This window comes from Bufo gargarizans, chromosome 3, assembly GCF_014858855.1.
Source record: "Bufo gargarizans isolate SCDJY-AF-19 chromosome 3, ASM1485885v1, whole genome shotgun sequence".
Taxonomy (NCBI): domain Eukaryota; kingdom Metazoa; phylum Chordata; class Amphibia; order Anura; family Bufonidae; genus Bufo; species Bufo gargarizans.
Genome location: NC_058082.1, coordinates 550010105 through 550298462, shown reverse-complemented (window position 1 = coordinate 550298462; position 288358 = coordinate 550010105). Strand labels below are relative to the sequence as shown.

At 44.9% G+C, this 288358-nt stretch overlaps 2 protein-coding genes across 2 annotated transcripts; one reads left to right on the top strand and one right to left on the bottom strand.

Annotated features, from left to right (window-relative positions):
* The first annotated feature begins 32732 nt into the window (after positions 1-32732).
* Positions 32733-49623, top strand: UPK1B (uroplakin 1B). The gene is made up of 8 exons (XM_044287427.1): positions 32733-32838; positions 39305-39389; positions 40431-40631; positions 41233-41307; positions 46852-46974; positions 47840-48019; positions 48954-49037; positions 49323-49623. The coding sequence occupies exons 2-8, from the start codon at positions 39324-39326 to the stop codon at positions 49371-49373; spliced, it is 780 nt and encodes a 259-aa protein (XP_044143362.1). The 5' UTR covers positions 32733-32838; positions 39305-39323; the 3' UTR covers positions 49374-49623.
* Positions 49624-76729: 27106 nt separating this feature from the next.
* On the bottom strand, positions 76730-250368 carry ARHGAP31 (Rho GTPase activating protein 31). The gene is made up of 12 exons (XM_044284094.1): positions 249763-250368; positions 151866-151968; positions 147077-147221; positions 118942-119024; positions 109946-110053; positions 107517-107701; positions 103364-103559; positions 88889-89016; positions 85218-85277; positions 81831-82493; positions 81357-81583; positions 76730-80936 (listed from the first exon to the last, which is right to left on the bottom strand). Exons 1-12 carry the CDS (start codon positions 249851-249853, stop codon positions 78777-78779), a joined length of 4149 nt encoding a protein of 1382 aa, XP_044140029.1. The 5' UTR covers positions 249854-250368; the 3' UTR covers positions 76730-78776.
* Positions 250369-288358: the final 37990 nt, after the last annotated feature.

Below are 288358 nucleotides of genomic sequence, written 5' to 3'. Positions count from 1 at the left end.
CGCCTTCTCCTTCTCATCTAGGTTGGAGGCACTGGGGACATCAGGATCTTCACCAGACTCGTTGCCTTCTGGCAAACCCTTTAGAGGTTCACTCAGGATATTGTTCCCCAATCGCTTAAGCTCTAGTGGAGCCATATCACAGTAGTAGACACCATCTGTATGCTGATCGTCTGTTTCCTGGTATTTCTTCTCCAGCAGACCGCTGGCTTTCTGTAAGGCACTGACGGCAGAGGGAACATCTTTCATGACCAAGTCCTGGCTACTTATTGCCACGAGTCTCTTGGCCTCTGCATTCACATCAGCACCATCAGTTGGGTGAGCAGAAAGATCTTCCATCTTCTCCACCTCGGTCGGCACCACGGCGCCACTATCTCCAGACCCATTCTTAACAGGCTCTGGCTTAGACTTCTTTAACTCATAGACGTTCTTCCTGACATCATCCTTTGAGCTCATGAGATCTTCCATCCCTGCTCTGAGTTGTCTGTTCAGCCTCTCACATTTATCTCGCTCCTCAAGCGCTTCTTCAAGGGATCGAGCCAAGGAGAGGGTCTCCTGTTCCAGATGCTCTTCACTTGGCTCTGCTGCAGCCGATGTAGGAGTATCACCATTCTGTTTTGGCCACCCTGTGGGGGTTCCACGCAGGGTCTCTTTAAGCACTTTGTTTGTATCTACTGCAGTCTTCTTCGGTGACTCTGTGAAGACATCTAGTCCCTTCTCTATCATATCTAGGGACCGTGTGGAGAGAGAAAAATCTTCAGGATTGCAGCTGTACTGACGTGTCAGGTCATCTACCCCTGCCTGTGTATGGGTCTCTGACACTAGGCTGCCATCTCCCCACTCAGCTCTCGTCACGTCAGGTATAACTGTCGTCTGGTTGCTACTAGTGACCACCTGAATTTTGCAATACCTTGACTTGGTAGCTTCCTTCTCGGAGTTGCTAATGGTCACAGCGCATATATCGCCTATGTCACTGTTGTCATTATGAACTCTGACCTCTAGGGGCACTGCCGAGTTAATCCCTACCTGGGACATTACTTTATGGTCCATAAAACACTGTGGAGACTGCATGTCCACCTCTGGTACTTGTGATACTCCCTCTAGGACTGCTACCCTTTCTTGCACATTCACCAGAGTAGGATTGCTCCACTCAGTGCTCACAACATTTATCTGCACTTCTGCATCATTCACATGTTCTTATCAGCACCATTGTTTTCAATAGGCAATATTCTTTCCCCATGGCAGTCAATGTGCAGCTCCCTTAGACCTTCATTTACACGGGCAAGTACAGGTTCTGCAGGAGTTTCGTCACTATCTGCAGAAGTGTCTACCTTGCCCCATAACAACGAAACGTTATCACAACCCAACATCACATCATATAAGAACATATTTGTAACATCAGGTCCACAATACCCAGTTCTCACTGGAGACTCCCCCTCAGTGAGAACCACCTGCACTTGCTCAGGCTCTCTTTCAGGTGCCTGGTTCACATTACTTATATGCAATTCTTCAAACCTCCTGATCAAGTCATAAAGTTCTTCATGAATAATAGCAGATGAAGAAAATAAAGCTTCATCATCATTTACATTTTTACCACCAGGGGGCGCTTCTCCCCTGACCACAGCCTGCAACGGAAAAGGTATGTTATCAACATCAGATATTTCACATGACATCCCACTTTCATTATGCATTTCCGCCAACCTGGCACAATCACCTTGCACCTTATCGGCACCATTGTCTCTAATGGTCTTTTCACTTAAAGGATTAGGTACCAGTTCTGCAGGAGTTTCATCACTGACTGCATAAGTGTTTCCATTTCCCCACAAGTCACGGAACAACGGGAAATCATGGCCCAACAATACCTCATGCATGAGCATAGTTCTACCAGCAAGTCCATAAGTCCCAGTTCTCACCGCAGTCTCACCCTCAGTGAGAACCATCGGACAGTTCTTATTAACCGCATGACTGTCCCGTACACTAAGCATTATATTACTTTTCATATGGTCACACACTTTTGAGACAGTTTCTAGCCTCGGTGACATATCACCCACCAGCCCAGCGGGTAGCAACTGCCGCCTGCTCAATGTCACTGGGTCTGTTACACACGGGAAAATCGGAACGTTCTTACCGATTGTCGTCACGGATTCGGCACTCACGGGAGATGAGGGGAGTCCAGGAATATCTCCAGCACGGTCATCACCCTTCTTCTTAATACAGTAGTTGCCACGGGAAACGCCTTGGCCTTGACTCCAGCCATTCTCCAGACAGTCACTCCATCCGCACCCTTTAGGACTTTGCGCACACGTGCAGGAAACATAGGATCTCCTGAGAGCTGCCCCACTCTCCACCTCCTTTTCTTCCCGACGGTTGCCCTTGGCAACGGCATATCTTAGCTTTTTCTCCGGCGTTCCCGGCACACTGCTGACCTCTGGGAACTTTGTGCAGGGTCCATACAGTGTTGAGGACCCTCTATTCAGGGCTAGCTGCAGCTGCACCTCCAGAGCCTCTCGCTCAGCATCAAATTTCACCAACTCACTTGGGGTACAACCCATCTGTTTTACCAGTTTTTCCTGCCGTTTAATCTCCCACGTCCGTCGGACGTATTCTTCTCCGAGACCCATGGCAACAAACAGTCTCGTAGCAGGAAAAACTTTCAGCAGCGAGTCCACTTTTGCTGGGCTACTGGCCCTTTAATTCACTGCACAGTAACTCCTTTGCAACCCAGAAAAAAGTGTCCAGAACAGCATGAGTAGCACCTGCTCCTTTGAGTGATGTCGTTGCCCCTATCAACCACGTTTTTTTACTTTTCAGCACGGACATGTGCCCGCATCCGACACCAATTGTAGGGGATTAGCTCTTTTCCAGGGGTTGCAAACACACACTTCTTCACAGACACCAGGATTTAGGGGCCAAACTGTGCTTTATTGTGGCACACGGCATAAAGAAAAACACACAAAGCCAAAATAAAATACCTTTCCCGTCTGGGCCCTAACTAAACACATAGGTTTCCCTGACTCACCTAAAGCGTACCACAGTTCACACCCGTGATGAGATGCGGCTTTTCCAGCCCAACCTCCAGCAGCCTCCAGGCTGCTCCCACACCAGGGTCTCTTGGGGGATAGTGGTCTCTCAGCCCTCCCGGCTCAGACCACACAGAGCCACTCCAGCCTTCTGTGTGCAAGTCCCCCCCCTCTCACTCTGAGGATTCTTTTATCCCCAGGTGATTACTGCACCTGGTCTTTCTTCAGACCTGGTGATTCTGGGGAAGACACAGCAAATCCTGCCATATATCTCCCCTAACAACCATGAGGCCTGTCACTTCCTCACAATATATATATTGTGGGGATTCGCTTTGGTAGTTGGGATAACCGGGTGCAGAACAGAGGCAAAGTATAAGTTCGTAATTCAAAAGTCTGTGTTTATTCACACATAAGGTCAAACAAGAAACAATTTTTGCAGGGTTGGTGTTTGTTCCCACCGTAGAAAGTTCGTGCATAACAGCAGTCAAAATGCAGGCTTTAGGTGGCCTGCTCTCCCAACACGCAGGTCTCAGCTTTTCAGCCCAGCACAAGGCTCAGTTCCCACACCAGCGATTGCCAGAGCTCCTCTGTCAGAGAGAGGTAATCACTCACAGCTGACACTGCTGGCTGGGTTTTTTATAGGCCAGTAAAGACCCGGCCTGGAACGTGGGGAGTAGTCACCCACCCATCACTTTGACTACTCCCAGTAAGAGCCGTCCCGGATCAGCTATACAGCCATACTAAAATAGCAAAGGGTCAATCAGCATTAGCTGCCGCTGACAATACCGGCTCTTACTTCACCAAGGCCAGGAACCTCGGTGACACATGCCTTCCGTCAACGACGGACCCTTGCGCCTTCCTACAATATATAAATATATAATACCCCCTGTAGTGCCAGTATATAATTCTCCTCCTTGCCTCCTGTATTACCAGTATATACATATTGCCCCCCCCCATAGTGCCAATATGTAATGCTCCTTCATGCCCCCTGTAGTGCCAGTATATATAATGCACCCTTTAGTGCCAGTAGATAATAATCCCATCGTAGTGCCAGTAGATAATGCCCCCCTCTGTAGCACCAGGTATATATAATGCTGCCTCTCCTTGGTGTCCCCCTCTGTAGCACCAGGTATATATAATGCTCCCCGTTCCTGGGTGCCCCTTCTGTAGTACCAGTTATATATAATGGTCCCCTTCCCCTCGGTGCAGTGCCAGGTATATATAATGGTTCCCCCTCCCCCCCATCCTTGATGCTCCCAGTAGTGGTGAACTTTAGTGTAAAAACAAACAAACAAAAAAAACACTTACCTTACTCCCATTTCCATAGTGGCCTGAGGCCTATGAGGCTAAGTGGCCATGATTGCTCCCCCATAATAGGTAGCGAGGGGATGATCTATGCGGGCGCCTATTCTTACCTACCCATCGTCCCAGCCCTGTAGGAGTGTCTCTCCTTTTTGCAGGTTTGTCCTGCTTGCCAGCAAGGCCTCTCCTTCTGTGCCCCCTCAAGCTTAAAGGGCCAGCATGCACACTCTAATCTTCACTAGCCAATGGCTTGCAACCCAGGGGTAATTCAGGCACCTTCCTCCATTGGAGTGTGCATGGGCTATAAAGTTCCTTACCATGCTAAGTCCTCTGCAAAGGTGTTCTGATCTGCTGTCTGCCTGTGTACTGACCTCTGCCCATTTACTCATAATGACACTTTGCTGTGTGCCCCGACAATGGACCTATTACCATATTGCACCTATTCTGCCTGCTTTGACCTCGGCCTGTACCTATGATTCTGGCTGATCCCTCGGTGCCCTGCACCAGAGTTTTTGTCCATATGGGTCAGCAGTCAATCACACGGACGCTGCTCCAAGACGTAGCCGCCTGGTGGTTCCCCTGCAGCGAAGTCCAGATCCCAGTATTAGGGTTAAAGGGTGAATACTAGGAAACTACCAGGATAGCGCCTTTAGTCCAAAGTCAAATCTGTTGGTTAAAAACAGTGGTTCCACACCCATTGTCATACCAATCAAGCCCCCCACCGCTTTCTCTGTTGAGGAATACCATGTTCTATGTTCACACCCATCCCCCAAATTCCAACACTTCCAACTTTTTGCAAATGGAATGTGACAATATTGTGATTTATTGATTGTGGCAGAAAAAAATGGTGCCCGTGTCCTACAGATGAGACCTGTCATACAGAGGAAGTACAAAAATGTCTAAAGTGCTTCACGTCTTCATAAAAATATGTGCCGCCATTATCTGCAGGGACATAACGCTATCGATACACAACACCCATGCTGCATGGACATGGTTTACATCCCCTCTGATACAAGATGACCCCCCCCCCTCATAAATAGGATGATTGGGGGATGGAGGAGCCGATCTGCACCATTAGGTCACTTCTCAGATGCATATTCATGTGGCTTCTTCGTCCTTTCAACAGTAAATTGATTTCTTTGTTTGTGATGCTCTAGGAGGTGAAATGCTGAAAGTTTTCATTCCTCACATTATCAGGGATGCATTCCTGGGCAGACAGACCAAGCAGGTTTTACAGAAACCCCCTCGACCGCTCCCAGCCCATAACCCTTTTCTTACCGGGCTTCTGCTAAGTGTCCACTCAATGACTGAAGGCTACTCCAAGATTGATGGACGCCATCTTCCTAGGGTTTGTAGAAGTTGTCATAATGGGGTCACTATGATGAGTTCCAGCACAGAAGACTAAGTTTCCGAGCTGAAGCCAAGATGGTCATTGACCTAATAACCCTCCAGAGCCTATGTATTAGAGAGGCAAAACAAGCTTAGGACTCCTGGAGAACTGAGTAATTGGCAAATAAGGTGACCAAAGGTACATCGAAAGAGCGAAGAGTGGGAATAATACACCAGAGCCTTCTGTTCTGGGAGGCCAATCCCGAAGCCATCAGGAGGGTTTGTTCTGACCCCTTCTCTTAACCTCTACAAACTCTGATTTCTTCAGTCATAACAAGGTAATTATTGAGGGGTGTCTTTGGACTGTAAGGGGTGTCTCCAGGCCCCTAATATTGATGACCTATCCTCAGGGTCCGACACCCCACACCCCCATGATCAGCTGATCCCTGCAGCCTCTGGCACTAGAACTAGCACTTTGGAGGGAACAGGAAGTACAGCTCCGTTCAAAGCATAGTGGCCGTGCTAGGTTACTGCAGCTCAGCTGCCATTCACTTCAGTGGGAGCTAAGCTGCAGTAACACAGCACGACCACTACACTTGGAACGGCGCTGTATATCCTGTTCCAATCTAAGTGCTAGTTCTAGTGCCAAAGGCTGGAGAGAACAACTGAGAGCTGGGGGTGCAGGGTGCAGGACCCTCACAAATCAGACATTAATGACCTCTCCTGAGGATAGGTCATCAATATCAGTATACCCACCGGTGACATTTATTGGGTGCAATTGAAAACGTCTGCTTCCTTCTTTCTTAATATACTTTGTGCTTCGATTTTTTTCAACTGAATTAAGATTTATAGATACATAGATAGCAAATGCTAGATGGGTCAGTGTCTTAGTGGACTGTGTACTTCTGGGGCAACGCTAGGCCAAAACATCCAGGGCTTGGGCCCCCCATGTATTGCAGAGGGCCCTGAAAGTAATTGCCACCGCAGATAAAACTGCATCACCTTTGTCAGAACGGCAATACAGTTGAATAGCTGAATAGAGTGACGGGACATGGAAACCAATGCTTCCTGGCACTGCTGTTCACTCTCATAGGCCACAGGTCACTAGGCCTGAAGCCTATCAGGCAGCACAGGTGGTCACGAAGCAATGACATCATTGCGACAGTCTAATACTCGACAATGACATGTTTGTCATAGGATGCAGCCAGAACGATGACTTCATGACAAAGACAACTTAGGCCACATGCCAGAAGAGGCCTATCTGAGGCACTATGGTCACTATTGGGGATGTTATAACTAATAGGGGCACTGTAGATGGTCCCTGTTACTACTAGGGGCACTATAGAGGGGTCTTATTAGTACTGGAGGCTCTACAGGTGGCATTATTGAGGGACCTTATTACTACTGGGGGCACTGCAGAGGAGCCCTATTACTACTTGGGGCACCAGGAAGTTATTAGTACTGAAGGCTCTACAGGGGGCCTTATTGAGGGCCTTATGTAGTGTACGGGAGAGTAATACCCCGTCACTACTGAAGGGTCACTTGGGTACTGTCGTTCCCCCTGTATTTATGGGGAGGTTGGTATAGAATATCTTATAATGTCATGCTATGTATTTTCCTGTTACTGTGAAACGTGCATTTGCAGGCCGGCTAGGGTGTAGTTCCAGCTCTGAGTCACTAGAGGGAGCTAGGGAACCCTAGGTTATATAAGGCCCAGTCAGGAAGTATAGCAGGGGACAGACAGTGGGAGCAGAGGTCAGAAATGATCCTGTGTCTGAGAGAAGGCCAGGCTATGGGCCTGTGAGGGCAGAGCAGGCCTGAAGCCTGCCGGCTAGGAGAGGGTAGTAAAGGCCCTGTAACCGGGTTCCGGATCCAAGGAAAAGGTTCCCCTCCTGAGTCACCATCCGTTCAGCTGAAGCAGCATAAGCGAGCCACAAGCCAAGACACAGATTACCACAGAGGCCGATCAGATAAAGCGAGAGGTACTCAAGATAACAGAGGAGGTACTAGATAAGGACAGCTTCAAGGGTACGCCAGATAAAGGGCATTAGACCTTGGAGAGGAAGTCACATGTAGCAGGACCAGTCAGGAATAGTGTGCAAGCCGCCTGTACTGCATCTCCTGTAATCAACACTCTGTATAATTCATCGCTAAGACCGGCCTTCCTGTAATGTCAAGAACCACCTGTATTCTTCTAAAACCAACCGTCTTTTATGGAACTGTGCACTACCAGTATCCGTGTATTATCCTGACTGATATTCAGTAAAAGTTCCAGTTTTTTGTTGGCTATCCTGTGCTTGCTTCATTCTTCCACCATACTTTACACGGCGTGTCACCGTTTAATTGACACTGGCGTCACGAACTGTTAAATACCTGCCTGTTCCAGTATTTGCCCCATTTGAAGACGACAGTGGATTCCAGGTTAGTGGTCAATCTGCACTACAAAGCCCAGCATACACTACTGACCCCCTGGGACACTGCATCGTTCTTTTTATCGTCACGAACAGGATACGCATACTTCTGAAGTGCAGAGAAGTGTGAACTGTGGGCTTTAACTATTCCACCACCGTATTACAAAGACTGCAACCTTTATTTCTAACTTGTGGATTACAATTGTGCCTGGGAGGAATCAAAGACGCTATACTGTGTTGCGCTACCCCCAGAGAGAAAATCGCATTTGTGGACTGTGTTTTACTGGACTTTTCATCATCCTGCTTGCTGTCAGTGAATTGCAGCATCAGGACACTTAAAATGGCCGCCGGCGCCATGAGGCTTTTTACTGCGCCATCAGGATGTGCAGAGGCGCGAATTTTTGGCGCCGAAACCTTCCAAGAAGAAGGAGGAGACGATTGCCCTGGAGCGCCACCCACCTTGAGGAGTGACGACGCGGCTGACTACTTTGAAGAGTTACGCCTGGGAGGCGGGGCTCAGATGGAGATAGACTGGCCCAGTGTGTGGGAGGAGTCAGAGTCGATGCAGCAACCAGGAAGAGAAGAGACGGTGTGCGCTGGAGGGAGAGAGGTTGAGACCACGTGCGAGTGGGGCGCCACTCCACCGGACTTTCCGGAGTTGGGGCCGTGGGATCCTCTAGCCTGGACGGCCACCCCCTGGGCCCAGGCCATGGACCTAAGCATCACCCGACCTGAGTCCCCACCGATTAGTCGCCGGCACGCAGAATGGCCGGCTATTATGGAGGAGTTGAGAGCCGCGGTGGCGAAAAAGAACACCAGCCGGAAGAAGCGGTTTGAGGAGATGGCTAAGTCCATACAGGGAGACTCCTTTCCGGGTAAGCCCCAGCTAGAAAGGCGCCGCGGGATCGTGGTGTCCTTTGATAAGGAAAAAGGCTATGGGTTTATCCAGGAGTTGGGGACTGGCCGGGACTTCTATGTCAACCGGCGATCGGTAAAACGGCACTACCTCCCGGAGCATCTCCACAATCTGACTATGGGGGAGATCATAGAGTACACCCCTGCCGAAAGTCTAAGGGGCCCCTACGCCACCGCAGTGACTCGCCCGAAGGCGCCGGCTGAGAACTGGGACTCTGGGAAAGAGAGGTCAGAGCCAGTTGAGACAGAGAGAGCGCATGTGGAAAAGGCCCGGACCACCCATCTGCAGAACCAGGCCTACCTCAGCCCAGACGTTTTCTGGGAGCCCATCGTGCTGCAGGGGCTAGAGGAGCGGTATCCCCCTCCGGATGCAGTGAGACGTGAGGAAGAGAAGGAGCGGCAAGACAGCTGCCGGCGGGCAGAGGAATGTGCTGAGGCCCGGCGACAAGCAACAGCAGCTACTGTTACCCCAGCGGCCACGGTCCCTGAACCTGCGGTAGCTCCAACCACCTGCACCAAAGCTGAACTAGAGGCCCTACGCAAGAGGGTGTATTGGGTGGCGGACCTCGGTTGCGCTGGAGGCGTGCAGTGGTTTCCATTCCCGAGGACGGAGGCTGAAATGGAGGCCGTGAAAGACAAACCTCCCCCTCTAAAAATTGTCAGGGGAGACGGGTTCCAAATGTGGCCGGCCTTGCCAGAACAACTGCTGCAGGTTCCCTATGTCGACTCGTCATCTGAGGAAGAACATGATACTCGTCTGTGAGTACTTCTGCCCTCTTGTCCATCTCCTTAATGGCCGTTTGTCCCTCCATTTGGCAGAGCTGGTGAAGCTCGCTGCCAGTTACCCACGGCCGGTGGCATCCTAGTTAAATAATGTGCCACTGTGTATCAATGCTTCCAGCTGCCTTTGTTTTGTTTGGGACATCCGGTTTGCTGCTACAATCCCAGTTGTGCCTTATTTTGCACTGTTTTTCCCTTTTTATCCCCATTTCAGGTTGAAAAGACATTTTTATGTCAGCACTGTTTTAAAGGGTAAACAGGACTTGCCAGGATAACATGGCCCTGGTATTGTCAGAGTCCTGTATTGTCATTTTATATATGTGCTGCTGACAGTGTTCAATAACCGGTTGTTTTTATTCATGCCTATGTGCCCAGAGATGGACTTCCTATGTGCAAGCCTCTGAGATGTTGATATTGCTATGGACTTATTTATTGTCATGGACTATCCTGGTTCTTTAAACATCTCGCTGTGCCAGGTCAGCTCCCCCGTTCCACTCACTATCCTGAGAAAAAGAGAACGACGCCCCTTGTCACCGGACTTCACCATTTCCAATTGGGTCTGATAAGAGTGTAAATGACATATATGTATGCATGCATGTGTCTTTCTCTATTTCAGGTCATGATTCCAGTTGGGCGGGCCCTGATGGAGTACGAGGTCGTACTCAGCTTAAAGCAGCGGGGTATGTAGTGTACGGGAGAGTAATACCCCGTCACTACTGAAGGGTCACTTGGGTACTGTCGTTCCCCCTGTATTTATGGGGAGGTTGGTATAGAATATCTTATAATGTCATGCTATGTATTTTCCTGTTACTGTGAAACGTGCATTTGCAGGCCGGCTAGGGTGTAGTTCCAGCTCTGAGTCACTAGAGGGAGCTAGGGAACCCTAGGTTATATAAGGCCCAGTCAGGAAGTATAGCAGGGGACAGACAGTGGGAGCAGAGGTCAGAAATGATCCTGTGTCTGAGAGAAGGCCAGGCTATGGGCCTGTGAGGGCAGAGCAGGCCTGAAGCCTGCCGGCTAGGAGAGGGTAGTAAAGGCCCTGTAACCGGGTTCCGGATCCAAGGAAAAGGTTCCCCTCCTGAGTCACCATCCGTTCAGCTGAAGCAGCATAAGCGAGCCACAAGCCAAGACACAGATTACCACAGAGGCCGATCAGATAAAGCGAGAGGTACTCAAGATAACAGAGGAGGTACTAGATAAGGACAGCTTCAAGGGTACGCCAGCTATAGGGCATTAGACCTTGGAGAGGAAGTCACATGTAGCAGGACCAGTCAGGAATAGTGTGCAAGCCGCCTGTACTGCATCTCCTGTAATCAACACTCTGTATAATTCATCGCTAAGACCGGCCTTCCTGTAATGTCAAGAACCATCTGTATTCTTCTAAAACCAACCGTCTTTTATGGAACTGTGCACTACCAGTATCCGTGTATTATCCTGACTGATATTCAGTAAAAGTTCCAGTTTTTTGTTGGCTATCCTGTGCTTGCTTCATTCTTCCACCATACTTTACACGGCGTGTCACCGTTTAATTGACACTGGCGTCACGAACTGTTAAATACCTGCCTGTTCCAGTATTTGCCCCATTTGAAGACGACAGTGGATTCCAGGTTAGTGGTCAATCTGCACTACAAAGCCCAGCATACACTACTGACCCCCTGGGACACTGCACTTATTACTACTGGGGACACTTTTGGCGGCCTTATTCCTGGTGGGGGCACTTTAGAAGGCCTTATTAGAGGTACTACTGGAGGTGAAACAAGTCCCTGAAGAGCCAGTGCAGAGGATGGGAGTGGTAGTGGCCCTGATGAATTGTAGTGTCACAGTGTACTCTCTCTGGGGATCTGTGCAGTGAAAAGGTGGTATAAGGAATCAGGCCAGGAGTAAAAGTAGAAAATTTTCTGTTTACTTAGTGAGAAATATAATTTGTGGTACATCCAGCAGCAGTTCATACAAAGTGCAATCCCTGTCCCCAGATAATGAGGTATGGTGGCTGGATAAATGGCAATTAGATGGCACTTCGGAGTTGCTGTCTTACTGATGTCTCTCTCTTGTAATTCTGGCTTACAGCAGTTTTATGGAGATAGATGTCCACTATGTAATACAGACTTGGAGTGAGACTGGCCTGAATGGTGTTTAGATGATGGGTGTCTAACCTGTATTCACTCACCTGCAGCAAGGTCTGTAAAGCTGTTCATTGCTTGTCAATCTGCTGACTAGGCACAGTGTGGCTTCTAAGATGGAAGTAATCTTGGTTCTGTGAATCTGTCTGAAGTAGTGGTCCCACAGGAGAACTGGATAAGGTTCCTTGGAGAAGTAGCTCAAGCATCTGCTGATTTCCTCTACTTTAAAAGGACAAGAACCCCCTCCTGGCAGAAAGTAAAACCAGGCCTCTCCCACCAAAAGGGGAGGAACAGGGTAAATAAACCAGTCCCTGCCAATGATACCCCTGCATGCTGGTGTACTGAGCATAAACATACCATTAATAATACATAACATACAAAACAAGGGCAGATGCCCCCAGGTCTTGAATACTGCAGAGGCACTGCAGCATCCCAGACCTTCAGAGCACTATTGGGGGGCACGTTAGGGGGCCTTATTACTACTGGGGACAGTTAATAGGGCTTTATTACTATTAGAGCCACTTTGGGGAGCTGTATCATTATGGAGGGCACTACAGTCCATTATTGCTACAGGCACTGCGGTGGGGCATTATTATTATTGGCACAATATGCAGGGCACTGCACTTAATGTGGATACTCTCGGGGAGCATAATCACTGTAGGAGGCACTATTGGGAAATACTATAATACTGCTTCCTATGTACAAGAATATATCTACTATAATACTACCTCCTATGTACAAGAATATAACTACTATAATACTGCCTCCTATGTACAAGAATATAACTACTATAATACTGCTCCTATGTACAAGAATATAACTACTATAATACTGCCTCCTATGTACAAGAATATAACTACTATAATACTGCCTCCTATGTACAAGAATATAACTACTATAATACTGCTCCTATGTACAAGAATATAACTACTCTCCAGGCCGCGAGAGTACTTATCCCACAGCACTGGTTGAGTACGGAACCCCCCTCAGTGGAGGCATGGCTGAAAAAAGTAGACCATATATGTCGTATGGAGGAGCTTGCGAGTTGGGAGGACAGGAACCACAATAAGTATGTCAAGCTGTGGTCACCATGGTTTCTATTTAGGGACGATTCGTCTGTGCCTTCTAGATGCATTTAACCAAGAAGAACGTTAGGCGGAGTAATACTTGCGCATTGTTGCCAGATAGCCTGGAGTGTGTCTGTGCTGAAGATATTTAGTACCTGCTTATATGCCTAAATCTGCGTCATGTACTTCCTTTGATTGACGAGCTACGTATGTACAAGTGTCATGGATGGATTGTTGTTTCTTAGTTTTTCCCCCTTAATTTCTCCTCCCTTTCCCCTTCTTCCCCCCCCCCCTCCTTCCTTACCCTCCCTCCTGTCCCTACATTCTTGTGTTATTTGATTCAATAGATATGCTGCAAGACTAGTGTACATTTTAAGGGCAATCAAGTATTTGCCATATCGTATTACCATAATGTGATGTGATTATACTGTCGGTACCTGTACGTTGAGCATCTTTAATGTACTGTTATTTATGCATGGAACTATGTTCAGGCCTGTGTCAGGGACCAGATATGTATGTTTTAAGCGATGTGCGCTTTTGATTGTCTTTTGATTGTCATTTTATATGATACGGCAGGATGTAGCAATACGTCATTTCTGCTATTTTCTCAATAAAAAGAAAATTTTCAAAGAATATAACTACTATGGGGGCGGAGCCTGGCTGCGTAGCTGGATGGCTGCACGTTGCTGAGCTCCTCATCCTTACCGGTGTATTAACCCCTTTTAATCAGCTAACAGCACTGCACTAATGGGCAAAACGGGCAAGGATCGATCCAGGGATCCAGGGGATCCTACTCCTGTGAAATCTAGACAGCCCGACATGGATCAATACCTCAAAAAACATGCAAAGCTAAGGTCGGCTGAGACTCCCAAGATGGCGCCTGCTCCGGCCCAGGCATCCGACATGGAGGAAGACACTGATGGCGGGAGTGTTTCCGAAACGTCCACCTGTAAATCGAGGAGGCAGAGGGGCTCATTTACAAAAGCGGCACTACTGGAGGTGCTTAACTCAGCTTTAGCCCCGATCAAGAAAGATCTTACAGAGATTAAAGAAGACCTCCGGAGCATGGGTCACCGGGTGTCAGACCTGGAGGGCGCGCAGGAGGCGGCTCTTCAGAGAGAAGAGAAAGCTTACAAGGCGATTAGCTCCCACACGGACCTGCTCAATGAAGCGCTCCTGAGGGTCGAGGACCAGGAGAATCGGAGCCGCAGGAGGAATCTTAGGATTCGCGGGCTCCCAGAATCCTTCGCCAGCGAAGCGCTGGAGAAAGTGGCGCAGGAGATTTTCGCCGACCTGTTGGGGCCTGAGAGAGCGGGCCGAATAATAATTGAGAGGATTCACCGAGCGCTGAGGCCCAAGCCGAAGAATACAGATCCACCACGAGATGTCATTTGCGGCCTCCTCAGTTTTATCGACACCGCAGCGATTATGAAAGCAGGAAGAGAAGCGGAGCAGCTGCAGTATGGAGGTACGCCGATTATGTTTTTTCAGGATCTGGCCCCATCCACGCTCGCTAAACGGCGTATCCTCAAGCCGCTCCTGGACGCCCTTAGAGCCGCAGCTACCCCGTTTCGGTGGCTTTATCCGTTCGGGATTGCGGTCCTCAAGAACGGTCGCCAGATTTCTATCCGGTCGCCGAAAGACCTTCATGCCAGTTGGGCTCAGCTGGGATTAAGCCCGATCGAGATCCCGTCATGGATGCCGGCCGACATGGAGGACCCACCTCTCCCGCCACCCCAGGCGGCTGAATGGCGCCCTGTCTGCAACAAAAGGTCTCCCAGGGCTAGGGCTGAAAGGTCTGCTCACCCTCCTACCTGAGCACAGAGGATGTGTGAAGAGCTTTCTATCCTGTTCCTGTTCCAAGCGAAGTTCCTGGGACTGATTGCATGAGGGTGAAGTTGGCAGATGCTTTTATGTTCCCTGAGGGCTTTAGGCCTGATTATGAGTTGCTCTGTCTGCTTGTTGCGGAAAATAATGTCTGAAACTGCAGTTACAGTTTCATTGCTGTTGGGTTCTGTGCCTTACCTGTTCTCTGATGGCTTTGGGCCTGATTACAGGCCAGTCATGGTCGCCTGTTGCGTGATATGATGTCTCAGAGTGCAGGCATGGTATGATTCAATCGAGGTTCTGTTCCTTGCCTGTTCCCTGCTCTTTTTTCTAATATGCAGGGGTTCACCCGGGTTTACCTTTGGGTTACCCCCCTTTCCTTGTGAGATGGCCAGTATTTGGCCTTCTGTAGCTCTGCGGGACCCCCCACCTGACAGACCCCGGCTGGTAGCCGCGATGAGAAAGGGTCGTGTTGTCGGGTGCTCAGTAGGGCTTTATATGCAGAATATATTTGCGATATTGTTAAATGTCTTTTCTGTCTATCTTCCCTCCTTACCTTGTGTGTCTCCCCCCCCCTCCCCCCCCCCCCCCCTCATCCACCATCGGATGTCATATATTGCATATTCAAATGCTGAATGTCCGTTTTCTGTTTCAGAATGTCGTCTATTGTGATCTCTTCCTTTAACGCCCGGGGAATGAACGAGCCTTGCAAACGGTCCCAAATCCTGGCCCTTTTACAGAGGGATAAAGTGTCTATAGCATTCTTCCAGGAAACCCACTTCCGAGAGGGTAAGACCCCCAAATTGCCCCCCAAACGGTTTTCTCAGTGGTTCCACAGCACGTATAGTTCGGCTAGCAGGGGTGTCAGCATAGCAATCCACAAACAGCTCCCCTTTAAGCACTCTGCCGTTTCTGCAGACCCTGAGGGTCGTTACCTGTTTGTTAAGGGCGCTATCGCTGACACTCCTGTTACCCTGGCAACTGTATATGCTCCCAACAGAGGGCAGGTTGCTTGGCTCCTTCAGACCCTTGGCCTACTATCCTCCTTTAAGGAGGGAATGGTCGTCCTAGGAGGCGATTTCAATGCTACCCTTGATCCTGCACTAGACGCTTCTAATGGGAAGTCTGCCATTACACATGCCCGTTTGCGACGCCTTAAGGTAGCCCTACAGAGGTTGGGAGTTCTAGATATCTGGCGCACCACTAACCCTACTGGTAGGGATTTTTCCTTTTATTCAGCTGCTAAACTATCTTACCATAGATTAGACTATTTATTTGTGTCCAAATCCTGGGCTAACAGAGTCATCAATTCCCACATAGGGAACATCACCCTGTCTGACCACGCTCCGGTATTTCTGAACATGTCCCTTCGGGACCTCCCAAAGAGGGAATGGAATTGGCGTATTAATGAGACTATTATCTCGGACCCCTCCCATGCTGCTAAATTATCTTCTATCATAAAGGATTTCTTCACATCTAATACTACAGGCCCTGACGCTCCCTCCCCTGCTATTATTTGGGAAACCCATAAGGCGGTCCTGAGAGGCGAACTAATAGCTTTAGGGGCACATATTAAAAAACAACGGAATCAGGCTATGACGACACTTCTCTCCCAGATTCAGGCTCTAGAGCTAACGCACAAATCCTCCCAGGCCCTTAGCTGTGCCTCAGAGCTCGCAGAAGCCCGTACTAAGCTCAAGAACCTGCTCAATGTCACCTCAGCTAAGCTTTTACTTAGAGCCAAATTCCGTTCGTACGCGCACGGAGATAAAGGGAATAGACTGATGTCCGCTTTAGTGAAGAAACAAAGAACTGACTCCTTTATTGCGGCAGTTAAAGATGACAAAGGCGTCCTTCATAAAGGGACCCCAGACATCGCTAAGACCTTTTGTGCCTTCTATCGGGACCTATACAACCTTAAAACACCGGATCATATGTCACCAGCTCAATTAGGTGAAGCGACAGAGAAATTCCTCTCCTCCCTCCGGTTACCTACTATTACCCCAGCTCAGTCAGCCCAGCTCCTGTCTCCTATCACAGACGATGAAATTTGTAAGGTTCTCTCCTCCATACCCTCAGGGAAAAGCCCAGGTCCTGATGGTTTTACCATATCTTACTACAAATCCTTTAAGCAGATCTTAGTTCCCCATTTTAATACCTTATGTAACTACTTACTCCAAGGAGGCTCCCTCCCTCCCCAATCGCTTTCAGCCCATATCACGGTAATCCACAAGGAAAATAAGGATCCCCTAAATTGCGGGAGCTACCGCCCTATCTCGCTACTAAATACGGACGTTAAGTGGTGGGCCAAAATCCTGGCTCAACGAATTCAGTCGGTTCTCCCTGGCATTATCAACGAGGAGCAGGTGGGGTTCGTCTCTGGCAGGCAGGGAAGCGAAAATACGGTCCGTGTCATACAATTGATCACGCATGCTCGTCAGCAATCAATACCCTTAGCTCTTCTCAGCACAGACGCAGAGAAGGCCTTTGACAGGATCAGTTGGCAATTCATGTCTCGTGCACTGTTGAAGTTTGGCCTTCCGGACCAGTTCATCCAATCCATTTTCTCACTCTACTCGCTCCCCTCTGCCAGAATACGGATTAATGGAACACTCTCTCCAGCTTTTCCCATTAATAATGGGACGAGGCAGGGGTGCCCACTCTCACCTGCCCTCTTTGTTATTGTCATGGAGACCCTGCTGGCCAGGATCAGGCAAGATCCGGACATTAAGGGAATCACCTTGGGGTCGCATAACCATCTGACGGCCGCTTTCGCAGACGACCTTTTGGTCATAACGTCCAACCCTCTAACTTCTTTCCCCAGACTTCAAGCCCTTTTTGAGGACTATGGAGCGGTCTCAAATTTTAAGATCAACTATACTAAGTCACAGGCTCTGAATATTTCTTGCCCTTCCGCTACCGTGGATACGCTTAAAGGTATCGCTGCCTTCTCCTGGGCCACTAAGTCAATCCCTTTTCTGGGTACACATATCTCAGCAAGACCGGAAGACCTTTTTGAGTTAAATTATGTACCTCTGCTGAAATCCATTAGATCACACTTACAAGCTTTGAAGCTTCCGTTTATCTCTTGGATTGGGCGGAAAAACTTCATTAAAGCTTTTATCGTCCCCAGACTGCTGTACCTCATCCAAACACTCCCTATATGGCTGCCCCATTCCTTCTTTGTGGAGGTCCGCAGGGTCATCTCAACCTTTGTTTGGTCTGGAGGGTCCCCTAGACTGGCTTATGCCACTCTCACTCGGGAGAGGAGGTTGGGAGGCTTCGGCCTACCCGACATATACCTTTACTACAAAGCATCGATGCTGAACAGAGCTTTGAGCCTCATCGCCTGGCGCCCTCTCGGCCTTGTCTCCCGACTGGAGTGTTATCTGCTCTCATATAGGGACAAGTTAGTTCTTGGGGGTTTACGCAAATGTACTGCTAATAATAAGTTTACCTCGCCAATATGGAAGGGTCTGTTACTGGAATGGACCAAACTATATGGGTCCTCTACCCTTAGGTTCCCAAGCTTGAATCTCCCCTTAGATCTGCTGCAGGCATATGTACACCCTGCCACCTCTGATGCAACAGGAATTTGGGCTATACTAGCCAACTTTAAACTGAAAGACGTCATAACTGCATCAGGTGCCTTAAATTGGAGTAAAATATTTGAAACCCCGAGGGTTCAAGCAGCCTCTTTCCTATCGCTTATGGCTTTTAAAAAAGATTTAGCGCTTTTGGAATCTTTGCCCAGGCCCACGGTTGATCCCTCTTGGCTGGAGGGGAAAATCTCTAACGCCCTTCGCCCCAAGAAACCTCTCTCCACATTCTACAGAGAGTTACTCTCCTCCGCACCTCCAGATCTGTGGTTCCTTGCAGCTTGGGAGAAGGAACTGTCTCTGACTCTGTCAGAACCTGAAAAGGCGTTCATCCTCACACACTCACATGGTTTCAACCGTTGTATTAGAATCCAGGCAAACTCTTATAAATTACTTACAAGATGGTATAAGACGCCGGAATTCCTTCACAAGCTCAATCCCGCTATCCCAAACAACTGCTGGAGGTGTGGAGGAGACATTGGCTCTTTGTCTCATATTTGGTGGAGCTGCGAGAAAATCAAACCGTTCTGGGTTGAGGTAGGGACAGCTATTAACAGGATATGTAACATCCAGATTACCTTAGATGCAAAACTCCTGCTGCTCTGGTGCCCGAATAGCACGCTCACCCCTTCAAAATATAATCTACCAACCATGCTTATTACAGCAGCTCGACTGCTGATCCCTCTTTTATGGAAAAATGTATCAGCCCCTTCGCTCTTGATGTGGACGGAAAAAATTGACCAACTATATCGGTTTGAAGAATTAGCCCACTGGGAAAATGACTCTAGAGCAGTTTTTGTAAAAATATGGTCTCCTTGGAAGCTATATCGCAAATTCTAGGCTTAGGCATGTCTTGAATTAAGAGTTTGATCGACATCCAACTCTCCCCCTCCCCTCCCATCTCCCCCCAATCCACCTTCCCTTGTCTTGTTAGTATCCCCCCCTCGTCAGATATTTGTTCATATTAGTTCACATATGTCACTTTATTATTTGAAGTCGTGTATGCAATTACTTTGAATATACTGTGATTGCTGATTTTGCACTTTTCCAGCTGCGTCTGGTCACAAGATGTATGACTCTCTACATGACTGTGTATCTTTCTCAAATAAAAAGAAATTTGATAAAGAATATAACTACTATAATACTGCTCCTATGTACAAGAATATAACTCCTATAATACTGATCCTATGTACAAGACTATAACTACTATAATACTGCTATGTACAAGAATATAACTACTATAATACTGCTCCTATGTACAAGAATATACCTACTATAATACTGCCTCCTATGTACAAGAATATAACTACTATAATACTGCTCCTATGTACAAGAATATACCTACTATAATACTGCTCCTATATACAAGAATATAACTACTATAATACTGCTCCTATGTACAAGAATATAACTACTATAATACTGCCTCCTATGTGCAAGAATATAACTACTATAATACTGCCTCCTATGTACAAGAATATAACTACTATAATACTGCCTCCTATGTACAAGAATATAACTACTATAATACTGCCTCCTATATACAAGAATATAACTACTATAATACTGCTCCTATGTACAAGAATATAACTACTATAATACTGCCTCCTATGTGCAAGAATATAACTACTATAATACTGCCTCCTATGTACAAGAATATAACTACTATAATACTGCTCCTATGTACAGGAATATAACTACTATATTACTGCCTCCTATGTACAAGAATATAACTACTATAATACTGCTCCTATGTACAAGAATATAACTACTACAATACTGCTCCTATGTAGAAGAATATAACTACTATAATACTGCTCCTATGTAGAAGAATATAACTACTATAATACTGCTCCTATGTACAAGAATATAACTACTATAATACTGCTCCTATGTACAAGAATATAACTACTACAATACTGCTCCTATGTACAAGAATATAACTACTATAATACTGCCTCCTATGTACAAGAATATAACTACTATAATACTGCCTCCTGTGTATAAGAATATAACTACTATAATAATGCTCCTATGTACAAGAATAAAACTACTATAATACTGCCTCCTACGTACAAGAATATAACTACTATAATACTGCTATGTACAAGAATATAACTACTATAATACTGCTCCTATGTACAAGAATATACCTACTATAATACTGCCTCCTATGTACAAGAATATAACTACTATAATACTGCTCCTATGTACAAGAATATACCTACTATAATACTGCTCCTATATACAAGAATATAACTACTATAATACTGCTCCTATGTACAAGAATATAACTACTATAATACTGCCTCCTATGTGCAAGAATATAACTACTATAATACTGCCTCCTATGTACAAGAATATAACTACTATAATACTGCCTCCTATGTACAAGAATATAACTACTATAATACTGCCTCCTATATACAAGAATATAACTACTATAATACTGCTCCTATGTACAAGAATATAACTACTATAATACTGCCTCCTATGTGCAAGAATATAACTACTATAATACTGCCTCCTATGTACAAGAATATAACTACTATAATACTGCTCCTATGTACAGGAATATAACTACTATATTACTGCCTCCTATGTACAAGAATATAACTACTATAATACTGCTCCTATGTACAAGAATATAACTACTACAATACTGCTCCTATGTAGAAGAATATAACTACTATAATACTGCTCCTATGTAGAAGAATATAACTACTATAATACTGCTCCTATGTACAAGAATATAACTACTATAATACTGCTCCTATGTACAAGAATATAACTACTACAATACTGCTCCTATGTACAAGAATATAACTACTATAATACTGCCTCCTATGTACAAGAATATAACTACTATAATACTGCCTCCTGTGTATAAGAATATAACTACTATAATAATGCTCCTATGTACAAGAATAAAACTACTATAATACTGCCTCCTACGTACAAGAATATAACTACTATAATACTGCTCCTATGTACAAGAATATAACTACTATAATACTGCTCCTATATACAATAATATAACTACTATAATACTGCTCCTATGTACAAGAATATAACTACTATAATACTGCTCTTATGTACAAGAATATAACTACTATAATACTGCCTCCTATGTACAAGAATCTAACTACTATAATACTGCTCCTATGTATAAGAACATAACTACTATAATACTGCTCCTATGTACAAGAATATAACTACTATAATACTGCTCCTATGTACAAGAATATAACTACTATAATACTGCTACTATGTACAAGAATATAACTACTATAATACTGCCTCCTATGTACAAGAATATAACTACTATAATACTGCCTCCTATGTACAAGAATATAACTGCTATAATACTACTCCTATGTACAAGAATATAACTACTATAATACTGCTCCTATGTACAAGAATATAACTACTATATAATTACAGCTATGGTCAATGAAACACCACCTTCCCCTGACTGTCCTCAGTGTTGATGCAGAGAAGGCCTTCGACCGGGTTAACTGGGACTTCATGACAAAAACTCTGCACAGGTTTGGCATCCCAGAGCGGGTCCAGGATGCAGTCGTGACGCTATATAGTAACCCGAGCACGAGAAAAAGGCCCCTTTCACACGAGCGGGATGGATTAGGTCCGGATGCGTTCAGGATGCGTTCAGTGAAACTCGCACTATTTTGCAAGCAAGTTCAGTCAGTTTTGTCTGCGATTGTATTCAGTTGTTCAGTTTTTTCCGCGCGGGTGCAATGCGTATTGATGTTTTTTCACTCGCGTGATAAAAAACTGAATCCGGACCCATTCATTTCTATGGGGCTGTGCACATGAGTGGTGATTTTCATGCATCACTTATGCGTTGCGTGAAAATCGCAGCATGCTCTATATTGTGCGTTTATCACGCAACGCAGGCCCCATAGAAGTGAATGGGGCTGAGTGAAAATCGCAAGCATCCGCAAAGGACCTGTGGTGATGTCACATCACATGGTCCAATCACATGGTCCCTCACCACGGTGATGGACCATGTGATTGGACCATGTAATGTGACGTCACCACAGGTCGTTTAGCCGGCAGCTCATGATTAAAGAAGTAAGGAGATCGGCAACTACGCGATCAAGAGGAGAAGGTGAGTTAATTATTTTTTATTTTTTAACTCTCAATTGACCTTTTACTTAGCATTCTATATTCAGAATGGTATTATTTTTCATTATAACCATGTTATAAGGGAAAATAATTACATCTACACAACACCGAACCCAAACCTGAACTTCAGTGAAGAAGTTCGGGTCTGGGTACCACAGTCAGTTTTTTTGCAAAACGCATTGCACCCGCGCAATAAAAACTGAACAATGGAACGCAATCGCAGTCAAAACTGACTGCAATTGGGTACCTACTCTCGCGGGTCTGCCGCAAGACACCCGGGACGCATTCTGAACAAATCCGTCACGCCCGTGTGAACCCAGCCTAAGAGTTAATGGCACTTTGTCGCCATCCTTCCCCATACACAACGGGACGCGTCAGGGCTGCCCCCTGTCTCCAGCTCTCTACATCCTGGTGATGGAGACTCTTCTCCAGGTTATCAGAGATCACCCCGCTCAAAGGGCGGCTTTGTGGGACCTGACCTCCACATCACTACACACATAAGTGCTGCTTGAAGGTACTAGCTCAGTCATTAAGCACCTCAATAAGGAGCATGATTTATTTCCTACTCCATCAGCTAAGATGCCTGCAGACTTAGCCCCATTCGGAGCTAGACCCAAAGTAGAACGAACACCTCAGTTCTAGAGCCAGTTCAGGGAATACGTGATAGCAGATGTTCTTGAAGGTACTAGAGATAAGCTTCCAGACAAGCACCCTCTTAGACAGGTTTGGGATGAATCCAATTTTCTATACCTTATAGAACTACAGTAACATCCGTGGGCAAGACACTTCTGTCTAAAGGTAATCCTAGCACGGCACCAACATGGGTTCTCCCGATGCGTGAAAGTTCAGGAGCATTCATATAAAGTTCTCACACAGTGGTACCGCACACCAAAGAACTTATTTCTCAGTGGTCTTAGTGACAATGACAAATGCTTGAGGTGCAAGGAAGGTAGAGGGACTCTACTGCAAATATTTTGGACCTGCCCCAAAATAAGACCATACTGGGACCAAATCTCAAGGTCCATCAACTTGACTTTGGGTACAAGTGTACCACTATCACTGGAGTTGGTGCTTCTATGGCTGCCCACAAAGGCCCTATCACCCTCAAAAGGCAACCTTGCAAAACACCTAATACAAGCAGCTCGTCTGCTCATCCCTCAATGATGGCTTAGCACAGAGCCTCCAACATTCTCTCACTGGGTATCCAAGGTCGATTGCTTGCACAGGCTAGAACTAGCTAGCTGGGGCACTAGGACTCATGAGAAACACAGGACACTGGAACCCTTGGTTGACTTCCAAGCAATCACTTGGGGCTTAAACTCTCCAGACCCAAACATAGGGACCCCTGATACACTATCACCTATACACCTGACTGGGTGTAGGATCAGTGCACTAATAGGAGTTACAGAATTGGGTTAGCCAAGGCTCTAGTCAGACATCTCAGACTTTCCCATCGACCACACTGCCCAGTTAGGCCTCATGCACACGACCGTTGTGTGCATCCGTGGCCGTTGTGCCGTTTTCCGTTTTTTTCGCGGACCCATTAACTTTCAATGGGTCCGTGGAAAAATCGGAAAATGCACCGTTTTGCAGCCGAGACCGTGATCCGTGTATCCTGTCCGTCAAAAAAATAGGACCTGTCCTATTTTTTTGATGGACAACGGTTCACGGACCCATTCAAGTCAATGGGTCCGTGAAATAACACGGATGCACACAAGATTGGCATCCGTGTCCGTGATCCGTGGCCGTAGGTTGCTTTCATACAGACGGATCCGAAGATCCGTCTGCATAAAAGCTTTTTCAGAGGTGAGTTTTCACTTCGTGAAAACTCAGATCCGACAGTATATTCTAACACAGAGGCGTTCCCATGGTGATGGGGACGCTTCAGGTTAGAATATACTGTAAAACTGTGTACACGACTGCCCCCTGCTGCCTGGAAGGTGCTGCCAGGCAGCAGGGGGCAGACCCCCCCCCCCCCTGTAGTTAACTCATTGGTGTCCAGTGGGCCCCCCTCCCTCCCCTGTAGATAACTCATTGGTGTCCAGTGGGCCCCCCTCCCTCCGCTGTAGTTAACTCATTGGTGTCCAGTGGGCCCCCCTCCCTCCCCTGTAGTTAACTCATTGGTGTCCAGTGGGCCCCCCCTCCCTCCCCTGTAGATAACTCATTGGTGTCCAGTGGGCCGCCCCTCCCTCCCCTGTAGTTAACTCATTGGTGTCCAGTGGCCCCCCTCCCTCCCCTGTAATTAACTCATTGGTGTCCAGTGGACCCCCCCCCCCTCCCTCCCCTGTAGTTAACTAGTTGGTGGCCAGTGGGCCCTCTCCCCTCCCTCCCCCTCCTAATTAAAATCGCCCCCTCTATCATTGGTGGCAGTGGAGACTACCGATCGGAGTCCCAGTGTAATCGCTGGGGCTCCGATTGGTAACCATGGCAACCGGGACGCTACTGCAGTCCCGGTTGCCATGGTTGCTTAGCAATTTGTAGAAGCATCATACTTACCTGCGAGCTGCGATGTCTGTGACCGGCCGGGAGCTCCTCCTACTGGTAAGTGACAGATCATTAGGCAATGCACCGCACAGACCTGTCACTTACCAGTAGGAGGAGCTCCCGGCCGGTCAGAAATTGCTGCTCACAGGTAAGTATGATGCTTCTACAAATTGCTAAGCAACCATGGCAACCGGGACTGCAGTAGCGTCCCGGTTGCCATGGTTACCGATCGGAGCACCAGCGATTATACTGGGACTCCGATCGGTAGTCTCCACTGCCACCAATGATAGGAGGGCGATTTTAATTAGGAGGGGGAGGGAGGGGAGAGGGCCCACTGGCCACCAACGAGTTAACTACAGGGGAGGGAGGGGGGGGCTGGCTATCAACGAGTTATCTACAGCGGAGGGAGGGGGGCCCACTGGACACCAATGAGTTAATTACAGGGGAGGGAGGGCGGCCCACTGGACACCAATGAGTTAATTACAGGGGAGGGAGGGGGCCCACTGGACACCAATGAGTTAACTACAGGGGAGGGAGGGGGGGCGGCCGCACTGGCCACCAATGAGTTAAAAACGGGGGGGGGGGGGGGTCTGCCCCCTGCTGCCAGGCAGCAGGGGGCAGTCATGTACACAGTTTTTCAGTATATTCTAACCTGAAGCGTCCCCATCACCCGATCCGTTTGAAATGGCACCATATTGTGTCAACGTCAAACGGATCCGTCCCCATTGACTTGCATTGTAATTCAGAACGGGTCCGTTTGGCTCCGCACGGCCAGGCGGACACCAAAACGACTTTTTTTTCATGTCCGTGGATCCTCCAAAAATCAAGGAAGACCCACGGACGAAAAAACGGTCACGGATCACGGACCTACGGACCCCGTTTTTGCGGACCGTGAAAAAAAAACTGTCGTGTGCATAAGGCCTTAGAAGGGCAAGTTTCCCCTTCTCTCCCTGTTAACGTTCACATATAAATTGCGTTATGTCATTTATTGCAACTGCTCAGGTATACTGTATGACCGTCCATACTGCTTACAGGTCTCCTATATATATTATTCTAATAAGCCACATGACATTGCATGGACAGGTATACTATGCACTATATCTAAGAAATGATAAGCTCAGAGTCCTCTCTACAAATGCTCGCAGTTTAGGTAAAAAAATCAATGAACTTGGGTCAATAATGGCATCTGAGAATGTAGATTTAGTGGCTGTTACGGAGACATGGTTTAATGAAAGAAATGACTGGGACATAACCATACCAGGGTACTCTTGATACAGAAGAGACAGAGAAGGCAAGAAAGGAGGAGGAGTGGCCCTGTATGTGAAAGATAGCATTAAATCTAACCTAATACAAGTTGGTGAGGCCAACATAGAGTCAGTTTGGGTTACGTTGCAGTTTGCTAATCATGCAGTAACTCGTGTAGGTGTGATATATAGACCACCTGATCAAGTTAAAGAACTAGATGATCTACTAGTTGAAGAAATAGCTAAAATGACAATGAAAGGAGAAGTTATCATTATGGGAGATTTCAATCTTCCAGATATAAACTGGAAAACCAAAATAGCAAGTTCTACCAGGAGTACAGATATTCTAAATTCCCTACTGGGGTTATCCCTACAACAAATGGTTGAGGAGCCAACCCGGAGGGAGGCCATTTTGGATTTGATATTCACAAATGGGGATTCGGTATATGATGTCATTGTAGGCGAAACCTTGGGATCTAGTGATCACCAGTCAGTGTGGTTTAATATAAGAACTGTGAAAGAGTCCCACCACACAAAAACAAAAGTTTTAGATTTTAGAAAAACAGACTTTTCAAAAATGAAATTAGTCATAAATGAGTCCTTATCAGACTGGAACGGATTACATGGAGTCCAGGAGAAATGGGACTACTTAAAAGGTGCATTATTGAAGGCAACAGAAAATTGCATTAGACTTGTCAGTAAAAGCAAAAAAAAGGAAGAGACCACTGTGGTACTCAGCAGAAGTGGCCCAAATCATTAAAAATAAAAAGCTAGCATTTTGTAATTATAAAAAAACCCAGAGCAATGAAGATAAGGAAATCTACAAGATTAGGCAGAAAGAGGCCAAGCAAGTTATAAGAACTTCTAAAGCGCAGGCAGAAGAAAAACTAGCTCAGTCTATGAAAAAAGGGGATAAGACATTCTTCAGATATATAAATGAAAAAAGGAAATTAAAACAAGGAATAAGTAAATTAAAAATAAAGGACGGAAGGTATGTAGAAGAGAATAAAGGGCTAGCCGACTGCCTTAATGAATACTTCTGTTCAGTTTTTACAAAAGAAAAAGAAGGAGAAGGACCTCCACTAGAAAGGATGACTATTAAATCGTTTGATGCATGTGTCTTTACAGAGGAAGATGTTCTAAGTTTGCTGTCTAAAGTGAAGACAAATAAGTCACAGGGGCCTGATGAGATACACCCAAAATTATTAAAAGAGCTTAGTGGTGAGCTGGCAAAACCGTTAACAGATTTATTTAACCAATCATTAGTAACAGGAGTCGTCCCGGAAGATTGGAAATTGGCAAATGTCGTGCCCATTCACAAGAAAGGTAGTAGGGAGGAATCGAGCAACTATAGACCAGTGAGTCTGACATCAATAGTAGGCAAATTAATGGAAACCCTATTAAAGGATAGGATTGTGGAACATCTAAAATCCCATGGATTGCAAGATGAAAAACAGCATGGGTTTACTTCAGGGAGATCATGTCAAACAAATCTTATAGATTTTTTTGACTGGGTGACTAAAATAATAGACGGTGGAGGTGCAGTAGACATCGCATATCTAGATTTTAGTAAGGCTTTTGACACTGTCCCACATAGAAGACTTATCAATAAACTGCAGTCATTGAGCATGGACTCCCATATTGTTGAGTGGATTAGGCAGTGGCTGAGTGACAGACAACAGAGGGTTGTAGTCAATGGAGAACATTCAAAACAAGGTCATGTTACCAGTGGGATTCCACAGGGATCTGTACTGGGACCAATTTTGTTTAATATCTTCATAAGTGACATTGCAAAAGGCCTCGATGGTAAGGTTTGTCTTTTTGCTGATGACACAAAGATATGTAACAGGGTTGATGTTCCTGGAGGGAAACGCCAAATGGAAAAGGACTTAGGAAAACTAGAAGAATGGTCAGAACTCTGGCAACTGAAATTTAATGTGGATAAGTGCAAGATAATGCACCTGGGGCGTAAAAACCCAAGGGCAGAATATAGAATATTCGACACAGTCCTGACCTCAGTATCTGAGGAAAGGGATTTAGGAGTAATTATTTCAGAAGACTTAAAGGTGGGAAGACAATGTAATAAAGCAGCACGAAATGCAAGCAGAATGCTTGGATGTATAGGGAGAGGTATAAGCAGTAGAAAGAGTGAAGTGCTTATGCCGCTGTACAGATCACTAGTGAGACCTCACTTGGAGTATTGTGCGCAGTACTGGAGGCCATATCTCCAGAAGGATATAGATACTCTAGAGAGAGTTCAGAGAAGAGCTACTAAACTAGTACATGGATTGCAGGATAAAACTTACCAGGAAAGGTTAAAAGACCTTAATATGTATAGCTTGGAAGAAAGAAGAGACCGAGGGGATATGATAGAAACTTTTAAATACATAAAGGGAATCAACTCGGTAAAGGAGGAGAGCATATTTAAAAGAAGAAAAACTACCACAAGAGGACACAGTTTTAAATTAGAGGGGCAAAGGTTTAAAAGTAATATAAGGAAGTATTACTTTACTGAGAGGGTAGTGGATGCATGGAATAGCCTTCCTGCAGAAGTGGTAGCTGCAAATACAGTGAAGGAGTTTAAGCATGCATGGGATAGGCATAAGGCCATCCTTCATATAAGATAGGGCCAGGGACTATTCATAGGATTCAGATATATTGGGCAGACTAGATGGGCCAAATGGTTCTTATCTGCCGACACATTCTATGTTTCTATGTTTCTATATACTGTGTTACATGCTATTATAGCAGTTATATTCTTGTACATAGGAGGCAGTATTATAGCAGTTATATTCTTGTACATAGGAGCAGTATTATAGTAGTTATATTCTTGTACATAGGAGGCAGTATTATAGTAGTTATATTCTTGTACATAGGAGGCAGTATTATAGTAGTTATATTCTTGTAGATAGGCGCAGTATTATAGTAGTTATATAATTGTACATAGGAGCAGTTTTATAGTAGTTTCTGTATATTCTTGTACATAGGAGCAGTATTATAATAGTTATATTCTTGTACATAGGAGCAGTATTATAGCAGTTATATTCTTGTACATAGGAGCAGTATTATAGTAGTTATATTCTTGTACATAGGAGGCAGTATTATAGTAGTTATATTCTTGTACATAGGAGGCAGTATTATAGTAGTTATATTCTTGTAGATAGGCGCAGTATTATAGTAGTTATATAATTGTACATAGGAGCAGTTTTATAGTAGTTTCTGTATATTCTTGTACATAGGAGCAGTATTATAGAAGTTACAATCCTGTATATTGGAAGCAGTATTATAGTAGTTATATTCTTATACATAGGAGGCAGTATTATAGTAGTTATATTCTTGTACATAGGAGGCAGTATTATAGTAGTTATATTCTTATACATAGGAGGCAGTATTATAGTAGTTATAGTCTTGTACATAGGAGCAGTATTATAGTAGTTATAGTCTTGTACATAGGAGGCAGTATTATAGTAGTTATATTCTTGTACATAGGAGGCAGTATTATAGTAGTTATATTCTTATACATAGGAGGCAGTATTATAGTAGTTATATTCTTGTACATAGGAGCAGTATTATAATAGTTATATTCTTGTACATAGGAGCAATATTATAGTAGTTATATTCTTGTACATAGGAGCAGTATTATAGTAGTTATATTCCTATACATAGGAGGCAGTATTATAGTAGTAATATTCTTGTACATAGGAGCAGTATTATAGTAGTTATATTCTTGTACATAGGAGTAGTATTATAGTAGTTATATTCTTGTACATAGGAGCAGTATTATAGTAGTTATATTCTTGTACATAGGAGCAGTAATATAGTAGTTATATCCCTGTACATAGGAGGCAGTATTATAGTAGTTATATTCTTGTACATAGGAGCAGTATTATAGTAGTTATATTCCTGTACATAGGAGGCAGTATTATAGTAGTTATATTCTTGTACATAGGAGGCAGTATTATAGTAGTTATATTCTTGTACATAGGAGCAGTATTATAGTAGTTATATCCCTGTACATAGGAGGCAGTATTATAGTAGTTATATTCTTGTACATAGGAGCAGTATTATAGTAGTTATATTCCTGTACATAGGAGGCAGTATTATAGTAGTTATATTCTTGTACAGAGGAGCAGTATTATAGTAGTTATATTCTTGTACATAGGAGGCAGTATTATAGTAGTTATATTCTTGTACATAGGAGCAGTATTATAGTAGTTATATTCTTGTACATAGGAGCAGTATTATAGTAGTTATATTCTTGTACATAGGAGCAGTATTACAGTAGTTATATTCTTGTACATAGGAGGCAGTATTACAGTAGTTATATTCTTGTACATAGGAGCAGTATTATAGCAGTTATATTCCTGTACATAGGAGGCAGTATTATAGTAGTTATATTATTGTACATAGGAGCAGTATTATAGTAGTTATATTCTTGTACATAGGAGCAGTATTATAGTAGTTATATTCTTGTACATAGGAGCAGTATTATAGTAGTTATATTCCTGTACACAGGAGCAGTATTATAGTAGTTATATTCTTGTACACAGGAGCAGTATTATAGTAGTTATATTCTTGTACATAGGAGCAGTATTATAGCAGTTATATTCTTGTACATAGGAGCAGTATTATAGTAGTTATATTCTTGTACATAGGAGCAGTATTATAGTAGTTATATTCTTGTACATAGGAGCAGTATTATAGTAGTTATATTCTTGTACATAGGGGGCAGTATTATAGTAGTTATATTCCTGTACATAGGAGCAGTATTATAGTAGTTATATTCTTGTACATAGGAGCAGTATTATAGTAGTTATATTCTTGTACATAGGGGGCAGTATTATAGTAGTTATATTCTTGTACATAGGAGGCAGTATTATAGTAGTTATATTCTTGTACATAGGAGCAGTATTATAGTAGTTATATACTTGTACATAGGTGCAGTATTATAGTAGTTATATTCTTGTACATAGGAGCAGTATTATAGTAGTTATATTCTTGTACATAGGAGCAGTATTATAGTAGATACATTCTTGTACATAGGAGGCAGTATTATAGTAGTTATATTCTTGTACATAGGAGCAGTATTATAGTAGTTATATTCTTGTACATAGGAGGCATTAGTTTAGTTACTAGCATGATGATGTACATTTTTCTGTTGCTTTGTTGGGTATTGCAGTTTAACTCATTTCACTGATTCCTTTTGCTATAGATGCTACAGAACATAGGGCCAGATTTATCATTAGCTCAAGTCAGAATAATTGAGTGAAAAAGTCGCAAAAAAATGCGCAAACGCTAAAACTGCGCACACTGTGCTCGCCAGTTTTCTGAAAGTGGGCGTGTTTTCTTATGTAAATGAATCTCTAGACAGATTTACTATTGGGACTATTTAAAAAGTCGCGAAAAAGTCGCAAAAAAATGCGCAATTTCACTCCAGTGAGGACCATGCTTATCTTATGAGACTTTTTAATAGAACATGCGACTTTTTCGTAAAGATGTGCGACTCTTGTAAAGCTGCTTACTGACAGATAAACTGCTACCGTCAAACCACATTTAGGCTACTTTCACACTTGCGCTTGATCGGATCCGTTCTGAACGGATCCGATCATATTAATGCAGACGGAGGCTCCGTTCAGTACGGATCCGTCTGCATTAATAACTTAGAAAAATTTCTAAGTGCGCAAGTAGCCTGAGCGGATCCGTTCAGACTTTCAATGTAAAGTCAATGGGGGACGGATCCGCTTGAAGATTGAGCCATATGGTGTCATCTTCAAGCGGATCCGTTCCCATTGACTTACATTGTAAGTCTGGACGGATCCGCACGCCTCCGCACGGCCAGGCGGACAGCTGAACGCTGCAAGCAGCGTTCAGCTGTCCGCCTGTCCGTGCGGAGGCGAGCGGAGCGGAGGCTGAACGCCGCCAGACTGATGCAGTCTGAGCGGATCCGCATCCATTCAGACTGCATCAGGGCTGGACGGAGGCGTTCGGGTCCGCTCGTGAGCCCCTTCAAACGGAGCTCACGAGCGGACCGCCGAACGCTAGTGTGAAAGTAGCCTTATTACAGTCTTAAAGGGCCGATCATAAATCTGACTTTAGCCATATGTGAAAGTGCAGTGAGCTGTCAGAGTGAGGATGAATCTGGCCCAGAGTCTTTTAAACCTGGTCTTTACCGACACTACAAGTGTCAGTGCAGAATTTTGCTCACATTTATATAATGCATTTAATGATTGGCAATTAATCCAACTGATTCATAATTTGTAGTAACACAGATTAGAACATGGCTGGATCACCGCGCATACATGTGTCATGTTATCCCTAATTTTCTGGCTCGTCTCCCACTTCCCAGCCCTTTGCCCCCGTGAATCACTGCTCATCTCTCTAGCAATGTCAGTCAGGGTTTTAAAGCAACATTCCCGCATAGCAGTGAAATAGCTGACATGCCTCTCTGCAGCAACCTGTTCAACCAGACACAGGAGGGGGGCACATGATAGCCTCCGTCCAATCACAGCGCTGCAAGCCAGAGGGCTTAAAGAGTTGCAGGAGTACACCTGTATGTGCTAGCAGTGAGGATCAGGACAGGTGTAAGCGACTTTGGTGAGTATACTGCTGGATAGACAAGGCAGTGTGCTCCGAGAGCAATGTGCAATGGATTTAAATGGAAATGTATTTATTTGTGTAGCAGAGCTGAGTTTGTCATGTTGCTTGATGGTTTATGTGCATTTTTTATCACATAATTTTATCTCTTGTGCAACAATCCCATGATGAAATCAACACTGCTACATCTGTGTATATGCAGATTTAGATGTATTCTTGGCACAGCTTGCCGTGCTGTCGGTGCACGCTATCTTTTGCATTATATAAGGATAAGCCACATGTTTTAGCTCTGGGACTGATTCTAATTCTCCAGGAGTGAGCTAAGAAATTCAGCTCTGCTACATCCGAGTTGGTTCATTAACCACCTCTGTTCTGATTTATTTCTCATTTGCAATCCTATGTAGATTCAGCTTTGCTACTTTTGTACAAACAGTTTGGCGTTGCAATCGTGCTGCTATCCTTTTCTTATATGTGGTGTTACATGAGGCTGCAGGTAAAGTTACTGAAGTATCGCACTGAACAAAGAAACAAACTCAGCTCTGCTACATCTATCTATACTATATTGTTGGGTATATGCAAAGCGATGTCATAACTCTTTGTTTTATAATCCATATTTTTATTTTTTTTTTACTTATTTGTCAAGGGCCACTGACACCTAATTTTTAGTATCTTATAACCCTCCCCTGCTTAATGGAAACGGAACAGATCCGATTTGCAGACCATAGACGTCTATTATAACAGAACGCATTCTGGTCCGTGGTAATGGAATCCATAACGCAATTCACCTGTTACCAGTAATCTAATTTAAAAAATATGAAATTCGCTCGTATCTAGTCATGGGGGTCAGGGATGTTTTTTATTTATTTATTTAGTTTTGTTTTGTTTTTTAAACTTCTGTTAGTCATCAAATACAGAAACCCTAGATTCGGTCTGTCTGCAGCTGGACATGGCTGATACCAGGGGACAATAGACGGCAGTGAAATGCACAGTAGAAGGAAGTAATTTTATTTATTTATATATTTTTTTTTGGGTGTGACTACTCCTAGCAGCTGGTATGTCTGTTATGCGTCACTTAATGAAAAGTGACATTTTTCAGTAGAGCGTCCCTTTAAGCTGGGGGCTATATGACTAAATTTAGGTTGTGCGCAAGTTTCAGTATGTTTTACGTGACAATGCAGCTAGAGATGTGACCTGAATCTCACACGCCCAATCCAAAAGCTTTGAAAGTTTTTTTTTTTTTTTTTTGTTTTTTTTTTTGGGCCCCCCTGCTCCTGTGTTGTGCACCCCTTCAATTCAGTTTGGGGTGTTTTTTTTTTTTTTTTTTTTGCAAATTCCTCCTATCACGGCTCAAAAAATGTGAAAGATGTTCCTTCTTCCGCTCGCTGCAGGTTTTCCATTGCGCATAAGCTGCATTTGTTGCTAAAGGGCATTTAGGTGTGGCCCCTGTACGTGTCTGGGTAAAAGCGGAGATGCTTCACGCCCCTCATTGTATGTCCCGCTGCTTGGGTAAACAGGCTGTACACGCACAGATCTTTCTTTATTTTCTGAGCATTTGATTTTGTTTTTTGGCCACGTATGATTTTTGTGTGTGTTTTTTTTTTTTATATTTTTGTTGTTGAACACACTGGCCGAGATTTACTAATCCTATAGGCGGCGTACACTTGGGGCTCATGCACGCAAGCGTTATTTTATTTATTTATTTTTTTGCAGATTGGCTCATAACTAGTGTTGAGCGAACTTGTGTTTTCAAGTTCGGCGTCTAAAGTTTGGCTTATCGAAGAATTGCGTTATGGATTCCAAATTCTGTTATGGTCCGTGGTAGCGGAATCCATAACGCGATTCTTCGATGACGCCGAACTTAAAACACAAGTTCGCTCAACACTAATGATGACCCATTCGCTTAAATGGGGCTGCTGCGTTCCGCGGCACCCGAGGAAAAAAATAGTTCATGTCCTAAATATTGTCCGTATTATGTACAAGGATAGGACAGGTCTACAGCAGGACGGACGTTCCGATTTGCTAAATGCGCAACGCACGTGGCTGGTGTCGCGTGCGTGAGCTGTCTAGACCCGCCCAGACTTATCTCAGGGGCTTAGGTCGGATGATAAATGTGGTGCAGGGATGAAATTTTTTTATTTTTTTTCTCTCTTTTCCAGCGATTGGTTGGTTTTACTAGAAGACAGAATTTTATGCCAGAATTGTGGTGCAATCTTGGCGCAAAAGGGCGTGTATTAGGCCATGCCCATTTCTGATAAGCCCCCCCCTTTTCAAGCAAGTTGGGAGAGGAGGGGGGCAAATGTAGAAAGTTTAGTTTTGCCAAATTGTCCCAGAATTCAGCTAATTTGTGCCACTTTTTTAAATTCAGATTTCAGGTGCAGCAACGTTAGTAAATCTGGGTCAGTGTGACTTCCCACTAGCATTTTCTTCAGTGTTTTTTTCCCTATTTAGAAGCTGATGTCAAAAACCAGTATGTGACGGGTATAAAAAATAAAATAAAAATCCCCATTAAAAACGCCACTGGTTTTGCTATTTTTGGCAGCAAATACACCACAGAAAAAAAAACGGATCCATGAAGACAGTGCGCTGTCGAGGTTCACTATAACGGGGACCGGCGGAGATCCGGCTGCAACCCTGCAAATATGCTGATGGGCAGCAAAGTGAAAACTGCTGAATGAGGCCGGACGGAACCTCATTGGCGCTCGATATTCACGGATCCCGCAGGCTGTTCCCAGACGGAACAGCCTGCTGGATCTGGTTTAGCGCAAATGTGAAACAAGCCTTAGTTGTGTTTTTATTTGTCCGTATTATTTAATATAATTTTATTTTTTCCTCCCCTTTAAAATCGATTGAGAAAAATCCTCAATGTTGATAGCAAAAAAATAAATAAACACCAAATTGTGACATTGTAGCAGTGTGACATTCGTACGTTGTGCCCAAGACATGGGTGAGGCGTCCATGCTTGCCATTCCCTTCTATGGAAGTTGTGGAAATGGTCAAGCATGCTCCTTTAGATTTTTCTGCAACGTCCTTAGAAGTGAAGGGAGGGCTCTATGCACATGCGCGGTGCGCGCTCCTTCACTTTGAGGGACCCAATTCTAGAGATGGGTGTGTGTGTGACAGAGGTGGTACCCGCACCTATCTGATATTAAGGACATATCCTATCCAAGCAAAATGGCGCCAGTGTGTGAGATGGGCCAACCCAATTAAAAGGGTTATCCAAGATCAGAAAAACATGGCTGCTTTCTTCCAAAAACATAGCATTTATGACAATGCAGGTTCTTTGCGCCTAAATCCGCGACTTTTCCCCGCTCATGCCAGGTCTACAAAAGTGGGCATGGTGTGAGCGGGCAAAGGGATGGGCCACAAGCCCGTTTCATTCATCATTTTCTAAGCCTGTTTTAGGCATAGGAAATTATCTAAATCTACGTCGGCGAGGGAGCTGGCGTAGATTTACAAGTGGGGCTGGATCCACCGAATTGATGTAGAGGCAGGTGCCTCTACATACTTTTGACGGATCCACCGCCAGCGCCGGATCTTAAGACTGGGGTCTAAAATATCAGTCTTAATAAGTGACCCCCTTTTGTCTTTTAGTGCTTCATCATTTCTCTGCTTGCTGCCCGTAAATGACACCATTTGGTTTACTCCTAGGGTCTAAAAACCCGTACAGACCTCGCTCTTACTCGCCTGCAGTCTGCCTGACTGCAGAGACTCCACCGCCTCTGAGGGGACAGCCCCTTAGAAGGGCCACTAATCCTTTAGTCAACTTCTTAACAGTGGCCTTTTATATATAGATATTTCTGGAGAATAACAACCCTAGATCATGAAGTAGTTGTCTACATCGCAGAGCATTGTCTAGACTGGATACAATGGTGTCCACTTCTCAGCGGAGAGCAGGACTATGGACGGATTTACTGCCTCTCAATGGAAACCAGAGTGTTCTTATTCAATGATGGCAAGCGGAGATGGTGAAGGAGCTAAAACGTAAAGTCTGTTATCTTTCAGTCTGGGTTACCAAGTTGAGAAAACCTCTGTGCGTTGTGAGTTCTTGATAGTTTGGTGTGAGGACAAGTCACTAGGTGCCCGATGGGAGCTGATATGGCTGCCAGAAAGCTACGTATCTCCTATTCTAGAGTATGAAGGCCAAAGCAATCTGGAGCCAGTATGGCAAGGATTCAGAGCATAGTGAGGGCAAAAGAGGTATACTGTGACCAACATGTGGTCTTCTCCAGGTCTTCGATACTTTGAGCCTTACATTGGGTTAAGACTAGTTGAATTCAATAAACTGTAAAATATCTTCTAATGTTTGAGTAGGAATGTTGGGTTTGTCTGCAACTGCATCAGTCCCTCCTGAATACCTGAGCAGTGGCCGAAACCTCCTGTGTAAAGGTGAATCTGAGAACGTGTAGGTTTCTGGTTATTTATTTAGGGTCAGGAGAAGACCTCCTAATGAATGCCACAGGAAGTCAATGAGAAGAATGTGCACTGTGTGATGGGAGTAGGTACAGTAGCATTGATATGTGGGAATGTGGTTCAACCAGGTCAGTGACTAGATGCAGGGTCTTCAAAAACACTCATGTTTTTGGGGGAGGGGGAGAATGTATTGCTCCCTTTTGTGTATCTCATCGTTGCAAAACATTTTGAAATGGTTTTTATTTATTTTTTTTTTATTTAATTTTTTTTTACACCGCTCTCTGCACTGATTTGTGGTTAGCTATGTTAACTAGGTATTCGCCATATTTATCAACTGTAACTTTTTGCAAGTTGCAAAAAAAACAAACAAACCTTGCACTCATACCCCAGTAGGGAGTAGCATACAGAATTTTTTATTTTTTTTGTACAAAGGGTTAGTTCTAAAGATTTAGGGGAAAGAGTTAGCATCCCCTGTGCACCAGAAAACTGGTGGCAAAAACTCCTGAGCAAATTTTTGTTTTGTTTTTTACTAACCACTCGCCATTTTGAAAAGTGCCAAGCGGTGAGAGGATGGAGTAGGCAGCCTGTCATATGTTTCTACGGCAGGTAGCTGGCCGAGACCAGTGTTTCCCAACCAGTGTGCCTCCAGCTGTTGCAAAACTACAACTCCCAGCATGCCCGCACAGCCAAAGGCTGTCCAGGAATGCTGGGAGTTGTAGCTTTGCAACAGCTGGAGGCACACTGGTTGGGAAACACTGGCCTAGATTATAGCTGAAAGGTACACCAGATCCCTCACTGGTGTAGATCTCCCCTATTGTGCACAGATCCCCCACAAATATGAAAAGGCTTGCCCCTCTTAATTGTGGTGCATCTAAATCAAGCAGGGAAGAGATTAAAGGGGTTTTCTGAGACATCTTTTTATGATGACCTATCCTCGGTATAGGTCATCATTATCAGATCGGTGAGGGTCTGACACCCGGAATCCCTGCCGATCAGCTGGTGAAAGAGAAGGCTGCACGTTGTGCTATTGCGGCCTTCTCTTCATTGTTTATCTGCTCGACATCACAGCGGGGAGCAGGTGTAATAACAAGAAGCCGTCCCGTTCACATTCTATACAAGTGTATAGGGTGCTGGGTGTCCGCATGCCAACTGATATTGGTTACCTATGCTGAGGATAGGTAATCAATAAAAATATCCTGGGGGGGGAGCCCTTTAAGGCCATACATGCGTGAGCAAATTCAATGCATGTGCCCCAAGAGTGGGTCTTTCAGACACCAGATTTAACAGTTACATCCTTCTCTCAACATTCCCTCAAGGCTCTTAAATAATGTTTTGGCGAGGCTATCTTATGACTTCTCTGTTCTCAATCTGTATTGACCCTGGAGTGCACTAGAGAAAAAGCCGGTTAGGCCAAGTATTGCTTAAACTCTATGGTAATGTTTTCACAATGGTGGAAATATTAAGGAAGGATATGGTGCCCCTCAAAAATCTATTCCACTTTGATTAGATTACAAATAAGTAGATTAAGATGAAATGAGTGGTTATTGTCTTGTTGTTCATGGTCTATGACCACTTGGAGTTTTCTGTACCTGGAAGACACTAGGTGGCAAATTGCAGAAAAACTACTGTATATTGTAAGATGGGTTTTCGAGACCGCTATAGGGGTTGTGGAGGGAAATGCAGCTAGGCTCTGCTACCTCATGGCGCCCAATGGTCCCTCTACTACATAAGAAGCATTATGTAAGTAACATGGTAGGTGTAGGCTCAGTTATAGGTTTTACATTGGGTCCTAGGAGTGTCAACCTTTTTATAGTCTGATTCTTGACCCAAATGTTTCTATTCAATGTGGGAAAAGTCTTCCTTAGGTGACTACCAAGGAGTTAGGTCAAGCATTTCTATTGGACAACGGCCTGAAGATCGATTGCGGTTGTCCTACCTACTACATGTGGTGGTACATCAGATGCCCTTTATAGTAAGACTTGGATAATATATTTCTTCTATGTGTCCACTCATATCATATTTGGCCATATCATATTTGGTTATTTCTTCTTTGTAGATTATCCACGCTTGAGACAATGGGGGATAATTCAGGAGTTCGCTGTTTGCAAGTGATTCTAATAGTCGGCAATGTGATCACTGGGGTAAGTAGAGCGTTTAGTTTCATTTCTGTTTTGCTTGTATCACTTTTCATCAGATGTTTTGCACCTTTTTAGAGCTTAGCTTCCCTTTGCTTTTAAAGAGAGCTGAAATGCAGGACGCTGCCGCAAGCTCTACAACGTGGCCAGAGCCTTCTGCAACTGTTTTGGTGCGGGTAGCTGCCAAAAATTGCTTATCAGTGGGGGGTACCCCATGTCTGGATCCATTCAATCTGCTATCAATGACATCCTGAAGATTGGTCATTAATAGTTTGAAACTGGAGAACCCTTTAAACCCCATTTTCATATGGACAGAGTAGATCCCTAATGTTCAACTTCTCTATGATCAATCTGAGTTGAGCCAGAAGAAGGCCAATAGAGCACCCTCCTTGGGCTTTGTCAAATTTGGCCATACAGTTCTCCTCTCCTGACTCCTTGTAGGGAATCTCATAGATACCTGGATTAACATTTCTTTCCGTTAAAAGGTTTCTCAGTCTCCATTCATACAAAATTGAACTGCAGACGTAGGGATCATCCAAGCTTCCTTTAATCTTTTCTGACCTTTTGCATGGTGACTGTTTTATCTTGAACTGAAGACCTGAGCAGCACCTGGTGTATTTCTTATGAACCGGTCCCCAAATCTTTGTCTAGTCTACCATAAGACCATATTCTGTTGACTTTAGCGGCAGCAGACTGGCATTTCACTTGATGATAAATTAGTTTATGATCATTAAGAAAACCTTGGTCTTTGTCCAGAAGTGGTCCACTAGGGTCAGGCACCGTAAAATAATAGCCATGTAGGCTACTCATGGTTGTAACCTATCGCCTGCTACTCTTGTAGCTCAATAAATCTTAAAAGGAATATTATAAAACTTTTACACCCTGATTAAACAGGTGATTACTTACCTAGATCTATTTCCCCACATGACCATTGGACTCTATGGTGCTGTTAGTTTGAGTCATTGAATTTGCAACCATATCGCACTCATGTGAGGTTGTCCTAGGACATGCGTTTATGGATTTTGATGGCTTTCTGTTTCCCTCTAGCTGGCTGGTCTAGCCCTGACGGCAGAGTGCATCTTCTTTGTGTCAGACCAGAATCGTCTCTACCCACTTCTCGAAGCAACCTACAATGATGACATCTTTGCAGCTGCATGGATTGGCATATTCACTGGTTTCTGTTTTTTCTTGCTCTCCATTTTGGGTATTGTCGGCATCATGAAATGTAACCGGAGGATGTTGATGGTGGTGAGTGTTCACTTAATTGAATGAAAGTTCTTGACCTTCTCCTATGATATAACCATGCCTTTATACGCTTCCTAGAACAATACAAAGCTAATTGGGTTTAATGATTAGTGTTCTGGCCATTTCAATCTTGCGAATCCCCAAAAAGGTCATTCTCCTATGAAGTGTGTGGGTATTCTGGATACTCCAATGGTTTAATCGGAAAGTGACCATAAAGGTGTGACCGCTTCTCCATTGATGGTCGGTATTAGCCCATTCTCGAGATCATCATATTTTCACAGATTAAGCTACGTCTTCTTAGTTTTTCAGACTAGCCTGTTAAATCTCTGTAGTCTTCCCAACTATGAATTGGATGAAATGAGTCTTAATTCTTTGGACTAGAAGTCAAGTCTTGTCTCAATTTCACGTTGCGTTTCAATTGTCATGGAAGCTCTTCTAGCATATGTTAGACTACTCTAGGCGTTCTTTGGGATTGCTTTTGGGTTGCATTCTTCTTGGGAGCCCCAATAAGATTTGTGGTGATAACTGGGTTAAAAAGTTAATCACAACTTTTATTTGCCGTATGGTTCAGAATTGTTTTATCTGCTTTTTTTATTTTTTTCAGTATTTAATCCTGATGTTCGTTGTTTTCTGCTTTGAAGTTGCATCTGCTATCGTTGCAGCAACACAGAGAGATTTCGTAAGTTAGAAATTATTTTGTGTATTTATTTGCGGCTCACCCTCCTAATGTTATGGAAAAAGGTCCTCTGATGTTTTAACTCTCCCTCTGCCAAAAATAGGTTATAAATAATAAATTCAGAATGTCAGGCGCACTTCTACCTGGACAGGATACATAAATGTCTATGATCATATCAGATGATAAAATTGATTCACATGTGTCAGCATTTACTACCACTTAGGCCTCATGCACACGACCGTTTTTTTTTAAGGTCCGCAAAAATGGGGTCCGTAGATCCGTGACCGTTTTTTCGTCCGTGGGTCTTCTTTGTTTTTTGGAGGATCCACGGACATGAAAAATGAAAAAAAAATCTAAGTCAAGTTTGCCATTGAAATGATAGGAAAAAACGGACACGGATCACGGACACGGATGCCAATCTTGTGTGCATCCGTGATTTTTCACGGACCCATTGACTTGAATGGGTCCGTGAACCGTTGGCCGTGAAAAAAATAGGACAGGTCCTATTTTTTTTCACGGCCAGCAAACACGGATCACGGATGCGGCTGCCAAACGGTGCATTTTCAGATTTTTCCACGGACCCGTTGAAAGTCAATTGGTCCGTGGACAAAAACGGAAAACGGCACAACGGCCACGGATGCACACAACGGTCGTGTGCATGAGGCCATATAATTGAAATAAAGTAAAAATAAAATAACACAGTATAATTAAATTAAAATAGTATTAATATATAGTCCCTGTACCGTACATCTACTCCTCAATGTATGAGATGGTGTCTGTGGGAGAAGTATATTAATTATAATATACAATAGAGTATATGTTGGCAAGAATCATAATTTAATTGGCATCAAATATCCATATAAAATCTTTGTTGTCACTTATGCCTATACTCTATATAATCTTTTTTTTCAGTCTTTAGTTTCTCTTAAATACAGTGACACGGCCGTATAATAGGCTACTTTCACACTAGCGTTAATATTTTCCGGTATTGAGATCCGTCATAGGGTCTCAATACTGGAAAGAATGCTTCATTGTCAATAGGGGCAAAACGTAACTGAACAGAACGGAGCGCTCCAAAATGTATTCTGTTCCATTCTCATACCAGAGAGCAAACTGATTTAATATATGCAATTGAGCGTCTAGGCTGTTACACCTAGAGGCTCTGCTCTCTCTGCAACTGCCGCCCCCTCTGCACTTTGATTTGCAGGTCCAGGAACGATGCTTTCACTGCCTGGACCTGTCGGAGTGCAGAGATCAGAGCCTTTAGGTGTAATGGTAACGCCCCCTTTGCTCCTAGAGGATCATTTGCATATATTAAATCATCATTTTTCTCAGCAATGCGGACACATATGAACATGGGACCAACACAGAGGCCTTCAGCTGCCAAGCGCACATGTAACAGGTCAGCCAGTGTCATAGGGACAAATCTGCAGACAGATGGGCTTTAACATCAGAGAGTACGTACTCTCAATTATTACATTTATTTATAAGCCGGACCGCTTGCTACAGATATGATCCAATACAATACTGGACACCCATACTATAATATAATACATGATATGGTCATACATACTGATGGTATAATATAAGCTACGGTCATATATACATCTGAATGACTTGCCTCAATATTGCATTAGAAGATACGGCCGTGTCACTGTATTTAAGAAACACTTAGGCCCCTTTCACACGGGCGAGTTTTCCGTGCGGGTGCGATGCGTGCGGTGAACGTATTGCACCCACACTGAATCCTGACCCATTCATTTCTATGGGGCTGTGCACATGAGCGGTGATTTTCACGCATCACTTGTGCGTTGAGTGAAAATCGCAGCATGCTCTATATTGTCCGATTTTTATTTTTTTATTTTTTTATTTTTTTCACGCGGCGCAGGCCCCATAGAAGTGAATGGGAAGCGTGAAAATCGCATAGCATCCGCAAGCAAGTACGGATGCGGTGCGATTTTCACGCACGGTTGCTAGGAGACGATCGGGATGGAGACCCGATCATTATTATTTTCCCTTATAACATGGTTATAAGGGAAAATAATAGCATTCTGAATGCAGAATGCATAGTAAAACAGCGCTAGAGGGGTTAAAAAAAATAATAAAAAATAATTTAACTCCCCTTAGTCCACTTGATCGCAAAGCCGGCATCTCCTTGTGTCTCCTCTGCGCTGAACAGGACCTGGGGTGAGCTGCTGCATTAAATACCGGTTAAGGACCTGCGATGACGTCACTCCGGTCATCACATGGTCTTTTACCATGGTGAATCGCCATGGTAAAAGATCATGTGACGTACCATGTGATGACCGGAGTGACGTCATCAAAGGTCATTAACCGGTATTTAATGGAGCAGCTCACCCCAGGTCCTGTTCAGCGCAGAGGAGACACAAGGAGATGCCGGCTTCGCGATCAAGTGGACTAAGGGGAGTTAAATTATTTTTTATTTTATTTTTTAACCCCTCTAGCGCTGTTTTACTATGCATTTTGCATTCGGAATACAATTATTTTCCCTTATAACCGTGTTATAAGGGAAAATAATACAATCTTCAGAACATCAATCCCAAGCCCGAACTTCTGTGAAGAAGTTCGGAGTTTGGGTACCAAACATGCGCGATTTTTCTCACGCGAGTGCAACGCATGACAATGTTTTGCACTCGCGCGGAAAAATCGCGCATTTTCCCGCAACGCACCCGGCTCTTATCCGGGCAAAAAAACTGATGCCCGTGTGAAAGAGGCCTTAAGGCTGGTTTCACACGGGCGTTGCAGATTGGGGCCGGATGCGTTCAGAGTGCGTTCAGTGAAACTCGCACTATTTTGCAAGCAAGTTCAGTCAGTTTTGTCTGCGATTGCGTTTAGTTGTTCAGTTTTTTCCGCACAGGTGCAATGCGTTTTGATGCGTTTTTTCACGCGCGTGATAAAAAAACTGAAGGTTTACAAACAACATCTCTTAGCAACCATCAGTGAAAAACGCATTGCACCCGCACTTGCTTGCGGATGCAATGCGTTATTCACGCAGCCCCATTCACTTCTGTGGGGCCAGGGCTGCGTGAAAAACGCAGACTATAGAACATGCTGCGATTTTCACGCAACGCAGAACTGATGCATGAAAAACAACGCTCATGTACACAGACCCATTGAAATGAATGGGTCAGGATTCAGTGCGGGTGCTATGCGTTCACGTCACGCATTGCACCCGCGTGGAAAACTCGCTCGTGTGAAAGGGACCTAAGACTGAGGAAAATATAAAATTATATACAATAATCGTAAAAAGATATCGACAGTTTCCCCCATAACAGTAACCTCCATAGTGGCCTCCCCTTTAACAGTGCCTACCCCAGTGCCCGCCCCCCTTGACAGTGACCTTCACAGGGGCCTCCCCCCCCCCCTGACAGTGACCTTCACAGGGGCCTCCCCCCCCCCCCTGACAGTGACCTTCACAGGGGCCTCCCCCCCCCCCCTGACAGTGACCTTCACAGGGGCCTCCCCCCCCCCCCCCCCTTGACAGTGACCTTCACAGGGGCCTCCCTCCCCCCCCCCCCTTGACAGTGACCTCACAGGGGCCTCCCTCCCCCCCCCCTGACAGTGACCTTCACAGGGGCCTCCCCCCCCCCCCCCCTGACAGTGACCTTCACAGGGGCCTCCCCCCCCCCCCCCCTGACAGTGACCTTCACAGGGGCCTCCCTCCCCCCCCCCTTGACAGTGACCTTCACAGGGGCCTCCCTCCCCCCCCCCCCTTGACAGTGACCTTCACAGGGGCCTCCCTCCCCCCCCCCCCCTTGACAGTGACCTTCACAGGGGCCTCCCTCCCCCCCCCCCCTTGACAGTGACCTTCACAGGGGCCTCCCTCCCCCCCCCCCCCCCTTGACAGTGACCTTCACAGGGGCCTCCCTCCCCCCCCCCCCCTTGACAGTGACCTTCACAGGGGCCTCCCTCCCCCCCCCCCTTGACAGTGACCTTCACAGGGGCCTCCCTCCCCCCCCCCCCCCCTTGACAGTGACCTTCACAGGGGCCTCCCCCCCCCCCCCCCCTTGACAGTGACCTTCACAGGGGCCTCCCTCCCCTTGACAGTGACCCCTGCCCCCCATGCATGTAGCAGTGTAGTTGTGCGATCACACGTCATATATGACTGAATGTTTAAGGACCTGCGTACTGCTAAGACCTGTGATCAGTTGTTATGGCAACCTGGAGTAGGATCTGCAAGCTTCTATTGGCTAATAAGAGACATGTGTCTAAATGGCAGTTCGGATTTAAGTGAAAGACTTGAAGGCTTGTATTGGCTAATGCAGGTAATTTTGGGGGAATATCTCAGGAATGGTAAGTCCTCGAGAGCTGAGACCCGGTCTAAAACCTTCCCGGACACCTGATGTAGCTGTGTGGCAAATTTGGTGAAGATCGGTTCAGTCATTTGGTTGCGCATAAAGAACATACAGACAGGCAAACTCATTTTTATATGAGGCATAAGTGACAACATAAGGATTTAATATGGATATTTGATGCTAGTTAAACTATGATTCTAGCCAACATATAAATGTATAATTGTTATTCATTTGTATGTTATATAATTATAATAGTAATACTTCTCCTACAGACACTACCTCATACATTGAGGAGTAGCTGTAGGGGGGACTATATATTAATACTATTTTAACTTAATTATACCGCATTATTTTATTTTTACTTTATTTCAATTATTTTAGTGGTAGTAAATGCTGATATATGTGAATAAATTTTATAATCTGATATGATAATATTTAGACATTTATGTATCCTGTCCAGGTGAAAGTGTGCCTGACATTGATTTATTAGATTTTGTAAATATTCATGTCTTACCTGGGTGTCTATTCAGCGTCCTAGGCAATGTATCTGAGGGTTCAAACCATGCTATCAATACAATACCCATGAATTTGAAAGTCAAAATCAAATTGGGCCCCCTTCTGATCCATGTCCTTGATCAAGTAAGCCCCCACAGTACCCAATTAGGGCACTCGTCCAAGAATCGCTTAAGTTGTAATTGTGACATAGGAGTGTGCTTATGGATATGCAGCATATAAAAAAAAAGGGGGGGGGATGCCATCTAAGAGTCTTGACCACCAATCAATGAGGCCTCACCGCGTTTAGATGATCAGTCCTGCTGCTGGGACAACCAGAAAGTGTCAACATAGGGGAAAACACGCATTGGACCATTCCCATTAAAATCATTAGTCCTGCATGGATTTGCAAAGTTCTCTAGAAAGAGAGATTCTCTTGGTAGCGCCTCGCAGTCATCTGTAATGTCAATCTTGAAGGGGTTCTCCTAACAGTTCACTGAAAATAAATTATATCTTTTTAAATGTCAAAAATCAAATCTTGGCATAAAATTCATGATTTGCCAGCAAATAATTCACCATCAAATGAACCAAACCATTCACCAGCAGATGAGCTGGTTCATGAGCTGTGAGACAGTGATGTCCCTTTCTTATGCTATACAAGGGTTGCTACCCGTCTCTTGGTTAATAAAATGTATTTTTTTTATGCCTTTTGTAACCTATTTTTTTATTTATTTTGCAGTTCACTGATAATTTATTCCTGAAACAAATGTTAGAGTACTATCAAAACAAAAGTGCCAGCAACAATGACGAACAATCCAAAGCGGACGGTGTGACAACCACCTGGAACAACCTGATGCTTATGGTACTTGGAAGCTTGATATATTTACACTTTGCTCGTTTTATTATTGTTTTATGTTATTAAGACTTGCTTATGACTGACTGAACTGTTTTCATGCAACAGCAGAAATAACGAGATAAAAAAAAATTGGGGGCTCGTCCGGGATCTGCATGATCTTAGACCTGGCTTTTCCCTGTGCTGATGTTAATGTATCTGTATGATCCATGTAGCTAATAGAAAAGACTTCATAACTTGGTAGCTCAAAATAATTAATCCTGGAATAACTATACTAGAGACAGAGGCTACGGAACGAATATTTATGCTAAATAATTTGCTAAATATTTTATTAAATATATCCTAGTTCTGGTTTGGTTTCAGATGTGATGGTGTATAGATATGACATACCATGTGGGATGAGCAATATTTCTTTTTAGCATTTTATTTAATTAACTTGGGTAACATTTAAAATCTTTATAAAATACTGTCCTGGGAAAATATATATATATATATATATATATATATATATATATATATATATATATATATATATATATATATATATATATATATATATATATATATATATATATATATATATATATATATATTAGTCACAAAATAGATTTCTTCTGAATTGTTTAGGATCTAGGTTTGCCATGCTATTGGCAAGGTGTATTTTTGGGAATTGTCTGGACAAACCCCGTCTTTGGTCATTTTAAAATTAGAGAAATGTTCAGTTGTTTTCAGAAGTAAAATATGTCAAGCTCAGATTTTACTGCAGTGAGATGGGCATCACCAGTGATTGGCACCATTAGTTTAACCATGCAAAGAGCACAATTTTCCAGTTGGTGTAAAATAAACTTTTTTTTTTTTTTTTCTCGTTTTCCAGAAAGAATGTTGTGGTGTCAACGGACCTAAAGACTGGCAGGAGTACACCTCTGCGTTCCGCAATAACAACGTTGACTCGGCCTTTCCTTGGCCTCTGCAATGCTGTGTCATGGATGCTAATGGACTACCATTAAATTTGCCGTCCTGCAGACTGGGAGTTGATGGATTTTTGCATCTCTCAGTAAGAAGCGTGCTCTCTTGAACTATTTGGGCACCAGATCTTAAAGAGAACCTGTCATGCTGAAAATGCAGTGTAATCTGCAGGCAGCATGTTACAGAGCAGGAGGAGCTGAACAGTTTGAGTGGTAAAAAGTTTCAGTAAAACTTGTGCTTCATCAGTGATGGCGCCATCTCCTTGACTTCAAAGCTCAGAATGAGCAGAATTTAGAATAAATGAAATGTAAGTTTTATACTGAATCTTTTCCAACAAAACGATATATCGATCAGTTAAGCTCCTCCTACTCCATAACATACTGCCTGCAGTTTCCACTGCATTTTCATGGTGACTGGTTCTCTTTAATTTGATCATTGCCCATTCTTGTGCTATTGAAGCTTTGCACTTCACAAGACCAGCTTGAGGTGCATTTGGGTTCTTGGGCAACAGTCAGATTGTGAGGCTCCTTTACTTTTACATGCACAAGCATAGAGCATGTTCTCTAAAGCAGTGTTTCCCAACCAGTGTGCCTCCAGCTGTTGCAAAACTACAACTCCCAGCATTCCCGCACAGCTAAAGGCTATCCAGGCATGCTGGGAGTTGTAGTTTTGCAACAGCTGGAGGCACACTGGTTGGGAAACACTGCTCTAAAGAACCGTGGGCCCTAGAATTGTCCCAGGTTTTCTTGGTGCTAATGGCAGCCTTTGGCTGAACTCCTAGATCCTTGAGACGGGCAAGGTAAACCTGGGTTTAGGGCAGCTCCATTATACATGTGAATATTTTCTTTACTTGTCAAGCAGAGTTTGGGGTACACAGAGGACCCACTTTGATTCTATCACCCAAGTGCCCACATACAGCCAGAGCTGGCCCTGTTTCCCTAGAACAAAGTGCATGGTTTCATGTGGGTTGTCCGGCAGAATCTTCACTAATGCATCTTTTTGTGTGATCCCTTTCATAACAGGGCTGCTATAATTACATTTCTGGACCACTGAATCGTCACGCTTGGGGTGTAGCATGGTTCGGATTTGCAATTTTGTGCTGGACAGTAAGTATAGTGGCAATGTTACCAGCTCATTTGCACACAACTGTATCAGTATCTCCTCTACTTTGGCTTTATATATTGCAAGAAAGTAATTGTAATCCTCAAGCTCCACGTAGTAAATGCTCTTTTTGATGCGTACCTGTTCCTCTGGGGCATTAACCAAAAGGTTGACACCCCTGAGGAAATGGTCTTAGGCTTAAATGTACTCACAGTAGTCATTCCTCTAACTTTTTTAATATTATGTACAGGGTATCACTATTCTAATTTTATTTTTATTTATTTTTTCAGTTCTGGGTGCTTCTTGGTACAATGTTCTTCTGGGTCCGCATTGAATATTAAATTGCATGATTTCTTAATCCTCTTGGAAATTTTTAAGAAGCAAATGACCTAAGATCATGTGGCCAATATGGAAGACAGGATGTGAAGACCCTTTCCGGAAATCCAAAGCATTCTCTCCGACTGATGATATGTTGGCCAGTGGACTTGTTTTTGGAGAGAGCAGGGCAGAACAGTTAAAAAAAAAATGCTGCCTGATATTCACGGCTCTTTATTTTTTTTATTTTTAAGAGGGCTTATGTCATTGTGCTTGTATAAGTATTGTTCTCCTGTGTGTGTGTGTGTGTGTATATATATAAATATATTAGACCCCAATGTGTTACCACCCTGAGCGTCCCAATGTACATGATCTCCCAAATGAATCCTGCCTCAAGGTTAGCAGATTATACCCTTCCTATATCGTCCTTTTTTTTTTTTTTTTTTTTTTTTTTTTTAAATGTAGCCACTAACTTTCTGCATTCCATTTATTTTTTAATTGTGACTTAAAATGTAAGAATTTATATATAAAATTAATTGCTCTACTTGCTGGCCGACCAATAGTATTACGCCAATATTCCTCTATATACACCCTCCTTGCTTTTTGAAAATCACAGAATTAAACATGGTCAAAAAATGTAGTGTTTGCTCTGTGTAACTTGACATTTACAGTAGAATGATACAATTGCTATGCATGATGTGGACCCATTTGGGGATATTTATGATGGTCTCTGTTAGTGTTTTTTTTTTTTTTTTTTTTTTTACGTAGTCGACGATTATTGGAATGAGCATAGCAGGATGTAACATAGCCCTGGCGACAACTGCGTACTCGCCAACACTTGCATTTAAGCCCTAGGGTGTACATGGGCAGACTGGCCAGCCCTACAGGGAAAGTTCCTGGTTGGGCTAATGCCCCCGGGGGCAATCCAAGTCCTCCTCTCTGCAGCTGGCTGGGTACATAATAATAAGCTCCCAACAGTAATGAACACTGTGAGAATCAGGTACTCATGTACCCAGCCAGTGACCACACTCCCTCCTGAACTCGACTTCTGTGGCCTGCACCTGACCTAGGACACCTGCTCCATAAATAACTGAAGGTAACATAGTACATAAGGCCGAAAAAAGACATTTGTCCGTCCAGTTCGGCCTGTTATCCTGAAAGTTGATCCAGAGGAAGGCAAAAAAACAACTGTGAGGCACAAGCCAATTTTCCCCACTTAAGGGGGGAAAAAATTCCTGCACACAACCGTTGTTCTGGTCTGCATCCGAGCCGCAGTTTTAGCGGCTCGGGTGCGGCCCATTCACTTCAATGGGGCCGCAAGAGATGAGGACAGCACTGCTCCGTTCCGTGGCCTGCAAAAAAAAAATATAAACATGTCTTATTCTTGTCCGTTTTGTGGACAAGAATAGGCATTTCTACAATAGGCCGCCTGTTCTGTTCTGCAAATTGCGGAAGGCACACGGGCGGCTTCAGTGTCATGCGGCTCCGCAATTTGCAGACCGCAGAAAACGGAACGGTCGTGTACATGAGGCCTAACTCCCTGGATCAACGACCCCTCTCTAGTAGCTATAGCCTGTAATATTATTACGCTCCAGAAATACATCCAGGCCCCTCCTGAATTCCTTTATTGTACTCGCCATCACCACCTCCTCAGGCAGAGAGTTCCATAGTCTCACTGCTCTTACCGTAAATAATCCTCTTCTATGTTTGTGTACAAACCTTCTTTCCTCCAGACGCAGAGGATGCCCCCTTGTCACCGTCCTGGGGATAAATAGATGATGGGAGTGATCTTTGTACTGACCCCTGATATATTTATACATAGTAATTAGATCTCCCCTCAGTCGTCTTTTTTCTAAAGTGAATAACCCTAATTTTGATAATCTTTCAAGGTACTGTAGTTGCCCCATTCCAGTTATTACTTTAGTTGCCCTCCTCTGGACCCTCTCCAGCTCTGCTATGTCTGCCTTGTTCACAGGAGCCCAGAACTGTAAACAGTACTCCATGTGTGGTCTGACCAGTGATTTGTAAAGTGGTAGGACTACGTTCTCATCACCACCATCTATGCCCCTTCTGATGCAACCCATTATCTTATTGGCCTTGGCAGCAGCTGCCTGACACTGGTTTTTACAGCTTAGTTTGCTGTTTATTAAAATTCCTAGATCCTTTTCCATGTCAGTGTTACCTAGTGTTTTATCGTTTAGTATGTACGGGTGACTTGCATTATTCCTTCCCATGTGCATAACTTTACATTTGTCAGTGTTAAACCTCATCTGCCACTTATCTGCCCAAGCCTCCAATCTATCCAGATCCCTCTGTAGTATATATACAGTATACTGTCCTTTTCAGTGTTAATTACTTTACAGTTTAGTGCAATCTGCAAGAATGTATACTTTTACTATGCAAGCCTTTTACAAGATCATTAATAAATATATTGAAGAGAATAGGGCCCAATACTGACCCCTGAGGTACCCCACTAGTGACAGTGACCCAATCTGAGTATTTACCATTAATAACCACCCTCTGTTTTCTATCACTGAGCCAGTTACAGTGCTGCCCATAATTATTCATACCCCTGGTAAATTTTGACTTAACGTTACTTTTTTTTTTTCAACCAGCAAGTAATTTTTTGACGGGAAATGACATAGGTGTCTCCCAAAAGATAATAAGACGATGTACAAGAGGCATTATTGTGGGAGGGGGGGGGGGGGAAACATGTCACAGTCTGTGGGAAAATCAAAAGTTCTATACCATTCCAAATAGTCCAAGCTGTTCTAAAACATCCTAATTACCCTGATTAATTGGGAACAGCTGTTTTAATCAACTCAACAGGTAAAAAACAGCAGCTCTCTGCAGTTGGTTTGTGGACAGTCATGGCTAAGACAAAGGAGCTCAGTGAGGACCTGCGGCTGCGCATTGTGGCTGCTCACATGTCGGGAAACATAGAATGTGTCGGCAGATAAGAACCATTTGGCCCATCTAGTCTGCCCAATAGGGCTACAAGGCCATATCTAAATGTTTTCAAGTTCCAGTGGCTACAGTGCAAAGTATTATAAAAAAAATACAAGATGTTCCGCACTGTGGAAAATCTCAGAGGACGTGGTCGGAAGCCAAAAGTGACACCTGTGCTGGCCAGGAGGATAGTTAGAGAGGTGAAAAAGAATCCAAGGATCACCACCAAGGCCGTCCTGGTGAATCTGGGCTCTGCACAAAAGTTCCTATTTCCTGTCCTGGATGGAGGCGGTCTCTCAAGGGTGCTGTCATGGGCTCATGGAAAAATGATTACCAGTAAGCAATCCTGAATTTTGCGGCTCAGATGCGGCACCCATTCATGGGGCCGCAAAAAATACAACAGCACTTTGCTCTGCTCTGTTGCCCCACAAAGAAAATAGAGCTTGTCCGTTTTGTGGGCAAGAATAGGCATTTCTATCATGGGTCCCCAGTTCCATTCTGTAAACTGTGGAGTGCACACGTCCAACATCCGTGTTTGGTGGATCGTGTGCATGAGCCCTTACACCTTGTGGTCCATGCTTGAAAAAAGAGGGATGGTTGAAAGATATGGACAACCCATACAAAGGGCTATAGTAACTGTACACATGCAGTAAAATGTGATTATTATTATTTTTTTGTAGTCTATTCTGTGGGCTCATGTTGCCTAGCAACTGCTTCCCTAAATGCGTAGGTGACCACTTTTCCTCTCGCCATTCAAACAGTATGCGTATTGTGGTACTGGTAAAGCATGAGACACAGGACCAAGAAATCTTTTTGGCCATTGCCCCATCCCTATTAAAAGGCTCCACCTTCTTTAGTCTACCGCCCCACACTTTTGAGTAGTGCTCCACCCCTTTTTACGGTACCATGCCCCCTCTATGCATATTTGTGCGCCGAGACCATATCTAATGCCACAGTATGCCGGCGCCACATACGTTCTAAAGTCCATGGAGGGCAGAAAGTCCGTGAGGTTTACCATCTCATGCAGGAGGCCTTTCCTTTTTATGACAGCCCCCTGACTGATCCGGAAAAGTATGGCTTCATCTACGTAAATGAGGCCGAGCTGCGGTGCCTCTTTTAGAAGAAACCCCCCCCCCCCCAAGTATGAAAATCGTCCAATACAAAAAATAAAGTCCTTTGTTGCCCATGGCGACCTATACATTTCTTAACCGGCTCCTGACAGAACGAAATCTGCGCTGGGATTGGTTTCCATAGGCAACAGTCTTGAGGCAGATTTATGACACTGCCTAAAAGTGAAGCTGTTTTTGTTGCCCATAGCAACCAATCACAGCACGGCTTTCATTTCCCATAGGGCTCCAGAGAAAACGAAACCTGCCCTGTGATTGGATGACACTGTTTTTCATAAATCTGCCCAATATCTGGGGTCAAACATGATCTCCGGGGCCCCGGCCTCCTCCCTATGGCGCGTTCTTCAGACCAGATCAGCCGGTCTGACCTGAACATTAACTTCTCCTTTAGTAAACATTTTATTTATAGGCGTCCACTGTTCCTGCTTCAACCAACAATGCGTATGCAGACGTCAAATCTTAGCGGGCCCCGGCCACTGGCCCCTGTAATATAGTCCTAAGTGCTCCCCAAGAGATGCTTTATATGACATTGATGAGATTTTACCTATGGGGGGGGGCAGGTTTGTCTCCTAAATTGTGACTTTTTTGTGACTAGTCACTAGAGGTCATGGATTATAAAGCAGCCCTGTAAAATTGCCGGATTATCAGACGGAGCCCTGCTTTTCACTGCAGGCTTTAGTAAATGTGATTTACTGTGTGGGGACCGTGATTGGAGCTAGGCACAAAGACTGGTGTTAATATATGTATACCGTATGGCGGTAGTATTTATGTTTATATAGATAGGAGAAAGCTAGATTTACATGCGTGAGGTTTCCGTGGTGCAACCATCAGACGCAATTTATTCGTCCTCTAGGTCCGTAATGTGGTGACTTTACAGGGTCGGGATTAGTGGCTGTGATATCCATGCTACACTTTACCCCACAAACCTTTTGGATGGAGTCATCATACACAGCTGGTCTCTTTAAGAAGAGCCTATACCCTGCCTTAGGCCATACAGTGCCTACGTAATATGTAACATTAAGTAATCTCCCCCCTTAAAGAGTCAACTTATTACCACAATATAGTTCCTGAATAATGCCGCCATATACTGTTATGTAATATTAAGTGGTTTTGGTTTGATCCTGGGTTCGCTGTCCTCAGGGGCCCATGTCCATTTCCCCGGCAGTGTCATTGCGTGTTTTGCACTGTATTCCCCATGGGTCAGGCAGGTAACTATTGCTGTACTGTAGCTTTAAGTGACTCCTGGTTCATGTGCATTGTCTCATTGTACTGTGTTTGCTGCTTAACCCCTTAGTGACCAGCCTGTTTTGGCCTTACTGACCAAGCATCTTTCTTCCTTTTTCATCATCGCGTTCCAAGAGCTATAACTCCCCCCCCCCCCCCCCCCGTCTATATAGTTGTATGAGCGCTTGTTTTTTAGTGGAAAAAGTTGTAGTTTTTTTAAATGTTTTTTTATTTTTATTATCCCTATAGTGCATTGCATTTTAATGTCAATGCTATACTAACATTAACCAGCAGGCTGCGCCAGAGAGGCGCAGCCTGCTGGAAATTTCTCAAGGCTGGTCTAGGGCCTACATCAGACCCCAGCCAGCCTACACACACATCGGCACCCTGCGATCGCATTTGCAGAGTGCCAATGGGAGACAGAGGATCGGCACTACTGCCGGTCCGAGCTGTTAGAGCAGGGTCTCGGCTCTCATGTGAGAGTGGGCGACCCATGCAGCACTTAGACTGGGCTGCCGTAAAAAAGCGGCAGTGGCGGCCTAGCCTAAGGCTCCTTTGTGACCGCCATAAAAACACGTATGGGTGGTCACTAAGGAGTTAAAGGGGGTTCTCCAGGATTAACATATTGATGAGACCACTACTTAGGAAAGGTCATCAATAGGAGAGCAGCGGGAGTCTGATACCCGGCATCCCGCCAATCAGCTATTTGAGGAGAACGCCGCAGCTTCCTAGCAGCTTACCAAGCACAGTGCCGTACATTATATAGTGTCTGTGCCTGGTATTGCAGGCCATTCACTTAAATAGGATGGAGCTGCGCCCAGGCCATGTGACTGATGAACGTGACATCACTGGCCTTGGGAGAGGTTGCAGCGCTCACAGAGTACAGCGGCCTCTTTGTACAGCTGATTGGAGGGGAGACCCCGTCTAATCCTGAGGATAGGCCATCAGTGTGTAAATCCCCTTAGGAGGTTTCTACAAAATATGTCCCTCCTATAAAGCAAGTAAACGTGACGCCAGTTGCAGTTAAGCAATGAGGACATGGAGTCCCCTTTGTAGATGATAGTGTTGGTACCCAGGGTAGGATTGCCAGAGTGGTGTAGAGTGGCCTACAATGTCTCTGTAGATGTTGTATGCACGTGTCACAGTGCTCCTACCTGGATATCCTTGGCTCCCAGACGTGGTGTAGTCCGAAGCAAATGCAAAAGGGATGAATAACTTGGATGATGGACTTGTAGTAACGTAGAACACAACTTTACTTGGCATAAAACGGTAATCCAAATGGTATGTTGGTTATCAGCAGGTATTGGCTTAACTCTGGCAGGCAAACACTTCTGCAACAATCTCAGCTCTGCTATGCAGTAGCTTTCTCAGCCCTGCTACGTTGGCTGGAGTAAATAGGAACTCTCCTCCTCTGCTGGAACTTTACTTAGCTGTAGTCTGTCTCTTACTCTAATCCTTAGTCTTATGAACTTATTCCTGGCTTCAAGCTCTTTTAGCTTGGAGTTTAAGGCAATGCAAGCCCAGGAGGGGACAAGCAACCATGTAGACTTCAAAGGCTGGGCCTAGCAGAGCAGACAGAGCTCTGCTGGCTGACACACAACCTCTCCCTGAGGAGGATAGACTAGACTGCTTGTTCACTAACTAACTCCTCCCTCTCTAAAGAGGGCTGGAATGGAACTAGAAGCTCCTCTCCAGAAAAACTATCTCTGCACAGATTTGCTGCCACCTGCTGGTGAACCAGGCACATTACATTTTAACATTGTTTTATAAGGAATAAATATGCACATTATTCAGGGATGACATAAAATACATAAGTTAGCATATTGGAGACAGTAGCAAGGTGCCAAAGAGTAGTAATGGCACTCTGGGTCATTACACATGTCTGGTCAATATGGACCGGCATGGTCTCCTCACACTTTAGCCTGGGAGTCGGAACGGTGAAAAGATGGTTGGAAGAGACTGGCGGATCCAACTTCAGCAGAGAGAAACCATGTACCAGAGTCTATACGGCTCCAGAAGGACTCCTCAGAATAGTCGCTCCGACGGACACAAAACCGATTCTTCTAGCAAATTATCCACTTTAGGCTAGCTTCACACCAGCGCTAAAATCTTCCGGCAGAGGACCGGCCTTCTGGAGTTCATCGTATACAGACCAGGCTGCATTAACATCTCCGTAAGGAGATCTGGCAGGCTGTTCCGGCACAAAGCATCCTCTACTTCACCACCAGATCCCCACTGACTGCAGATCCCCACTGATGGTGATCCGGACGATTTACGGTATAAATGCCGGGTTTTAGCCGGACAAATAAAGTTGCATACGTTTTTTTTGTCCGGCCGGCAATTGTGCCATATGTCCTAAATGAAGATGTGAATGCACCCACCTTTCCCCACCGGAGCACCTTGACTATAATGGCACCCAGCCTGTTTCCAGCATTAGTGCCAGGATTTGTCCGGACAAGCACCAGTTTTTGTCTTGCTGAATCCCTGCCAGGTCTAGGGTTGCCACCTCTCCCAGCAAAAGATACCTGCCAAGTTAGGCCACATCCCAAAGGGGATATGACTGTGGGGGATGGTTTAACACGGGGTGTTAAGTCACTATGTCATAATGTGGCTCCCAGAATGAATAATGACCCTATATGTGCCCTCCCCAGAACTTAGAATGCCCCCATTAGTGCCCCCAGTAATAATAATGCCCCCATTAGTGCCCCTCTGTAATATTATTGTCCCAATTAGCGCCCCCCAGAATTAATAATGCCCCCATTAGCTCCCCCCAGAATTAATAGTGCCCCCATTAGTCCCCCTCAGTAATATTAATGCCCCCATTAGTGCCCCTCAGAAATATTAATGCCCCCATTAGTGCCTCACAGAATTAATAATGTCCCGATCGGCGACCCCCAGAATTAATAGTGCCCCCAGTAATAGTAATGTCCCCATTAGTGCCCCCCATAATTAATAATGCCCCCACTAGTGCCCTCAATAATAATAATGCCCCCATTAGTGCCCCTAATAATAATGCCCCCATTAGTGCCCCCCATAATTAATAATGCCCCCACTAGTGCCCTCAATAATAATAATGCCCCCCAATATTAATGATGCCCCCTTCTATGTTTGTGCAAAAAAATTAAAAGAATTCACCTCATCCATTTGCTCGCGCCGCGGTGAACACTCGCTGCTCACTGGAAGCTCAGGACAGGACCCGCGCTCCAGTGTGATGACGTTTTGCAGGTCCTGCAGCTTCCATTCAATGCTGTAAAAACATCATCACACTGGAGCGCAGGTCCTGACCCCGGTGCCATCAAATGGCCTTTGAGTTACCGGCCTGGTTGCAATCCTAGCCGGGTCCTATTAAAGTTAACGGGGCCTGGCGGCGCTCCAGCTCTTTCCAGTCATGCAGGACACAAAGAACTCCAGTAGGCTGTTCCTCTGCAGGAAGATTTTAGCGCTAGTGTGAAACTAGCCTTCCTCCAGCATCCTATCCATCTAGTGTCATGGCTGAAGGTAACACCGCACAGCATAAACAGTCAGGGTATAACGTTGCAGATGATGGCGACCATAAGGGGGCATTCATACGACCGTATCTGTTTTGCAGTCCGCCAATCACCTCTGTGTGCATCCCACATTTTCATGGGCCCCATTGTAACAATGCTGTTTCTTGTCCAGGTATAGGACGTGTTCTCTCTTTTTTGCGGACATACACATACAGATAGCAGGCACAGCGTGCGCCCATAGCGAAGAATGGAGGCGGACTGCACATGTACGGCTGTTCTCCCTGCATTCCCCCTGAAGGTAGGTGTGGATCCCACCTCTTGGACCTCCTATCTGACATTTATGGCATATGCTAGTTCCTACCTCTGCGAACCCGCTCCTATCTCCGTGGTGTCAAGGAGAGCACGTCACGCATGCGCCGAGTGCTCTCCACGCACTGCTATGGGAGTTCTGATAATAGACAAGCGAGCGAACCCATCTGTTTTTGGAAGTCCTATAGTAGTGAATGGAGAGCGCCCTTTGCATGCACGACCATCTTTCCATTTACCGCTATATGGCTAGCCGGCACTCAGCTATTTTCAGAACTCCCATAGCGATGAAATGACGGTCGCGATGCTTGTACGGTGCGCTCTCCTTCCCGTTGGGGGGGGGCCTGTTCTGGAGATCAGAACCTCTGGGACCCGCACCTATCTGACATTGGTGGCATATCCTAGTGATAAGCCATAGATATCTGAGGTGGGAATGCCCCTTTAAATCTGGCCTTACAATCTCCCTGTAGCTAGGCTCCGATGTACGGCTCATGCACACGACCATGTTTTCTGTCCACGTCTGATCTGGATTTTTTGCAGGTCGCATGAAGATCCATTCAATTCAACGGGGCCGCAAAAGATGCGGACATATGTCTGTTCCGGGTCCCGCAAGAAAAAAAAACTAAAATAGAACATGTCCTATTCTTGTCTGTTTTACGGACAAGGATCGCACTGTTCTACAGTGGGCGCAAAATGCGGAACGCATAGGCTTCAGCTGTGTGCACGAGCCCATACTCAGCCCCTCACTTCCTGTGCGTGGAGTCATTTTCACGTAAACTTCTACGGTCCACATGTCCTAATGAACCCTGGTGAAAAAAATAATACTTTCACCTACATTTTTGGGCATAACTACAAGATTTCAGCCTGGAATCCACTTCCTCTGGATTGTCGCCTGACCAGTTGCGTTGATGTCTGACATGATATCTGGTGAGGAACCGCTCACCGCACAGCCATATTGTCTGCTCACACCTCAGCCCTTGTATCGAGTCAGAACAATGGCAGAGCGGCGAGCGCCTCAGGGAAACCATTTCAGTTATTCTCGGTATGAGGTATTCCAAAAACCAGAAAAACAGGAAAGTCTGTCAGTGGGACTGAGCACGTCCTCGATCTTCTCTGTGTTCTGCTCAGATTAGCATCAGAGACAAAATATGTTATATAGGCTGACACAGTGGGAGGGGCTTAGAAAGCCACGCCCCCAAGCACTGTGTTTAACCATTTCATTACCGAAGCGTTTATCCCCCCACCCCCTCTCCTGACCAGGCCAATTGGCCCATCTAACTGCAAACAACTTCTGAGCCAACCCACATTTTCATGGGACACATTAGACCTTTCTTTTCTGCCATAATATTTTTTTAATAATGTCAAAAATGAAAATCCGACATCATATAGGACACGACGATCTCTTTCTAACAAACCTAGATACAGCCCTGTACCTCACATGGATCCAGAGATCTCCTCATTCATTGCTCCAATTGCGCTGCTCGATTTATTTCAAGCTGGCAGCTTAGGGGCGTGCACTTTCCCCGGGGGTGGGGGGGGTGTCCTTTCCGCTGCAGATGGTGGCAGTTGTAAGAAAAACTAAAAACAATTGTGAAAACAATACATATTTTTCCTTTCTTATAAAAAAAATTCTGCTGTAAAAGATTTCAAGACCAAACATTTCTAAAACCATTACCGTATGTTTGTACCATGAAAATGGACGCTATTTGTGTACATTATCTACTGGCTGGGATCACCGTGTAACGCCCCAGAGTGGCATTACCACCTTTGCACTTTGCTACTGTCTTTATTGGTTAACCTCATGTCATGATGTGTATTTATTTCAGGTCCAAACAATATGCATTTCCTATTTTACAGCTTTTTATGTTATCGTGTAATGTACCTGGTTCACCAGCAGGTGGCAGCAAACAAGGCAGAGCTATAGTTACATAGAGTGGAACCTTCTTTTCCATTCTACCCCCCTTCCCCACCTCTGTGGTGTTGTGGGAGTGTCCCACTTGCTTCAGGAAGGGTGGAATTCTAGTTAGAGTTAGTTCCAGCTTACCCCCTGCTAAGGGAGGTTGTGCGGTGCCACGTCCCTGCTGGACATGCCCAAGCCAGCTAGAGCACCTCCAGCTCTGCTGGATATGGAGGCCACAGCTTGAAGCCTCAGAAGCCAGGAAGTAGAGTTCCCTGGTACTACTTAAGAGACAGACTACAGAGAGAAGTTGCAGCATCCAGAAGAAGCTAAGTTATACAGCTACCCTGTTAGTACAGCAGAGCCAGAGAGCAACAGATGTAGCAGAGACGAGTTTGCCTGCCCGAGTTTTAATGCTAAAGCCTGCTGGAACCAAGACAAAGTCTGTAACACATTTGGAGAAACGTTTATGCCAAGTAAAGCTGTTATTGAACTTCACAAGGTCTGGACTCAGTTTATTCTTTATCCCCAAGTTAAGTACCCCCTTTATTTGCTGCTTCGGAAGACAAATATCCAGGTAGGAGCACCGTGACACATGCAAAACAGTAAGGGACATTGTAGGCCACCCTGAACCACTCAGCCATTACTATAAATGGGTGCCACAACCAACACCATTTCTTAAAGAGACTCTGTCCCGTTGTTGCTTCACTGCAATTGGCGTCACAAATATTTCTTAAAGGGACCCTTTGTCGCTGTACGGATGTCGCAACCGCAAGAATTCAAAGGACTGGAGCGCTTTTTAGATTTTAGCAGGCCAATTTTTCTATTGCTGGTTCTATGCCAGTAAAGAGGTTGTACAGAACCAAAGCATTAGAAACTCCTTCAAAGTGACTTTTTATGTTGACCCCCTAAGGTATAAAACTCGGGGAAATTTGGACATTTTTTTATTGACAAAACTATGCATGCATTTGTTCATTTTACACAAAAAAAAAACAGCTGTACTAAATATTGCGATAACAAATGCCTATGCCTTTACATTTTTCTATGAAAGCAAAAAGGAAAAAAATGTGTGTACGTTTGCATATTTTACACAAAGACTGTTAAAACTAATAAATATTTTATTTTTTATGAACAAAAAGCAGGAAAATGTGTATATGTGTGTTTATGTAGTCTGCTAGGGAGAGGGGGAGGGTACTGTTCTTGGTTGAATTGTTTGCTGATGTCTCTGTCATCGACTGTATCTGGACGACCTAACTATTGTTTTGTACTTGTTTGATGACAAAATAATAAACAGAAAAAAAAAACTATAGTTATCACTTTCTTTTCTTTATTTCCCTTTTTTGATTGTTTTTATTTATTTAATTTGTTTCTACATTTTATATAAATTTTATTTTTTTGGGGAAAAAAAATTGTTAACCCCTTCCTGCCACAGTCAATGCAGGAAGGTGTTAATTCACAGACTGCAGGCTCGCAATCAATCTTTCAAGCCAGATGGGGGCGTTCTCACATCAAGAAAAGCACGTTCCTATCAGCTTTTTGACAGTGTGATGGCTGGCTATAGCACACTGTTTCAGAGATGCCACGCAGTGAGAACGCTTTTCATGGCCTCCAGGATACTTAGGCTCCTTTCACACGGGCGAGTATTCCGCGCGGATGTGATGCGTGAGTTGAACGCATTGCACCCGCACTGAATTCCGACCTATTCATTTCTATGGGGCTGTTCACATGAGCAGTGATTTTCACACATCACTTGTGCGTTGCGTGAAAATCGCAGCATGCTCTATTTTGATTGTTTTTCACGTAATGCAGGCCCCATGGAAATGAATGGGGTTGCGTGAAAATCGCAAGCAAGTGCGGATGCGGTGCGATTTTCACGCACGGTTGCTAGGAGACGATCAGGATGGAGACCCGATCATTATTATTTTCCCTTATAACATGGTTATAAGGGAAAATAATAACATTCTGAATACAGAATGCATAGTACAATAGCACTGGAGGGGTTAAAAAAATTAAATAAAAAAAATGTAACTCACCTTAATCCACTTGATCGCGCATCCGGCATCTCTTCTGTCTTCTTTCTTTGCTGTGTGCAGGAACAGGACCTTTGGTGACGTCACTCCGGTCATCACATGATCCATCACATGATCTTTTACCATGGTGATGGATCATGTGATGGACCATGTGATGACCGGAGTGACGCCACCACAGGCTCATGCCCACTGTTCTGCCCAGCAGAGGTAGAGAATTATTACAGATCACCTCTGACTCAGTCTTTGCATTTCTCAAGTGTTTAGTGTGGTTATAGCACCATCTAGTGGTGTTAAGCTGTATTACACTTTTGTTTTCCTGTTACAATACTACTGCATTGTGGGTGGTGCACTGCATTGTGAGAGTGCAAAGCATCCTGGGAGAGAGAAGCCTCCAGTCTCCAGAACACATATGCAGAGCTGCACTTTTGCATATCTCCTTCTCAAACTCCACCATCCTTGTATAAGCATATCTGGTGAGAGATCTACCTTTGTTTCAGGGACATGATGTTATGCAGAGCAGTTCAGCTAGTTGTAATTGTTACTCAAGGAGTTGTTACTACTGTTAGCTAGACATGTAATCCTATGTATAGGCAGCCATTTTACCATATGCTTTAGTGTTAATGCAAATGTTATAACACATGCTATCTGTACTTTATACTTATACATGCTATTTGTATTCCTGTAGTTTTACCACACTTGTACAATCTCTCACTGACGCGCATAGCACAGAGAGCACAACCTGTTGACCAATAAACAAGTTAGATTACAAAGAACAGTCCTCTTATTTGGAAGACAGGAATGGCTTATGCTGAATGTCAGACCGCACACTGTGTGAACGTGTAGGAAGACAGAACAGTAAAACAGATGCTAGTCACCAGTGATAGCAGATCTGACTATACGAGCCGCCATCACAGATGAGGTCTTGCGTGCAAGGTTGCAGAGGCTGCCATACAGTCACAAGAAGTGAGAGTGCAGCCCCCCACAAGTGCAGCACGATCCAGACCACGCTGAAGTCCGTTCCTACCTAGACTGAGTCTGCACAGAGACATTAAGCAGCCAGCAAACAGGCACACAATGTTCGCTAGCCAGGCATCATCATTCAGGACTAGGTCACGAGCAAGCAGCTCTAGCAAGGCCTCAATAAAAGAAATTGCTGCTCTCGCCCGTGCAGAAGCTGAGGCTGCAAAAGTAAGGTCTTCCTTTGCTGCACAAGAGATACAACTAAAGAAAGAGACAGCATGCCTGCAAGTGTCACTGGAAAAACTCACCGCAGAGAAAGAAGTGGCAGCCGCAGTAGCCAAAGCAGTGTTCCTAGAAGCTATGGAGTTCCCCGGATCCGAGAAACAGAGCGATGTACTTGGGCCAGATCTAGATCAACAAGATCCATCACAGCGCGTTTCAGAATATGTCCATCAGCATCCCAAGACAGATGACAACTATGATCCAGTATATCAGCCAGCTTATACAGAGTGCCAAAGATTCTACTTTGAACCACTGTACCTCGAGCAGGAGGGTATGCAACAAATCGGTGCCAGCCACAACTACCGCCCTACAGAACGAAAGCTACAACCTTTGCTTCCACTTAAAGGGACAACTTTCACATCAGAACAGTATTATACAAACTACCCTAAGCCAGAAACCCCTAAAAGGAATGGTGATACACCACACATGCAGCATAACAACAACACACCGGGTAGTTCTGGCGCTAACCAGGCCGCCATGGACTTCGCTAACTTCTTTGCTAAACGGGAGCTGGTTACGAAAGGACTTAAAAAGTTCACAGATCGCCCCGCGAACTACAGGGCATGGTGAGCCTCCTTCCAGAACGCCATAAGGGACTTTACTGTAGTGAGGAGTTAGATCTCTTGGTAAAGCGGCTTGGAAGCGAGTCTGCTGAACATGCCAAAAGAATCAGAGACATTAACATTAACTATCCGGGCAAAGGCCTAAAGATGGTGTGTGAAGGACTTGATGTTATGGGTCAATAGAAGCTATAGAAAATGCTTTGTATAAGAGAATAGTGGGTGGGGGTTACCAGAAGCTCAGGGAACTCAGTGACTTGTTGATAGAGGCACAGGTTGCTCAGGCAGAAGAAGATCTGCCAGGGCTAGCATTCCTGGACACCGCCAAAGGTGTCAATCCGATTGTCCAAAAACTCCCTTTTAATCTACAAGAGAAGTGGATCACGCATGGTTCCATTATAAACAGTTTCATAATGTACCATTCCTCCCTATCGTGGTATTTGTAGACTTTGTTACTCAACAGGCGAGGATTAGAAATGATCCCAGTTTTGACTTTACATTATCATGTCCCACTACCCCTGGTGTCAAACCTCATAAAACACCAGTGGCAGTCCACAAAACTAATGTTGCCTCCACAGTTTCTCCGTACAGGCCGTTTAAGTCTTCTCAAGAAGAGAACATACCCAAAGATCTTACCAGACAATGCCCCCTGAACAAGAAACCACATTCTCTACTGAAATGCAGAGCCTTCCGGGAGAAGTCTTTACAGGACCGCAAAGAATTCTTCACAGAAAACATCTGATTCGGGTGCTGTGCTACAACATCGCACTTCACCAGGAACTATAAGGTCAGTGTGACATGCACAGAATGCAGTAGCACAACACAGCTTTACACCCTGAACCACCCTCTCAGGTATCATCACAAGCAGAGGAGCATGACGGAAAGCTGATAAACACCCGACATAGATACCCAAGTAGTCACTTCTCACTATACAGAGATCTGTAAAGGACTCTCAGGAGGGAAGTCCTGCTCAAAAATCTGCCTTGTCAAAGGTTATCCAGTCTGCCACCGAGATAAGGCGATCAAGGTATATGCAATCCTAGATGATCAAAGCAACAGGTCTTTAGCAAAAATCCACCCTCTTCGACACCTTTAACATCGTAGGGCCTGGTTCTCCCTACTCCTTAAGGACATGTGCAGGTACCATTGAGACGATGGGGGGAAAGCATGTGGGTCCAAGGTGGAGTCCAAAGATTGTGAGACCTGCTTGTCACTGCCAACCATACTGGAGTGCAATCACATTTCTGACAACCGGTCTGAGATACCTACACCAGAGGTAGCGGCATACCACCCCCACCTGAGGCATATAGCTCACCTGATACCAGAACTGAAAACAGAAGCCCAATAGTCTTACTCCTTGGAAGAGACATACTACGAGTTCATAAGGCTAGAGGACAGATTATCAGTCCCCAAAACACTCCATACGCCAGAGACTTGACCTAGGAATAGGTCATCAAAGGAGATGTCTGTCTAGGAGGAGCACATAAGCCGACCTCAGTCAACAGTATGCTCACCAACACACTTGAAAATGGACATCCTTCCCTATTCCAGTCATGTCACAGTAAGTTCCTGATAAAAAAAATTGCCACACAGCGCTCCTGTGCCTTGTCCTTTCACAGATCCCTCCTGGAGAAGACTACGCCTGTGACAGTAAGCAAGATCACTTAGAGTGCACAGTCTTCTACAGGACAAGAGAAGACAACAGGGTTGCAATGTCTATAGAGGACAGGCTGTTCTTGGATATCATGGATCAAGGAACAGTAAAAGACAAGTCAAAAAGCTGGGTCACACCTTTACAGTTTAAACCCCGGAGACGACGCTTACCTAACAACAAAGAACTTGTCTACAGTCAATTTATCTCCCTCAAACACAAACTTCAGAGGACACCAGAGACGAGAGAACATTTCTTTACATTCATGGAAAGAATACTCCAGAACTAGCATGCAGAAATGGCACCCGCGCTTGAAGACTCCAAAGAGTGTTGGTACTTACCCATATTCGGCGTGTATCATCCTAAAAAACCAGGGCAGATATAAGTAGTATTCGACTCAAGCGCTAGGTGCGAAGGCGTTTCGCTAAATGATGTCTTACTGTCTGGTCCAGACCTCAACAACAGACTTCTGGAGGTACAGTACTTCTACGCTTCCACAGAGATTCTGTAGCATTTATGGACGACATACAACAGATGTTCCACTGCTTTCTCATCAAGGAAGAACATAGAAACTACTTGAGATTCTTCTGGTACCGCAACAACGACCCCAATGAAGACATTGTAGAGTACCGAATGAGAGTGCACATCTTCGGAAACAGTCCTTCCCCTGCAGTCGCTATCTATGGTCTCAGACATTCAGCCCGAGAGGGCGAAGCAAAGTATACAGGGAGTGCAGAATTATTAGGCAAATGAGTATTTTGACCACATCATCCTCTTTATGCATGTTGTCTTACTCCAAGCTGTATAGGCTCGAAAGCCTACTACCAATTAAGCATATTAGGTGATGTGCATCTCTGTAATGAGAAGGGGTGTGGTCTAATGACATCAACACCCTATATCAGGTGTGCATAATTATTAGGCAACTTCCTTTCCTTTGGCAAAATGGGTCAAAAGAAGGACTTGACAGGCTCAGAAAAGTCAAGAATAGTGAGATATCTTGCAGAGGGATGCAGCACTCTTAAAATTGCAAAGCTTCTGAAGCGTGATCATCGAACAATCAAGCGTTTCATTCAAAATAGTCAACAGGGTCGCAAGAAGCGTGTGGAAAAACCAATGCGCAAAATAACTGCCCATGAACTGAGAAAAGTCAAGCGTGCAGCTGCCAAGATGCCACTTGCCACCAGTTTGGCCATATTTCAGAGCTGCAACATCACTGGAGTGCCCAAAAGCACAAGGTGTGCAATACTCAGAGACATGGCCAAGGTAAGAAAGGCTGAAAGACGACCACCACTGAACAAGACACACAAGCTGAAACGTCAAGACTGGGCCAAGAAATATCTCAAGACTGATTTTTCTAAGGTTTTATGGACTGATGAAATGAGAGTGAGTCTTGATGGGCCAGATGGATGGGCCCGTGGCTGGATTGGTAAAGGGCAGAGAGCTCCAGTCCGACTCAGACGCCAGCAAGGTGGAGGTGGAGCACTGGTTTGGGCTGGTATCATCAAAGATGAGCTTGTGGGGCCTTTTCGGGTTGAGGATGGAGTCAAGCTCAACTCCCAGTCCTATTGCCAGTTTCTGGAAGACACCTTCTTCAAGCAGTGGTACAGGAAGAAGTCTGCATCCTTCAAGAAAAACATGATTTTCATGCAGGACAATGCTCCATCACACGCGTCCAAGTACTCCACAGCGTGGCTGGCAAGAAAGGGTATGAAAGAAGAAAATCTAATGACATGGCCTCCTTGTTCACCTGATCTGAACCCCATTGAGAACCTGTGGTCCATCATCAAATGTGAGATTTACAAGGAGGGAAAACAGTACACCTCTCTGAACAGTGTCTGGGAGGCTGTGGTTGCTGCTGCACGCAATGTTGATGGTGAACAGATCAAAACACTGACAGAATCCATGGATGGCAGGCTTTTGAGTGTCCTTGCAAAGAAAGGTGGCTATATTGGTCACTGATTTGTTTTTGTTTTGTTTTTGAATGTCAGAAATGTATATTTGTGAATGTTGAGATGTTATATTGGTTTCACTGGTAAAAATAAATAATTGAAATGGGTATATATTTGTTTTTTGTTAAGTTGCCTAATAATTATGCACAGTAATAGTCACCTGCCCACACAGATATCCCCCTAAAATAGCTAAAACTAAAAACAAACTAAAAACTACTTCCAAAAATATTCAGCTTTGATATTAATGAGTTTTTTGGGTTCATTGAGAACATGGTTGTTGTTCAATAATAAAATTAATCCTCAAAAATACAACTTGCCTAATAATTCTGCACTCCCTGTAGGTCAGATGTCAGATCTTTTGTGGAAAAAAAATTCTACGTGGACGACTGTTTGAAATCCACACCCACGAACGAGACCGCAATCAGTCTCCTGAAAAGGGATCAAGAGATGCTCGCTTTATCTAATTTGAGGTTGCACAAAATTGCCTCCAACAGACATGAGTTAATGGAGGCCTTCTCACCCCAAGACCATTCAAGTGATCTGAGGGACTTGGATCTTAGCACTGACTCCCTTCCCATGCAGCGGAGCCTCGGTTTGCTCTGGGATTTAAAGGGAGACACATTCACCTTACAAATCAGCAAAAAAGAAAAGCCCTTCACACGTAGAGGAGTTATGTCCACCATAAACAGCTTATATGATCCTCTGGGATTCGTAGCGCCTGTTACTATCCAAGGCAAAATGATGTTAAGAGACTTCACCACAGAGACGTCTGATTGGGATGATCTGCTTCCCGCGGAGAAAAGGACCTGTGGACAGGTTGGAAGAAGTCTCTCAAAGCTTTGTCCAGCCTTCACGTGGGACGACCTATGCTTCCGTGCCATCTACGGAAGTCAAGATGCAAAGACTATATATCTTCTGTGATGCTTCAGTCAAGGCAATTGCTGCTGTAGCATACCTAAAGACCATTGACGTCAAAGAACAATGCCATATAGGATTTTTCATGAGCCGGACCAAACTGGCACCACTCCACGAACACACGATTCGCAGACTGGAGCTCTGCGCTGCTGTGCTGGAGTTGGCTAAATTTATAACATCAGGAAGGTACCTGGAAATCGAATGAGTTGAGTTTTATACGTACAGCAAGGTAGTCCTAGGATATATTTGCAACAAAACCAGATGCTTTTATGTCTATGTCAGCGATCGGGTGCAAAGGATTGGGAGATCCACTTGACCTAAACAGTGGCACTACGTGCCCACGTACCATAATCCTGCAGACCACACGACTAAATCCGTCGCTCCAAGCCAACTTAAGGGCACAACATGGTTTACGGGTCCTACATTCCGGTACCGTTCAATGTCTTGCAGCGTCGGATCCGACACATTCGAATTGGTAGACCCAGATGCAGATGAAGAAATCCGACCTGAGGTATCTGTTCTACGTATGGTGACTTTGGATCACCAACTTAAATCTCATCATTTAGACAGGTTCTCCACCTGGATGTTGCTCGTTCGTGCTATAGCCTGTGTAGTTCATATATCTCAATCTTACAAATCGACATTACCTGTCAGCCAGAAGCCCTGCAAAAGTTGGCATCACTGCAAACACGCCTTTAACGCTGCTAATCTGAGAAAGTCCCAAAACATAATAATTTGCACTATACAACCTGAATGTTATGCTAAGGGGATAGACTACCTCAGCAAAGGTCAAACACTCTCCAAGGATAGCACTTTGAAGAAGCCTAATCCCACCATTGACCAAAATGGGTTGCTCAGAATGAAGGAACTAGTAGTGGCGTCTGTTGACGCCAAACGGTGACCGTTCTGTCCAGCAGATCACGTCTGCCTCAGTCTTTGTATTTCTCAAGTGTTTAGTGTGGTTATAGCACCATCTAGCAGTGTTAAGTTGTATTACACTTTGTTTTTCCTGTTACAGTGCTACTGCATTGTGGGAGTGCAAATCATCCTGGGAGAGAGAAGCCTCCAGCCTCCAGGACACATCAGCAGAGCTGTCCTTTGCATATCTCCTTCTCAAACTCCACCATCCTTGTATAAGCATATCTGTGCAGATATCTCCCTTATTAAATGAGAGAAAAGCAAGTCTTTACACAAATTTGCATTGCCACCTGATAGTTTTAATATGTGTGGTTTTTTCTGGGTATCTATTAACTCCCTTTTTAAATGAACTTAATAAAGTATTAGTCTTAAATTTCTAAATTAGTAGACCCCTATAGGGACTTTCTTTGGTCTTTTGACCAGTGATGCATTTGAGGGTTAATTCCCGAGGGTCTGACTAGGGCCTAACTTCGTGTACTCATCATTCAATAGACCCTAAGATCAGTGGCCGCCATGTACATAGTTACACAGTGAGTGCAGGCGAAAAAAAGACACTAGTCCACAGGGTCCTAACTACCATAGTGGCAGACCAGGCTACTGCTATGAGGCCCAGGGCAAGAGGGGGCCCAGTTGGGATTATCTCCTCTTCTACTGGAGGTGAAAACTTGGTCAGGACTCTACCCTCTAAAGGAAGAACTTTTAGCAAATGAGGCAGTGGAACAATGGCCCAAGGGTCATTCAAAAGGGTTTAGGTGGAAACCCTTCTGTCCTGTCTTGGGGGGGGGCTGGTTTGATCCATGCTATGGGGCCCTTACTTCTCTATGTACACCACTGCCAGTCCATCAAGGTCAATTAAGGGGTAGAAATTTTAGGAAAGAGGAGTGAGACCCAGACTCATCTGTTGCTGCTTCTGTCCATAGTTCCAAATTATTGAAAAATATATATATAAAAATACAATAATAGACCTGTCCACAGCAGGGGCTGATCTGTAAGCCGGCTAGTTCAGGAGGGGCAGATAGGAAAGGGTTAAGGAGAGTGCACAATGCACACACAATAACAGCCTGCATCGGCTGCACTACTACTACTACTACTACTTCTACTACTACTACTACTTCTACTACTACTACTACTACTACTACTACTACTACTTCTACTACTACTTCTACTACTACTACGACTACTTATACGACACCTACTTCTACTACTACTACTACTACTACTACTACGACTACTTATACGACACCTACTTCTACTACTACTTCTACTACTACTTCTACTACGACTACCACTACTACTACTAGGACTACTTATACGACACCTACTTCTACTACTACTTCTACTACTACTACTACTACTACTACTACTACTACTACTACGACTACTTATACGACACCTACTTCTACTACTACTTCTACTACTACTTCTACTACGACTACCACTACTACTACTAGGACTACTTATACGACACCTACTTCTACTACTACTTCTACTACGACTACCACTACTACTACTTCTACTACGACTTCTACTATGACTACTTCTACTTCTACTGCGACTTTTACTTCTATTACGACTACCACTACTACTACTTCTACTACTACTTCTACTGCGACTACTACTTCTTCTACGACTACTACTTCTACTACGACTACTACTACTTCTACTATGACTACTTCTACTACTACTTCTACTACTACTTCTACTACGACTACTACTACTTCTACTACGACTTCTACTATGACTACTTCTACTTCTACTACTACTTCTACTATGACTACTTCTACTACTACCACTACTACTACTTCTACTACGACTACTACTACTTCTACTACTTCTACTACGACTTCTACTATGACTACTTCTACTTCTACTACTACTTCTACTCCGACTTTTACTTCTATTACGACTACCACTACTACTACTTCTACTACTACTTCTACTGCGACTACTACTTCTACTACGACTACTACTTCTACTACGACTACTACTACTTCTACTACTACTTCTAGACTTTTACTTCTACTATGACTACTACTACTTCTACTACGACTACTACTACAACTACTTCTACTATGACACCTACTTCTACTACTACTTCTACTACAACTACTACTATGACTACTACTACTTCTACTATGACTACTACTACTTCTACTATGACTACTTCTACTTCTACTACTACTTCTAGACTTTTACTTCTACTATGACTACTACTACTTCTACTTCTACTACGACTACTACTACAACTACTTCTACTATGACACCTACTACAACTACTACTTCTACTACTACTACTACGACTACTACTACTTCTACTACTTCTACTACTACTATGACTACTACTACTTCTACTACTACTTCTACTATGACTACTACGACTACTACTACTTCTACTACTACGACTACTACTTCTATTACTACTACTGCTACTACAGTACTTCTACTACTAGGTCTACTACTACTTCTACTATGACACCTACTTCTACTACTACTTCTGCTGCTACAGTACTACTACTACTTCTACTACTACAGTACTACTACTACTACAGTACTACTACTACTTCTACTATGACTACTTCTACTACTACTACTTCTTCTAATACCACTACTTCTACTACTACTACTACCACCACTACGACTAGTACTTCTACTACTTCTACTACTACTACTACTACTACTACTTCTATTACTACTACTACAGTACTTCTACTACTACTTCTACTACTAATACTTCCACCACACTAACAGACCGTTCCTGGTTTTCCCAGAAGTCATCCAGGTTTTGGGCCCCCTCTCCCAAGCACCCAGTCACCAACAAAATTCAACCAATTTCTGGGCCCCCCTGCAAACAACTTTATCTGTGTCCCCCGTATGAAAATATTACTCAGCGCTGTGGGACCATGGAACCATTACTTCCCTACACAGCCATTTGGTGCTTTTTTAAAACAAAGTCAGTGCAATGTGCCTGAGATGTTCTGCAGAAGTCTGACTAGAAGAGGCCACGGCCTGCATCTCTGGATGACATTGTAGAGGAGTATTATACAGCCTGTGTACTGTATACAGGGGCTCAGAGCAAGAGGCACTATATAAAGGCGGCATAGAACCGGGCACTATATACCAGGGGAACAGATTGTATGGCACTATTTATAGGGGGCTCTTACATTGGTGGAACTTTATTTTCATGGGACCACAGTGTATGCTGCTATTATATTCAGGGTGTGGCACTATAGGAGAGATTTGTGCTAGTATATAGGATGCTGATGTGCTGGTAAAGCAAAAAAACTGAAGACGTCTGGGCGGCAAACTCAGAGTTTTGGGTGGGAGAGGTTATCATAGTGGTCTGAACCAGATGGAAATAAAAGGAAAGAGAATAACTAAATGTAACTAAATGTAACTGTTTATTCCGTCACTGACTGTGTCCGATCAGTGCTGTAGTCCGTACACTCTACACATTTATATTGCAAACGGTTAACCTGGTTTATCATGCTGTACATATGTAATGAGCTTGGTTTTGGTGCTGGACATCTCTGTACTACTACTACTCCCACTACAACTACTACTACTCCAACTACACAGCTCCCCTTCCTGCACTGTACTATTAATACATCTACCGCCATTGTGTGGACAAAAATTGATATAGTAGCAGCCAGAAAATCATTGCAAAACTGAATCTGGTAATTTTGTATTTACCTCCTGTTGCTTATATATACACGCATACCCTCTGGGGCCAATTTCATAGAAAGCCTGTTCACCCATGCCCCCCCACCCCTCCCCGATCCAGCAGGTTAGTCCCAATACCACTGTCCAGAGAAGGCTGCCCAGATTATATCATTGAATACAATGAGCTCCCTGCTCCCCCAATCAACCTGTGATGTTTGCCCCTGTCAGGCGTGATGCAGTGATGTCATCAGACAGCATAATCTGTGGGGTCCCGGCCTCTGCTGTGAATGATGGGAATTGTTTGTTGTAGGACTGGGGCTAGATAGTCCTTTAATCATTTTAAGAGAACTATGGGGGTATCACTACTGTGTGAGGGGCATCACTATTGCCATTGTTTCTGTGTGTGTGTGTGAGGGGGGGGGGACTCAGGGCATCATTATTGTGATGGGACACTAAGGGGGCATTATTTTGTGAAGGGAACTTAAAGGGCATTCTTACTGTGAGGTAGACACCAAGGGGGTATTAGTACTTAAGGGGGTACTAAGGTGATATTGCGACTGTGAGTGGGGAACTAAGGGAGCATTACTGCTGTGAGGGTGCACCAAAGGGGCATCAGTGCTGTGTGGGGGCACCAAGGGGGCATCAGTGCTGTCAGGGTGCACCAAGGGGGCATCAGTGCTGTTAGGGGGCATCAATGCTGTGAGGGGGCACCAAGGGGGCATCAGTGCTGTGAGGGTGCATCAAGGGGGCATCAGTGCTGTGAGGGGGCATCAGTGCTGTCAGGGTGCACCAAGGGGGCATCAGTGCTGTTAGGGGGCATCAATGCTGTGAGGGGGCACCAAGGGGGCACCAAGGGGGCATCAGTGCTGTGAGGGTGCATCAAGGGGGCATCAGTGCTGTGAGGGGGCATCAGTGCTGTGAGGGGGCACCAAGGGGGCATCAGTGCTGTGAGGGGGCACCAAGGGGGCATCAGTGCTGTGAGGGGGCATCAGTGCTGTGAGGGTGCACCAAGGGGGCATCAGTGCTGTGAGGGTGCACCAAGGGGGCATCAGTGCTGTGAGGGTGCATCAAGGGGGCATCAGTGTTGTGAAGGGGCAGCAAGAGGACATCACTACTGTGAGGGGGCACTAAGGTGATATTGCTACTGTGAGGGGGCACCAAGGGGGCATCACCGCTGTGAGTGGGCACCAAGAGGACATCACTACTGTCACGGGGCACTAAGGGGACATTGCTACTATAGGGGGCACTAATGGTCCATCATTACTGTAAGGGAGGCACTAAGGGAAAACTGATACAGTGATGGGGGCACTAAGGGGACATCCCTACTGTGATGGGTGCATTAAAAGAGGGCATCACTACTGTGAAGGTGGCTCTAATGGGGCATCACTACTGTGAAGGTGGCTCTAATGGGGCATCACTACTGTGAAGGTGGCTCTAATGGGGCATCACTACTGTGAAGGTGGCTCTAATGGGGCATCACTACTGTTACAGCAAGAGGGGTCATCCATAATTTGTGAGAAGGCATGAACTTGACATCACTTACAGTGAGGAGGCATTTCAGTGTGTGTGGGGCACTAAGGGGGCAAAAAGAGGCATTACTGTGTGGCGGCACCATTACGGTGTGTTACACAAAGCAGGGCACTGTTACTGAGTGGGGGCACAATGGGTGTGATTTAATGCACGCTGCAGGAATTCCAACTCTTTGAACACAGTCAATGTATTCCCAATTACCATGACAGTCGTGACGTTTTATAGCATTGTACTAGAACCGCTGTATGTGGCCTGAGCTATAGGCTAGATCTCTGCTAAATGTGACTATGACTTCGGACAGGAGTCGTGGTATAACGGCATTAAAATAACTTCCTATGGCCTTTTTTGTCGGATTATCGCTAGGAGTTTTTTGCCAATGGAAACCAACAAGTTTACTGTGACTCACAGGTAACACACGCGACCTGCCATACCGTCCACAATGAGGGTCTCTTCATCTGTTTAAATTGTAACAAATTGCATTGAAAAAAAGAGACACAACCAGTCTGTTTTTTTTTTTTTTTATATAAAAAAATGTATTTTCCAGACCAAACTGCAATAAAAACTGGACTGAAATAACAGGATATAAAATTGGAAGCAACATCAGAATATTTGCCACCAGGGGGCGCTGCTCCCCTGACAAACGTCATAGGCAAGGCTGTGGGTGAGCAGCGCAGACGCCCCCATCAATGTTTGCCTATATCCCACACCAGGGGATTATATTAACACTTCGGCCACAGATTCCAGTTTTATCTGAATGTGACAGATCTCACGAAGCAGAAAAATACAATTAAATTAGCACCGCTGTTTGCAAGTCGTCTGGTCCAGTTGTGGGGTCCTCTTCACGGCCCCTCTGATATATATATTTATATATTTACTTATATTCTTGTTATTTATATTATTATTATTATACACTTCAAAGACAAAGCGTAGCTACATCACAAATACAGAGACAGCTTACCGGCGTACATACAGTATAATACACCCCCAACCCCCAGAGCCGACAACTGGTTGATTCTTTGGAAATATTGCGAAAAATCACAAAGTATGAATTTGTCAGCAAATATCACTCCTTCGAAAGATTTATGTGACATAATAAAAAATACTTTCCCATTATAGTTAAACTTATAATAGTGGCTTATCTTGTATGCTATTATGCAGCTTTTGCTCTATGAGTTGCTCTGCTGTTAAAAATAATTCTAAGAATTTACTTTTTTTGTCCATTGGGGGGCAGTATTATAGTAGTTATCTTTTTGTATTTATAGAGTGTAGTAATATTACAGGTTACAGTTACTAGTATTCTGGAGAAGGGTCCTTGATTCAGTTATTGCCTGATTGCCTTGAAGGAATTTTCCCCCTAAAATGAGGAAAATTGGCTTCTACCTCGTGAGGGTTTTGCCTTCCTCTGGATCCACTTTGCAGGATGATGCATGTCTTTTTCCACCCTTACAAACTATAGGGCACATTTATTAAGGGTAACGGTCATATATTTTTTATTTGCTAGTTTATTAGAGCTAGGCATGTATACCTGAGTTAGTCTGTCAATGATTGTCAAAAGATCTGTAATTCCTTTATAATAACAGCTTTCATTAATTTCCTCTGTCCCTTTCCATTGCTAGACCGTTGCTAGGGCTTGTCTGTCTTCCCTTTAGTGTAAACAGAAGACTGAGGGGCGGTCCTTCACACTGCATGGCTGCATTAGGCTTCAGAGTGAGGAGGCGTGTCTCTCAGTAATCCAATCTGATTGGCTGGCAGGGAGCTGTTGGCTACAGCAAGTGTGTTTGGGAAGTAAGGGAAGGCAGTTTTGGCAGAGGAGCCATCTTGAGAAGGTCCTCATATTGTAAATGTTTAAACAGCCATAACTAAGGTAAAAACTCAAGGAAAACAGTGGTATGTGAAGAAACTAAAGATTGCTTTATGCATAATGCCGCTACAGCAGTAACATATGCTAAAATAGATTTTTTTTATGAAAACATGACGGTTATCCTTTAAGATGTTTTAGACACTGGTCTTAATAAACCCCTAAACTGGTGGTGGATCTGCCAAAGTTATGAAGAAACACCGGCCTTTATAGAATTTTGGCAGATCTTCCGCCAGTTCTAAATGTAAGACAGTTTCCTTGTTGTCTTACTTTAGAAAATGCTAATTGAGACGATATGCCAGGTCACAAGCTGCGGCACAAAGGATTTTTGCGCCACAATCTGTGCCAGAAATACGCCTAATTTAGAAGTATTTCTGTTTAATGACCCCCTATGTTCCCATGAGTTTGGTTCTGGTACTCTATATATGTATTGAGCTTGGTTCTGGTGCCATATTTATATCTGAGCTTGGCTTTGCTGCTGTGTATATGTACTTCAGTTCTAGTGTGTCTATGTACTGAGTTTGGTTCTGATGTTGGGTTTTTGTTACGAGATTGGTTCAGGTGCTGGGTTTATAAATTGTGCATTGTTTCTGCTATTTGTGCTATATACATGTACTGAGCTTAGTTATAGTGCTGCACCTCTGTGCTGGGTTCTGGTGCTGTATATGCACTGGGTTTTGTAATGGTGCTGTATAGGTACTGACCTTGGTTCAGGTGCTGGATTTATTTATGATCTTGGATCATCAGCTGTGTTTGTCTGTCAAAGCTTCTTTCTGTATTCATGTATATGCATGGTTCCGATGCCTAGTTTATGTACTGAGCTTGGTTCTACTACTGTATTTATTACTGAGCTTGGGGGAGTATTATAGGAGTTATATTCTTGTCCATAGGAGGCAGTATTATAGTAGTTATATTCTTATACGTGGGGGGCAGTATTATAGTAATTATATTCTTGTACATAGGAGGCAGTATTATAGTAGTTATATTCTTATCCATAGGGGCCATATTATAGAAGTTATAATTTTTCCATAAGGGTCATTATTCTAGTACTTATATCTAGTACTTATAGAATTGTGATAATTTCAATCTAACTACTACAAAACTGATTCCTATGTACAATAATGTAATAGTTATATTTATGGCCATGGGGGTAGTATTTTACTACTAAGTATTGGTGTTATATTTTGGATAGAAAGAAGAGAATCAAAAAGACAAAGCAACTTATGTAGCAAAAGCTGCACACATGAATATCAAACCACTAAAACTGGCCTTAGACCTACAGGTAGATGAATGTTCTGGTGTTTTATCATCTTTGAGGCTCTTATCTCCAGAATTAGTTGTTATGGTAAATCTTCCAGTCACATCAATGGATATAGTAATGGGAAACCTTTCACACAAGTTCAGTCATTCCAGTCAGATCAGCCACATAATTGACTATGTAGTTGACTTAAGGCCACAAAGTCATCGTAAAGAGGGAAAACCCTCCACAGGCTCCATCACTCACCAATCTATAATGTGCCTATATTTAAAAAAAAATGTTGGAGTAATTGCAAATCTCAAGTAATGCAACAAAAAGATTCCCCTGCAGAAAGCATACTCCGGGACAGAGCCAAGCCGGTGGTTTTCATAAGCTTATCATTATATTCATATATGATTTACTTAGGTGTAAAGTCCTTTTCTTGAAATGTTTTTTAATTAAATATTTCAGCAATAAGATGTCTGTCATCTTCAAAAATGGACATGTTGCAAAACGGCCGCCTTCCTTGTGATCAACGAGCAGATGCACTTTCTTGTTTTGGTTAAGAAGAATTTAAATTGTGGGTGTTCTTTCAAAGTGCTTTCGAAACTTTTTGAAAATGAAAAACATTCTAAATATACAATGACCTTCTTGCATTATTGTAGCTATGGATGTATTGTCCTGTGATCAGCCCGATCATGTGAACTGCACTGCAGCTATATAATATTGTTAATATGTAGAGCGAGGGAAGTATAAAGAAAAAAATGAACAAAATCCATGGGGAAAGAATTTTTTTTTTTTTTACACAATTGAATATATTTTCCCTAATTTGCTTAGAACATTTAAACAAGTCCTTCTGGGGTGAGAATTAAACCTTGGTTGAAGGTGTCATTCAATCTGCCTTCCACTTCGACTGTCCAAGATGACAGATCTCCGTTGGGGTTGGTAGAAACAACTTGTGGATGTCTCAAGTCTTTGACCATTTTTGGGGATTGTCATTTTATTCCTGAGTATAACCCCATCTGGCGTTCTCTGGTTCTCACCTGTAGACTCTTGTGTTGTATGATTTGGACTTTTAATTGGACTCAGAAGAATTTTAGTGTCAATGGAAGGGTGATCCATAATGGGAAAAGGTGGACTGAACAAAATGAGACTCTGAGGTCTTCCAGATCTGGCTCGAAATGAAGACCTCGAAAGTCCAGAAGATCGTTCCATTTTGGATGACAATGGTGTATCTCCTGTAGCTTCCCCATCTGAAATCCGCTTCCTACGAAGGACTGGGGCATCTTGAGGAATGCTATGGTTGCCATCTGTAGAAGAGTTCAAACCGGAATGATGGGGTGTATCTACAGTAATCGGGTCATTGTTTTCCTTCTCTTCGACAGGTTTAACCTCAGTTTTTGTGCTCTTTGGAATGTCATTATGTCCCAGCATTGGAGGCTGCTTTGGTGTAAAGTCAGGTTCATCCACTACATCTTTTTTCTCTAGATCTGTAATTTCTGACTCTGCATTTACTGTCTGCAATGGTTGCGGAATTTGAGTGTACTGAACCTTTGGTGGTATGACTGGCACTGCCTTGGCTTGACACATTTTTATCATAAATGACGCCCTAACGGCAGACACACTCACAGGAGCAGAATTACGCCGACTCATCAGGTGATGATTTGTTGATGTATAGTCCAGGTCCATACTTGAACTAGAAGAGGATGATTTCTCATTTAGACTTTTTGATCGGTCATACAGAGCTATCGTTGTCACTGTGCTTGATTGGTGATTCTGTTGACTATTTGGCATGACAGAGTCAAGAGGGGTTGAATTTTCAAAAGTAAAAATAGATGCTCCTGATGTGGAGATGGCCTCTAAGTTTAAGGAAGATGGTCGTGTTTTTGGTTTCTCAGAGACGTCTTTACAATTTTCAATTGGCTCGATTTGCTTACAAAAATCGTCTGGCTTTTGCACGTCTTGGGCATTCGGTAAATTATTCAATGAATTTAAGGGCACCATAGAGTCTAGGTGCTCACTGTCCCTTACCCATGACAGATTTACTCCAGGTTCCATATGTGGACTTGCTTCAATACTATTAGGGCAGCAATCACTCGGATTTCCAATCAGCGGCACTTCTGGAAGGTTAGATATGACTAAGCGATGTCTTGGTTCTCTCTGAATGTTTTGATTAAATATTTGATCAGTCCTTGATCTTATATACAAAGACCCATCTGCCTTCATTTCGGCAACTTTTATGGACCACTGACTTGCCCTTGTGTCTTTACTGTCCAGAGATAAACTGCGAGTAAACTCTGGCTTTTTGTAGAGATTCCCAGTGGTTCCTCTCCTCTTTGGTGGTATAGCTGGTGTTTCCTTATCCAGAAAGTTCTTTAATTTTGGAGAATGTAGTGGACTTGTTACCCAGTGGTGATCTTCCCAAAATTCTTCAAGCTCAAATGCATGTCCACTTTCCACCTCAAGGTCATCATCATCATTGTCTAAAGACTCACTTGACTTTCTCTCATCAACCTTTTCTTCAAAGTATTCTACTTTTGCCAGATCCACACTCACTTGCAACTTTTTGTCATATTCTATTTCCGTTCCTTCTTCTTTTATGCTTGAAACATCTTTGTCTATCTTAACATTAACCAGTTCTAACAATCTTCCATCTTCAGTAGTAGCATTTACTAACTTTGAAGGTTCATCATCAATAACTAGTTCCTCCTGCATTCTGCATTCTTGGACCTCTTGAGGTAGAGCGCTGCTGCTTTCCAGTTCATTCGTAGTTGAAGGAATTTGGTTATCCTTTTTTGTTTCCTTTCTCATGCAATCATCATCTACGGGTTCCAAAATATTGTCCGTAGTAAGACCTGATAACCCATCAGTAGCACTTTCTAATTCTACCAAAAGCTTATTTGGAGTAAGAGGTGATGGCGGTCTCTTAGAATCCATGGCACTTTCTGAATGGGTGGTAAGGTCTTCCTCGGACTCAATGATCTTCAGTTCTTGTTGGATATTTGACCAAAGAGGGTCCAAGAGAGTGATGGAGGAGGCATCATCGTCCTTAAGAACAGAAAATACACAAAAACCAACAATTAAAACTTGGCAACACAATAAAAATTATATTTCTTTAAAGGTTTATTCACATGTCAGACATTTATGGATAACACAGGAGAAATTCTCCACAGACATGTGTCTCAGAGGGGAGAGAACGAGAGTCCCCAACCCGAATTATTACTGGTCAGGTGGCTGTTGGCCATTGCATCTAGCATTTGCATGGGCCTCTCCATTCACTTCCAGGGGAGTTATGAAAATAAGTGCCCATGCCTATTTTTAGGGCTACCACTGAAGATAATAGATAAACCGTATGTGGCCACCTCTTCATTCTCTATATGCCTGGATGTGACAGCTACAGGCCACCTCACAAGGCAGGATGGGGAAAATAATTTTTAACAGAGGTGCATGTCCAGAAGCAAAAGGTACCTGGTCATGCGGGAAAAGAACATCTACATCACTTATTTCAGTTTTCTCTTCTTCAGGTGTTTTCAACGGTTCTGGTTTCTTTGGCTCCAAGTTTTTGACTTGAGGTAGCTCACTGATAGACAAGAATGTGTGCTCAACTGGCTTCCTATCTGCAGAGCTGGGTAGTATGTCTGGTAACTGGGACATTTCTAGTAAGATTTCCTTCAGGGTCAGTGTTCGATTGTCTTCTGCAAGAACAAAATGCAAAAATATTTCAACATCAACAAAAATTATCATTAAAGTTTGCATTTAACAGTAACTTTAATAGAATGTCCAGCACTTTGGAAGAGAAGACAACTTTCAGCATCTCCTAGGAGATCAAGTGAAAAGAAGAATAAGACGTTTTGCAATGGAGGGTTTTAAAAGAATCATAGAAACTATGTACATAACTTTGACACCCAGAAAGTAGACATTATGGGGAGAGAGTAGTTTTACCTTCAAATAAATCTGGGCTAAGATCTTTAAGACATGGTCTCCTTGGCTCATGAATTTTTACTGGCTCGGTCACATCTGGATATTGAGGTCCTGTTTTAAGTCCACTTTTGTTATTGGAATCTGCACCTGGGGATTTGGGACCAACAAGCGGTTCTAGCAGAGGTAACTCCTCCAGACTAGAGAGAAGATGGCGTTCCTTGGAGTTGGCTCGGCAAGGAGTACTGTTGGCACTGATGACTGCAGAGACACGTAGAGGAACCGAGACAGCAAATGGTTCTGAGATGTTGAGGGCTTTTCGTTGGTGTCTAGGTGAAGCTTCCAAAGGAAATAGACTACCAGGGAATCCAGATTTAGTGGGTCCATCACTTGAAGCATAAAACATCTTCCTTCCTTTTGGAGAGTTCTGTTCATTCTCCAGGTCGTCGCCAATCCGGAACACTTTCATCTGTTCAGGTGGGGGTTTCACCTGAGGAGTCTTAAGCGTATCTTTTTCTTGGGTAGAGCCTCCTACCGCACCAATAGCTTCTTCACTGCCCCATTCACTGTCTTGCTTGCTTACATCATAAGTGCTACCAGTCCCTGTGGCCCGCGACCTGAGGACCGGAATAAAGAAGCCACCAGCGCCCGCCGGTCTCTTGAATCGACCAACTTTTTCATCCTCACCTTGAAGAAGACAAAGAAAAGGATTTGTTTTATTAGGAACATTTGTCTATAATAGAATGGTTATCGTATTATTATATTCAGTCTTTATTGGGTCACAACAAAGATATATCACCACGTTCTGATCAGTGGGGGTGTGACTGCTGGGACCATCACCTGTCCTGAGAATGAGGGGTTTTGTTATTGTGACTGATAGATAGATAGATATGAGATAGATAGATAGATAGATATGAGATAGATAGATATGAGACAGACAGATACATATGAGATAGATACAGGGGCGCAATGATCGCGGTCGCAGAGGGTTCAACGCGACCGGGCCAGGAGGGGGTAGGGGGCCTGCTGCACTCATATGTAATGAGAGCGCTCTGACGGGGCCAGCATGAAGTACAGCGAGAATGCTGGGCCCCGTCAGAGCGCTCTTCAAACATGAGGGGGCGCAGGAGGCAGGGGGATAGCAGAGGCAAGGAAGGGGGGGGGTGCACTAACCCGGCTGTTCGTTTTCAGAGTGAAGCAGGGCGACCTCGCCGCTCCCTACTTTACTGTTCTTCTGAGCTCAGGCCCCCCCCTGCTGGCCGCACATCACGCTGCTGGCTGTGGGAGGAGCGCTGAAAGCCCAGGAATCTGCCTTCAGGACAGCCAGCAATGCGATGTGAGTGTGGGAGCGTGTCATCAGGGAAGAGGGCATAACCACTGTGAGGGGGCACATATCTGGCATAACTACTGTGAGGGGGAACATATCTGGTCATAACCACCGTGAGGGGGCACATATCTGGCATAACCACTGTGAGGGGCACATATCTGGTATAACTACTGTGAGGGACACATATCTGGTATAACTACTGTGAGGGGCACATATCTGGCATAACTACTGTGAGGGGGAACACATCTGGCATAACCACTGTGAAGGGGCACATATCTGGCATAACTACTGTGAGGGGAACATATCTGGCCATAACCACCGTGAGGGGGCACATATCTGGCATAACCACTGTGAGGGGGCACATAACTGGCTATAACTACTGTGAGGGGGCACATAACTGGCATAACTACTGTGAGGGGGCACATATCTGCCATAACCACTGTGAGAGAGACACATATCTGCCATAACCACTGTGAGAGAGGCACATATCGCTGCATAACTACTGTGAGGGGGCACAAAAGTGGGCATAACTACTGTGACAGGAACAAAGTTGGGCATAACTACTGTGAGGGGCCACAAGGAGGACATAACTATTTTGAAGGGACCACAAGGTGGGCATTAGTACTGTGTGGTTGCACTTAGGGGAAATGTCCTAGATTACCCTGCTATACATTGGCATGGCTCAGTCTTACAGGCCAGCACAGCGCCCCCTGCTGGTGATTTCACTGGGGCAGTCACCATCCCTTCCTTATGTGATTATTCTTTTTTTCTCTATCACCACAGGGACCTTGTTCTGGATCCAGCGGACATCACGTCGACGCCAGCGACAGCCTGGATGAGGTAGGACCAGATTTTATTAGGACTGGGTGAGTGTAGCCATGCATTGGGCTCAGGGCTCTTTCACACAAGTCGATCCCGTGCGGGTAATCCGCTGCGTGAAAGAGAGCGAAGCCCCACACCGGACAGCAGAGACACGGAGCAGTAACATGACTGATGCCTCTCTGTGATCTTTTTACTGCAAAATCACAGTGACAACTTTTTTCTCTCTGTGATTTTGTAGTAAAAAGATCAGAGATGCACAGAGCATTGCCAATCATGTTAGTGTCTCTGCTGTCCGGAACGGGGCTTGGCTCTCTTTCACGGAGCGGATTACCCGCACGGGATCCGCTCGTGTGAAAGTGCCCTTAGTGTAAAGAAAATCTGCCGCCTCTTTGTAAAAATGGGGGAGGGGCCCATAACACTCTAGTTACGTCACTGGATAGAGAGATAGATAGATAGATAGAAGATAGATAGAGAGAGAGATAGATAGATAGATAGATAGATAGATAGATAGATATGAGATAGATAGATAGATAGATAGATAGATATGAGATAGATAGATAGATATGAGAGAGAGAGATAGATAGATAGGAGATAGATATGAGATAGATAGATAGATAGATAGATAAAGAGATAGATAGATAGATAGATAGATAGATATGAGATAGATAGATAGATAGATAGATATGAGATAGATAGATAGATAGATAGATAGATATGAGATAGATAGATAGATAGATAGATATGAGATAGATAGATAGATAGATATGAGATAGATAGAGAGATAGATAGATAGATAGATAGATATGAGATAGATAGATAGATAGATAGATAGATAGAGAGATAGAGAGATATTAGATAGATATGAGATAGATAGAGAGATAGATAGATAGAGAGATAGAGAGATATTAGATAGATAGATACATAGATATATATGAGATAGAAAGATAGATATGAGATAGATGATAGATTCTGCCATAACACCTTTAGTTCGCACATGTTGTAGAATAAATCAGGACCCGCTGAGAGCCCATAAATATGGCTTACAAGTACCGATCCTCTACATGACGGGTGTGACAGGCGGCCATTTTTCCAGGCAGCATAAATCACCTGCAGAGTGACAATAATTCTGGGTGATTGTGATCTGCGCGCCGCACTGACTGCCAGAACCTGTAAATATAACTGCTCTGCGCCGCTGGCGGTGACGGATGTGCCTGTGACGGGCGTACAGATTCTGCAGCTCTTGTATGGGGCGCTGTACTCACCTTCCGTAGGTAGAGAGCACAAGGAGTCCATGCTCTTGGCCGGCCGTATGGTGACTTTCTCTGTGAAGAGAGAGGTGCAGTGTTACAGCTACAGCAAAAGAAAAGTCTCAAATGTATCATTTGTATACTTCACATCCAAACCGCTATTGGAAATTCTTCTAGTTTCATTTTACCAGGGATCAGTGCATTGTGGGAGCTCAGATAACAGTTACAGTTACCCGCAGTCACCACTAGAGGGAGCTTGCTGCACACCGTGTTATCCATGAGTGCAATGTATAAACAGTATGCAGTAAGCTCTTGAGCTCCCCCTAGTGGTGGCTTCAGGCAGAGAGAGTTTTATCATATAACTGCGGGCGGTTTTGAGTTCAGTAAAAAAAAAAAAATAATCATCAGAGAATTGTGGACCTACAGATGGAGCAGTTTCTAATTTGACTGTGATATTACATCGCAAAAGTCATTGAATAAATCAAGTAAAATATAGTTAGATAAAAAAGAAAAGATGTCCAGGGACTGACTGCAATTTCAAGTTAAAGGGAACCTGTCACCGGGATTTTGGGTATAGAGCTGAGGACATGGGTTGCTAGATGGCCGCTAGCACATCCACAATACCCAGTCCCCATAACTCTGTGTGCTTTTATTGTGTAAAAAAAAAGATTTGATACATATGCAAATTAACCTGAGATGAGTCCTGTCCCTGACTCATCTCACATACAGGACTCCTCTCAGGTTAATTTGCATATGTATCAAATCGTTTTTTTTACACAATAAAAGCACGCAGAGCTATGGGGACTGGGTATTGCGGATGTGCTAGCGGCCATCTAACAACCCATGTCCTCAGCTCTATACACAAAATCCCGGTGACAGGTTCCCTTTAAAAGCTGTTGGGTGGTTGTGTACAGACTGGTCATCAGTGGCGTAACTACCGGGGAAGCAGGGGAAGCAGCTGCTTCGGGGCCCGGGCTGCCAAGGGGGCCCGGCGCCCCAAGCAGCGTGTGTGACAGTTTATTTTCAAGTTAGATAAATATCGTGTTCAGGGCCCCTTCACAGCCGCTAGAGTGATCTAATTTTACTGTCTGCTAAAAGTCTCCTGGTCTGGGATTCGAACCCACAACCTCCAATCTATAAGTGAATCAGTGGCAAAGCATTTACCCTCACAGCCATAAAGGCTGCATTACAACTGACTGTAAAAAAAAGAAAAAAAAAACATCTATACACATGACAGCTGCCCAAACACACCTAGCACTGCTATATCTGTATATGACAGCTGTCCCTGCACATTCAGCTCTGCTACATCTCTATATATGAACAGCTGCCATGTGTATAGATGTACACTTAGCCAGCTATAACAGTAGAAGTCTCATATTTTTTCACTCAGCCTCAAGGCAGCTCTTATGGTCTAGTGGATAGCTGCTCTGCCTCTGAAGCAGAAGGTCCTGGGTTCGAATCCCAGCAGACTCTTTTCTGAAATACAAGCACTGACTCCATATAAGGGCATACAGGGCGGGACAGAATACAAGGCGGGACACAGGAAGAGGCTGCATCGCATCGCTGACATGGAGGTAAGTAGAAGTGTTTATTATTTTTTTTTTAATACCCGACTGTTACTGCCATGGGGGAGCGGAAGGCACCTGATACTGGCACATGGGGGGAGGGGGGTTGGCACCTGATACTGGCACCTGGGGGGGGGGGTTGGCACCTGATACTGGCACATGGGAGTGGGGTTGGCACCTGATACTGGCATGGGGGGGGGGGGAGGGAGAGAGGCACCTGATACTGGCATTGGGGGGGGGGAGGGAGAGAGGCACTTGATACTGGCACTTTTTTTGTGGTGGTGGTGGGGGGGGGGGGAGATGGCACTATGATACTGGGACATAGGGGGGGGGGGGGGAGGCACCTGATACTGGCACCTGGAGGGGAGAGGGGGGGTTGGCACTTGATACTGGCACATGGGGGGGGGGCACCTGATACTGGCACATAGGGAGGGGGGAGGGAGAGAGGCACTTGATATTGGCACTTTTTAGTGGGGGGGGGGGAGATGGCACTATGATACTGGGACATGGGGAGGAGAGAGGCACTTGATACTGGCACATGGGGGGTGGGAAGGAGAGAGGCACTTGATACTGGCACATGGGGGGAGATGGCACTATGATACTGGGACATGTGGGGGGGGAGAGGCACTTGATACTGGCACATGATAGGGGCACTTACTGGCACATTATTGGGGGGCATTATGGGGGACACTAGGCCGGCAGCCTATCAGAGGCCGGACACTGAGCGGCATCTACTGGGGCACTATATATGGGGCATTTTATACTGGTACATTTTGGGGGGGCACTAGCAGGAAGGGGGGAGAGGAGCACTATGGGGGAAGTTACTGGGGGCACTATATAGGGGTATTTTATACTGGCACATTTTTTGGGGCACTATGGGGACATTAGCTCAACTGGGGGCATTACAAGGGGGTATTTTTTGCACTGTCACATTATAAGGAGAATTATTACTACTGGGGGGGGGGGGGGGGCATTATGGTGGGTTTTATTACTGCCCCATGGTATGACCCCCTAGTAGCGGCACCAGCCTCTTCCTGCTCTGCTATCCCTCTGCCCCTTCTCCAAATCCTTATTATAAAATCTTTCTCATTAGGATAAAACACAACATCAGCTCCGCCGAGCCCCCGGCCAAAGTGTGGAAGTGGTGTCCGAGATCCCCAAGGACCAAGCCATGTAACTGTAAGTGTTCATGTGGAGTATGTTTATGTTATACACATATAGCCTACACTGTGCCACACAATATACAGTATACCGCTACACTGTGCCACACAATATACAGTATACCTCTATACTGTGCCTCACAATGTACAGTATACCGCTACACTGTGCCCCACAATATACAGTATACCGCTACACTGTGCCACACAATATACAGTATACCTCTACACTGTGCCTCACAATATACCGCTACACTGTGCCACACAATATACAGTATACCGCTACACTGTGCCTCACAATATACCTCAACACTGTGCCACACAATATACAGTATACCGCTACACTGTGCCTCACAATATACCTCTACACTGTGCCACACAATATACAGTATACCGCTACACTGTGCCACACAATATACAGTATACCTCTATACTGTGCCACACAATATACAGTATACCGCTACACTGTGCCACACAATATACAGTATACCTCTATACTGTGCCACACAATATACAGTATACCGCTACACTGTGCCACACAATATACAGTATACCGCTACACTGTGCCACACAATATATAGTATACCGCTACACTGTGCCCCACAATATACAGTATACCGCTACACTGTGCCACACAATATACAGTATACCGCTACACTGTGCCACACAATATACAGTATACCTCTATACTGTGCCACACAATATACAGTATACCGCTACACTGTGCCACACAATATACAGTATACCGCTACACTGTGCCACACAATATATAGTATACCTCTACACTGTGCCACACAATATACAGTATACCGCTACACTGTGCCAAAGGAGTGGGGTTTACACAGGAGGAGGGAGGTGCGAAGCGCGCTGAGGGGGGCCCTTACAAATATTTGCTGTGGGGCCCAGTCACTTCTAGTTACGCCCCTGCTGGTCATGGTCATTTATACTGCTCTTGTAATCTTACCTCCCATTTCTTTCTGCCCTCTGACAAACACACTTCCATTACGGCTCAGTTTAGATTTGGATTCAGCTCCAGAACGACCAAGGTTGAATATAGATCTCCATTTTTTGGACTTTGTGGAAAGTTTCCTCCTGCAGAAATTTACAAAAAAATAGATAACATTAAAGACAGATTAGGATTGAGCAATTAAAATTATGCAGATTAAGTGATAGAAATGTAGCTGTGCATTACAAGGGTGGATAACAGTGACATCACTGAGAATGCAGCCTATCCATTCACTAGAGAGCAGTGATATCACAGAGAATGCAGCCTATCCATTCACTAGAGAGCAGTGACATCACTGAGAATGCAGCCTATCCATTCACTAGAGAGCGGTGACATCACTGAGAATGCAGCCTATCCATTCACTAGAGAGCTGTGACATCACTGAGAATGCAGCCTATCCATTCACTAGAGAGCGGTGACATCACTGAGAATGCAGCCTATCTATTCACTAGAGAGCAGTGCCATCACTGAGAATGCAGCCTATCCGTTCACTAGAGAGCAGTGACATCACTGAGATTGCATCCCATACATACACTAGAGAGCGGTGACATCACTGAGAATGCAGCCTATCCATTGACTAGAGAGCAGTGACATCTCTGAGAATGCAGCCTATCCATTCACTAGAGAGCAGTGACATCACTGAGAATGCAGCCTATCTGTTCACTAGAGAGCAGTGACATCACTGAGATTGCAAGCCTATCCATTCACTAGAGAGCAGTGACATCACTGAGAATGCAAGCCTATCCATTCACTAGAGAGCAGTGACATCACTGAGATTGCATCCCATCCATACACTAGAGAGCAGTGACATCACTGAGAATGTAGCCTATCCATTCACTAGAGAGCAGTGACATCACTGAGAATGCAAGCCTATCCATTCACTAGAGAGCAGTGACACCACTGAGATTGCATCCCATCCATACACTAGAGAGTGGTGACATCACTGAGAATGCAGCCTATCCATTTACTAGAGAGCAGTGACATCACTGAGAATGCAGCCTATCCATTCACTAGAGAGCAGTGACCACTAAGAATGCAGCCTATCCGTTCACTAGAGAGCAGTGACATCACTGAGAATGCAGCCTATCTATTCACTACAGAGCAGTGACATCACAGAGAATGCAGCCTATCCATTCACTAGAGAGCAGTGACATCACTGAGAATGCAGCCTATCCATTCACTAGAGAGCAGTGACATCACTGAGAATGCAGCCTATCCATTCACTAACGAGCAGTGACATCACTGAGAATGCAGCCTATCCATTCACTAGAGAGCAGTGACATCACTGAGAATGCAGCCTATCCATTCACTAGAGAGCAGTGACATCACTGAGAATGCAGCCTATCCATTCACTAGAGAGCAGTGACATCACTGAGAATGCAGCCTATCCATTCACTAGAGAGAGGTGACATCACTGAGAATGCAGCCTATCCATTCACTAGAGAGCGGTGACATCACTGAGAATGCAGCCTATCCATTCACTAGAGAGCAGTGACATCACTGAGAATGCAGCCTATCCATTCACTAGAGAGCAGTGACATCACTGAGAATGCAGCCTATCCGTTCACTAGAGAACAGTGACATCACTGAGAATACACCCTATCCATCCACTAGAGAGCAGTGACATCACTGAGAATGCAGCCTATCCATTCACTAGAGAACAGTGACATCACTGAGAATGCAGCCTATCCATTCCCCCAAGCACTGATATTAACACTACTTTGACTGTTTAAAATAAAATTACTGAAAATACTTAAAGGGGTTCTACAGTTTGTTTTAACCGAAGCGATTGCCAAGAGATAACAGTATGCGTGCAGGCATCCAACGGAGCAGAAGCAGAACGTGCTCTGTCCAAGTTGCTGGTGCTGCAGTCCATCCCTTTCCAAGTGGTGGACTCTGCACTTTTCAGAGAACTGATGGCTTGTGCCAAGCCAAGGTGGATAGTCCCAAGCCCTCATTTCTTTGCCAAAAAGGCAGTACCAGCCCTGCACACATATGTAGAACAGAAGGTAGGCCAGTCCTTGAGCCTGTCGGTGTTTGCCAAAGTGCACGGCAGCGCCGACGTGTGGAGCTGTAACTACGGTCAGGGACAATGAATGTCCTTTACAGCTCACTGGGTGAATATGGTTCCTGCACAGCCACACCAGCAACTTGGTCAGAAGACTCCGCTTCCTCCTCCACATTGTCACACCGTTGGTCCTGCAACAATGTCCGCCTCTGCCTCCTCATCCTCAACCATGTCCTCAGCCTCCACTGCAGGGACAATTCACAGTGCCCCTCCAGCATACCACATGTGCAGGGCACAACGGTGTCACACTGTTCTGCACCTCGTTTGCCTGGGCGAACGGAGTCACACAGGGGAGAAACTGCTCCGTGTCCTTTATCAAGAAATCAAATCCTGACTTTCTCTGCGACAACTGAAAATCGGAACCATGGTGACCAAAAACGGGAAGAACATGGTGTCGGTGCTGCGTCAAGGAGGACTGAGCCATGTGCCCTGCATGGCACGCGTGTTCAATCTAGTTGTAAAGCGGTTCCTGAATTCTTCCACCCATCTGCAAGACATCCTAAAAATGGCCAGGAAACTTTGCATGTACTTCAGCCACTCATACACAGCAAAGCACACCCTCCTTGAGCTGCGGCGGCAGAACGGCATCCCCCAACATAAGCTGATATGCAATGTTTCCACCCATTGGAATTCCACCCTCCATATGTTGGACCGACTGTACGAACAGAGAAAGGCCATGAACGATTTCTTGATGATCCAAGTGGACAGGAGTACTCCCCTGTGTAACTTTGATGTCAGCCAGTGGCAGCTCATGCGTGACACCCAGGGCCATCTTTAATGCAGGGCAAAAGGGGCAGCTGCCCTGGGCCCAGTTGCTCCCGGGGGCCCAAAGCAGCTGCCTCTTGAGCCCCGCTGGCCACTGCCCACAAATTAAATGACATTATCGTAAATTAGTACCGGAGGACCCGGAAGCGGTGAAGGCTCTGTACTCACCGCTTCCTGGTCCTCGGCTGACGGCTGTGCAGGGCTGCGCACAGCGTGAGTCACTCTGTAACATCACGCTGAGCGCAGCCTTCACAGCACAGCCGACCGCTTGAGGATGCAGATCGCGCTGGAGGAGAGGAGAGGCAGCGTCCAGGAGCAGGAGAGGGGTTAGTAGTACAGTACTATCTGCACATTGTAAAAGAAAGAAAAAGTAATCTGCTAAATACTATGTATTTGTGTCAGAAGTTGTGCCTTTTTAATCTTTAGAATAATGATACAGCCATTTTATTTGATACTTTTGTGCCGATTCTTTTTTTCCTCTATATTAAGGGACACTATAGTCACCAGAACCACAACAGCTAAACGTAGTAGTTCTGGTGTCTATAGCATGTCTCTGCAAGCTTTTTAATGTAGAACACTGCCTTTTCAGAAAAAAAGGCCACATTTACATTACTGCCAAGGGACACCTCTAGTGGCCACGTATCATTATTAAAGTTTACTACTCTACGAGGTTTGTGGATTTTTTGTGTGTGTGTTGTGGTGAAGGGCGTGATTGCATTCTAGGGTGTTGGAAGGCGGGATCCAGGGGGCCCAAGTAAATTCTTGCCCAGGGTCTAATCAATATTAAAGACGGCCCTGGTGACACCTGCCGATTGCTCAGGCCATTTGAGGAGGCCACATTATTTGTCAGTTGCCAGAACTACGGGATGAACAACGTCATTCCACTGCTTCATGTCCTGGAACAGATGCTGGTAAATCTGGCTGGTCAGGGGACTGGAAACGTGGCGCTTAGATCTCACGGCCACATGAGCCCTGTGGGGGCTGAACTGGAGGAGGAGGACATTGGAGCACAAGCAATGTGTAGTGAAATGGGTGGCTTTTCTACACAGGTGACAGGAGAGGATGAGCAGGAGCAGCCAGAGGGGCTACAGGGCGATGCGGAAGACGAGGCAGAGGACCCAGACACACCGCGGCAGTATGTAGTGGAGATGGAGGCAGGGAGTCCCTCCGAGTCACTTGCACAAATGGCCCGATGCATGCTCACCTGCTTGCGCAGTGACAGACAAATTGTCACGATTCGGCAGAGCGATGACTTCTGGCTCTCCACCTTGTTGGACCCTCGCTACCGGTCCAAAATGGGGGCCTTTTTTACAGCAGCTGAGAGGAAGGACAAACTGAACTACTATAGACACATCCTATGTGGTCAGTTGGCCGCTGCCTATCTGCGCCCACCGTCCATCCTCTCGCAGGTCTGACCTGAGGGGCCCTCTGCGCTCACGTTTCTCTGCCATGCTATGGCAGGGTGGGGGGGGTTAAGCAGTACCAGCTCCATCAGCAGCAACTTGAGTCTAGAGTCACTGATGAGCAGCTTTATTCACCCGACTAGTGAAGAAACTACTCACCAGCAGCAGCAGCAGCAGCTAGACCTGGAGCAGGACCTGAACCAGCAGGTGGTGGCATACTTGGACAGCACCCTGCCACCCCACATTGAAGATCCACTGGACTACTGGGCAGCCCAACTGGATTTGGTGGCCGCAACTGGAAGAGTTTGCCCTCCAAAAGCTATCCTGCGCGGTCAGCAATGTGGCATCAGATCGGGTGTTTCGTGTGGCGGGGGCCAAAGTTACGACAAAAAGGACTCGCCTGTCCACCCAAAATGTGGAGGCACTGACCTTTGTCAAGATGAATCAGGCGTGGATCAGCCAGGATTTCCACCCACCAATGCCTGATGCATCAGACTAGATCATCCATGGTGCCACACCAACACTTTGACAAAAGAGACCGCTTCTTCTGGCTACCTGCCTAAGCTACTTTTCTGATGCTGCCACACATCTGATGCCACACATCTGATGCCAAGTGCTCCTTCTTTCACCCACCATCTTCAGCTTGTTCTGGTATTGACACCCACCTCCCCACTCTGTCACTGGGTCACTCTGTGGTCTCCTGATGCTGCTGCCACCTTCACACTATGTCTCCTTGACAATCTGTGGTCTCCTGATGCTGCTGCTACCTCAAAACTATGTCACCTTGCCACTCTGTGGCCTCCTGATGCCCCTGCTGCCACCTCCACACTCTGTCATTGTGCCACTCTGTGGCCTCCTCCTGATGCTCCTGCCACCTCCAGACTCTGTCCTTGCCACCCTGTGGTCTCCTCGTGCTGCTTCCACCTCACCACTATGTCATAAGGCCACCCTCCCCACTTCATTACTAGGCCACTATTTTGCTTTTCGGCCTGGCTGACATCATTTTTTTGACCCTTCTTCTGATCTGTCAGAAGGAAGGAAAAATGATACACACAACGGATCCTGTCTGTGTGGCAGCTGTAAGGCCTGTATGGTCCCCTCAGAATTGGCTTATGATTTGGTAGCCAAAAGCAGGAGTGGGTACAAAACACAGAAGACATGCAAATACTCCATTCACGGGTCATCTCTGTTTTGGATCCACTCCTGTTTTTTTTGGGCTTTAGCAATACTGATGGATTACTGACCAAATGCTGACCGAGTAAAGGCGGATGCTCCACAGACAGGATCCGTTTTTGGGGGGTTATTGTTCTGACGGATCAGAGGAAGGGCAAAATAATCAGTGACGTCAACACACACTTACTGCTGACACCCTCTCCACTCTGTCGGGGGCTCTACTTGTATAAGCGTTTAATAGAACAGGTTCTGTAGACATCTATGTGGAATTAGCTGCGACGGTGTAAAAGGACTGCGCTTCTTCTTGGCGCTAACATCAATCTGTAAGGCTGAGTTCATACTTCAGTTTTTTGGTCAGTTTTGGCCCCGTGACTGCCCAAATAACTGAAGTGTGCAGTGATTCTAAGAACGACGCCTGTCATCTGCGTGTCATACGGACTCACAGTATTATTTCACTACCACAGCAGACTCCCTATGCGTGTTACTGCAAGGCACAGTGTTCTACACCGCTATACAGGCACAGTGTTCTACACCGCTATACAGGCACAGTGTTCTACACCGCTATACAGGCACAGTGTTCTACATCGATATACAGGCAATATACAGGCACAGTGTTCTACACCACTATACAGGCACAGTGTTCTACACCGCTATACAGGCACAGTGTTCTACACCGCTATACAGGCACAGTGTTCTACACCGCTATACAGGCACAGTGCTCTACACCGCTATACAGGCACAGTGCTCTACACCGCTATACAGGCACAGTGTTCTACACCACTATAGAGGCACAGTGTTCTACACCGCTCTACAGGCACAGTGTTCTACACCGCTCTACAGGCACAGTGTTCTACACCGCTATACAGGCACAGTGTTCTACACCGCTATACAGGCACAGTGTTCTACACCGCTATACAGGCACAGTGTTCTACACCGCTATACAGGCACAGTGTTCTACACCGCTATACAGGCACAGTGTTCTACACCGCTATACAGGCACAGTGTTCTACACCGCTATACAGGCACAGTGTTCTACACCGCTATACAGGCACAGTGTTCTACACCGCTATACAGGCACAGTGTTCTACACCGCTATACAGGCACAGTGTTCTACACCGCTATACAGGCACAGTGTTCTACACCGCTATACAGGCACAGTGTTCTACACCGCTATACAGGCACAGTGTTCTACACCGCTATACAGGCACAGTGTTCTACACCACTATACAGGCACAGTGTTCTACACCGCTATACAGGCACAGTGTTCTACACCGCTATACAGGCACAGTGTTCTACACCACTATACAGGCACGAGTGTTCTACACCGCTATACAGGCACAGTGTTCTACACCGCTATACAGGCACAGTGTTCTACACCGCTATACAGGCACAGTGTTCTACACCGCTATACAGGCACAGTGTTCTACACCGCTATACAGGCACAGAGTTCTACACCGCTATACAGGCACAGTGTTCTACACCGCTATACAGGCACAGTGTTCTACACCGCTATACAGGCACAGTGTTCTACACCGCTATACAGGCACAGTGTTCTACACCGCTATACAGGCACAGTGTTCTACACCGCTATACAGGCACAGTGTTCTACACCGCTATACAGGCACAGTATACCTCTAGCACAGTACCGCTATACAGGCACAGGGTTCTACACCGCTATACAGGCACAGTGTTCTACACCGCTATACAGGCACAGTGTTCTACACCGCTATACAGGCACAGTGTTCTACACCGCTATACAGGCACAGTGTTCTACACCGCTATACAGGCACAGTGTTCTACACCGCTATACAGGCACAGTGTTCTACACCGCTATACAGGCACAGTGTTCTATACCCCTATACAGGCACAGTGTTCTACACCGCTATACAGGCACAGTGTTCTACACCGCTATACAGGCACAGTGCTCTACACCGCTATACAGGCACAGTGTTCTACACCGCTATACAGGCACAGTGTTCTACACCCCTATACAGGCACAGTGTTCTACACCACTATACAGGCAGGACAAGTTACTTCACAACTCTGAGCTAAAGAGCTGCCTCATCCTCCTCTCCTACTTGTCAGGGATTATGATCCTGAATACAGCTGATAAGCGGAGACATGAAATACAGATGGGAGGATGGGTAATGAGCAGCAGCACTTGTTTATAGTCTCCTTATGTCCGTCCTCTCTGTACTTCATGTCTCCTCCTGAACTCAATTCCTACAAAGATTCAGTTGAAGATTATATCATCTCTTATTCAGGATCATAATCCCTGACAAGTAGGAGAGGAGGATGAGGCAGCTCTTTAGTTCAGAGTAAAGTAACTTGTCCTCCTGTGTGAATAGGACAGATTTTTTGTGTACTAAGGCTACTTTCACACTTGCGGCAGTGTGATCCGGCGGGCAGTTCCGTCGTCAGAACTGGCCGCCGGATCCGCCGATCTGCTGCTGCCTGAAAGCATTTGTGAGACGGATCCGGATGCGGATCCGTCTCACAAATGCATTGCAAGGACGGATCCGTCTCTCCGCTTGTCATGCGGACCGACGGATCCGTCTTGTACATTTTTCGCATTTTTACCGATCTGCGCATGCGCATGCCGGAACGACGGATCCGGCATTCCGGTATTCTGAATGCCGGATCCGGCGCTAATACATTCCTATGGGAAAAAATGCCGGATCCGGCGTTCAGGCATGTCTTCAGTTTTTTTCGCCGGAGAAAAAACCGTAGCATGCTACGGTTTTCTCTTTTGCCTGATCAGTCAAAACGACTGAACTGAAGACATCCTGATGCAAACTGAACGGATTACTCTCCATTCAGAATGCATGGGGATAAAACTGATCAGTTCTTTTCCGGTATAGAGCCCCTGTGACGGAACTCTATGCCGGAAAAGAAAAACGCTAGTGTGAAAGTACCCTAATAGGACGGCGGCCGTTTTATTTCTCCTAATGATTGCTCCCCACACAAAACAAGCTGTTATAACTCATGAAAGGTATTTGGGAATATATTTATAATAAAGTAATCTTTAAGTGTTTTCATTTTCTTAATTCCCGGAGAACCCCTTTAAAGGACACAAAAACATTTTCTGAACTTTTTTTTTTTCTTTTCACATTTCCAGCCACTTTCTTCTGGAAGTCGTGAGTCTCAAGGACGTCTTCGTCTGCTCTCTTCCTACGCTCATTATAATCCCTCTTCAGAGCGCTGCATGAAAGGCTCAGTGCAGAACACGATCCTCCATGAATCGAGCACCATCATCTCCCACTCATAGCCATTACTCCGTGCTTCTTAGAGTCACAAACATCTCTGCTTAAACGGGAAGTGCACCATATCACATTGCTTTCCGATTTGCCTGCCCGGTAAACCTCTTGATTGCTCTAAAATAACATATGAAATAACTTTGCAAATACTTTTGGTCAAAACTCTTCCTTTTTGTGTCTGCAGCTTCTATGCAGATCTATGTGCTTCCACGGTTACTGACTACAACCCCGTGTAGCCTGAACCTGCAGTCAAAAGAAGTGGAGGAGACTATACCCAACTACAGGATCAGACTACACAGGGCATGTAGTCTGTAACCATGGAGACGCAGAGGTCTGCATAGGAGCTGTGAACACAAAACAGTAGTAGAGTTGAGGGCAATGGACACCATTTTACTCATTTTGGGCTAAAGATAATTTTTTTCAAATGGTCTTTATTAAAAATGTTCAGCAGTTAATCAGATGTTTGCAAGCTGTTTTCTTTGAATCCCGTCATCTGATGGCTTATGTGTAGCTCTTACCTCTGAACTCCTCACCACATAAACACTCATTGTCGCCCAATTCTTATAAACCTGATAATATGCCTGAAATAAGGGTTTATGAGGTCAGGAGATCAGAGCTTCACAGGAGCCATCAGATGATGGGATAAAAAAAAAAAAAAAAAAAAGGGACAGCATGGAAACAAACTGATTTGTAATCACTGTTTCTCAGAAACATTTTTAATAAAGACAGAATGAAAAAAATGAGTTTTAAGCCCAAAAGGAGTAAAATACAATCATAAAACATTTTTCATAGCCTTTAAATCATCTTTTTGCTTCAATCTGGGAGAAATGGCATTTTTTCCTTCATAAATATGACATGGGAAATAAAGATTTAGCAAAATAAGGCTGAAAAATGTGCACATTCCTCCTGGAAATTACAGCAGTTAATTCTGCTGGATATTTCTGGAAATCATGATACACTGCAGATATTACGCTGCACATTAACATTCAGGAAATAGCGAAAAATGCTAAAATGAAAAGCCGTGAAATAATCAATGCAAAACCATCAGGTATGTCGCAGTTCTTCAGAGTGACCAGCAGATGGCAGCATGTTACCACATTTCTTACTGCAGCGTATTGCATAAGCGAGGCTTCTCAGGGTCAGGGATATTTTATATATTCAGCTATTCTGTGCAGGAGAGTGAAAAAGCATTCTTAGGGATCGTACCTATAATACTGGATGTTCCAAGAACCATGAATGTGAAATTTACACAGCAGGGGGCAGTCGGACCATCTTATCTTTACTGGCCGCCTTTTATCTATACACTTTTCCCAAATACAGGCCACACCCCGATAATGGCGGCCAAAGTGCTTCCATTAACAGCCTGACCCCATACCCAGTACCCAAAGCTCCAAAGCCTCTGCATAGACATACGGATTAAATGGAACATTCTGCTTGACTGAAGAGCCCACTAGGGGGAGCTCACTGCGTACAGATTTATAAAGCTCCCATTGAATAGACTGAGATCAATATAAATACATAGGCAGTAAGCTCCCCCTAGTGGCAGCATTTATGGGAGACTCATCTGCTTTTCCATTTTCCATGGCTGGATTATAGCCCGGGCAAAAGGGGCATTTACCCAGTTCCTACATAACCCTAAGGCCTCTTTCAGACGGGCGTTGCGGGAAAATGTGCGGGTGCGTTGCGGGAACACCCGCGATTTTTCCGCGCGAGTGCAAAACATTGTAATGCGTTTTGCACTCGCGTGAAAAAATCGCGCGTGTTTGGTACCCAAACCCGAACTTCTTCACAGAAGTTCAGGCTTGGGATCGGTGTTGTGTAGATTGTATTATTTTCCCTTATAACATGGTTATAAGGGGAAATAATAGCATTCTGAATACACAATGCATAGTACAATGGCGCTGGAGGGGTTAAAAAATAAAATAAAAAATTTAACTTACCTTAATCCACTTGCTCGCGCAGCCGGCATCTCCTTCTGTCTTCATCTTAGCTTTGTGTAGCAACAGGACCTGTGGTGACGTCACAGTCATCACATGATCCATCACCATGGTAAAAGATCATGTGATTGATCATGTGATGACTGTGACGTCACCAAAGGTCCTTGTTGCTACACAAAGCTAAGATGAAGACAGAAGGAGATGCCGGCTACGCGAGCAAGTGGATTAAGGTGAGTTAAATTTTTTTTAATTTTTTTAACCCCTCCAGCGCCATTGTACTATGCATTCTGTATTCAGAATGCTATTATTTTCCCTTATAACCATGTTATAGGGGGAAATAATAATGATCGGGTCTCCATCCCGATCGTCTCCTAGCAACCGTGCGTGAAAATCGCACCGCATCCGCACTTGCTTGCGGATGCTTGCGATTTTCACCCAACCCCATTCATTTCTATGGGGCCTGCGTCACGTGAAAAACGCACAAAGAGGAGCATGCTGCGATTTTCACGAAACGCACAAGTGATGCGTGAAAATCACCGCTCATGTGAACAGCCCCATAGAAATGAATGGGTCCTGATTCAGTGCGGGTGCAATGCGTTCACTTCACGCATTGCACCCGCGCGGAATACTCGCTCGTGTGAAAGGGGCCTAAGGCTACCAGAGTCTTCGCTTACTTTGTGATGTGCGCTATCGTACTATGGGATTGTACCACATTATTAACTAAACACCATTTTAGGTTCTAGGAGCACTATTATGCAAGTACTATATGGCAGTGTTATATGGTATATCGTAATGGGCAGTGGATGTGGACCCACTGCACCATCTAACCGGTTTGACTCTGGGCATTCCCCTGGTTTTCATCCTTTAACCCCCTATACAGGGATCTGGCCTTCGCTGCAGGGAAGCCACCAGGCCACTAACTTCTGAAATAGTCCCGGTGTAGTTACCAGCTATTCCACGGGGATCAGAACCTCGGGTGCGAAGCACCCTGGGATCAGGCTAACGTGTAGTCAGTAATAGCTCGAGGTGAGGGTAGGCAGAGTTTGTGTATCCTTAAAACAACTACGAGGTTAGGGCAGACAGCAAAGGGTCAATACAGTAAGCAGGCAGTAGTCAGGATGTGAAGCAGAGGGTCAGAGATAGTAAACAGGCCAGGTTCAGTACATGGGTAGACAGAATAAGGACTAGTAAGGCTAGAATTCCTGAGGTATCCTCCCGTAGGGCAGGGTGCCTTAAATAACCAGACATCACCTCTGACAGGGACAGGGAAGACTAAGGGCATTTGCTTGCCCTTTAAGAGGACCCCAAGTGGCCGGGTACACTGCAGGTGGCAAAGGAGGGCACATGGGTGCACACTGCCAGTAAAGCAAAGTGTGACGTGGCACAATAACAGTTAAAGTACACTATATGGTAGAATTTTATGTAAAAATTATACAGCAGTATTATAAGGGTACTATATGGCACAACTAAATAAGTGCTCTATGGCAGTATTTTATGCGCATTCCATGGCAGTATTATATGGGCTCTATATAGCTGTATTATTTAAGCACTATAAGGCAGTATTATATGAGCACTATAAGGCAGTATTATATGAGCACTATATACAGCGGTATTATATGAGCACTATACAGCGGTATTATATGAGCACTATACAGCGGTATTATATGAGCACTATACAGCGGTATTGCATGGGCTATATAGCAGCGGCACTATACAGCAGTACTATATGAGCACTATACAGCGGTATTATATGAGCACTATACAGCGGTATTATATGAGCACTATACAGCGGTATTATATGAGCACTATACAGCGGTATTATATGAGCACTATACAGCGGTATTGCATGGGCTATATAGCAGTGGCACTATACAGCAGTATTATATGAGCACTATACAGCGGTATTGCATGGGCTATATAGCAGCGGCACTATACAGCAGTATTATATGAGCACTATACAGCGGTATTATATGAGCACTATACAGCGGTATTATATGAGCACTATACAGCGGTATTATATGAGCACTATACAGCGGTATTATATGAGCACTATACAGCGGTATTGCATGGGCTATATAGCAGCGGCACTATACAGCAGTATTATATGGGCACAATATGGCAGGAATATGGGAATCAAATCTAAATATTATGACAATAATTCTTCTTTCCTCCTCCCACAGAAATAAAACCGGCTCCCAGGCATCTGTCCAGGGGCCCCCGAAGACCTTGCTCCCACACAATTTCCGATTATTTTATAGCATTCAAAAATTTCTAACAGGAGCCCTTTATAAAGTGCATTTTATGTTGTACAGCAAACAGTTTTGGTTTTGTGCAGAAAATTCCATTAAGCATTCCGGAAAACCTGCTCGCATATGAGCGGCTCTGCGCTGGCTGCCTCCAATTAGATTTCCCTTGTGTCAGCGACGTGTTTCTCCCACAGAGTAATTAACGTAGGAGATCAGAGCTATTGTGTTCCCATTTATTGTTCCTGGGTAATTAGAGCAGATGCCAGCGGCGCCGCCTATGTCCCACTTACATATGCCCAAAATGAGATCCCCAGAGAGGGCCCTGTATAGTACGTGTGTGCGCCCAGGACAACACCGCCCGCTATCTGACAGATCTGCCCCATGTATAGAAGACATTCCACATCCAACATTCCTCGGATTCTGATTCCTTAACACAAAAGAGATTGATTGAGATACAAGTCAAGGTCTGAATGATGGTAGCACCTGGCAGATCGACCTCCGCAACACCCCAACAGCGCTGAGGGTGGACCAACCACTACGTACAAGAGGCTATATAACTTACACCAGCTGTACATATATAATTATATACAGGAGATGCCCAGGTTATACCAGCTGTACATATATAATTATATACAGGAGATACCCAGGTTATACCAGCATGGTCCATATCACTATATACAAGAAGATGTATAACTTATACCAGCTGTACATATATAATTATATACAGGAGATGCCCAGGTTATACCAGCATGGTCCATATCACTATATACAGAGAGATGTATAACTTATACCAGCTGTACATATATAATTATATACAGGAGATGCCCAGGTTATACCAGCATGGTCCATATTACTATATACAAGGAGATGTAGAACTTATACCAGCTGTACATATATAATTATACACAGGAGATACCCAGGTTATACCAGCATGGTCCATATCACTATATACAAGAAGATGTATAACTCATACCAGCTGTACATATATAATTATATACAGGAGATGCCCGGGTTATACCAGCTGTACATATATAATTATATACAGGAGATACCCAGGTTATACCAGCATGGTCCATATCACTATATACAAGAAGATGTATAACTTATACCAGCTGTACATATATAATTATATACAGGAGATACCCAGGTTATACCAGCACGGTCCATATCACTATATACAAGAAGATGTATAACTTATACCAGCTGTACATATATAATTATACACAGGAGATGCCCAGGTTATACCAGCATGGTCCATATCACTATATACAAGAAGATGTAGAACTTATACCAGCTGCACATATATAATTATATACAGGAGATGCCCAGGTTATACCAGCATGGTCCATATCACTGTATACAGAAGATGTATAACTTATACCAGCTGTACATGTATAATTATATACAGGAGATGCCCAGGTTATACCAGCATGGTCCATATCACTGTATACAGGAGATGTATAACTTATACCAGCTGTACATATATAATTATATACAGGAGATGCCCAGGTTATACCAGCATGGTCCATGTCACTATACACAGTAGAAGAAGATAACTTCTGGTATTTCACTCTCTCAACTTACTTATTTTCCGGTAGATCTATGACGGTGTGGAATAAATTGCCTGTGACGGGGACAATCTCTGGTAAGCTGTTCTCTCTCCGCTCCTTCCTGGCAGGGTGTGTGGCCGATAAACTGCGGGCTTGAGCTTCTTCTAAACTGACCAATTTCATGGGGAGTGATCCAGATGGCAGAGTCATACTCTTCACTATCCGGCAATCTGAGGAAGAGGAGACCATCGGTGAACAGAGAACAGAATACCAAATTACCAGCATTCAGTAACACCTGAAATAATGTCACTAAATGGTCGGATGATTTCTGCAATGCTGCAAACTACACTGAAAGCACATCCAGTTTCAGTTAAAAAAAGCGCCATTCTTTCACTAGGGGCAGTATTATAGTAGTTATATTCTTGTACATAGGAGCAGTATTATAGTAGTTATATTCTTGTACATAGGAGCAGTATTATAGTAGTTATATTCTTGTATATAGGAGGCAGTATTATAGTAGTTATATTCGTGTACATAGGAGCAGTATTATAGTAGTTATATTCGTGTACATAGGAGCAGTTTTATAGTAGTTATATCCTTGTATATAGGAGCAGTATTATAGTAGTTATATTCTTGTACGTAGGAGCAGTATTATAGTAGTTATATTCTTGTACCTAGGAGCAGTATTATAGTAGTTATATTCTTGTACAAAGGAGCAGTATTATAGTAGTTATATCCTTGTATATAGGAGCAGTATTATAGTAGTTATATTCTTGTACCTAGGAGCAGTATTATAGTAGTTATATTCTTGTACATAGGAGCAGTATTATAGTAGTTATATTCTTGTACATAGGAGCAGTATTATAGTAGTTATATTCTTGTACATAGGAGCAGTATTATAGTAGTTATATTCTTGTACATAGGAGCAGTATTATAGTAGTTATATTCTTGTACATTGGAGCAGTATTATAGTAGTTATATTCTTGTACATAGGAGCAGTATTATAGTAGTTATATTCTTGTACATAGGAGCAGTATTATAGTAGTTATATTCTTGTACCTAGGAGCAGTATTATAGTAGTTATATTCTTGTACATAGGAGCAGTATTATAGTAGTTATATTCTTGTACATAGGAGATAGTATTATAGTAGTTATATTCTTGTAGATATGAGCAGTATTATAGTAGTTATATTCTTGTACATAGGAGCAGTATTATAGTAGTTATATTCTTGCACATAGGAGGCAGTATTATAGTAGTTATATTCTTGTACATAGGAGCAGTATTATAGTAGTTATATTCTTGTACATAGGAGGCAGTATTATAGTAGTTATATTCTTGTACACAGGAGGCAGCATTATAGTAGTTATATTCTTGTACATAGGAGCAGTATTATAGTAGTTATATTCTTGTACATAGGAGCAGTATTATAGTAGTTATATTCTTGTACATAGGAGATAGTATTATAGTAGTTATATTCTTGTAGATATGAGCAGTATTATAGTAGTTATATTCTTGTACATAGGAGCAGTATTATAGTAGTTATATTCTTGTACATAGGAGCAGTATTATAGTAGTTATATTCTTGTACATAGGAACAGTATTATAGTAGTTATATTCGTGTACATAGGAGCAGTTTTATAGTAGTTATATCCTTGTATATAGGAGCAGTATTATAGTAGTTATATTCTTGTACGTAGGAGCAGTATTATAGTAGTTATATTCTTGTACATAGGAGCAGTATTATAGTAGTTATATTCTTGTACATAGGACCAGTATTATAGTAGTTATATTCTTGTACATCGGAGCAGTATTATAGTAGTTATATTCTTGTACATAGGAGGCAGTATTATAGTAGTTATATTCCTGTACATAGAAGGCAGTATTATAGTAGTTATATTCTTGTACATAGGAGCAGTATTATAGTAGTTATATTCTTGTACATAGGAAGCAGTATTATAGTAGTTATATTCTTGTACATAGGAGCGGTATTATAGTAGTTATATTCTTGTACATAGGAGGCAGTATTATAGTAGTTATATTCTTGTACATAGGAGCAGTATTATAGTAGTTATATTCTTGTACATAGGAGGCAGTATTATAGTAGTTATATTCTTGTACATAGGAGGCAGTATTATAGTAGTTATATTCTTGTACATAGGAGCAGTATTATAGTAGTTATATTCTTGTACATAGGAGCAGTATTATAGTAGTAATATTCTTGTACATAGGAGCAGTATTATAGTAGTTATATTCCTGTACATAGGAGCAGTATTATAGTAGTTATATTCCTGTACATAGGAGCAGTATTATAGTAGTTATATTCTTGTACATAGGAGGCAGTATTATAGTAGTTATATTCTTGTACATAGGGGCAGTATTATAGTAGTTATATTCTTGTACATAGGAGCAGTATTATAGTAGTTATATTCTTGTACATAGGAGCAGTGTTATAGTAGTTATATTCTTGTACATTGGAGGCAGTATTATAGTAGTTATATTCATGTACATAGGAGCAGTATTATAGTAGTTATATTCCTGTACATAGGAGCAGTATTATAGTAGTTATATTCTTGTACATAGGAAGCAGTATTAGATTGTTATATTTTTGGTTACAGTTCCTCCCCTGGTGACCCTGCCCTTTGGAGAATGCTTTTAAAATGTTATTAAACACTGAAGAAGGATTCTGGAATATTTTTATGTTTTGTTTTGAATGGCTCAGAATCAAGAACATTTGCATTAAGTTGTAAGAATGGAAAAGTGAGAACGCAGCCCACAAAGCATTATTCTCTGGCACTGTGAGAGTATTTCCTGATAACATTAGCTAATTATCAAAATATATATGGGTGATGTGGAGCCAAGAACAGCACAAGGACCACAACTGAGGATTATTCAGTAATTTGTTTTGGTCCTGATAAGGTAAGTTAAACATTTCATTAGATATGCGCCATTATATAATGAGCATAGGAGTCCTGAGGGAGAGCAAACATTTCACACCTTGCTACGGGCAGTGAGTGTGGACCCACTGTGTCAACCAACCAGTTTGATTTTTGGCTACTCCTGAGGGCATTATCCTGGCGATCCTCTGGATTTCATCCTTTACCCCTGTACAGGGATGTGGCCTTCGCTGCAGGGGAGCCACCAGACCACTACCTCTTGGAATAGTCCTAGTGTGGTTGGCCGCTGACTTTTTAGGGTCACAGACACCGATGACAAGCTCCACATAATCAGGCAACACACATAGCCATGAAACAGGCAGATGAGGGTCAGTACAGTGAGCAGGTATAAATGAGGTCGGGCAGCAGAGACCCAAGATCCAGGAAACAGGCAGAAGTTGGTACAAAGACAGACAAATGGATTATAGCTATTTTAAACCTAGCAGCAAGTAAGTGAAAAAAATAATCTACTGCTCAGGTAAAGAGTTGGAAAAAATGACCCAGTGTATATAGGACAGCTGATGAGCTTAGTCATTAGTCAAAAAGATGAAAAAAAATATAAAAAAAATATAAAAAATAGGGTATTAACTCCTGCTGTGCTGCAGGGAGAGGTTCAATGAATAGACGCTAATACACACAGAAAGCAGCTAGTAGCTGCAGCCTGTAGCACGGGACACAAGAGTCTGGCAGCTGGCTCTGGGCAGAAGCTAGTTGAGTGAGGCGGCACTCTTGCCCGCTCCAGATTACGGGATGGCACGTAGCATGGCCACCATTCTATGGTGACCTAAAGGGGAACTCTCAACTTATAGAAATGTGTTCACTTTTTTGATCATTGGAATGAAAAGCTTGGAGCACCAAATGACCCCCCTGGAAGTGACCCTTGATGCCCTACAGCTTAAAGCAATTTGCAAGCAAAAATATATATCCTAGCAATTCCTCCCTTTAATCTGCTCTTTTGGTCCTTTTTGGTCTCATATTACAGGTAGTCATCCATGTTCACCATCCTCCTCCTCACTGTCCTGCATCTGCAAGATAACTGGCTTCAGCAGGAGTCACCCTCCTTTGCTTTGTCTGTAGTAGAACACAAAGATAGTCAAGCTCCTCCCCTAAAATAGTCCCTAGCTGAAAACAGATCAGCAGGGGATTAACCCTTGGATTTCTTCAAGACTGTTTTAGGAACATGTGCAGAAAACATAACAAACAGTGCTGAAGTGTCCTCCTCAAAGTCAATATCCAAATGTCCATTGACTTACCACTGGGTGCAGGCTTGGTGGCCAAAAAGAGGTCCTCACTATCTCTCTGCTTGATTGGGGCTGTGGGACTTTTGCTGAATATTTCTTCCACATGGTTGAGGATGAACTCGATGACAACCTGCTGGACTCGCACTTCCATAAAAGCCGCATCTCCATTACATCCCGAATCCTCGATTTCTCTGGACCTGGTGATATATATGACAAATCAAATACTTGATAGTATAATGTATACAGTTCCAAAATAATGATATAGGATAAACCAGGCACTCAAGTATGGAGTAAATTGATAAGGATATTTATTCCCACAATGACAGTAAAATATAACAATACAATTCACCAATAAAAATCACCAATAAAATATTACCAATAAAATATTATAAAACACTTTAAACCGTAATAGCAGCAATATAGGGCATGTGCACTAGAAGTCAATATGTTAATTGAATAGCAGCGGCATTTATATTAATACGCAGCAGCAATAGACATATGCATTAATTGATATATAGCAGCATTGGACATATGTGGCTTGTAGATACTGAAGTCATTGGGTTCAGAAGACAAGGAAAACGCAGAAAAACCGTAATTGATAGCAAAGTCTTATAAGCGCTTCTTTGGTTTCGGTAATGCTGAATTTGCACAGCGGTGGCGTCCCACCGATTTGAGCAACTCTGTTGCTAGTTTTACCTGGCCAGTATGTCTTTCTCCTACGTCCGGATCTGTGGAAATTTGCTGTGAGCGCGGTGTCACCTGGATATCCTGCTCACCGAAGCAATGTCTGTGGCTTTATTAGGATTCCTCCGGTGTTCGTCGCTCTTAGTCACAGCTGATGAATTCTTGGAAGTCCAGGGGAGCTATTTTTCCAGCATGCCGGTACAGGGTATTAGACCATACGCGTTTCGGGGTTCTTTGAATGACCCCTTCCTCAGTGGTAACCCTGATGAGCTTCCCCACATCCTTTTATATGAAATCTTGGAAAGAAGCAAGATCCGGACAGGATTTCGTCATGCCAAAATGTGGAAAACTGGATTTGTCCAATGAAATCATTATATGCGTTTTCCCTTGTGCGATTCCTATGGTCTGGTTTTTGCTGCGTTTTTTTGTAATAGATTGCGTTTTATGTTCCACTGCTATTTAAATGTAAAATAAATCATATGCCACATAATTTCAGTTGCAATATAATACTTAAAATATATAAATAGCAGTGGAACATAAAACGCAATCTATTACAAAAAAACGCAGCAAAAACCAGACCATAGGAATCGCACAAGGGAAAACGCATATAATGATTTCATTGGACAAATCCAGTTTTCCACATTTTGGCATGACGAAATCCTGTCCGGATCTTGCTTCTTTCCAAGATTTCATATAAAAGGATGTGGGGAAACTCTTCAGGGTTACCACTGAGGAAGGGGTCATTCAAAGAACCCCGAAACGCGTATGGTCTAATACCCTGTACCGGCATGCTGGAAAAATAGCTCCCCTGGACTTCCAAGAACTCATCAGCTGTGACTAAGAGCGACGAACACCGGAGGAATCCTAATAAAGCCACGGACATTGCTTCGGTGAGTAGGATATCCAGGTGACACCGCGCTCACAGCGAATTTCCACAGATCCGGACGTAGGAGAAAGAAGACTACTGGCCAGGTAAAACTTAGCAACAGAGTTGCTCAAATCGGTGGGACGCCACCGCTGTGCAAATTCAGTATTATCGAAACCAAAGAAGCGCTTATAAGACTTTGCTATCAATTACGGTTTTTCTGCGTTTTCCTTGTTTCTGAACCCAACGACTTCAGTATCTACAAGCCACATATGTCCAATGCTGCTTATATCAATTAATGCATATGTCTATTGCTGCTGCGTATTAATATAAATGCCGCTGCTATTCAATTAACATATTGACTTCTAGTGCACATGCCCTATATTGCTGCTATTACGGTTTAAAGTGTTTTATAATATTTTATTGGTAATATTTTATTGGTGATTTTTATTGGTGAATTTTATTGTTATATTTTACTGTCATTGTGGGAATAAATATCCTTATCAATTTACTCCATACTTGAGTGCCTGGTTTATCCTATATCATTTTGTATTCCTTTCTGTGACTGGGTGGGTCACATAAACCAAGAGCACCTTAAATCCATTACTCAGCTGCAGTGATCCACAGATACCGCACTTTGAGTTCCAAAATAATATCTGATAAATTAGGGATTCAACAGAAGGTACAATCTGTAGATTACCTAACAGAGCCATCTAGTGGCCAAAACATCATGAAGGACAATACTGAATCTACACAAATACATCCAATAGTCTACAAACGTGCAAAACTAAATCTTCACGGATTAGAAGACCTCTGAGCAGAGATGAGGTAGAAGGCCCTGACTCACATGCCAGATGAGACCCAAGAATTAGGATAGAAATCATCTATATACCTCAGAAGATTGGGAGCCCAGACAAGGGCCAGGTTCCTGATATGCATATTTGTGGTGGAGCTGAAGGAGGCGATGTAAGTCAAATGTCTGCTCAGGTATTCCAGGGTCCTAAAATATGAAATAAAAGGAAAAGGAAAATCAGGTACGTACCAGCACCTGCAGAGTAGATGACAAGGAGAAGACGTCAGAACTGCTATATACACCATGGTGGTAAGGGTCACACTGCTGTAGCCAAATCCATTATTGTCCTTAATATTAACTTATATCATCATATGTTACTAGCCAGGTAAGTTCAAGGGTGGCAGCACAGCCATATTTATTTCTAAGTAGGAGGAGAAGTCAGCTACATCCTCTTTGAAGTCACCATTGAATTGAGCTTGGCAGGAAACCTCTTAACTTAGACTCAAGCATGTCTCTGTGTCTTACAGATGGGAAGGAGAGGGTCATCAACCATTATTGACAGCCAGAGGAAGGTAATAGAAGGTGGAAGGAAGAGCCTGTGGGTGACCTGGTGACACAACACACAGCCCCATGAGAGGTAATATGGTTGACCAAGATATCTATCAATTACATCCTGTTCCAAAAACTGAAAACAGGAGCAGTATAGAGCACATTTATATTTTTTTGTGGCAGTGGGTCATTTGGGACCCTCAGACAGGGACTGGGAGCTACTGTTGCACCCCTCTAATCCATATCCATCCATCTCATATCTATATCTACAGTATCTATCTCATATCTATCAACTATCTACAGTATCTATCTCATATATATATATATATATATATATATATATATCTTATATCTATCTCATATCTGTCTAATATATGTCTGCCTATCTATCTATCTATCTATCTATCTGTCTGACTATCTCCTATATATCTATCTATCTTAGAGTTGAGTGAATTTATTGAAATTCGTTTTGGGTCAGATTCGTCAAAATTGTGAAAAAATTTGATTTGGGTACAATTCAATTCTACTTGAATCAGATATGCTCCAATTGCTTTGAAAGCTGGTATGTAACAACCTGTTATGAAAAAACACTGATTGAACAGTTTGAGGCTACCACTAGGGGAAAATCTTATTATGAAAACACTGATTGAACAGTTTGAGGCTACCACCAAAAACCTAGTGGAAAAAATATTAGGAATGACGCACATGAAGATAAATAATATGGAGATTAGTAGTAAATCAATTCCATCTATTTGTAATTGATACAGAATTTTTCCCAAAAAATTTGGATTCGAGCTAGAGATCAGCAAACTTCCTCCATTTTGTTTCAGATTTGATACAGACCCAAACCAATTCTAGACTAATCATGTATGAGCCAAATAGCCTACAAATTGGTATATAACACCCTATAGCTTCCTAAATCTCAGCAAATAAACATGAGAGTCTAGAAGAGAAGAGGGAGAGACCCCATGTATAATATTTAACTGAATGTGAGATGTTAAATCCCATTCTCTATTTAAAAAAACAAGGGAACTAGACTCTCCCACCTAGGATTATGCTTCTCTTAATGAGATGTGTAAGCTAGCTCTCCCGAAAAAACAACAAGATAACCAGAATGTCTCAATAGCCAATTCCCTGACTTTGCTGACTGGCCTTGGGGAGTACTCTGTGTGGTTCTCTTTATCATTAGGGAGACCAAAAAATATTCTGTGACGAGTATCGTATGCCAGGCTCTTGCTTTCTGGGAGAATGTATGCAAATTTGCAATCTTCATTCTACTGGCATTAGACAGGATGTTCTCTTTTTCTGTTTTGTCAAGCAAGCTAATTTGCATACTTTTGGGTTTCTGGAAAAGATACTCAAAAAAGAACGCTAATCTTATCTGAATGCCAGACAAATTAAGATATGCAAATTTGCATATATCCTTCCTAGAAACAAAGAGCAGAGTTGTCTGGCATACAATACTCATCATTAATATTTTTCGGTCTCCCTAATGATAAAGAGTACCCCGAAGAGTACCCCCCAAAAGGCCAGTAAGCAAAAAAAAGCCAGTTTTCTCTTAAAACATTTTGGTTCCCTTGTTCGTCTGAAAGGAGAGTTAGCTTGCATGTCTCATTGAGAGAAGTGTGATTGTGGGTGAGATATTCCAGTTCATTTGTTTGGCTACCTGAGAGGCCTTGGTTGGGGTAGTATTTCTCCTTATGGAGGACGCAGAGTATGCATGAAGAGTATTGTAAGACAATCAAAGCTCCTCTGGGTTTCTGGGAAAAATATATAAAAATCTGCTGACATGAGATAGGCTTAGGAAAGCTAATTTAAATATCTTCCCCAGAAACCCAAGGAGGCGTGGCCTGGGCTACAATACTACGCATACTAGGTGCTCTCCATAATGAGAAAGAGTTCTCTAAAAAATACAAAATACATTTGGGACTTTTTGTGAAATTTTGAATGAATTCTGAACCAGTAGAATTGATTCTCTCATTCTTTATCAATAACCATGTAAGGATTAGTGCACACAGCCTCTCGTGAACAGATCTACCGTACAGAAAGCTCATAATGCCATCATCCTTGTGTATAAATCTCCTCAGAGATTTTCCACGTGACATCTCGCTGATGATGGACGCTCACGTCTGTGGTTCTGGATCCAGAGCCGATACTAAACTGACGTGTAAATATTTATCCCAATGGTAACAAATACCTGGGATTCCTCATCGGGGATTACAGTACGAGAAAAAGGATGCGTCCTATGTCAGGAGCTCTATATAAGGTGCAGGCCGTCTGCATGCCGCTCCATACATCAGCCCCTGTCCCACAATGTTACAAAAGAACAACGCTAAGAATGCAACAATGTAACAAATCTCCTCTTCTACAGAAGAAAGAATTTACTGAGAATTTCTTACTACTATTAATATATATCTGAGGTGAATGGCCAACATTTAATATCTAGATGCAATATTCTTTGCGGATTCATTTCATATTCATACCGTATTACCATACAAAGCTCCAAGTCCTCTGCTTCCCTTCACAAAGGCACAGAGGAAAAAATTCTGGATGTTTGTAGTTACCACTAGGGGGAGCTCACTGAAAAAAGCAATATACAGCCCTCTGTGAACACAATAATAAATCTGTAAAGCACCGGCTCCCCCTAGTGGTGGCTGCAGGCAGACAGTTCTATCATTCAGCACTAGGAGGGTCATTTGCCACTTGATTTGTGCTGCTTTTCTGATGTAGAAAAGTCACAATTTTGCCACTTCATTTTGGCAACAACAAAAAAAATTGATATATTTTGCGATATTTTTTCTGCGCTTGCTGCTTTTGAAAAGTGGGTGGAAAAGAGGGCGTGATTAGTTATGTTAATTTAATTACCTCTCTGTCTAATATCTATCTATCTTTAGCTCATATCTGCCTGTCTCTCTAATATCTGCCTCTCTGTCTAATATCTAACTTAAAGAGGACCTTTCACAGATTATGACACTGTGAACTAAGTATACAGACATGGAGAGCGGCGCCCGGGGATCTCACTGCACTTACTATTATCCCTGGGCGCCGCTCCGTTCTCCTGCTATGCCCGCTGGTATCTCCGGCCACGTAGTTATAGTAGGCAGAGATTTCAGTCACTAAGTTATGGTAGGCGGAGTCTGCCCTTGTTCTGCTCTAGTTCTGGCCAATCGCAGCGCAGAGCTCACAGCCTGGGAGGTTATTTTCTCCCAGGCTGTGAGCTCTGCAATGCGATTGGCCAGCGCTAAAGCAGAATAAGGGCAGACTCCGCCTACCATAACTTAGTGACTGAAATATCTAAAGTAACTATCAAATCTATCTAATATCTGTCTAATATCTACTATCTATCTCCTATCTATCATCTATCTCATATTTATCTATTATCTATCTCTCTATTTCATATATATCTAATTAATATCTATCTATCTATCTCATATCTATCAAATCAAATCCAATCAGCTTTATTGTCAGGACTAAATACATTTTAGCATTGCCAAAGCAAGTGGGAAATAATTGGGTAGGGTTGGGGGATGGGGACAGGTCCAGGGTGGGGGTATAGGAGTCCATGGTATATCAGGCTCCTCTCAGTCTATGGCAGGCAGTAATATATTGTGCTGCTGTGTTCTCCTCTTCTATCTATCCATCCATCTATCCATCTATCTCTCATATCTATCTATCTATCTATCTATCTATCTATCTATCTCATATCTATCTATCTCTCTCATATCTATCTATTATCTATCTATCTATTTATCTATCTCATATCTACCGTATCTATCTATCTCATATCTATCTATCTATCTATCTATCTATCTATCTATCTATCTATCTATCTCATATCTATCTATCTATCTATCTATCTCATATCTATCTATCTATCTATTATCTATCTATCTATCTATCTCATATCTATCTACCACCCAGCCCCCCTAACCCTGGTGCTATGCTGTAGCAGTACACAGCCCATTGCTGTCTTGGTCTCTTTGGGGATGTGGGCACCACCACCACCACCACCATCTGTCCACCTCCAAGAGGGAAAGTTTTCTCTACAAAACCCTGCACTAAATAAAGTTCTCCTTTTGCTTATTTGCGTTGCTAGGACAACAGGAAGTGAGCGTTTCCTGCCGCTCGGGTATAATTGTTATGTCGTCTGTAATCTGCTGTGTGGGAGCATGTATATGGCCGCACGCCGGGGTCCTGCCGGATTGGGCTGCAGCCGCTCACAGGTCTCCCCCGCATCGCCACCTAATGTCTCCTCCACGGGAATCAGGAGGAGCTCAACTCAGTAAAGTTAAACCTTTTAACAGTTTTATGGGAACAAAAGGTGACCTCATTGTCCTGGAGGCGTAATAGAGGAGAGCGGCGGTGCCAGCCGGAGCTGTGCCAAAGGAGAGCGGCGGTGCCAGCCGGAGCTGTGCCAAAGGAGAGCGGCGGTGCCAGCCGGAGCTGTGCCAAAGGAGAGCGGCGGTGCCAGCCGGAGCTGTGCCAAAGGAGAGCGGCGGTGCCAGCCGGAGCTGTGCCAAAGGAGAGCGGCGGTGCCAGCCGGAGCTGTGCCAAAGGAGAGCGGCGGTGCCAGCCGGAGCTGTGCCAAAGGAGAGCGCGGCAGAGGATTGCGAGGAGCTCATAAACCCCGAATGTTTCTGCAGAACTTCACAGGGAACTGATTATTTTATTTTCTCTCAAAACTGGCCCAAAAATTCTGCTTCAATTTATTTCATAATGATCAGGTCCTAGTTACCAGCAGGGTGACACAGGAGGCAGTACTGGAGGGGTCCTAAATGCCAGTGGAGTACCACCACAAGGGTTAATCTTGGAGGGGTCACAGTTACTAGTAGGTAACAAAAGTGAGCACGGTATACCACAGGGGTCAGTACTGGAGGGGTCACAGTCACCAGTGGGGTACTACAGGGGTCAGTACTGGAAGGGTCACAGTCACCAGTGGGGGACCACAGGGGTCAGTACTGGAGGGGTCACGGTCACCAGTGGGGGACCACAGGGGTCAGTACTGGAGGGGTCACAGTCACCAGTGGGGTACTACAGGGGTCAGTACTGGAGGGGTCACAGTCACCAGTGGGGGACCACAGGGGTCAGTACTGGAGGGGACACAGTCACCAGTGGGGTACCACAGGGGTCAGTACTGGAGGGGACACAGTCACCAGTGGGGGACCACAGGGGTCAGTACTGGAGGGGTCACGGTCACCAGTGGGGGACCACAGGGGTCAGTACTGGAGGGGTCACAGTCACCAGTGGGGTACTACAGGGGTCAGTACTGGAGGGGTCACAGTCACCAGTGGGGGACCACAGGGGTCAGTACTGGAGGGGTCACAGTCACCAGTGGGGTACCACAGGGGTCAGTACTGGAGGGGTCACAGTCACCAGTGGGGGACCACAGGGGTCAGTACTGGAGGGGTCACGGTCACCAGTGGGGTACCACAGAGGTCAGTATCAGAGGGTGTCACAGTCACCAGCGGGGTACCACAGAGGTCAGTATCAGAGGGTGTCACAGTCACCAGTGGGGTACCACAGAGGTCAGTATCAGAGGCTGTCACAGTCACCAGTGGGGTACCACAGGGGTCAGTACTGGAGGGGTCACAGTCACCAGTGGGGGACCACAGGGGTCAGTACTGGAGGGGTCACGGTCACCAGTGGGGTACCACAGAGGTCAGTATCAGAGGGTGTCACAGTCACCAGCGGGGTACCACAGAGGTCAGTATCAGAGGGTGTCACAGTCACCAGTGGGGTACCACAGAGGTCAGTACTGGAGGGGTCACAGTCACCAGTGGGGGACCACAGGGGTCAGTACTGGAGGGGTCACGGTCACCAGTGGGGTACCACAGAGGTCAGTATCAGAGGGTGTCACAGTCACCAGCGGGGTACCACAGAGGTCAGTATCAGAGGGTGTCACAGTCACCAGTGGGGTACCACAGAGGTCAGTATCAGAGGGTGTCACAGTCACCAGTGGGGTACCACAGAGGTCAGTATCAGAGGGTGTCACAGTCACCAGTGGGGTACCACAGGGGTCAGTATCAGAGGGTGTCACAGTCACCAGTGGGGTACCACAGAGGTCAGTATCAGAGGGTGTCACAGTCACCAGTGGGGTACCACAGAGGTCAGTATCAGAGGGTGTCACAGTCACCAGTGGGGTACCACAGAGGTCAGTATCAGAGGGTGTCACAGTCACCAGTGGGGTACCACAGAGGTCAGTATCAGAGGGTGTCACAGTCACCAGTGGGGTACCACAGAGGTCAGTATCAGGCTTAACTACATTTACACGACCGTATGTGTTTTGCAGTTCGCAAATTGCGGATCCGCAAAAAAACGGATGACGTCCGTATGGCTTTTTTTTTTTTTTTTTGCGGATCCATTGTAACATTGCCTATCCTTATTTGCAAAACGGACAAGAATAGGCCATGTTCTATTTTTTTTGCTGGGCTACGGAGCGGACAGCACACAGTGCGCTGTCCGCATTTCTTGCCGACCCATTGAAATGACTGGGTCCGCATCCTATCCGCAAACAAAACGGAACGGACACGGAAACAAAATACGTTGGTGTGAATGTAGCCTTACAGAGCAGAATTCCGGGTTATAAACCAGATGAACTCTGCGTAGTAATCAGAGGCAGAGACGGCAGACGCCATGTGGAGAGAGAGGAAACGAAATGGGCAATTATATAAGAAATGGAAAAACACTGAGAAAAAAAAAAAAAACTGCCACTGAAAAAGAGGTGGGGATAACGGTGGACGACAAACCGAACTTTAGTGACCAGTGCCAGGCAGCTGCTGCCAAGGCAAACAAAGTCGTGGGCGGCATCAACAGGGGCCCGCATGCTCCTGACAACAGCATGCCTCTATATAAATCAGTAGTCGGCCACACATGGAGCTCTGTGTACAGTACTGGGCACCTATGTACAAGGACAATGCCGACCTTGAGCGGGTCCAGAGGAGGGTTACTCCCTGACCGCTCTATTCCCAACTTCTATGGGGGCAGTCGGAAGAAGAGGGTACAGATTCACTGAAATTCCCAAAACAAACGTTCCCTCTCATTCATCGTCCACCGTAATATGAGCCTAATTCCTGGCACTGGAGGAGTAAGAGAGGAATGAGGCGGAGGGGACCTGACAACCTCACTGCGCATCATGTGGAAGCTGATGCATCGCGCTGTCATCCGCGGCCTGCGGTCAGTTGTGCAATAAACTGCAGATAAACAGTCACATCTGGGAAAGATGCTGCGAGAGAAGGGAAAACAACACGAAGCCCCCAGGACACAAAGTGTGCAACGCTCAGAGCCGACACAGGGCTTCGTGCAGTCCGGGTGGCTGCAAATCTAAAAAATACCGCCATACAATGCTTATATATAAAGTAGTACCGAATATATAAAATGTTGCCACCATACAAAGCTTATATATAAAGTAATGTCGTCATACAATGTTTGTATCTGAAATAATACCGTCACATAATTGTAATACATAAAATAACACTGCCATATAGTGTCATCAAAACACTGCTAAATATTGCCCAGAGAATACTGCCATATAGTGCCCTCACAACACAGACATTATGCCATATAGTGTTCAGATAATCCTACCATAAAATGCCTAAAAAAAACACAGTAACCAAATAATACTACAATCTAAAACGCTCAGAATACTGCCATATACTGTATTGTTCTCTGCATTAGTGGCATGCAGGGCCTTGACAACACCGACGTACTTTACCTATATACTACTGCCAAATAATGTCCTGAGAAAAACAGAAAACAATGTTTTATGAAATCTGTTCACGCTTTGTTTACTGGTAAAAGGTGAATTGCGTTATGGATTCCGTTTCCACGGACCATAACGCCATTCTGTGACGGAATGCATAACGGAATGCCTTTAGAAGTCTATGGGCTGCAAAACGGATCCGTTTCCGTTATGCAGGGGAGTCCTCTAAAGGCATTCCGTTATGCATTCCGTCACAGAATGGCGTTATGGTCCGTGGAAACGGAATCCATAACGCAATTCACCTTTTACCAGTAAACAAAGCGTGAACAGATTTCATAACCTGAAATTCGCTCATCTCTACCAGGATACATATTGTATCCAAATAATGCTACCATATAATGCCTGAAAAATACTGTCAAATTTTTGACCACACAACACTGCCATATAGCATCCGTATAATGATGCTATACAATGACTTCATACATACAGTATTCAAATAATACTACCATATAGTGCCCTCATAATACTGACATATCTTGCCCACTAAATACCGTCATACACAGTGACCTCAAAACACTGCTGTATTTTGCCCATACAATACTTCCATATAGTGTCCAAATAATATTGGCATAGACATATACATACATACTGCCATATAAGTGAGTGCAGAGTAGAAAGCAGAAGGACTGGGGGCTGTAAATGACTGCATTCTTCATTAGACAGTCTACACTGAGCTCAGCCTGTCCCAACAACAAAAAGCACTAAAAGCCACAACAAAACCCAAAACTGTCATTATAATGATCTTCACATCAATAATAACCGCAAAAGTAATCAATGATCAGCTCACCTGTAATGTGATGGCGGCAATTCCTGGATGGTATTTTGGATTTGAGATAATTGATCGCCCTCCAATAAGCATGACACAGCGTCCTGAAAACCAGCAGAGAAGGAGTTAATCACTAAAAAGATATATCTTATTGTACTAAACGTGTCTATATAGCAGTTCTATGCATGAACATAGAGGGCAGTATGATAGTAGTTATATTCTTGTACATAGGAGGCAGTATTATAGCAGTTATATTCTTGTACATAGGAGCAGTATTATAGTAGTTATATTCTTGTACATAGGAGCAGTATTATAGTAGTTATATTCCTGTACATAGGAGCAGTATTATAGTAGTTATATTCTTGTACATAGGAGGCAGTATTATAGTAGTTATATTCTTGTACATAGGAGGCAGTATTATAGTAGTTATATTCTTGTACATAGGAGCAGTATTATAGTAGTTATATTCTTGTACATAGGAGCAGTATTATAGTAGTTATATTCTTGTACATAGGAGGCAGTATTATAGTAGGTATATTCTTGTATATAGGAGCAGTATTATAGTAGTTATATTCTTGTACATAGGAGCAGTATTATAATAGGTATATTCTTGTACATAGGAGCAGTATTATAGTAGTTATATTCTTGTACATAGGAGCAGTATTATAGTAGTTATATTCTTGTACATAGGAGCAGTATTATAGTAGTTATATTCTTGTACATAGGAGCAGTATTATAGTAGTTATATTCTTGTACATAGGAGCAGTATTATAGTAGTTATATTCCTGTACATAGGAGCAGTATTATAGTAGTTATATTCTTGTACATAGGAGCAGTATTATAGTAGTTATATTCTTGTACATAGGAGGCAGTATTATAGTAGTTATATTCTTGTACATAGGAGGTAATATTATAGTAGTTATATTCTTGTACATAGGAGGTAATATTATAGTAGTTATATTCTTGTACATAGGAGCAGTATTATAGTAGTTATATTCTTGTACATAGGAGCAGTATTATAGTAGTTATATTCCTGTACATAGGAGCAGTATTATAGTAGTTATATTCTTGTACATAGGAGGTAATATTATAGTAGTTATATTCTTGTACATAGGAGCAGTATTATAGTAGTTATATTCTTGTACATAGGAGCAGTATTATAGTAGTTATATTCCTGTACATAGGAGCAGTATTATAGTAGTTATATTCTTGTACATAGGAGGCAGTATTATAGTAGTTATATTCTTGTACATAGGAGCAGTATTATAGTAGTTATATTCTTGTACATAGGAGCAGTATTATAGCAGTTATATTCTTGTACATAGGAGGCAGTATTATAGTAGTTATATTATTGTACATAGGGGCAGTATTATAGTAGTTATATTCTTGTACATAGGAGGCAGTATTATAGTAGTTATATTCTTGTACATAGGAGCAGTATTATAGTAGTTATATTCTTGTACATAGGAGCGGTATTATAGTAGTTATAGTCTTGTACATAGGAGGCAGTATTATAGTAGTTATATTCCTGTACATAGGAGCAGTAATATAGTAGTTATATTCTTGTACATAGGAGGCAGTATTATAATAGTTATATTCTTGTACATAGGAGCAGTATTATAGTAGTTATATTCTTGTACATAGGAGCGGTATTATAGTAGTTATATTCTTGTACATAGGAGCAGTACTATAGTAGTTATATTCTTGTACATAGGAGCAGTATTATAGTAGTTATATTCTTGTACATAGGAGCAGTATTATAGTAGTTATATTCTTGTACATAGGAGCGGTATTATAGTAGTTATATTCTTGTACATAGGAGCAGTATTATAGTAGTTATATTCTTGTATATAGGAGCAGTATTATAGTAGTTATATTCTTGTACATAGGAGCAGTATTATAGTAGTTATATTCTTGTACATAGGAGCCGTATTATAGTAGTTATATTCTTGTACATAGGAAGCAGTATTATAGTAGTTATATTCTTGTACATAGGAGCAGTATTATAGTAGTTATATTCTTGTACATAGGAGCAGTATTATAGTAGTTATATTCTTGTATACAGGGGGCAGTTTGACGAAGGTGCATTCCTGGGGCAGCATTATAGAAGTTGTATTCTAGACCATACAATGCCATTTTGGAGTAATGACTGGAGTTTGGAATTTACTAAACTGTGACTGGAATTTCTCTCTCATATGTTGCGGTATAATAGTACTGTACAGGCAGTTTCAGGGTTGTGGTTAAGTGGTCCGTAAATATTTGTCTTGCTTTTGCAGTCATTTCTAGCATCGTCCTTCATCAGTCTCAGACAGGAATTTGAGAGATTGTGTATGAAGTGATGTCAGTCCAGCAGCTGCTGGAGGTCTGCAGCACTAATGTCTCGTTACTAGTCGTGTACACGTATTTTTCCAGCCTGTCTTCCAGATAAGGAGAGCACAGTTGATGGGTTATGACACCTCACTGCGCCCCAGGCAGGAACTGACCAGAGACTCCCTATGGATTTTCACAACATAGTCTATAGTCTCTGAAAGACAAATCCAAACTATGGATAGGAACATAGCAGAGCAGAGTTTATCAGGTGCAATGTGACAGGTGGGGGGGGGGGGGGGGGGAGGGGATTTATCAGGACCGGCTTTACATACATCAGTCTTCTCCTGTAGCGAAGTAAAATGCCCCTAATGTATTAAGAAGCAGAAGTCTGGCCCCACAAACCTAAATATACATCAGATCAGTACAAGATAAGTAATGTGACTCCACCAGCAGAATAGTGAGTGCAGCTCTGGAGGATAATACAGGATGTAACTCAGGATCAGTACAGGATAAGTAATGTATGAACACAGTGACTGCACCAGCAGAATAGTGAGTGCAGCTCTGGAGGATAATACAGGATGTAACTCAGGATCAGTACAGGATAAGTAATGTATGAACACAGTGACTGCACCAGCAGAATAGTGAGTGCAGCTCTGGAGTATAATACAGGATGTAACTCAGGATCAGTACAGGATAAGTAATGTATGTGCACAGTGACTGCACCAGCAGAATAGTGAGTGCAGCTCTGGAGTATAATACAGGATGTAACTCAGGATCAGTACAGGATAAGTGATGTATATACACAGTGACTGCACCAGCAGAATAGTGAGTGCAGCTCTGGAGTATAATACAGGGTGTAACTCAGGATCAGTACAGGATAAGTAATGTATGTACACAGTGACTGCACCAGCAGAATAGTGAGTGCAGCTCTGGGGTATAATACAGGATGTAACTCAGGATCAGTACAGGATAAGTAATGTATGTACATAGTGACTCCAGAAGCAGAACAGTTGATTTTAATATAGTATTAACATAGCGAGTACGGTTAAAAAGTTCAACCAGGAGATAGGTGGAGATATGAATTTTAGGAAAAGGTGAGCGAGACCTAGACTTAGAGCTTATGCCTCAAAACTTTTTTTTTTTCTGTGTCCATTCAGAGTTTTTAGCGGCCTGTATGCAGAACCATTCACTTCACTAGGGCAGCAAAAACTACGGATATTCTGTGTATATTCCGTGTCCGTATGTCTCTTCCGCAAAAGAATAGAACATGTCCTATTATTGCTCATATTACGGACAAAGATAGGACAGTTCTATAATGGCAGAAGGCACGCGGTCGGTAGGTCACCGGTCTCATGTGATCCTGGAGATGCCTACAAAGAAATTAGACTGCGGAGCGCAGCGCTCACCTCGCAAGGGAAGATACATCAGAAGTCACTTCTATTAGGTCTGGGCACTGTGTGCATGTCGAGATTACAATAAAAGGCCTCATGTACATGACTGTACTTTTGGTCCATGTCCAAACCACATTTTTTGCAGAACGCCATTAATTTCTATGGGTCTCAAAAAATGCAGACAGCACACGGATGTCACCCATGGATAGAACATGTCCTATTTTTTTCCTAGATATTTCTAATGATGGGAGTGAGAAAATTGTGAATACAAACAGTCAACAACTGCTCTGGCCACCAGTGACCATGATGGTGGTCCCTGGTGTCCCACGGCCGGGTCCTTCTCTTCCCTCAAAGCACAGCCTTGTGCCCCAGGAATCATGACCACAGCAACTGGTAAAAGGAATGGGGAACAGCTGTCTGATCCTGGTCACCCATCCTTTCTCACCCACATCTCCGTCCTCATCTCTCCAATCCTATTGAGGATGTCCAGGATAGATATGGTGACCTGGACTCATCATCTATAGTCTTGTACTAAAAGCTGTATGTCTGTGGTCACTGGCGTAACTATAGGGGTCGCAGAGGGCCTCCCTTGCCAGTGGCGCTGGACTTTTCCCTTTATAAGATGCAGTGCATCTTATAAAGGGAATACATAATGGATGCGCTCACTAGTCTGCAGGAGGAGGGGGAGAAAAGAGCAGTGAGCTGTACAGTACAGTACTTACCACTCCTCCTGCTCGCTCTTCCCGGGGCCCGCGCTGCTGTGTCATGGCTGCCTGCAGCGTCAGGATGTATAGAGCGCACTCTGACCTGACGCTGCAGGAGGTCAGGTGAATTTATTATTTTATAGTCTGACCTGAGGTCTGATATGGAGGTCTAATGGGGGGTCTGGAGAGGTCTAATGGGGGGGTCTGGAGAGGCCTATGGGGGGTCTGGAGGTATGACTAGGGGTCTGGAGGTCTGACTGAGGGTCTGAAGTAGTCTAATGGGGGGGGTCTGGAGATATGACTGGGGGGTCTGGAGAGGTCTGAGAAGGAGGTCTGGAGAGGTCTGAGAAGGAGGTCTGGAGAGGTCTGAGAAGGAGGTCTGGAGAGGTCTGGAGAGGTCTGAGAAGGAGGTCTGGAGAGGTCTGAGAAGGGGGTCTGGAGAGGTCTGACTGGGGATCTGGAGAGGTCTGACTGGGGGTTCTGGGGAGGTCTGATTTGGGGTCTGGAGGTCTAATGGGGGTCTGATTGGGTGTCTGGAGGTCTAATGGGAGTCTGATTGGGTGTCTGGAGATCTAATGGGGGTCTGATTGGGTGTCTGGAGGTCTAATGGGGGTCTCATTAGGGGTCTGGAGTTTTGATTGAGGGTCTGGAGGTCTAATAGGGGGGTCAGATATGGGGTCTGGAGGTCTAGTGGGAGTCTGGAGGTCTAATGGGGGTCTGAGGTCTGATATGGGGTCTGGAGGTCTAATGGGGGTCTGGAGGTCTAATGGGGTCTTATATGGGGGTCTGGAGGTCTAATGGGGGTCTGATCTGAGGTCTAAAACTGGGGTCTTATATGGGGTCTGACAGAGGTCTAAAGGGGGTTTGGTCTGAGATGGGGGGATCTGATCTGAAACGAAGGGGGAATTTTTTTGTACTATCACACAATATAAAGGGGTGTTTTTGTACTGACGCACTATCTGTGTGGTACCAGTATTTTCATGGGGACTGTTTCTGCAGGAAAGTATTGGGGAGCACAGTGGACACAGTATTGGGGGGGCAGGATGGGGTGTTGAGAAGGTGGGAGGATGATGGAAAAGTAGGAAAGTATGATGTCTGTTTAACTCTGCAGAGACGAGGCGCGGCTGAAAGAAGTCACCATGGTGGTCTGTCTGACAGGAGAAGAAGAGGAAAGAGAATGTCTACATCAGAGAAGTCACTGGATGTCAGAGGTGGTGCTGTATGACCCTGGATGTTCTGTAGCGCTGTATGTGATGTTTTCCAAATATGTCTTTAAAGGGGTTGTCCATAATTTTTTTTTTGTCCGAGCGCTGCCTTCTCTGCTCATCACTGCAAATGCTACGGCGAGCAGGTTAACAGAACAGAGAAAGCAGCTCTCATATCAGCGCTGCCCTCTCTGCAAACAGCAGATCGTTGGGGGTGCCGGAGGACCCCGGCTGATCTGATATTGATGACCTATCCTGAGGATAGGTCATCAGTAGTAAAAAGAGGACAACCCCTTTAACAGTAGGACTGGAGGGAAAGGGGGGCATTTCAATATTTGTCTTGGGCAGCAGGAAAGCTAGGTGCACCAGCGCTGAGTGAAAGGGGGTGGGGGGGGGCAGGCTGAACTCTTGCACCAGGGCCCATGAGCCTTTAACTACGCCCGTCTGTGGTCACCCACCAGAATGGGGTGCAAATTAAAAGGTACCAAAGTATTAAAGTTGCCGCTTGGTGATGTCATCATTTGGAGTTCTTACACCCATCGCTCAAGATGACTGTTTTGTGTAACCTCTGGTGGAGGCATCTCCCTTCAAGCACCTGCCTAGGAATATATTGGTACCACCATCTCACCATCCTATTACTATAGAACATAATCGTACAGCTAATGAACAATGTGAACACAATATATAATTATTAATATAATATTAATATATTAAGTATCATTAGGTCCAGTAGGCGGATTCATGTATCAGTATATCCGTATTGTGGTCAGAGCTCCATTTTTTTCTGATGCAGAGCACCAAATCCCCTTCACAGTGAAATGATAAGATTCTCTTACCTGCAGCCACCACTAGAGGGAGCTTATGAGCTCATTGCAGACATTCAATCCAAAGCTGTAAGCTCTTAAGCTCCCCCTAGTGGCAGCTGCAGGTAGTTCAGTCTCGGTCGTGCCTGTAAGAAGGGAAACAGGGGGTTTGGAGCTCTGGAGCTCTCACTGCTATAAAGATGTATGATTGAAATGAATCAACACAGAGTAACAGGCCTGAAAATGACAAGGAGTTAAAAAGGTGGAGATGTGCTCTTCTATCACTGGCATCAGGTAACCCTTTTAAGAATGCACTGTTCATTTATCCTCACTCGACCCAGCGATGCGCCAGCTGCAGCCATCTGTATGGAGGGAGGATGACTAGGATTACCGGCAGTAGACACAACTGTATTAGGCTACACTGGCAGATGTTCAATCCAACGTAATGAACATTTTAACGGTACAATTTGTGCGTGGTCGTAAATTTCTTTTCACTCTGCTCACTGACAGCTCAAATCTTTATACGGCTGCTCAGAGAACAGCGCCTCCAGTGGCCAAATTATTATTGCTTAAAGGGACACTAAATATAGGACTAAATAGGGTAAAAAAAATGATTGTCAATAAATGCCTATTTGACTGAAAGAGAAATTGTTGCAGAATTTTTGACATTTCCTTTTATACGTGTATGTGTAATACCGACTTAGACCAGGCTACAAACTACATTTTAAACGATATGGGTGGAAATTCATTTCATTGCCATCTAGTGGTCATAAGTGGTACTGCAAGATTTTTGTATTTTTTATTTTGAATTAGTACTAAGATGATTACTTTCTCTTTGGTCACTCAGTAATCCTTTTTCACTATTTCCTTATTTTTTTTGCAACAATTTATATTCTTTGGCGGATACGTGAAATGCTTATTGTGAACCCCGTTGCATTCTGGAACATGTATAGAGGCTTGAGTACAAATAGCAGACTGCAGGCATGGCACGGGGAGAGTATATGCGCCGCCTGCCGCAGGTCTTTAATTAGAAGCTTTACATCACACGTTCACCGCTTGGAATCTCGACATCCTGCCCATTATAGGATTCTTCCTAAAGCTCCCGACTTCTGCAGTAATAACAGACATAGCTGAGATTCCTGCTCCGCACAAGTGATGCTTGTGGCATCTCAAGAGTCTTATATTTAACAGAGAACACAGAAGATCTTATGCAGCTGCGGTACCTGATAGACATTAATCTTCGGGTGGGGGAGGGGGTGGCGGTAACAATATTATACTTGACCGAATAGGACGTGTTTAGAACAGAATTAGGGTCCGTGAATTGCATCGCTCCATAGGAACCCCTATTGCGCTCTACAATTTTGTATGGAGGCACATGCTGTGGCGTGTTACATTTGCTTGCTGTATGACAGAGGTATTCTATTCTCTAGAGAAGCATTGCACTGTGTGGCGGCACTCTCAGCGACTGTGGTTCTGCACCTGTAGTCAAGGAACAGGCGACCGCCTCCTTTGCATTAAAAGTAGAGGAGTGCGCAATTTTGCAACCTATTTTATTGCTCTAATTTACCAAAAATAAAAAATTAAGCAAGAAATACTGGATTAAAAGCCTTCTACCGTTTTGTGCATACAGCTCCAATGCAGACTTATGTGTCTCCATGACGACAGACTACACACACACCCTCTGTAGTCTGGTCTTGAAGTCATGTGTTCCATCTGCCCGCATTTTGCAGTCTGTAGTGAAGTGGATGTGGGCCTAGATTAAAGGGGTTGCGCCCTATACTTGGCTATTTCTGGCGGTGCCATAGAGTATGAACATGCTTGACCTGCCTCTCCATTCGTATGGTAACATGGGACTCTCGCTTTTGTGATCAGCATTCCCAGTCTCGGCCCTCCCACCCATCAGATATGATAAATTTCAATCTTGGCACCACCCCTTTTTTAGTGGACGTGGCATGTTAGATGTCAAAGGGGGCATTAACGAGCTACTGTGCCTTGAACAGGGTACTTAGATACAAGTCTGGTGCACAAACTCAAAATTTTCCTCCGTTGACGGGGTGTAGCTATGGGACGTGCAGAACCAGAAGTCACCCGAGGGGGCGCAAACCAGTATTATGTCACATGATACAAAGGGCCCTCTCACTGATTTTGCACTGGGGCCCCAAGAGCTTTAAAGTGGCCCACCACTCCATATAGACATGTATAGTCAACAAAGCTGGTGCTCTCCATTCCTTCCATGCTTCCTCTGTTCCTCAATTTTGGGCCTTTTTTGGAATCCTTTTTTCAAGATGGCTGCAACATCCCTATGCAAGGCTCTGTCGGAAAGTCTAAGACAACCCACGCGTCTGCCCTTGGATGGTCACCGCCATTGGTGCCGATCCATTCTGTTCCAGACTTTTTAAAGCCTAAGACAGTAGTGGCCACCCTGAAAGTTGTCTGGCGGGGGACCAAAAAGGAGGTAGCATGAGAGGAACGGACAGCTACTGGTCATCAGGTCATGGATAGTAAAATTTTAGGCTTGGACTAGAGGGTCAACCTTTGAAAAAAGCCTACCATCATATTTATTCCAGAAATTTCCTACAGCCTGCAAAATTATTGCCGTTATCTATTCATAAGTAGCGGTCGAGACCTCTATTATTTCCACCCTTGGAATCCACATGCTAATTCACAACATCTACTTGGGCGTTAGACAATTATGAGCCACAGAGAACATCAGAGATGGCAATAAAACACAAAGTATTAAAATAACAATACACCCGCATAACAAAACTCCCACATCACAAGCTGGAAAATCATTGACCCTCTCATCATAGATGAACCACCACCTAACAAACATCAAGGATTCCTAGCCATAGGTGACATTGACTAGACTATTGTCTCTCTAGACCTGAAATGCGTGATACATTGAGAGCTCTTCCTATTGATGCTTTTAATGGCGTTCCGTAAAGAGACTGTTTTATTATTCAGAAAACCTCCGTGCTGGCTTTGTGCTTCGAGTTATTTTGCTGCGAATGTGAAGGCAATGAAATGTTTTATGTGTTATTAGTAGAAAAATATAATCTTTTGTTTCAAGGCCATGAAAGATTGTTCAGGAGAAAAGGATCTCAGCGTAGACATCATCCTAGCAACCGGTAGTTTTCATCAGGGAAAGGAACAAAAAGGCATTACTGTAGTCATTGTAGGCAACTTGAATCTATAGAGAAGAACCACAGGTTGTGTAGAGCATGACCACATAGAAGTTCAGGATTCGGGACCCAAAATTTAATAATGGGGACCAGAAGCGAAATTCGTAAAGCTGCCCCCACAGAAGCTTTCAGTAGTGAGGGTGCCAACCGTACACCTCAATCGTCGAGATATAGAACTATGAAAACCCACAAGAGAGGGTATCTGAGCAACTTGAATGTTTTTGTGAAGGTCTATAGCAGGCATGCTCAACCTGCTGCCCTCCAGCTGTTGCAAAACTACAACTCCCATCATTCCCAGACAGCCTACAGATATCAGCCTACAGAAGGGCATGGTGGGCCGCAGGTTGAGCATCCCTGGTCTAAAGTAGAGGTGACCATGTCCTTTCTCCAATAGAAACAAAGAATAGGCAGCTCATTTCTAGCTTTGGTTGGCGCCTTGTTTTTTTTAATAGTCCCTGTAGAGGACAACACATATCAAGAACCTCAAGGAATGAGGAGGTCTTTCACTTGATCGAACCTGAATATTTAGAGTGGTGGAGGTACACGTATTCAGTAATTTTTATGGTGACATCCCTAGTAAGGTATGCTGATGAAGTTATGCAGCCTACAGCTGATTGACCAGTAGTGGACCTCTCTGGTGGCGAGAGGACACAATCTAAAGTCTCATGTTTATGACTTTATCATGGTTCCCTACTAACTCCTACCAGTACTGATCCATAATATGACACTCAAAAAAGTATATGAAGTCCTGCTAGACCTCTTTATGTGTCATGAAATATACCGTACCTACCTACCCAAGATGAAGTGTTCCAGGAGGGGTGTTATGCCAAGCCCTGGCTAGTCAACCTATCTGTGAGTCAGGTTTCTAGCTTGGGGTCCAATCCCAGCCCCAGGCGTGACATTTAAGTCAAGTGTTGTCTTTATTTTTATTTTTTTATGAGTCCTAGTTCTTATGCATTTCCCTATTGTCAACTCCTGCATTAGAATTCCTGGTGAACTGACTTTTGGCTTGTTTCTGGATTAACCCTTAGTCTGCAGATTCGGCTTCCTTTGATTCTCCTGGTGAACTGACTTTTGGCTTGTTTCTGGATTAACCCTTAGTCTGCAGATTCGGCTTCTATTGATTCTCCTGGTGGACTGACTTTTGGCTTATTTCTGAATTAACTCCTTGTCTGCTGATTTGGCTGTATCTAGTTCTCTCTAGTTTTAACCCTGATTGCTGACTACTCTTTTATACCCCGTTGGTCATTCTGGTAGGTCTGTTATTGGCAAGCTCGTACCTTTTTGCTATCTTACTCTGCACATGTAACCTGGGTCCCTGGCTACTAAGTCCTTCTGGCCTTGTGGCAGGCTTGGGTGAATTACCTAAGGGTAGCATTAGTTTGTACTAACCGTGGTGGTTTAGGAAGACTGGTGGTTTTTGAGATTACTGGCTGTTATTCTAGACAGTGACAACAGTATTTCCCTACAGTATGGCTCCAATAAAATGCCACATTCCATCAGATGCAAGATAATAGGGTTCTGTATGGAGACACCATATGGCTGCACAAAGATTTGCTACAATAAGTGTTTAAGACCTGTCATGTTGAGTAGGAGTACTGAAGAGGGAACGTACTTTGTAGCTACGCAAGTCATTCATCAAAAGAGGTCGCAGGAATAGGGTATCAATATTTGGTCCTTGGGGGTCCAAACCTCAAGGACTCTTCCTGAGGCTGTAGCATTTGCATAGCGGCTCATCGAATGGGCATCTGTCCCTGTACTGCAGAAGTCGAAGACATGACCCCAGGAGGTTCGGCTCACAACGATCTGACAAGTTGTGGTCCCCAAGAACCGAAAAGGTAGTAAGCAAGCGCCAGTCCAGTCACTAGATAACTACATATCAGCACACAGTAGTTACATTGTAATCAGTAATATAACTTCTATCCAGACACAGCTAGAAGACATCTTTGCTGATATATCTGGTCGGGGAGCTTTGTTTGCTGATGCTGATAACATTTTCTATAGAGCGTTGCCTCTTTTATTATCATTGCATGTCCATTAGGCTTGACCCGGTTAGACTGCATTGTAAATGGGAGTTTTATGCTAAGGCATACCGCCATACCCTGTAGTTTGTGCTGCTGTGCACATATTTTTTTAAGCAAAATAAATTTTTAATTTAACAACATAAAAGCGGAGGTTCTGTCAGGTCAGACACAAATACTGCCATAAATTCACCACGGCTTCTTTCCTGCTTTTATCTACTGGATTTTGTGAAGTCTGAAGTATTTGACCTTTGCATTTTCCTTAGTAAGCATGTTTGTGAGCCCGCTCCTCGCACAAGATCTATCAGGCCTCCGCTTTCTGCTCTTATTTGATTCCTTGCAGATGAGACGAGAGGAACTCAACATCTCAAAATACTTACAAAAGAACCTGGGACTAATTAAAGGGAAAACTCTCTAGAAAAAAAATGACATTTTCTCAAATTTTTCAAACAAAAAGGACTTGACTCTCTGAACATTTAGGTTTTACTTGTATCCCCCATCATTCTATAGCATGCTTTTCTTAGAACACTGCATTGTACCATTCCTTTGTTATTGCTCCTGGAAATGTATAAATAAATTGACAATCTGGAGGGGGTAGTTACTGCAGACTCTGCTGCCATCCAATTAGTGGTTTCTACATTGTAGCAACTCTTGGCTGTTCTCTATATACCACAATTTTAAGGGACATGGCTCCACTTCTGACGCACTTGGTCCTATATGCAGGATTTAACATTAAACACTGATTGTGATTTATTTTCACAAACATGGACAACCCCTTTTAAAGGGATAGTCCCTCCTTGACAACTGAGACCTTCTCAGACAGTGAGGGAGCGCTCCATACAGAGCCTCATGCACGTGACAGGCTCCATACAACCTCCAACTTCTACAGAACCATCTACAGAAGTCTGTAAGGCCCTAATTAGGGGCGTAACTACCATAGCGGCAGACCGGGCGACTGCTATGGGGTCCAGGGCAAGAGGGGGCCCAGTCTTAGTTGGGATCATCTCCTCTTCTACTGGGGGTGAAAACTTGGTCTGGACTCTACCCTCTAAAGAAACAAATGAGGCAGTGGAAAAATGGCCCAAGGGTCATTAAAAGTGGTTTAGGCAGAAACCCTTCTGTCCTGTGGTTTGATCCTTGATATGGGGCACTTACTTCTCCATGTATGCCACTGGCCCTACTGTACCTCCATACACCTTCCCAGCTTTATGGATTGAAGTCTAGAAGATTTATGCAAAGTGCTACAACGGTATAGGATAAAATATCATACATTTTTCATTTTGTCATGGTCTTCAAGAACACTGAGATGTCCTAACCGAAAATGTCCTCAATAAAATGGTAAGGAAAACTCAAGCATCTCTTTGCTCTTAAAAGGATTCTCTACACTAACCAACAAAGTCACAGCAGAATATGGACAGATGATTGATGAAGATCAGTAAACAAGCTAATACAAGGCTACAGGACTGTACATATCCCAATAACCAAGGTGCCATGGTAGAAATTTTCTGTCACCGGCCAAGTTTTTGGGTTGCCTTTGGTTGATATCTTAGGATACTGTTTAGTTTACACAGATCAGTAAACCCCTGACCACCTTCAATATACCGTTGACATCCCACTTCTAGCTAGGACTGGAGATGACCTTTAGTCAAAGAACAAAGCAGAATGGTAAGAAGACAAAGGTTATGATGAGAAAGAAGACCAATAACCTTAGGAGTCAATGAAGAAGACATCAGAGAACACATTCTTCTTGCGTCGATGATTAACTACATTGGATTGAGCAGTCAAAGAACTATGTTGATGGGAATTTGGTAGAACAAGGATGAAAGCTGTAATGACGTGCGAGACAATGGTCAGGTCATAGAAGTTTCTGTGGATCCTTGGCCAAATAAGGCTGCAGCTTCCATTTGAAGTCAAAATCTCCATATAGGAGATTTATCTTAAATCGGGAAATAGTATAAGACTCGCCTCAGTAGAAAAGACAGATGGGCTAAGAAAAGTTCAAAGGCTAAAGAAGAAGACCATCAATGCGATGGGTTGGAGACAATTCTGAAGATCCAAACCGAAGTCAAGACCTGTTTATCTTCATATGGCTGCTGAATGATGACTTATAGGGGTATTCCCATCTTGGACATTGGGGGAATATTATTAGGATATGCCCCCAATGTCTCATAGGTGCGGGTCCCACCTCTGGGACCTGCACCTATACTTTGAACATAGCCCGCAAAGTGCCGGAGGGTATACCGTGGATGAGCAGTCACTCTTCATTCATTTTTATGGGAGTGGAAAGGCTAGTAATGTGCTAGGCTATTTTTGGAAGTCTACTTAAGACAAAAGGGAAGCGCAACGCGTGAGCGAGGCCACCGCTCCATTCACTCAAAAGGGGCTTACAGAAAAATGCTGAGCCAGCGATTGGCCGTTTTCATCAATCCTATAGAAATGGAGGGTGGCAGCGCAAGCCCAGTGCACCCTCTGGCACTTTGTGGGCTCGATTCTAAGTGTAGGTGTGGTCCCAGAGGTGGAAAGTCTATATGGAAATAGGTACCTCCCAAGGAAAAAGAACCATCTTGTTAGCAACACCTTGGGGAAGTGGCTCCTTATGAGTCAGTACTTTTTAACAAGCCTTAGGACATGACAAGATAAAATATCCAAGTCAAATATCCATCCCTAGACAGCAGTTTCGGGATGCTTGCCCCTCATCAGTACGGAGTAGGATTCTGGCTGGCAGAGTGACTATGTTCCTTATGCCTTGCAAGAGCCTGACGTTCCTCTTTCTTCCCGCAAAAATACATCTCAGCCCTCAAAAAATCCAGTAATAGATGTAGATGTAGAAAGCGGGGAGGAGGGGAATGCAGCTGCAATTTCTCTCTATGAATATGTGAGTACTTGCTGTGAGAGGGGAGATGGAGCTGATAATTCTGTGCACAGCATCATCACAAGAAGAAGATCCTGCCTGCTCATAAAGCATGCCGTTTTTTTAAACTAGGTTTTAATGTAGAGTGAAGTATCTTCTAAGAAATAGACAGGACCCGCCCCCGAGGATCATACTTTTATGGACTATTTAATATCTGTATGTCCCCTTTAAATCCTACTTTAATTTTTTACACGTTCCTAGGCTAAAATGTATCTTACCAGACCGGTTGACAGTTTTTCTCTCTCTTTCTAGATTTGATTTAATTCTCGGTACCTTCTACAAACAAGCCCCCCGGCAGCCGGGGAACATGGCCAAATGCATCTTCCATGTGTTTATTGTTCTGGTGTTAGAAAACCAGGACAATTGTTTTCATAGCTCTGCAAAAGATTCTCATGTTTTATGGAGAAACGAAATGTCTCGAGAGGCCGGAACGAAGGTTTAGCGTGACACATGATAATGTGCTAATCGTGTACTGAGCTGCCAAGTGTTCACACTCGGGGATCGGGACGTCTCTCGCGGAGGGACACTAACATGCGTTTACGCTCACCTGCAAATCTGAAGGTTTTAACAGAAGAGGAAAGGAAACAAAATTCAACAATCACAATGATCCTTGAAGAATAATTCAACATTCCAGGAAAAAGTGTGTGAAAGGGCGGGGCAAGACTTCAGTCTTTGGTGTCATGCTCCGCCCCATCAGGCTTGCACAAGACATGGAGACACCTAAATAATTAATAGCATTTGAAAGTTTTTAATCCAGTCCTATCCGGTAAAGCAGAGTGACCACCCATACGTGCACAGTTATAGCTCGCTCAAAGGACCAACTACATGTTTACTCCGTAATATGGTAGAAGTTTTCATGTTCTTCAGTTGTCACTAATCTACATTTCTATAAATTAGGCCTCCATAACTAGAACTGCGATCAGTCAACTTCTTAAGTTTGTGACCATTAGATGAAGTTAAACGTAAGAAGAAAAAACTAATATTTCCGCTGTGCAGGAATGCTACCTAATACTAAACTCCAGATCCTACTCTTCCCTTATATGTGATGAGAATTATATCCAATCACCAGATAGAAGACCATAAAACAAGATGATAAAATATAATAGAAGAAGCCAAAACAACAGAAAATGTAATCAACCAGAGATAAATCATAACCTGTACATACTTGGCAGTATTATAGTAGTTATATTCTTGTACATAGGAGCAGTATTATAGTAGTTATATTCTTGTACATAGGAGGCAGTATTATAGTAGTTATATTCTTGTACATAGGAGAGTATTATAGCAGTTATATTGTTGTACATAGGAGAGTATTATAGCAGTTATATTGTTGTACATAGGAGCAGTATTATAGTAGTTATATTCTTGTACATAGGAGCAGTATTATAGTAGTTATATTCTTGTACATAGGAGGCAGTATTATAGTAGTTATATTCTTGTACATAGGAGGCAGTATTATAGTAGTTATATTCTTGTACATAGGAGCAGTATTATAGTAGTTATATTCTTGTACATAGGAGCAGTATTATAGTAGTTATATTCTTGTACATAGGAGGCAGTATTATAGTAGTTATATTCTTGTACATAGGAGCAGTATTATAGTAGTTATATTCTTGTACATAGGAGCAGTATTATAGTAGTTATATTCTTGTACATAGGAGCAGTATTATAGTCGTTATATTCTTGTACATAGGAGGCAGTATTATAGTAGTTATATTCTTGTACATAGGAGCAGTATTATAGCAGTTATATTCTTGTACATAGCAACAGTATTATAGTAGTTATATTCTTGTACATAGGAGGTAGTATTATAGTAGTTATATTCTTGTACATATGAACAGTATTATAGTAGTTATATTCTTGTACATAGGAGCAGTATTATAGTAGTTATATTCTTGTACATAGGAGCAGTATTATAGTAGTTATATTCTTGTACAAGGGAGGCAGTATAATAGTAGTTATATTCTTGTACATAGGAGGCAGTATTATAGTAGTTATATTCTTGTACATAGGAGAGTATTATAGCAGTTATATTGTTGTACATAGGAGAGTATTATAGTAGTTATGTTCTTGTACATAGGAGCAGTATTATAGTAGTTATATTCTTGTACATAGGAGGCAGTATTATAGTAGTTATATTCTTGTACATAGGAGAGTATTATAGCAGTTATATTGTTGTACATAGGAGAGTATTATAGCAGTTATATTGTTGTACATAGGAGCAGTATTATAGTAGTTATATTCTTGTACATAGGAGCAGTATTATAGTAGTTATATTCTTGTACATAGGAGGCAGTATTATAGTAGTTATATTCTTGTACATAGGAGCAGTATTATAGTAGTTATATTCTTGTACATATGAACAGTATTATAGTAGTTATATTCTTGTACATAGGAGCAGTATTATAGTAGTTATATTCTTGTACATAGGAGCAGTATTATAGTAGTTATATTCTTGTACATAGGAGGCAGTATTATAGTAGTTATATTCTTGTACATAGGAGCAGTATTATAGTAGTTATATTCTTGTACATAGGAGCAGTATTATAGTAGTTATATTCTTGTACATAGAGGCAGTATTATAGTAGTTATATTCTTGTACATAGGAGCAGTATTATAGTAGTTATATTCTTGTACATAGGAGCAGTATTATAGTAGTTATATTCTTGTACATAGGAGCAGTATTATAGTCGTTATATTCTTGTACATAGGAGGCAGTATTATAGTAGTTATATTCTTGTACATAGGAGCAGTATTATAGCAGTTATATTCTTGTACATAGCAACAGTATTATAGTAGTTATATTCTTGTACATAGGAGGTAGTATTATAGTAGTTATATTCTTGTACATATGAACAGTATTATAGTAGTTATATTCTTGTACATAGGAGCAGTATTATAGTAGTTATATTCTTGTACATAGGAGCAGTATTATAGTAGTTATATTCTTGTACAAGGGAGGCAGTATAATAGTAGTTATATTCTTGTATATAAGAGCAGTATTATAGTAGTTAAATTCTTGTACATAGGAGCAGTATTATAGTACTTATATTCTTGTACATATGAGCAGTATTATAGTAGTTATATTCTTGTACATAGAAGGCAGCATTATAGTAGTTATATTCTTGTACATGGGAGCAGTATTATAGTAGTTATATTCTTGTACATAGGAGGCAGTATTATAGTAGTTATATTCTTGTACATGGGAGCAGTATTACAGTAGTTATATTCCTGTACATAGGAGGCAGTATTATAGTAGTTATATACTTGTACATAGGAGCAGTATTATAGTAGTTATATTCTTGTACATAAGAGACAGTATTATAGTAGTTATATTCTTGTACATAGGAGCAGTATTATAGTAGTTATATACTTGTACATAGGGAGCAGTAATTATAGTAGTTATATTTTGTACATAGAAGCAGTATTATAGATAGTTATATTCTTGTACTAGGAGCAGTATTATAGTAGTTATATTCTTGTACATAGAGGCAGTATATAGTAGTTCTAAAATTTTTTTTTAGTTATATCTTGTACATAGGAGCAGTATTATAGTAGTTATCATTCTTGTACATAGGAGACAGTATTATAGTAGTTGATATTCCTTGTACATAGGAGCAGTATTATAGTAGTTATATTCTTGTACATAGGAGCAGTATTATAGTAGTTATATTCTTGTACATAGGAGGCAGTATTATAGTAGTATATTCTTGTACATAGAAGGCAGGTATTATAGTAGGTTAATATTCTTGTACATAGGAGCAGTATTATAGTATTATATTCTTGTACATAGGAGCAGTATTATAGTAGGTATATTCTTGTACCTAGGAGCAGGCATTATAGTAGTTATATTCTTGTACAGAGGAGCAGTATTATAGTAGTTATATTCTTGTACATAGGAGCAGTATTATAGTAGTTATATTCTTGTACATAGGAGCAGTATTATAGTAGTTATATTCCTGTACATAGGAGCAGTATTATAGTAGTTATATTCTTGTACATAGGAGCAGTATTATAGTAGTTATATTCTTGTACATAGGAGGCAGTATTATAGTAGTTATATTCTTGTACATAGGAGCAGTATTATAGTAGTTATATTCTTGTACATAGGAGCAGTATTATAGTAGTTATATTCTTGTACATAGGAGCAGTATTATAGTAGTTATATTCTTGTACATAGGAGGCAGTATTATAGTAGTTATATCTTGTACATAGGAGCAGTATTATAGTAGTTATATTCTTGTACATAGGAGCAGTATTATAGTAGTTATATTCTTGTACATAGGAGCAGTATTATAGTAGTTATATTCTTGTACATAGGAGCAGTATTATAGTAGTTATATTCTTGTACATAGGAGCAGTATTATAGTAGTTATATTCTTGTACATAGGAGCAGTATTATAGTAGTTATATTCTTGTACATAGGAGCAGTATTATAGTAGTTATATTCCTTGTACATAGGAGCAGTATTATAGTAGTTATATTCTTGTACATAGGAGCAGTATTATAGTAGTTATATTCTTGTACATAGGAGCAGTATTATAGTAGTTATATTTCTTGTACATAGGAGCAGTATTATAGTAGTTATATTCTTGTACATAGGAGGCAGTATTATAGTAGTTATATTCTTGTACATAGGAGCAGTATTATAGTAGTTATATTCTTGTACATAGGAGCAGTATTATAGTAGTTAATATTCTTGTACATAGGAGCAGTATTATAGTAGTTATATTCTTGTACATAGGAGCAGTATTATAGTAGTTATATTCTTGTACATAGGAGCAGTATTATAGTAGTTATATTCTTGTACATAGGATCAGTATTATAGTAGTTATATTCTTGTACATAGGAGCAGTATTATAGTAGTTATATTCTTGTACATAGGAGCAGTATTATAGTAGTTATATTCTTGTACATAGGAGCAGTATTATAGTAGTTATATTCTTGTACATAGGAGCAGTATTATAGTAGTTATATTCTTGTACATAGGAGCAGTATTATAGTAGTTATATTCTTGTACATAGGAGCAGTATTATAGTAGTTATATTCTTGTACATAGGAGCAGTATTATAGTAGTTATATTCTTGTACATAGGAGCAGTATTATAGTAGTTATATTCTTGTACATAGGAGCAGTATTATAGTAGTTATATTCTTGTACATAGGAGCAGTATTATAGTAGTTAGTATTTCTTGTACATAGGAGCAGTATTATAGTAGTTATATTCTTGTACATAGGAGCAGTATTATAGTAGTTATATTCTTGTACATAGGAGCAGTATTATAGTAGTTATATTCTTGTACATAGGAGCAGTATTATAGTAGTTATATTCTTGTACATAGGAGCAGTATTATAGTAGTTATATTCTGTACATAGGAGGCAGTATTATAGTAGTTATATTCCTGTACATAGGAGCAGTATTATAGTAGTTATATTCTTGTACATAGGAGCAGTATTATAGTAGTTATATTCTTGTACATAGGAGCAGTATTATAGTAGTTATATTCTTGTACATAGGAACAGTATTACAGTAGTTATATTCTTGTACATAGGAGCAGTATTATAGTAGTTATATTCTTGTACATAGGAGCAGTATTATAGTAGTTATATTCTTGTATATAGGAGCAGTATTATAGTAGTTATATTCTTGTACATAGGAGCTGTATTATAGTAGTTATATTCTTGTATATAGGAGCTGTATTATAGTAGTTATATTCTTGTACATAGGAGCAGTATTATAGTAGTTACAGTATTTTCTTGTACATAGGAGGCAGTATTATAGCAACTATATTCTTGTACCTAGGTGGTGGGACTGTTCTGTGTGTATGCACCATTCTGACTGCGGTGTGTGAACAGTTTAGCTAGGTTTCCTCTGTGCTGAGGTTTATAGGGTCATTAACCAGTAATGGGTAGATTATTTATGACTGTTTCTTGGACTGTGTTACAAGAGACAGATATATACGGTGCCACGCCAAGCTGGCAAACACTTCAGGGCAAGATGGAAAAGGGAGAAACCAGGAATGTTCTGAATGTGGAGAGTAAACAGTGGTGGGAATAGATTTCTGTCACAGATATACTGGAACATATAACACCTATACATCCCTATGCAGATTAATGACACGGGTCGTACAGTAGGTCGCTGATGGAAGCTACCTGCTATTAGCGGAGGAGAGGGACCTGGCAAATTGCAGCAATTTCATCTATTTCCAGTATAAAGACATTAAACAAGACTTACAATTTTTTGCCTGAATGGAGGCAAGTTGTAATTCTAACATACAGACAGATGGGGCACTGTTTCTAGAAGAAAGCAGCCAAGATTTGTAATCCTGAAAATCTCCTTTAAAGGGGTTATCGAATCCTAAAAAATAGCCCCCCCCCCCATATGCCGGGCCCCCCACGCTGAATATACTTACCCGGGTCCCCGCTCCCTGCGCCGCTCCTGGTCCCCGCACTGCCGCTGCTGCTTCTCCCGCGCCTGGATGAAAACATCCGGTGTCAGGGGCAGCCAATGGCAGGGGGCATGGGGACGAGCCTCCCTAGTATCGAGGGTGATGCTAGGCAGGCTCGTCCCCGTCTGCCATTGGCTGCCCCTGACACTGGATGTTTTTATGCAGGCACGGGAGAAGCAGCAGCGGCAGTGCGGGGAGCAGGAGCGGCGCAGGGAGCGGGGACCCGGGTAAGTATATTCAGCGTGGGGGGCCCGGCATATGAGGGGGGTTACATTAAGTTGTTGAGCGAATTAAAGTTTATGAAGTGGATATGATTCAAATTTCAGGAAAAATTTGATTTGCCGCAAAGCCGAATTTCCTCGTGCTTCATGGAAACAAATAAAATTTCCCTGAAATGGCGGTAAAAATAAATAAATAATCATACTTGTCTCATCCATGTGAGTGTGAAAAGGCCGCGGCGTCCTGAAGATCCCATGCAAAATCTCGGCCGTGCAAAATGCTGCGCTGGATCTTCAAGCAAGGTGGCCACGGCGGCCTCTTCGCGATCAAATGGATGAGGTAAGTATGGCGGCGCAATCGCCGTTCTTGGTCATTGCAATCGCTATTTACAAAGAAATGCGACTGCCTGTCCTGGGTCTCATGTGGTTGCAAAGACATTTGCGCGCCATGGTGCGGTGCAAACATATTTCACATTCGCCAAACTGCAAGTAGGCCTGTCTGTTTTCAAATGCCAGGGCTGAATTTCAGTCTCTGTCCTGCCCTGCTGGGAGTTGTAGTACTTTGGCAACGAAATGAAACTGTTGGATACTAAATCCATCCAGGACACGGTGTCCTCCACGGATCACAGAAGATAGATGAGGAGTTATAGAGGAAGGTCTATGGTATTTAGGAAGAATCTTTACGTAGAAGAGAAGTCCCAGGAGGGTGGAGGGGGTCTCAGGAGGGTGGAGGGGGTCTCAGGAGGGCGGAGGGTGGAGGGGGTCTCAGGAGGGTGGAGGGGAGGGGGGGCTCGGGAGGGCGGTGGGGGGCTCAGGAGGGTGGAGGGGGTCTCAGGAGGGCGGAGGGTGGAGGGCGGAGGGGGTCTCAGGAGGGCGGAGGGGGTCTCAGGAGGGTGGAGGGGCTCTCAGGAGGGCGGAGGGTGGAGGGGGTCTCAGGAGGGTGGAGGGGGTCTCAGGAGGGCGGAGGGCGGAGGGGGTCTTAGGAGGGTGGAGGGCGTCTCAGGAGGGCGGAGGGTGGAGGGGGTCTCAGGAGGGTGGAGGGGGTCTCAGGAGGGTGGAGGGGGTCTCAGGAGGGCGGAGGGTGGAGGGGGTCTCAGGAGGGTGGAGGGGGTCTCAGGAGGGCGGAGGGTGGAGGGGGTCTCAGGAGGGTGGAGGGTGTCTCAGGAGGGTGGAGGGGGTCTCAGGAGGGTGGAGGGGGTCTCAGGAGGGCGGAGGGTGGAGGGGGTCTCAGGAGGGTGGAGGGGCTCTCAGGAGGGCGGAGGGTGGAGGGGGTCTCAGGAGGGTGGAGGGGGTCTCAGGAGGGCGGAGGGTGGAGGGGGTCTCAGGAGGGTGGAGGGGGTCTCAGGAGGGCGGAGGGTGGAGGGGGTCTCAGGAGGGTGGAGGGGGTCTCAGGAGGGCGGAGGGTGGAGGGGGTCTCAGGAGGGTGGAGGGGGTCTCAGGAGGGCGGAGGGTGGAGGGGGTCTCAGGAGGGTGGAGGGTGTCTCAGGAGGGCGGAGGGTGGAGGGGGTCTCAGGAGGGTGGAGGGGGTCTCGGGAGGGCGGAGGGTGGAGGGGGTCTCAGGAGGGTGGAGGGGCTCTCAGCGTGGTTTGTTGCTTTAAATACCAGAGGTATAAATATGAATCGTGCAACAGCTGCAAGGAAATATGAGGGATGGAGATGGACGACCCCTCATTTTATATGTATTATATATTTAGACAATGCGATAGGGTCCGCAGCGGTAGGAGGACCCCCTGAGGACCTCTAGAATTAGCCCTTCAGACAGTTTTTATGGCCCCCGTATTACTGTAGTGGGGGACGTCTGCGATCCCCCCCCCCCATTCCATAGGGGAACAATAGACACTGAGGATGATGGGCATATATTCGGATGCACAGCTGAGGTGTCGTGCCAATGGCCCGGGCCGGGAGTCAACCTGAGCTAATGAGTGCAGCGCTCCCTCCCCAATATAAACCTGAGAAGTGCCAAGAGAAGAGGGCGCTCCCTGCTAGAATCCACAAACCCGCCGCCAGCCTCTTTATTACTGCTCTTTTAACCCCTCGCCTGCCAGATGTCTCAAGGGGGTTATGACGACGCGCTGCAGAGCCCCCCAACGTAAGCCGGGCCGCAATATTATAGGAAGTGAAACTCATTTAAGCCTCATTCACACGTCAGTGTTCCACATACTGTACGGATTTTCCACGTACCCATTCATTTTAATGTGTGTATTCGCACATCATTTTTTTTACCACGGCCCGTGTTTTTTTTTTTTTTTTTGCACCGACGCATAGTCTATGGGTTCGTAAAAACCACAGAAGCAATCTGTGTTTTGTCCATGTTTCACGGATCATTAGGAAGGGATGCATTGAAAATTATACTTCAGCCGCACAGTGTCCGTGAGACACGGATGACACACAGACAGCAAAAATATATATAACGGACACACGGACCCAACTCGGATCCTTCGCGTACATCTTCACGGAGGCATCGCTGACCACCTTTTCACGGATTTAAGGGCGGACGTGTGAATACTTTAATCTGACACCTTTGACCCCAAAATCTTAATACTAAAGCTGTCCTGTGCCAGATTAGAGGAGAAATCTGAAAATCTGACACAGTTGATGTATATATATATGTGTGTGTGAGGATATACCAACGTTTTTTGCATTCCGTATACAGAACCATTCATTTCAATGGTCCCACAAAAGAAATACGGACTGTACTCCGTATGCATTCCGTTTCCGTATTTCCGTTTTTCCGTTCCGTTGAAGGATAGAACATGTCTTATTATTGCCCGCAAATAACGTTCCGTGGCTCCAGTCAAGTCAATGGGTCTGCAAAAAAAAAAGGAACACATACGGAAATGCATTTGTATGTCTTCCGTATCCGTTCCGTTTTTGCGGCACCATCTTTTGAAAATGTTATGCCCAGCCCAATTTTTCCTATGTAATTACTGTATACTGTATATGCTATATGGAAAAACGGAACGGAAAAACGGAACGGAAACAAAAAACTGAATAACGGATCCGTGAAAAAACGGCACGCAAAACACTGAAAAAGGCCTCATGCACACGACCGTTGTTGTGTTCCGTTCCGCAAAATGGGGTTTCGTTGTTCCGTGATCCGTTTCCGTTTTTTGTTTCCGTGTGTCTTCCTTTATTTTTGAAGGATCACCAGACATGAAGGAAAGTAAAAAAAAATCTAAGTTTAGTTTGCTATGCAAATGATAGGAAAAAAACGGACGCGGGTGACAATCTTGTGTGCCTCCGTGTTTTTTCACTGTCCCATTGACTTGAATGGGTCCGCGAACCGTTTTCCGTGAAAAAAATAGGACAGGTTATATTTTTTTGACGGATTGGATCCACGGATCACGGATGCGGATGACAAACGGTGCATTAGCCGAGTTTTCAACGGACCCATTGAAAGTCAATGGGTCCGCAGAAAATCACGAAAAACGGAACAACGGACAAGGAATAAAACAACGGTCGTGTGAACGAGCCCTATGACTGTATATAGTGTATGTATCTACTGTGTATTTAAAAGTGGTTTCCAACATTTTTTGTCCTCAGGATAGGTCATCAGTATCTGATCGGCGAGGGTCCCCCGCCGATCAGCTGTTTGAGAAGATCCTCGCGCTCCTGTGAGATCCATGGCCTTCTCGCAGCTCACCAAGCACAGCGCCGTCCATCGTATAGTGGCCATGCTTGGTATCGCGCTCAGCCCCATTCACTTGTATGGGGCTGATCTGCGCCTAGGCCACGTGGCCAATGAAGATGCTACTGCCTTCTCAAACAGCTGATCGGCGGGGGGGTGTCACGGGTGACGGACCCCCCCACCGATCAGATACTGATGACCTATGCAGACGATAGGACAGCAGTATTAAAGTCTCGGAAACCCCTTTAAATTGTTACGTTAAATCCTCCCCACCTCCACTCTTCATTTCACATATGTTGAAAATTCGAAGTGCAGTCATTTTTTATTCTTCGTTTTTTATCCTTGTAACCCATATATACATAGAGATTCCAATTATACTGGCACCAAATATATAGAAAACGCATCCAAAACGCACAGCTAACGCCATGCGTCTTTTGATGCAATAAAATAACTATACACCAGATAAATGGATGCGTTGTAAACATATCCTCCTGCAGATGGATATTTTAACCATTGTATTATTTATACACCACATTTTACTTTATAGATTTTTTTATTTTGAGTCCACCTTGATATATGCTCCAGACCACGTTTTTTTTTTTTTTGGGGGAGGGGGGGGGGTTTGGATGTCAAATCTAACCTACCCCCCCAATTAAGTGCTGAGCTATATAAGGCGACCAATACATCACCACTGATGAAGAAGTTTGAAACGCGTTTGGTATAACACAAGAGCAGTGAAAGGAATAATATGACTTACGTCTGAAGGTCTTCATCAATGGTTAAATCAATGTCACCGCCAGATCTCTGAGAAGCTCTGACAGACGTTCTTCAGTACCTCTTGCTTGAGGTTCTTTTGTTTTGGTTTCGTTTTGTCATCTCGTTTCCCTCTCTCAGCTGTCATCTAGTTGCACTGATTGCATCCCTTTATATCCCCTCCCATACTGCATCACTTAATACACCTCTGTATTAAGTGCATGGAGCCGGTGGTCGTGTCCCCTCACTATTATAGGGTTTTCAGGATGTCACTCAGTCTAGGTACGAGGGCATGCAATTTTCTATCATTAAGATCTTTGCATGGGCTGAGCAGTCAGGGAGAGCTCTAGGGCTTTTATAGGGCTCACCCTTATGTTCCTTAGTTTGGGGATCAAGTCAGATGGATCTCTATTTGTGACTTCTAGTTTTCTGAGACACCATCCGTGACAATCAATTTGTCTCCAACTACGTCAACCTATTTGGGCTAACTGACATTCAAGCGCCAACCCATGACGGATCCGCACCAAACGCGAGTGGGAAAGTAGCCTTATTGATAAACTACAGTAGCAGTGTCTTAAATAGCGTTTTATGACCCCAAATATTGATCAAATCCACTGCTACAGAGACTGTTATATCTAGTAACTATTCTTTATGATGGACTTTACATCATTTTTAGTGGACTAGCAGGTCATTATCATCATCGGGTTACTACCCCCCCATTGAGGTTGAGGATCTAGAACTGACTTTACCTTTATTATACCAACCAAGTGGGAGCAGCACTTTTTACAGATTTTAATATTCTTGTTTTATGTATTTTTTCTGAGTTTTTATGTAATAAATGTTTATGGGATTTGATCCTGTGCCCTTTGGTAGTTCATGCAGCACTGGATATTGAGCGCCCTCCAGTATATTTTACATATTGCACTGTGGCTTTGGAGCGGGCGCCTATTCCATTGTCCAAGGTGAGCTGAGCCACTGGTCACATTTATTCTTTCCACGTTACATTTTGCTACGTCTGTGTGTAGTAGAACAGGAAGGCCTCTGTGTATGAATGTATGTGTGTCAGTATATATGTATGGACAGGAAATGTATACGATTGCACATACATATGCAGCACCCTGGAATCTGCCTGTACATGGAGATGCTGGCACTGAGAAGTCTGGCTCAGGGTCTGGTTCAGGAAAGACCTGGGATTCAGGACAGAACCACAGCCAGAGATAAAGGTATAAGTGGAATCCTTCTTGAAGGATTCTTCATGTTCGCTTGCATTCTGTGCTCCCTCAAACCTGCAAGAAAATGCATTGAGATGACTCCTTTTTGAGTCCTCTCCGTCTTAGTGCATGAGCACAGGAGTCCTCTCAATGCATTTCACTGCTGGTTTGAGGGAGCACAGTGTGGGAATACATGTGAGTATATCACCGGAATCAGCATCACTTACACTTTACACCTTACTCTAGTTTGGGGGGGTCAGAGCTGATAGATTCACTTTAAAACTAATCTTTAGGAGGAAGACAGAGCAGGGAGAAGATGGAGATAGAAGATGAAGACAGAGACTGGGATAGAAGATGAAGACAGAGCAGGGAGACAGAAGATGGAGACAGAGGTTGGAGATAGAAGATGATGGAGAAAGAGGTTGGAGATAGAAGATACAGACATAAGATGGAAACAGGGGCTGAAGAAAGAGGTTGGAGACAGAAGAGGGAGACAGAGGATACAGATTGAAGATAGAAACATTGGCTGGAGACAGAAGATGGAGACAGAGGCTGGAGACAGAAGATGGAGACAGAGGCTGGAGATAGAAGATGGAGACAGAGGCTTGAGACAGAAGATGGAGACAGAGGCTTGAGACAGAAGATGGAGACAGAGGCTTGAGACAGAAGATGGAGACAGAGGCTTGAGACAGAAGATGGAGACAGAGGCTTGAGACAGAGGATGGAGACAGAGGCTTGAGACAGAAGATGGAGACAGAGGCTTGAGACAGAAGATGGAGACAGAGGCTTGAGACAGAATGGAGACAGAGGCTTGAGACAGAAGATGGAGACAGAGGCTTGAGACAGAAGATGGAGACAGAGGCTTGAGACAGAAGATGGAGACAGAGGCTTGAGACAGAAGATGGAGACAGAAAGGATGGAGACAGAAGGCTTGAGACCGAAGATGGAGACAGAGGCTTGAGACAGAAGATGGAGACAGAGGCTTGAGACAGAAGATGGAGACAGAGGCTTGAGACAGAAGATGGAGACAGAGGCTTGAGAAGAAGATGGAGACAGAGGCTGAGACAGAATGGAGACAGAGCTTGAGACAGAAGATGGAGACAGAGGCTTGAGACAGAAGATGGAGACAGAGGCTTGAGACAGAAGATGGAGACAGAGGCTTGAGACAGAAGATGGAGACAGAAGATGGAGACATGGCTTGAGACAGAAGATGGAGACAGAGGCTTGAGACAGAAGATGGAGACAGAGGCTTGAGACAGAAGATGGAGACAGAGGCTTGAGACAGAAGATGGAGACAGAGGCTGGAGACAGTAGATGGAGACAGAGGCTTGAGACAGAAGATGGAGAGAGCAATTGGAGACAGAGGCTTACTGTGAACTTGGTGTAGAGCTGGTAGGTGAGCAGTGGGTTGGGGAGCTCTCGGAAGTACAGCTTGCACAGTGAGCCCACACAGTGAATGTCCTGGAGGTAGACTTCTCTGGTCAGGTCCGGACATTGCTCAGAGCCGAACTCCTGCCTGCAAAATACAGAGCCAGATGTGAGAGGAGCTCTGCACGTACTACAGTCCTCACTGGAGCATGACATGATGGGGGTTCTGGTGCTGCAGACTTCTCTGAGACTGTATCACACATTAAGGGCTTACGTAAATAGCTCAGCAGACTGTATCACAAACTACAGGATTAGATACACCAACAGACTGTATCACACATGATAACCTGATACACATGGCTCAGCATGCAGTATCACACATCACAGGGTTAGATACAGACTGTATCACACATGATAGGCTTAGATACATCTGCTCAGCAGTAAATATCACACATGATAGATTAAGATGAATCAGCTGACCAGAGAGTATTGTACACCATAGACTTAGATACATGCCACAACAGACGGTAGTAGCACACATTGACAGGCTTAGATACAGGCTCGGCAGACAGTATTGCCCAAAACAGACTTGGCAGGTTTAGATACGTGGCTTGGCAGACAGTATCACATGATAGGCTTAGATACACAGCAGTCCACTGTCAACAAAGTTGTGACCTTACATGATGGGAGTTGTAGTGTGCTGCGGACATTCGCTAGAAGCCTGTGTCTATTCATATTAGGCTGATGTTCTATTGGAACAATATTTCATTTTTATGCTTTTACTAAGATTTTTCACCCTGGATAATTAGAATGTATTAATAACCGGTAATTATAGCAATCACATTACTGAACCGTGGGATCGGGTCAGGAGATGTCCCTGTGTGAGCAGACCCGGTTATTACAGCCTACACCAGGCAATTAATATCCGGAGAACGCTGACCCATATAACACCAGCTCTGTCTTCTGATATGACCCAGATAATTGCACGGGCTCCAGTCATAATGAGGATTCATTAGGAAAATACAACATGTAAAGTGATCGGCGTGAGCTCTTCAGCCAGCAGATATAACCGGGGTGGAACGAGCGCCACCGCCGCGGCTGCTACGGGGCCCTCAGGGGCAGGGGGCCCGGGCCTCGCTTACCAGTACACACACAAACAGTAATGATTACTAGGTCTACTGGCAGCCGGACCCAGGCCTGAAGTTCAGCCCGATCGCTGTGTCTGTCATCCTTTAAGGGCCCATGCACACGACCGTATGTATTTTGCAGTCCGAAAAAAATACGGATGACATCCGTGTGTATTCTGTATTTTGCGGAACGGAACATCTGCCCCCTAATAGAAGAGTCCTATCCTTGTCTGTAATGCCGACAATAATAGGACATGTTCTATTCTTTTGTGGAACGGAAATACGGAAACGGAGTGTTCTGGTCACTGGGGGAACGGGACTAGGGGGGCACTAAGAGGACAGCACCACTGTGTGGGGGGCACTAAGAGGACAGCACCACTGTGTGGGGGGCACTAAGAGGACAGCACCACTGTGTGGGGGGCACTAAGAGGACAGCACCACTGTGCGGGGGGCACTAAGAGGACAGCACCACTGTGCGGGGGGCACTAAGAGGACAGCACCACTGTGTGGGGGGCACTAAGAGGACAGCACCACTGTGTGGGGGGCACTAAGAGGACAGCACCACTGTGTGGGGGGCACTAAGAGGACAGCACCACTGTGTGGGGGGCACTAAGAGGACAGCACCACTGTGTGGGGGGCACTAAGAGGACAGCACCACTGTGTGGGGGCACTAAGAGGACAGCACCACTGTGTGGGGGGCACTAAGAGGACAGAACCACTGTGTGGGGGGCACTAAGAGGACAGCACCACTGTGTGGGGGCACTAAGAGGACAGCACCACTGTGTGGGGGGCACTAAGAGGACAGAACCACTGTGTGGGGGCACTAAGAGGACAGCACCACTGTGTGGGGGCACTAAGAGGACAGCACCACTGTGTGGGGGGCACTAAGAGGACAGCACCACTGTGTGGGGGGCACTAAGAGGACGGCACCACTGTGTGGGGGGCACTAAGGGAACAGCACCACTGTGTGGGGGGCACTAAGAGGACAGCACCACTGTGTGGGGGGCACTAAGAGGACAGCACCACTGTGTGGGGGGCACTAAGAGGACAGCACCACTGTGTGGGGGGGCACTAAGAGGACAGCACCACTGTGTGGGGGCACTAAGAGGACAGCACCACTGTGTGGGGGGCACTAAGAGGACAGCACCACTGTGTGGGGGGCACTAAGAGGACAGCACCACTGTGTGGGGGGCACTAAGAGGAACAGCACCACTGTGTGGGGGGCACTAAGAGGACAGCACCACTGTGTGGGGGCACTAAGAGGACAGCACCACTGTGTGGGGGGCACTAAGAGGACAGCACCACTGTGTGGGGGGCACTAAGGGAACAGCACCCCTGTGTGTGGGGCACTAAGAGGACAGCACCACTGTGTGGGGGGCACTAAGAGGACAGCACCACTGTGTGGGGGCACTAAGAGGACAGCACCACTGTGTGGGGGGCACTAAGAGGACAGCACCACTGTGTGGGGGGCACTAAGAGGACAGCACCACTGTGTGGGGGGCACTAAGAGGACAGCACCACTGTGTGGGGGGCACTAAGAAGAGGACAGCACCACTGTGTGGGGGGCACTAAGAGGACAGCACCACTGTGTGGGGGGGCACTAAGAGGACAGCACCACTGTGTGGGGGCACTAAGAGGACAGCACCACTGTGTGGGGGGCACTAAGAGGACAGAACCACTGTGTGGGGGGCACTAAGAGGACAGCACCACTGTGTGGGGGCACTAAGAGGTCAGCACCACTGTGTGGGGGGGCACTAAGAGGACAGCACCACTGTGTGGGGGGCACTAAGGGAACAGCACCACTGTGTGGGGGGGGCACTAAGAGGACAGCACCACTGTGTGGGGGCACTAAGAGGACAGCACCACTGTGTGGGGGGCACTAAGAGGACAGCACCACTGTGTGGGGGCACTAAGAGGACAGCACCACTGTGTGGGGGGCACTAAGGGAACAGCACCACTGTGTGGGGGGCACTAAGAGGACAGCACCACTGTGTGGGGGGCACTAAGGGAACAGCACCACTGTGTGGGGGGCACTAAGAGGACAGCACCACTGTGTGGGGGGCACTAAGAGGACAGCACCACTGTGTGGGGGCACTAAGAGGACAGCACCACTGTGTGGGGGGGGGGGGCACTAAGAGGACAGCACCACTGTGTGGGGGGCACTAAGGGAACAGCACCTCTGTGTGTGGGGCACTAAGAGGACAGCACCACTGTGTGGAGGGCACTAAGAGGACAGCACCACTGTGTGGGGGGCACTAAGAGGACAGCACCACTGTGTGGAGGGCACTAAGAGGACAGCACCACTGTGTGGGGGGCACTAAGAGGACAGCACCACTGTGTGGAGGGCACTAAGAGGACAGCACCACTGTGTGGGGGGCACTAAGAGGACAGCACCACGGTGTGGGGGGCACTAAGAGGACAGCACCACTGTGTGGGGGGCACTAAGAGGACAGCACCACTGTGTGGGGGGCACTAAGAGGACAGCACCACTGTGTGGGGGGCACTAAGAGGACAGCACCACTGTGTGGAGGGCACTAAGAGGACAGCACCACTGTGTGGGGGGGGGGGGCACTAAGAGGACAGCACCACTGTGTGGGGGGGCACTAAGGGAACAGCACCACTGTGTGGGGGGCACTAAGAGGACAGCACCACTGTGTGGGGGGCACTAAGAGGACAGCACCACTGTGTGGGGGGCACTAAGAGGACACTTGCCTGAATGCCGGAATTTTTTTCATCAGGAATGTATTAGTGCCGGATCAAACATTCAAAATACCGGAATCCATGAAAAAAATAAATGCCGGATCCGTTTTTTCCGGATGACATCTGGCATTTCAATGCATTTGTAAGACGGATCAGGATCCTGATCAGTCTTACAAATGCCATCAGTTGGCATACGTTTTGACAGATCCGGCAGGCAGTGCTTCCATGGGGTTCCGTTCCGTGCTTCCGTTCCACAGAAAATAGCCGCATGCGGCTGCCCCCACGGTCGGTGCCAGTGCATTGCGGACCGCAATTTGCGGTCTGCAGCACGGGCACGGCCAGCACACGGTCGTGTGCAAGAGGCCTAAGGCTACTTTCACATTAGTGTTTTCAATTCCGCTATTGAGGTCTCAATAGCGGAAGAAAACGCTTCAATTTTGTCCCCATTCATTGTCAATGGGGACAAAACTGAACTGAACGAAATGAAGAGCACCAAAATGCATTCCATTCCGTTTGTTTGCGCTCCCATCACGGACAGAATAACGCTGCAAGCAGCGTTTTTCTGTCCGCAATGTGGTGCGGAGCAAGACACAATAGAAAACGGATCCGTCCCCCATTAGACTTTCAATGGTGTTCAAGACGGATCCGTCATGGCTGTAGAAGACATAGTACAACCGGATCCGTTTATGATGGATGAATGCGGTTGTGTTATTGTAACGGAAGCGTTTTTGCAGATCAAAAAACGCTAATGTGAAAGTAGCCTTAGATAGAATAAAATGCAAGATTTATGTGAAGCTGCCCAGCTGCAGTACCACCATTCGCCACTTTGGGGAAGACCAGTTATTCCATAGACAACAATACAACAGCGCCACCTTCTAGAAAAACAACAACGCTCCTTTCGCTTATAACGCCTGTGAGGTGTGACAGGTCAATTTAAAAATAAAGGAGGCCAGTGAAGAAGTTACCTTAATTTCTGTATATTCGAGGTAACTCCCGATAGGCGGTAGATCCCATCCACAACCCCGTGCTTCTCGATGAACTCTGCGCAGCTCTTCAACACAAGGGGAACTGGACAGGAAAGAGAAAAGGGAAGACGTCAGTTACTCGTATTCACAAATTACAATCGGAAATTAAAATACGTCCCAATACATGATTTGAAATGAGCAGAGCCCCTATATGTGGACGCGCAGAGCTGAGATTGTCATTTGGGACCACTCATGGCGACGTTAAAATAGCATCCCCCCCATTCACTGCTATGAGACTACCAATAGCTGAGCATGCTCCCAGTGCAGTGAATGGAGAAAGCTGCGCATGCGCTTCTTGCTTTACATTCAGTGGGGCACCGTTCTTGGGATAGAATTGGGTCCTAGAGGTGGGAGTCATCCTGAGCCATGCGCACCCACCACTCCCATTCCCAAACGTGCACAAATTTTTGCAACAATGTATCAATGCAGGAAAAATGTATCAGTCTGTTCACCTCACAGACCAACTGTAACAAACCCTCAACTGTCAGAAGTATTAGGTGTATATAGGTTTACACCCTCTGATGGTAAACAGGAATGTTCCCACTCACTGACAGCAAGCAGAGATGAGGAAATGAAACTTAAAACACATTAGAAAGCGGCAGAAGTTATTATTATTTTTTTTTATATATAATGATTAAGCAGATTGGACAATCCCTTTAAATCTAGATCATGGATATGGTCAGGGATTGCACAGATATACGGTAATACAACTAGAGGAGCGCAGAGGTATAATGATGAGCTCAGGGGCACCGCGCTCTGGGTCCACCCGTCATGGATGACACTCTATGTGCCCTACACGTCAGCAGATACTTGTGTTATCAGCTTTCATTACCACTCGTCTGAAACACCTGAGAGGCTGCGCCGCCACATTCCTGGGACAGGGCCAGATGCTCCATCATCCTCCTGTGTAATCAGCTTCCAGAATGTCCTGACAGTCCTGGGTTCTCAGTAGTTTGGCCCTGCATTTGGTGCATCCTCCAGAAAAACTCCCGTCCTATACACGGAACCTATCCATAGGCACGATGTGAACACAGCCCAATATCTGGAATTTTTATATTCTCTTCGGCTTGCTACTTTTGCTTTAACATTACAAAAATATAGCATCAAGCTTCCCTCACACAGTTTTTTTTTTTTTTGCAGTGCTTTTTAGGCTTGTAAACACCATGAACGTAAAGTGTTTTTCATTCCTTAGTTTGTTTTTCAAGTTCCATAAAGAAGTCTATTGGGAAAAAAAAATCAATACTCTGCATTTTTGAAAAATGTGTCACAAACCCAAAGAATGCAAGAAAAAAAACGCCAACAAAAACGACACATTAGCGTAACATCTGTCGGCTGAAAGAAATCACTGGTAAAACCACAATAAAAAATGAAAAAACGGGAGTTTTTAACCAAACTGGCTTCTCCTACACCTGTCTGGTGTACACTACAACAGCCTTGACTCTTCTGGGTTGGATGCTGGACCATAATCAACCTTACAGTGAAAAATATATGACTTCATAGCCCTATGGGTCTCTGGGATACTTCACACCAAAACGATGGGATTTACCATGCAGTCAATGGCATGTACCCCTCCACCATCTATAATGGTCTTCTAAGGAAAGTTTCTGCTGGAACATGGCCACTTGGATATACAAATCGTTCATCATTATTGAAGTCCTGTTCTCATAGTCAAAACTTCAATTCAATGTTGAGGTCAATTAGATCCAGATTCCTTACTCATATTTGAAGCTCTTGCTTTATTCTCATGGCCATAGTAAAAAAAAAGAAGATGACCTTCTTCAAACCTTCAAACTGTAGCCACAAAGTTGGATGTTCTCCACAATGTATGTAGGTATATGCAGGAATGTAGGTTTCCCTTCGTAAAAAACTGAAGAGTCTATCATGAGGAACATCTCCAAATCATTACTCCTTCTCCACCAAACATAACATCTTCCTGGTCAAAGACAAGACTTGACTGGTCCATCAGATGGTGAAGCCAGATATATCATGCCAAAGGATGGGTCCACACTGCTAAGAGACTAATGGATACCTCTCAAAAACTTTAGAAGGCAAAGGAGAAGCAAAGTATTCCATCGTGCTCACCAACCTCAATGAACCACAAGGATAATGTACAAGCCTTGGATCACAGAAACGACACCAGAAAGGAATGCCACCTTATAGTACTTCCATACAAGGCAAAAGGGAAATGTGCCCTGGGGTCTCCACCATCTTGGGATCCTAGAGTCATCCCCCAGCCACCCTCCCTAATGGTGGTTGGTTATCCTATCCTGTTCAGAGGAGGTGGAGGGATGGCCAGTGGGGTGACCCAGGTGGAGTGTGCCCTCCATCAACCAAAATCCAGATATGAAAATGGGTTGTCCAAAGAGAACAATCCATTAATGGTCAGGGGCGGCCACTGTCTATTTGCACACTTTGCACTACTTTGTCATTAAGGATGGACTGATGTAGTTTTGGAATGAAAGCATCACTATATGAGGACATAATAATTATCAAAATATTATCGTAGATAGGACAATTCATCTTCAGAAACTCAACCATGCTTCTCCATCGTGATCACACCCAGCTGCTACCATCAACATGTTTTTATTTATTCCTTCCTGGAGGCAAAAAATAGACATCAGCTGAACCCGACTACTTGGTGCCTCCCACGGAGATGCCAGCTGGGTCCATGTGCTCGGGCTTTCTGCACTGCTTGTGATGCAGGAGCACATCTGTATCATCTGACTTCATGAGGACTGTAAACAGCTGCTTCATTACCTCAAGGTCAGGACAGCTGCACGAGGCAACTGCATGAAAAGTGATGGACTCATATTCAATAGATTGTTTTCTGCTGAAAATTGACTTTTTATTAACCAGGTTAGCGGGATCAGAGAGCCAATGACTTGCTGAGAAAGCAGCCTATCCATTCATGAGAGATCAGTGACATCACTGAGAATGCAGCCTATCCATTCACTAGCGAACAGTGACATCACAGAGAATGCAGCCTATCCATTCACTAGAGAGTAGTGACATCACAGAGAATGCAGCCTATCCATTCACTAGAGAGCAGTGACATCACTGAGAATGCAGCCTATCCATTCACTAGAGAGCAGTGACATCACTGAGAATGCAGCTTATACATTCATTAGAGAGCAGTGACATCACTGAGAATGCAGCCTATCCATTCACTAGAGAGCAGTGAGATCACTGAGAATGCAGCCTATCCATTCACTAGAGAGCAGTAAGATCACTGAGAATGCAGCCTATCTATTCCCTAGAGAGAGGTTACATCACTGAGAATGCAGCCTATCCATTCACTACAGAGCAGTGACATCACTGAGAATGCAGCCTATCCATTCACCAGAGAGCAGTGACTTCACTGAGAATGCAGCCTATCCATTCACTAGAGAGCAGTGACATCACTGAGAATGCAGCCTATCCATTCACTAGAGAGCAATGAGATCACTGAGAATGCAGCCTATCCATTCACTAGAGAGCGGTGACATCACTGAGAATGCAGCCTATCCATTCACTAGAGAGCAGTGACATCACAGAGAATGCAGCCTATCCATTCACTAGAGAGCAATGAGATCACTGAGAATGCAGCCTATTCATTCACTAGAGATCACTGACATCACTGAGAATGCAGCCTATCCATTCACCAGAGAGCAGTGACTTCACTGAGAATGCAGCCTATCCATTCACTAGAGAGCAGTGACATCACAGAGAATGCAGCCTATCCATTCACTAGAGAGCAATGAGATCACTGAGAATGCAGCCTATTCATTCACTAGAGATCACTGACATCATTGAGAATGCAGCCTATCCATTCACCAGAGAGCAGTGACTTCACTGAGAATGCAGCCTATCCATTCACTAGCGAGAGGTGAAATCACAGAGAATGCAGCCTATCCATTCACTACAGAGCAGTGACATCACTTAGAATGCAGCCTATCCATTCACTAGAGAGCAGTGACATTACTGAGAATACAGCCTATCCATTCACTAGAGAGCAGTGACATCACTGAGAATGCAGCCTATCCATTCACTAGAGAGCAGTGACATCACTGAGAATGCAGCCTAACCATTTACTAGAGAGCAGTGACATCACTGAGAATGCAGCCTATCCATTCACTAGAGAGCAATGAGATCACTGAGAATGCAGCCTATCCATTCACTAGAGAGCGGTGACATCACTGAGAATACAGCCTATCCATTCACTAGAGAGCAGTGACATCACAGAGAATGCAGCCTATCCATTCACTAGAGAGCAATGAGATCACTGAGAATGCAGCCTATTCATTCACTAGAGATCACTGACATCACTGAGAATGTAGCCTATCCATTCACCAGAGAGCAGTGACTTCACTGAGAATGCAGCCTATCCATTCACCAGAGAGCAGTGACTTCACTGAGAATGCAGCCTATCCATTCACTAGCGAGAGGTGAAATCACAGAGAATGCAGCCTATCCATTCACTACAGAGCAGTGACATCACTTAGAATGCAGCCTATCCATTCACTAGAGAGCAGTGACATTACTGAGAATACAGCCTATCCATTCACTAGAGAGCAGTGACATCACTGAGAATGCAGCCTATCCATTCACTAGAGAGCAGTGACATCACTGAGAATGCAGCCTATCCATTCACTAGAGAGCGGTGACATCACTGAGAATGCAGCCTATCCATTCACTAGAGAGCAGTGACATCACTGAGAATGCAGCCTATCCATTTACTAGAGAGCAGTGACATCACTATTCAGTACTCTTCAATGTCACTGGGTTCACGTAACATTAATTGTAGTCAGTCATCTGCTATCTAATCATACCTCTCGGGTCAGCTGTGATCTATGTGCTCCCTGTGTTGGTTCTGGATACTCTTTAGCACATTCACAGAGTAATTACGTAACATTTGGCTGATGATAAGATTGAACTAATTTATGATATAGCAACCAAAAGATTAATGGCCGTGCACTGAACATGCCTCACAATCACAACAACATGCCTGCCAACATCTCTGATTGCAAAACTGAGACACATTAGGTCACACATGAACCTTGCCTGATTACTCTGAACCCGCTGGGTAAGGCTCAGGTTGCTCCGGCAGTGGTATTAACCTTGTTCATACTCATTACTTCTTAAAGGGACGGCAATAGTAGGAAACATTTTCCAGGAATAGTGCCACCTTTGACCATGGACTTTCGTATTGCAATTTAACGCAATGAACTGTAATACTTCGGGTACTTTCACACTAGCGTTAAAGTTTTCCGATAATGAGTTCCGCCATAGGGGCTCAATACCGGAAAAAAAAAAAAAGCTTCAGTTTTGTACCAATGCATTCTGAATGGAAAGCAATCCGTTCAGTATGCATCAGCATGTCTTCAGTTCAGCCCTTTTACGGTATTTGGCCGGAGAAAATACTGCAGCGTGCTGCGGTATTTTCTCCGGCCAAAATTCTGTAACACATGAATTTCTATTGAAATGTATTAATGCCGGATCCGGTGCCGGAGAGACGGATCCGCTATTGCAATGCATTTGACCCTGGAAACAAATTATAACCATTTGCATACGGCTTTCCAGATCCAGCAGGCAGTTCCGGCAATGGAACTGCCTGCCGGATTCTTCTAATGCTAGTGTGAAAGTAGCCTAACACATACCAAAGGTGGTGCTACAGTATTACTTTCTGATTTGATCCAATCCCTTTAAAATGTCAATTGCTGACAGCACTAGGTAAAGGATGTGGAGAGCAGTACAAACATACCTTATGTGGAACTTTTGTTATTAGGAGTAGTGAGAATATGAAGTTTTATTCTGCCAGATTCTGCTCCTGCACATGCCCAGGAGGCAAAGATTCCCAGTAATATCCAACTAGGAGACTTCGACAGCTGTCACTCAGAGCAGAAGGGATGTGAAGCAGCTCAATGCAGAGAGCAGACTGCAATACACAGTGAAGCTCTGTGTATAATGGGCACTTGCAGAAGCAGAACCTGGCAGAATAAAACTTCATATTCACAATACACCTGATGATAAAAGCTAACCATTCCCTACCTACTGCTGTCAGCAGTTCAACATTGTCAGAACTGCTGACAGACTACCTTTCACTCTGCACCAGCTCATCGGGTATTTTTGCAGTATCCACAAAATTCAGCTTAGGTTTTGGTCACAACAAGGGCACTTTTTTTTACGAAGAAAGATTAAAGATACATTAACGATGTTTCTAATGGATTTCTATGGGACGTGATCAAGAAATTTGCCGGGCCCTTTAAAAGATTACTCTTGTGACCTATTTTACCAATACAACCCCTTTTCTAAGAAGTAGAAAACTCATCAGAACAGATCTGCTTTGTCAAACCTACAGGTTCAGGCTCAGTTCGCTATTTTTTTTATTTTATTTTAACTGGATGACTGACCAAAAAAGTAAATTTAGGCATCAGTAACACATATCTAGGTACATTAAATATGCAACAATTGGAACTGTTACTTAAAAGGTCTGGTGAAAAACAAATTTAAAAAAATCTATTATTTTCCTACAGCTCCCCCGCAGGTGAAATGGAGTATTACACAGGTCTCCTTTAAAATCAGTAGGTTGTATGTGTGTTGCTATGGACCTGCTAAGTCTTCTACATTGATTGGTACCACTCTTCTTCATCGATAATGGTCCTCAATGGGGGGAATTCCCTGATAGGGTATTTGACAATATGATTTCAAAACCAGACACTCCCTTTTAACCTAGACAAAATGGTTCTGTGTTTTATTTTTTTGCTACTTTTATTAAATTTTATGTAAATAATTAATGGTCTGAAAAATTAATTCTAAATGTTCACAATCTGTTTGGATCAGTTGTAAAGCAAAAAAAAAACATGCAGAAAATTGCATAATTATAGAGACACCCAACTTCTAGTGATTTCTCAGCATTTTTGGAGGAGGGTGTTTTTTTCTAGTAACAGCGCCACTCGTCCAATGGGCTGCATCTGGTATTGCACTGAATAGAGCTAGGCTGCAATACCAGTCTCAGCCTACGGACAAGAGTGGCGCTGTTTCTGGAGGAACATCAGAATATTTTCTCTAATCCTAGAAAACCCCTTAAGAGAGTGATAAAAGGCATGCAGAAAATGTTAGAGCAGGTCATCCCCTCAGCACCAGGTGATCGTCTAATCACCAAGGATCATGGTAATTGAAAGCAGGAATCCTTCCTGAAAAAGTCAATTCAAGTCACAGCCACAGATCACACTGTTCATGGAGTCAGCAGAACCTTCTCCTGTTCTGTCAATAATACAATAGAAACCAGATGCCGGGAAAGAAAGGAGCATTCTCATCTGAAACGGTGGAGGAATAGGCCACCATTAGAAGAAAATCCAAGGGGGAAACGCTGACCATGGCTCCCACCGGACTGAAACATTTCCATCCCTACAGGATTCCGTTCAATTTTAGCTTTGCATCACAGAATAGCATTAAAGGGGTTGTCACTTCAGCAAATAGCATTTATCATGTAGAGAAAGTTAATACAAGCCACTCACTAATGTATTGTGATTCTCCATATTGCTTCCTTTGCTGGCTGGATCCATTATTCCATCAAATTATACACTGCTCGTTTCTATGGATACGACCACCCTGCAATCCAGCAGCGGTGGTCGCGCTTGCACAATATAGGAAAAAGTGCCAACCTCTCTGTGAGAGCGCACATAGACTGGTGCTTATTTTTTTAATACTGTGCAAGCACGACCACCGCTGATGGATTGCAGGGTGGTCAAAACCATGGAAACGAGCAGTGTTTAATGTGATGGAAATATGAATCCAGCCAGCACATTTTATGATCCCACCCATATAAAACCTATATGTAAATCATGTATCTGACGACACATCATGTAATGTTACTCCTAAAAATACATTTCCTTTGGGGTATGTGTTCTTTCTTCTAATTTGTCTCATCTTTTAATTATGTGATTTTAATGATAACTCAATAAAAAAAATATAAATTTTTTAAATATCTGGGCTGGTCCACTATTAGTGTCAGGTCCTGGAGTTGCCTCCAAGAATTGAGTCAATCTTCTCTTTATCTAAAACCTTCTTTTGAAACAAGTCAGCATAGTAAGATCTCACCCCCCCAGGATACCCTCCCGAGATTCCTGCAACCTGTGACCACTTTGTTGGCAACCCGCTCCTGGCAGTTCTCAAAGGGATCAGGTGACCCTAAGGACCCATAATCCCGTTTAAGAAATCTCAGATTTCAGTCGATCAATTTTTTGTTGGTCCCCCCCCATCTGTCGAATACAGGGACTCCAATTCTTTCCACAGCTTGAGGTACTGGCTGTACTTACTCTTCTCTTCCCTTAAAAGACAGTCTCTTTAAGAGGGATCTGATCTCATCCTTGACGTCCTCCCACCAGTCAGCCATGTTGTCATAAAAATCAGTTCTCTCTAGCTGACCCTGAAGAAGGGAGTGGATGCAGCTCTGGACATAAGGATCATCCAAGAGACTAGAGTTAAGTTTCTATAACCCTCTCCCGAGATCAGGGCGCTTGGTGGTTCCCAAACAGAAAGACAAGGCCAGATGGTCAGAATAAGGAACTACTTTCTCCCTCCTCTGACTGATGTTTTCAGAAGGAGTCACCAGAGCTAAGTCTATCCAACTGCTTCTGCCAGCATAAGAATAGGTAAATTTTGGCTTCCTACCACCACATGCAAAGACATCGAAAAGGCCAACCTGAAGAATCATTCTGTTTAGGAGCTTAGAGTCTCTAGTAAGGGGTCTGCCAGTAGGTCTGTCACTTGGTGTCATAATAGCATTAAAATCCCCCGCCATGACCACAGCAACAGATGTGAACAAGTAGGGCTTAACCTCATTGAAAAGGTCAATCCTCTCTGTCACTGTCTGAGGACCATAGATATTGATGAGCCGGAGCCTTCTACCTCGGATAGTAACCTCCAGGACTAGACACCTTCCCATCCGTTAATCTATGTTTGGTCACATCACTGGTGTTAAAGAGTATGGAGACCCCGGCATATGGTTCCACAGCCAGTGACCAGAAGGAAGGACCAGACCGCCATTCTCTCTCTGCCTCTCGTACAAGTACTAAAGTATTTAGATGGGTTTCCTGCAAGAAGAAGACATCAGCATCCATATACTTTAGATGATCATTCACAGCATGCCTTGTTCTCCTCACTTTCATACTATTCACATTACTTCAAATGATTTTAAGTTGAAAATCAGCCATCATAGTAATACACACTACTAGTAGAGAATAAACCGGTCATCAGAAATCAGAGTCTGAGCCTTCCCGCTGACCACCAGTTTCCATGTCAGAATCAGACTGCCTCTCAACTCGAATGGGTCTCTAATTAGAGGGAGGGTCATCATCTGGGTCCTCATCATACTCAGCCACCAAACGTTTTAACTCATTTTCCATTTCTGGTTCTGCGTCTGACTCAGATAAGACACTGAATCTATTGGCGGTCATTGTCCCATCCGGTCTACTGTCCACTTTAATCTTAGTTGGTTTTTGGAAAGGCTTTTCCAGTGGCTGTACCTTGAAACCTTCCTGCTTTTCCACCTTTGGTCTCCTCCACACTTTTTGAAAAAGTTTTTTGCTGATGCTCCCAGATCTTGTATGGTCAGATGGTATCAGGACATTTTGTTTCAGGTTTTGCTGTATTGTCTGTTGTTCCAGAGAAGTTCTTCTCTGTCTGCATGGAGGAGGGGTGGACTGCAATAGAGTCTGCTTCACCTCCTTCAAACTCTACTGGCCTCTTGCTTCAGAATATTCCTCAACTTTGGTTCTGCTGCTACTTTTTGCTTCCGGACGCTTCACATTTACACTGGTAGGTGGATTCATCACACTCTTACTTACTGCTTCTTTCTTTTCTGCTGTTACTTTCTTCCCATCCTGGCTTCCTGCTGCACTGAGACTGCTGACACCATGACTGGGACTGCTGACACCATGACTGGGACTGCTGACACCATGACCGCTGAGACTCTGCTCATTCATCTTCTTCAGTACAACTTTGGGATTTTCATCCACAGATTGAGAGGACTGGGAATTGTTTCAAAGAATAGGCATTGGAGCCTGGGATTTGCCTGGGGAGCATCCCTGCCCAGGGTGGGCCCTCCCTGAACTTGCTCCAGACATGGGGAGAGCTACTGAGATACAACCTCTCAGCTAGGAGGCAGTATTATAGTAGTTATATTCTTGTACATAGGAGCAGTATTATAGTAGTTATATTCTTGTACATAGGAGGCAGTATTATAGTAGTTATATTCTTGTACATAGGAGGCAGTATTATAGTAGTTATATTCTTGTACATAGAAGGCAGTATTATAGTAGTTATATTCTTGTACATAGGAGGCAGTATTATAGTAGCTATATTCTTGTACATAGGAGCAGTATTATAGTAGTTATATTCTTGTACATAGAAGGCAGTATTATAGTAGTTATATTCTTGTACATAGGAGGCAGTATTATAGTAGTGATATTCTTGTACATAGGGGGCAGTATTATAGTAGTGATATTCTTGTACATAGGGGGCAGTATTATAGTAGTGATATTCTTGTACATAGGAGCAGTATTATAGTAGTTATATTCTTGTACATAGGAGGCAGTATTATAGTAGATATATTCTTGCACATAGGAGGCAGTATTATAGTAGTTATATTCTTGTACATAGGAGCAGTATTATAGTACTTATATTCTAGTACATAGGAGCTGTATTATAGTAGTTATATTCTTGTACATAGGAGCAGTATTATAGTAGTTATATTCTTGTACATAGGAGGCAGTATTATAGTAGTTATATTCTTGTACATAGGAGCAGTATTATAGTAGTTATATTCTTGTACATAGGAGCAGTATTATAGTAGTTATATTCTTGTACATAGGAGGCAGTATTAAAGTAGTTATATTCTTGTACATAGGGGCAGTATTATAGTAGTTATATTCTTGTACATAGGAGGCAGTATTATAGTAGTTATATTCTTGTACATAGGAGCAGTATTATAGTAGTTATATTCTTGTACATAGGAGCAGTATTATAGTAGTTATATTCTTGTACATAGGGGCAGTATTATAGTGGTTATATTCTTGTACATAGGAGCAGTATTATAGTAGTTATAATCTTGTACATAGGGGGCAGTATTATAGTAGTTATATTCTTGTACATAGGGGGCAGTATTATAGTAGTTATATTCTTGTACATAGGGGCAGTATTATAGTAGTTATATTCTTGTACATAGGGGCAGTATTATAGTGGTTATATTCTTGTACATAGGGAAAGCTTTACAAAATATCAGTAAAGTCTGGGCAGCTTTCCTTTTTATGAATGGGGTCGGTCTTGTGGTTGCATTCCATGTATATGATGGATATGTCGGTATGTAGATCATCTGTATGCTGGCCACAGGCCAGGGCAGAACAGCTGTTACAGGGGGACTCAGTAACTAATAAAGCATGACCAGGGCGAAGCCCCCAGCTGCTGGCAACATATCCATCATTGAACGCAATCCGTCTCATAAACAAAAAACCACAAGAAAAATTAATTTCACAGTCCATAGACCACAAACTGGTACAAAATCTACCAGTGCAGGCTGACCATTACCGCCATTGTCAGCGCACTTTTTTCACTCTTTGTCTCTGACTCTATGATGGGTAGCATGTAAAAAAAATTAGGGCAACATTATGCCCAACACCCCCCCATTACAAGCAGCTTTACTATAGGCTCCTAATATATGGGGATAGGATTGCTGCTGGCATTCAGCTGCTAAACATACTCCTCCATGTGGGGGGATAATTTTGGATCTCTAAAAGAGTATTACAGAGGAGAACCTCTAATGGGTAATTACAAGGTAAATGTGCTCATGGTCCAGTCACAACCAAAGCTGCATCAAAAAAAATCCCCCTATGCATGTTCTGCACTACCAGGGAAGCAGAGGGGACTACGGTGAGATGCAAAGTCCTTCCAACAGTCCATATGAATCCAGCAGAATTTTAAATGCAGCTCTGGATGTGACTGGAGGATGAAACATGCACTTGAACCTTCTTGCCCTTCCATTTCTTGTGATCTTTCACATGTGGTTTCGTGTCTTTGTGTTAGTGAATAATAGGAGACACAGTGTTCCAGACAAATCCTGTGAATCAAAGCCAGGAGCCGCTCCGAGAGCTGAGACCTTTCTCTCATTTATCTCCTTGTGGTTACAAGATCATCGAGTCTGGACCGTGAGTATCAGGCAACGCGAGGTCACCGCGCAGACCGTCGCTACGTCTTCCTGTTTTCTCCTATAGAACATTCAGATGTGAGTCAACAGACAATCAATGACAAAGCAAAATGGTCTCTTAAAGGGGAAGCAGCTTCAGACAGTTTTATAAGACTATCCATCCAGACAGTTCATCATCTCCAATGCACCGATTCCATGTACGGTAACTACATTTTATAACGGGCCAGTATATAATGGATTCGCCATATACCACATGCATTTACCTAACGTATGCAATAGTGTAGGTTTGCCATATTCAGATTCTGTATCCTGTCTAAAACCTTAAAGGGAACCTGTCACTGTTTGGGGCCACTAAGCCACCAGGATGCTGATATGCAGCTGCCCATAGCAAAGCCATCTGCTCCCGCCAAGAACAGTGAATGTCTATAACTTTTCTCCGGAGGCATGGGGCGCATGCCCTCTGCTCCGATGAAGATAAGAACGGTGTACCACTGTGCATCGAGCACCTGCACAGTGAATGAGCTGCACCGTGACAAGAGTCCTGGACTCTTCTCCATATAGGTCGATTGCTATTTACCATTCTTTGCGGGCACAGGTGGGTTTGCTATGGGGACCCTAAACCCCAGGTACATCATGACATGCTGGTGCTTTAGTGCTTAAAAAGTTCCCTTTAAATGGGTAATCCCATTCATAAGGTAATGACATGTCACTCAAATATGCCATCACTTTAGGATAGGTTGGGGTCCAATGTCCGGGAACTCCACTGTTCTTGAAAGGTGTGAAAATATAATTTAGGCTTTTCATAGTCAGTGCAGCCCTTTCATTCTCTGGATTGATGAGGGAACTAACGTTTAGGAGTGAACTGAGAATGCAGCCTATCCATTCACTAGAGAGCAGTGACATCACTGAGAGTGCAGCCTATCCATTCACTAGTGAGCAGTGACATCACTGAGAATGCAGCCTATCCATTCACTAGAGAGCAGTGACATCAGTGAGAATGCAGCCTATCCGTTCACTAGAGAGCAGTGACATCAGTGAGAATGCAGCCTATCCGTTCACTAGAGAGCAGTGACATCAGTGAGAATGCAGCCTATCCGTTCACTAGAGAGCAGTGACATCAGTGAGAATGCAGCCTATCCGTTCACTAGAGAGCAGTGACATCAGTGAGAATGCAGCCTATCCGTTCACTAGAGAGCAGTGACATCAGTGAGAATGCAGCCTATCCGTTCACTAGAGAGCAGTGACATCAGTGAGAATGCAGCCTATCCGTTCACTAGAGAGCAGTGACATCAGTGAGAATGCAGCCTATCCGTTCACTAGAGAGCAGTGACATCAGTGAGAATGCAGCCTATCCGTTCACTAGAGAGCAGTGACATCACTGAGAATGCAGCCTATCCGTTCACTAGAGAGCAGTGACATCACTGAGAATGCAGCCTATCCATTCACTAGAGAGCAGTGACATCACTGAGAATGCAGCCTATCCATTCACTAGAGAGCAGTGACATCACTGAGAATGCAGCCTATCCATTCACTAGAGAGCAGTGACATCACTGAGAATGCAGCCTATCCATTCACTAGAGAGCAGTTACATCACTGAGAATGCAGCCTATCCATTCACTAGAGAGCAGTGACATCACTGAGAATGCAGCCTATCCATTCACTAGAGAGCAGTGACATCACTGAGAATGAAGCCTATCCATTCACTAGAGAGCAGTGACATCACTGAGAATGCAGCCTATCCATTCACTAGAGAGCAGTGACATCACTGAGAATGCAGCCTATCCATTCACTAGAGAGCGGTGACATCACTGAGAATGCAGCCTATCCATTCACTAGAGAGCAGTGACATCACTGAGAATGCAGCCTATCCATTCACTAGTGAGCAGAGACATTACTGAGAATGCAGCCTAACCATTTACTAGAGAGCAGTGACATCACTGAGAATGCAGCCTATCCATTCACTAGAGAGCAGTGACATCACTGAGAATGCAGCCTAACCATTTACTAGAGAGCAGTGACATCACTGAGAATGCAGCCTATCCATTCACTAGAGAGCAGTGACATCACTGAGAATGCAGCCTATCCATTCACTAGAGAGCAGTGACATCACTGAGAATGCAGCCTATCCATTCACTAGAGAGCAGTGACATCACTGAGAATGCAGCCTATCCATTCACTAGAGAGAGAGGTGACATCACTGAGAATGCAGCCTATCCATTCACTAGAGAGCAGTGACATCACTGAGAATGCAGCCTATCCATTCACTAGAGAGAGGTGACATCACTGAGAATGCAGCCTATCCATTCACTAGAGAGCAGTCACATTACTAAAGCTGCAAAGCTGATGTTACCGAGTACCTTTCACAGAGCACAATCTGTTACGGCCTGTTCTATAAAACCGACGTTCAATCACAAAGCGGAGAAGCAAATCAGACCACAAATTGGGCTAAATGACAAAGTGAAGTTCTGGAAATTGTAACAAGACATTAACAGCAGCAAACGATGGAGGTAAAGGAAGAAGATGGAGCGATAACAAGGATGAGTCATGAGGTAACGGCCGCTCCAGTGTAAATGTACTTCAGTAACTTAATATCCTGCTCTATATCCACTCAGAGCGAGCGAATCTGATCAGCGCCAGGCAGATCCAGAGTAATAAAAAAGAGAATAAAATGTCAACAGTCGTATTAACAAGAGCATTAAACTTCAGATAAAGTCACTTAGCGGAAACAGAAATATGACCTCTCTCCTAAATTTGTGAAGCCAAGAGACCATTTGTGTCTACATTTGCCAGCTATTTTTTACGCTTTTCCAAAACTGAATATTGAGCTCTGTAAAATGGAAATGCAGCCTATCCATTCACTAGAGAGCAGTGAAATCACTGAGAATGCAGCCTATCCATTCATAGACAGCGGTGACATTACTGAGAATGCAACCTATCCATTCACTAGAGCGAGGTGACATTACAGAGGATGAGCTCAGAAGGTTAGGAATAACAGACTGACAAATGTTGATCTTAGTGTTAGGTTGGGTTTACACATTGTATCTGCGCGGCCATGTGGTCGAGAAACTCAACATTTTATCGTGAGCAGTGCACCTTCTAAGTAAATACAGGTAAAGCACATAAAACCATATGTTTGATCTGAATTTGCTGAGTAACTGTGGCAAATTACAGTAACTCTTTGTGGCCAGGGGTGGACCTGGAACTAAAAACAAAAAACTTAGAGTGGCCCCATGTTGTAGGCAAGACGGCAGGGCAACACAAGCCACAAGCAGGCAGGGCGAGAAATACCATAGCGCAGCACAAAATACCGCTCAGCAAAACCAAATACCATTCAGGAGGGCACCAGCGGCTTCTGACCCGGTGTATTAGTACTTGATGCTCGTAGCATCAGACTGTTACCGCATGTACCTGGCCGGCAGACATGAGGAGGGCCCACCGGGAACTTTCCCTGTAGGATATATGGCCAATCCACCCCTGTCTGTGGCACGCTACTCCCTAAAGCTGGGTACACACACAGGTTTTTATTGCGCTTTTGTATTTTTTGTGTGTTTTATTTTATTTATTTTTTGCAGTAAAAACACCGGCTCCAGATGTTACAGATCTCACATTCCTTTAACCTTTAGTGAGGAAATCGGTTCCAGATGCCATAAACGAGCTTTAAGAATAAAAATGTCTTCTAATATAAGGTTCCTCTGGTAAGAAGCGGACAATGTGAGGGCGCAGAGATCTGCAGACTTCCAGCTGCACCGTTCGGTATGAGCGGGGCAAGGAGGCTGGACATGGCGGTCAGACTGCTTGGGACTATGTCTGTTCAACTCTCTCGCTGCCAAATACTAATCTGAGAAACTCCAGGAGTAGACAACCAAATGTCTCCTCAATTCTGCTGACTCTGCGGTAAGAGAAAGTATCTAGCAGAGCCTCAAGAGCTCACAACCCAGAGATCCGAATCAGATCTGGAGATACTACTAATAATAGTTCAAACAGCATATAAAGACTTGTAAAGGGGGTGTAAATCTATCCCTGGGACCCCCAACAATCAGCAGAATCAAGGGACTACTGGATCACCATGGCCCCTTAGTTCTGCTGATATACTGGAGATCAGGATGGGCCATCAATATGTATTCCTGGATTTTCCCGTTCATCCTCCCCTGCAATACCCAATTTGCCCTTTAGAGGTGCTGTGGGCAAACAAGCATTTATATGGGAGCAGGACAGTATTAAGACCCCTGTGATTAACTCAGCAGGCTCCATAACCCTTTAGTATAAGTTATCCTTGGCCGTACACACAACAATAAAGCTCAATGCGAAGTAGACACCAAGGCTGGTATGTGGCAAGAGGGTATAGACATCCGGTGGGATAAGAAAATGGTGGCTGCCCGGTATGCGAAATTCTAATTTATTCGTAGTTACATTAAAAACAAGGTGGTGGGCTTAGGAGCTTGAAACCCACTCTTTGGGTGCTTAATCATAGCTGCTAAGGTAGAGGTGTGAAATCAGCAGGATATCCGGGAAAGGGCTAACCCAAATCACATCCCACAAAACAGGTCAGGTGAGGAGAACAGAACATCATAATTATAGGAGAAAGGGAAACAATAATAAAGAAAGCTACACATTTGTAACAATTATCTATCTACACTGAGCAAAAATATAAACGCAACACTTTCGGTTTTGCTCCCATTTTTCATGAGCTGAAAATACTTACTCTCAAATATTGTTCACAAATCTGTGTCAGTGAGCGCTTCTCCTTTGCCGAGATAATCCATCCCACCTCACAGGTGCGGCATATCAAGGTGCTGATTACACAGCATGAATATTGCACAGGTGTGCCTTAGACTGCCCACAATAAGAGGCCACTCGAAATGTGCAGTTTGATCCCACAGCATAATGCCACAGATGTCGCAACGTTTGAGGGAGCGTGCAGTTGGCATGCTGACTGCAGGAATGTCTACCAGAGCTGTTGCCCGGGCAATGAATGTTCATTTCTCTACCATAAGCCGTCTCCAAAGGCGTTTCAGAGAATTTGGCAGTACATCCAACCGGCCTCACAACCGCAGACCACGTGTAACCACACCGGCCCAGGACCTCCACATCCAGCATGTTCCCCTCCATGGTCGTCTGAGACCAGCCACCCGGACAGCTGCAGCAACAATCGGTTTGCATAACCCAAGAATTTCTGCAAAAACTGTCAGAAACCGTCTCAGGGAAGCTCATCTGCATGCTCGTCGTCCTCATCGGGGTCTGGACCTGACTGCAGTTCATCGTCGTAACCGACGTGAGTGGGCAAATGCTCACATTCGATGACGTCTGGCACATTGGAGAGGCGTTCTGTTCACGGATGAGTCCCGGTTTTCACTGTTCAGGGCAGATGGCAGACAGCGTGTGTGGCGTTTTGTGGGCGAGCGGTTTGCTGACGTCAACGTTGTGGATGTAGTGGCCCATGGTGGCGGTGGGGTTATGTTATGGGCAGGCGTATGTTATGGACAACGAACACAGGTGCATTTTGAATGCACAGAGACACCGTGACGAGGTCCTGAGGCCCATTGTTGTGCCGTTCATCCACGACCATCACCTCATGTTGCAGCATGATAATGCACGGCCCCATATTGCAAGGATCTGGACACAATTCCTGGAAGCTGAAAACATCCCAGCTCTTGCATGACCAGCATACTCACCGGACATGTCACCCATTGAGCAGGTTTGGGATGCTCTGGATCGGTGTATACGACAGCGTGTTCCAGTTCCTTCCAATATTCTGCAACTTCGCACAGTTATTGAAGAGGAGTGGACCAACATTCCACAGGCCACAATCAGCAACCTGATCAACTCTATGCCACGGAGATGTGTCGCACTGCGTGAGGCAAATGGTGGCCGCACCAGATACTGACTGATTTTCTGGTAAGGCAAAACTGTGCACATTTCAGAGTGGCCTCTTATTGTGGGATGTCTAAGGCACACCTGAGCAATATTCATGCTGTCTAATCAGCACCTTGCTATGCCACACCTGTGAGGTGGGATGGATTATCTCGGCAAAGGAGAAGTGCTCACTAACACAGATTTAGACAGATATGTGAACAATATTTGAGAGTAATGGGTCTTCTGTGTATGTAGAAAATGTTTCAGATCTTTGAGTTCAGCTCCTGCCAAATGGGAGCAAAACCGAAAGTGTTGTGTTTATATTTTTGCTCAGGGTATATAGATAAATAAATAGTATAAATGGTATAATGGATACTGTGCATACACTACACGTACTCTACCTCTGGTATCACCACTTAAAGGGGTTATCCCACTTTGTGTTTTTATACTTACCTGCTGCCACAGCGCGTTCACTTCCTGGATTCTGGCTGGAGGGCGGGCTTCATCTTGATTGAAGTCTTCTCCTGGACGGGCCGCGCGCTGGACTGAACGGGCACGACGCCGCGCATGCGCCATGGTGACTTATTTCTGCCCAGTATAGTACAGAGCCGGCGTGCGCGTTCGTAGCTCTGTACTATTCTGTCCGGGAAGAAGTCACCGTCGCGCATGCGCAGCAGCGTGCGCGTTCAGGACAGCGGGCGACCCGGCCGGGAGAAAAGAAGGAGTCTTCTGGGCAAGCACGACCATCGGGATTTTGGAGAAGAGCGGTGGTCGTAACCAGGGGAGACCGAGTCACAAAAATAAGGTAAGTGGGGATGAATTTTATCCTAATCGGTGGGAATTTGTTAATAAAGTATATATACAAAAATGATAACTGTCAAATCATTAACAGATTTAACAGTGATCATTATGATGGGATAAACCCTTTAAGATCGCTGCAGATTCTCAAACATTACACCCAAAGAGTGAAACACTTTGCTACTGTTTCTTGATCCACGGTGCGTTCCTTTCTCTATACCTGCAGTGATGAAGTCCAGGGTATATTAGATTGGTATCAGTTTCCTGGAGCGTGCGCCGGCTCAGCTCCGTTCCTATACTTAAAAAGGTTACGCTCATCAAGAGCAACAAGTGACGTCACTGTTTGAGCTACAGGTGGCTGTATGTGCCAAACACCCAACGCGTTTCAGAGAGATGGCTATCCTTCTTTAGGGATACAGAGAATGGGATATAGTACCTCGAGCAGAGCAGGATCCATGGCGGGAAAGGCGATCTAGTCTGAAACTTCAGAACGAGTTAGTCAGTTTTTTTGACGGCCACTGACATAAAAAAATAAAACATGTTCTATCTTGTCCGTTTTTCACTGACCGACTGCACCTATACAATTGAATGGGTCCGTTTTTTACGTCCGTTTCTTAGAAAGGCATCAGTTAAAAAAAGTCTGTCAAAAATCGACACAGTTTATCCATTTTTTTAGCAGACGTTTTGCAAGTCGTAACAGTAACATTGTAACAATAAAGACATATTTACAAACATACAATAAAAACCCTGCCTGGAGATCAATGCAACGACGTAAGATCTTTCCTGAAGTTTAACCCCTTTGGTGCTCATGTTTCTAGGTTAATAATCCAAAAGGCCAAGACCTCTAAAACATTTGCTGCCTCGTTAAAGCTTTTTCACCCTTTCACCGCCAGTTACTTTTAAATTGCTAACATCTCCTTCCATTTGCGGGTCACAGAACCCATAAGCACTTTACAGGAGGAACTTTCAGCAGGGCCGGCCTTCCATCTAATGTAGATAGGGGCTGGGGGCAAAACACGCACAATCCTTTCCTTCTCAGGGGAGAGAAGTCTAAAAACAAGCCTGTATGTTTAGGGGAGAGGTGACAGAAGAGATAGCGAGCAAGGCTAAACAGGATAAAGACGCAAGACAGAAAGGAAACGGTCGGGCTGAAATCTAACAGCCTTATGCTTATTTGACGGGAGGCCGCCATACAGTTTAGTTAAATTGCCGATCCTGTGGAAATCGGCAGGTTCAGCATATATATGTCTAATGCTACATGCACATGAACGTTGTTTGTTTCCGTGTCCGCTCCGTTTTTTTTTTTTGCAGATAGGATGCGGACCTATTCATTTCTATGGAGCTGCGGATAGTCAACCGTTTGTTTTCCGAGTCCGTTGTCCGTGGTTTCATTCTGAAAAAAAAAATAGAGCATGTCCTATTCAAGGAAAGGCCTATACAATGGATCCGCAAAAAAAAACGGACACCATACATTTTTTGGGACGGATTCACAATTTGCAGACCGCAAAACACATGCGGTCGTGTGCATGCAGCCTAATGAGTATGGTCAACATAAGATACTCTAACCCTTCAGCACATAGACAAAGGCAGCAAATTGCCAAAAACAATGAAAAAGAACAAAGCTGAAATGAAATGGACACGACGTGACCCATCTCACCACTGAGTAGCAGATAAAACGACCCAGCGAGGGGTGCACACACAGGAAAAGGAAGAGGATTATTATGCACAGGCTCCTCTCATTGTAGTTATGAGGAAAACGTTTTATTGTCTTTATATTAGGATTTTTAAAAGAATCCACATCCGCATTCAACCCTTCACTTTACAGCTTGTCTACAGCCGGGAACCATTACGTAAAGTTATAACAGAACTGGAACATTATAAATGTGTACATTTTATAAAAATAATTTAGAAAAACTACTATAATACTGCCTCCTATGTACAAGAACATAACTACTATAATACTGCTTCTATGTACAGGAATATAACTACTATAATACTGCTCCTATGTACAAGAATATAACTACTATAATACTGCCTTCTATGTACAAGAACATAACTACTATAATACTGCCTCTTATGTACAGGAATATAACTACTATAATACTGCTCCTATGTACAAGAATATAACTACTATAATACTGCCTCCTATGTACAAGAATATAACTACTATAATACTTCTCCTATGTACAAGAATATAACTACTATAATACTGCCTCCTATGTACAATAATATAACTACTATAATACTGCTCCTATGTACAATAATATAACTACTATAATACTGCTTCTATGTACAGGAATATAACTACTATAATACTGCCTCCTATGTACAGGAATATAACTACTACAATACTGCTCCTATGTATAGGATATAACTACTATAATACTGCTCCTATGTACAAGAATATAACTGCTATAATACTGCCTCCTATGTACCAGAATATAACTACTATAATACTGCCTCCTATGTACAAGAATATAACTACTATAATACTGCTTCTATGTACAGGAATATAACTACTATAATACTGCCTCCTATGTACAGGAATATAACTACTACAATACTGCTCCTATGTATAGGATATAACTACTATAATACTGCTCCTATGTACAAGAATATAACTGCTATAATACTGCCTCCTATGTACAAGAATATAACTACTATAATACTGCTCCTATGTACAAGAATATAACTACTATAATACTTCTCCTATGTACAAGAATATAACTACTATAATACTGCCTCCTATGTACAATAATATAACTACTATAATACTGCTCCTATGTACAATAATATAACTACTATAATACTGCTTCTATGTACAGGAATATAACTACTATAATACTGCCTCCTATGTACAGGAATATAACTACTACAATACTGCTCCTATGTATAGGATATAACTACTATAATACTGCTCCTATGTACAAGAATATAACTGCTATAATACTGCCTCCTATATACAAGAATATAACTACTATAATACTGCCTCCTATGTACAAGAATATAACTACTATAATACTGCTTCTATGTACAGGAATATAACTACTATAATACTGCCTCCTATGTACAGGAATATAACTACTACAATACTGCTCCTATGTATAGGATATAACTACTATAATACTGCTCCTATGTACAAGAATATAACTGCTATAATACTGCCTCCTATATACAAGAATATAACTACTATAATACTGCCTCCTATGTACAAGAATATAACTACTATAATACTGCTCCTATGTACAAGAATATAACTACTATAATACTGCTCCTATGTATAAGAATATAACTACTATAATACTGCCTCCTATGTACAAGAATATAACTACTATAATACTGCCTCCTATGTACAAGAATATAACTACTATAATACTGCCTCCTATGTACAAGAATATAAGTACTATAATACTGCCTCCTATGTACAAGAATATAACTACTATAATACTGCTCCTATGTACAAGAATATAACTACTATAATACTGCTCCTATGTATAAGAATATAACTACTATAATACTGCCTCCTATGTACAAGAATATAACTACTATAATACTGCCTACTATGTACAAGAATATAAGTACTATAATACTGCCTCCTATGTACAAGAATATAAGTACTATAATACTGCCTCCTATGTACAAGAATATAACTACTATAATACTGCTCCTATGTACAAGAATATAACTACTATAATACTGCTCCTATGTATAAGAATATAACTACTAGAATACTGCCTCCTATGTACAAGAATATAACTACTATAATACTGCCTACTATGTACAAGAATATAAGTACTATAATACTGCCTCCTATGTACAAGAATATAAGTACTATAATACTGCCTCCTATGTACAAGAATATAAGTACTATAATACTGCCTCCTATGTACAAGAATATAACTACTATAATACTGCTCCTATGTACAAGAATATAACTACTATAATACTGCTCCTATGTACAAGAATATAACTACTATAATACTGCTCCTGTATACAAGAATATAACTACTATAATACTGCTCCTATGTACAAGAACATAACTACTATAATACTGCTCCTATGTACAAGAATATAACTACTTTAATACTGCCTCCTATGTACAAGAATAGAACTCCTATAATACTGCTCCTATGTACAAGAATATAACTACTGTAATACTGCTCCCTATGTATAGGAATATAACTACTGTAATACTGCCTCCTATGTATAGGAATATAACTACTATAATACTGCTCCTATGTACAAGAATATAACTACTATAATACTGCTCCTATGTACAAGAATATAACTACTATAATACTGCTCCTATGTACAAGAATATAACTACTGTGATACTGCCTCCTATGTACAAGAATATAACTACTATAATACTGCTCCTATGTACAAGAATATAACTACTATAATACTGCCTCCTATGTACAAGAATATAACTACTATAATACTGCTCCTATGTACAAAAATATAACTACTATAATACTGCTCCTATGTACAAGAATATAACTACTATAATACTGCTCCTATGTACAAGAATATAGCTACTATAATATTGCCCCTATGTACAAGAATATAACTGCTATAATACTGCTCCTATGTACAGGAATATAACTACTATAATACTGCTCCTATGTACAAGAATATAACTACTATAATACTGCCTCCTATGTACAAGAATATAACTACTATAATACTGCTCCTATGTACAAGAATATAACTACTATAATACTGCTCCTATGTACAAGAATATAACTACTATAATACTGCTCCTATGTACAAGAATATAGCTACTATAATACTGCCTCCTATGTACAAGAATATAACTACTATAATACTGCTCCTATGTACAGGAATATAACTACTATAATACTGCTCCTATGTACAAGAATATAACTACTATAATACTGCTCCTATGTACAAGAATATAACTACTATAATACTGCTCCTATGTACAAGAATATAACTACTATAATACTGCTCCTATGTACAGGAATATAACTACTATAATACTGCTCCTATGTACAAGAATATAACTACTATAATACTGCTCCTGTGTACAATAATATAATTACAATAATACTGCCTCCTATGTACAAGAATATAACTACTATAATACTGCCTCCTGTGTACAATAATATAATTACAATAATACTGCCTCCTATGTACAATAATATAACTGCTATAATACTGTCTTCTATAGGTCACACTCTATGTACAGTATGGAGGTGTGTCTTTGCGCCTTCCTCTGCAGTCTTCCCCGCTTCGGCTGGTGGCGGTCTCTGCTCTCTCCGGGTGGTCTCTTTTTGACCAGAGATTATTTTCATGTAGAATCTTTAAGTCTTTCTGATACTTTTACAGAATATATCAGGTTTACGAGGACTCTGGAATGTAAATCCTCCACAGCTGGGGCGTCTTCTGTGTCTTTCTATGATTTCAAAGGTATGATGGCTTTAAACTCGGCACGCTGCCGCCGCCCGGCTGCACAGAGGACACGCCGGCCTGTGTTTTCGGCCGCCCCGCTGTGATACGGGCCCGTCCGCTCTTTTCTCACCTGGGCCTTGATCATCTGTATTTCTGTTGGCAGTGGAACAGACAGGGATAAGATTCAAACAGATGCCGCAGGCTCATCGCCAGGGGATCGCCCGCGACGGGGGAGGGGCGGCAGACTAAAAAGAAGAGAAATCTACAAAAACTCAATAAGTGGGAAATTTCTCTTTTCTCCCGAGATCCTGTCAGCACTCAGTAATAAAGACATTACACAGTTATACACTGCTGACTAAGGCATATCCACATGACCGAGACAGTGTGGCTGTGTATCTAAGCCTATCATATGTGATACTGCCTGCTGAGCTACTGTATCTAAGCCTATCATATGTGATACTGTCTGCTGAGCTGTGTATCTAAGCCTATCATATGTGATACTGCCTGCTGAGCTACTGTATCTAAGCCTATCATGTGTGATACTGTCTGCAGAGCTGTGTATCTAATCCTATCCTGTGTGATACTGTCTGCAGAGCTGTGTATCTAATCCTATCCTGTGTGATACTGTCTGCTGAGCTGTGTATCTAATCCTATCCTGTGTGATACTGTCTGCTGAGCCGTGTATCTAATCCTGCCCTGTGTGATACTGTCTGCTGAGCTGGTATTTCTAATCCTATCCTGTGTGATACTGTCTGCTGAGCTGTGTATCTAATCCTATCCTGTGTGATACTGTCTGCTGAGCTGTGTATCTAATCCTATCCTGTGTGATACTGTCTGCTGAGCTGTGTATCTAATCCTATCCTGTGTGATACTGTCTGCTGAGCTGTGTATCTAATCCTATCCTGTGTGATACTGCCTGCTGAGCTGTGTATCTAATCCTATCCTGTGTGATACTGCCTGCTGAGCTGTGTATCTAATCCTATCCTGTGTGATACTGTCTGCTGAGCTGTGTATCTAATCCTATCCTGTGTGATACTGTCTGCTGAGCTGTGTATCTAAGCCTATCATGTGTGATACTGTCTGCTGAGCTGTGTATCTAATCCTCTCCTGTGTGATACTGCCTGCTGAGCTATGTATCTAATCCTATCCTGTGTGATACTGTCTGCTGAGCTGTGTATCTAATCCTATCCTGTGTGATACTGTCTGCTGAGCTGTGTATCTAATCCTATCCTGTGTGATACTGTCTGCTGAGCTGTGTATCTAATCCTATCCTGTGTGATACTGTCTGCTGAGCTGTGTATCTAATCCTATCCTGTGTGATACTGTCTGCTGAGCTGTGTATCTAATCCTATCCTGTGTGATACTGTCTGCTGAGCTACTGTATCTAATCCTATGATATGTGATACTGTCTGCTGAGCTGTGTATCTAAGCCTATCATATGTGATACTGCCTGCTGAGCTACTGTATCTAAGCCTATCATATGTGATACTGCCTGCTGAGCTACTGTATCTAATCCTATCCTGTGTGATACTGTCTGCTGAGCTGTGTATCTAATCCTATCCTGTGTGATACTGTCTGCTGAGCTACTGTATCTAATCCTATGATATGTGATACTGTCTGCTGAGCTGTGTATCTAAGCCTATCATATGTGATACTGCCTGCTGAGCTACTGTATCTAAGCCTATCATATGTGATACTGCCTGCTGAGCTACTGTATCTAAGCCTATCCTGTGTGATACTGACTGCTAGGGGTCTGGTGGGGCACATGCTCATGGTCCACCCTGTCCTGGCCGGGATAGTTAGATACAGACTGCAAACTCAATGTTTGCCCAGGGTAGAGGGTAAACCTAGTTAACGAGCTGGTATCTAAGTTTACCATCTACTGGTGTATCTAAGCCTATCATGTTTGTTACTTCAAGTCTACCTAAGACTTTCAGGATTTAAACCTGTGATGTATCTAAGCTTACAATGTTTGATATTGGTGTATCTAAGCCTATCACCCGTTAGTGTCCAGATAACGTACAATAAATGTAGCGTATCATTATATAAGAAGCAGTAACCTCACTGAGGCTCGAGGCTCCTCGTGCCTCCCATCTCCCCCCAGTAACTTTTCCCTCCTGAATCTTAAATGCCCCCTTTGAAGATGATAAAAGTGAGAGGTGGGGATTCCTCATTGCTGAGGGTTCGTTCCTATGTGTCAGGAATGCTGATGCTTCCTCCATTGCCGATTCTTCAGATCACAGCACCTTGTAATAGACAATGCGGAGAGCGCGGCCTGAATTTCTCTGGCTCAGCACATTCCATCATCCGTGGAGAAGGCGGCCATGTAATCCGCTCCTGGACCGCGCAGCTGCCGTCTAACCCCAAGAGAAGGGTCTCTCAGTACTGGAGGCGAGCTCCGGAGAGGCTCAGTCTGGAGGATCTGGAGACAAGTCATCACCTTCAACTCCTTGCCCGGCTCCTGAACAGTTTTTTTTTTGCCGTGCATTTTCCTACTGAAAGAGGCACTGCCATTAGGGGGCACCACTGCCACGAAGGGAGTACTTGTCTGCACAAGGGTAAGGTAGGTGTCTCGTGTCACAGCCACATGATGCCAGGGGCCCAGGGTTCCAGAAGAACATGGTCCAGAGCATCATACTGTCTCTGCCGACTTGTCTTTTTCCCAGAGTGCACCTGGTGCCATCTCCTCCCCAAGTAAGTGACGCGCACACTAGCGGGTCCGTCCACATGATGTAACGTGATTCATCAGACCAGTCAACCTTTTTCCCATAGTGCACCTGGTGCCATCTATTCTCCAGGTAAGTGACGGACATGCATCCGGCCGTCCACATGATGTAACGTGATTCATCAGACCAGGCCGCCTTCTTACCATAGTGCACCTGATACCATCTCTTCCCCAGGTAAGTGACACACAAGCATCCAGCCGTCCACATGATTTAATGTGATTGATCAGACCAGGCTGCCTCTTATAATAGTGTACCTGGTGCCATCTCTTGCCAGGTAAGTGATGCACACCTATCCAGCCATCTACATACATGATGTAACCTGATTCATCAGACTAGGCCACCTCCTTCCCATAGTGCACCTGGTGCCATCTCTTCCCCAGGTAAGTGACGGGCATGCACCTGGCCGTCCACATGATGTAATGTGATTCCTCAGACCAGGCTGCCTTCTTACCATAGTGCACCTGGTGCCATCTCTTCCCCAGGTAAGTGACGCACACCCGGCCATACGCATGATGTAACGTGATTAACCAGACCAGGCCGTCTTCATCCCATAGTGCACCTGGTGCCATCTCTCCTCCAGGTAAGTGACGCACACCCGGCCATACGCATGATGTAACGTGATTCACCAGACCAGGCCGTCTTCATCCCATAGTGCACCTGGTGCCATCTCTCCTCCAGGTAAGTGACGCACACACCCGGCCGTACACGTGATGTAACGTGATTCATCAGAGCAGGCTGCCTTCTTCCCATAGTGAACCTGGTGCCATCTCTTCCCCAGGTAAGTGACGTGCATGCACCCGGCCATCCACATGATGTAACATGATTCATCAGACCCGGGCACCTCCTTTCTATAGTGCACCTAAGTGCCAGTCTCCTCCAGGTAAGTGACACACACCTAGCCATACACGTGATGTAATGTGATTCATCAGACCAGGCTGCCTTCTTCCCATAGTGCACCTGGTGCCATCTCTTCTCCAGGTAAGTGACGCCCCCAGCCATCCACATGATGTAACGTGATTCATCAGACCAGGCCGCTTTCTTCCTATTGCTCCAGTTCTGATGCTCATGTGTCCATTGTAGACACTTTCAGCAGTGGACAGGGTTCAGCATGGACACTCTGACCGGTCTATGGCTGCACAACCCCATACACTGTGAGCTGCGATGTCCTGTGTGTCCTGACCGCACTGTATCTATCACCAGCAGCAATGTTGTCAGCAGTTTGATCAGACCAGATGGGCTAGCCTTCACCCCTCACCACATCACTCAGCTTTGGGCGCCCATGATCATGTTGACCCCTTACGACTACCTACAATACCAGGAACACCCCACTAGACCTGAAGTTCTGCAGATGTTGTGACCCAGACGTCTTACATCACAGTTTAGTCACGCTTGCTCATGTTTCCTGCTTCCAACACATCATCCGTTCACTTGCTCCCTGATATATCCCACCCCCTGACAGCCGCCATGCCCACCAGATAATCCATGGTTTTACGTTATGGTTAATGGGAGATTTTTTTTGTTTATTTATTTTGTTTGTTTGTTTTTTTTGTCTCATTTTTTGAGCAAAGAAGGGTCTTCTCAGTAACGTTTAGTGGTTTCTCCCTAGGACTTTGCTGCACGAATCGCCTCCCCCTCAAAAATGAGAAACTAACCTAAAAAAGGTTGACCGAGTCAATAAGAAGCCAATCCGGACAATCATCCTCATCATTGCCAGGCTGCTTGCGAGGAGGAGATTTGCGGGCGCTTCGGTGGCTCCAGCAGCAGGTAGCAGATATCACTTCCTCTGCGCCCAGCATTCACCCGTTTCCTGCCCGCTTTGTCTAAAGTACAGGCCAACATTGTTTCCCGAGCCTCGGCCTTGGATTTCGCCGCGCAGAGATTGGAGCGACGCTTCCTGTTGATGTCAGCCCCGGCTTCCTCCTCGCAGAGCGACGCTTCCTGTAAGAGGATCGCTAACCCTTTTTTTTTTTCCCCCCTATTTCTGACAGGACACATTTTCCAATACTTAACCCTCTAGAAATATGGATTTTCCTACAGAACAGACACGGCTTGTTCGCGCCCCAAACTTCCCACGGACTTTATCTAGCAGACGCTGGACAGGACGGCCATTGTATCCACTGACCCCTCCCTCCGACACGAAAAAAAAATGAGGGGTCATTCAAAATGTCTGCAGTCACCCGATACATAAAAAGTGGTCTTCTAGTCTATAGTTCTTAGGTCTTTCCAAGATCTCTGTTTGCTGTCAGTGAATAGGAACATTCTCTAGGCCTGTATAAGGCTATGATCACATGGGACAGATTTGCTGCGTAACGTACTTGTGTAGGTGTAGTTTGTTTTACATGGTTTTCGCCCATTCACTTCGGGATTTTGCTACAATGTATTCGACCCTCCGTGAGCTAAGTAAATCGTTCCGTCTTAGCTACATTGTAACAAACGCTGAGTACAGGAGAGCGCTGAGCTGCTACCCTGATACATTGTAGCAAACGCTGAGGACAGGAGAGCGCTGAGCTGCTACCCTGATACATTGTAGCAAACGCTGAGGACAGGAGAGCGCTGAGCTGCTACCCTGATACATTGTAGCAAACGCTGAGGACAGGAGAGCGCTGAGCTGCTACCCTGATACATTGTATCAAACGCTGAGGACAGGAGAGCGCTGAGCTGCTACCCTGATACATTGTAGCAAACGCTGAGGACAGGAGAGCGCTGAGCTGCTACCCTGATACATTGTAGCAAACGCTGAGGACAGGAGAGCGCTGAGCTGCTACCCTGATACATTGTAGCAAACGCTGAGGACAGGAGAGCGCTGAGCTGCTACCCTGATACATTGTAGCAAACGCTGAGTACAGGAGAGCGCTGAGCTGCTACCCTGATACATTGTATCAAACGCTGAGGACAGGAGAGCGCTGAGCTGCTACCCTGATACATTGTAGCAAACGCTGAGGACAGGAGAGCGCTGAGCTGCTACCCTGATACATTGTAGCAAACGCTGAGTACAGGAGAGCGCTGAGCTGCTACCCTGATACATTGTAGCAAACGCTGAGTACAGGAGAGCGCTGAGCTGCTACCCTGATACATTGTAGCAAACGCTGAGGACAGGAGAGCGCTGAGCTGCTACCCTGAAACATTGTAGCAAACGCTGAGGACAGGAGAGCGCTGAGCTGCTACCCTGATACATTGTAGCAAACGCTGAGTACAGGAGAGCGCTGAGCTGCTACCCTGATACATTGTAGCAAACGCTGAGGGCAGGGAGAGCGCTGAGCTGCTACCCTGATACATTGTAGCAAACGCTGAGGACAGGAGAGCGCTGAGCTGCTACCCTGATACATTGTAGCAAACGCTGAGTACAGGAGAGCGCTGAGCTGCTACCCTGATACATTGTAGCAAACGCTGAGGACAGGAGAGCACTGAGCTGCTACCCTGAAACATTGGAGCAAACGCTGAGGGCAGGAGAGCGCTGAGCTGCTACCCTGATACAGTGTAGCAAACGCTGAGGACAGGAGAGCGCTGAGCTGCTACCCTGATACATTGTAGCAAACGCTGAGGGCAGGAGAGCGCTGAGCTGCTACCCTGATACATTGTAGCAAACGCTGAGGACAGGAGAGCGCTGAGCTGCTACCCTGATACATTGTATCAAACGCTGAGGACAGGAGAGCGCTGAGCTACTACCCTGATACATTGTAGCAAACGCTGAGTACAGGAGAGCGCTGAGCTGCTACCCTGATACATTGTAGCAAACGCTGAGGACAGGAGAGCGCTGAGCTGCTACCCTGATACATTGTAGCAAACGCTGAGGACAGGAGAGCGCTGAGCTGCTACCCTGATACATTGTAGCAAACGCTGAGTACAGGAGAGCGCTGAGCTGCTACCCTGATACATTGTAGCAAACGATGAGTACAGGAGAGCGCTGAGCTGCTACCCTGATACATTGTAGCAAATGCTGAGGACAGGAGAGCGCTGAGCTGCTACCCTGATACATTGTAGCAAACGCTAAATACAGGAGAGCGCTGAGCTGCTACCCTGATACATTGTAGCAAACGCTGAGTACAGGAGAGCGCTGAGCTGCTACCCTGATACATTGTAACAAACGCTGAGTACAGGAGAGCGCTGAGCTGCTACCCTGATACATTGTAGCAAACGCTGAGGACAGGAGAGCGCTGAGCTGCTACCCTGATACATTGTAGCAAACGCTGAGTACAGGAGAGCGCTGAGCTGCTACCCTGAAACATTGTAGCAAACGCTGAGGGCAGGAGAGCGCTGAGCTGCTACCCTGATACATTGTAGCAAATGCTGAGTACAGGAGAGCGCTGAGCTGCTACCCTGATACATTGTAGCAAACGCTGAGGACAGGAGAGCGCTGAGCTGCTACCCTGATACATTGTAGCAAACGCTGAGGACAGGAGAGCGCTGAGCTGCTACCCTGAAACATTGGAGCAAACGCTGAGGGCAGGAGAGCGCTGAGCTGCTACCCTGATACATTGTAGCAAACGCTGAGTACAGGAGAGCGCTGAGCTGCTACCCTGATACATTGTAGCAAACGCTGAGTACAGGAGAGCGCTGAGCTGCTACCCTGATACATTGTAGCAAACGCTGAGGACAGGAGAGCGCTGAGCTGCTACCCTGATACATTGTAGCAAACGCTGAGAACAGGAGAGCGCTGAGCTGCTACCCTGATACATTGTAGCAAACGCTGAGGACAGGAGAGCGCTGAGCTGCTACCCTGACACATTGTAGCAAACGCTGAGGACAGGAGAGCGCTGAGCTGCTACCCTGAAACATTGGAGCAAACGCTGAGGGCAGGAGAGCGCTGAGCTGCTATCCTGATACAGTGTAGCAAACGCTGAGGACAGGAGAGCGCTGAGCTGCTACCCTGATACATTGTAGCAAACGCTGAGGACAGGGGAGCGCTGAGCTGCTACCCTGATACATTGTAGCAAACGCTGAGTACAGGAGAGCGCTGAGCTGCTACCCTGATACATTGTAGCAAACGCTGAGGGCAGGAGAGCGCTGAGCTGCTACCCTGAAACATTGTAGCAAACGCTGAGTACAGGAGAGCGCTGAGCTGCTACCCTGATACATTGTAGCAAACGCTGAGGACAGGGGAGCGCTGAGCTGCTTCCCTGAAACATTGTAGCAAACGCTGAGGACAGGAGAGCGCTGAGCTGCTACCCTGATACAGTGTAGCAAACGCTGAGGACAGGAGAGCGCTGAGCTGCTACCCTGATACATTGTAGCAAACGCTGAGGGCAGGAGAGCGCTGAGCTGCTACCCTGATACATTGTAGCAAACGCTGAGTACAGGAGAGCGCTGAGCTGCTACCCTGATACATTGTAGCAAACGCTGAGGGCAGGAGAGCGCTGAGCTGCTACCCTGATACATTGTAGCAAACGCTGAGTACAGGAGAGCGCTGAGCTGCTACCCTGATACATTGTAGCAAACGCTGAGGACAGGAGAGCGCTGAGCTGCTACCCTGATACATTGTAGCAAACGCTGAGGACAGGAGAGCGCTGAGCTGCTACCCTGATACATTGTAGCAAATGCTGAGGACAGGAGAGCGCTGAGCTGCTACCCTGATACATTGTAGCAAACGCTGAGGACAGGAGAGCGCTGAGCTGCTATCCTGATACATTGTAGCAAACACTGAGGACAGGAGAGCGCTGAGCTGCTTCCCTGAAACATTGTAGCAAACGCTGAGGACAGGAGAGCGCTGAGCTGCTATCCTGATACATTGTAGCAAACGCTGGAGGACAGGAGAGCGCTGAGCTGCTACCCTGATACATTGTAGCAAATGCTGAGTACAGGAGAGCGCTGAGCTGCTACCCTGATACATTGTAGCAAACGCTGAGTACAGGAGAGCGCTGAGCTGCTACCCTGAAACATTGTAGCAAACGCTGAGTACAGGAGAGCGCTGAGCTGCTACCCTGATAAATTGTAGCAAACGCTGAGTACAGGAGAGCGCTGAGCTGCTACCCTGAAACATTGTAGCAAACGCTGAGTACAGGAGAGCGCTGAGCTGCTACCCTGAAACATTGTAGCAAACGCTGAGTACAGGAGAGCGCTGAGCTGCTACCCTGATACATTGTAGCAAACGCTGAGTACAGGAGAGCGCTGAGCTGCTACCCTGATACATTGTAACAAACGCTGAGTACAGGAGAGCGCTGAGCTGCTACCCTGATACATTGTAGCAAACGCTGAGGGCAGGAGAGCGCTGAGCTGCTACCCTGATACATTGTAGCAAACGCTGAGGACAGGAGAGCGCTGAGCTGCTACCCTGATACATTGTAGCAAACGCTGGAGGACAGGAGAGCGCTGAGCTGCTACCCTGATACATTGTAGCAAATGCTGAGTACAGGAGAGCGCTGAGCTGCTACCCTGATACATTGTAGCAAACGCTGAGTACAGGAGAGCGCTGAGCTGCTACCCTGAAACATTGTAGCAAACGCTGAGTACAGGAGAGCGCTGAGCTGCTACCCTGAAACATTGTAGCAAACGCTGAGGACAGGAGAGCGCTGAGCTGCTACCCTGATAAATTGTAGCAAACGCTGAGTACAGGAGAGCACTGAGCTGCTACCCTGAAACATTGTAGCAAACGCTGAGTACAGGAGAGCGCTGAGCTGCTACCCTGAAACATTGTAGCAAACGCTGAGTACAGGAGAGCGCTGAGCTGCTACCCTGATACATTGTAGCAAACGCTGAGTACAGGAGAGCGCTGAGCTGCTACCCTGATACATTGTAACAAACGCTGAGTACAGGAGAGCGCTGAGCTGCTACCCTGATACATTGTAGCAAACGCTGAGGGCAGGAGAGCGCTGAGCTGCTACCCTGATACATTGTAGCAAACGCTGAGGACAGGAGAGCGCTGAGCTGCTACCCTGATACATTGTAGCAAACGCTGAGTACAGGAGAGCGCTGAGCTGCTACCCTGAAACATTGTAGCAAACGCTGAGGGCAGGAGAGCGCTGAGCTGCTACCCTGATACATTGTAGCAAATGCTGAGTACAGGAGAGCGCTGAGCTGCTACCCTGATACATTGTAGCAAACGCTGAGGACAGGAGAGCGCTGAGCTGCTACCCTGATACATTGTAGCAAACGCTGAGAACAGGAGAGCGCTGAGCTGCTACCCTGATACATTGTAGCAAACGCTGAGTACAGGAGAGCGCTGAGCTGCTACCCTGAAACATTGTAGCAAACGCTGAGTACAGGAGAGCGCTGAGCTGCTACCCTGATACATTGTAGCAAACGCTGAGGACAGGGGAGCGCTGAGCTGCTTCCCTGAAACATTGTAGCAAACGCTGAGGACAGGAGAGCGCTGAGCTGCTACCCTGATACATTGTAGCAAACGCTGAGGACAGGAGAGCGCTGAGCTGCTACCCTGAAACATTGTAGCAAACGCTGAGTACAGGAGAGCGCTGAGCTGCTACCCTGATACATTGTAGCAAACGCTGAGGACAGGGGAGCGCTGAGCTGCTTCCCTGAAACATTGTAGCAAACGCTGAGGACAGGAGAGCGCTGAGCTGCTACCCTGAAACATTGTAGCAAACGCTGAGTACAGGAGAGCGCTGAGCTGCTACCCTGATACATTGTAGCAAACGCTGAGGACAGGAGAGCGCTGAGCTGCTACCCTGATACATTGTAGCAAACGCTGAGTACAGGAGAGCGCTGAGCTGCTACCCTGATACATTGTAGCAAACGCTGAGGACAGGAGAGCGCTGAGCTGCTACCCTGAAACATTGTAGCAAACGCTGAGTACAGGAGAGCACTGAGCTGCTACCCTGAAACATTGTAGCAAACGCTGAGGGCAGGAGAGCGCTGAGCTGCTACCCTGATACATTGTAGCAAACGCTGAGTACAGGAGAGCGCTGAGCTGCTACCCTGAAACATTGTAGCAAACGCTGAGGGCAGGAGAGCGCTGAGCTGCTACCCTGATACATTGTAGCAAACGCTGAGTACAGGAGAGCGCTGAGCTGCTACCCTGATGCATTGTAGCAAACGCTGAGGGCAGGAGTACGCTGAGCTGCTACCCTGATACATTGTAGCAAACGCTGAGGACAGGAGAGCGCTGAGCTGCTACCCTGATACATTGTAGCAAACGCTGAGTACAGGAGAGCGCTGAGCTGCTACCCTGATACATTGTAGCAAACGCCGAGTACAGGAGAGCGCTGAGCTGCTACCCTGAAACATTGTAGCAAACGCCGAGTACAGGAGAGCGCTGAGCTGCTACCCTGAAACATTGTAGCAAACGCCGAGTACAGGAGAGCGCTGAGCTGCTACCCTGAAACATTGTAGCAAACGCTGAGGACAGGAGAGCGCCGAGCTGCTACCCTGATACATTGTAGCAAACGATGAGTACAGGAGAGCGCTGAGCTGCTACCCTGATACATTGTAGCAAACGCCGAGTACAGGAGAGCGCTGAGCTGCTACCCTGAAACATTGTAGCAAACGCTGAGGACAGGAGAGCGCTGAGCTGCTACCCTGAAACATTGTAGCAAACGCTGAGTACAGGAGAGCGCTGAGCTACTACCCTGATACATTGTAGCAAACTCTCTTTGAAAAAATCAGATCTCAGACCAACTTTTAAAGGGTTTTTACTATACCTGGTCCTGCAAACCCACCTTAAAGGGGTTCTCTGACCTCCAACATGGGCTGCTTATCACTAGGCTATGCCACCAATGTCAGGTAGGTCCCAAAGGTGGGACTTGCACCTCTAGAACAGAGCTCCCAAAGTGAACAAGAGCACACTGCGCATGCGCTGCCACCATCCATCTATTCATTTCTAGGGGGGGGTGCCGAAAATAGCCAAGTGCTTGCTCGGCTATTTCAGGCATAGAAGTGTGCGGTGCATTTTCCATTAGCCTGTATTGGACTTCCAAAAAATAGCCAAGCGCGCCGCTCGGCTATTTTCGGCACTCTCATAGAAATGAATGCGCAGTGTGCTCTCCTTCACAAGTGTGGGTCCAAGACGTGGGATCTGCACCTGACGCTGGTGGCAGAGTCTAGTGATATGCTGAAGGGACGACAACCCCTTTAATTACACATAACACGACTGTAGGAGAAAGTTTGTAACATAATTAACCGTAGCGAAGTTGCATAGATCGTCCTCCCGGGACCCTGGTCATGTGATGCTCCACCTCCGACGAGCCCGATTCCACCGACGTTACGTCCTTTACCATCCTTCTGACCTGGGCTATGAACAGGACGTCACTTCTGCTGTGGACGGGGCCAGAGCCGCTCTTCTTCCTGGCGCATGCGCAGATGAGGTGGATTCACATGCTCCAGAGGAAGGAATAGCTCTGGCCCCGTCCACAGTGGAAGCGACATCCAGGCTGATAAAGGACGTCACCTTGGTGGAAGATGGATTTTCAGAAGAGGAGCGTCAGACGCCGATCCACGCAACTTCGGTACAGTAAGTATATTATAAACTTTCTCCTACTAATGAGTTATGTAAAATTAAAGGGGTTCTCCGGGCTTTTAATATTGATGACCTACCCTCTGGCCGATAACAGACACCTCTAGTGGCGGTATAGCTCCTGTAAGAAAAACGGATCTCGCAGGTTGCAATCCAACACGCCGTTCCTTCTGGACACCCCCATACACATCAGATGGTCTGGGGCCACAAATGTCTGCTGACACCAGTAAGTGATCATGTGAATGACGGACCTGACGTCACCAGTGAGGACTGGGACCAGGGTGGCAGTGGTGGAGCATTTAGTAGCTGCAGGGGTTTTTTTTGTAGCATCTCCTGCTCTGCGTTAATTTTTTTTTTTAAATCTCGGAAAACCCCTTTAACCCTAGGGTTCCTTATTTCCAGATTCTGCATGGGGTGAGGAGCTACTGAATGTTCCCTCTACTCATAGCGGGATGGGGTCAGGCCCCTCTATATAATGTACATCCTCCGCCATATGTCCCCTATGATGCCACCACACGCCCACTCAGAACGCCTTATTCCAGGACCGAGACACGTCCCTTGTCTGTGAACCTCCTTCCCTCCTCCTGTCCGGCACATGATGTTCCCCGCTCCGCTTCTTGGAATGAACCATCTTGTAATAATCCTTTATAATGACCTTGTATAACACCGTCAGCTCCAAGTCGTACAAACTCCGATTTTTCCGCCTTTTCACAAGGAAGCCTCTGATCCCCGGCCTTCAGACAGTCGCCCCCCTCCGACGCCCCCGCTTTCCTTAATCAAACGTGTGCCTTATAATCAATGAATAAGGAGGCGACTTTAGATTTGCATTTTGGAGGTTTTGTCCCTTTTTATGCACTCTGAAATGTAATTTGCTTTCGCAGCAGCTGCTTGGCATTGAGCACTGAACAGCAGATCCAGATTCCATATTGTTTGGGACCATATGATACTATATGCCCAGTATACGGTGTATACGCTGCAGCCCATAGAGCAAACTGGACATGGACAACTGGGTTTCCTTCACTTCTTGCTCCGCGTCCTGCTGCAATGAGTTGCTGGCATGGACATGGTTAATTCAGGCGAAACTAATCATTGGGATACGGCTTTAGCTCCTGGGATACGAGGCCGGGTCACGTATGGGGTTTTTCTGGATTCTGCCTCCACGGGCCCCGAATAATGTCTGCTCACCTGGTCTACATAGAGGATGAACCCAAACCCACGGCTAGAGCACCACCGCTCAATGGGCTACTCATTAACCCTTTCTCTCACCAGACAGTATCGCACATGACGGGCTTAGATACACCTACTCAGCAGATGATATCACACAAGAGGTTTAGATACACAATAAGCTTAGATACACCGACTCAGCAGATTATATAACACAAGAGGTTTAGATACACAGAATATGCTTAGATACACCTACTCAGCAGATATCACACAAGAGGTTTGGATACACAGAATATGCTTAGATACCACACAAGAGGTTTAGATACACATAATAAGCTTAGATACACCTACTCAGCAGATATCACACAAGAGGTATATAGTCACATAATAAGCTTAGATACACCGACTCAGCAGATTACATCACACAAGATGTATAGATACATAGAATATACTTAGATACACCAACGAAGCAGATAATATCACACGAGAGGTTTAGATACACAGAATAAGCTTAGATACACTAACTCAGGAGACAACATCACACAAGGAAGTACATCTCATCATAAATTAGTCGTATCTATGGTAGACGTTGCGTCTGGCGAAAAAACGACTCCAGCCCCTGGTGTCAAAGGTGTTAAATTTGCCGGGGACCAGAGTCCCAGCCCCAGGACTGCCTCCTACCGACACGGAGCGCTGAAATATGGAAGGTGGAATCTGATTGGCTGCTACAGGCGACTAAGACCAGTTTCTTTTACACCAGTTTTGATAAATATTCCCTATAATCTCTGCAGGCGGTATCACACAAGACAGGCTTAGATACACGGTTCAGCAGTTCCACCTAAGCTAGGGTTAGGTACAGAAGCTCAGCAGTCAGTATCACACAGGATGGGATTAGATACACAGCTCAGCAGACAGTATCACACAGGATAGGATTAGATACACAGCTCAGTAGACAGTATCACACAGGATAGGATTAGATACACGGCTCAGCAGACAGTATCACACAGGATAGAATTAGATACACAGCTCCGCAGGCAGTATCACACAGGATAGGATTAGATACACAGCTCAGTAGACAGTATCACACAGGATAGGATTAGATACACGGCTCAGCAGACAGTATCACACAGGATAGAATTAGATACACAGCTCAGCAGACAGTATCACACAGGATAGGATTAGATACACAGCTCAGCAGACAGTATCACACATGATAGGATTAGATACACTGCTCAGCAGACAGTATCACACAGGATAGGATTAGATACACAGCTCAGCAGACAGTATCACAGAGGATAGGATTAGATACACAGCTCAGCAGACAGTATCACACAGGATAGGATTAGATACACAGCTCAGCAGACAGTATCACACAGGGCAGGATTAGATACACAGCTCAGCAGACAGTATCACACAGGATAGGATTAGATACATGGCTCAGCAGACAGTATCACACATTATAGGATTAGATACACAGCTCAGCAGACAGTATCACACATGATAGGATTAGATACACCGCTCAGCAGACAGTATCACACAGGATATGATTAGATACACAGCTCAGCAGACAGTATCACACAGGATAGGATTAGATACACAGCTCAGCAGACAGTATCACACATTATAGGATTAGATACACAGCTCAGCAGACAGTATCACACAGGATAGGATTAGATACACAGCTCAGCAGACAGTATCACACAGGATAGGATTAGATACACAGCTCAGCAGGCAGTATCACACAGGATAGGATTAGATACACAGCTCAGCAGGCAGTATCACACAGGATAGGATTAGATACACCGCTCAGCAGACAGTATCACACAGGATAGGATTAGATACACCACTCAGCAGACAGTATCACACAGGATAGGATTAGATACACAGCTCAGCAGACAGTATCACACAGGATAGGATTAGATACACAGCTCAGCAGGCAGTATCACACAGGATAGGATTAGATACACAGCTCAGCAGACAGTATCACACAGGATAGGATTAGATACACTGCTCAGCAGACAGTATCACACATTATAGGATTAGATACACAGCTCAGCAGACAGTATCACACAGGATAGGATTAGATACACAGCTCAGCAGGCAGTATCACACAGGATAGGATTAGATACACGGCTCAGCAGACAGTATCACACAGGATAGGATTAGATACACAGCTCAGCAGACAGTATCACACAGGATAGGATTAGATACACAGCTCAGCAGACAGTATCACACAGGATAGGATTAGATACACAGCTCAGCAGACAGTATCACATATGATAGGATTAGATACAGAGCTCAGCAGACAGTATCACACAGGATAGGATTAGATACACAGCTCAGCAGGCAGTATCACACAGGATAGGATTAGATACACAGCTCAGCAGTCAGTATCACACAGGATAGGATTAGATACACAGCTCAGCAGGCAGTATCACACAGGATAGGATTAGATACACAGCTCAGCAGACAGTATCACACAGGATAGGATTAGGTACATGGCTTAGCAGTTTCACACTTGATTAGCTTAGATACATGAATCAGTGGACATTTTCACAGATAATAGGCTTAGATCTATCAATTTAAGTCTACATGCACATGAACGTGGATTGGTTCCGCATCTGAGATGCATTTTTTGCGGCTCTGTCGCGGACCTATTCACTTCAATGGGGCCGCAAAAGATGCGGACAGCACTCAGTGCTTCGTAGCCCCGCAAAAAAAATTGAACATGTCCTATTCTTGTCCGTTTTGCGGAAAAGGATAAGCATTGTTACAATGGATCAGCAAAAAAAAGGATGCCAATACGGGCGTCATCTGTTTTTTTTGCGGATCCGCAAGCGTTTGTGTGCATGTAGACTAAAGAGGACCTGTTCCCTCTCCTGATTTGTCAGTTTTAGCAACTACTTGCATCCCCTTGTAATAACAATTCTGGAGCATCTATTTGTGCGACTTAATGTTGTACCCTTGCTCTGTTATTCCTACTATAAGTGTGTGAATGAATTACCAGTCTGCGATAAAGGTCCAGCTGGGTGTGACCAGTTGGGGGGTGTCCTTGAAGAGTCAGACACTGGCTGCACTGGTTGGATAATGTCAGACTGGGGACATCCAGCTGGGCACAAACTTCTAATAGGAATAAAAGAGGAGCGGCACAACACAGAGTCATAAGAATAAATACTCCCGAATTGTTTCTACACAGAGAATGCAAGTAGTTACTATAACAGACAGATGTCAGGAAAGGTGACGGGTAACTGATAATGGTCTCCAGCCGGAGTGCCCCTCTCTGCCACACTGTAATATTATATGCTTCTATATATTACATAACAGTTACATTCCTGGTAAATCCATGTGTCATGGCCGCTACATGTTGTCTGTACTGTAACTGGGGAATAAACGGTCTCTTAAAAGACTCCACATTCCAGATCAGATAGGCCTGTCTGTCCCGTCCTAAACGAGGCATATCCGCTGTAAACAGCATCAAGGACGAGGCTCCCGCCTCAAAGCCGGAGTCCCACTGTATCATTGTCCGAGCCGGGCTTGATCCAAAGATAACTCCATCATGAGATCACGAACAAACAGAAATTCTACAAATGTGTATTGAGGATCAAGAGACTGTGGGAGGGACGGGGTTAAAGAGCATCTCTGCTGTGTATCCATTAATCCACGGATGCAGCGAGCGCCCTCCGCACCCCCAGCAGCCTGTTCTCCCCGATACCTCTCTGCAAAAGCCAAAAAAATCTCATCCAGAAATTCTCTAGAATAAAACAGTAAATGGAAGCGAAGTAGGAGAGGAGAGGAGAGAGACGAGGGAGAGGAGGGAGATGCAGCTGCAGGGGCTTTCCCTGAGAGACTGTGACAGAACCAGCAAAGTGAATGAGATCTGGAAAATCTCACAAACACTTTGCATATTCTTTCCTTGTGGATAATGACCTGCTGTGAGGATTTCTAAATTTGCTGCATGCCAATTGTTTCTACAGATTTTTAGTGCAAATTTCACCCCCTTTGCAATTACAGGGGTGAGATTGGTTCAAATCCGCAAGCAATATGTGCGGTCTTGTGCGGATTATGCGACAGACGCCGTTACAGGTAGACTGCGACAAACGCCATTACAGGGAGACTGCGACAGACGCAGTTACAGGGAGACTGCAACAGACGCCGTTACTGGGAGACTGCGACAGACGCCGTCACAGGTAGACTGCAACAGACGCAGTTACAGGGAGACTGCGACAGACGCCGTTACTGGGAGACTGCGACAGACACCGTTACTGGGAGACTGCGACAGACGCCGTTACTGGGAGACTGCGACAGACGCCGTTACAGGGAGACTGCGACAGACGCCGTTACAGGGAGACTGCGACAGACGCCGTCACAGGTAGACTGCAACAGACGCAGTTACAGGGAGACTGCGACAGACGCCGTTACTGGGAGACTGCGACAGACACCGTTACTGGGAGACTGCGACAGACGCCGTTACTGGGAGACTGCGACAGATGCCGTTACAGGGAGACTGCGACAGACGCCGTTACAGGGAGACTGCGACAGACGCCGTTACAGGGAGACTGCGACAGACGCCGTTACAGGGAGACTGCGACAGACGCCGTTACAGGGAGACTGCGACAGACGCCGTTACAGGGAGACTGCGACAGACGCCATTACAGGGAGACCGCGACAGATGCCGTTACAGGGAGACCGCGACAGACGCCGTTACAGGTAGACTGCGACAAACGCAGTTGCAGCGAGACTGGGGAAGATGCCGTTGTGGGGAGACTGGGGAAGACACCGTTAAGGGGAGATTGTGGCTGACACGGGGAGACTGGCAGACACCATTACAGGGAGACTGTGGCAGATACCGTTACGAAGAAACTGTGGCAGACGCCAATTACGGGAAGTCCGGGGCTGACGCAATTACGGGGGGACCGAGGCTGGCGCTGTTATGGGGAGGCTGTGGCTGACGTTGTTATGCGGAAGCTGTGGCTGACACCATTATGGGTAGATTGCTGACACTGTTATGGGGCACTGTGACGACTACACTGAGATTCTTCTCCACACATTAGGACAAGAACAATCTCCTGATCACTGTGGGTGCTCCATGAGGACACTGATGGGGGCACTGTCATTACTGGCACAGCTCCTGAGAACCCCTTTACCAGTGAAGCTTTAAGGGCCCATTATGATCAACCAGTAAAACCAGCAGCAGGGGGGGGGGGGGGAATAGTGAAATCTATGAACAGTTTCAGGGTCAAGAGTAGAGATCAGATCTGTCTGAAACATAATAGAAATCATAAATCACGAGACAGCTGTGGATTCCACCTCACACGAGGCTCATGGGTTTGTCTTGCTCTTTCTATTCAGGGCCCGACTCTCAGGGGCCAGTCTGGGGCTCACATGGAGCCATTGTCCACTAATTGCCAAATCTAACTGAAAGTGTCCCTAACCAAATTACACATGAAATGTGCTTCTTCTGCCGTCTGGTCTTTGGCTTCGACTGGGAAGGTGTAATTGTGTTATACTGGGCAAGAGCCGAGTAGTACGCCGATCAATCAATGACAACCAGTCAGGACATCTGGTCATAGTCAGGAACTGACACCAACCTGAATATCCTGCTCTTTGTAGCGTCTGGTTGGGCAGGTTAAGGGGGTCACTAAACTCGGCACATAATGAGTTAAGTGTCCCATGCCCTCGATATTACAGTTGGTGGTTCCATTATTTTTTTATTTTGTTTGCATTGCTTTTGATTATTCCTGTCACAATCCATATTGATAGCAAATCCAATAATAAAAAAAAGTTATACTGTCCATATTGTGGTCATGCAGGTGGAATACTGGTGGAAGGAAGGTATATTTCACCCAGATTTCCCACCTGGGTGAAGTAAGTGTAATCCAGGGAGTGCTGTGGCCTGAACAAACTTAGTTGTTTAGGCAGGATTTTTTTCTGAAAATACCTGGGGCCTGGATTATGCGGAACGGTTGTTACGGTTGGTAGTGGGGGTCAACCGTTCCCTCCCTTCCAGACCAGCTTGCTGGTGTACCCTGAAACACCTGAAGGCAGTTAACCTTGTTAGCTTGCTATATAAAGGGTTCTGTAGCTCACTTCGGAGAGGCCTGCAAGGAGAGAACATGGTGCTAGGACTACTGAGGACCAGTAAGCAAACCACATGCCGTGGGAACGTCAGGGTAACAGCTGTAGCCTAGGTGAGACAAACTCTTTATGTTAGTAGTTAGTCCCAGACGGGAAGGTTTTTGTTTTTGTGATTTGTTACTGAAATCCTGGAAATCCTGGGTTCCACAAAAGAAAGCATGTGTTGATTTAAACCTCATGAAACTGGATCCTAATAAAAGTGACGTGAACTTTATGCCATCTGTGCCTCCGCGAGTGTCCGTAACTGTACGCTACCCCCCCCCCCCCCCCTTGTAGGCTTAAAATTGGTGGAGGATGCGGGCTAAGGCACAAAAAGAAAAAAAAATACAAACCGCCTTTTGTCAGAACAAATGGCCGCCCTTACAAAAGCCCTGCCGGTGGCTTCCTAGACAGCCCCATCATCTCCCCAGAATCCCAGGAAAATTGTGCAACAGTCACTACAGAATTTAACCCCGGAGGACGATAATGAGACATATCTAACCATCTTTGAGAGCAAAGCAGAGCGGGGTCGATGGGGGTTGATATATTGGCACCTGTCCTATCAGGGGAGCCCCAGAAGGCGTACCATGACCTTGGCCAACAGGAGGTCCGGGACTATACTAAGCTACAAGCGGAAATCTTGGCACGTCTAGGAGTAACCATCCTGGCACGTCTAGGAGTAACCCCTGCTGTCCGTCCGTGCATACCTGGTGCTTTGATGTAACCAAACATACTCGGTTCCAAATGTTTGACCTGGTTCACCTTACGAAAAAGTGGCTGGAACCAGAGAAGAGTACGGCGGCCCAAATAACTGAACAGGTCGTAATGGATACATTTAGGACTGCGTTACCTAGGACATTACAGCACTGGGTGGGGCAGGGAGGCCCCAAAAACCTGGATGAGCTGGTGAACCTGGTTAACAGGTATCTCACCATGGAGGATTATCTTTGGGATAACGCCTTCCCCTGTGCTTCTTCCAGGAGTGACCGTCCCAAATCTACCGCGGCTAGAAGACAGTCCCCAACTGGGGAAACAGGAAAAATTGCACTGGAGAGTCCCCAGTGATTTTCCCCAAGCGTACCCTGATTTGCCTCTCCGAAACAAGGACCTCCCCGATGTTGGAAGTGCCGGGAAGTGGGGCATGTGGTTGCTACTTGTCCCCTCACTTCTGAACCAATGGAGTGCGAGGCCAGCCGGCTGTTGTCCTTGTTTGCTTAACCAGTCTATGTGGCTTCACCGGAGGTAGAAATTGAACCCCAGTTCTGCAGCGTACTGTTAAATAATCAACCCACAACTGCATTACTAGACTCAGGAAGTCTCGTGACTTTGGTGCATGCCTCTTACGTTACCAGAGACAATGTCCAGGGAGAATTCCTGAGTGTGCTGTGTATCCACAGGGATATTAAGGCATATCCCGTGGCCCAGGTGAGACTTTCGAAACTGCCTCTGGCTGTATTGACCATAATGTAGGTGTGTTGGAAAACCTCATGCATAATGCCATCCTTGGACGTAACTTTCCCTACTTCTGGCAGTTATGGGAGAGGGGCCAACCCCTTAGAACTGCAGAGCAGTCTTCCGTAGAGGAGTTGTCAGAAGTTAAGCGAATTGTTGGGCCCGAAATGTTGCCAGAGGGGTCTGAGGAGAATAGTTTTCCTTTACAGGTACTGACAGGGGAAGAAGAAGCCTTCTCCTCTGGTCCAGTATTGTCTAACTTAATAGTATCTAGTGAAAATTTTGGCACTGCACAATTAAGGGATCCCACCCTTGTACGTGCCCGAGAAGGGTGGGAACCTCAGGAACCAGAGGCTGATTGACAATTTTCCCATTTTTCTGTGAATAATAATCTCTTTTGCTGAGTTACCCAGAGTAACGGAGAGATTGTTGAGCAGCTCTTGGTGCCTCGACCCTACCGACACATAGTCTTAGACCTAGCTCACAGTCATGCTATGGTGGGGCATTTGGGGACAGAAAAAACCCAGGAGAGACTTCTTCAGCAAGAAGTAAAATATTACTGTGACTCCTGCCCCGTGTGCCAATTGAGTGCACCAGTGTCTCATTTCCGGAGTCCTCTGGTACAGCTACCGATTATTGAAATTCCGTTTGAGAGAGTCGCTATGGATCTTGTGGGGCCGGTAATAAAATCCGCTAGGGGACATCAATATACTTTAGTCGTTGTTGACTATGCCACTCGTTATCCTGAAGCTGTCCCCCTAAGAAACACTGCCTCTAAAACCATTTCCAGAGAGTTATTTTTTTATGTTCTCTAGGACTGGAGTCCCCAAAGAGATCCTTACTGATCAGGGAACTCCCTTTATCTCCGGGGTTATGAAGGATCTGTGCAGGCTATTCAAAATGACTCAATTACGCACTTCGTGGTATCACCCGTAGACTGATGGTTTAGTCGAAAGATTTATCAAGACGCTAAAACAGATGTTGAAGAAAGCGGTAGAGAGGGATGGCTGAGATTAGGACTGCCTACTACCCTACTTCATGTTCGCAATCCGGGAGGTACCCCAAGCCTCCACAGGGTTTTTCCCATTTGAATTAGTTTATGGCCAACACCCTCTGGGAATTCTTGACATAGCCAAAGAAACCTGGGAAACCGAGACTACCTCTTTCAAAAGCGTCATCGAACATATAACCCACATGCAAGAACATATTGAGACTATAATGCCCTTAGTGAAAGAGCATTTACAGAAGGCCCAAGCCTCCCAAAGTAGGGTGTATAATCGCTCTGAAAGGATCAGGAGTTTCAACCCTAGGGATAGGGTCCTAGTATTAGTTCCCACTTTTGAAAGTAGGTTTCTCGCCAAATGGCAAGGTCCATATGAAGTAGTGGAAAAAGTAAATAACATTAACTATAAGATACTGATATCAGCTGGGGAAAAGAAAGCTTTTCCAGGTGTATCATGTCAACCTTCTTAAACCCTGGAAAGATAGGGAGTCCCTTATGGCCGAAGTTCAAAAAAAAAAAAGAGAAGGAATCCCACCACATTTTCCCTGTTAAAATGGGTAAGACCTTGTCAGGGAAACAACAACAAGAGGCAAAAGAGTTTTTGCAACGCAATCGGGAGAAATTTTCTAATCTTCCAGGACAAACCTATCTGATTAGCCATCAGATTATCACTGAACCCAGTAAGATCGTAAACTTAAAACCTTACCGTATCCCGGAAGCCCGTAGGAAGGCTGTGTCAGAGGAAGTAAAGAGAATGTTGGAGTTGGGAGTGATAGAAGAGTCTAGGAGTGAGTGGGCCAGTCCTATTGTCTTAATCCCAAAACCCAATGAGACCTGGAGGTTTTGTAATGACTTTAGGAAACTTAACGAGATTTCAAAATTCGATGCATATCCCCATGCCCAGGGTTGATGAACTAATTGAAAGTCTAGGGAGGGCTATATTCATTACAACCTTAGACCTTACCAAAGGTTATTGGCAGATCCCTTTAACTCCAGAAACAAAAGAGAAAACAGCATTCCTAACCCCAGTGGGTTTATTTCAGTATGTGGTAATGCCGTTTGGGTTACACGGGGCTCCAGCTACTTTCCGGAGATTGATGGATAGAATCCTGCGACCACATCGAGGATACGCGGCAGCATATCTGGACGATGTGGTCATTTATAGCGCGGATTGGCAGAGTCACTTAAAAAAGGTGCAAAAAGTTCTGGACTCTATAAGTGACGTAGGGCTAACCATCAACCCCGAGAAATGTGCCTTAGGATTAGAGGAAGCCAGGTACCTAGGATACATTATTGGTCGGGGATTGATTGAGCCCCAATTGAATAAGGTGGAAGTCATTCAAAAATGGCCCCGACCTCTGACAAAGAAACAGGTCAGGGCATTCTTAGGCATCACCGGATACTACCGGAGGTTTGTAAAAAATGTTTGCATCCATTGCAGCCCCCCTAAGAGACCTAACTAAGGGCGGAAAGTCTGTAATGATAAAGTGGTCCCCCCAAGCCAAAATGTCGGTACTGGTGACCCCGGACATTACAAGAGAGTTTCTGGTTCAGGCGGATGCTTTGGACTCAGTATTAGGGGCAGTGCTGTCCCAAGAGGTAAATGGGGAAGAGCACCCCGTTATGTATTTAAGTAGGAAACTGACCCCAGCAGAGAAAAACTATGCAATAGTTGAAAGGGAATGTTTAGCGGTAAAATGGGCCCAGGAATCCCTTAAATCTAACCACTAGGTGGTTCCTGTCTCTCCAAAATGTTTACTTTGTGTTGGAACATAGGCCGGGGAAACTACAGACAAATGCAGATGCGTTGTCAAGGGTGCACTGCATGTGGGGCACAGGTACCCAGCCCTCCGGTCTGGAGAAGAGGGGGGGGGGGATATGTGGTCATGCAGGTGGAATACTGGTGGAAGGAAGGTATATTTCACCCAGATTTCTCACCTGGGTGAAGTGTAATCCAGGGAGTGCTGTGGCCTGTACAAACTTAGTTGTTTAGGCAGGATTTTTTCAGAAAATACCTGGGGCCTGGATTATGCGGAACGGTTGTTAAGGTTGGCAGTGGGATCAACCGTTCCCTCGCTTGTTAGCTTGCTATATAAAGGGTTCTGTAGCTCACTTCGGAGAGGCCTGCAAGGAGAGCACATGGTGCTAGGACTACTGAGGACCAGTAAGCTAACCACATGCCGTGGGAACGTCAGGGTAACAGCTGTAGCCTAGGTGAGACAAACTCTTTATGTTAGTAGTTAGTCCCAGACGGGAAGGTTTTTGTTTTTGTGATTTGTTACTGAAATACTGAAAATCCTGGGTTCCACTAAAGAAAGCATGTGTAGATTTAAATCTCATGAAACTGGATCCTAATAAAAGTGACGTGAAATTTATGCCATCTGTGTCTCCGTAAGTGTATGTAACCGTACACTACCACCCCCTTAGGCTTACAATATATACAGTAATATAACTACTATAATACTGCTCCTCTGTACAAGAATATAACTACTATAATACTGCTCCTATGTACAAGAATATAACTACTATAATACTGCCTCCTATGTACAAGAATATAACTACTATAATACTGCCTCCTATGTACAAGAATATAACTACTATAATACTGCTCCTGTGTACAAGAATATAACTACTATAATACTGCTCCTATGTACAAGAACATATCTACTATAATACTGCTCCTATGTACAAGAATATAACTACTATAATACTGCCCCTATGTACAAGAATATAACTACTATAATACTGCCTCCTATGTACAAGAATATAACTACTATAATACTGCTCCTATGTACAGGAATATAACTACTATAATACTGCTCCTATGTACAGGAATATAACTACTATAATACTGCTCCTATGTACAGGAATATAACTACTATAATACTGCCTCCTATGTACAAGAATATAACTACTATAATACCGCCTCCTATGTACAAGAATATAACTACTATAATACTGCTCCTATGTACAAGAATATAACTACTATAATACTGCTCCTATGTACAAGAATATAACTACTATAATACTGCCTCCTATGTACAAGAATATAACTACTATAATACTGCCTCCTATGTACAAGAATATAACTACTATAATACTGCCTCCTATGTACAAGAATATAACTACTATAATACTGCCTCCTATGTACAAGCATATAACTACAGTACTATAATATATTAGGAGGAGGCTTTGATGTCAGGGACCATACTGACAAGACAAGAGGTAAAACAGGGGTCATGTGAGACAACACCCGAACCTCAGCCTTCAGAGAACACTCAGTGCACCATGGAGGTTGTCACTCAGGACCTGCCTCAGGCAGCCACCTCTGTATCACCTTCTGTATATAAAGAGGCAAAGAGGAACAAAAGGCGGAAAAAAAAGATATGTCTATATCTCGTAAGTCTGAGGAAGAACATAACCTGGGCCAAAACATAAGGACAAAAGTCAGTAACGGTGCAGGAGTCATGGTCCTATCAAACAGATATGAGGCTTGGACCCCCCCAACAAAGAAGCCCCCTCCTGTAGAAGCTCCTATAGAGTCAGATATGGAGACTGGTGGTAGGCAGGGAGCCTCTGATTCTGACCTATAATGATGGGAGTACCTTATCTGCTCTTTTTCTGTTGTCTTATGATGGCTGGATTTTCTTTAAAAGTTGCTTCAAGCAATGTGAACAGCATCAAAGTAAGAAGGGCGAGACACGCGGTATACGATCACCTCAGATATCTGGATGTAGATGTCATCTTTCTACAGGAGATACGCTTGAGCACCTTAAGGCATCTACGTGAGGCTTAGAGTGAATGGCGATCAGGTGCTTCTTACTGGTTTCTGGCTGTGGAGCCTTATGCCGGGGTGTACATATTGTTTAATACCAATGACGTGACTGTGCACAGGTTAACGGAGGTAGCTATGGGTAGGTGCCTGGTGCGGGAAGGGACCATCTATGGTAGACGGCTCCACTTCATTAATATCTACGGCCCACAGACAGTGGCTGAGAGAATCAGGCTGTTTAATGACATGAAGCAGTATCTTTTTACCTCTATACCTGTGGTGATGGCGGGGGACTTTAATGTTACTTTGTCATTAGGTGATAGGTCCTCTGGCACAGCAGTGGTCAGAGACTGCAGAGTCTTACAAAACATGATATGACATTCAGGCTGGCTTCGCATTGGGTGGTAGGAAGCGAAACTTTACGTATTTGTGTGCTGACAGGAGCAGTAGAATAGACATGGAGTTTGTAAATCCTACAGAGACTGTTAGCGGGATGAGTGAGAAGGTTGTCTTCTATTCTGACCACCTAGCTTTGGTTTTCTGCTTGGGAGCCACTAAACGCTCTAATATTGGTAGGGGGCTATGGGGGCTTAATTCTAGCATCCTGGATGATGTCTATGTCCAGGATTGTGTCCACTCCCTTTTCCAGGTTCAGCTACAGAGAGTGGACTTTTATAATAACATGGCTGACTGGTGGGAGAATGTCAAGGAGGAGATCAGATCCCTCTTAAAGATACTGTGAGTTAAAAGAGGGAAGAGTAAGTATAGCCAGTATCTCAAGCTGCGGAAAGAATTGGAGTCACTCTGTTTGGAGGATGGGGATCTCAAACAAAAGATTGACCGACTGAAATCTGAGATAAGTCAGTATGAGTACAGCAGGTACATCTCCCTGGTTCTTTAACGGGATTATGGGTCCTTGGGGGCTCCTGATCGCTTTGAGAATTGCAGGGAACGTGTGGGCTAATAAATCGATCGCCGGTTTCACTGACTCCCAAGGTGTGTTGCAGGAATCTTGGGAGGGTAACCTGGGGGTGGTGAGATCTTACTATGCTGACATGTTTCAGAAGAAGGTTTTGGATGAGGAAAAAATGACTCAATTCTTGGAGGCAACTCCAGGCCCTGATTCTAATGATGTGGACTTTTCTCCTTTAACAGCAGAATTAACAGTGGAGGAGGTTAAAGAGGCCATTGATCATTTATATCTGAAGAAGGCACCAGGTCCAGATGGTATTACCACAGAATTTTATAAGAAATGTAGGGACCTCTTGGCTCCAATCCTCATGGATGTGTACAAAACCTGTCTACAAAACCACCTGATGCCTCCGTCCCGGAGGGTGTCCTCATTAATTCTGCTGTCTAAAGGTAAGGAGCCTAGTGACATCAAGAATTGGAGGCCAATTGCCATCTTGAATGTCGACAGGAAGATTCTGGCAAAAATCCTTTTCTCTAGGTTTGTCTGTTTGTCCCGGGCACTGTTGGCAGGCTGTCAGTTCGGCACAGTAAAAGGGCGGAACATCTCTGGAGCAGTCATCTTGATAAAGGAGATGTTTAAGAGATGTAAAGCTCTGAGGTGGGGGAAATATGTTGTTGGTCTTGACCAGGCTAAAGCCTTTGGCAGAGAAGACCACGAGTATCTACAGTGGCGTGCCTACGGTGTTTGGCACCCGGGGCGGGTCCTTTCTCTGGCACCCCCTTCCCCAATACTTGACCACATACCTCTTACATCCAGGAACATCTTCTGTCATGTAGACCTTCTCTTTCCTCTTCTCCTCTTTTAGACCGCCATGCCAAATTCTTTCAGCCGCATCTCATCTCTACAGAGTTTGTAACACAGACACGTAGATTTCTCAGTTTTTCCATCAACCTCCCCATCCTGGTGTCCCCACAGTGTCATCCTGCTTCCACCCCCAATACTGTCCCCGTCGTGCTCCCCAATGCCCCAGGTACTATGCTGCTGAAAAAATTGTGACCCCAGTAGACATAATTGGGGTCATTTATCAAACTGGTGTAAAGTAGAACTAGATTTCCAAAAGAGCTGTCAAATATGAAAGGTGGAATCTGATTGGTTGCTATGGGCAACTAAGCCAGTTCTGCATTACACCAGTTTGATAAATTACCCCAAATGTCCCTATAGTGTCCACAGCAGCTATAATGTCCCCTAGAGACCCCCAGTAATAATAACACCCTACATTGTGCAGTGCTCCAGGTAATAATCCCTGTATAGTCTCCCCAGAAATAATAGAATTGCCCTACAGTGCCTCCCCAATAGCAACGCCCCCCACGCTGCAACAAATAGTAATTTCCCCCACACTGCCCCCATATAGTAATTTCCCACACACTGCCCCCACACAGAAATTGACCCCCCACAGTAACTGCCCCATACAGTAGTTTCCCCCCCCCACACTGCCCCCACACAGTAATTTCCCCCACACTGCCCCCACACAGTAATTGACCCCACACAGTAAATCCCCCCACAATGCCCCCATACAGTAGTTTCCCCCACACTGCCCCATACAGTAATTTCCCCCACACTGCCACCATACAGTAATTTCCCCCACACTGCCACCATACAGTAATTTCCCCCACACTGCCACCATACAGTAGTTTCCCCCACACTGCCCCATACAGTAATTTCCCCCACACTGCCCCCATACAGTAGTTTCCCCCACACTGCCACCATACAGTAATTTCCCCCACACTGCCCCATACAGTAATTTCCCCCACACTGCCACCATACAGTAATTTCCCCCACACTGCCCCATACAGTAGTTTCCCCCACACTGTCCCTATACAGTAGTTTCCCCCACACTGCCCCCATATATTAATTTCCCCCACACTGCCCCCCACAGTAATTTACCCCACACTGCCCCCATACAGTAGTTTCCCCCACACTGTCCCCCACAGTAATTCCCCCACACTTCCCCATACAGTAATTTCCCCAACACTGCCCCCCATAGTAATTCCCCCACACTTCCCCATACAGTAATTTCCCCAACACTTCCCCGTACAGTAATTTCCCCCACACTGCCCCCATACAGTAGTTTCCCCCACACTGCCCCCACACAGTATTTTCCCCCACACTGCCCCCACGCAGTATTTTCCCCCACACTGCTCCCACACAGTAGTTTCCCCCACACAGTAGTGTCACCCACACTGCGCCCATACAGTAGTTTTCCCCACACTGCACCCATACAGTAGTTTCCCCCACACTGCCCCCACACAGTAGTGTCCCCCACACTGCCCCCACACAGTAGTGTCCCCCACACTGCCCCCACACAGTAGTGTCCCCCACACTGCCCCCACACAGTAGTGTCCCCCACACTGCCCCCACACAGTAGTGTCCCCCACACTGCCCCCACACAGTAGTGTCCCCCACACTGTCCCCACACATTAGATTCCTCCACACAGTAATTTCCCCCATACTTCCCCAACACAGTAGTTTCCCCCACACTGGATGATAGCTATGACAGTGGGAATAACTGAGACACGGCTGGATGATAGCTATGACAGTGGGAATAACTGAGACACGGCTGGATGATAGCTATGACAGTGGGAATAACTGAGACACGGCTGGATGATTGCTATGACATAGTGGGAATAACTGAGACATGGCTGGATGATCGCTATGACAGTGGGAATAACTGAGACATGGCTGGATGATAGCTATGACAGTGGGAATAAGGGAGACATGGATGGATGATAGCTATGACAGTGGGAATAACTGAGACATGGCTGGATGATAGCTCTGACTGTGGGAATAACTGAGACACGGCTGGATGATAGCTATGACAGTGGGAATAACGGAGACATGGCTGGATGATAGCTATGACAGTGGGAATAACTGAGACATGGCTGGATGATAGCTATGACAGTGGGAATAACTGAGACATGGCTGGATGATAGCTATGCCAGTGGGAATAACTGAGACACGGCTGGATGATAGCTATGACAGTGGGAATAACTGAGACACGGCTGGATGATAGCTATGACAGTGGGAATAACGGAGACATGGCTGGATGATAGCTATGACTGGGCAGTTAATGTATAGGGTTACAATCTGTTTAGAAAGGATCGTCAAAACTGGAGAGGGGGGGATGGGGTCTGCCTTTATGTAAAGTCCGGTCTAAAGCCCACAGTCCCATATAGACTGGGAAACTGAAAGCTGTACATCCTATAAAGGAAACAGGTTATTGGCAATAACCAAAGACAATTACCTTTCCCAACTGGTTCAGGACCCGACTAGAGGGACGGCCATACTGGACTTCGTATTAACCAATAGGCCTGACAGAACAACAGACGTGCAGGTTGGGGGACACCTGGGAAATAGTGACCACAAAGTAATAACCTTCCAATTATCATTCAAAAGAGTTTTTCTTCAGGGAGGAACAAAAATACCAAACTTCAAAAAAAGCTAAATTTAGCGAACTAAGAGAGGCCATAGGCCTAACTAACTGGGACAAAGTCCTCAAAAATAAAAATACAGCCACAAAATGGGAAATTTTTAAAAGCATCCTAAAATCTAATTGTGAGAGGTGCATACCTTATAGGAAGTAATAAAGGGTTAAGGAACAAAAAGAAACCAATGTGGATAAATAGAACTGTAAAGAAAAGCTATAAATAACAAAAAGAAAGCATTTAAATCACTAAAACAGGAGGGTAGCTGAAAAACTTTAAGGAAAAAAATAGAATATGTAAAAAACTAATAAAAGCAGCCAAACTAGAGACCGAGAGATTAATTGCCAAAGAGAACAAAACTAACCCTAAAATGTTCTTCAATTATATAAATGGTAAAAAGTATAAATCTGAAGGTGTGGGCCCTTTACAGAGTAATGAGGACGGAGTTGCAGAGAGGAGAAAGCAAAGCTATTAAATATTTTTTTCTCCACTGTATTCACTGAGGAAAATAAACTGTCAAATAAAATGCAGAATGTAAAAGTTAATTCCCCATTGCAAGTGCCCTGTCTGACCCAGGAAGAAGTACAACAGCGACTTAAAAAGATTAAAATAGACAAAATCGCCAGGTCCAGATGGCATACACCCCTGTATCCTAAGGGAATTAAGTAATGTCATAGCCAGACCCTTATTTCTGATATTTGCAGACTCTATACTGACAGGGAATGTTCCACAGGATTGGTGCATAGCAAATGTGGTGCCAATATTCAAAAAGGGTCCAAAACCAGAGCCTGGAAACTATAGACCAGTAAGTTTAACATCTGTCTAGGTAAACTGTTTGAAAGTTTTCTAAGAGATGCTATCTTGGAGCATCTCAACGGAAATAAGCAAATAACATCATATCAGGCTTTATGAGGGATCGGTCATGTCAAACTAATTTAAAGGGGTTCTACAGTTTGTTTTAACTGATGATCTATCCTCTCGATAGATCATCAGCCTCTAATCGGCGGGGGTCCGACAACCGGGAACCCTACTGATCAGCTGTTTAAAAAGGCAGCGGCGCTCCAGCAGCGCCACGACCTTCTCGCCGTTTACCGCTGGCCCAGTTACGTCACTACTAGTATCAACTGGCCAGGGCGCCGCTGCCTTCTCAAACTGATCGGCGGGGGTCTCATGTGTCGGACCCCCGCCGATTAGAGGCTGATGATCTATCCAGAGGATAGATCACCAGTTAAAACAAACTGTAGAACCCCTTTAATCAGTTTCTATGAGGAGGTAAGTTCTAGACTTGACAGCGGCGAATCAATGGATGTCGTGTATCTGGACTTCTCCAAAGCATTTGACATTGTACCACATAAAAGGTTAGTATATAAAATGAGAATGCTCGGACTGGGAGAAAACGTCTGTATGTGGGTAAGTAACTGGCTGAGGGATAGAAAACAGAGGGTGGTTATTAACGGTACACACTCAGATTGGGTCACTGTCACTAGTGGGGTACCTCAGGGGTCAGTATTGGGCCCTATTCTCTTCAATATATTTATTAATGATCTTGTAGAAGGCTTGCACAGTAAAGTATAATTTTTTTGGCAGATGACACTAAACTGTGTAAAGTAATTAACACTAAAGAGGACAGTATACTGTATATATACTACAGAGGACAGTATACTGTATATACACTACAGAGGACAGTATACTGTATATACTACAGAGGACAGTATACTGTATATATACTACAGAGGACAGTATACTGTATATATATTACTGAGGACAGTATGCTGTATATACACTACAGAGGACAGTATACTGTATATATATACTACAGAGGACAGTATACTGTATATATACACTATACAGGACAGTATGCTGTATATATACTACAGAGGACTGTATACTGTAAATACACTACAGAGGACAGTATACTGTATATACACTACAGAGGACAGTATACTGTATATATACTACAGAGGACAGTATACTGTATATACACTACAGAGGACAGTATACTGTATATATATTACTGAGGACAGTATGCTGTATATACACTACAGAGGACAGTATACTGTATATATATATACTACAGAGGACAGTATACTGTATATATACACTATACAGGACAGTATGCTGTATATATACTACAGAGGACTGTATACTGTAAATACACTACAGAGGACAGTATACTGTATATATACTACAGAGGACAGTATGCTGTATATATACTACAGAGGACAGTATACTGTATATACACTACAGAGGACAGTATGCTGTATATATACTACAGAGGACAGTATACTGTGTATATACTACAGAGGGCAGTATACTGTATATATACTACAGAGGACAGTATACTGTATATATACTACAGAGGACAGTATACAGCTACAGAGGGATCTGGATAGATTGGAGGCTTGGGCAGATAAGTGGCAGATGAGGTTTAACACTGACAAATGTAAGGTTATGCACATGGGAAGGAATAATGCAAGTCACCTGTACATACTATACGATAAAACACTCGGTAACACCGACATGAAAAAGGACCTAGGAATTTTAGTGAACAGCAAACTCAGCAGTAGAAACCAGTGTCAGGCAGCTGCTGCCAAGGCCAATAAGATAATGGGTTGCATCAGAAGGGGCATAGATGCCCATGATGAGAACATAGTCCTACCACTTTACAAATCACTGGTCAGACCACACATGGAGGACTGTGTACAGTTCTGGGCTCCTGTGAACAAGGCAGACATAGCAGAGCTGGAGAGGGTCCAGAGGAGGGCAACTAAAGTAATAACTGGAATGGGGCAACTACATTACCCTGAAAATGCTTTCAAAATTAGGGTTATTCACTTTAGAAAAAAGACGACTGAGGGGAGATCTAATTACTATGTATAAATATATCAGAGGTCAGTACAGAGATCTCTCCCATCATCTATTTATCCCCAGGACTGTGACTGTGACGAGGGGACATCCTCTGCGTCTGGAGGAAAGAAGGTTTGTACACAAACATAGAAGAGGATTCTTTACGGTAAGAGCAGTGAGACTATGGAGCTCTCTGCCTGAGGAGGTGGTGATGGGGAGTACAATAAAGGAATTCAGGAGGGGCCTGGATGTATTTCTGGAGTGTAATAATATTACAGGCTATAGCTACTAGAGAGGGGTCGCTGATCCAGGGAGTTATTCTGATGCCTGATTGGAGTTGGGAAGGAATTCTATTCCCCTAAAAATTGGCTTCTACCTCACAGGGGTTGTTTGCCTTCCTCTGGATCAACTTGCGGGATATCAGGCCGAACTGGATGGACAAATGTATTTTTTCGGCCTTATGTACTATGTTACTAATAGTGTCAGGGATTGGATATTGCCTTCCGCAGAGTCTTGGGTGCGAGGCGGCAGTATCAAGAGGGGTCGGTTTATTCGTGACTACCTCCCCCAGTACCTGGAATATGGTCTACAGTGCGTGAAGAAATGGAGAATAGATAAGGTGTATCTGGAGACTAAGACCAGGAAGGATCTCTATATCATGATTAGGGATGAGCGAACCCGAACTGTATAGTTCGGGTTCGTACCGAATTTTGGGGTGTCCGTGACACGGACCCGAACCCGGACATTTTCGTAAAAGTCCGGGTTCGGGTTCGGTGTTCGTCGCTTTCTTCGCGCTTTTGTGACGCTTTCTTGGCGCTTTTTGAAAGGCTGCAAAGCAGCCAATCAACAAGCGTCATACTACTTGCCCCAAGAGGCCATCACAGCCATGCCTACTATTGGCATGGCTGTGATTGGCCAGAGCACCATGTGACCCAGCCTCTATTTAAGCTGGAGTCACATAGCGCCGCCCGTCACTCTGCTCTGATTAGCGTAGGGAGAGGTTGCGGCTGCGACAGTAGGGCGAGATTAGGCAGATTAACTCCTCCAAAGGACTTGATTAACTGATCGATCTGCAGCTGTGGATCATTGAGCTGCTGATCCTCAATTGCTCACTGTTTTTAGGCTGCACAGACCGTTTGTCAGTCTCATTTTTCTGGGGTGATCGGCGGCCATTTTGTGTCTTGTGGTGCGCCAGCACAAGCTGCGACCAAGTGCATTTAACCCTCAATGGTGTGGTTGTTTTTTGGCTAAAGCCTACATCAGGGTGAAGCTGTGACACCAAGTGCATTTAACCAGCAATAGTCTGTTCATTTTTTGGCCATATACAAAATCAGGGGCAAGCTGCGCCTGTCACCAAGTGCATTTAACCCTCAATGGTGTGGTTGTTTTTTGGCTAAAGCCTACATCAGGGTGAAGCTGTCACACCAAGTGCATTTAACCAGCAATAGTCTGTTCATTTTTTGGCCATATACAAAATCAGGGGCAAGCTGCGCCTGTCACCAAGTGCATTTAACCCTCAATGGTGTGGTTGTTTTTTGGCTAAAGCCTACATCAGGGTGAAGCTGTCACACCAAGTGCATTTAACCAGCAATAGTCTGTTCATTTTTTGGCCATATACAAAATCAGGGGCAAGCTGCGCCTGTCACCAAGTGCATTTAACCCTCAATGGTGTGGTTGTTTTTTGGCTAAAGCCTACATCAGGGTGAAGCTGTCACACCAAGTGCATTTAACCAGCAATAGTCTGTTCATTTTTTGGCCATATCCCAGTCTAATTCTGTCACTAAATCCATACCGGTCACCCAGCGCCTAAATACTAGGCCTCAAATTTATATCCAGCTAAATCTGTCCCTAGTGCTGTAGCTGGGCGAGTTATTTAGTGTCCGTTCAAGCACATTTCTTGTTCTGGGTTGAAATACAATTCCCAATTTAGCAATTTCATAATTTAGTGGTTCCTGCTATATCAGAGCTCTTTGAAATCTATCCCAAAAAGGGTATATAATATTGAAGGTGCACATAGGGTCATTCAGAGTAACTTCACACACACCCGCTACTGTGTATTTCCAAGTCTAATTCTGTCACTAAATCCATACCGGTGACCCAGCGCCTAAATACTAGGCCTCAAATTTAATTCCCTCTAAATCTCTCGTTACCCACCGCTGTACTGTTGTTGCTGGGCAAGATATTTAGTGTCCGTCAAAGCACATTTTTTGTTCTGGGTTGAAGTACAATTCCCAATTTAGCAATTTCATAATTTAGTGGTTTCTGCTATATCAGAGCTATTTGAAATCTATCCCAAAAAGGGTATATAATATTGAAGGTGCACATAGGGTCATTCAGAATAACTTCACACACACCCGCTACTGTGTATTTCCAAGTCTAATTCTGTCACTAAATCCATACCGGTGACCCAGCGCCTAAATACTAGGCCTCAAATTTAATTCCCTCTAAATCTCTCGTTACCCACCGCTGTACTGTTGTTGCTGGGCAAGATATTTAGTGTCCGTCAAAGCACATTTTTTGTTCTGGGTTGAAGTACAATTCCCAATTTAGCAATTTCATAATTTAGTGGTTTCTGCTATATCAGAGCTATTTGAAATCTATCCCTAAAAGGGTATATAATATTGAAGGTGCACATAGGGTCATTCAGAATAACTTCACACACACCCGCTACTGTGTATTTCCAAGTCTAATTCTGTCACTAAACCCATACCTGTCACCCAGCGCCTAAATACTAGGCCTCAAATTTATATCCAGCTAAATCTGTCCCTAGTGCTGTAGCTGGGCGAGTTATTTAGTGTCCGTTCAAGCACATTTCTTGTTCTGGGTTGAAATACAATTCCCAATTTAGCAATTTCATAATTTAGTGGTTCCTGCTATATCAGAGCTCTTTGAAATCTATCCCAAAAAGGGTATATAATATTGAAGGTGCACATAGGGTCATTCAGAGTAACTTCACACACACCCGCTACTGTGTATTTCCAAGTCTAATTCTGTCACTAAATCCATACCGGTGACCCAGCGCCTAAATACTAGGCCTCAAATTTAATTCCCTCTAAATCTCTCGTTACCCACCGCTGTACTGTTGTTGCTGGGCAAGATATTTAGTGTCCGTCAAAGCACATTTTTTGTTCTGGGTTGAAGTACAATTCCCAATTTAGCAATTTCATAATTTAGTGGTTTCTGCTATATCAGAGCTATTTGAAATCTATCCCAAAAAGGGTATATAATATTGAAGGTGCACATAGGGTCATTCAGAATAACTTCACACACACCCGCTACTGTGTATTTCCAAGTCTAATTCTGTCACTAAACCCATACCTGTCACCCAGCGCCTAAATACTAGGCCTCAAATTTAAATCCCTCTAAATCTCTCGTTACCGTTGTCCTGTTGTAGCTGGGAAAGTTATTTAGTGCCCGTCAAAGCACATTTTTTGTTCTGGGTTGAAGTACAATTCCCAATTTAGCAATTTCATAATTTAGTGGTTCCTGCTATATCAGAGCTATTTGAAATCTATCCCAAAAAGGGTATATAATATTGAAGGTGCACATAGGGTCATTCAGAATAACTTCACACACACCCGCTACTGTGTATTTCCAAGTCTAATTCTGTCACTAAATCCATACCGGTGACCCAGCGCCTAAATACTAGGCCTCAAATTTAATTCCCTCTAAATCTCTCGTTACCCACCGCTGTACTGTTGTTGCTGGGCAAGATATTTAGTGTCCGTCAAAGCACATTTTTTGTTCTGGGTTGAAGTACAATTCCCAATTTAGCAATTTCATAATTTAGTGGTTTCTGCTATATCAGAGCTATTTGAAATCTATCCCAAAAAGGGTATATAATATTGAAGGTGCACATAGGGTCATTCAGAATAACTTCACACACACCCGCTACTGTGTATTTCCAAGTCTAATTCTGTCACTAAACCCATACCTGTCACCCAGCGCCTAAATACTAGGCCTCAAATTTAAATCCCTCTAAATCTCTCGTTACCGTTGTCCTGTTGTAGCTGGGAAAGTTATTTAGTGCCCGTCAAAGCACATTTTTTGTTCTGGGTTGAAGTACAATTCCCAATTTAGCAATTTCATAATTTAGTGGTTCCTGCTATATCAGAGCTATTTGAAATCTATCCCAAAAAGGGTATATAATATTGAAGGTGCACATAGGGTCATTCAGAATAACTTCACACACACCCGCTACTGTGTATTTCCAAGTCTAATTCTGTCACTAAATCCATACCGGTGACCCAGCGCCTAAATACTAGGCCTCAAATTTAATTCCCTCTAAATCTCTCGTTACCCACCGCTGTACTGTTGTTGCTGGGCAAGATATTTAGTGTCCGTCAAAGCACATTTTTTGTTCTGGGTTGAAGTACAATTCCCAATTTAGCAATTTCATAATTTAGTGGTTTCTGCTATATCAGAGCTATTTGAAATCTATCCCTAAAAGGGTATATAATATTGAAGGTGCACATAGGGTCATTCAGAATAACTTCACACACACCCGCTACTGTGTATTTCCAAGTCTAATTCTGTCACTAAATCCATACCGGTGACCCAGCGCCTAAATACTAGGCCTCAAATTTAATTCCCTCTAAATCTCTCGTTACCCACCGTTGTACTGTTGTTGCTGGGCAAGATATTTAGTGTCCGTCAAAGCACATTTTTTGTTCTGGGTTGAAGTACAATTCCCAATTTAGCAATTTCATAATTTAGTGGTTTCTGCTATATCAGAGCTATTTGAAATCTATCCCTAAAAGGGTATATAATATTCAAGGTGCACATTGGGTCATTCAGAATAACTTCACACACACACGCTTCTGTGCATTTCCAAGTCTAATTCTGTCACTAAATCCATACCGGTCACCCAGCGCCTAAATACTAGGCCTCAAATTTATATCCCGCTGAATTTGAATACAATACATTGGGCCAAATAATATATTTGTTGTTGTGGTGAACCATAACAATGAGAAAAACATCTAGTAAGGGACGCGGACGTGGACATGGTCGTGGTGGTGTTAGTGGACCCTCTGGTGCTGGGAGAGGACGTGGCCGTTCTGCCACATCCACACGTCCTAGTGTACCAACTACCTCAGGTCCCAGTAGCCGCCAGAATTTACAGCGATATATGGTGGGGCCCAATGCCGTTCTAAGGATGGTAAGGCCTGAGCAGGTACAGGCATTAGTCAATTGGGTGGCCGACAGTGGATCCAGCACGTTCACATTATCTCCCACCCAGTCTTCTGCAGAAAGCGCACAGATGGCGCCTGAAAACCAACCCCATCAGTCTGTCACATCACCCCCATGCATACCAGGGAAACTGTCTCAGCCTCAAGTTATGCAGCAGTCTCTTATGCTGTTTGAAGACTCCGCTGGCAGGGTTTCCCAAGGGCATCCACCTAGCCCTTCCCCAGCGGTGAAAGACATAGAATGCACTGACGCACAACCACTTATGTTTCCTGATGATGAGGACATGGGAATACCACCTCAGCATGTCTCTGATGATGACGAAACACAGGTGCCAACTGCTGCGTCTTTCTGCAGTGTGCAGACTGAACAGGAGGTCAGGGATCAAGACTGGGTGGAAGACGATGCAGGGGACGATGAGGTCCTAGACCCCACATGGAATGAAGGTCGTGCCACTGACTTTCACAGTTCGGAGGAAGAGGCAGTGGTGAGACCGAGCCAACAGCGTAGCAAAAGAGGGAGCAGTGGGCAAAAGCAGAACACCCGCCGCCAAGAGACTCCGCCTGCTACTGACCGCCGCCATCTGGGACCGAGCACCCCAAAGGCAGCTTCAAGGAGTTCCCTGGCATGGCACTTCTTCAAACAATGTGCTGACGACAAGACCCGAGTGGTTTGCACGCTGTGCCATCAGAGCCTGAAGCGAGGCATTAACGTTCTGAACCTGAGCACAACCTGCATGACCAGGCACCTGCATGCAAAGCATGAACTGCAGTGGAGTAAACACCTTAAAACCAAGGAAGTCACTCAGGCTCCCCCTGCTACCTCTTCTGCTGCTGCCGCCTCGGCCTATTCTGCTGCTGCCGCCTCGGCCTCTTCCTCCGCCTCTGGAGGAACGTTGGCACCTGCCGCCCAGCAAACAGGGGATGTACCACCAACACCACCACCACCACCTCCGTCACCAAGCGTCTCAACCATGTCACACGCCAGCGTTCAGCTCTCCATCTCACAAACATTTGATAGAAAGCGTAAATTCCCACCTAGCCACCCTCGATCCCTGGCCCTGAATGCCAGCATTTCTAAACTACTGGCCTATGAAATGCTGTCATTTAGGCTGGTGGACACAGACAGCTTCAAACAGCTCATGTCGCTTGCTGTCCCACAGTATGTTGTTCCCAGCCGGCACTACTTCTCCAAGAGAGCCGTGCCTTCCCTGCACAACCAAGTATCCGATAAAATCAAGTGTGCACTGCGCAACGCCATCTGTAGCAAGGTCCACCTAACCACAGATACGTGGACCAGTAAGCACGGCCAGGGACGCTATATCTCCCTAACTGCACACTGGGTAAATGTAGTGGCAGCTGGGCCCCAGGCGGAGAGCTGTTTGGCGCACGTCCTTCCGCCGCCAAGGATCGCAGGGCAACATTCTTTGCCTCCTGTTGCCACCTCCTCCTTCTCGGCTTCCTCCTCCTCTTCTTCCACCTGCTCATCCAGTCAGCCACACACCTTCACCACCAACTTCAGCACAGCCCGGGGTAAACGTCAGCAGGCCATTCTGAAACTCATATGTTTGGGGGACAGGCCCCACACCGCACAGGAGTTGTGGCGGGGTATAGAACAACAGACCGACGAGTGGTTGCTGCCGGTGAGCCTCAAGCCCGGCCTGGTGGTGTGTGATAATGGGCGAAATCTCGTTGCAGCTCTGGGACTAGCCAATTTGACGCACATCCCTTGCTTGGCGCATGTGCTGAATTTGGTGGTGCAGAAGTTCATTCACAACTACCCCGACATGTCAGAGCTGCTGCATAAAGTGCGGGCCGTCTGTTCGCGCTTCCGGCGTTCACATCCTGCTGCTGCTCGCCTGTCTGCGCTACAGCGTAACTTCGGCCTTCCCGCTCACCGCCTCATATGCGACGTGCCCACCAGGTGGAACTCCACCTTGCACATGCTGGACAGACTGTGCGAGCAGCAGCAGGCCATAGTGGAGTTTCAGCTGCAGCACGCACGGGTCAGTCGCACTACAGAACAGCACCACTTCACCACCAATGACTGGGCCTCCATGCGAGACCTGTGTGCCCTGTTGCGCTGTTTCGAGTACTCCACCAACATGGCCAGTGGCGATGACACCGTTATCAGCGTTACAATACCACTTCTATGTCTCCTTGAGAAAACACTTAGGGCGATGATGGAAGAGGAGGTGGCCCAGGAGGAGGAGGAGGAGGAGGAGGAAGAGGGGTCATTTTTAGCACTTTCAGGCCAGTCTCTTCGAAGTGACTCAGAGGGAGGTTTTTGGCAACAGCAGAGGCCAGGTACAAATGTGGCCAGCCAGGGCCCACTACTGGAGGACGAGGAGGACGAGGATGAGGAGGAGGTGGAGGAGGATGAGGATGAAGCATGGTCACAGCGGGGTGGCACCCAACGCAGCTCGGGTCCATCACTGGTGCGTGGCTGGGGGGAAAGGCAGGACGATGACGATACGCCTCCCACAGAGGACAGCTTGTCCTTATCCCTGGGCAGCCTGGCACACATGAGCGACTACATGCTGCAGTGCCTGCGCAACGACAGCAGAGTTGCCCACATTTTAACCTGTGCGGACTACTGGGTTGCCACCCTGCTGGATCCACGCTACAAAGACAATGTGCCCACCTTACTTCCTGCACTGGAGCGTGATAGGAAGATGCGCGAGTACAAGCGCACGTTGGTAGACGCGCTACTGAGAGCATTCCCAAATGTCACAGGGGAACAAGTGGAAGCCCAAGGCCAAGGCAGAGGAGGAGCAAGAGGTCGCCAAGGCAGCTGTGTCACGGCCAGCTCCTCTGAGGGCAGGGTTAGCATGGCAGAGATGTGGAAAACTTTTGTCAACACGCCACAGCTAACTGCACCACCACCTGATACGCAACGTGTTAGCAGGAGGCAACATTTCACTAACATGGTGGAACAGTACGTGTGCACACCCCTCCACGTACTGACTGATGGTTCGGCCCCATTCAACTTCTGGGTCTCTAAATTGTCCACGTGGCCAGAGCTAGCCTTTTATGCCTTGGAGGTGCTGGCCTGCCCGGCAGCCAGCGTTTTGTCTGAACGTGTATTCAGCACGGCAGGGGGCGTCATTACAGACAAACGCAGCCGCCTGTCTACAGCCAATGTGGACAAGCTGACGTTCATAAAAATGAACCAGGCATGGATCCCACAGGACCTGTCCGTCCCTTGTCCAGATTAGACATTAACTACCTCCCCATAACCATATATTATTGGACTCCAGGGCACTTCCTCATTCAATCCTATTTTTATTTTCATTTTACCATTATATTGCGAGGCTACCCAAAGTTGAATGAACCTCTCCTCTGCCTGTGTGCTAGGCCTAAATATATGCCAATGGACTGTTGCAGTGGTGGGTGACGTGAAGCCTGATTCTCTGCTATGATATGAAGACTGATTCTCTGCTGACATGAAGCCAGATTGTCTGTTACGGGACCTTTCTCCTCTGCCTGGGTTCTGGGCCTAAATTTATGAAAATTGACTCTTACAGTGGTGGGTGACGTGAAGCCTGATTCTCTGCTATGATATGAAGACTGATTCTCTGCTGACATGAAGCCAGATTCTCTGTTACGGGACCTCTCTCCTCTGCCTGGGTGCTGGGCCTAAATTTATGACAATGGACTGTTGCAGTGGTGGCTGACGTGAAGCCTGATTCTCTGCTATGACATGCAGACTGATTCTCTGCTGTCATGAAGCCAGATTGTCTGTTACGGGACCTCTCTGCTCTGCCTGTGTGCTAGGCCTAAATATATGCCAATGGACTGTTGCAGTGGTGGCTGACGTGAAGCCTCATTCTCTGCTATGACATGCAGACTGATTCTCTGCTGTCATGAAGCCAGATTGTCTGTTACGGGACCTCTCTGCTCTGCCTGTGTGCTAGGCCTAAATATATGCCAATGGACTGTTGCAGTGGTGGGTGACGTGAAGCCTCATTCTCTGCTATGACATGCAGACTGATTCTCTGCTGACATGAAGCCAGATTGTCTGTTACGGGACCTCTCTGCTCTGCCTGTGTGCTAGGCCTAAATATATGCCAATGGACTGTTGCAGTGGTGGGTGACGTGAAGCCTCATTCTCTGCTATGACATGCAGACTGATTCTCTGCTGACATGAAGCCAGATTGTCTGTTACGGGACCTCTCTGCTCTGCCTGTGTGCTAGGCCTAAATATATGCCAATGGACTGTTGCAGTGGTGGGTGACGTGAAGCCTCATTCTCTGCTATGACATGCAGACTGATTCTCTGCTGACATGAAGCCAGATTGTCTGTTACGGGACCTCTCTGCTCTGCCTGTGTGCTAGGCCTAAATATATGCCAATGGACTGTTGCAGTGGTGGGTGACGTGAAGCCTCATTCTCTGCTATGACATGCAGACTGATTCTCTGCTGACATGAAGCCAGATTGTCTGTTACGGGACCTCTCTGCTCTGCCTGTGTGCTAGGCCTAAATATATGCCAATGGACTGTTGCAGTGGTGGGTGACGTGAAGCCTCATTCTCTGCTATGACATGCAGACTGATTCTCTGCTGACATGAAGCCAGATCCTCTGTTACGGGAGCTCTCTCCTCTGCCTGGGTGCTGGGCCTAAATTTATGACAATTGACTGTTGCAGTGGTGGGTGACGTGAAGCCTGATTCTCTGCTATGATATGAAGACTGATTCTCTGCTGACATGAAGCCAGATTGTCTGTTACGGGACCTTTCTCCTCTGCCTGGGTTCTGGGCCTAAATTTATGAAAATTGACTCTTACAGTGGTGGGTGACGTGAAGCCTGATTCTCTGCTATGATATGAAGACTGATTCTCTGCTGACATGAAGCCAGATTCTCTGTTACGGGACCTCTCTCCTCTGCCTGGGTGCTGGGTAGTGTTGAGCGCGAATATTCGAAAAGCAAATTTTTTTCGCGAATATCGCAACTTCGCGATTTCGCGAATATTTCGAATATAGTGCTATATATTCGTAAAAACGAATATTCGTTTTTTGTTTCCCCCCCCCCCCCCACAAAATTACAGTACACATATAATTGATTGTTTCCCAAAGGTCCAACAGCTCAGATCTTACTCACATTGCCTAGAAAGTGATTGAGGCGCGAATCTTCGTAAGGCGATTTTATTAGCGCACATGCGAATATCGGCACGTCCCAGAACAGAGGCAAAGGGCTTTGCATTCATACATTAGTGAATTGAGTTGCGAATCTTCGTAAGGCGATTTTATTAGCGCACATGCGAATATCTACACTTGTCCCAGAACAGAGGCAAAGGGCTTTGCATTCATACATTAGTGATTGAATTGAGCTGCGAATCTTCGTAAGGCGATTTTATTAACGCAAATGCAAATATCTACACTTGTCCCCAGAACAGAGAGGCAAAGGCCTGTGCATTCATATAGTATAGCACCATATTCGCGAATACGTAGAACTTCGTAAAAGTCGATTTACGAATATTCGTATTTTTTATTTTACTTTCCACCTTACAGATTACATTGATCTGTACTCTGTCAACTACTGTCATCACCCCCCACTGTATCTCGATTGATTCCCAAAAGTCTCACATTCCCTAGAAAGTGATTGAGGTGCGAATCTTCGTAAGGCGATTTTATTAGCGCACATGCGAATATCTACACTTGTCCCAGAACAGAGGCAAAGGGCATTGCATTCATACATTAGTGATTGAATTGAGTTGCGAATCTTCGTAAGGCGATTTCATTAGCGCACATGTGAATTTTGCATAGCATATGTATTATGCGATAATTCGAATTATCGCATATGCGAAATAATAACGAATTTGAATAATCGCGAATATTTTACGAATATTCTTTCGAATATTCACAAAATTTCGCGAATTCGAATATGGGACATGCCGCTCAACACTAGTGCTGGGCCTAAATTTATGACAATGGACTGTTGCAGTGGTGGGTGACGTGAAGCCTGATTCTCTGCTATGACATGCAGACTGATTCTCTGCTGACATGAAGCCAGATTGTCTGTTACGGGACCTCTCTCCTCTGCCTGGGTGCTGGGCCTAAATATATGCCAATGGACTGTTGCAGTGGTGGCTGACGTGAAGCCTCATTCTCTGCTATGACATGCAGACTAATTCTCTGCTGACATGAAGACAGATTCTCTGTTACGGGACCTCTCTCCTCTGCCTGGGTGCCGGGGCCTAAATATCTGAGAATGGACTGTTCCAGTGGTGGCTGACGTGAAGCCTCATTCTCTGCTATGACATGCAGACTAATTCTCTGCTGACATGAAGACAGATTCTCTGTTACGGGACCTCCCTCCTCTGCCTGGGTGCTGGGCCTAAATATATGCCAATGGACTGTTGCAGTGGTGGCTGACGTGAAGCCTCATTCTCTGCTATGACATGCAGACTAATTCTCTGCTGACATGAAGACAGATTCTCTGTTACGGGACCTCCCTCCTCTGCCTGGGTGCTGGGCCTAAATATATGCCAATGGACTGTTGCAGTGGTGGCTGACGTGAAGCCTCATTCTCTGCTATGACATGCAGACTGATTCTCTGCTGACATGAAGCCAGATTCTCTGTTACGGGACCTCTCTCCTCTGCCTGTGTGTGTGCTGGGCCTAAATATATGCCAATGGACTGTTGCAGTGGTGGCTGACGTGAAGCCTCATTCTCTGCTATGACATGCAGACTGATTCTCTGCTGACATGAAGCCAGATTCTCTGTTACGGGACCTCTCTCCTCTGCCTGTGTGTGTGCTGGGCCTAAATATATGCCAATGGACTGTTGCAGTGGTGGCTGACGTGAAGCCTCATTCTCTGCTATGACATGCAGACTAATTCTCTGCTGACATGAAGACAGATTCTCTGTTACGGGACCTCCCTCCTCTGCCTGGGTGCTGGGCCTAAATATATGCCAATGGACTGTTGCAGTGGTGGCTGACGTGAAGCCTCATTCTCTGCTATGACATGCAGACTGATTCTCTGCTGACATGAAGCCAGATTCTCTGTTACGGGACCTCTCTCCTCTGCCTGTGTGTGTGCTGGGCCTAAATATATGCCAATGGACTGTTGCAGTGGTGGCTGACGTGAAGCCTCATTCTCTGCTATGACATGCAGACTGATTCTCTGCTGACATGAAGCCAGATTCTCTGTTACGGGACCTCTCTCCTCTGCCTGTGTGTGTGCTGGGCCTAAATATATGCCAATGGACTGTTGCAGTGGTGGCTGACGTGAAGCCTCATTCTCTGCTATGACATGCAGACTAATTCTCTGCTGACATGAAGACAGATTCTCTGTTACGGGACCTCTCTCCTCTGCCTGGGTGCCGGGGCCTAAATATCTGAGAATGGACTGTTCCAGTGGTGGGTGACGGGAAGCCAGATTCTCTGCTATGGAACCTCTCTCCAATTGATTTTGGTTAATTTTTATTTATTTAATTTTTATTTTAATTCATTTCCCTATCCACATTTGTTTGCAGGGGATTTACCTACATGTTGCTGCCTTTTGCAGCCCTCTAGCTCTTTCCTGGGCTGTTTTACAGCCTTTTTAGTGCCGAAAAGTTCGGGTCCCCATTGACTTCAATGGGGTTCGGGTTCGGGACGAAGTTCGGATCGGGTTCGGATCCCGAACCCGAACATTTCCGGGATGTTCGGCCGAACTTCTCGAACCCGAACATCCAGGTGTTCGCTCAACTCTAATCATGATCTGTAGGACCTTCTATAACTTGCAGCCAGCACTGAGAGACTGCACAACAGCCACCTTGCAGGAAAGTCTAAAGTTCCTCAATGGACCGAGGCTTCCTGCTAAGTTATTTGACATCGCCTGGCTGTCGTTGCATGGGAAGCTTTTTTTCAGAGGCAATTAAAAATTTCTGAGTGTCTCAGATCGCATGTGTCCCTTGGGCTGTCAGCAGGAGGAGACTATGGAACATTTTATAACCGAGTGCTGGGGAGGGCGACAGATATGGCAGCAGATAACCAGCAAGCTAAAAATCCCAAGGCTGCAGTCTCTAACCTACCCAGACATTGTATACGGTGTAACATCACAGGTAGCCGACATTGACCGGGGGACCATACATCTGATTATTACCACCATCAAATACTACCACTGGCATACAAGAACAAGAGTGTCCATCCACAGTGAGCCCTTCAATCATAGGAAAGCCGTAAACCTCATCCTGTCAGAACTAAGATGGATCAGACATATAGAGGTTAGGAGAAAGGATGAAAAACTATGGAGGAATGTATATTTGGAGAAATTTTGGCTCATGTATACAGACATTATATCTGTTTATTAATCTTTTTTTCTCCCCATTTATTTGTGATGGACTCTTAAGTTAAAGTTATTATACATTTTTTTCTCTAGATATGTATGATTTCTGTTAAATAATTGTTTATTTATTCTGATTATGAAATGTATTATTGTATTTTTGCTCGTTTTTACTAATAAAAATTGTGTCCTATGTACAATAATATAACTGCTATAATACTGCTCCTATGTACAAGTATTTAACTACTATAATACTGCTCCTATGTACAAGAATATAACTACTATAATACTGCCCCTATGTACAAGAATAACTACTATAATACTGCCCCTATATACAAGAATATAACTACTATAATACTGCTCCTATGTACAAGAATATAACTACTATAATACTGCCTCCTATGTACAAGATATTACTACTATAATACTGCTCCTATGTACAAGAATATAACTACTATAATACTGCTCCTATGTACAAGAATATAACTACTATAATACTGCTCCTATGTACAAGAATATAACTACTATAATACTGCTCCTATGTACAAGAATATAACTACTATAATACTGCTCCCATGTACAAGAATATAACTACTATAATATTGCTCCTATGTACAAGAATATAACTACTATAATACTGCTCCAATGTACAAGAATATAACTACTATAATACTGCCTCCTATGTACAAGAATATAACTACTATAATACTGCTCCTATGTACAAGAATATAACTACTGTAATACTGCCTCCTATGTACAAGAATATAACTACTATAATACTGCTCCTATGTACAAGAATATAACTACTATAATACTGCCTCCTATGTACAAGAATATAACTACTATAATACTGCCTGCTATGTACAAGAATATAACTACTATAATACTGTCTCCTATGTACAAGAATATAACTACTATAATACTGCTCCTATGTACAAGAATATAACTACTATAATACTACTCTATGTGCAAGAATATAACTACTATAATACTGCCTCCTATGTACAAGAATATAACTACTATAATACTGCTCCTATGTACAAGAATATAACTACTATAATACTGCTCCTATGTACAAGAATATAACTACTATAATACTGCCTCCTATGTACAAGAATATAACTACTATAATACTGCCTCTTATGTGCAAGTATATAACAACTATAATACTGCTCCTATGTACAAGAATATAACTACTATAACTATTGGACCGGTTTTTCAGCTGATAACTCTCCTCCACCCATGGGTGGGTGCAGTGATCATGAGACTGAACCACATCTTTATACATCATGAGTGTAACATTCTTCTTTTTATAGATATTACTTTTTCCCTGTAAACAAATCTGATTTTGAAGTCTGCAGATAATTGTTCTTTATGAGCCTTTTCCGCTCTCGCAGTCCCACGAGGTCCTTACAGTGCACATAGGGTTCCATACAGTGACTGCAGAGGCTCCGGGAAGGTTTCTGCTCCGCTCCTTCTGTCAGCCCCAAAATGCAGAAAAGAGCTTTTCAGAGGGGTTTATGAGAACAGTGCCATTTTCAACAAGTAGCTGGAAGCAAAATTCATCCCACAATATCCAAAGTATAGAACAAAGACCTTCTCATAACCCAAGAAATCAGGGCACAAGTTCTTCTCGGAGACCTTCTCACAATGGAAAGAAAAGTTCCCAACTCCCAAGTTATGAAAGAAATGACTATCACGGGTTAGAAGGGCGAGGAATTTTTATTTTCTCCATGTAAAAGCGTTTACAATGTCCAGTTAATACTTCATTGTTTGGAGCATCTAGTCGGACCCCTATGGCACCATCTGCCCAAGAGCTATTTTCTGAGAGAACAGAAGGAGGGTGGAGGACAGGATGCCGAGAGAGATAAGAAATGGCTGCAGAAGACATCAGAGATCTCGAGATCTGAGCAGTGAATTATAAAAATATGTATAACTTATACCAGCTGTACATATATAATTATATACAGGAGATACCCAGGTTATACCAGCATGGTCCATATCACTATAAACAAGAAGATGTAGAACTTATACCAGCTGTACATACAGTTTAGACCAAAAGTTTGGACACACCTTCTCATTCAAAGAGTTTTCTTTATTTTCATGACTATGAAAATTGTAGATTCACACTGAAGGCATCAAAACTATGAATTAACACATGTGGAATTATATACATAACAAAAAAGTGTGAAACAACTGAAAATATGTCATATTCTAGGTTCTTCAAAGTAGCCACCTTTTGCTTTGATTACTGCTTTGCACACTCTTGGCATTCTCTTGATGAGCTTCAAGAGGTAGTCACCTGAAATGGTCTTCACTTCACAGGTGTGCCCTGTCAGGTTTAATAAGTGGGATTTCTTGCCTTATAAATAGGGTTGGGACCATCAGTTGCGTTGTGGAGAAGTCAGGTGGATACACAGCTGATAGTCCTACTGAATAGACTGTTAGAATTTGTATTATTATGGCAAGAAAAAAGCAGCTAAGTAAAGAAAAACGAGTGGCCATCATTACTTTAAGAAATGATGGTCAGTCAGTCCGAAAAATTGGGAAAACTTTGAAAGTGTCCCCAAGTGCAGTCACAAAAACCATCAAGCGCTACAAAGAAACTGGCTCACATGTGGACCGCCCCAGGAAAGGAAGACCAAGAGTCACCTCTGCTGCGGAGGATAAGTTCATCCGAGTCACCAGTCTCAGAAATCGCAGGTTAACAGCAGCTCAGATTAGAGACCAGGTCAATGCCACACAGAGTTCTAGCAGCAGACACATCTCTAGAACAACTGTTAAGAGGAGACTGTGTGAATCAGGCCTTCATGGTAGAATATCTGCTAGGAAACCACCGCTAAGGACAGGCAACAAGCAGAAGAGACTTGTTTGGGCTAAAGAACACAAGGAATGGACATTAGACCAGTGGAAATCTGTGCTTTGGTCTGATGAGTCCAAATTTGAGATCTTTGGTTCCAACCACCGTGTCTTTGTGCGACGCAGAAAAGGTGAACGGATGGACTCTACATGCCTGGTTCCCACCGTGAAGCATGGAGGAGGAGGTGTGATGGTGTGGGGGTGCTTTGCTGGTGACACTGTTGGGGATTTATTCAAAATTGAAGGCATACTGAACCAGCATGGCTACCACAGCATCTTGCAGCGGCATGCTATTCCATCCGGTTTGCGTTTAGTTGGACCACTATTTATTTTTCAACAGGACAATGACCCCAAACACCTCCAGGCTGTGTAAGGGCTATTTGACCTTGAAGGAGAGTGATGGGGTGCTGCGCCAGATGACCTGGCCTCCACAGTCACCAGACCTGAACCCAATCGAGATGGTTTGGGGTGAGCTGGACCGCAGAGTGAAGGCAAAAGGGCCAACAAGTGCTAAGCATCTCTGGGAACTCCTTCAAGACTGTTGGAAGACCATTTCAGGTGACTACCTCTTGAAGCTCATCAAGAGAATGCCAAGAGTGTGCAAAGCAGTAATCAAAGCAAAAGGTGGCTACTTTGAAGAACCTAGAATATGACCTATTTTCAGTTGTTTCACACTTTTTTGTTATGTATATAATTCCACATGTGTTAATTCATAGTTTTGATGCCTTCAGTGTGAATCTACAATTTTCATAGTCATGAAAAGAAAGAAAACTCTTTGAATGAGAAGGTGTGTCCAAACTTTTGGTCTGTACTGTATATAATTATATACAGGAGATGCCCAGGTTATACCAGCTGTACATGTATAATTATATACAGGAGATGCCCAGGTTATACCAGCATGGTCCATATCACTATATACAGGAAGATGTATAACTTATACCAGCTGTACATATATAACTATATACAGGAGATGCCCAGGTTATACCAGCATGCTCCATATCACTATATACAAGAAGATGTATAACTTATACCAGCTGTACATATATAATATATACAGGAGATGCCCAGGTTATACCAGCATGCTCCATATCACTATATACAAGAAGATGTATAACTTATACCAGCTGTACATATATAATATATACAGGAGATGCCCAGGTTATACCAGCATGGTCCATATCACTATATACAAGAAGATATATAACGTATACCAGCTGTACATATATAATATATACAGGAGATGCCCAGGTTATACCAGAGTGTCTGAGTCCTATCACATTGTCCTCTCCTACTCAATCAGTTGGATCCGACGTGTTACATGTCGGTCTAGACAGGCGTCTGTTAGGTTTATGACATCATGGATCTCTCTGTAGCGACATTGTTGCATGTGGGGGATAAGCGGTGCCGCTCTCAGACTGTTGCCGCCTGTTTTTCTTCACGTCTTATATAAAAGCAGAAATGTGACGTATGAAATCAGAATAATCAGTATTTATGCCGTTATCTTGACTCTCAATGAGTCTATGTGATATAACATAGATTCTTATTTACACTCCTGTTCCCCCTGTTCAGGAATAGAATTCTAGAACTGCAGTGGAGACTGACACATAAAGAGTAATTGCAGAGAGAGAAGGTAATTTTGTAAATAGCAACTATATTCCAGGCATAAAATAAATAAATAAATAGAGTTGGTGACAACCCTTGAAGGGACGGTAATGGCTGCTATCGCAGGTTGTCACCCGCTTATTTCCCCTATATACTGTGGGAGTCCAGGGCCTATGGTGGAGTTTTCGTCCCTGTATCTATATGAGTTATGACACAGGTGGTGGCATGGCGTGGGGTAGATAACCCGTGTCAATGCTTTAATAGGCATGGAGTCCCTTCTGTGAGACCAGCGCCTAAATCCTGTCTACAGCTGGAAGATTTGGAGGCGAGCACTTGTGCACCAGCGAAAGGTCTGCTCCCGAAATAGTGCACCACAGCAAAAGTTATTGTCACCGATCCCTAAAATAGTCACTTTTATGAGGCCCGTAGTCAGGTTTCACTTTTTTTTACTACCCATGGTCTGTGGTCTTAAAGGGCACGTCCACTCTAAATGTACAGATGTAGCAGAGTTAACAGTCACACTGAGTTATCACATCTAGGTAACGCGTTATGACGGTCACTGTTAACTCTGCTACATCTGTATCTGTACAGCGCCATTCCTGTGCACGTGCTGCACTGAGTGCACTTAAAACCTGCGCTCCTAAATAAAAAGGAGAGCACTGTTCTATCAGGGGCCGGCTGTTCCGTTCTGCAAAAAACGGAATGCACACAGACGTCATCCGTAATTTTTGCGGATCCGTTTTTTGCGGACCGCAAAATACTGAAAAAGCCATACGCTCGTGTGCTATAGGCCTTAACAGCAGGGATTCTTGCATTTAATGAGCAGTCTGCAGGAGACCCAAGGAAGGGCCCCATAGCTGTTACCTTCCAGGGGCCCCAGTGGCTCAAAGAAGATTACAGCTCAGACATCTTCGCACTCACTGTATAGAGAAGCATCGTAAAGTTTTCCAGCCCTCCCCCATCTTTGTCCCTGGGGATGATGCAGTGTTTATGGTGCTCAGCAATGACCACATACTGCGCTGCTTCATATAGTTTCATATAATCCAACCCACTGCCACACCCGCTGCGCAGCCTGCCATATAGCACAGCGCCGCCTCTCTGATATCAAGGCTGGCCGACCGCTATCTATCCTGACTCCCAGGTACACATGCATGCTCGGCTCAGCTCAATATGTCCACACAAAACTTCCACACTTACTACAGCCAGACAGTACCTAAGTAATACCTTCAGACAGTACCTAAGTAATACCTCCATACAGTGTCAGTATCTAAATAATACTACCGTAACATGCCAACATAACACTGCTGCATTATTACTGTTTAATACCGCTAGACAATGCCTTAATAATATCTACATAGTGTATCCAAATATTACTACTATAAAATTCACAAATCACTAACCCGACCCCCGGGTCGTCCCATCATTGCCGGGATCGGGTCAGTGACTGAGCCTCTGTCTGGCTATATTGACTGGCTCCTTAGACCGCTGCTAGCAAGCACTCCGACGTACCTAAAGGACACGGGCGACTTCCTCCGGGCACTCAGATCCCTTGAGTGGCGGAGTGAGTTTAGCCTGGTGTCCTTAGACGTCGAAAGTCTATACACTAGTATCCCCCACGATTTTGGGCTTCGGGCAATCAACCTTGCCCTTAGCAGGAGCGACAAGGACGTGGTGTTTAGAAACTTTGTCCATGAAGCACTGGATCTCGTTCTTACAAATAACGTTTTCCAGTTCGATGGTCAGTGGTACCGCCAGGTACTGCAATGGGCACACCTGTCTCGTGCACATTTGCTAACCTGTACCTGGCGGTATTTGAAGAGACTTACATCTTCTCGGTGGATAACCCCTTCCTGCGGTTTATCCATCTGTTTTCAAGATATGTGGATGATGTTTTTCTGGTCTGGTCGGGGAGTGAAGAGTCTTGCCGTGCATTTGTCGAGTATCTCAACACACGTAACCAGATGAATATGAGATTCACCATCAATTATGGTGGTGAGTCCCTCGATTTCCTGGATGTGTGCATTACTATAAAAGGGGGCGCCGTACACACTAGTGGTTACCGTAAAGCCCACGGCGACTAATTCACTCCTCCACCAGACCAGTTTCCACCTGCCATCGGTTAAGCGTGCGGTCCAGTACGGACAATTTGTCCGTCTACGGAGGATTAATGATACCGATGCGGGGTTCCACAAGCAAGCCGGGGAACTTAGAGACAGACTCTTGGACCGGGGTTATCCATCGAGAAGCGTCTCAGCAGCCCTGTGTAGGGCCGCCAAGCTGGACCGCAACGCCACACCCTCGCGCTTCGCTTTTTCTTTTCAGTATAGTCCTGCCGCGGATGTAATCAGGCAGGCCATTAATGAAAACTGGGATTTGTTGAAGGGGGACCCCTCTCTAAGCAACCTTCTGAATGCGACCCTTAGTCACATTCAGAAGGTGCCCTACCCTCAAGGACAAGCTGGTCAGAAGCGTATTTAATACGCCTCCAGATTAAGAAACCCAGAGGGAACTACAGATGTGGTCACTGTTCTTTCTGTGCACTCAACACCTGCAGTAAGGGTCTACAGATAGGAGGAACCAAACACGTTGTACGTGAATTTATCAATTGCCGTACATCCTATGTGGTATACGTAGTCTTCTGCCCCTGTAAACGTTTTTACATAGGCAAAACGATCCGCCCCCTATTTGAACGCATCCGTGAACATGTTGGCTCTGTACGGTTGGGCAGAGGTTGCCCACGTCTGATTGACCACATCCGCACCGCCCACGATGCCCATCCGCGTTGTCTCTCCTTTGCGGGGGTAGAGCATGTCCGACCTATCCCTAGGGGAGGTGACCGACATCGCCTGCTCCTGCAGAGGCAGGCAAGGTGGATCATGCAGACCGGAGCTATGGGAGCGGCAGGGTTAAATGACAAAAGCGACATGTCTGTCTTTCTATAAATGGGATGTTGTCATTAGGTGGGTGAGCAGCCGTACACGGCCTCCAATACTTGTGCTTTAATAACCTCAGTGCATATTCTTAGCTAAAATGTGATATGTATATAGACTGCAGTCTGTACAATTATACATATATAGTACCCATATAATATTACCATATATTTACCATACAATACGGCATTCAATGCCCAAATAATACCTCCAGACAATGGATTAATAATACATTCATATGGCATCTAAAATATTACTATCATGTAGTAACCATATAACATTACCAGAAATTCACCAGAAAGCACTACATGTAATATTCAAATAATACTGCCAAACAATGCCTTAATAATACCTACATATTGTGTCCAAATATTACTACTATATAGTACCCATATAATATTACCATATATTTACCATACAACTACTACTTTCAGCGCCCCAATAATACCGCCAGACAAAGTTTAAATAAAGGGTTGAATATTGACTTATAGAATAGCTGCCTTGCATCAGGTGGCATTAGAGGCGGGGCTTGTTAAGAGCTCATTTGTATAACCCCTCCCCCGAATTCCAGAGGAGCATGTATGACCTATAAGGCTAAATGCACACAATCAGGATTTGCGTGCGGAAAGTCCGCACCATAGGTCATGTGCATTGTATTCTATGAGAATATGAAATTCTCAATGCACACGATGCAGAGTTGTACAGACCCTCGATCATTCACCACACACTGTATTCAGCCTCTCCGGAGCCTAAAACGGCTGATATACCTTATAGAAACAATAGATTGTATCCAAGTGCACACTAAAAAAAAATATGTACATGACATCTACAGAATGGTTGCACGCAGTCACACCATATAGCGCAACACGCTCTGGAGTCAGCGGAGGCCAGCACAGCAAGATTTGGCAGGAGGCGGGTAACATGGATTATATATAATTTTATCACTGAATGTTGTCAGTTTTCATTTTATTATGAGGAAAGTTTTGGGCAAAAATCCCAACACACAGTCCAAGTCTGTATATCTGCTCGTTCAAATTAACTCCTTCATCACCTAAAGTCAGGAGAGCAGAACTACTGAACAATGGAATACTGCCTTCTATGTACAAGAATATAACTACTATAATACTGCCCCTATGTACAAGAATATAACTGCTATAATACTGCTCCTATGTACAAGACTATAACTACTATAATACTGCTCCTATGTACAAGAATATAACTACTATAATACTGCTCCTATGTACAAGAATATAACTACTATAATACTGCTCCTATGTACAAGAATAAAACTACTATAATACTGCCTCCTATGTACAAGAATATAACTACTATAATACTGCCTCCTATGTACAAGAATATAACTACTATAATACTGCCTCCTATGTACAGGAATATAACTACTATAATACTGCTCCTATGTACAAGAATATAACCACTATAATACTGCTCCTATGTACAAGAATATAACTACTATAATACTGCTCCTATGTACAAGAATATAACTGTTATAATACTGCTCCTATGTACAAGAATATAACTACTATAATACTGCCTCCTATGTACAAGAATATAACTACTATAATACTGCTCCTATGTACAAGAATATAACTACTATAATACTGCTCCTATGTACAAGAATATAGCTACTATAATACTGCTCCTATGTACAAGAATATAACTACTATAATACTGCCTCCTATGTACAAGAATATAGCTACTATAATACTGCTCCTATGTACAAGAATATAACTACTATAATACTGCTCCTATGTACAAGAATATAACTACTATAATACTGCCTCCTATGTACAAGAATATAACTACTATAATACTGCTCCTATGTACAAGAATATAACTACTATAATACTGCCTCCTATGTACAAGAATATAACTACTATAATACTGCCTCCTATGTACAAGAATATAACTACTATAATACTGCCTCCTATGTACAAGAATATAACTACTATAATACTGCCTCCTATGTACAAGAATATAACTACTATAATACTGCCTCCTATGTACAAGAGTATAACTACTATAATACTGCTCCTATGTACAAGAATATAGCTACTATAATACTGCTCCTATGTACAAGAATATAACTACTATAATACTGCCTCCTATGTACAAGAATATAGCTACTATAATACTGCTCCTATGTACAAGAATATAACTACTATAATACTGCTCCTATGTACAAGAATATAACTACTATAATACTACCTCCTATGTACAAGAATATAACTACTATAATACTGCTCCTATGTACAAGAATATAACTACTATAATACTGCTCCTATGTACAAGAATATAACTACTATAATACTGCTCCTATGTACAAGAATATAACTACTATAATACTGCCTTCTATGTACAAGGATATAACTACTATAATACTGCCTTCTATATACAAGAATATAACTACTATAATACTGCTCCTATGTACAAGAATATAACTACTATAATACTGCCTCCTATGTACAAGAATATAACTACTATAATACTGCCCCCTATGTACAATAATATAATTACTATAATACTGCTCCTATATACAAGAATATAACTACTATAATACTGCCTTCTATGTACAAGAATATAACTACTATAATACTGCTCCTGTGTACAAGAATATAACTACTATAATACCGCTCCTATGTACAGGAGTATAACTACTATAATACTGCCTTCTATGTACAAGAATATAACTACTATAATACTGCTCCTATGTACAAGAATATAACTACTATAATACTGCTCCTGTGTACAAGAATATAACTACTATAATAATGCTCCTATGTACAAGAATATTACTATTATAATTCTGCTCCTGTGTACAAGAATATAACTACTATAATAATGCTCCTATGTACAAGAATATTACTACTATAATACTGCTCCTATGTACAAGAATATAACTACTATAATACTGCTCCTATGTACAAGAATATAACTACTATAATACTGCCCCCTATGTACAATAATATAATTACTATAATACTGCTCCTATATACAAGAATATAACTACTATAATACTGCCTTCTATGTACAAGAATATAACTACTATAATACTGCTCCTGTGTACAAAAATATAACTACTATAATACAGCTCCTATGTACAGGAGTATAACTACTATAATACTGCCTTCTATGTACAAGAATATAACTACTATAATACTGCTCCTATGTACAAGAATATAACTACTATAATACTGCTCCTGTGTACAAGAATATAACTACTATAATAATGCTCCTATGTACAAGAATATTACTATTATAATACTGCTCCTATGTACAAGAATATAACTACTATAATTCTGCTCCTGTGTACAAGAATATAACTACTATAATAATGCTCCTATGTACAAGAATATAACTACTATAATACTGCTCCTATGTACAAGAATATAACTACTATAATACTGCTCCTGTGTACAAGAATATAACTACTATAATAATGCTCCTATGTACAAGAATATTACTACTATAATACTGCTCCTATGTACAAGAATATAACTACAATAATACTGCTCCTATGTACAAGAATATAACTACTATAATACTGCTCCTATGTACAAGAATATAACTACTATAATACTGCCTTCTATATACAAGAATATAACTACTATAATACTGCTCCTATGTACAAGAATATAACTACTATAATACTGCTCCTATGTACAAGAATATTCTACTGTTCAGTCCAATCTTGGTAAGGGAGAGCTTCCTGTTGATGTTCACCACAGTCCTGGGAACGTGGGTAGCGGTGAAGTAACATCATGGTGATGCACCCTTTTTACTTTTCCCATATTAACTGTTCTGTTGGTTTTCTGATGAATCACAGCGGCAGGAATCTGTCTCAGACATGCAGAGCGTCTCCCATTAGCAGTGCACCATTAGGATAAGATATGTGACGGTTACAATGGTTGTTTTCATTTCTGGTGGGTGTCTGCGTCTTTAAATAAAAAGTTCAAAAACTCAATTAACTCCTTAACTTCCGCTTTCCTTTATCTCAGTGCAGAAACCAGCAATTATAGGTGGGCAAATGCAAGGAACTAAAGAAATTTCTCGACAGGGTCAAGTCCCTCATTTATTACTCATGTCAGAAAGCATTTTCCGCTAAGACAAACGGATTTAGTAATTTAACCACAAGTGCATTTCTGGAGATTAACTGTGCAAACCTCAAGAAACCAACAAAGAATCCACGATATTTACTGGTTTTTCACATTTGCAATAGAACCGCAATATGACTTGTGAACCAGCAACCATGACAAGGATCCCACCTAGATGGCAAGCATAGATGCAGCAGAGCTGGTGTAGCATTGCATACTCATGAAGGATATAAAATAGTGTATTACAAATGAAACCAAACTATTGAAATATTCATCCTGAGCTTCCAAGGTCATGAATACAATTCCAGAGCTACAGTATAGACTGACACTTATGCAGTCTAAGCAGTGGGATACAAGAAGTAGAGTAAGGCCAAGTTCACACTTTAGTTATTTGGTCAGTTATTTCCAGCAGTTCATTTCTATGTCATTGAGCTGGCTGACAACCCCGATGGCCGCCATCTAACGCCACATTTTGTGATATGTGTCAGAGAAGACATTGACGTCATGTTTATAATGTGATAATATTTTATTTCTGGAGCTGAGTGAGGTCAGGGGTTTGTAATCTGGAACATATTTCATCATCCTGTCAGGATTCAGCTAGAACAATGACAGCAATTGAAACAAAGTAGACTCGGGCAATGTGTACAGATGTAGCAGAGCTGAATTTGTAATTGAGTGTGTCAGTTTTTTGTTTGGAGCAGCGCTCCTTAAGCATCAGGACAGCATTCTGAGATATAGGGGGGTCTGAAAGTCCCTCTAAGGCTAGTTTCACACTAGCAGCAAGCAACTCCGGCGGGTGAACAGCCTGTCAGATTTGTGCTGCCGCTAGTGCACGCGTGCCCCCGGACTATAATAGGGCCAGAGCGGTAGTCTGGGGTCACGCGTGCACTATCGGCAGCACAGATTTGACAGGCTGTTCACCCGCCAGAGTTCCTTGCCGCTAATGTGAAACTAGCCTAAGATGTGAGCTCACCAGCTCTGTATATGCTCCACCCATGAGTAAAACCGGGCGGAGTCAGACTAGTCAGGGGCCGTCTCTCACCAGCCTTTTGGCTTCAGAAAGCCCTTTTGCTATGAATGTACAATAAACCCTATACCTTCTCAACCACATAGGTGACAATAGCAAGAAACATCAGCGATAAAGAATCAGTTAAACTGTTCAGTGCTGCGCCCTCATCATCCGCAGAGCCCTAGGCTGGAGCCCATATGTTGAATAGTGATGGTAAAGTTTCCCCTATGGCTGCAGGAGACAGCTGGGATCCACAGACCCATGCATATGGTGACGGCTGACACAGGGTCACCATGGGCAGTGTTCACATTGTGAGTTAATGCAGGGAAAGCAACTTGTCAGAGTCAAGGACGAAATGATGGAGGAGGATCACAAGACACCTGAAGGATTCATGGTACCTGCACTCTGATCTGCTCCTTCTAGGTGACTGGTACCAGTATGTATATAGTATACAGGGTCCATGGCTCCATATCTACACAAGCCCCCACTATACAGAGTACATGATCCATACCTACACAAGCCCCCACTATACGGAGTACATGATCCATACCTACACAAGCCCCCACTATACGGAGTCCATGGTCCATACCTACACAAGCCCCCACTATACAGAGTCCATGGTCCATACCTACACAAGCCCCACCATACGGAGTTCCTGGTCCATACCTACACAAGCCCCCACTATACAGAGTACATGGTCCATACCTACACAAGCCCCGTCATACGGAGTCCATGGCTCCATACCTACACAAGCCCCACCATACGGATTCCATGGCTCCATACCTACACAAGCCCCACCATACGGAGTCCATGGCTCCATACCTACACAAGCCCCCACTATACAGAGTACATGGTCCATACCTACACAAGCCCCCACTATACGGAGTACATGGTCCATACCTACACAAGCCCCGTCATATGGAGTCCATGGCTCCATACCTACACAAGCCCCACCATACAGAGTCCATGGCTCCATACCTACACAAGCCCCACCATACGGAGTCCATGGTCCATACCTACACAAGCCCCGTCATACGAAGTCCATGGCTCCATACCTACACAAGCCCCCACTATACAGAGTCCATGGCTCCATACCTACACAAGCCCCGTCATACGGAGTCCATGGCTCCATACCTACACAAGCCTCCACTATACGGAGTACATGGTCCATACCTACACAAGCCCCACTATACAGAGTCCATAGTCCATACCTACACAAGCCCCACTATACGGAGTCCATGGTCCATACCTACACAAGCCCCGTCATACAGAGTCCATGGCTCCATACCTACACAAGCCCCACCATACAGAGTCCATGGTCCATACCTACACAAGCCCCGTCATACGAAGTCCATGGCTCCATACCTACACAAGCCCCCACTATACAGAGTCCATGGCTCCATACCTACACAAGCCCCACCATACGGAGTCCATGGCTCTATTGCTACAAGCTGATAGTTACCCAGGTTTTTTATTACACACTTATCTCACCTCTTCCAGAAGTGGAAGGGTTACCAAAAAAGACTGCCAAGAAAGCTTGATAAGTAGATGATATTCTGGGCACGTAGCACATGGGAAAATGACCTGCACGGAAACTGCACAGCTTAGACCCAAAATATTCTCCTATGATTTCTGTCTAAGCGTCACAAGACTTCAGGACAGAAATTCTGAGCATAAATAGAAATGTCTAAAACCGGTCACTATTCACTGAGAGCACCAGCATCAAAGAGAATACAGCCTTACCATCCACTAGAGATCAGTGACATCACAAATAATGCAGCCTATCCATTAATAGACAGCGGTGACATCACTGAGAATGCAGCCTATCCATTCACTAGAGAGCAGTGACATCACTGAGAATGCAGCCTATCCATTCACTAGAGAGCAGTGACATCACTGAGAATGCAGCCTATCCATTCACTAGAGAGCGGTGACATCACTGAGAATGCAGCCTATCCATTCACTAGAGAGCGGTGACATCACTGAGAATGCAGCCTATCCATTCACTAGAGTGCAGTGACATCACTGAGAATGCAGCCTATCCATTCACTAGAGAGCAGTGACATCACTGAGAATGCAGCCTATCCATTCACTAGAGATCAGTGACATCACTGAGAAAGCAGCCTATCCATTCACTAGAGCGCAGTGACCTCACTGAGAATGCAGCCTATCCATTCACTAGAGAGCAGTGACCTCACTGAGAATGCAGCCTATCCATTCACTAGAGAGAGGTGACATCATTGAGAATGCAGCCTATCCTTTCACTAGAGAGCGGTGACATCACTGAGAATGCAGCCTGTCCATTCACTAGAGAGCAGTGACATCACTGAGTGCAGCCTATCCATTCACTAGAGAGAGGTGACATCATTGAGAATGCAGCCTATCCATTCACTAGAGAGCAGTGACATCACTGAGAATGCAGCCTATCCTTTCACTAGAGAGAGGTGACATCATTGAGAATGCAGCCTATCCTTTCACTAGAGAGAGGTGACATCATTGAGAATGCAGCCTATCCATTCACTAGAGAGCGGTGACATCACTGAGAATGTAGCCTATCCTTTCACTAGAGAGAGGTGACATCACTGAGAATGCAGCCTATCCTTTCACTAGAGAGAGGTGACATCATTGAGAATGCAGCCTATCCTTTCACTAGAGAGAGGTGACATCATTGAGAATGCAGCCTATCCTTTCACTAGAGAGAGATGACATCATTGAGAATGCAGCCTATCCTTTCACTAGAGAGAGGTGACATCACTGAGAATGCAGCCTATCCTTTCACTAGAGAGAGGTGACATCATTGAGAATGCAGCCTATCCTTTCACTAGAGAGGTGACATCATTGAGAATGCAGCCTATCCTTTCACTAGAGAGAGGTGACATCGTTGAGCCTATCCTTTCACTAGCGGCTGATTGTGGTCAGATGGGGCAGAGCTCACGTAGCCTCTTGACAAAATTCGTTTTCACTTCTAAAGAATTAAAGTAGGAAAAGGGTAATTAGGATGTTGTTGTCAGGGAGTAGTGAGACTCAGCTTCAAAGCTCAGCTCGCCACTCTCTGTGTAGGGGCGTCTATGCCACAATACTGCTCTGAGTAACGAGTGACATGACAGGAAACAGATGGGACGACTGTCAGTGGAGGAAGCGATGCCCCTCGCACTCACATTATCAGTGCCTACTAACCCTACCCATCCCCGATGTAGAACTGGCAGTACCGTCACTGCACCATAGATCATGTGCCTTAGGCCTGGGCTACGTGGCATCTGCTAAGAGTTGCATGGCTTTGGTCACATGACTAACCCAATAGTTGGTCAAAAAATTGCAGCTGTGACCTCCAAGAATTTTTGTTACTTCAAAGGAATTGTCCAGATTTTTTTATGCTGAGGATATGCCATCAATGTCTGACCCGAGACCCTGCCGATCTGCTGTTTCAGAGTAGCTCCGGTGCCAGAACTACACATCTCCGTTCACTGTGTCGCGGTCGGATCGGGTTACCGCAGCACTGCTCCCATTCACTTCAATGCGTAGATCTGCAGCCAACCTTCGGGGCCGAAGCTACTGCAGAGCAGCTGATTGGTGGGGGTGCTGGGTGCCAGACCTCTGCTGATCAGATACTGATGGACTGTCCTGGACAACCCATTTAAGGAAGCCTGTCTTGGTGAGAGGCTCCCCATTTCTGTGAGCAAGGGTGGAGCTTATCAAAGAAAAGGAGGAGCTTTAAATCCAGAGGTGCTTTGGCCTCAACAGAGGATCCCCCTCTATTAACTCAGTATTTCTCAACAGGGTTATGAAAATGGGTTTACAAAACTAGACAACCCCTTCAAGGATCTAAGAACAAAGAAAGGGATCAGCATGGGGGGGGGGTCTCTGAATTTGAATAGTTAACTTGGACCTGAAGTCTGTGACTATCTTAAAGGAAACATCTTGTATAGTTTGGTCATTCTCTCTCTCTCTTATGTTTTTTGCTTCGAAGTAAAGCATGCTTATCTTATATTTTTTTTTCCTCCATGTTTTTCCCTTCAACTAAGATAACCAAGGCATTAAGAACCACAAACACATGATTTTTCACATGAGGTACCGCAATGGGGTCCACCATCAGGGCAGATTTCTAAATATTTCAGAACATTGTAAAAGTGCAACTTTTACATTCATCACTGTCAAATTTATATCAGTCCGATAGCCACAGTGTTTAACCCTTGATATAAGTCTGATAGCTATTGTATTTAACCCTTTATCACCGTCTGATACCTACAGTATTTAACCCTTGATATCAGTCTGATAGCTATAGTGTTTAACCCTTTATATCAGCCTGATAGCTATAGTGTTTAACCCTTTATATCAGTCCGATAGCCACAGTGTTTAACCCTTTATATCAGTCTGATAGCTACATTGTTTAACCCTTTATATCAGTCTGATAGCTACATTGTTTAACCCTCTATCTCCGTCTGATACCTACAGTGTTTAATTCTTGATATCAGTCTGATAGCTATTGTATTTAACCCTTTATCGCCGTCTGATACCTACAGTATTTAACCCTTGATATCAGTCTGATAGCTATAGTGTTTAACCCTTTATATCAGTCTGATAGCTACAGTGTTTAACCCTTTATATCAGTCTGATAGCTATAGTGTTAAACCCTTGATATCAGTCTGATAGCTACAGTGTTTAACCCTTGATATCAGTCTGATAGCTACAGTGTTTAACCCTTTATATCAGTCTGATAGCTACAGTGTTTAACCCTTGATATCAGTCTGATAGCTATTGTATTTAACCCTTTATATCAGTCTGATAGCTACAGTGTTTAACCCTTTATATCAGTCTGATAGCTACAGTGTTAAACCCTTTATATTAGTCTGATAGCTACAGTGTTTAACCCTTGATATCAGTCTGATAGCTACAGTATTTAACCCTTGATATCAGTCTGATAGGTACAGTGTTTAACCCTTGATATCAGTCTGATAGCTACAGTATTTAACCCTTGATATCAGTCTGAAAGCTACAGTATGTAACCCTATATCAATCTGATAGCTACAGTGTTTAACCCTTTATATCAGTCTGATAGCTATAGTGTTTAACCCTTTATATCAGTCCGATAGTTACAATGGTTAACCCTTTGTGGTTGTAATCTGTGATTTCATTTTTCCTTTTACTGTAGCTAATTATGCACATTTTTTATATTTTCAGCAAGATTACTCCAGAGAAGGAATACTCCTACAATACTGTATATATTCCCCGCATCTTCCCCTCCCTTCGCTGAGAGGCGTTTATGACTTTTCCATATGCAAAAAATGACTTCATTTAAAGAGGGGAAAAATTAGAGTGAACACTGGGTGTGACTCCCTGGTCACAGCGAGGAAGCCCTTTCCAACATCCTTCTGCCAAGTTCTTATAAGCAGAAGCCAGCTTTCCAATCTGCATGACACCCGAGCCCCCAGGGCCCCCTCCTTACTACTGTCAGGGCCTCCCCATTCCCTTATACCTTCTAGATCTGGGTAGAAGAATTCTCACTAATTGACCCGGTTATGGTAATTACTTCCAGACACAAGATGTGACGCAGGTTTTCCCTTGTACAGATCGTACTTGTCGATGCTGAGTCAACTCGCTCATGGCGGCTGTTCATTTCCAGTTCTAGCCCGCCCCAAAAATCTGGTACTATAATAATAATCAAAGATCTCCTTAAAGTGGAACCCCTCTGAAGAAGCCTCATACACAGAGTATGATTAGCATCATGTACCTTCTCAGAATCTGCATTCATTTCTCTTCTGGGGACCCCTGACAGTACTCTGTAGGTCGTGGAAGTTCCCACCGCCTGCCTTGACTTCCTGTCTGGGTGACTACTACTGGAGTCCATGTAACTACAGAAACAGGAAGTTCTATCTTCTCTACAATGCATGGCCTCTTTATGCTGTGCAGGCTTGTTTTAGGACGTTCTTAGCAAGAACGGGGGGAACAACAGCCATGTATAAAGGGAGGGAATGGGGGCTAAAAAGGTAGCAGGATATGCTTTAGGCTGTTTTTTCAGCTGCTTCTTTTTCTGATAACTAGTAGGTGGCCACAATGTGAGTACGGGGGTATGAAAGAACCCCTAGGGCCCAGCCTTATTAACAATAATAAATATGGGTCTCAGTGATGGTCTGGAAGTATCGGTAAGTAACCTCCAGGGTGTAATCCTATATGCTGCCCCCTGCTATGAAATCTTATCCCCTGCTGTATGGGAGACAGTCAGCAATGCAGCCGCCTCCATGGAGTAGACAACACATGTCTGTGCTGAGGATGTGTATATAGCGGTGTATGAGGCGTAGTCTATAGGTATGCGGTGGGGGTGGTTGTCATGGAGTATTTCTAGTCTAGTCTCCTGGTACAGGGCTAGAGGTTCCCTAAGTGGCCTACTTAACTGCTAAGACTTCCTGGCAGGGGGGGGGGGGGGCAAACATGGGGTCTGCCAGCCAGACAGTGATCAGCCACCGACCACTGCCACTGGATGATGGACACTGTTCACTGGTGGCTGCTGGTTGGCGCTCCTAATGGGGGCACTCTGGCTGGTTCATAGGAGTACCCTAACTGGTCAGTATTCATGCAGGCACCATTCATAGGGGCTCACTAATTGGCACAGGTATAGAAGCACTTTGGCACCCTTCATGGGGCACTGTCTGAGGCCCTGGGGCCCTATAGATGGCACTAATCATGTTGGCTCTTTAAATCACGGGGCACTTTGGCTGGCACTCTTCTTGGGGACTCTCATGTCTGCATTATTTGGCGAGACTGACTCTATTCCCGCTGGTAATGTTAAAGGGGCACTCCAGCTGTCATCATAGGAGCAGGGTCAGAATTTAAAAGGGTTGTTCACCCCTGGGGACCTTTTCTACAGACCCCCCTGTAGCTGGACCTGCGGTGGAAATTATACTCAACTGATCTCCGCCACTGGGTCCCGGCTCCTTCTTCCCCTTGGGTACCACAGGTCTTGGGTCTACCCGTATTAACATCTGTTTTGACGCAGGTCACGTGGCTGCTGAAGCCAATGACTGGTCGCATGGATGTGCCACCCGTGGGTCATGTCAGTTAGTCACGACACAAAGCCGCGGCCACGTGACCCAACGTTGATAGGGGTAGACCCAAGACCTGCTGAGTCCAATGGGGAGCAATGGAACCCACCAACTCGGATCAGGTCATTATGATTCCCAAGGCAGGTCTGACCACGGGGTTCTGCAGAAAAGCTCCCGAAGGGTAAACAGCCCCTTAAGGGCACAGTCTATGTGTAAAAATTCTCTTGGGAATGTATCAAGGTTCTACAGTAGTTTTCTGCCATAGACAGGTCTCAAGGTTTGCTCCGAAATTTGCGACTTTTATAAAATAAAATGGGCGTGTCCTCTGTGGCCGGATATATTTACAGAATACCTGCGCACATTACACCAGCTCCTCCTTAATGCAGATTTCCTTTTCCAGTGCCTGTACCTCCCAAGGATGCACCAAAATTATTTTTGGATGCCACTCAGCCTTTCTTAAAGACAGGGTGGGGGGCACTGAAATCTTAACAACCGTACAGAGCGGGATGAGGCATCCAGCTTTCCCGGGCTTCTGAATGGAAAATCTGCTTATTTTCATGGTTGCCTAGTAGCGTTTTTGGCTTTGAGAGCAATATTAATTGCCACCCAGCTTTCCCAGAGACGGTCAGAGAATGACTGAAGCGTTTAGGGCATTCAATAATCTGGAGGAACTGAGGCCACGTGCCAGATTAAAGGAGTTTCACTGTACGGAGGGTTAATGTCGGCGGTGAATGACGGGGACGTGTTGCAGCACACACGTGTCTACAGAGACACATGAAGGAAATGAAGCAAGCGCTAAAGGCACAGGCGCACAATCTGCTTGGCTGCTGATCAGAGACCCGGGCGGTCCCAGAACAGAGCCCTCTCTATGCTGGCGGGGAAGGCAGCCATTCCATGAAAAAGGGGCAGGTGGGGAACAGATGGAGCCACCAACATTCCTCCCGCCCGGCCCTGCCGCTGCCATTCCTGCGCCATGTGGGAATCATTACCCCAAATTCCTGCTCCGAGCAGAGGAGCGAGCGCAGTCCTGTCATCAGCAAAGCTGGGTAAAAAAAGAGTCAAAATAAAAACCGCAACTGATTTGAAGAGTCATGGGGTAATAATTGCTTTAGGCCGAATCCGCACACGGCATTTTGTAGCGTTTTTTTGCAGCGTTGGCGTTTTTAGCCTCAGTAGGCTCTTTGTGATGCACGTTCTAAAACGAAAACGATCGACCCTCTTTTCTGATATTCATTTTTAGCCTGTTATGTTGCGGTCTATACTGAAAAGTTAAGAAATTCGGGATTTGGTGTTTTTAAGGTCCGCGCCGTATAAAAGAAAGAAAAAAATTACGCCTACTCTGAGTATGGAATAATTCCCGATGTTTTCCCATTAGGCTTCTCTGTAGAACTTAAAAAAATTACCTGAAAAATAAATTTTACAAAAAAACTGTATATGGAGGAAGTCTTTAGAAAACGGAAGAGTGGTTATCTGAAAAAATGTGGAAACACCGCAAAGGAGATTTATGAAACTGGTCTAATAGAAAAGGGGACTGTTGCCCATAGCAACCAATCACAGCTCAGCTTTCATTTTTCAAAAGCACGTTAAGAAATGAAAGCTGCGCTGTGATTGGTTGCTATGGCCAACGGACAGTTTTTGTCTTAGGCCTCTTTGACACGAACAATACGGATTGGCTCAGGATGCGTTCAGTGAACCTCGCACCATTTTGCAGGCAAGTTCAGTCAGATTTGTCTGCAATTGCGTTCAGTTTTTTTTCCACGTGGGTGCAATCCATTTTGATGCGTTTTTCATGCCCGTAAAAAAAAAAAAGGAAGGTTTACAAACAACATCTCCTAAGAGCCATCAGTGAAAGACGCATCGCATCCGGATTACACTGAAACCCCATTATCTTCTATGGGGCCAGGGCTGCGTGAAAAACGCAGAATATAGAACATGTTGCGATTCTCACGCAACGCAGAACTGATGCGGGGGGGGGGGGGGAAATGCTCATACAGACCCATTGAAATGAATGGGTCAGGATTCAGGATTCTCTGAAGAACGTAAAAAAAAAAAACGCCACAAAAAGGCACGTATCTAAAAACATAAAAACTTTATTAAACACCTGAACTTTTTTTTTCCCGCAGTTCGGCCATGCTCTGGGGTGTACCTGAAAGGCACCCGGGGTGAACAACCCCTTTAAGAACAGTGAAAAAAAGTGTGCGTGAAAAAAAGCCTTAGGCCTCATGCACACAGCCGTGGGGTTCCGTGCACACGGCTGTTTGAGGGCCGCAATACAGCCACGGCTGGGCAACGGCCATGTACATGAGGCCTAAAAAGAATCAACTACAGCCTACAGCTATTAGAGCATGCTGGGAGTTGTAGTTTAGCAACAGCTGGAGGGCCACAGATTGAGCATCCCTGGTCTAAAAGAAAGTATGTTGCCCCTAGCAACCAATCACAGCGCAGCTTCCATTTTTCAAAAGCACTGTAAGAAATGAAAGCTGCGCTGCGATTGGTTGCTATAGACAACAGTTTTTCTGTCAGTTTCACTGTGTTTTGCAGTGTTTTGTGTGGCATTTTAAAGGTTAAATATCTGCATCCAGATGGTAGAAATGCCACTTGCGCCAAAGTTAGAAATTTTCATACGGCAGAGTACAGCCTTTCATGACTTTTCCACACTGGTTGTGGTTATGATGTTACTGGCGGGGTTGTGGTGTCTTTAACGCCATTTTTCTCATAGACTTCTCTATAGGACTTTGAAAACACCCAAAAAATGTATGCCTTTTAAATGGCACATAATTTTAAAAAATGCTGTCAAAAAACACTTGGAAAAACAATATGGAAGAACGCTTCTCGTTTAAAAATCCTTAAAAATAGTACTAGGCCTTAAGAAAGCTGTCTAATAGTGAGCGCATCTTTGTTGCCCTTAGCAACCAATCAGAACTCAGCTTTCATTTTATAGGCTGCGTTCTGATTGGTTGCCACAGGCGACAAGGGAAGTTTTGATAAATGAGGCCTAAAGAAAGAGCTTCAGCCCCTCTATGTCAAATCCTATGCAGAATTTTTATAAATCTGCTTCTGGAAAAGCTGGGTGACAACCGCTATAGGAGCCATACTGGTTTCCCCCCAGCTTTTCCAGTAAGAACAGGCAAAGAAGAAGTCAATACCAGGACTGCTGGTGATCACGTGTGCAAATATCTATGGGACATTATTAAAAAATGAAGTCCCCATGACAACACTTCTTGCCCTGTAATCTGACAACTCCGTGTTGTCATAAGGACACTGGGTCTCATCACAATCAGTCAGGGATTTCCATTCTTTTCCTATAACTTCGCTAGAAAAATAAAAGTGAGACTCTGTTCTTAAGTGAAGTGTCCAAGCTGTGGGGCAGGAAGTGTTATCATAGGGACAAATCAATGGAGTGTTCCATAAATAAATGATGCGGGTGGCTTCCCGGCATTGTCATTTACTGTATACTCCACGACGTTCCGTGTGATCAATAATACATGGAACATTCTTTACCGGAAGCTTCCGCGTCCATTATTCTTGAACCGTCATATGTGAGGGCTAAGCACACGACCATTGTCGGACAGTGCCCGTATTGCGGCCCGCAAACAGCGGGTCTGATATATTCGGGCACCATCTATTTGTGCACCACATCACGGATGGGGACCCATTCAGTTGAATGGATCCGGAAGGTGCGGTACGGAACGGAGGCACGGAACCCCATGGAAGCACTACGGAGTGCTTCCATAGGTTCTCTGTTGGTGCCTCTGCACCTCAAAAAAGTGCCCATGCATTGGGGACCTCAATTTGCAACACAGACCTTAGAACTATTCAAGTATTCAAGTTTTCAGCCTATGAGAGTAAACAAGACTATTTCCATTCACTAACCGCAAGCTGAGATATTGATATCATAGGAAAGTAGCAAACATACCGTATTTTTCGCCCCATAAGATGCACCCACCCTCCCCCCAAGTAGGGGAAAAATGCCCCTGCGTCTTATGGGGCAAATACTAATGAGCAGGAAGCGGTGAAGGCTCTGTACTCATCGCTTCCTGGTCCTCGGCTGTCGGCTGTGCAGTGGCTGCGCACAGCATGAGGGCTGATGTGAGGCAATATGGGGCTGATGTGAGGCAATTATGGGGCTGATGTGAGGTAATATAGGGCTGATGTGAGGCAATATGGGGCTGATGTGAGGCAATTATGGGGCTGATGTGAGGCAAATATGGGGCTGATGTGAGGCAATATGGGGCTGATGTGAGGCAATATGGGGCTGATGTGAGGCAATATGGGGCTGATGTGAGGCAATTATGGGGCTGATGTGAGGCAATATGGGGCTGATGTGAGGCAATATGGGGCTGATGTGAGGCAATATGGGGCTGATGTGAGGCAATTATGGGGCTGATGTGAGGCAATATGGGGCTGACGTGAGGCAATATGGGGCTGACGTGAGGCAATATGGGGTTGCTGGGGGCTCTTATCTGAGGTCTGATAGGGGGTCATTCACATTGGGGTCTGAGCTGAGGTCTGATTGGTGGTCTGACCTGAGGTCTAATTAAAAACATTTTTTTCTTATAGTCCCCCTCTAAAACCTAGGTGCGTCTTATTGGGCGAAAAATACGGTACATTAGAGAAGAACTTTTCAGTAAACACTAAATCAGAACAACACAAAGTGATATTTCAGCCAAGTAACAGGCGAGAACTGCCTGGAAGGTGAAACCCCAAAGAGCCTTGAAGTCTAAAATGGACAACCCCTTTAAGACACCGCAATTTTTTATTTTTTTTTGCGTAAATGCCAAAGAATGAGCATCGAGCCCTAGAAAGTATGGAACTTCCAAACGGGCAGTTTTGTGGCTCATATACATTAAAAAATTCCCCTTTTGCCGACACCTACCAATGTGTTCCGTGGAAAGTGGGCGGGGCTTTAGTCCACCTGCGCAGGTAAACGCACATAAGATCCGCACAAATTTCCATGTGGATTTATGTGCCTTTGCGCACCAAAATTGCGAAATTTGATGCGGTTTTGCCGCAGATCTCAATTCCGCCGCTAAAACCACAAACATAACTGACATGCGGCACGTCCATTTCCGCACAGAAAAAATCTACAAAGTGTACATGAGATTTGTGTGATCTCAGACACTTTGCTGGTTCTGTAACACGTTTTTTTCGGTACGGGAATCCACGCTGAAAAAACGCACGTATTCTGCAACGTGTGCAGCTGGCCTTAGGGCCGAGAGTCGGAATATCAATTTATATCAGAGAAATACCTCGACCGTTCGTCACGGGGGAGGTTTAGCAAAAGTAGTGCAAAGAAATAAAGGAAGTACAACATTTTTTGCGGGATTGCCTGACGGAAAACGCCTCAAAAGGGGCGGGACTTATGAAAAGGTGACCCAAAATGGTTATTTCGGGGAGGATTTGTGGACATTTACTATGAAGGTTGACATTTTGAAGGAGACCTCCATCCACTGATCTGATTGGCTGCTCCTTGCACCTCTGCATCCTACGTCCCAGTTTTTAACTGGCGAGGCCCTAAGTTTGGGGCCCTCAGATTCAGACCTCTACGGATCCGAACCGCCATCCCGGTTCTTCACCGCCGCTCAGCAACAGCCACGTATGAGCGCAGCCGCAGACACTGTAATTATCAATCGCATACAATTACCAGACCTGTAATTACTGGGAATCGTCTATGTGAAAACTCAGGCCCTTAAGGGAGAAGAGCAGGAGAGCGAGAAATCACACAGAACCTCTGCCACAGGTTGCAAATTGTCGCACTGTCCCTTTAAGAAAATGTGATCAGAAAACAAATATATTTGAAACGTAAAAAAAAAAGGAGGGAGGTGAAATGTGAACAGAGAACGAGCCAACGTGGTGACGTCAGGTCTCTTCCTGTGCTCTGCCAGTTTCTGTGTTATTCACAGCAGCACAGAGAGTGTAAGCATGACACATAACATGATGAGTGATTGTCTCGGTTATGCCATTTCTTTTTTAATCCGCACAGGATGTTACGAGATTGACTCTTCGGGGGGGAAAGAACATAAGTTGTAATATTTGTATTAACCCTTTGTAGCCACAAATGGGCGTCGATTCGTGAACCTATGACCCAGACGATCGCGGTCCCTTTAACGGTCTCCCATGCACACAGGCATAGCGGAACAGTATTGCTACCAGGCAATCGCTTAATGGCAGTCGCTTTGCGGAAAACTGGCCTTTAGTGTAAACAGATACAAGGCATTGGCCACGTTCAGATGCCTCAACGACATACGCTCCCAATAACGGCCGTGCCTCCGTCGCCCCCTACAGACTGGGCCGAACAGTCGTTTGTGACCTCTCTGGCTCACTTTATACAGTTCATATCATTTGTCGTGTCCTGGCAGTGGAAGGGTTAATCCTGATAATTGCCGCATCTTCCATACCGCTCCTTAACCCCTCCTTTAGGCTAGGTCTACACGACGACGTTAATGTCGCGCGACAATTTTTATAATGGTAGTCTATGGTGTCGCACTGCGGCATGCGACATGCTGCGACGGCGACACGACAGTCGCAAAAAACCCATTCAAGATGGATTTTTCTGCGACTGTCGCGTCGCGGCGCGACACCATAGACTACCATTATAAAAATTGTCGTGTGACATTAATGTCGCAGTGTAGTTGTGCCCTATGCGTCGCGCCACACATGTCGTCGTGTAGACCTAGCCTTACCAGGGCCACCAGTCAAACAAAGATTGAAAAGGCCTAATGATAAGAATGGATAGCCAATATAACCTTACGACACTTAAGGAGTTAACGTCTTAAAGCTATAGAAGCAATGCCGTGAGCCTGCAAAACTATCGTAGGCGATAACGCGTCGCCCACGCTATATATATAATGCACCTTCCTGGCAATCAGTGGGTTAAAACCCCCCTGTTATATCATATCCATGGTTATCATACAATTGCATTTAACCCCTTCATTATACGCCCCTATACTTCATACAGCTTCCTGGCAGTCAGGGGGGTTAATCCATGCCCTCATGTACGTCTTGTGTTCCGTTAACCCCTTCATTATACACCCCTATACTTCATACAGCTTCCTGGCAGTCAGGGGGTTAATCCAAGCCCTCATGTACGTCTTCTGTTCAGTTAACCCCTTCACGGACAGGTACAACTCACGGGCCATGCCGCTTCCAGGCCGTCAGGGAGTTAACCCCAGCGCTTCTCCCTCATATGATCATCTTCTTAAAGATTCTGCCAGTTAACCCTTTCCCAACTGGGTAAAAAAAAAAAAAAAAAATTATAATAATAATTGTCACCATGGACAGAAAGAGTTAATGCCCCAAGGCATCCTGTATTGACTGAAGGACTGAGACACATCATGCATAGAATCCATACTGCACGCAGCGTCCTGGCGGTAGAAGGGTTAACACCCCCCCAAGCCCTTCTGCCGTTAACCCCTTCCTTGCCAGCGTTGTCACCACCCAGCACAGAAATGGTTAACCCCGGTGATACATTTGGTAAAACTTGTTACAGAAAGAGAAGCAACAATGTTTCTCTTTTTCTTTTCCTCCATGTGGTTAATTGGATTCAGATGTCCCCCCCCCCCCCATGGACTGGACCGGCTATTAACCCCTTCAGACAAGTCTCCGAGTCCTCGCAAGTTGCATCATTTCAAGGCTTGCTCCATAGAGGGGCCGCAGAGATAAAGATGAGCCCCTCTGAGTTGGGCAGCCAGAGAAGGGGGTCTCACTTACCATCCTGCCCAGAGGACTCCAGGTGCTCAGCCAGGTCACATCCAAAGGCTCCTTTCCTTTTGATCTTCGCCTTGGCTCCCTTGTTCTTCATGAGTTGGTCCAGAGAGGAGCCCCCCTTACCCCTCCCAGTGGAAATCAAACCAAGTTGTGGGTAATGCAGCGATGAGAGGGGGGTCGGAGTGCTATAGGGCGGCCAACATTGGGGATGTCCCAGCTCCTTCCAAGTCACTCCATGGAGAACCCAAGCAGCTCTGGGCAGGAGAAGATCAGCTGTCACCCCAGGGTGGGGGGGAGGAGGGATGGAGGCTGCAGGACCTAGAGGCTGAGATTTGGATGGACAGAGGGATCACATCCTGGGAGGCAGGCGGCTGGGTGGTGGCACCTTGGCATCTGGATCCAGGAGAGGGCACAGTGTGCCAGGCTCAGCAGAACGTCACAGGAGCTTGCACTCCAAGGCGCACCATGTCCAGTCCCAGAGGCTGCAAATGACTCTTTTTGACCTATCTGTAATTTTTTTTCCTTCTTCCTCCTTTTCTTACAAATCACTGGGTTCTCCAGCTCAGGAAATGCTGTTAAGGAAATGAGGAAGGAGAAGGAGGGGGGCTGCTTGTTTTTTTGGCAGTGTGAGAGGGGTGGGGGGATGTGGTGGTATGACAGGGGGGAGGGAGGGAGAGTAGTCCTGACATGCACCGCCAGATAACGGGACAGCAAGGACTGGACTGAAGGAAAGCTCTTCTCCAGGTCCCAGCCCAGAACTTGTCACGGCGGAGGAGTGGCGCTGGATAACGCTGGAGGGTCCCGGATACGGATAGGGGTTACTACGCTATTAGGCGTCTGTCACTTTAAGGCGTCGCTCACACGAGTGATACGGAACGAGTCCGGGGGCAAAAAAACGGAAGTTAAAAGTTTTGTCTGCGATTGCGCTCAATGGGGGGTCCTTTTACTAACAGTTTTGCGCCTCTTTTTGGCGACTTTTTAAACGCCCTTGAAACAAAATTTGTCACGGGGGTGTTTTTACACCACACTGGAGACAAAAAAGTGACAAGGGAGTGGTGGGGGCTGTGGCGGCGGACCCCGGACCCAGCAAATTTACTAATATGACGGGAAAAAGGCTTAAAAGATGCTGGAAAATTGGCTGGTGTAGATTTTCCGGAAGATTAGCGAAGATGCGCCTAATTTATGACCAGGATACCGTCTTCCCTGCCGTGCCCTTAACGCTTAATGCCCCTGCGACAAATATTGCGTTTAAAAAGTCGCAAAATAGGGGCTGTGTGAAAATTTTACGCCAAAAAGAGGCATAAAACTGTTAGTAAATGACCCCCAAGGAGTGGATGGTAAAGGGGGAAAAGCGGACAGCAAAACCCATACGTGGTGTGCGTGAGCCTTTATGATAAGGGCTTGTTCACGCGACCGTATGTATTTTGTGGTCCGCAAAAATACGGATGACGTCCGTGAGCATTCCATATTTTGCGGAACGGAACAGCCGACCCCTAATAGAACAGTCCTATCCTTGTCCGTAATGCGGACAATAATAGGACATGATCTATTTTTTTGCGGAACCGAAATACAGACATACGGAACAAAAAAAAACGCCCAACTGGTGTACAAAGCACAAAAACCTGCCGTGCGCCAAAATTGTGTCGGAAAAGGGCACTTTTTATGTCCAAAAGTGTCGCAAGTCCATTAGTAATTGCGCCCCAATGTGCCTGGGGCTGGAGTAGTTTTCACTCTTCTATTAGGCCCCTTGCAGACGAGCGTGTGCGGATTAGGTCCGGATGCGTCAGTGAAAAATGCGCAATTTCACAAACGCGATCGCAGTTTTGTCTGCGATCGCGTTCAGTTGTTCAGCTTTTATCGCGCGGGTGCAATGCAATTGAATGCATTTTGCACGCGCGTGATAAAAAACTGAAGGTGAACATCTCTTAGCAACGATCCGTGAAAAACGCATCACATCCGCACTTGCTTACGGATGCAATGCGTTTTTCACCGAAGCCCAAATTCACTTCTATGGGGCCAGGGCTGCGTGAAAAACGTAGAATATAGAACATGCTGCGTTTTTCACGCAAGGCAGAACTGTTGCGTGAAAAAAATCGCTCATGTGAACAGCCCCATTGAAATGAATGGGTCCGGATTCCGTGCGGGTGCGATGCGTTCGCGTCACGCCTTGCACCAGAGCGGAAAACTCCCTTATGGGAAAGGGGCCTAAGGGCAATACACTGGCACCGGCCGTGTGCGTCACGGATCGCGGACCCATTCACTTGAATTGGTCCGCAATCCGGGAGATGCGGAACGGAGGCACGGATCGGAAGCCCTACGGAGTGCTTCCGTGGGTTTACTGTACGTGCCTCCGCACCACAGTGTGCTGTCCGCATCCGCACTTCCGTTCCGCTGCCCCGCAAAAAAAAAGAACATGTGCTATTCTTGTTCGCAGCCACGGACAAGAAAAGGCATTTCTATTATAGTGCCGGCCATGTGCGGTCTGCAAAATGCGGAACGCACATGGCCGTTGTGTCCTTGTTTTGCGGATCCGCAATTTGCAGACGTGTGAATGGACCCTCAGTAAGATTCCAAAGCAGGACTGCGGGACGTAAGACAGTGGCGAATATTTGAATCATGTTTCTCTGGAACTGAACCCCCATCTGTTGAAAAAAAATAAACGTATACTCGCACGAAAACTGGAGTCCTCCGCCCAGCGCTGGTATAACTTTGCATCGAGCACACGCCCTGTAATAGATGGAGAGGGCGTCCCCGTATATTCCCATTGCTTCGTCGGAATAGAGAGGGGGCACAAAGAGCATCTCTCTTGTCCTGCATTAGGGCTCATGCACACGACGGTACGTGTCCACAACGCACCGGCTCCGGACGCGTGCGCTTCGTTTTGCGTTGCGGAACCTTTGACTTGAATTGGTCCACGATCGGCAAGATACGGTCAAAGATAGGACATGTGTGGCGGCACAATCCTCAAAGCCCACGAAATCACTTCGTAGTGCTTCCGTGGGCTTCAGCTCCGCAAAAAATAGGTGAAGTCTTATCTTCGGTCGTATCTGGCGGATGCACGCGGTCAGTGCCCGTATATTGCGGACCCGCTGTTCACGGTCCAAAATATGGGCACTGAGCCAGTCCGTACGTGTGCATGAGCCCTTATACACCCAACCCTTTAGGCTAGGTCTACACGGCGACATGTATCGCGCGACAGATAGGGCACTGAAGACTGATAGTAGATTCTTTGGAAATTAATTTTCAGCTGAAATACGGTAGACACACGAATGGTAAAAACGGACACACAGACCAACCACAGATCCTTCACAGGAAGCTTCATGGATGAAACACGTCCGTTTTTTGTTTTTTTCACAGACAGGACACTGAATGAGACCTGAGGCATTACCTGTACTGATACATTGTAACAAAGTGATTTCAGCTGCTGAGGCTTTACGGCCATCTCCTCTGTCGCAGACTCTGTTACAAAGTGTTTTCATGGGGCACCGTTCGCCATGCGACAGATCCAGGACGTCAGTTGCTTCTGTTGTTCTGCTCATGTAACGAAGCAGAACAAGGGATTCACTAGGATTCCCAAAAAAGTGGGTGCTTTCTTCCAAAAACAGCGCCACCCCTGTCTGCAGGTTGTGTGTGGTATTGCAACTTAGCCCCATTCACTTCAGTGGAGCCGAGTGTCAATACCAGAGACAAGCCGCCATGTTTGTTTGTATTTTTGGGGTTGTTTTAATTCTGGACAAACCCTTTAAGCGCTGTCACGTGAAGGTCCTGGAGTGCTCTTAAAAGGGCCGAGAATGCAGAGTTTGGATGGACTGGGTGGAGGGATTAGCGGGTCCCTCATTCTGGCGGTCACGGGGGTCCGAGGTGCTGACAGGTAGCTCCAGCGGTCTCCTTGTTAGGCCTCATGCACTCAACCGTTTTTTTAAAAGGTCCACAAAAACGAGGTCCGTAGGTCCGTGATCCGTGACCGTTTTTTCGTCCGTGGGTCTTCCTTGATTTTTGGAGGATCCACGGACATGAAAAAAAAAAAAAATAATCTAAGTCAAGTTTGCCATTGAAATGATAGGAAAAAAACGGACACGGATCACGGACACGGATCACGGACACGGATGACAATCTTGTGTGCATCCGTGATTTTTCACGGACCCATTGACTTGAATGGGTCCGTGAACCGTTGACCGTGAAAAAAATAGGACAGGTCATATTTTTTTCACGGGCAGGAAACACGCATCACGGATTCGGCTGCCAAACTGTGCATTTTCCGATTTTTCCACAGACCCATTGAAATTTAATGGGTCCACGAAAAAAAACGGAAAATGGCACAACGGCCACGGATGCACACAACTGTCGTGTGCATGAGGCCTTATGTTGGTTGGGACTCACGTTCTGTCCAGGAATTATCTAATGCATTCAACCCCTTTAGGCTACATGTACACAACCGTATGTCTTTTGCGGTCCGCAAATTGTGGATCCGCAAAAAAAAAAAAAAAAACGGACGCCATCCGTTTTTTTTTGGGCGGATCCATTGTAACAATGCCTAAAACGGACAAGACTAGGACATGTTCTATTTTTTTGGCGGGGCTACGGAACGAACATACTGATGCAGACACCGCATGGTGCGCTGTCCGCATTTTTTGCCAACCCATTGAAATCCGCAAAAAAACTTGAACGGACACGGAAGCAAACAAGGTTCGTGTGCATGTAGCCTTAAAGGGGTATTCGGGTTGTTAGACTGCAGGGGAGACGGGGCGGGCTGCAGTGGGGGTCCTGGCGGTAGGACTGTTCTAATGGTCCACAGGATAGGGGATAGCTTCTAAAGCCGGGATGCCCCTTTAGCAGCATCACGTTATTTGCCTGTGAAGACATGGACCCGGCTTCTCTCCGCACTCATTTCCCTGCTCACCAGGGCATTTGGCTGCACTAGAAAGGGATGCAAATCTGGGATATTGCAGACAGCTGCCGGCAGTATCTCCGCACGTGTCCGCGTCCTGCATATCTTCAGACCGCGCAACCGCCCCAAACCGACGCTGAGCCCCCTCCGTCCATGTCCAGCGACCGCCTGACTCACTGGAGGATGAGCCGTTTATAGCGATTAAATCCTTTCTCCGTGTACTGACTTTCTGATGAGCTTGTGCTTACAAACAGCAGCCAATCAGAAGAGCAAGGCTGCAGTGTAAAGCAGGGCGGACCTGAGATTATTACGAGACTGGCTAACCCAGGCTCCAAATGATAAATTAAGTAGGATAAGCAGGAATGACTGAATAAAACCGTGCCCTAGCTGGAGCAGAGCTACAGGGTAAAGTATGGTGGAGAAATACAGCAGCCTGAAAAGATAAAAGGTGGATGTGAGACCCCCCAATACATAATGAAGCTAAGATGGAGTCACTGACTATAGGGCAGCAGGGCACTTTCTGCTTGCGGTACGTTGTCTGCTTGTAGTGTTAATAGGTGCACTGTTAGGGCTCATTCACACGAACGTGTGCTGCCCGTTGCCGTATTGCGGATCCGCAATACACGTGCACTGTTCCATCACGGATGCGGACCCATTCACTTCAATGGGTCCGCAAAACCGGAGATGCGGAACGGAAGGACGGAACGGAACACTACGGAGCGCTTCCTGGGGTTCCGTGCCTCCGCACCGCAAAAAAGATAGAACTTGCTCTATCTTTTTGTGGAACGGACAGTCTGCGATCCCCATGCGGCTGCCCCACGGACGGTGCCCGTGCATTGCGGACCGCAATTTGAGGTCCATAGCATGGGCACGGGCTGCACACGGTCGTGTGAACGAGCCCTTAAGGGACATTACCCCACTTTGGTGCACAAGGTCAGCTTGTAAGTGGGGCCCCTGGGAAAAATTAAAAGTATGGACCAGGATGCTGAATCAGCACCAATGATAACAAATAATACTGCCAAACCAGAACCATATTACCAAATAAATATTACCTCCATACTGTTACTAATAATACCGCCACACCCTGACTACTACCTTTACCACTACATAGTGCCTGAATAATATTATCATACTGTCACTGAACACAAAAACACTCTGCAACGATAACACCGCACGGTGATTAAATATTACCTCCATACTGTTACTAATAATACCGCCACACCCTGACTACTACCATTACCACTACATAGTATCGGAATAATATTACTATACTGTTACTGAATAAAATACTCTACACAGAGACTAATATTACCGATGATACCACCACACAGTGATTAAATATTACTTCCATACTGTTACTAATAATACCGCCACACCATGACGACTACCTTTACCATTACATAGTGCCTGAATAATATTATCATACTGTCACTGAACACAAAAACACTGTGCAACGATAACACCACACGGCGATTAAATATTACCGCCATACTGTTACTGATAATACCGCCACACCATGATACTATCATTCCCGCTACATTGCATCTGAATAATATGCTGTTGGTCAATAAAGAAAACACTATGGAAAATCCCACTAATGCCTTCATACAGTGACCTCTGCGTCCTGTATACGTGATCGCTGCGCAGCTGCATCCAGTGACTGACAGGTGACGCCTCTGATTGTATTTCTTCACTTTTCCGTCTAGCCCGCACCACCATGATGGCTGCTTCCAGTCACAACGTTTTGCTGCCCAGATATCTTTGACGTCTCGCTTTTCCAACATGCCCCACACATTGTCCTAATCTACACAAATGCTCCTTGCTGCTGATGCCCTCGATACTATTGCTATGCCTGCTGTGGTGCATGGAGCCCCCCTAATACTGTAATTCAGATACTACTACAGTTACCCCCCTCCTCCCCCCACCCAAAAACAATTATATATATATAGTGTTAAAGGGTAGAACCCTTAAAAACAATAATGCCAGATAGGTAGTGAAGGGTTTTTCCAGCATTCTGCCCATCAACGTGGTTCTGTGTAGCTTAAAGAGCATCTACCAGCAGGATCAACCCTATTAAACTAGACATATTGTTGATGGGGGTCGATCCTGCTGTTTAAACTGATACCCATCGCAGCGTTCCTGAGAAGACTTGTTTTATACTTTATGCCAATGAGGACTTTGGGGCACCAAGGAGCAGAGCCTAGCACTTTGGCGCACCTCGGCTTTCCAGTGCTGGCCAGGTCCCCTCGGTGCCCAGAAACCTTAAGTTGCACCACCACAACCCATTTTCACAAAACAGGTATCATTTAATCTGCAGGATCAACCCCAGGGTTGATACTGCTGACAGGTGATCTTTAAAGCTTGGGAAACTACCCATTTTGGTCCCACACCTAAAACTCCATCCATTTCCAATGTGCGGGACGCCCCCTTCCACCAGGGGCCATTTATAATACCGGTGTGGCAGGGAGATCTTTGGCCCCCCTCCGGCACCAGGGCCCAGGTGGGAGTGTTACCTCCGCGCCCCCCGTCTCTCCAGTCCCTGCTTGCCGCCACGTGCCGGAGGAAGTCTCTCAGTCATCCCTGATGATGGACGCCATTGTTGATTCTAGAAAATAAAACCCATGATAGCGGAAGTGAATGGAACCTCAAAGCTACAGGAAGCAGAGAAAGGGACAAAGACGACAAGTGCAGCAATGGCCGATACTGACTGGTCACCTACCTCTATCTCCCCAACTGCCGCAGTACTACCACCCCCAGTATGCCCTGACAGCCATAGGTTGTAGTTCTGCAACAGCTGGAAAGCCTCTGGCAGGAGAACAACGTTATATGGGATACAGGAAAGAGCGATTACCAACCTCATAGGTCATACTGGGACTTGTAGTTCCACAAGAGGCAAATACCAGAAAATCAGGGTGTAAATGAAGCTTCTTCCATTCTTCACTATTTTTAAGATCTCTGCTTGCTGACAGTAAATAAGAACGTTCTTCTTCACAAACCCTTTACAGAACTGGCACTTCTCGCAGAGGGTTTGTTACAATTGTATCCAGCAGAATAAACCTCCCCCTGTCCTGACAGGTTGTTACAGAGTTAGGCCTCCTGCACACGAACGTATTCGTTCCGTTCCGTTCCGTTTGCGGTCCCCAATGCACGGGCAACCTCCGTGCGGCCGCCGGGACGGATCCAGACCCATTCAACTCGACATCCGTCCATTCCACAAAAAGTTCTATCTTTTTGCGGAACGGAACTCCGCAGTGCTTCTGTAGGGTTCCGTTCCTTGCTTCCGTTCCGCATCTCCGGATTTGTGGACCCATTCAAGTCAATGGGTCCGCATCCTTGTTGCGGAATGCACACGGAACGGTGCCCGGCAACGGGACACCTACGTTCGTGTGCAGGAGGCCTAACAGTGCAGGTTAATTGTCTAGACTGGATACGGGCTCATGCACATGACCGTATGTATTTTATGTTCCGCAAAACAAGGATCCGCAAAAAATACGGATGACGTCCATGTGCATTCTGTATTTTGCGGAACAGAACAGCTGACCCCTAATACGGGGACTATCCATGTCCGTAATGCGGACAATAATAGGACATGTTCAACTATTTGGTGGAACAGACACACGGACATTCAAAAACGTAAGGGCTCATGCACACAAACGCATTTTCTTACCGTATCTGTTCCGTTTTTTTGAGGACGGTATACGGAACCATTTATTTCAATGGGTCTGCAAGAAAAACGGAAGTTTCGTTTCTGTATGTCCGCATGTCCGTTCCGCAAGAAAATAGAACATGTCCTATTATTGTCCTCATTACGGACATGGATAAGACTGTTCTATTAGGGGCCAGCTGTTCCGTTCCGCAAAATAGGGAATGCACACGGACGTCCTCCGCAAAGTACATACTGTCATGTGCATGAGAGCTAACGTGTTTTTTTGGCGGACCCATTGAAATGAATGGATACGCATACGGTCCGCAAAAAAACACTAAATGACAAGGAAAGAAAATACATTCGTGTGCATGAGCCCTACAACATTAACAAACCCTCAGGACTGGTTTTCTTTATCTGGATGTAAACAGGGATGTTCCCATTCACTGAAAGCAAGCAGAGGTATTAGAAACCACGAGGAATGGAAGGTTGCAGGGCATTACATTTAGGCCTCATGCACACGACAGTATTTTTTCACGGTCCGCAAAATGGGGTTCCGTTGTTCCGTGATCCGTGTCCGTTTTTTCTTGCAGTTTGCCTTGAAAATCATAGGAAAAAAACGGACACGGATGACGGACGCGGATGACAATCTTGTGTGCATCCGTGTTTTTTCACGGACCCATTGACTTGAATGGGTCCGTGAACCGTTGTCCGTGAAAAAAATAGGACAGGTCATATTTTTTTCACGGACTGGAAACACGGATCACGGACGCGGATGACAAACGGTGCATTTTCAGAGTTGAAAGTCAATGGGTCCGCAGAAAATCACGGAAAAAGGAACAACGGACACGGGACACAACAACGGTCATGTGCATGAGGCCTAAACTGGAGAACTGATCGAGTAAATTCTGTATTTGTGTAAATCTTGCATTGATCTTGATTTTACTCTAGTCACAACCAGAGCTGCATTACACTTCCTGTTAGCACTTACCTCTGCTCGATCAGCATCCGTATGAAGTCATAGCTCCTGGGATGCAGTGCACGAGATGTAGTGTATTAAGGCCCCTTTCACACGAGCGAGTATTCCGCGCGGGTGCAATGCGTGCGGTGAACGTATTGCACCCGCACTGAATCCCGACCCATTCATTTCTATGGGACTGTGCACATGAGCGGTGATTTTCACGCATCACTTATGCGTTGCGTGAAAATCGCAGCATGCTCCTCTTTGTGCGTTTTTCACGTAACGCAGGCCCCATAGAAATGAATGGGGTTGCGTGAAAATCGCAAGCATTCGCAAGCAAGTGCGGATGCGGTGCGATTTTCACGCACGGTTGCTAGGAGACGATCGGGATGGAGACCCGATCATTATTATTTTCCCTTATAACATGGTTATAAGGGAAAATAATAGCATTCTGAATACAGAATGCATAGTACAATAGCGCTGGAGGGGTTAAAAAATAAATTAAAAATAATTTAACTCCCCTTAATCCACTTGATCGCGCAGCCGGCATCTTTTCTGTCTGTCTTCTGTGCTATGTGGAGGAACAGGACCTGTGGTGAGCATTTATTGCAGGAACAGGACCTGTGGTGACGTCACCCCGGTCATCACATGGTCCATCACATGATCCATCATGTGATGGACCATGTGATGAGCGCAGTGACGTCACCACAGGTCCTGTTCCTCCACACAGCTAAGATGAAGACAGAAGAGATGCCGGCTTCGCGATCAAGTGGACTAAGGTGAGTTAAATTATTTTTTATTTTTTTAACCCCTCCAGCGCTATTGTACTATACATTCTGTATTAAGAATGCTATTATTTTCCCTTATAACCATGTTATAAGGTAAAATAATACAATCTACAGAACACCGATCCCAAGCCCGAACTTCTGTGAAGAAGTTCGGGTTCGGGTACCAAACATGCGCGATTTTTCTCACGCGAGTGCAAAACTCATTACAATGTTTTGCACTCGCGCGGAAAAATCGCGGGTGTTCCCGCAACGCACCAGTGAAAGAGGCCTAAGAAAATACAAATCCCACAATGCAATGGTCTACAGTGCGGTGCATTATGGGAAGAAGTCTGTCTGCGGGAGCTAAAAAAAACGGTGAATGCAGTTCAGGTTGGGACTGGAGTAGAAGGTTAGCAAAAGACCCAAAATACAAAATATTTTTTTTTGCAAAATGAGCGGCACCGAGGCCGCGTACGGTCATTATTCATTTGGGGGCTCCCTCCGATAATTTCAGGGTGTTACCTATCGGTCAGTGAAGGGTCAGCCCGATCGACACACTTCCTTGAAAACCCAGTCACTCTCTGCATGAATGCATGCATCACAATAGACCAGCATTATCACCTCCTACTGGTAAAGCTGGGAGTGGCATGCCAGTAATGGGGCCCTATTTTAATTTTTCTGTGGGGACCATATTAGGCACCAGCGATATAAACCTCCACTGAGATGACGGAGATGAGATCCTCAAAAACTCAGTTTTTTTGCAAAATGTTTCTTACGGGGGCGTCTCTGTCCTGTCTATTTCTGTCTCTCCCTCTTTTGTGTAGAAGCTGCTTCCTGTCTAGAGATCTCCGCGCTCCAAAGCAACCTGCCAGGCGCCTCTCTCCGCCCGAAAGAAAGGAAAACGCTTTCCTATAAATAGCCGGCTGAGTTATAACGCTTTCCTGATACGGACAGTTTGTTATGACATCACCTGTGCAATTCCTGCTCGCGGGTCGAGGCCCCCGGTAAGGACGCTCTCTATTGGTTGGCTATTTCTCCTATTTTTATCAATTTTAAATTGTCCTAATGAATCCGAAAGAAGAAAACGAAGAAACGCTTGAATAAAACTAATCTTCCGTTTTATGTATACAGCTCCTAGGCGGGACCTATACGTCTCTGTGGTGACTGGGCTGCAAACAAACATGATCATAAAATCATTCAGACCAGGCATGCTCAACCTGCGGCCCTCCAGCTGTTGCAAAACTACAACTCTCAGCATGCCTGAACAGCCTACAGCAGGGCATTGTGGGAGTTGTAGTTTTACCTGAGCATGCCTGATTCAGATCATTAACCATAATCTACATGTACGGCCGGGAGATGCTACTGTCACAAAGTCATGCAGTAACATTTGGGAAGGCTATGTCCACCACTAGGGGGAGCTCTCTGCACAGGGATTTATACAGCTCCCATTAAAACTGTATGCAGTTATCAGCTGCCCCTGGTGGCTGCCCCTGCCAATGTGTCACAGGGAGCAGGGGGAGCACTTCTCTATTGGGCCCTATTTCACCAAGGGCCACATAGTAGTTGAGTGCTCTTTCTCACAATGGAGTTAAACTTGTGCAACTGTCCTGTTTGCCGCAATAGAAGTGACACCAAGGAAGGAAAAATACATTTTAGTTTAGCCTTGGCCTCAATGGGGATAAGCCAATCAACATCAGGCCAATCCTGCGACCTCCCGTGTGCACCCCACGGCCTGGGTGAATCATGAAATCCCCCAAAATGGAAAAGTTTTGTGTTACGCAATGTTTTTTTTCCGTTGCATTTTACAGATTTTGGGCCCAAATTTTTTTTTGCAGTTTTTGTGATACATGCAGTTAAAAATCAGTCTGTTTGCAGACGGATCATGTGAAGCCTCATCTCTGATCTCCTGACCTCGTAAACACTTCTTTTACCTAAACGCCTTTCAAACTGCTAAGAAATTATTCAGAAGATCAGAGATAAAGCTTCATAAGATAAGCTGTCAGCTGACAGACCTCAAGAGGGATAGTCTGCAGACTGATTTTTAACCCCTGTATCTCAAAAACTGCTTAAAAATGAAAATATAATTTGTAGACCAAAATTAGTAAAATGCAATCACATAAAATTGCCCTGATGGTGTCAGGGATTAGAAGAACACCAAAGAGACAGTCCTTGTGTCATGCTTCATCCCCTCAGGCCCTGCACTAGGAATATCCACGTATGATATTTTTTTTCCTGGAGTGTCCCTTTAAATTAGATCCCCTTTTTTTCTATGGGTGCGGAAGGACTGATGGTGCATTAAACTACTTGTAAGTCATCGGTGTAATGCTGCAGATGGTGATTATTGATCCCCAACCCGGACACATTGTCAGCAGCTATAATATCAACCGCTGTCCAAATAATTCATGCTAAGTGGGCACCTACATACCATGAAGGATGGATACAGGCCCAGCAAATAGATTGTTATGCCTTGGGCATTAGTATTATTGTTATTGTTCATATTTCCCAAACATATTACATACATTATTCATATCATTGCTTGTGCCGGAGGAGAGCAAAACATAAACTCCCTCTCAATAAAACATCTTCTACAGGAACATTACTGCCATTTGTCTCAGAAGACAAAGAGAATTTACATTACGTGTTTACAACACTAGTAGTCGATGAAGACCTAAGATGCCCATGATGCATTATACAAAGATACCTCTGATGTCCTTTGCAAAGATGACCATGATCTCCTGAGCAAAGAGGCCCATGATGTCCTTAACAAAAAGGCCTATGATATCCAGAGCAAAGATGCCCGTGATGTCCTGGGCAAAGACGCCAATGATGTCCTGGGCAAAGGCACCCATCATGTCCTGAGTAAAGACATTCATAATGTCCTAAGTAAAGATGCCCATAATGTTCTGCGCAAAGACACTCTAGATGTCATGAGAAAAGACACCCATAATGTCCTAAGAAAAGACACCCATAGTGTCCTGAGCAAAGACACCCATGATGTCCTGAGAAAAGACACCCATAATGTCCTAAGAAAAGACACCCATAGTGTCCTGAGCAAAGACACCCATGATGTCCTGAGAAAAGACACCCATGATGTCCTGAGAAAAGACACCCATGATGTCCTGAGAAAAGATACCCATCATGTCCTGAGAAAAGATACCCATCATGTCCTGAGAAAAGACACTCATGATGACCTGAGCAAAGACACCCATGACGTTCTGAGAAAAGACACCCACAATGTCCTGTGCAACAATGCCCATGATGTCCTGAGCAAAGAAAACCATGATGTCCTGAGCAAAAAAAAAACATGATGTCCTTAGCAGAGCCATTCATGATGTCCTGAGCAAAGACACCCATGATGTCCTATGCAAAGACACCCATGATGTCCTATGCAAAGACACCCATGATGTTCTATGCAAAGACACTCATGATGTCCTGAGTGAAGACATCCATGATGTCCTGAGCAAAGACACTCATGATGTCCTGAACAAAGACACCCATGATGTTAAAAAAACAACAACACATGATGTCCTGAGCAAAGATACCAATGATGTTCCTAGCAAAGACATCCATGTTGTCCTGGGCAAAGACAACCATGATCTCCTGAGCAAAACCAATCATGATGTCCTGAGCAAAGACACCCATGATGTCCTAGGCAAAGACACCCATGATGTCCTGAGCAAATGCCATTATGCCCCGACTCTGAGAAAAGACCCCCATGATGTCCTGAGCAAAGACTCTCATGACGTTCTGAAAAAAGGACACTCATGATGTCCTGAGCAAAGATGGTCCTGTGTCCTGAGTAAAGACACCCAAAATGTCCTGAGCAAAGAAACCCATGATTTTATTTCAAGACACGGAGGCTCATATTGCTTAACCCTTTCTTTACTTCTCACAATAGAAGCAAAGAATTAAACAACAAAATCCACCAATGGGCACACAGCCCTCCCCCTAGTCACAGTATAAAGGGACCACCCCTTAAGTCTTTCCTCCTCTTTCTTTGCTGCTGCACAAGTTAAGTATTCCACCCTCCTGCTTGCAGGGGTGGTGGTATTATTGTTATATGTCATTTTTGCTATTTTATTCCATTATAGGGTTTTTTCCTGCCCCCCCCCCCGATGGTTAATAGCCAGTTTTAACTGATAGGACTGTGGTGCTATAGGTTTTGGTTGCCGATTCTTCCCTTACAGGTTCCTTCTTCCCCCCCCCCTCCCCTCCCCTTACTAGGATCGGGGGGTTTCGCTGTTCTGTGTTCCTGCTTGGATTCGGGTCGGCGATTACCTTCTCTCCGCCGCTCCGTCGCGTCCGAGATCTCACAGCGTCTCGCGGGATCTCGGCCGCCATCTCGTCTTCCTCCTGGCACTCGTTCCCGCCACTCCGGCTGCTACGTCTGAGATCTCGCGATATTGGGCGGGATTTCTGACGTCTTCTGAGGTGAGCCGCACCGCTGTGCTCATTCAGCGTGTGGCCTCTCTCCTGCGACAGTCCGGAACGGCGGCTCCTCCTGCAGCACAGAGTGACTAACTCTGCTTGCTTTTTTCCCCTGTCCAGCCTTGGTTTAGGGTTAGTTTAGTGAGCTTCAGGTTGTTCCCTTGGGCAATATTACAGTGCATGATTATGTCTGCCCAGAAGGCTCCACCGGCAGCACTTGGGACCCCCTCTCTTGGGGACTCCCCTTGTCCCCCACAGAATTTGGGTATTACCCCATCTGCAAGGGGGCCTACTCCGGTACCATCGGATCCTCAGGCACTGACCCTGCAGAGATCTATCTCTGAGGCCATTATCTCTGCAATGGGCTCTATGTCCTCAGTGTTAACGCACTCTATATCCCTGGTCCTGATCGCCAATACTTCATCTACGGTGGCCCCTAACCCCATGCCTTTACCAGCCCCTATTGCCTCCAGAAGTGATATGATTGATGGCATTGTTCCATCCAATGACAGCGCGCCTCGGCCGCGCAAAAGAGCCTGTCCGCACCAGGCAGAAAAAGCACGGCATTGGAAATCTGCTCGGTCCCACCCCGAGCTTGTTTCTGATTCTAACGGAGAATCTGAGGAGGAGGCTTTGATTGATTCTTATAATAATTCAGAGGAATTTGACGATGATGATATGTCACCTGCTCAGGGGACGTCTGTCTCCTTTTCATCGTTGCCTCAGCGACCGTTAGAGGTCGACCCGGCGGACCCGTCCCAATCCGTTTCCCTTTTGGATCCGGCAGGGGAGGCTCTCTTTGACCCGGACTCTTTACATCACCCCAGGTCCGCGGAATGGCTTCCGGCTCCCCACATTGCTAGTTACTTGGAGTCCATGGTCCGTAAGCCCCTTAGCAAGGAGGCACGGAACAAACTCCGGGCAGAATGCCCTCGCCCGGCGATACCTAATAAGGTATGCGAAACACCGGTCGTGGACCCAAAGATGGTCCAATTCCTGTCTAAAACGGGATTTAGCCCCAAGAGAGGCCTAGACTCGGCCCTTAAAGCTTGTCAAGACAAGTTACTTGATATTATGGGGCCCCTAACTAAGATTTTTGATTTGGCGGAATCCGCCAAGGCTGAAGGCCGAATGGTCGACCCGGGCGAGCTCCGTGGTTGGGCCCAAAGAGCCATTTGCCTGGCAGGTAATGCAAATACCTCCCTCAGTATTGAACGGCGTAAAGCCATTTTGTTAAAAATTTAGCCTAAATTGACCAATATGGCTCTGTCGGAGTCCGGCAAGGATGCCCAAGGCTTCCTCTTTGGGGATCCCTTCATTAAGGAACTAGGAAAGTTTGTAGGGACCTTTACCGCATTGGATAAAGCCCAAACGTCGATGCGTAGGGTTTTTAGCGGTAGGGTTTCCACCAGGGCCGGCAGTTCAGGGGGCCGTCTGTCCGGCCGTTCCTCTTTCCAGACCCGTGGTTCGGGTCGAGGCTCCTACTCATCATACCGCCCGCCTACCCACGAACAGAGGAACCAGCCGTCATTCTTCCCTACCCGTGGTGCTTCCAGACGGGGAAGACCTTACAGAGGAAACCCAAACCTCAGACGCCCATTTGGTAAGTCTACCTCCCCTTCGCCCTTTTTCGGAAAACTGTGTAGGGGGCAGACTCCAACATTTTATTCATGCTTGGGCGCTCATTACCAACGACCCCTGGGTGTTGTCCACGGTTCGGGGTTTCCACATAGAGCTTGTCAGCCCCGCCTCCTCCCACGTTCCGTTCACAGGAGTCCCAGAACCTCATAGATATAGAGCTACGGGCCTTGTATCTCAAGGGAGCTGTAGAGCCGGCTCCTCTCGATCACGAAGGGGTAATCAGCAGTATTTTCTTGGTGGAGAAAAAGGGAGGCCAGTTCCGTCCCGTTATCAACCTCAAGGCACTGAATGTATTCGTCAAATACAGGCATTTCAAGATGGAGGGCATCCATCTCCTAAGGGACATGCTACTGCCGGGGGACTGGATGGCCAAGTTGGATCCCAAGGATGCCTACTTGACGGTTCCGATTTCTCCTCCTTCCAGGGATCTTCTGCGCTTCCATTGGCAGGGGGTGGTTTGGCGTTTCTTTTGCCTCCCCTTCGGTCTCTCGTCCGCCCCCTGGTGTTTCACCAAACTGATGCGTCCGGTAGTGGCTTGGCTCCGCTATCGAGGGGTGAGACTAATAATCTATCTGGACGATATTCTGATTATGGCGGAGGACCGTCCCTCTCTGCTGTCCCACCTGCAGATGTCGGTTCATCTCCTCTCAGCTCTGGGCTTCATTATCAATCGGGAGAAGTCTTGTCTAATTCCTTCTCAGTCCATGGAATTTCTCGGATTCCAGTTGGACTCTCTGTCCTTGACTCTCAGTCTCCCCCCTGCGAAGGTGCGGTCAATCCGCAAGGAGTTACGTCGCACTCTAACCCTTCCGCAGATTTCCCTACGTCATTTGGCCAGGGTGATAGGTCTCTTGTCATCCTCCATTCAGGCTATCTTCCCGGCTCCCCTTCATTATCGGGCCCTGCAGCGCCTCAAAATCGCTCACCTGCATGCCGGGGCTTCTTATGCGGACCTTATCTCTCTGGATCAAGAGACGAGTTGAAATGGTGGATTGCCAACCTCTCTGCCTGGAATGGCAGGGCTCTGTTCGGCCCACGCCCGGATATTGTGATAGAGTCGGACGCCAGCCTTCACGGTTGGGGCGCTCATTGCGAGGGTGTTTCCACGGGAGGTCCTTGGTCCACGGTGGAGTCCCACTTACACATCAATGCTCTGGAGCTTCTGGCGGGTTCCTTTGCTGTCCGCAGCTTCACCAGCGGGAGGGCCACGGCCTGCATTCGCCTTCGCATGGACAATATCTCGGCTGTCCGTTACATCAATTCCATGGGAGGTACCCGTTCGAGGATGTTGACGCACCTGGCCAAAGATTTCTGGGATTATTGCCTGTCCAATGGAGTTTCGGTAGTGGCGGAGTACCTAACGGGATTACACAATACGCTGGCCGATTGGAACTCTCGCTACATCTCAGACGCCAGCGACTGGAGATTAGATGGGGAGATATTTTCTACCATCGAATCTCTTTGGGGCCCGTTTTCGATCGACCTTTTCGCGTCCCGCTGGAACGCCCAACTGCCCAGATACTTCAGTTGGAGGCCGGACCCGTCCGCGGAGGCAGTGGATGCTTTTCTCCAGTGTTGGTTGAAGGACGTGATGTATGCATTCCCACCGTTCTCGATGATTCCTCGGACCTTGGCCAAGATACGTCTTCAAGTCTCGGAGCTGGTGCTGATTCTTCCTTTCTGGAGCGCGCAGTCGTGGTTTCCACAACTGTTGGAACTTCTGGTGGAGATTCCCAGGTTACTTCCTTTCCGGACATCGCTGCTGCTGGATCCGCTGAACCATCCTCATCCGCTGATTCTGGAGGGGTCCCTACGTCTTCTGGCTTGCAGAGTGTCGGGTTGTCCTGGCAGACCGAGGGACTTTCGGAGACGGCTATTTTCCTTTTGGAGAGCGCGTGGGCCCCAGGGACCAGAAGAGCCTATAGGTCGGCTTGGCGATCCTGGGCTGGTTGGTGCAGCCTTCGGAACCTGGATCCCACTACGGCCGCTGTAGGCAATGTGGTTCAGTTCCTCAGTACTCTGTATGAGGAAGGTAAAGCCTATCGGACTATAAATGTGTTTCGATCAGCCATTTCCTCCGGACATAGGGGATTTGATGGCTGTTCTGCCGGACGTCATCCTTTGGTGTGCCGGTTACTTAAAGGCTCCCGCTTTGCACGCCCTCCCAGACCTCGGTTTTCTAGTTCTTGGGACGTTTCGTCCGTGTTGTCTTTCCTGTCGGCTTGGCATTCCAACGAGGATTTGTCCCTTCGCCAGTTGTCGGCTAAATTGGTGACTCTTTTTTGCTTGATATCTTGTAAAAGGGTCTCGGACGTCCGGGCATTAGATTTTGACGCCCGGTCCTTTACTCCGGAGGGTGTGACGTTCAATATTTCCCGGCGTACCAAGACTGGTATCACTTCGGTATCTTACCCTGTTTTTCCTTCTTCGGTGGCGCTCTGTCCTGTTGCGTGTCTGAAGGAGTACGAGTCCAGAACTCGATCCTTACGGTCATCCTCTGCTGCCCAGTTGTTTATTTCTTTCCGTAGGCCTTTTGCTCCGGTTGCCGCGGTTACGCTGTCGCGTTGGGTGAAGTGGATTTTATCTCTCTCGGGTATAGATACTTCCATTTTTACGGCACATTCTGTTTGCGGCGCTTCCGCGACTTCCTTAACTCTGTCCGGTGCACGCCTGGGGGACGTCATGAAGTTGGCGGACTGGTCGCGTGTCTCCACGTTTAGGGAATTTTATTTTAGGCCGGATCCGCATGTTTTTACTTCTATTGTGGATCGACTTTGAACTAGCAATATGAGCCTCCGTGTCTTGAAATAAAATTGAATGATTTTCCTAAAATATGACGTAAAGTCATGATTTTATGAAAGACACGGAGGCGAGTATTGCCCCGCCCGTGTCTTATCCCTCCCTGGGGTGCTGTTATTTATATTTATTGTGTTGTGTGCATGTATTTTGTCGTTATTGTTATTATTAACTGTTAAGGATGTGGTTCAATTATTACGTTTTCTTGCCTTGTCTGCCGCTATGTCGCTTATATAGGATTTCCGCATTGCGTTGCTGGAGATTATCTGTTTGTTTCTCTTTTTAAGGTTGATCTCATCCAGTTCGGTGGAGTGTGGAGTGGATCTTCTACGATTTCTGTTTGCCGTTTTTTCTTCAAGTCGGCGGTTCAAGGCATGTTGGTCTTCCGGTTAGAGTTTCTCCTGGTTCCGGTTGTTCCTGTTTGATTCGTTGATGGAGTTATGAAGACAAAGAAAGAGGAGGAAAGACTTAAGGGGTGGTCCCTTTATACTGTGACTAGGGGGAGGGCTGTGTGCCCATTGGTGGATTTTGTTGTTTAATTCTTTGCTGCTATTGTGAGAAGTAAAGAAAGGGTTAAGCAATACTCGCCTCCGTGTCTTTCATAAAATCATGACTTTACGTCATATTTTAGGAAAATCATTCAATTTCCTGAGCAAAGACACCCATGACGTTCTGAGAAAAGACACTCATCATGTAGATTGTAAGCCCTCACGGGCAGGGCCCTCTCTCCTTCTGTACCAGTTTGTAACTCATCTTGTTTATGATTAGTGATGAGCGGCAGGTGCCATATTCGATTTCGTCGAAATTCGATAGAATATTTGTTTCATATTCGTCGAAATCGAATATTCGTCATTATTCTAGTTATCGCGATTAATATGCGATTTAAATAATCGCGTATTGCGATTTTAACTTAAGGCTACTTTCCTATTGGTTTGATATCTAGAATTAGCGAAGATTACGAATGTATTCGTCATATTCCTCAAAACGAAGATAACGAAGTATTCTCCATCTTCGTTTTAGCTACCTACTCGTCAACTTCGCTAATTCTAGCAATCAAATAGGAAAGTTGACTATAGAGACAGCTAAGTTTAATTCGCTATGCGATTATATTACTTAGCTTTTTTTTTTTTTAAATGGAATAGTTAAATACTTGATTATTATAATGATTCTATTTATAAAAAAAAAAAAGGAAAGTGATATAATCGCATAGCGAATTAAACACAGCTGTCTCTATAGTCAACTATCCTATATGATTGTTAGAATTAGCGAAGTTGACGAATAGGTAGCTAAAACGAAGATGGAGAATACTTCGTTATCTTCGTTTTGAGGTATATGACGAATACATTCGCCATATTCGCTAATTCTACCAAGCCAACCATAGTAAACCAGGTCCAAGTTGAAATCGCAATGCGATTAATATAACTCGAAGTAATCGCATGGCGATTTCAACTTAGTGCTGCTATATTCCATATTCGTTAATTCTAGCCTAAAATGAAATATAGCAGTGCTAAGTTGAAATCGCAATTCGATTAATTCAAGTTATAATAATCGAATTGCGATTTCAACTTGGAGCTGGTTTACTATGGTTGGCTTGGTAGAATTAGCGAATATGACGAAGTATTCTCCATCTTCGTTTTAGCTACCTATTTGTCAGCTTTGCTAATTCTAACAATCATTTCAAATAGGAAAGTTGACTATACACTACGTGCAGAATTATTAGGCAAATGAGTATTTTGACCACATCATCCTCTTTATGCATGTTGTCTTACTCCAAGCTGTATAGGCTCGAAAGCCTACTACCAATTAAGCATATTAGGTGATGTGCATCTCTGTAATGAGAAGGGGTGTGGTCTAATGACATCAACACCCTATATCAGGTGTGCATAATTATTAGGCAACTTCCTTTCCTTTGGCAAAATGGGTCAAAAGAAGCACTTGACAGGCTCAGAAAAGTCAAAAATAGTGAGATATCTTGCAGAGGGATGCAGCACTCTTAAAATTGCAAAGCTTCTGAAGCGTGATCATCGAACAATCAAGCGTTTCATTCAAAATAGTCAACAGGGTCGCAAGAAGCGTGTGGAAAAACCAAGGCGCAAAATAACTGCCCATGAACTGAGAAAAGTCAAGCGTGCAGCTGCCAAGATGCCACTTGCCACCAGTTTGGCCATATTTCAGAGCTGCAACATCACTGGAGTGCCCAAAAGCACAAGGTGTGCAATACTCAGAGACATGGCCAAGGTAAGAAAGGCTGAAAGACGACCACCACTGAACAAGACACACAAGCTGAAACGTTAAGACTGGGCCAAGAAATATCTCAAGACTTATTTTTCTAAGGTTTTATGGACTGATGAAATGAGGGTGAGTCTTGATGGGCCAGATGGCTGGATTGGTAAAGGGCAGAGAGCTCCAGTCCGACTCAGACGCCAGCAAGGTGGAGGTGGAGTACTGGTTTGGGCTGGTATCATCAAAGATAAGCTTGTGGGGCCTTTTTGGGTTGAGGATGGAGTCAAGCTCAACTCCCAGTCCTACTGCCAGTTTCTGGAAGACACCTTCTTCAAGCAGTGGTACAGGAAGAAGTCTGCAAGGTAAGAAAAACATGATTTTCATGCAGGACAATGCTCCATCACACGCGTCCAAGTACTCCACAACGTGGCTGGCAAGAAAGGGTATAAAAGAAGAAAATCTAATGACATGGCCTCCTTGTTCACCTGATATGAACCCCATTGAGAACCTGTGGTCCATCATCAAATGTGAGATTTACAAGGAGGGAAAACAGTACACCTCTCTGAACAGTGTCTGGGAGGCTGTGGTTGCTGCTGCACGCAATGTTGATGGTGAACAGATCAAAACACTGACAGAATCCATGGATGGCAGGCTTTTGAGTGTCCTTGCAAAGAAAGGTGGCTATATTGGTCACTGATTTGTTTTTGTTTTGTTTTTGAATGTCAGAAATGTATATTTGTGAATGTCGAGATGTTATATGGGTTTCACTGGTAAAAATAAATAATTGAAATGGGTATATATTTGTTTTTTGTTAAGTTGCCTAATAATTATGCACAGTAATAGTCACCTGCACACACAGATATCCCCCTAAAATAGCTAAAACTAAAAACAAACTAAAAACTACTTCCAAAAATATTCAGCTTTGATATTAATGAGTTTTTTGGGTTCATTGAGAACATGGTTGTTGTTCAATAATAAAATTAATCCTCAAAAATACAACTTGCCTAATAATTCTGCACTCCCTGTAGAGACAGCTAAGTTTAATTTGATATGCGATTATATTACTTTGCTTTTTTTTTAATAAATAGAATAATTAGTATACTTGATAATTATTCTAATTATTCTATTTATAAAAAAAATATATATATATATTATCGCATAGCGAATTAAACGTAGCTGTCTCTATAGTCAACTTTCCTATTTGATTGCTAGAATTGGCGAAGTTGACGAATATGGAGCTAAAATGAAGATGGAGAATACTTTGTTATCTTCGTTTTGAGGAATATGACGAATACATTCGCCATATTCGCTAATTCTACCAAGCCAACCATAGTAAACCAGGTCCAAGTTGAAATCGCAATTCGATTATTATAACTTGAATTAATCGAATTGCGATTTTAACGTAATTCTCAAATCCGACAGTACATTCTAGTATGGAGACGTTCCCATGGTGATGGGGACGCTCCATAAGCACAAAAGTCGGCAGAAGCGGCAACGGGCACTGACTGGAGCAGCCAGGAAGTCAGGAATCCTAAGGACAGGTAAGAACGACTTTAGGGAAGTGGGAAAGAAATAAATATAACAAAAAAAAACAAAAAAACACCGAATATTTGAAATATCGAATTTATAGCACTATATTCGAAATATTCGCGAATTAGAGAAGTGCCGATATTCGCAAAAAAATTTGATATTCAAATATTCGCGCTCAACACTATTTATGATTAGTGCAATTGTCTGTATTATGTATGTGTACCCCTTATCATATGTACAGCGCTATGGAATAAATGGCGCTTTAATAATAAATAATAATTATGACCTGAGCAAAGACACCCACAATGTCCTGTGCAACAATGCCCATGATGTCCTGAGCAAAGAAAACCATGATGTCCTGAGCAAAGAAAACCATGATGTCCTGAGCAGAGCCATTTATGATGTACTATGCAAAGACACCCATGATGTCCTATCCAAAGACACCCATGATGTTCTATGCAAAGACACCCATGATGTCCTGAGCGAAGACACCCATGATGTCCTGAGCAAAGACACCCATGATGTCCTGAGCAAAGACACCCATGATGTCCTGAGCAAAGACACCCATGATGTCCTGAACAAAGACACCCATGATGTCCTTGGCAAAGACACCCATGATGTCCTGAGCAAAGATACCAATGATGTCCTGGGCAAAGACACCCACAATGTCCTGTGGAAAGACACCCATGATGTCCTGAGCAAAGACACCCATGATCTCCTGAGCAAAGCCAATCATGATGTCCTGAGCAAAGACACCCATGATGTCCTAGGCAAAGACGTCCATGATGTCCTAAACAAAGATGCTCATGATGTCCTGAGCAAAGATGCCCATGATGTCCTGAGCAAAGATGCTCATGATGTCCTGAGCAAAGACGTCCATGATGTCCTAAACAAAGATGCTCATGATGTCCTGAGCAAAGATGCCCATGATGTCCTGAGAAAATATGCCCATGATCCCCTTAGCAAATATGCCCATGATGTCCTGAGCAAAGACTTCCATGATGTCCTGAGCAAAGACACCCATGATGTCCTAGGCAAAGACACCCATGATGTCCTGAGCAAATGCCATGATGTCTTGACTCTGAGAAAAGACGCCCATAATATCATGAGCAAACACACCCATCAGGTTATCAACAAAGATTTTCATTATGTCCTGTGAAAAGACCCTTGATCTCAATCTGCTGATTGACTTCCAGTTGGTCACCATAAACCCTCAAAATAGTTGCATGGTCCAGAGGTTCTCCTGGATTATGATGTTGATGGTCCATCCTTAGCATAGGCCATTAAAGAGGTATTCCAGTTGTTAGAAGGTATCCCCTATCCACAAGATGGGGGTTAAGTATTAGATCGGTGGGGGTCCTACCACTGGGACCCTCACTGATCACTAGAACGGAGGCTCCATACCCGCTGTAATGAATGTAGCGGCCACTTGCACATGATCCATACATTTCTATGGGAGTTCTGGAGATAGCCGAGTACAGTGCTCTGCCATGCCTGGAATTCCCATAGAAATGAATGGATCGGCCGCACACATTCCCACCTGACCACTCCGTTCATTTCAAGGGGGCTGCTCCCGTTCTTATGATCGGTGAATGTCCCAGCGGTTGGACCCCCACGATCTTATAGTTATCCCCTAACCCTGTGCATAGAGGATGACTTCTAACAACCAGAATACCCCTTTAATGTTTGATTGGCAAGGATCCGATCTCTGGTACAAAGATGGCATACCCCTTTAAGTATCAGTAGCTATACATTGGACCTACGTCATAGTGTCAGGTGATGTCAGTGCCACCTGACAAAATATTCCCTCAATGGCTAAGGGGGGAGTGTAGAGAGTAAAGAGATACTAAGGTGGTAGAGGTGGAGACCAGCAGTAACTGTATGAGATGCCCGATGCAGGCCACAGTAGAGGAGTTTGTGAACACACTGTAAATGGGGGCCCCTGGCTCCCATACTGACCTGTCCAGGATCTGGCACATCAGTTTTAAATCAAATTTTAAAGTAGTAAATTAGCTCCTTGCAGTACTGCATTACACCATTTGATATAACCGATATTGTCCATAGATTCCAATGCAACAGCGCCCCCAACTCTATTTTGAATTAAATTGATTAATGCAATAAAATGTCATATTATATTTTTTAACTGCGTTCTGCAGAAATAATTAATCTTTTGGTTGGATACCTTATTATATATGCATTCTGAAAAGCTAAATCATTACCAAAGTGAAGTGTCTGTGTCCAGGTCGGTATGTAGACTTCACACTGAGGGTGCACTGTATGAGGCCGAGATATTCTGCTTGGAATAATTTCCACTGGAGAGAAGGCGTCCTCTGTGCCCAGCCTGGATACACAGCGGAGAAACACTCCCTGCCTTTCATTCCTCTAGTAATGATGCCGTGTGTTCTCCTCCAGGACCCACTAAACCCCAGGAAGCTATCTCTCCATTCCCCAAACTGTCAAAGAGACAATCTCACCTTCATGTGCAGAAAGGCAAGATACATATAAGTGTGCACAGCATCGGGCTGAAGTACGGAAGAGTCTGCAATAACATAGGCCAGAAAACGAAGGATTCTTCTAGGATTCTGATAATCCACCAAACTGACCAATTCCAGAAGTCGGACTCCTTTACTTCTGCATTTGTCCAGTTGTTATATTAATGGAAGCTCTTGACTAATATGATATTACAGTATATTATATCTATGTATATCTGTGTATGTTTTATTACATTTAATATGTATCATGTTTCAGATGTTGAGTCACCATGTACACACATTACATTACTTATCCTGTACTGATCCTGAGTTACATCCTGTATTATCCTCCAGAGCTGCACTCACTATTCTGCTGCTGCAGTCACTGTGTACATACATTACTTATCCTGTACTGATCCTGAGTTACATCCTGTATTATACTCCAGAGCTGCACTCACTATTCTGCTGGTGCAGTCACTGTGTACATACATTACTTATTCTGTACTGATCCTGAGTTACATCCTGTATTATACTCCAGAGCTGCACTCACTATTCTGCTGGTGCAGTCACTGTGTACATACATTACTTATCCTGTACTGATCCTGAGTTACATCCTGTATTATACTCCAGAGCTGCACTCACTATTCTGCTGGTGCAGTCACTGTGTACATACATTACTTATCCTGTACTGATCCTGATTTACATCCTGTATTATACCCCAGAGCTGCACTCACTATTCTGCTGGTGCAGTCACTGTGTACATACATTACTTATCCTGTACTGATCCTGAGTTACATCCTGTATTATACTCCAGAGCAGCACTCACTATTCTGCTGGTGGAGTCACTGTGTACATACATTACTTATCCTGTACTGATCCTGAGTTACATCCTGTATTATACTCCAGAGCTGCACTCACTATTCTGCTGGTGCAGTCACTGTGTACATACATTACTTATCCTGTACTGACCCTGAGTTACATCCTGTATTATACTCCAGAGCTGCACTCACTATTCTGCTGGTGCAGTCACTGTGTACATACATTACTTATTCTGCACTGATCCTGAGTTACATCCTGTATTATACTCCAGAGCTGCACTCACTATTCTGCTGGTGCAGTCACTGTGTACATACATTACTTATCCTGTACTGATCCTGAGTAACATCCTTTATTATACTCCAGAGCTGCACTCACTATTCTGCTGGTGCAGTCGTTGTGTACATACATTACTTATCCTGTACTGATCCTGAGCTACATCCTGTATTATACTCCAGAGCTGCACTCACTATACTGCTGGTGCAGTCACTGTGTACATACATTACTTATCCTGTACTATACTCCAGAGCTGCACTCACTATTCTGCTGGTGCAGTCACTGTGTACATACATTACTTATCCTGTACTGATCCTGAGTTACATCCTGTATTATTCTCCAGAGCTGCACTCACTATTCTGCTGCTGCAGTCACCCACTGTGTACATACATTACTTATCCTGTACTGATCCTGAGTTACATCCTGTATTATACTCCAGAGCTGCACTCACTATTCTGCTGGTGCAGTCACTGTGTACATACATTACTTATCCTGTACTGATCCTGAGTAACATCCTTTATTATACTCCAGAGCTGCACTCACTATTCTGCTGGTGCAGTCACTGTGTACATACATTACTTATCCTGTACTGATCCTGAGTTACATCCTGTATTATTCTCCAGAGCTGCACTCACTATTCTGCTGGTGCAGTCACTGTGTACATACATTACTTATCCTGTACTGATCCTGAGTTACATCCTGTAGTATTCTCCAGAGCTGCACTCACTATTCTGCTGGTGCAGTCACTGTGTACATACATTACTTATCCTGTACTGATCCTGAGTTACATCCTGTATTATACCCCAGAGCTGCACTCACTATTCTGCTGGTGCAGTCACTGTGTACATACATTACTTATCCTGTACTGATCCTGAGTTACATCCTGTATTATACTCCAGAGCTGCACTCACTATTCTGCTGGTGCAGTCACTGTGTACATACATTACTTATCCTGTACTGATCCTGAGCTACATCCTGTATTGTACTCCAGAGCTACACTCACTATTCTGCTGGTGCAGTCACTGTGTACATACATTACTTATCCTGTACTGATCCTGAGTTACATCCTGAATTATACTCCAGAGCTGCACTCACTATTCTGCTGGTGCAGTCACTGTGTACATACATTACTTATCCTGTACTGATCCTGAGTTACATCCTGTATTATACTCCAGAGCTGCACTCACTATTCTGCTGGTGCAGTCACTGTGTACATACATTACTTATCCTGCACTGATCCTGAGTTACATACTGTATTATACTCCAGAGCTGCACTCACTATTCTGCTGGTGCAGTCACTGTGTACATACATTACTTATCCTGTACTGATCCTGAGTTACATCCTGTATTATACTCCAGAGCTGCACTCACTATTCTGCTGGTGCAGTCACTGTGTACATACATTACTTATCCTGTACTGATCCTGAGTTACATCCTGTATTTCTTTTATTAAAATTTTAAAACAAACAGATAAATAAATATATAAAACAGAGACCAAACCAGCCATACAGGACATGATGCTCCTCAGCGCGGCGCAGACAGCACCGGTCCAGCCCACTCGCCACAGAACACCAGCTATGTACAATATTTACAATATCTATGTACATGTACTAACCTTCCTGATCCGGTTGCACCTACCTACACTTAACAAATACAGAAGTTAAACTTACAAAAAGCCCACCCACCACCACCCCAATGCAACACACAATTTTTTTTATTTTTTTTATACTATATATATATATATATTTTTTTTTTTTTTATTTTTTTTTTTTTTTTTTTTTGGTCCCTGAGCTGGTCCCGCATCCCATGCCCCCAGTACATGATAACAGACGTCCATGAACCAGCCCAGGATTTTCTTATATGTCCCAAAGTCCCCAATGTTCCATGGAACCCTCCCCCCATTTACCCACCACCCAACCTAACACTACACCCGACAACTCAACCTATACAAATATACAAATATATATATAGACATAAAGACATATAAACTACATTACATAGTACATTACATAGTAGACCTTACCCTCACCACCCACCGTGAGGCTTTTCAGCCACACACAACCCATTAAAGCCCAAGTTTGGCGCCTGCAAGCCCTATGTCCTCATACAGCCACCAAAACAAAACAAAAATCTACAGTGTCAGCTTCAGCCCACCACCGGGAGGGGAGACAACAGGCTAGGGTACCCTAAAGGCAAAACCCCTCCAGAGGAGAGAGGCTCTACCCGCCCCCAACCTCTCGTACTCCAGAGAGCGCACCTTCACCAGGTCTCCGAGAATGTTCCTAACCACCTCATCCTCGGGGAGGATTTTGCGTTGCGTCGAAACTAAACACCGTGCATGCCACGTGTAGTACCTGACCACTGAGCTGACTAGGAATAAAGTGCAAAGGTCCCTACCACCCAGGTGTCTGAATGCTCCATAGGCCCATTCCGCATAGGAGAGAGTGACCAGCCTAGGCCAGCCAATGGAGGTCCCCACCCTGGTGTAAACCTCTGTGTTAAAGGGACAATGAAGCAGGAAGTGGTCCATGCTTTCCAGCACACCACCGCACTCCTCACGGGGACACCCCCTGTCCTCAGAGCTCCTACACTTCAGATTGTCCCTCACACACAGTTTCCCATGGAAGCAGCGCCAAGTCAAGTCAAAGAACTTCAAGGGGATCCTATTGGAATTTAAAAGCCGTAACCCAACCCTCAGATCCCGACCTGGGCAGTCCCTGAGGGCCAGAGGTTTCTGGAAATGGGTCAACAGAACCCTCTGGTCAAGGAGTCTCCTTGACTGAGTCCTGATTTCCCACATCCCCAGACCCCACCGACGTAATACCTTCAGAACCAGGGCAGCATAAGCCGGGAGATGCCCATGTGGTGTGCGGAGATCCTTCACTTGCCCCCCTGTCTCCCATTCCTGGAAGAAAGGCCGAAACCATCCCCGACAGGAGGCTACCCACAGAGGAGCCCTCTCTTGCCAGAGGTTCGAGAGATTAATCTTAATAAAGGTGTTCACCAGGAACACCACAGGGTTGACCATACCCAACCCTCCTAGTCTCCTCGTACGGTAAGTAACCTCCCTCTTGACAAGGTTCAGTCTGTTTCCCCATAACATCTGGAAGAACAGACTGTAGACCCGAGTCCAGAAAGGTTCCGGCAAGACGCACACACTGCCCAGATATAACAGCAAAGGGATCAGGTAGGTTTTGATAATGTTCACCCTTTCCCTGAGGGTTAAAGACCAACCCTTCCACTGGTCCACCTTCTGAGCGGCAATCTTAAGCCTGCTATCCCAATTTTGATGGGGGTAATCCCCCTGGCCAAATTCAATGCCGAGGACTTTTGTAGATTCCTGGGGCTCTGGAAGGGTGTCCGGGAGATCAAAACCAGGATCTCCACCTCCCAGCCAGAGACTCTCACACTTATCTCGGTTGATCTTGGACCCAGATGACTCTGAGTAGCGCTCTACCTCAGACAGTACCCACTCTGCCTCCCCTCTCGAAGACACAAAGATAGTTACGTCATCAGCATACGCCACCACCCTCAGTGTAGTCTCCGGAGCCGCCCGGTCCATCCCGATGCCCGCCAACGGCCCACGATCAACCCCTCTAAGGAAGGGATCGATCGCGAACACGTACAAAAGCGGGCTCAGAGGACAACCCTGGCGAACCCCAGATCCCACCCCAAAAGGACGCCCAATCCAACCATTCACAAGCGGGAAACTCTCTGCCCCTGCATACAAGGTCTTAAGCCAATCAACAAACCCCCCGGGCAGGCCATATCTCAGAAGGACAGACCAGAGGTACTCGTGGTTAACACGATCAAATGCTTTTGCCTGATCCAAGGACAGCATGTACCCCTTCCAGTGACCTGCCCTGCCCTGCTCCACGGCCTCCCGGACACTGAGCACAGCACTAAAAGTACTGTGGCCGGGAACAGAGCAATGCTGGGCCCCAGAAAGGAGCTGGGGTGCAAACTTCACCAGCCGATTAAATAGCACCTTTGCCAAAATCTTTCTGTCCACACCGAGGAGCGCTATGGGACGCCAATTCTCAATGTGGAAAGGATCTTTACCCTTTGACAGGATGATCAGGGCCGACCTCCTCATTGACTTTGGTAGAGTACCCGAGGAGAGACACTCATTTAATACCTCAGTCAAGAGGGGAACTAAGGTGTCCTTAAAGGTCTTGTAAAACTCAGATGTTAAGCCATCCGGACCAGGTGATTTTTTGGGAGCAAGCCCCTCAATCACCAGACTGACTTCCTCTTCACTGATCATTTCCGTCAAACCGTCGAGAGAGGGGTCTACCCCTGGTTCAGGGACAGTTTCAGTCAGGAAAGCCGATATCTTATCACGATCAAGATCCCTCCTTGCCATGAGATGTGAGTAAAAGGATCTGACAACCTCCAGGATCCCTGATCTGGACCTTCTCAGAGAACCCGTACTATCAATCAGTCCTGACACAATCTTACTACTCACTGACATCCTGCAGTTTTTGTAAGGGTCGGGCGAGCGGTATTTCCCGTAATCCCTCTCAAAAACCAAAGATGCGTGCCTATCGTACTGACACCTCATAAGCAAAGACTTCACTCTGGAGATCTCCTCACGGCTACCCCCAGTCGAGACAAGACGTTCGAGTTTCCTCCTCAGGCCCTGATACAGGCGATACTTACTCAGACTCCTGAGGCTCGAGAGCTGGCGGAAGAATCTCCCCACCCTTTCCTTGAAGATCTCCCACCACTCAGACTTACTGCCGCAGAGATCCAGCAATGGTACCTGGCTCTGAACGAAATCCTCAAAGGACTGTCTTATCTCCGCTTCTTCCAAGAGAGACGAATTGAGCCTCCAGTAGCCCCTTCCCATTCGGGGGGTCTCTGCAACATTCAGAGAAAACAAAATCATACAGTGGTCGGAGAACTCCACCTCCACAGCGGACACGGCTGAAGAGACGGCTTCCTCCTTTAAATAAAACCTGTCTATTCTAGACCTACAACTAGCCCTATGATAGGTGAACCCCGGGTGGCCTGGGGTGTGCCGGATGTGGACATCCACCAGACGAGCCTCACTAGCTATTTTATTAAGCGCAACGCTGTCGTAAGTCAGCTTGTCCCTGGAACCTCCCCTATCCTGGGGCCTCGTGACAGTATTGAAGTCCCCTCCAAAGACCACCTGCCGACTTGTAAAAAGATAGGGCTTGATCCTCATGAAGAGACACTTACGGTCCCACTTGGACTGGGGACCATAGATGTTAATTAGACGAAGTTCTTGTCCCCTCATGAGGACATCCAGGATCAGGCACCTCCCCATTTCTAATTCAATAACCCGTCGGCATTCTACCGGTGCAGTAAAAAGGGCTGCCACCCCGCTATACGGCTCGGCCGCAAGAGACCAGTAGGAGGATCCGCGTCGCCACTCCCTTTTAGCTTTAAATACAGATGCCAAATCTGGCAGCCTGGTCTCCTGCAAAAACAAAATGTCAGCTTCAACCCGGCTGAAAAAATCAAAGGCCGCAAATCTAGCCGTATCTGACTTAATGCTGGCGACATTAATGGACGCCAGCGTCAACGGAGTGAGTGCCGCCATCATGGGTGATTGAATTAGATGGCTTTCTTTTCCCACTGCCCCCACCAACTTTTTCATCAGATGATGGCTTACCCCTCTTCAAACAAACAGATGTGTCCATTTCACCTCTGCCCTTGTGCTCTGACTCCAAGCCAGCCCCCACCCCTGAGGACATGTTTTCCCCAGTAGAAGGAGGCTCGGCGTCCCCCGCAGGCCCAGGTGTCACCGCGACTCCCGAAACCTCCCCACCGGCTCCCTCCCCTGAGAAGGGGGAGGTGTCACCAATGGCTTGGAACCGGTTTGAGAGACTAATCAGAGGGGGGTTGGTTGTACCTTCCTTTGGCATCTGGCGGGTGGGAGAAGATCTTAAATCTCCCTTTTTCCCTGTACGTTTATTACCCTGCTTTTGCCATCCCCCACTTCCCCCGTCATGGGGGGATAATGAGGAGATGGCACCTTCCTCTTCCTGGATCCTCCTAATTTCCTCATCCAGCTCACTGTCCCTTTGGGCCTCAGCAGTAGCAGCAGTCTCAGGGGTGAGATCAGGGGTCATCCCAGCTTCCCCAGTTGCCTGAGGTTCCCGGGATTCACCCATCTCCCTCTCCCTTCGGCGATTTTCCTGACGCCTCAGTTGGGCAGGCGTCTTTTGCTTCCTTTTCTTCCCTGGCCCCTCTGTTCCTTCACTTCTGCCAGCCCCTGCCCCAGTAGAATTGGCCTCACGGCTTCCTCCCGCCGGGGCATTGACCGCATTGGCAAAGGAATGAGGGCAGCGACTGAATGGGTGACCTAAGTCACCACACAGGTGACACCTAATCTCTGCACATGATGCAGCGAGGTGGCCAATCTCCCCACACAGCGCGCACTTCTGTACAGTGCAGTTAGCACTGAAGTGTGTGGGGCTGCCGCATCTGTGACAGAGCTTCGGCTGACCCTGGTAGAAAATCTGGATGCGATCCCTTCCAAGGAAGGTGGCAGATGGTATGTGAGTAACTGTGTTTCCTAAAAGCCTAAGTTTTACCATGAACGTCCAGGCCCCAGACCAGATGCCATGTTCATCCCTGTTCTTCTTGGGAACCTCCACCACCTCCCCATATCGGCCGAGCCACGTCATGATGTCAATACACGAGAGTGACTCGTTACGGGTTAGAACGGTCACCCTCTTCACATTGTTCTGACGAGACACTGCCTGGACGGCAAAATCTCGCCAGCTGGGCTCGTCCTTTGCCATCTCATAGTTCGACCAGAAGAGCTCAAGTCCCTCCGGCCGAACAAAGCTGACATCGAACTCAGGGGTCCCATAGGGATGTATCAAGGCGTAGATGTCTGTCGCCTTGAAGCCCATCTTTAGAAGGAGCTCAACAACTTCTGATCTTGAAGGACATGTATCACTGCCCCTCCACCTCAGACGGACCACATTCCTACGGAGAGCACCCTGCCCAGCTGTCGGGAGGGACCACGTGGTCTCCCCGCTCCTTTGCTCTCGGAAGGCTGAGAGGCCATGCCTATCTATCCAAAAGGATAGATCAACCTCCCTCCCCTCTACATTGATTGTGCTCTCCCCTCTCTTTAGAGCCTCCAGAAGACGCCGCTGCAAAACGCCGTCCCCAGAGCCAGAGGACAAGGAGGGTCCCCTACTCACCCCGTCTGTGACAGTAGCAAAACTGCGCACAGGGGCTGCCACAGCCGGGGGGGCAACCGGACCAGGTTCCACACCCTCCCCACTTACCAAAGACCCTCCACCACCCACTTCCATATCTTCCATCCCCAAACCAGCCTTACTTACAACAGATTCTGCGACCTCCCTTCCTTCCCTCCTAACACCATTCACTCCACCATCCAAACCCCCAGACATATTTTTATAAAAAATAATTTTCTGCCCCCCACCTGCTCCCTCACTCATACTGGCTGAACCGGTGTGTTTTGGTGTAATTATTGGTACCTCAGCATCACTGGGCCCTGGGGTCGGAGCTGCCCCCAAAAGATAGGCCACAGCCCCAACCCCACTTTTATCATTGCCCTCCGCTTCCTCAGTACTACCATTTACAACTTTTGGGCGCCGCTGATCCATTACCGGGCGCCGCTGATCCAAACGCTGCTGATCTGTTCTTTCATGGCGCCGCTCATCTGGACCAGCAGCGCCAATACAAAACAAAGGCTTTGGCCTCAGTTCTTGACCTTCATTGGGAGGCGTAACCGTCATAGCTCCGACAGCTCCTTCATGCCTCTGCTGGCCCGAGGGAACAGCGTCATCAGCGGTTGGAGCCATCGGAGCTCCTGCAGCCATCTGTGGCGTGGAGCCACCCCCTCCTCCCATCAGGGAGCAAACTCCAGCGCCAGAGATTTTTCTCTCATCCTCCGCAGTAACCTTCCTGTCCGGCTTTTCAGCCGGTGTCGCACCAGCTCCATCCCCGTTACTGCAAACAGAGACGGAGCTCACCACCATATCGGATACCTCGCTCTCCCCTCTCTCCTGCACCGAGTCCACTGCAGGACACGGGCTGGGCTGAGAAGAGGGGCTAATACAGTGAGCCGGCCCTGCGGTCGACCCGGGGGTCCCAGGGAGGGGGGTGTATACATATCTTACCTGCTCCTGGAGCTTGGTCTTCTTAGCCTTTTTCTTTCCTTCCCCAGGCGTCTCCGGTGGCAACTCATCACCAAAGCATAAGTCCTGGAAACGCACTGGGGACTCCAGGAGCTGGATCTCCTCCACTAGGGCCCCTCCCGGGCCTGCAGGTCTCATACTCATCCCCCGAGCCGCAGCTGGGTGACCTTGCTATTTGGCGTGCAGGGGGCCCACTGTACGGAATCTGCTCCTGCAGGCTGCCAGGTGGATCTTGCTGGTCATCATCATCATCCTCCTCCTGCACGACTGGTTCCTTCTCCACCTGGCTGTCAGGCTGCTGCCCCATCTGCCCCTTCTCCTCCGCCATCTTCCGAAAACGTTCCTCGTTTAGGAGTTTTTCCTTAAACGGGCCGCTTTTATCTCGGAGTACAGTCCGCCTTTGCTCAATCTCGCCTATGTCAGCTTGTAGCTGCTTTATTTGGTTCTCCAGCCCCTGCTTCTTCCTCTTTGGGGCCACTCCAACACAAGACCTCAAGCCGCGCAGCTCCTCCCGGAGCCTCCTCAGGGTCTTAGTCGCGTCTTCGTACTCACGGAGGTGGCTCATGACCCGGGATCCGTAGGTGGAAATGGACTCCCGGGCCCTCAGTACGCCCCAGCCTTCCTCCTCAAGATCTGCTTCACCTCCGTGAACACTCGGCTTTTGCTGGGCCCCGGAAGGGCCACTCTCACCCATGCTGGCATTCGGGTCCTCCTTAGCGGATCCAGCCTTGCGGCTCTTCCTACTACCCTCAGACTCAGGGGAGACAGAAGCCACATTACTGCGACTCCTGCCAGATCTTCTTACCCCTGAGTCCTCCATGCAGGCCAAACGCTGGCTTCTCCTGTCCCCTGAAGGCCTGCCGCTGGGAACAGGAGCCTGGGGCTTGCTTCCCTCGCTCATGCCTGAGAACCCACTCTCCCCCTGGGGAGGAGAGAGCCGGCCTCAGGTGGATAGATTTTCCTCCAAACGCTCAGGAGCAGCAGCAGCAGCAGCTACACACAGCCACAGGCGACCACACCCACAGGTAATCGCAGCTCAGGAACAGCTGGTCCAGAGCTGCACTCACTATTCTGCTGGTGCAGTCACTGTGTACATACATTACTTATCCTGTACTGATCCTGAGTTACATCCTGAATTATACTCCAGAGCTGCACTCACTATTCTGCTGGTGCAGTCACCGTGTACATACATTACTTATCCTGTACTGATCCTGAGTTACATCCTGTATTATACTCCAGAGCTGCACTCACTATTCTGCTGGTGCAGTCACTGTGTACATACATTACTTATCCTGTACTGATCCTGAGTTACATACTGTATTATACTCCAGAGCTGCACTCACTATTCTGCTGGTGCAGTCACTGTGTACATACCTGGACGACATCCTCCTGTTGCACGAGTCCAGTGTGGGTCTGCTAGAACACCTGCAGTGGACAGCGGACCTACTGACGGGCCTCGGTTTCCTCCTCAACACGGAGAAGTCATGCCTCATCCCATCACAGCGGATGGAATGCCTGGGCTTCATGGTGGATTCGATCTCGGAATCCCTCAGTCTTCCGATGAGTTGCGTGCGATCCGCAAGGAGTTGAACCATGCTCTTCTCATTCCCCACCTCTCGTTGCGTCACCTGGCTCGCATCATCGGACTGTTAGCTTCTTCAATTCAAGCCGTGTTTCCGGCCCCATTGCACTACCGTGCTCCCCAGCGACTGAGTGCATCTTCGGACCGGTGCCTCCTTTGCGAACGTGGTGGTCCTGGACTCGGAAGCCCAAGAGGAGTTGAGCTGGTGGATCGCCAATCTGGAGGCCTGGAATGGCAGGGCGATCTTCGGATTCCTTCCAGAGCTGACCATCGAGTCGGATGCGAGCCTCCAAGGTTGGGGCGCTCATTGCAACAGAGTTTCCACGGGAGGATCCTGGTCGGCAGAGGAGTCCCTCCTCCACATCAACGCCTTGGAGCTCCTAGCCGGTTCGTTTGCAGTCAGGAGCTTCTCCAACGGGGTTGCCAATGCGTGCATCAGACTGCGGATGTACAATATCTCTGCAGTCTGATACGTCAACCGGTTGGGCGGTACTCACTCGGCGACCTTGGCCCGGTTAGCCAAGGAGTTTTGGTCATTTTGCCTCTCCAGGGACATCATGGTGCAGGCGGAGTACTTGCCGGGGCTGAGCAATGTTCGTGCGGATTGGAACTCGCGCTACCTGTCGGACGGCAGCGATTGGCAGTTGGATCCGGAGGTGTTCTCAGCAATTTCGGACATATGGGGCCCAATGTCCATCGATCTCTTTGCTTCTCGACTCAACAGGCAACTCACCTGGTTTTTCAGCTGGCGTCCGGATCCGGAGGCAGTGGCGGTGGATGCTTTCCTCCAAGATTGGTCTGTATCCCGCCTTTACGCCTTTCCTCCGTTCTCGATGATTCCGAGGACACTCCTTCAGGTTCAACGACATTTGGCAGACCTGGTGTTGGTGGTTCCGTTCTGAGGGTCTCAGGTCTGGTTCCCTTCGTTGCTGAGGATCCTAGTGGAAGTACCTCTTCTTCTCCCGTCTCGTTCGGATCTCCTTCGCAACCCTCAGGTGCTGCACCACCCACTTCTCCTCGATGGTTCTCTGCGGCTGCTGGCATGCCGGATCTCCGGACACCTGGAGCTGTCGATGGCATTTCGGAAGAGACACGACAGTTACTGGACAACGCATGGGCTCCCGGCACCAGAAAGTCTTATCGGGCAGCCTGGAGAAATTGGGCTAGCTGGTGCGTGGAACGGAACTTGGATCCCGTTTCGGAGCCTGTAGTTCACCTGTTGCAGTTTCTCACCTCACTTTTTGAAGCTGGAAAGGCATACCGGACCATCAACCTTTTCAGGTCAGCTATTTCCTCTACCCATCTAGGTTATGAGGGTGTCCCTGCAGGTCAACATCCTTTGTTTTTTCGTCTGTTGTGAGGTTCTCGGTTGGCACGTCCTCCTCGGCCTCGTTTTTCTACTACCTGGGATGTCTCTCTGGTTCTTTCCTTTTTATCCTCTTGGCTGGATAATTCTGCCCTTTCGTTGAGACAATTGTCCGCTAAATTGTTGGCTTTATTTTGTCTTATTTCTTGCAAAAGGGTCTCTGATGTTCGGGCCCTTGATTATGACGCTCTCTCTTTCACCCGGGAGGGGGTCACTTTTAACATTTCGCGTCGCACCAAGACTAACATCAGGTTTGTCTCCTACCCCAGTTTCACTTCATCTCCGATTTTGTGTCCTGTGGCTTGCCTTAGGGAATACGAATCCAGGACTAGGGCCCATCGGTCTTCCGCCATATCCCAACTGTTCCTTTCTATCCGACACCCTTTTGGGCCGGTTTCTAGCCCAACTTTGGCACGCTGGCTTAAGTGGGTCATGTCACTAGCGGGTATAGACACTTCCGTCTTCACTGCCCATTCTGCGCGGAGTGTTTATGCCACCTCTTTGGCGGTTTCAGGGGCCAGATTGGAGGATGTTATGCGCTTGGCTAATCGGTCTAATATCACCACGTTTAGGGAATTCTATTTTCGTCCTCAGGCTCATTTGTTTACTTCTATTATAGAGCGGCTTTGAACTTGCAATATGAGCCTCCGTGTCTTGCTGTAAAACTCAATGATTTTCCTAGTCTACGACGTAAAGTCATAGTTTTATTAAAGACACGGAGGCGAGTATTGCCCACCCTGTTCCCTCCCTTGGGGCTCCTCGCGTTTTTTTCTTACAGGGGTTTTTGCATTATTTACCTCATTGTATGATTGATCTTGTTAAGATTATTATTATTATTATCATTGTCATTATTGTTATTATATTTATTAACAGTTATCATTATCTTTAATGGTATTTATTAAGATTTTTATTGTTTTCAGTCCTTCAATCCCTAATGTGTCTATTTGGAATGAAGGGATTCCGGACGTGTTTGGTCCTGACGTGTTTGTTTCACCTGGACCTATTGTCACGGAAGGTGTACAGGAAACAAGACAATGCAAAATGAATAAATGACTCAC

Bases quoted from the DNA above. Each gene is read 5' to 3' on its own strand.
- UPK1B (XM_044287427.1), top strand. From the start codon at position 39,324: ATGGGGGATAATTCAGGAGTTCGCTGTTTGCAAGTGATTCTAATAGTC. The intron at 41,308-46,851 runs GTAAGTTAGAAA...TTTATTTTGCAG, and splicing joins CAGCAACACAGAGAGATTTC to TTCACTGATAATTTATTCCT. The intron at 48,020-48,953 runs GTAAGAAGCGTG...CTTTCATAACAG, and splicing joins ATGGATTTTTGCATCTCTCA to GGCTGCTATAATTACATTTC.
- ARHGAP31 (XM_044284094.1), bottom strand. From the start codon at position 249,853: ATGAAGAACAAGGGAGCCAAGGCGAAGATCAAAAGGAAAGGAGCCTTT. The intron at 107,702-109,945 runs GTATATAGATGA...ATATATCACCAG, and splicing joins TGGGCTCCCAATCTTCTGAG to GTCCAGAGAAATCGAGGATT. The intron at 89,017-103,363 runs GTAAGTTGAGAG...AAATTTCTGCAG, and splicing joins ATAGATCTACCGGAAAATAA to GAGGAAACTTTCCACAAAGT.